Source organism: Pogoniulus pusillus, chromosome 19 (assembly GCF_015220805.1).
Source record: "Pogoniulus pusillus isolate bPogPus1 chromosome 19, bPogPus1.pri, whole genome shotgun sequence".
Lineage (NCBI taxonomy): Eukaryota > Metazoa > Chordata > Aves > Piciformes > Lybiidae > Pogoniulus > Pogoniulus pusillus.
In genome coordinates, this window is record NC_087282.1 from 14,769,087 (window position 1) to 15,012,879 (window position 243,793).

Genomic DNA, 243,793 nt, shown 5'->3' on the forward strand with positions numbered 1-243,793 from the left:
AGTCCGAAGTGTGCTGATGTCAAAGACCAAATAACTTCTTGATTCTCTGTGCATTCCAAGGAAATGTTGAGGTCCTTTCTCACAAACAAAACACTGTAAATGTTCAACAAGTCAGAGATGCAACATCTGTGGTCACCAGAGACCATGCCTGGCCTCTCCAACTCTAGGAGGGACAGGAACCCAAAGGAATAAAGGTCTCACCTCCTAGGAGCTGGGCTCCAGGCAGCTAGTTGCTGGGCTCCTGTCCATTACAGTTCAGGTGCCATGCCTGAAGGTACTTACAGGGAAACTGTATCAGCACTAAAACATCAAAATTGGATTATACTTGGATACATGCTGGCAAAGTATTCGCAGTGGATTCAGAACAGCTGGCAATCGGCCACATCCACATAATATTCCTGAAGTTGGATAAAATTTAACAGCAGTAAATTAAGAAACTTTGCCAACTCTAAAGCACTACCTCAAATGTGGGCCAAAGCTATGCACTGGCATTCAACATGCTCCAGAAGGATTTTTCCCTTCTGCCAAAAGCTGTTGATCAGATAAGAAACGCTGGGCTGTGGACCACAGGGATAGGGATGCTGTTGCTGGAGAAGGCTGAGCTTTGAAGAAGAGCCTTTGTGGTAAGGACTAAGGAAGTTGCACTCAAAAACTGAAAGACTTGCAGAGGGAAAAGAAGTGGGGCTGCTGGGCTGGGGCATTTACAGGTTTCAGCTGAAGAGCATTCTGCACAGGGGATGATTCTTAGAATCTCCCTCTGCTGAGCCCTCCTTAGCCATCCCTGACAAATCTCCAGGGGGAATGGAAAACCGAATTGCTATGGCACATAAAAACATTCCTTCCAGAGAGATATTTAGATCACCACAAGGAGGTGGGGAGGTGCTGGAGAGAGAAGACAGAAAGAATAAAAAGTATCTCAGACCTAGCACATATTGAGGTAAACTGTGAAATCTGTACTTATTTCAATGACGTCAGTGAAGTTGCTTACACACAACAGTGCTCCCCTTAAGCAATTACACATTGCCACGTCTGGACACTGTAACCACAAGACCATTCACAACCAGTCTGGAGGAAAGACATAGTCTTGCAAGAGTCCTTCCCTATAATTCAGGACTATTCAATGTGAGATTTAAAAGATTCTCCCCCTCTCTTAGAAGTGAAAGGGGGGGGAGATCTGTCTGATTGTATTTGTGACCCTGGCAACTCTTCACAAGCAAAGACAGCTGAGTCACTAATATTTAGAAAAATAACATAATTGACTGTATTCAGTCCTGTGGAGGACCCCTGCTGGGTATTCACAGTTAAACATTAGCAACTCGGTCATTTCTGGCAGCCTTTGTGAAGGGTTGCCAGGGCTGTAGATTCAATCAGATGACCTCCAACAAACCGACTTCCACTGAAAATATCTTTGCAAATACATTAAATCCTAAATACGTACAGCCCCTTCTCCCTCAGTGAATGCCCCAAATCACCCTGCATCCTCAGCTACATGTCCTGTCTGGACGTTATGCATGCAGAGGCTCTGTTATCACCACTGCCTAATGTGATTTAGAACTGTCTGTGGCCTGCACTCTTTAAAACCTGGGAATGTGATGGTATTGCAGCTAGATGCAGATTAGGATGCCAAATTATGCTGAAAAGGTAAAAAGATTTGCATCTTTTCCTCTTCATTGGGCAAGGTGACTATTCTTTTACCACTACCTTTTCATCCTCAGGCAGCTCCCCCCCCCCCCCATTATTAGCCATTGAATTACTTTCATGTAAGAGGAACTAAGATGAACTGCTGTTCTGTACTCCCCATTACATACATTGCAACACTGCATTATGGAGTTGGAATATTTGCTATCTTATGAGTAATCTATAGTAAAAGTGATGAATATACCACTAAGGCAACTAGAAATGAGATTTTGAAACTCTGGTTTATACGTAGGGCTTTGTGACAAGCCCTACAATAAAACAAACAATGTGGACACTGTTTGTTAACGCTATCATAATGAAGGCAGCTAACACCTTCACTACATCTTGTGATTGCTTCTCATCATGTATAAGATGTTTCTACATCAGCTGTTAAATATCCTAATCGTGTAAGTTCCTGTCTGTCTACTCAGACTACAGGATTTCATTTAAGCCAACATATTTTACCCTGGAAAATTGGTTCTCAGCTAAGCTTTTTTTTATTTGCCCTAGGTTTTTTTTTTCTATCTTAAATCATTCTGAACTGCTACCAAAGTCTCACCTCTCTTTCACACATCAGTGTTTAAGGAAATACAAACAGATCAGAACTGGATTCTGAAGATGCTGTTCCAGAGAGAAGCTTAACAAAACAATGTTTCAAAATAATATATCCCATTGTTCAGCTTACAATAAGATACAAATCCAACAGCAAAAAACGATAACAGGATGAGAGCTATTGTGAAAAGATTATCCAGAAAGCCACTGGCAAGCATTTTCTCAAATGGCATTGTAATTATTCTTTGTGCATGGTGTAAAATAATATACTAGGGGTATTTAGAAAGAGGAAACTTTTCTTTACATATAGTGCAGAGACGCTGCATCAAGTTTAGTCTGATTTTTTTTTCTACCCTCAGTGTTCCCTGCTGAGCAGTGCCACAATTAATCAAGCTTTCTAGGTTTTAGTTAATTGCTGGACCCCAATAAATTGGTTTGTACTGGCATTGGTCCAGGTCTGATAATTTCACAGCCTTGGAAACTGCTGCATGTTCACACAAGAACCTTGCAAGCAGGGAGCTGGGATGAAAAGAATAAAAGAAACTCTTGTTCTGTGAGGTTCCATTAATACTTTAAAAGCCAGCCCACTAGCAACAGTGTCTTCACTGTTTGTTTTTCTCCATGTGTTTTATACTGATGTTCTTAATGACAAAAGGAAATCCCTCCCCTCTCTATATTTTATTTCATTTTCTGTAGGTAGTTATTGTCAAAGAGCCATTTCCAGTTTCACCAGTATCCCCTTGGAAATTTCCACTGTTCCCATCCTCTTCCTGAAAATTCATTGTGGCTTTTTGATATAGCTCAGCTATTTTTTCCCTCTCTACAGTTTTATTCATATGAAAGGATCACCACCTTCTGCTGAAGAAAAGATGAAGTCTGTCTCTATGAACTAAACCAGAGAGACAAGTGGTCCAGCAGTCTGGCTCTAGCGCACTGCTGGTTAGTACCATTCATGATCAGTTGGATGCTGAAGCCAGAGGACAACACAGGTTTTCCTTGGTTTGCAGTCACAACCAGGCAGGATGGCATCACAGTTTGGTACAAGTCAATGCACTGAGGTCTGCTATGAGTAAATACACAATATTGTTGTCAATGTGAAGACAAGGCCACAGCTTTACAACTGAGCTCAGTTACGTGAAGGACTTTGTGTCCTCAGATCTTACTGGTAGCAATGGGATTTGTGAGTGCTCAATCCCTGGCAGGCTGTGGCTCCATGCTGGCACACATTTGACTTTGTTCTCCCTAGAGAAGGCTCATTTGGCAAGTTCAGTTTTACTAATGGGTTTCAAAAGCAATCTCACACTAGCAAGTTTCTGAGCAAAAGAATTACATAATACCCGAGGTGTTCAGTAACCTCCTTGTTATTGTCTTTGGCTCACCAAGGCAAGATTAGCAGCACTAATCACAGCTTTATAAAAGTCTGTTTGAATTGCAATTGGAGCCTCCTCCTGTCATGCCTTGGAAGACAGGACTGACTGGGTTTATCTGGTGGATCTCAGCTGTAAAGAAGTGGTTCTTTATCATGGTGTGCCCAATCTGTAAGATTTGTCAAAGCTTTCCTCCTGCAGAGCTACACCCTCAGCAAGTGCAAATCACCACAACGCTTTTAAACTCCTGCAGATTTCTACCAAGTCTGATTCTAGCCAACAACTCCAATGGCAGGGAAGAACTTCTGCTGGCTTCATACAAACTACAACACCTTCTGCTCCTTTCTAGGATGTATGGTACTGCAAAAACTCCTCCAAGCATGCTGAATTAATGACTTACAAAGATTGTTTGATGCTGCTTTTCATTTGCTGCAAATTCTCACTAAGATGTTGTTGCACACTGTAGTACCACATTATAGAGTAGTAAAAGTAAAGTGGCAGAAGCAGGAACTGTGTGTTATGTATGTTTTGTGCATCTTCCAGTCCACAAAATGCTATTCACGCAAGAGTCTAGAGGTGAGAATTTAGAATGAAGATTTGGACGTGATTTTTCAAGGAAAAAAATGTTTCCTGAAATGTTTCCTTTCAAGTTTCCTGAAATATGTGGCATCAACTAGGGATTTAGAACTCTATTTTGAACTATTTTATTGATGTCATGCCTACAACACTCATCACATTTCAACATAGAACCATAAAATCATAGAGTCAACTAGGTTGGAAGAGACCTCCAAGATCATCCAGTCCAGTCTATGACCCAGCCACATCCAAACAACTAGACTATGGCACTAAGTGCCTCATCCAGTCTTTTCTTGAACACCTCCAGAGATGGCGACTCCACCACCTCCCTGGGCAGCCCATTCCAATGCCAATCACTCTCTCTGGCAAGAACTTCCTTCTAACAACCAGCCTAGACCTCCCCTGGCACAACTTGCGACTGTGTCCCCTTGTTCTGTTGCTGGTTGCCTGGGAGAAGAGACCAACTTCCACCTGGCTACAGACTCCCTTCAGGTAGTTGTAGACAGCAATGAGGTCCCCCCTGAGCCTCCTCTTCTCCAGGCTAAACAACCCCAGCTCCCTCAGCCCCTCCTCACAGGGCTGTGTTCCAGGTCTCTCACCAGATTTGTCACCCTTCTCTGGACACGTTCCAGTATCTCAACATCTCTCTTGAATTGAGTGGCCCAGAACTGGATACAGCACTCCAGGTGTGGCCTGACCAGCGTTGAGTACAGAGGAAGAATAACCTCCCTTGTCCTACTGGCCACACTGTTCCTGATACAGGCCAGGATGCCGTAAGATGAAATAATGCAGAAGAAATTAATTACAAGTATTAATACTAGAAAAAGGAAAAAAGCCAAAGTCACGGTGACACAATGTTACTCTTTTAAAAGGAAATAAATTAGAAATCAGTGGTTTCTGTCAAAAATTACAGTACACCACTGACAGCAAGATGAACATGAATTGGAAATTCAGTTTTCTAACGAAGAAGGTCCAAGGAAAGACAAGACAGGCAGGAAAACTTTGTGGGAATGTTACAAAGATCAGCCTTTTCACAACTTCATTGTAGCTTTTGTAGATGCTTTGAGTTCTTTTGAAAGTTTGAGCAATAATTGCTTCTACATATCTTGGTAATGACACTTCATTACTATTTCACTCTCAGTAAACTATTGAGTACTAGTGTTTTGGCACACTGTGGGGACGCTCACGCAGTTCATCAACACACAAAAACTTCTGTATTCCTAAAACCTGTCTCACAACAATTGACTTTACAAATATGAGAGAGAATGACAGGATCACACACACCATGGTGGTAAAAGGTATCAAATATCTGAAATGATTTAGATTAGATTAGAAACAGCTGCTGATAAGCACTTTAAAATCAGTACAAAATTCAGGAGGGCCTCACCTCTGCCTGTGTATATATTTATCCTATACCTACACATTGATATTCTTGACACCCCACTTAGCAACGTGTCATTTGCTTTAGGTTGGAATGAATAATAGTGTGGCTCCCTTCTCCTGCATCTTCATGTTTGCTCTTGGCAGCTCTTACTGTGTATCTGGAAGTGAAGTTGGGGGACATACCTTTTATTAGCATTTTTTAAAGGATAATGAAAACATTTCAGCCACTTTTCAGCCTCAGATGAATATGTCCACATCAAGGTAACAAGGAACTGGGCTGCAGTTTGACACTGTATGTGTTGTTGCTGTTATTTAGCAAATTGTGCTGAAATCTCAGCTTTCCACATCCATCTGTCTCACTATAAGTAAATTAATTTCTTGTGCTAAGGACTGAAACTCCACCACAGATGAAGTCAGTGCTACAGAGTGAACAGGAGGGTGGAGAATGCTCATGACCCTCCTATGCCATAATCACAAAATCATGCACATCTGAAGCCCTTTTTGTTTAACAAGACATGTGAAGATTGCTTGATGAACATCCAGAGCATATTCCCAGTATGATAGTTGGAGGATTGATCCAAACCACAAAAAGTAATTTAGAGATTTTTATAAAATCCTGGGGAAAAAAATTATCATCTTAAGATTGATTTTCCAAAGGGATCCACTGAATGCAATAAAGGAATTCAATAGTTTAAGAACTTCCTTTCATACTTTTTCAGAAGTAAAAATTTGACCATAATTTTTTTTCTTGAAAGCAAAGAGAATAAAAAAAAAGACAGTGAGGTAAATGAAAGTTGGAAGTTGTGTCATGTGTCTAACATCTCTCATAGCTCCATGTCTGTTTCAATTAAGAAAACTCCACATGGTGCACAAACATGTTAGAGCTGGCATGAATATTTCAGCTTTTTTTTTCTCTCAGAAGAACTGTGGAATAATGGCAGGATACCTACATAGTGCTCAGCTCCTGTGACACACACGGCACAAGGCACAAAGAGACGGACTTCTACTGTCAGTGTCACAGTTTATTAGCTGCTTAACTTCCATTACCATTAATGAGAATCATACAGCTAAATCTCTGTGCTCTTAAAAACTTGGGGCACCCTCTTAGGGCAACCTCTAACACTCACTATGGGGAGCAATTCTTTCCTCTCTAGTCGCCAGCACGCAGGGTATGAGAGCAGTGAGTTCTGTAAGGTAACATGAAGAATAACAACTACCTAGCTGATGATTCTCTGAAGCTTCCCATGACACACATGTGCAACAGCCCTGAACTTCACAGATTACAGTAATAGACCACTGCTGAGAAGAGCAGTGAGCAAGGTATTTGCTAAGCCTTGTCAGTGCTGCGTTCAAAGCGGAATGAGATAGACTCCTTCACATGGGCCTGTCTTAGCTGTGAGGCAAGCACCGTGGACTGTGGCAAGACACAAGGAGTATGAGCTTTCAATTGTACTTCCTCTTCAGTGATACTCAGAGCTGGGGAGGAGAGAAACAGTTTTGACAGCACCAGCAGGATCCACAAGCACTAGCAGAACCTGCAAGCTCAGCAAGGGTCACTCACCAAGACCCCACCTGTATGCATTTCATTCATGTGCCATGTCTAGCATGTGTCACATTCTCCTCTGAGCCAACAACCGTTAACACTGCTCTGACAGCACGCCATGTGGAAAGGTATGACAAGAAGCAGATGCAGCCTTTGTACATCATCAAGGAAGAAGCAGATCCTGACAACTTTAAACTGTGTCACCACTCATTCACCACTGATGAACAGCATGGCTTGAGCAGGCAGGATCAGGACTAAGAGTAAGACCAGAACATCCTGCCCTTGAAAGTATGGGTTTCCATCATGTTGCCTATTCAGTGAATCCTAGGCTCTTATCTGGGAGAAACCTTCTCTCAGCCAATCCTCTACAATCTAAAGCTAAAGAATGGGAAAGAGGCTCCATTTTGTATATCTCTATGCTCAGCAAAGGTCTTACACCCAAACTAGTATCTCCAGAGACCATGAGACACCATCATCTTCTGAACAGTCTTACAGATGCAGTGGAAAGTGCTGGCATCTGTAGCAACTTTCCCAAGGCACTCTTCAGGCCAAATAAGGAATTTCTTTCTGTAAAAGAATTCAGGTCACAGAGTCTATAGAAAATATTTAATTTCTCATTACTACTACACTGAAGTAGTACTGCAATGATAACTGCTGTCTTCATCTGCACACTCTGGACTTTGTATCAGTACAGAGAAGTAAATACATGCGATGACTGCTGTCTAGAGGAGGTTTGACAAAGGTGGAGAGCTGAGCTGTGTTAGGGAAGTTGTTGTGGAGGATGCCTACAGAGTAAAACTAACTTCTGCTCAGGCCTAAAGCTGCACCACCTACCAAAATCACGTAGGTGTGATAAACCCAAACTATCCACCCTGCCCTTCAGAACCTGTGGATTCCTACCCATAAAAAATTTTAACTCTTTTCTCATCAGGATTACAAATTGTGTATTTGGTTTTGAGCAATTCACCTTCCCCAGGATGCTTGAAGACTTCTGAAAATGACACCATTCCAATGTTCATTTTGGTGACTACTACCCGTAAAGAGAATACAGCTTCTAATCAGTGACAACCACAACAGCATAAAAGCCTCGCACACTAAAGATCCACATGGAGAACCCAACCTTCATCCAACAGTAGTGAATGAGGAATTCAGAAAATCAAAACATTCTACTGTATTTTTAAGAGCCTATGCAATGTACCTTTTCTGTAAAGAAACGATGTTACTAAGAGCATTTTAATATCTCATTAACTACTCTGAAACCTGATGTCCTATCAGTTTAGCTCCAGCACTATAGGAAATTGATTGATTTTTTTTTTATTTAGAGGAAAAACTACCACATGGAGTTACCAGCACAACTTTGACATTCTGTAAGGACAGCAAGACAAAAGTGAAGAGCAGCACTTGTAAATGCTGCACTAAATCCAAGAAGCATCCCCGATGATGTGATTTGTTTTAAATATAGACCAAAGGATGTGCACAAGCTACCACATCTTGATTAACTGTTCAAGTAACAAACATTTCACAGTATGGTCATGGTTTAATTTGACTGCATTTCCCTTCAGTGTCACTTCTACAGTTACTTGCAGTGTCTGAGCTGAGTTTCTGAGACAAGATCAGTGGCACTCATGAAGTGGTACCAGGGTGAGATTTACTGCCACTCCCAGACAGGCAAAGGCGGCTCCTAGGAAAGTCCCTCCACTCTATGTCAGTAGGAAGATTCTAACTGGATTTGGGTCTAGCTGTTTGCAGACTGGGACAGGGTCAGTTCAGTCACTGACCTGAGCGCCTATGTTAATTTGTGATGCATCTCACAGGCAGAGCCTGCACAATCCAACCCTACATAACATATACAGAACAGCGTTCCTATGGCCTCAGAATTTAGAAGCACATGTGTACATGCTTAGTTGTCTTCTCCATGAGCATGGATATACCTCTGGAGGATCAGAGTGTGCACAGCGCAGATTCTCTGCCTTCAGCTACAAACTTACTATCCTGATCCAGAGCTACCATTTGTTTAACCATTTGCCCATCCCTATTTCATGCAGTGGCTCTTACAAAACTATCAGTCTGCACCAGTATCTGCCACATCCAAGACTAAAAGCTTCAGTGATTACCTTTCCTTAGGAACATGAGTTACTGCCTCTGAATAGCAAGGCAAAGTGTCTGTGACACTGAAGCAGGCATAGAGCAGTAGTTTTGACACGCTTAGCTCCAGAACACAGTTTCTTTCTCTTCCTTTTTTCAAATGAAGAACTATAAAGTTGCATTTTACTAATATTTAATGCTAGTCAGTCATAAAGTCATGTTACAAAACTCTTAGTAAGTCAACTATCCTTTCCTCATGCTAGGATAAAGTTTCACCATACACTGTATTTTCAGTATTTCGTCAAGCTGAGTTAACAATGGAAGAAATGAAAGTTCTGCTCGATTTTCAGCCTTCTGAAAATACCTACCAAGTCTGGGAGGTGTATGACCTCCCAGCAGTGCTCCCCAAACACCCTGATCCCAAACTAGGGGAAATAGGTTGTAATTTGTTTCTCTGCATGATGTCTTTTCATACCTCACCCTTCTTCTCAGATCATTTGTCAAGGGTTCACTGATCTCTTCTTATTAGTTACAGGGGCTACAAGAAGACAGAAAAAGAATGTTTGATCAAGCATATAATGTCATGAGTCATGGGTTTAATTTAGTTCCACCAGAACCTCAATGTGACCTTGAAACCTTCTAAGACAATAAATCAGACCGAAGGGTATCAGCAGAGGGTGCCTGACAAATCCCGCTGGACGCTAACTCCGCCGGGTCCCCTCTATGGGGCACCGCGCCTGTGGAAAACCCATTAAAGAGCCATCTCGGTGTAGAGTCCTCTCGCTAGGAAAACCGTTCGTAGGGCTCGGTTACCGGGGAGAGAGCAATGGCCGGAGCCCGCTACGCTGCTTGAGCAAGCTCCTGCCCGCCGAGTGCGGGTCCTGCCGCCCGCAGGTGGTACCCGCACGGTGGGAGGGAAGACGACAGGGCGGGCGCCGAGCCCTCACGCCCCGGAGAGCGCTCCTCTCCCCCCCGACCCCCCATCGCGGAGCAAACTCCACCCCGGGCCGTGTCAGTCACGCTGCGGTGCCGGGCGGCGGGAGCGGGGCGCGGGAGAGGAGGGGGCCGGGGCGGGAGGCGGACCGCGGGCTGCTCCACTGCTCCTCCCGCCGCTCCAGTGCCGGCGGGGCTGCGGGGCAGGGCCCGCTGCGAGCATCCTCCGGCCGCGGTGCCTCGCTGCGCTCCCCGCTGGGGCAGGAGTGGCAGGTGTCCCAGGCCAGACAGCCCGGGACCTTCCGGAGCGCCCGCCCGGCGGCGGCTTAGCGGATCCTGCCGTCCATCAGCCGCGAGTCGGGAGCTGCTGGCGGCGGCTGCTGGAGGACCTTTCGGTCCCTTTCTTGCCCCCTCATCACCGCCACTGCGGGAGCGAAGGGAAGACCTAAAAGCCCGGGCGAGTGGCGGGAGGAGATTATGGCAACGTGAGCGGGAAACGGAGCCGTCTGGCCGGAGCCCTCCCGTACCCCGGCGCAGCGGAGCGAGCGGAACAGCGCGACTCCCGCAGCCGAAGCCGCTGTCGGCGGTGTCCAGGGTCCGAGGCTAATCGGGACGACCTTCAGCCCTACCCCAGGTTTGTGAGCTCTTCTTTCCTGGGCAAGACCCAAGAAAGGCGCAGTCCCGCTGCCGGAGGCGCTGCCTTGCGGGGGGAGCCGGGGTCGCGACATAGGCAGCCCCACGGGGGTACTCGCCTCCTCCCGTATGGTCAGCCCGGCTTGTCTCGCCCTACCGGAGCGGGGACCGGCCAGGCTCTTACCCCCCACCACTGGCACCTATCTCGGGCAAGCGCGGCGGTTCGGATTAGTACTCCGCCGACGGCAACCCGCGACCTCAGCTTCCCTGCCGGCTCCGGGAGGGGCTACGGGGCGCTCCCCGGGCTCGGCGCCCGAGGGCCGGCTGCTCTGCTAAAGCGGCGGAGCCAGGAGGCTCTGGCCGCTGCTCGCTTTGGAGACTTGCCTGCTTCAAAACCACCCCCCGACGGCAAGGGCTCGCAGCGTGGCCTGCGGGAGTAACGGCTCGGGGAGAGCGGCGGGAGGTGAGTGTGCCCGCTCAGAGCGGCGCAGGGACAGCTCACCCGGGCCCTCCGGTCGTGGCCGTGTGTCAGCCAGCCGCGGTGGTGACACCGCTGCGGGGACTGCGTCCTGCGGCAAGCCTCTCTTGCTGTTTGCGGGTGGGTTTTTTGTATTGATGGGAAAACGTGGCGAGGCCGGGCGCTGCCACTTGTTGTTCCTCAAGTGGCGTTAAAGCCAGATCCGTGCGCCTCATTTGAGGGAGCGGCTGGTGTTAGGAGTGAAGCGCTTTCATTGTTGCTGCTTAAGCACAAGATACACCAATAATTAAGAGGTTAATCCTAACTGAGATTATTTAAATTCAGGAATATTTTTAGGACATTGCCCTTTGGGGGAATGAAGGGAGTGTGCTAATAGCGAGAAGTATGCGTTTATATTTGGGGTAACAACAATACAGAAATTAAAGAGAATTAAGAAAGACATCAAAAGTCTCCATCCCGTTTCTGCTACCATTTCACGTAATCATGCAGCATTTCTAAGCCTAAACAGTCCAAGTTTTAAAGTGTGCTTCCTTTTGAAGGCCTGACATGTGAAGTGGATGATGTCTGAGCCTTTCTTTCTGAGTTAGCCAATCTAGAGAACAGGTAAAATGCTGCACAAAGGATAACTGTGCTCCATTTAGAAATACTGTTTGCTTGAGCAACCTCCAAGAAGGCCAAAATATTTAAATATTCACGTATCTGTTAGTCTCAGGGATGTGCTAGTGTTGTTCTCAAAGCATGGGACTAAAAATGACGAGGTTTTTAATCTAAACAAGTGTTTAAAAGATTATTTGGCTTAAAAGTGTCCTGTGTTATTTGAACAAGATGAAGGAAAAAAGAAATTACTTAAACTTTCCCTCTGAAATTGCAGTGTTATCCTCTGCTTCCAAAATACATGGAAGGTTGTATTTTGTTACTGCACAGGGAGTGTGCTTTTAAAATAGTGGGAGTTTTGGAATGTGTTCAAATGCAGCTCATATTATTTTGAATGAACTTAAGGAGCATACACAGAACAGTTGTACAGATTTGATTAGTTAAGGAAGATGTCCACATTGGTTGTGGTTTGAGAGAATAGAGAAGCCTTGAACTCTTGTTTAAGGCAATAAAAACATTGATAAAATCAGATCACCCACCCTTTGTTGCTATAGCCTGGATTTCAACAGTGTTAATAGGAAGATTTTCTTGTTAAGTGAGTGTTAATTTACTCTTTGGTTAAATTCTGTAAATCATCCACCACTTTAATTCTAACTATAGGTATACAAAATACTCTTTCTGCTTTGGTTGTTAGTGAGTTAAAACACACATCTATTATTTCCATGAAGTCTGAAGAGGTCAAACTAGTTTACAACAGATTGTTTCTTTTTCCACTAGTGAATATCTTTCTTTAAAAAAAAAAACAAAAACAACTTTGTAAAGCTAACTGTGAATCAACACTAAGGCTCTTGAAATCAGCCTCAAATACTTCCAACACTGTAATTATGGACAAGTGTGCTCTAGGGAGATTAACAGTTTTACAATGAATTCTGGTGCAGTAGAGCATCAACATATCTCTCAATTTAGAATCTTAGGGTGGCTATCAAAAATAAATACATTCTACTTTAGTTAATTATTTTCTCCCTTGCATTTTGCATTATAAAATAACTCACCTTTTAAAAGCCAGAACAAGATAGACAGAATGGCACATGCAGTAGGTCTGATACCATCTCTGCACCAGACTGAGGATATTAGATTTGCTCCATTCTACGTTCAGACATCAAGGCAACACAAGGGTTAACTCTAGAAAAATTAATTATCCACAACCCCAGAACAATGGTAGCTGGAGGAGGGGTGAACTGAATAGTGATGGAAGCCTATTAGATGCAGTGATGAAAACTCCCACTGACTACAGCGTGGCCAGCACTGAATCTCTACAGCAGAGGGCCACCAAGACACCAGGTCCACCCAAGGTTAGTTTTATGACAATGCAAAGACGTTACAATTGACACTTCTACTTCCTAAGGTACATCCAAAAGAGCTGCTCTGCAGGAACATCTCCCAGACTAGTTTCTTGCAAAAGAGAACAATTTGAATTGCTTACTTGCCAGATTTCTCTGCTTTGGATTAAAATAAGGACTTTATTAGAAGTAATAAAGTTTTCAGTTTTCATGAGTGGGAACGTGGCACCCTTTCAAAAAATGAAATGATCTAAAGCCAAAGCTGTTTCCGTGAAGTGAAGATCCCTGGTAGACACAGAGTTTTTGGATCTGGCAGTTCAGGGTTTCTGTGTGCTGGATGAAATCATGTCAGAGAAGATAAGTATCTTACAAGATTTTACTTGAATTAATTTAATCTTTTCTTCCCAACAGCACAACATTCTCTACTTTGGTCGCTCTTCTATTCCTTTTGTCAATAAAGATGAGAAGGAAGTGGATATTGGAAGATTTTCATGTTATTTTTTTTGGTGTGCTCTGTCTCCTTTTCATAGATGGAGGTAAACTAGAACAAGTGAAACGTAAGTAGCCTTCAGACAAAGCTGTCACAGTCACCTGCTTTTGACATTTTACTTCTATTTGACAGAGATGCTTGAGAAAAGATCTTCCAATAAGAACATCCTGAATTGTGGGTCTGAGTTCAAAACCTTCTACCATTCTACCTCCTCCTTATCCCCCATTTAGTAGAATCAGGGCACGCCCACGTTTTCCTAAAGCTGTGCAGGTTTCATCCTATCATAAAGAACGTAACACATCAGTTGGAGAATCTGGTTTATTTCAAATATCCTGAATCAAGAGAGTGCTTAATTCCATTTCAGTGACCTCTGTAAACATCTGAGGGATTATCTGGATTTTGTCCCATGTGTAAGACTATTGTGCTGAAGTTTTCAGTTAGTGTAAAGCTCGTCCAAGACTCTTCTGTTGTGTTCCAAAAACAACCTCATGAACTGGATTAGATACATCCTTGGAGAAAATTAAGAGTGTAAGCACTGTCAAAAACTTGATGAGAAGAACTGAGAAGAATACAAACAAAACAAAGGGAATGTTTCTACAAAGCCTGTCATCTGTGGGAGATGTTAACACATTTCAGAAAGCGTGGCAAGGAGGAATAACTACTCAAAAACAGTCTAGGAGTTATTGGTGTAGTTCACTGCTACAGCCTTGCTACTACTTGTCTGGAATACTCTCCCCACCTGCACAGGCTGGATTTTGGCTGCCTTCTTACAAAAGACATTGTTTGGCCTTGAGAAGACATTAAAATTTCAGCCTCAAAATCAGCAGCTTCTGCTTCTGAGGAAATACATTCAAATAAAACTAAATAAAAAAGATGAGAGGGTGAGTCCTAGAGAGGCCACCTTCTTTGTCGAGCTTACTAACAAGAAAACAGTGTGTAGCTATCCCTGCTTGGAGAAAGCACAGTGTGAGAAGTTACCAAACTCCACTTCAGCCATCTGCTTACATATTTCCTGCAATTAATTTGTCATGCTGTTGCGTGAAGCAAAAGCAGATCACTTCACAGTTGCTACTAATAATCTCTCCCTTTTCCTACCTGCCCAGTAAATTTGAGGAATGTCCCTTGCTTGGATTATCACCTGGAGGACTAGTATTTTGATTCAGGTTTGATGCTCTGAATTGACATCTATACCAAGGGTAACGAATTACGGTCAGTTTGGACATCATTAAGATAAGAGGAAGAGATTGTCTCATGGAAATACATAAGAAACACCCTTTACTGAAGAGAGTTGAGTTTTCAGTGTGAAACTGTAACGTGACAGAGAGGCAGGGCAGCAGTGCCTGACAGATGGATATCTGCAGAACTGCACCTGTAAGGTTCAAAGTGCTTAATGAACAGAAAGGTCTTAAAATATTTTCAGTGCTGGTGGCATCTGTCGGTCAGGACAAACTGTTCCAAAATACTGTGACAAACTTTTTTATTAGGTTGTTAAAATGTGGAGATACTGATCGTGCAGTGTAAATGCCGTGCACACCTTTCTTCTGCAGTCCCCTTGTTCACAATCTCTCTGCTGTACAGCCCGGGGGTTTCCTGTCTCAAACTGGTTGTTTTGGTTTTACAGTGCAAAGGTTTTGTCTCTAATGGATCTGTCTGAGCAATCAAGCACTTTAATTTTGTTACCTAACAGGATCCTAGCCTGTGTTTTAGCAGGTAGAAGGATAAACCTACCCTGTATGAAAGACTATTTGTCAGCTAGTGCAGGAGATATAATTCAGAAAAAAACAGAGGCCATACTATTGTGGTTCGAGAGGTTAGAAACAACAGTACATGAAATTATGGATATTTCTGTTGTGTGATTCTCCAGGGAATTATTTACAAGACATTATCTACAAATGCAGTGTACAGAAAACCCTGCACACCTGAAACCACTTTTTAAAGATGGAATGGGACCATTAATTCATAGCACTTTCAATTCTTTACTGTTCTACAGATTCAGATACATACTGTGTGTTTCAAGATAAGAAGTACCGTGTAGGCGAAAGATGGCATCCTTATCTAGAACCCTATGGCCTTGTGTACTGCATTAACTGTCTCTGCTCAGAGGTAGGACTGCTGATTCACTGATCCTGCAGTTTATTCTACTTGCTTAACTGACTAGAATCCTTTGTGATGTACCTACAATTCAACAAAGCCCAGACCTATACTCATGAGTGGGTCCTGCAGGAAATAGAGGCAGGTGATCCTAGCAAAGAAGAGAAGGCCAATGCTAGCAAAAAATGCTTGCATGGAGTAGACAAAACAGCTCCTCAGCTAGCCAGAGGCTTTGTCAGTGCTGAGCATCACATCTTGAATAACTGGACCTCACTAACTAAATCTTTGTGGCTGCACCGATGTGGAGGATTAAGTGAACCTGGACTTAGTAGTGTTTTGATCTGTGTACAGTGCCCACACCTTCAGAGGCATTTCCAGTCAAAGCATCTGCTGCCCTAAAGTGCTGAAAAAACAGGCTTGGATATTGCCATTTGGAAACATCTATGAAAGAAGAATGAGATGGTGAAAAATGAGAAAAGATTGTGGAGAGCACAGAGAATTGGGTAGGATATGAAAGGACAGGTCCTTGGCTACCATGAATTGATGCCTGATACAAAGACACAGCAGTAACAGATCCCCTAAGTATGTCATATACGGCTGAGGCAGGCAGGAAAATGAGGGCAGGATATATCCCTTAGAGTACTTTAAAATGACTAAACAATATGGGATCTTAATCACTAACACATGAGGCACTCCAGATGCAGAGTTTTGTCTGCTGTGTTTAATGCAGAATAAAGTTTTCTTGGCCATTTTCCCTCATGTAAGTGTAAAATATTGGGCCTCCGTGCAGCATTTGCTCTGAGGGATCTGCTACTACAATTTAGTGCAGAGATGCACAAACAGTAGTCCCACAGGCTTGGCTTGATCTCAGATCTGTGCAGCAGAATGCATTTGTAAGAGAAAAAGCAATGTAGAAGAAATGGAAAAGTCTCTGATTATAGCAAAAAGGAGTTTCCACTCACTTTTTCGGATCTATATGCAGAACTGAGGACTCCCACAGACTCTGTGTGTGGTAAAACATTCACTGTGTTCCTGGAAGGCTGTCTTGGGTGGGGATGAAATCCACTGGAAACCCTGGAGATCTGGATACAAATCATTAGTCGATGATTTTTAGGAAGATGTTAGTATGTAGGGATGGGAAAGTGCATGGAATGCTCTTCTAAAGAGCAGCACTGCTGTGATCCAAGCATCCACACACACTAAGTCTCCAACAAATGAGTATATTTTATTTCCTTCCTTCACATGGGTATGGAAGACTGGAGTGACAGCTCAGGGCAACGAGGATAGTAAAGAAAGAAACTGGTTGTGTTCATTTCAGTTCATGCAGCCTGAGATTGGTTCTGGACTTCTCCACTTCCTTGCTTGTTTTGGTTTGCCTTTGTTGTATTGTGAGGGTGCAGAATGTACCTTAGGGTTAATTCAGCAGTGACAATGCTGAGAGATCTGTGGGATGTGACTCTTGTTGCCTGTAAGGAGGACTCCAGATAACAACTGCGGCATCCAGCCATTCATTTGAGCTTTGTTTTGGCCAAAACAAATGCCCTCAGAGCACTGATCTACAGTAAAAGCTCCTGATCATGAGGAAACTCTGGATAATTTATAATTTTAACAAATTTAAGGTCAGAAAGAGCATTAGAAAACATGCCTTGACATAGCACAAGCACAGGCCTTAGATTGAATATTACAGTGTAAAAAATGAATGATAAGTGTGCCACAGACAGCAAATAAGAGAGACCTAAGTGTAACCTGTCTGTGATTCCCTGGCATTAAATCGGTAAGGCAATGGCTAGGGACAGTCTGAAGCAGCAACCCAGATCCTCACACTACAAAGAAAAGCAAAAGAATGCCCTGGAGTCTTCATCACCAGTGTGATGAAAATGTCTTTGCTGGCCTCAGACATCACAGTCCGTGTGAACTCTGCACAAAACAAGTCCTGTCAGCCAGGCAACTGGCAGAGATCTCTGCTCCATCTCTAAACACTCTTGGTTCATCCCCCACAAGACACACACTTCTCATGTTTAGTAAAAGGCAAGACAAATTAACTAACTAAACAGAGGCCAAATTACTCAGCTTTGAATTAGAAGAAAAAACAACCAAAATCCAAACCAATCTTCCTGGTTTTGTGTGCATATAGTTGTGTATTTTTATAAGTTATAATTTCCATACTTAAACCATAATAAAACATGCTTTTACAACTCCTCCTCCCCCCTAATACACACTGGAGACTGTTAACTGTTACTGTCAGGTAAATTGGAGCAGTTACAATTTGTCAGGTCATTATTCTCTAAATAGCAGCTTTTTGCTTGTGTTCATAATCATTCTGCAGACTTCTGGGACTAAAATGAATGCTCTTCACACTCAGCACTGCTAATACAGCTGAGGAGAGTGTGATGCAAAAGTGCTCACTGTGGCCCTGGCTCACAGAGGCCTACACAAGCTGAAGTCCTATTCTCAGGACTTAAAGCAGGGCTTGGTCTCCCAGATATCATTGTGAGTCTAGACCAGGCACAGGATCAGTTAAAAGTTAGAGTAATTCTGTCCTTCTACAAATTGGAGTAGTGCAGGCAGCACTGAGGAGGGAAGTAGGTCTGCAGAATTTATATCATAGACTCATAGAATGGCTTGAGTTGGAAGGGACTTTAAAGATCATCTAGTTCCAAAGCACAGACGTATCTCCTACTGGTCTCTCAAGGCCTCATCCAGCCTGGTTTTAAACACTTTCAGGGATGAGGTATCTACAGCCTCTCTGGGCAGCCTGTTCCACTGTCTTATCACCCACCCAGCTGTCCAGTCTAAATCTACCCTGCTCAAGTGTCTTACCACCACATGCCCTTACAAGATGGTCCTCTCCAGGTCTCCTGTAAGCCCCTTTCAGCTGATCATGCGCAGAAAGTAAACTTCCACCTCAGGAGATTTCACAGGACTAGTCATGAAGAAGGGAGTGGTGCCATGGAAGTGGTCAGTTGAGCAATGTGGAGCCAGGCCAGCCTTTCTCCTATGGTAGTGCTTTACAGGCTCTCACATCGTTGTCTACTAGGCAAGGAACTGTGCAGCTCAGAGATAGCCCCTATTCTGCAATGGGTCCACAGCCTAAAGTTTGCTCCTCCCCTATAAAATCATCATTGGAAACAGATGGTAATATCATTTTTGGTGTCACTTTCCAAAGCAGATGCACAAATGTAGTTTGTGGATTGTAATGATCTAACAGTGATTGCAGCCAGTGATCTGCAGATACTTAGGAGTCAACGGGTTATTTTGAAGGGGATAGCTAGACACACCTATACATATGCTAGCTAAGAAAGTCTGCACCTCCACTGGAAACATTTCAGTGCTCCAGAAGTCATATGAAACCAAAGTGGGCTTATTCTTGACACCACCTAAAGCTACTGTCATAGGATAGTATCAGTGTTCATGCTGAAAGATCTTTCTTGCTATAAACATGAAGAACTCGGAGCTAAATTAGGAGGATGAATTATAGATGGGAAATGGGAATTTGATGTGGATAGTCTTTTCTGGTTACAGACACTGGAGAATGAAAATTCCCTCTGTTTTAATTATAAATCAAACTTAGATGTGGTCAGATAGACTGTTAGGTTAATGACATGAATAATGAACAGTATTCCCAAGACTTGTTCGTATTTCTTAGAAAAATGGCTGCTTACCAACTGCTGGATTTTGTCTACCAGGGAACCCATAAAATGAAAACAAAAGACTCTCCACAGTTTTCAGGAACAATTACAGACGCTATTGTCTCTCGTCATCTTGAACTAACCCTCAGTAGGGGATATCTCAGAGACCTACCATTCATTATTTGTGTCTTAGCTTTGGAAATGCAATTCTTAAGAATAATCTGCTCAAAAGAAAAACACAAAGATTGTTACAGTCCATTTTTAGGCACTCCCTCTAATTTTAAGGTTTATATGGATTTCTGCTGCATTCTGATCTCCAGCATAAACTCAGAGGCAGTGAAAGTAGTCTGGTCTTACCCTGGTGTGAGTGACATGAGGATGTTGTGAAAAGGCATGTTTTTGAAATGTCCAGATGCAGAATAAAGAACATGGAAACTGGTAAGACAGCCCATCTCACTGAAGTATTGTATTATGTTCCCCTGCAGAATGGAAATGTACTGTGCAGCAGAGTAAGATGCCCAAGTCTACATTGTCCTTCCCCTGTGCATGTACCGCAGCTCTGCTGCCCACGGTGCCCAGGTAACTCCTATTGATGACACAGTCCTTTCTGAAATAGTTGTTTAATGTGACAACAATATGAACTGTCTATGCTGGAAAACTTTGGTGAAGTAAATGTCCTTCTGTATCCATTTAGATTTGTCCTGCAGTAAGTTACAGTATTTCCTATGATGGTTTCTAAAAGGAAATCAGAAGTACAGCTTCAGGAAGGGATTGGAAAAACTACCAAGTCTAGTCCCCTACAATCCAGGCAGAAAGTAGCACAAGTTTCATTGATGGGGTCTATGGACTGTCTGCTCCCCACATCTCTAAACTCCATCACAATAAAACCCCATCTTCCTAAGTTTCTAAGTGAGTGTTTTCTGTAAGAGCAGGCATTATATGATTATTTGCAATGGTTCTCTGTTAACAAGCAATTCAAAACTGCAGTGGCAAATGTACATTTGTATAGTATCACTGTACAAGCAGCCTGGTAACATTTGCCTTTTACATCTCAAACCCAGGCATAGCTTCATAATTAGTGCAGACTGTTGTAAATCATAGAAGCAGTCCTGTAAGAGTTTATGACTATATAAATCCAATTGGATACTGTATAGTAAATTCTTCCAGACTGTACATTTATTATATGCTCATTATTAAGAGCCACTGTATGAAAGAGACTAAGCAGGATCTTTCACGAGGCTGTTACAACATTCCCGACATGGCCTAATGGCTGGTAGATTTGACTGGAGCTTTCCCCTAAATGTCTGTCTTAGTGGCACCCCACACTTCCACTTATAAAAGAGTATTCATGCAGCATCATAGAAAGGGGTTTTATTTGACTTTCTCCAGAGAGTTGCATTGTCTGAGGAAAACAGCTGGTCCCTGACCAAGACTGGCGAGCAGGAGGCAGTATGCAGTGGTGGAGGGACACAAGTGCACAAGTCAGTTTGCTGTTAAACTGGGATTGGAGTGAGTTCATTGCACTTACTGGAGGATAAATGGCACCCACCCATCACTTTTTGGTAGGATTCATCTGTCCTTGTGATAATTATATACTTCTGTCTGTCAGATATGTACATCTGTATCCGATCTAGGCATCTAGAATTGTTTTTTAATCTGTGATGAAGAAGCATTTCAAGTGAGTAACTCATCTGATGCAATGATGCCACTTTTCTCGTGTTCTGGGATCAAATTCATCCCATCCAACTTCAGCTCTAGAACTCTGGCAACTAGATTTTAATCTGTGATAGTCTAATACTTAGGAAAAGTAGTTTGTAAGATAGCATGCTTCATTGGATCAGCTAGTACTGTTAGATTAAGTGGTAAGGTGCCAGGAATACAAAATCCTGTTGTGTTTTCAGATCAAAAGGACTGGTGTGCTGCTGTGCCCAAGATCTGGTCTGTTTTTCCAGCCAATCTAAACTTCAGTTGGTAGGGGATTCATCTAGATACCCTTATAGCTGTTGGAAACATGCTGTCCTCAGAGGTTGATTCATCCTATTACCCAGAATGAGAGGAATTCTTCTCTAGAGGTGCTTGTCTCTCTCTACGGATTATTGAGGGAGCACAGGCAGATAGTTTACACTAAGTGTTTTCTTCTTTGACATCTTAAGTCATGGAAATCCTACTCTTGAGTGTGTAATTGACATTTGGGATCAGGAGTTTTTTGCTCTTTTTGTTGTTGTTTAAATATCTCTCTACAATATTTAGTATAGGAACAGAAATGCTTCTAAACTAATTTTGCTTCAAGTGCTTTTTAGCAGTGAACTGTTTGGGGCTTTTTGGTTCCTGAGGCTGTAAATGCTGTGATACCTAAAAAGGACTTTCAGAGACTCTCTAATAATCTAGCAAGGAAGAGAAAGGGCCTCTGTAAACTCTCATATCCTTCTTATCAAATTAAGTTCTTGCTATTCACCATCTCCAGCTAGAATTTTGTACTGTGTGCTTAAACTGATAATACTAGAAAAGTATCAGAATGAGCCACAATGAGTTGTGGTCCATTATCTTCTCCTGACTGCTCCTAGAGTCTATCAGCTACGTATCGTCATCCAATGAATTGCTAGCTGGGAAGTATCTTGTTAAAAATGAGAGTCCCACAAAGGCTGTTTTTTCCCCTAATTGAATCTGTAATTCATACAGATCAGTACCAGTGTCAGGCAAAGTGGAAATGGAATCTCCTGTGATTTCCTGTGATTTAAGGGGTTATTTGTCTTCTGCTTCCTGCAGTGATTCTGTGTATCTTGAATCGTGTCTGATCTGCATAGGAATCTCAAGCATGCTTGCACATCTTATGCCAGCTTTCCATTCCCCTGTCTCTGGCATACAATGTCTTTTGTGCAGCATTCCATGATATGCAGGAAATTCATTTCTCTGGTTTCCCTGGTTCTTTTCTAATGGAAGGTGCCAGAGCTCTGGCCGTTAGCCATCCATTTGAGCTACTCTCATAGTTAATCATTATATTCTGTCGCATATGTGCCCCCTCAGCTTCTTGAGCTGCATTTCGGAACCAAGCAGTGCTAGTCACAGTGACTTTGGGCTCTTCCTTCTGCCTTTCTGCAGGCCTTGTATAGTCTAACTGCCCAAATAACTGTCTCCTTATTTAATGAAGCAGAGGTAATGCCAGAAGGCAGCAACTTTCATTGGAAACTGAACTTCATAACTACCTAAGTGGAGGAGCTGTTGAAGGGCTTCCTTTGAGAAAAGTTGGCACCACTCTCCCCTTGGAATTAATGTCTCCTTGGATCCATAGTGACACTGGACTTGCTGACACAAAGAGATGCAGTGTTTGTATCCTGTCTCCCCGCCACCAGCCACCATGAATCTTAAGTACTTGTCAGACACAGGTTATGAAGCATCTTCTGCTTTTCACCAGTGGCCCAATCCCAGCAGCTTCTACCAGATTCACTGCTGAATTTTTTGTGTTTTAACTGTTATTCTTTCTAGACCTTGTGCCTTATTCAGAACTAGATATTCCTTCCTTTTGCAGCTGAATCTGAATTAGATACTTATAATCACAGATACAGAATCAAAAATGCTAGGTTCACATTCACTGGAACTCTTGATACACATTAGTGAGACCCAAAAGGATACCCTGTGTTTCTGTGCTTGAACTCCTTCCTTCCACCTCAGGATGCTGCAGCCATTGTCAGAGGAGAAGTGGTTTAGAGAGTCAGGGAGCGAATTCACCCTCGCTCTTAGAGCTGGATCAGCTCTTGAAATAGGGTGGACTCCACACTTTTGCCCTCCTGTCGTGAAAGTACAACCTCTTCAAGCATTTAGCTGCAGCTGTCTTTTATAGCATTACTATGGACAGTGCCTTTTAAAGTGGAACATTTATTTCAGATCGTGTAATTTCTACATGGAATGATTGTGAATCAAAGCATTTAGAGTGTAGTTAAGGATCTAACATTTTTGAGTACACTCTGGAATATGTAAATCAAGATGGAGGAAGCTACATCAGAAGCAAAAATGCACAGTTGCAGGATTTAGAAAGGGTTTCCATATTCCACTTGTTGGTTTGATTTCTCAGCAGATAAAGCTGCACACTGAAACACAAGTCAGCCCATCTGGCTGTAGTATTTTTTAAGCTAGCTGCCCTTAATAAACACACCGGCTTCCAAGAATGTTCATGATTAGTAACACATTTAAGTTTAAGCTCCTTTGGTACTACGATTTTTCTGTATCATATACAAACCACTTCCCTGCTGTACTTTTTGTTGGTCTTTGGGTATTGAAATGACAGCAGAAGGGCCAGATGGTACCTATATATGTAGCTGGACTAAATACAATGATGGACCAGATCAGTTATCTCATGAGAGTGGTCTGAGAACATCACCTGAAAATAACCAAGGCTATGTCTGCACAATAGATTGCACTATGACTTAGGAATTCCTGTGTCTTTGAACTAGTTAGGACAATGCAGAACTCACTGCACTACACAACTTGCTTAAAGAAGCAGGAAAAATGCACCTTCAGTGAGCTCAGTGCTGCCTTCTCAGCTCCTTCCACAGTAACAGAGCTAGTCCAGGTAACACACTACACTCTTAGACTCAGCCTTGCAAGGTGCTAAGTATGCACACCACCTGACATGACACACATCCTGTATGTAAACACAGAGGCACATGTCTAATACAATGCATCTTGCACTGGTTTGCAGCCAACACTTTCCACCTGGGCAGTTGTAATGCTTTTCCACTGCAGAATGCACATACAATAAACCATTTGGTGAAGAGGTGTTGGGTTCTACCCAGCTGACAGACCAGAGCTCCCAGGCTCTCAGTTGTAGCTGTCTTACCTTTCCATTCAGAAAAGCCTAATCGATCTCACAAGTATTTGTGGGATGGAGGAAGGCATATTGTGCCTAACTCTTCCATTCTTTATACAGTTCTTGTTGCTACCACCTATGCTTCTCATACCACTAAGTGAGAAACTCATGGCGCAGATCTCACTGCATTACAAGGAATTTGAGCTACCTCAAATAGATAGGTATGGGGCCTGAGCAGAAAAGAGACAAAGATGTACCAACATGGTAATACTAAGAGATGTTCAGGTGGTCTCTTACTGAGCAAGATACTGTTTTCCATGCTATTAGTGAAAGAACAGTTACCTCCCATGTAAAACTCTGATGATTGATGCTACATCTCTGAAACTGAAGTCAGAACCAGTCATGAATTCCAGGCTTAAAACAGACCATTATAGCAGTGCTCAAGATGAATTAATTTTTCTGAATAATGTTGCAAAGGACACATACTATCTTTCTGAAAGTGGTGCCTGCAGTAATATGCATGGTTCAAAAAGCTAATATTTCATGAGCGTTTGCAGATGGATCCAGACCTCACATATGCCTTGAAAGCTTTAGAACTCTCAACTGTCCAAAAGATCCGATCTCTGCCCTACCATGAAAAAAATCTTCAAGGTTCTCAACCCTGACAGGTTGCAAACAGAGAAATCCTTTTTCCTTCTGTATATTAATCTGTCCCTCTGTTCCTAAGTCCAAAGCAGCAGAATTTCTCCATGAACTGTGCTACTTTCCATCTTACCCCATTAAAAGACTTGAGACCATTGGTCCTACAGCAGTGTAAACAATCTCTGAGCTTGAGATATGCTTTCTGTTATATAATAGTACAAGTATTAAGGAAGAAGGCCACAGATAAATTCTCATGAAAGGAATGATGTGCAGATAGTATTTCTTTCTTTCATGATTCTTACTGAAATTTTAATGTGACAGCAGCAAATATTATAGCTACTGAAAGTTGCTACATGTTGTATTTTGAGACAATAATAAAAAAGGGGCATCTTACAAAGGTGTCTCCTAAAGGCCTAGACATGGTCTGTGAGATGAAAACAAGAGAGCAGTGACAGATGTCATTTTATGAAAGACTTAAAAAATTATAGAGAAACTTTAAAAATCATTCACTTGTGTAAGCAGCCTGCAAGTGAATTCTCAATTCTCTACACACAGCTGATGGCTTGACATGTGCAGGGCATTCTGGCTAGCGGGAATTGAGAAACAGTGAAGGACAATCTCTGTGTAAATCATTGGTTAGTAATAGTTAAATCTTGTCAGAAATAGTCAGATGGAAAAAAAAAAGGCAGCATAAGCATCAGTAAAGTTAGGTTCAATGTTTTAATAATTAAGGTTCCCATCACACACTTATCAACCAGTTGTGGCCATCAACAGTTGGCATTGGAGGAGTTGCCCAGAGAGGTGGTTGAAGCCTCATCCTTTGAAATGTTTCAGGTCAGGTTCCACCTGCTCTAATTGAAGATATCCCTGCCGATTGCAGGGGTGTTGAACTAGGTAACCTTTAAAGGTCCCTGCCAACCAAATCATTCTGTGAGTTCAAATATCTGACCTATATGTCATCTATAACTGACAGCATAGGGTACCACATGTACAGTCAAAAGTCTCTGGAAGTGTCTACATACAAAACACAGTGCTACAAAAGTGAGAAAAAAGAAAACAGTATGCAGGAAAAAGATCTCTGTACAATAATTTTTGGAATGTGAGAGTGGGGAAACTACAGGAATAGTCAACATTAATGAAGGAACTGCAAAGCTTTAAAGTCCTACTGGTTTTGTTTTTCACTCATACAAGATTATCTACACTTCTGGGAGCAGCTGAATTGTCTGCGAGATAGTATAAAAAGCTGGACTCCTGAAAATTGACCATTAGAAACCATAATCCATGCTTGTATGAACTGTTCACTCAAACAATAATATCTGTATATTTTGTAAGCGATGGAAACAAGAATTTGGAGCCATAGGCTTTTCTCTGATTTTAAAACAAAACTGCCCACATTCTCAGCATCCTGCCCAGTTTGTCACGTCTGACATGAGTCTCAGTTCATGGAAGAAATTCTGCATACTCAGCTTCCCTGCACTGCTCACCTCTATTCTACCTCCCATCGTTACTTTACCTCAGCATTTGAATCTCTTGAGAACTTTGATCCATGCTGTTGCACTGCCTACAGGCCCAGCAGCTATTCCATCACTGCCTACCTCCACATTAGAGGTCCATATTTGCAGTCAACATTTGGTTCCTACAGAGGCACCACAGAATTACAGAGCTCTGCTATTTTAGGTTTCCTTCACTTACACAGAAAAGGTGGACATTCATATCTGGAATATGAAAGACTTAGAGCGTGTTACACAGCACCAGAGGTTAGTGAGATGCTCTGGGTTTTGCATAGTCCTAATGCTAGGTAGCTGTCTAACAGTTCAAATAAATTGTCTATTTGGAAGGAAATTTGATTTGAAAATATAATGATATAGACATTCTTGGGAGATGTCTCATTTTTCCTGTTGATGTGCTCTCAGATAATTTAATTTATTTTGTGATCTGCCTTTCTTACTAGCTTCATAAGGAATGTTTGCTATCACAGCCAGACTGAGTTTACCACTTGTTTCCATTCTGCTTTTTTGTCTGTAAAAATTCAAACAATATATCTGTATAACAGCATCCAAAATGCACTGAAGAAAAACACGTATCTTCTCCCATGCATGACAGAATTGGAACTTCCATTCTTTGGACTGACATGATAGGATAGGATAGACTGCTCAGAATTTTTCCAAGATAACTTCCAAGAGCTTCAAAGGTGCTTCAGAGAGGATTTGGAATGCAACAAAGATTCTCTCTGTTTCCTTGGCTGGGAGAGTGATTGGTTGATTCATACGATAGCTCAGCCTTAGAGCAGTAATTAAAATGAAGCAACCTAGAAAGTGTTTTATGGCTCCTTCAGAGTTCTGCTGGGCAGTTTTTTTATGCCACTATAAAAGAAAATACAGGAAATTAAGTGCAGAATATATATTAAAATAATGTGAAGAGCTTGACATTAGCCCTAAAAAGCTAAAAAACAATCAACAGCATTTGGAGTGTTTAAACTGAAACTACATCTTTTACTTGAATCTGTATGAAAGTTCATATTCTCCAGACAAGGTGCTACTAGTTCTTTCAAGCAATGAATTTCATACACTTTCTACTTCCTGCCATGTTAAAGACTAAATGTTGTGATTAACTCTGAATTGCATTGGAGGTTTTAGAGCTCAGCTTGGTCCTTGAAGTTATTTTAATGTGAAGCATTTTGTGGCTTAATATCTTTGACACCTGCACCTCCGAGAGGTCCATATGGATTTTGTTTAGAGCTTGTGTTGGAGTTTTTGGATAGTGCACAACTTTTCAATCCAAATTTATTGTCAGCCTCAGCCACTGCTCTAAAAAACATTATTGCAGTGGTTTTGTTGTGTTGCCTTTTTTTTTTTAAGGGACCTTCACACATCATCTGTGATTCTTTAAATCATAGATTTATAGTAACTTGGACTGTAATGCGTGACTGAGGGAAGAAGCTAAATGCAGATGGACTGGAGGTTGATCCACAGTCTACTGTACTCAATCAACAGATTTCTATTCACTTTGATAGGTTTTGGACTCAGCCTTTGATGAAAACAGATGCAGTTATTGACTGTGATGCAGTCCCCTCTCCAGAAATGCTAACCAGTATGGTAGAAATACAAGGCAGAAGATGAAAGAGGAAACTGCCTTTATGCTGTACCATGCAAAGTAGGTGTTTGGGCCAGGTTCCAAATCTACTTAGTTCAATGGACTTCAGATCAGACCTTGAGGTGACATATTCATGTAGAGTGGAAAAAAAGTAGAGGGAAAAATTAAGCAAAAGAATTTTTCTTAGGAAAGAAATCCATTTGCTTTCTTACGCAGAGCTTTAATCCCCCAAGGGCCTCCAGCCACAAAGGTTATGCAAAACAATACTAGGTGACCCCTAGAAGATAACCTTGCACTGAAACAGTACTGTAGGCTTTCTGTGTCTGAGGTTCCTGTATTCTCATGAGATGATGAATCAGGATTCAGTCCTGATGACGAAGGGTGGCTTACCCTTCTTCAGGTGACAGTGGTAAAAGTATTTATTCTTTCCACAGCTTTTTTTTGACCTGCAACAACCAGTCTGCAGTAGCACGTTGTCCTACCACGTGCTGATGGCACTAATGGCTCAGTTTAATTGTCCAGCCCTGAAGCTGAGCTGGGAGCAGGTCAGGAATAGGTAGTAACTGAGTCAATGGCTCTGATCTGTTTCCTGCCTTTCTGAGGCAGATGTGTGCAGGAGGTCTGCACAGACAGTGAGAGAAGTTTGTCAGATTCATAGAAAAAACAAAGCATCACTCTGACACTTGTGTTCCACCATGTCCCTTGCTGCCTGGAATAGAGAGATGTCCTGTCTTCTCTGCTCTTTTGTCCTCTGTGCATTGGGCCCTTCTCACCAAGTAGCCCCAGCACAGCACACTCATGCTAAGGAGACCAAAATAGGACCACAGAATGTCTCCTGGACTGAAGGCCTGTTTGGGGAAGGAAATCCAGATTTCCAGATTCCTAGCTTATATGCTTATTTGCAGTGTCCCTTCTGGAACAAATTGTTCAGCAGATAAGCATTAATTGGATCTCTGGATACAGGGTAAACCTGCTGCTGTCACTGTAGTTTCATTGGAACTGCAGGAAAACAGGCAAGTGCTCAGTGTTATATGAAAGTACTGCTGTTTGTGCATGAAATGTGCTGCATAAACACTAAAGAGTTTATTATGTGATCTTTTCCCCAAATTAACATGAGGATCTGTTTTAAAAGTATATTTTTGAAAGTATGTTTTAAAAAATACAGCCTAGTTTGGACACAGCATCAAGATTAGTTCAGTCAGCAGAGTTCTTCCAGATTTATTCAATGTATGATCAAAATCTTGCTGACTGTCACTGTCCTAGAAAGCTGCATAATCTCTTTCTGCAGGATGCCTCCCTCACCTCTTTAAGTCTTAGTCTGCTCTGGTTTGAATTTGTAAGGCTCAGATTATCAACACGTATTTATTCCTCCATTTCAAATACGTGTCTCATACTGAATAGCTGTTTTCTTACATATAACAACCCTGCTCTATTATGTAGCAGAAGGAAGAGCCTAACAGCATTTCTGCCTAGAGGCAGGCTTCTTTGTCTTTTACTTGGAATATTACTGCCACTTTGGGTTTGCCAGAATGGTGAAGAACTTTGGCTAAACCCCTTGGAACACAGATACCAAGGCAGCAGAGGTCAAAGAACTCCTTAACCATTTTTTCAGAGCTCTTATTTCTTAGGTGAAAGAAGGCTAGTTCAGATGCTGTTCCTCAGAGCAGCTCCATAACTGCTCACATCTATATGTGCTTATCTCACTGTCAAAATGGCTGTTCTAGCAACAGGAAGAGGCATGCCCCATTTTAAAGACAGAGAGGAGATTTTAGTTCAGGTCCCCTCACAAAGAGAATTTCAAGGTGATTAGATTTCCTCACTTTATGTTTCTCTCTTGTACATTGGGTGACAGAGGATTCAAACATACTCTAGCTGGCTGTGCAGCCAAAAGTAACTGTAACAGTAAACTGCAGTCACTCTCTCTGGGTCTGATTCTTTAAGATGCCAGACTGAAGCCTGTATCTTGCGTTCAGTAGGAGCTGCAAAGGAGCTTCAAATTCTCAAGTATTTCACTCTTGTCTTTGGTGACACAAAAAGACAAGTCACGTGAGTTAGCAGGCAACAAGCATCCACAGCTTACAAAGGATGTCCAAACCTGCTGCCATCCAATGTGACGCTAATATATCACTTCTTGTTGCTTTCCCCATGTACCAATGACACAGGACATTACTAGCACACAACCATGGAGAATGAAGCACACCATTTGTCAGGGACTTCCTTTTCATGTAGTTTCTCCTGCATGAGATGCAAAGGCATTACTTGCTGAAGGGAACATTTTGAACCAAAGCACAGCTTTGAACTAATTTGCAATATTGCTGCCCCAAAATTGAAATCAAGATGTTACACCTTATTTACTTAAGAATCCTGCCTCTACAGTTATTCACTGAGTCCTTCCTTCCAGAAATCATTCCCTGGCTTCACTGGGACCCACTTGAAAGAAATGGACTAATCTATACTGTGGTATAAAAGATGTTTTTTACCACGTGCAAGGTGGGACTGTAGGGGATGCAGTTACCCTTTAAAACTTTAAAGATTCTGCACCAGGAATTAATTAAATAATAATTTTAAAAGATAAAATATCCACGAGTCAGCCCATTGTCATGGTGGTTTGGCAGAAAAAAGACAAGAACTGGTTTTGCTGCTGCCAGTCCCAGCTCTGCTTTCAGATAAAAGCTGAAAGTTGGAGTGGGAGGCACAGTTTCTACTTTGCATGTGTCTGGCTTGGGATAGAGCTATTGCTGTGTATGACAGTGCTCAGGCTAGCTAATCTGGGGAGGTGTTGACCCATGCACAAACATAGTGAATCCCCTTCTAAGAGAGATGCACAGCTCCTGTGGGTGACAGCCTGTTTCATGGTAAAAGCACATTGCACTGGTGGAGGAAAAAACAGCATTTTTTACCCAGTTTGCCTTGGGCCATTACAACCTGCGTTCTGGGAGCAGCTGAAGAAAACTAGAGAGGTAACGTAATACAAAGGAAGCTCCCAACATTTTACATGCAACTCCCTCCTCCCTGCTTCATGCTTGCAGCTCCTTGCATGAACTGCAGTCAGTGCAAGTAAGCATTTTATTCTACATTGCTGCCTGAACTTTTTTCAACCCACTTCTTAAATTGTAACTCCACCTGCAGAGTTTTAACGAGAAATGTAATTTTCTGCACATTAATTCCATTACTGTTATTCCAGACTACTTCAATTAGTATTTTGGGGGTCCTAAGACTAACCCTTCATGTTGAAGCCCAGCATGTTAAAACATCACTAGAAAGACTCAATAACAAGCAAGAATCATCCCCTGTTACTTCTCTACTGACTTACGTGAATAAATTCACTCGTAGAGAAAAGACCTGGACTCCATGAAAGAAGAGTATTATCAGTCTTTTCGTAACAGGGAGACCTAGGGGTATGTGGAACTCCTGCTGAAGCAAAACTGCTTTCCAAAACCTGACATGAAGTGCGGCCTGCTTGTGTCAGACAGTGTGGGCACCTAAGCTGATTTAGGTTTCATAAAAAGTTCAGTAAGCAAAGCAGGGACAACTACTCTCCATCTCTAGTCTTGTTCCTCTTTGGCATTACAAATGCTCATGGGCTTCCATTTCCAAGTACTGTGTTTTATTTTGACCAGCTCTTGGTGTTGCTTATGAATAGTTAACCTGCAGTTCCTATGCCAATTTTAAATGTCAAGTCAAGTAACGTGGCCTCAGATAACATTGCATTACAGCTTGGGGTGAGCTGATTCCTGTACAGAAGCAGCATGTCAGATGACCAGTTAGACATCCAAAACCAGTTTCCTGCACCCAGGATATACCCTAGAGAAGTCCAAAGTACCTATTGCAAATACACTGACTCTCCCAAGTGGGCAGTAAGTAGCAAAACTCTCTGGGACTACAAGTGAATATGCAGGAGAGATGTCAGTGCAAACAGTTGTCTCAGAGTTGCAGCAGAATTCAGTTGCTTGTCTAGTGAGTTCGGTTCCAAAACAACTCCCCAGACTCTTGGTCTTTATATGCTTATGCTCCGTGTTGATGCAGGAAACACAGTTCATAAAACCTTCTCTGGAATCAAATTCATAATCTATCTTCTCTCTCTCCTTACAAAAGAGCAGAGAGACTATCTGCAGAACAGCTCCCAGTATGGTAAGTTTCTGAAGGCATTAGATCTCATGATTAACTTCATATTGTTTAGCGTTTGATTGTTTTTACAAGGGTGGTTAATAAAACAGACAAACTGCAAAGCCTGAGCCAGGCAGAGTGCCTGGTGTTCCTGCTGGATGTTAAAAGCTTGTCGTTTTCAGTAAATGACACTAGGTGATTCTGAATGTTGCAGTTTAAAAATAGTTCCTAAGTCAGCAAGCCAAGAGGCTGCAGGATTTTTAAAAAATGATCTTTGCCAGATGTTCTGATACTAAAATAAGCAATAGTGAGAGTGTTAAGGAAAGTACTAACAAAAATGGCCAGAGTATTGTACAACTAAGTATCTCACAGAGGTGAAATGAACTTCCACAGACCCTGACTGAGGTGCTGAGCAAGGTCCTAACAGACCCTGCTGAGAGGTGTGCAGCAGCATAAATGTTGCTCTTCTAATCTGCACAACCTCCATTTCAGCAGTAGACTTGGTTGCCACTTCAACCTACTTCTGGTTGCAGGCCAGTAAGACTCAGCACAGTGACTTTCAGAAAGCCAAGATGCCTGGTCTCATTGTCCACAGTGGCAAAGACCACTTCAGAGCAACTGATTGTCTTCTTTCTAAGGTCAGATGCCACATGTAAATACTTAGTACTGATTATCATGCTGTGTCTGTACTGATTTTGAGGTGGTTTTACTAGTTCATTAGTGTCATAAAATTGTTTGTTAGCAACTATGTCTGCACATCCTGACTTTTCCACAAGGATTGAAGTGAAAAATTGACTTTATTAATGCCTGGATCCCAAAGCCACTCCTCAGGTTAGTCTCCCTGCAGTAATATTTCTCAAGCGATGAGCTTGCTCACAGTCTGTTCCTGCTTTTCACTCTCTGCCCATAGACACTTGTACAGAAGTGTTCACTGTTCTAAACACCAGGAATTGCCCATGGAATTTGTCTACGCTATTCAAGGGATTAGTTGTAGATAACTGATGCTCTTCTGCTCCATATCCAAGTAAGGGTAAAGCATCTCAAGCTTTTACGACAGTCCAGGAAGGAGTAGTTGTAAACAGAAAAATCTAAAAGATAGCGTTTCCAAAACTGACTGTGATCCATGTGACACAGAATCTGTTTCTCCCAGGATACTGGAAAGCTCCAGAAACCAGTAAGCCCCTGGTCTGAGTATGAAGTATGGCTGCCCTCAAACCTTGGCTGTCGTAAACCTCAAGCCAGGGGCAGACCATCAGGAATCCTGGCAGGTTTCCATGAAAAATCTGTGATTGGAATAGATTTTCACTGAGCCATAAAATTTCCATAAAATGTCTGTGGTTTATCAAATTAAAACCTAATTGTTTTGCCAGACTATCGGGAAAGTGTTAGTGCTGCACTTCATGCTCAGTTGGCATCCCTTCATGGCAACTTTTTACCGTGCTGTTTCTGCACACACCCTGTCAGTTGAACTGCAGTTCATGGAATACTAGAACATGCAGTTCTAGTTCAGAGTGAACTTTTATACCAGGCTGTACTGCAGATCTAAACTGATACAGATCTTGTTTGTAGAGATCAATAGTTCTTCCTATTACAAGCATCTATCTCAATCGTAATCCTAAAAAACAGGGATCAAGCAGGTTCCCAGACTGAATCCTGAAGGAAATCTCTCAACAGGCTTCTCTGAGGGCAACACATACCTTGTCAGCATGGTATGCCACTGAAAAACAACTTAGGTAGACAACAGAAGCTGGGCACAATCATGTACCTGTGAGTGAGGAATGCTTGGAAATAAGAATTCAAACATAGCCACCGGAGTCCCCAACTGCTCTTAAAAATATTTTGAAGCCGATACAGCTATAAACTGTTGCCTGTTTATTAAACCTGAAAGATTTCCTCAGCCAGGTTCAACCTTTAAAGCTACTAACAGGGTAAGTTCAAATCTGTATCAGGTCACCTGAAGCCTAGGTTGTACACCTTAGCGCCTTACATTACCTGATGGTATTGTTGGTGATAGATCAGTGCTATCCATAGCACTCACTCATGGCCTTGTCTTGGTGACACTAAAATTGCAGGCAAATGTAAGCATGATCTGTCAACTTCTACAGTGAAGTCTGGGCCCTTTGAGAATAAATGCCAACTGTAGAAAAAAGACCATTCCTTTTCAATAGATTGACGCTATAACATCTTCAGCCTCTTACTTTTACATTGCTCCCACTGACACGCCATGAATGCCAGAGAGAAAAAGCTCAGATTGAACCCAGTTAATTAAAAGGATTCACACAGATGGTTTGCCTGGTACTTTACAGAGACAGCTAATTAAAGCAATGTTAGTCAGCACCATTAAAATGCCAGATAAAGCTTTGGGAACAATCCTGATTAAGAAGCAAGGTTTACAAATAGAGCTTTGAGCAACACAGCCTATTTGTAGTTAATTAATCTAATTCTAACATATCTTAACTAAGGCACAGAATAATGCATGCTGATATCAATACAAATGCCAGGATTTTTCAGAGTTCAGAGCTGGCACTTATTAAAGCAACCCACAATGCTTCTAATTTCACATGCTACAGGATAATATGGTATCATGAGGGAGTCTGAACTCTTCTAATTAGCTGTGATTTAAAGAGCATGAGAAAAGAAACCAAGGCAAGTCTTAGCTGTAGAAAGTCAGTCACACACTAGCAAAGACGGAGGGAGAAGCTGCACCAGACAGAAGTTATATTTAGACATGCAGTATAAACAAAGCTTCCTTGCAGCCTTAGACAGATGCTGTGTTTGGAGAGGATCAGTCGTGCTCTCCAGTATGCTGTCTCCCGTACACGACACTATATAGCTTTTTGCAATAGCAGTAACATGATCTTGATCTGAAAACTTTTTTCTAAGCCTTATTTTAAGCAACCAAGTAGCCTCATTCACTTAATGTGCTAGAAGATAGTCATATGCACAGGTATGTGCAGTATAGGACCTAAAGCAGGTCATTGAAACTGACTTTTGTGATAATTATTTCACCAAATAAGACTTCACACTAGCAATACAATTGCATCCCATATTCCAGAGACAGACAGATGTACATGTGTTTTGGGCTTCATGTTATGATTTAGCTGTTACAGGCCAGCTTCTATGATCAACTTAAATGTAGACAAAAACAATGACCTACTGCAGCTCTCCACTGACATTTTCAAAGTAATAAAAATATCACCATCTTCTTTCCCTTATTTAGAAGCCACAGTTTAAAGGCATTAAATGATTTCATAATGATCCAAGCAAAGTGGCATATACCAAGGTGAAAGTGCAGTAAAATTTACTCTCTGCATCTAGTACTCTGAAGGGTCACAATGAGTCATTCAAATAGTGGTCATTGAAAATGTCAGACCAGCAGCAAAATACTTCTTTTGGCCAGGCATCTCGCATGATTGCAGCAATGTCCTGCAGTGGCTACATGAGCAGGGCTTCATATCCAGGCAAGAATCATCTGTATTCTCCTTTAATTTCTCCTTTTATTTTCATTTCTTTTCAGTTCTGCTGCTCTTCCAGTTGCCCAAGTGGCAAGAGGATAAGATAACTAAGGGTTTGGCAATCTCCTTGTCTGCTTTCCATGCAGTGACTCTTGGAGAGCTGAAAAACTATAGTGACAGAAGTTATGGAAGGTGGCACAGTTCTAAGAAGTACCTCTGTATTCATGTTTTACAATATTTGTGCCTAATAAGACAGTAGCTGAGTTTGTCACTTGAATCTTTTGCTGATGACTTTCAAAGCCACGTGTCTTCTTTAGAACATCTATCTTGCCATTCCAGAATGTGTATTGCTAGCAAAGCATACAGAAAGTGTCAACAGCATTGCATTTCTCTGTCAAGCACAGGTGTTGTGAGAGCACTGTACTATTGAGAAGAGTTTGGAAAGGTATCATTAGACACTCTTGATTGCACTGAAATAATGATGCATTTGGTGCTTCAAAGGAGGAAGTGCAAGTACCATGTCTGGCTCTTGAAGAGAGTGAAATGTCGGGCAAGGAATCCTAAATGGCTAACTTCTGCCATTCTCCTACAGAATGTTCTCTGCTGACCCACTCGCTCTCAAATGCTGTGGTACATATATGTTCCACAGACAGACTTGACATTTACCATTCCAAATATTATTAGTATCTCATGGACCAATGTAAGTAAATAGAAGTTTTTATGGAAAACTCTGAATGTCATTCTTCACTGCCAGTGCATTCCAGCAGAAAACTGCTTGAGCTCTCAGATGAAAAATGTGCATTCTGTTGTGGCACAGTTTCACAAAAATCTCCCCAGGTTTATCTGATGGATAATTAAAGGGGCTACAGCAAAACCCGAATTTTCAGGTCAAGTTTCTTTTATATAAAAACCCAAACCCATTGAATGAAATTTCAGCTGCATTCCTAGAAATTTGCAGTGATTCAGGCTCCAGAGAACAAACACTTCACTGTTACTTCACAGAGCTCTTGTTTGAAATGTTTTCCCCATGTTGAGATGCTAGGTTCATGTGAATGTAATTGTAGAGTTCCAGATTCACTGCCCAATAGGTATCAAGTGACTTAGATTGCACGGGTAAAGTGCAATCCCTCTGCACATTTTATCAACTGCTAAGAGTTAATCTAGGCGATGCTTTACCATGAGGTATGGATAGCTTTGTGTCTTACAGAAATATTTAACCCATCTGGTGCTGAACTTGAGGTGCTTTGGAGTTGAAACAGGAGGTTTCAATATCAAATTAAGACTTGTCTTGCACTTACTTGCACATTGATGTTTAAATGTATGTCAGAGAAAAATCAGCTTTTGGGCAGCTATTGGAACTGTTCTTTGACAAGTTTTGCCCATTTTGAAAACAGTAGCAATGAAATGTAAAGGCCACTAGGAAGAAGTGCATCATTTTCTTGACCCGGTTACACCACCAGTATCTCTGATCCTCTGTCAGCAGGTTTGTGGCTGTGGATGCCATAGAGTCATGCATGCTCTATGACATGACCTGTCAACTTGCAGCACTGTCTTCTGTAAGCTGCAGCATTTCAAATCATTACTAAAATTATACTAGCACTAAGGGGAAAGCATGCTAGAACAGTACTGTTGATAGTGGGAATGTGTTTGTATGCAGCATCTGATGCTTTCTACACTGAAGCATGAAAAAGTCATGTAAATGGAACAGGTGGGCAGAAAACTGCACCTGTCTATCCTAATACCAAAAGCTGCAGCAGGCAGAGCAAAAGGAAAGCCAATAGCATGAAACATGGCCATCAGTGCTGGCGTTGCAATTGATCATCAACGTCATAAGATTATCTGGGACAGTCAAGTCAAAGTGTGAATTACTGAGTTCAGCAAAATAGGAGCATGAGAGTATCTCTTCTACTTCATAACATGACAAAGCTTGTCCTTGTCTAATAGAGAAATGAGGGAGGAGGGAAGGTTCTTCTGCCCTATATTTGTGATACTGTGTATTGTCAAGAATATTTGCATGAAGCGTTCCTTTCCCATTGCTTCCAGAGGACTCCCTGTTCTCAGTAAGCAGCAAGATCACTGGGAAATCCTGTGAATACAATGGCACCACCTACCATCATGGTGAAATGTTTGTGGCAGAGGGGCTTTTCCAAAACAGGCAAGCAAACCAGTGTGCCCAGTGCAGCTGCTCAGTAAGTAACATCATTTGACAGAATCCTGCTCCTCCTATGCTTTATTTCTCCTTTCTAGAATACAAGGCACTGAAATATAGGGAATGTATAGCAGGGGTTGGGAACTGAGAACTCATGCAGAAACTCATGAGAGTGCTCAGAGACAGTTTGCAGCATCCAGGAAGTGCCAAGTGACCTCCTACTCAAATACAGTTGACAAAACTTAACCTGCTCACTGGCTGTGAGTGAGCTTATAGTGCCAAGGCAGCAGGTAAAATGTTGCCACTTCGTACGTACAGAATATTTCACTTCAACCTGTCTGGAAAATGTGGCACTAAGTCACTGACTGAAACTGAATTCATTTGGACTGAACTGATAAGTTAAGATTGCACAGGCTGGGAATGGACAGCTCTGGGCCACAGAGCCATTCCTGAGATGTCCTAAGTTCAAATCCAGTATGTTTGATCAGTCATCCAATGACTACTCAGAGCTAGTGTCTGAATCCAAGTATCCCTCTCAAGCCAGCCAGCTTTTCAGTATCAAGTATTGGCAACTCCAGACCTCCTCTTATCAAGTCATCTTTGCATTCTACATTACCTACAAATTTAACAGGGCAAGTACTGAGCAGACTTTATAACTTACAGTTTCTGCTAAGCTATTCCTCCAGTTTGTGGTACGGCACAACAGAGGAAGAGCAGTGGGCAGAATTTGCACTGGATGATCTTAGTACCAACAGCCTACAATAACTGCAGTTCTCTCCCCACACTTTTATCTCTTCCCACTCCCCCTATTCTTATAAAAGAGAGGGACTTTCCTCTGTGCCACAACAAATTCTGAAAAAGCAGTGCAGATTTTTCATTGCTCTGACACTCTGCATATGAGAGTGGCATTTATATAAACACACATGCTAGGTTTAAGTATGCCCATGAGAATTGCAAATCAGTGACTAAGTTCTCCTTGTGTTTGACTGGCAGGAAGGAAATGTGTACTGTGGGCTGAAGACATGTCCTAAATTAACATGCTCTTTCCCAGTGTCTGTTCCAGAGTCCTGCTGTCCAGTTTGCAGAGGTAAGTTTGGGTACCACCACAGAAGGACAGGCTCTGAATGTACTCCTTGCCCTATCTGTGCACAAGCACTGTCACTCAGGACAGCCTGCAGTCTGCAGGTTTCCCATGTACTTAAATCCAGTGCATGTTGGGAAATTGAACCTCAAATTCTAGCAGGATGACATTGCTACCTTTGTTCTCCTAAACTGAAGCAGGGAGATGATGCACTGATGATAAAGTTGCATCCCCACAATGAGGTAAATCAAAGCTGCTCTAGGCAGAAGAGCTTCAGCAGTAAAAGAAAAGCTTCAGTCTGACAGGTTACCAGACTTGTTCCAATTACGCAAGACACAGCAATTCCAATTCAGGGGGCAAGGCAAATTACTGCAGTTTAAATCGGGTGTCAGTCCATACTAAGGTGACCTCAATATTTTACTAGCAATTGCATTTTAGATCTTGTACACACATGCATCTTGATTCTAGGGGTCTTTCCAGGCTTTCTGAATGCCTACTTAAATGTCTGCCTAAAAGCCCCTTTAAATGTCTGAGAATTTGTACATGTGTTTTATCTCACTATTAGCATTGTGCCATTTCAGTTGCTTCTTCTAGGCTATCTAAACACCTATGGCCAGATCTCAAAGATGAAGATAAGTACTTAAAAGTACCCATGGGTACGACTTTGTGCAGCTATATCTCCTTCCACAATTCTGCTTGTCTGATGCAGAGAGAGTGCAGCACATGCTGAAGGACTAAGTTCCTGGGTAGCAGCTGTGTCATCCTGTCAGTGCAGCAAGCTAAGTTACTTAACCTGTGGAGATGCAGTGGTAATTAAATGAAGTGTGGCACCACGGAGGACCTGAACTAATCTTTCGCCTGTGTGCTGCTTAAACACATCAGCTCAGATAGCGCAAGGATGAGGATCCCTGTGCAGCACTCCTTTGCATGAGGATTGTTCTTCGTTCTGTGCTTCGTTGCTCTGTTACTCCAGAGTATCTTTATAAGTCTTGAGACATACTGCCAGGCAAGCTGCTTATAAAGCTTTCTGGTCTCAGGCAGGCAAGATGATAGTCCTGGCTTCCCAAGGTGAAGTTCAGTGACATGCTGTTTTAAATGTAATACACAGTCAAAGTAAATCCTTGGTAATCACCCTATTCCTGACATCAGTTCACTGATCATTTCTTGAGCTGCATTTCAAACCAACCTCTTCTAGTTACAAAAATCAAACTGACTTTTAAAGTGCAGTGTCAGATGTAGCTGTGCTGCATACAAACCTTGCACTGGAGAAATCAGTCACTTCAGCCAGAGTGATTATAAGAAGCAAGTTCATTCCATATGAGAGGTGATTTTAAATCAGTTTATGCAGTAGAGACAACCCAGTGCCTCCACTGACACAGGGGTTTTTAATGCATTCTACTACTACTCTTATTTTAAAATCATCATTTATCTCATAATAACTCTGTCCTTTTCAGTATGGCACAAGCTGGTTTATCTCCCCACTGTCATTCTTATGAAGTGCAAACCTAAACAAGACTTAGCACAGCTCATGAGGAAGAAACTGTGAGTCAGTTTCTGCTCCCTGCATGGCCAAATATTTTAATCTATTAAAATGTACTGATTTTCCTATTCATTACTACTGACTAGAGAAGGCTCAAAACACTAAGGTTCAGATGGCAATTTGTGTCGGGATCTACTTAAGTTCAGGGGAAGGTTCTCATAAACTGGATAAAGGTAAAATGCTAATACATGTTATGCACTAAGACAATGGATCCATGCTGGATCTGACCAAGTTAAATTTGAATAAGTTAACTCCAGAAGTGGTGGCATGCCTGCATCAGCACCATGGTTCTCCCAGGTCTGTGTCACTCACTACTACTGCTGCAGCAGCTCCCTTGTTTTGAGGACACAAGCCCATAATCAATGCCATTAATGTAAGGCTCCCAATGTGGTGGCACTGCTCTGCATCCCAGTGCAGTGCTTGACACATCTTTGAGTCGCTAACAAAGCAGTTTTATCTGTACCTGTATCTGAATTCCAAGACTGGGATAATTTCCAAGCTCAGCTCCGCAATAAATGATTTCCCTTGTTTTTGTGCAAGTTTTCCAAGAACCAGGTCCCACTGCTTGTCTTACCAAGGAACACATCTAAACACAGCTCTAAAAACTTCTTAAAACTGCATTATCTCTATAGCCTCACCAGATTTTCCCTGCTATGATTTCCACTATAGCTTATTCTTAGTTACCTCTGTATTTATGAGGTTGTCTGTAAAAAAAACCAAATGACAATAAAAACCCAACTGGACACTGCTCCTGAATAGAAATAGAAATGGAGGGTTTCTTTTTTCCATAAATCACATATTTAGCTATGAGGAACCAGAGCCTGGCTCCACAAGCCTTGTGCATTGATTCTTGGAAGCATTTGTTCTGCATCACAGAAGTATGGAACAGTCTGTCTTTGACAAAGATGAAAGCACGATCTAGATACGGGGACAGGAAACGAGCAGCACAAAAGATGGCTTACTTTTTCTTGATGTGTTTAATACAGTGCTGTTTATTAGTGGCTACACTTAGAGCTGACTCACAGTTCAGTTCTCAGCCAAGTTATGTGTCAGCTGAGCAACTGCAGCACTGTACTTGAGGTCTCAGCCCACAGTAGATCGGAGGTCACACAATTTAGCTGCTCTGTGGGAGCTAAGCAAAGTCACATCTCACCTTTGCCTGAGATCAAATAGCAAATGGTTGCTGGAAGTTCCCTTGTCCATAGTATCATTAAGCCTCATAAATCTGATAAGTCTTCATCCTGAGTTTGCATAACATTTGAGAAGGGATCTCCTTTTTAGTCTCTACAGAGTCTGGTATGATAAGGTCAGACTATGGACTGTAAATCCACCCTAAATTTAATTGTAAAGCTGCATGAGGCTTTTTCCCTAAGTATCTCCCAAAGTACTGCACAATTTCCCTCCCCTAACTGATACTGCTCTGCTTCATGTACAGGAGATGGAGAATTGTCGTGGGAGCATTCTGATGGAGATATCTTCCGGCAGCCAGCCAACAGGGAGGCCGTAAGTCTGATCTACAATTTAAAGACACATTTTCCTGCTGTGCAGTGTGTGCCCTAGGGAAAAAAAGATCAAAGGATGAAAAGAGGTCTGAATATCTACTGCTTCATCCTGGGTTCTGTGAATCTAGCTCAAAATAGGTTTCTTCCACTTCTGTACACCTCTTAATAAACTCAACCTGAATTCACGAATAAGGCTGAATTACAAAATCCCATGAGCTCCTGTGGGCTCTGGACTTGCTTTTGATTGTATATGCTCCATAAGAATAAAACCCAACAGCCTTTCCTGTGCTCTGCAAGCACACCCAAATCTAAAATGTAACTGCAAACATACAGACGTATATATTTACTTTAGGGTCTTCACTACCTCTGGGGCCAATACTAACTCTTAACAACTTACTCTCAAGAGATTATAACACCATTTGAAGAGACCATGAAAAGCTTTTAAGTGTTAGGTGCACTATCTAGGTGTGTTAACCAATAGGTCTTTGGATGAGTGAGAAGAATCAGCCTTTATAAAGTAACTGATGTAATATACACTTCCTTCATGTCCATGGGTATTTTGTAAATTAATTCCCTGAAAGCAATCAGTGGTTTCTTTCTCTGTAAAATATGTGGCACTCTACTACTAGTACTTTCATTTGCAAATAAAATGAGGCTTCTCGGTCTGTGAGACAGAGTTTAGTAAGGTTCTGCTCCATCTGTGCAAGGCTGACCCTTAACGCCTTAAAGCTGCAAGCAGGAAAGAAGCTGGACAGTCATTTTGGATATGCTCTGCCACTGGAGCCCTAGTAGAAAACAGCTTTGATGAAGCAAACTGAACAGGCTCCAAATTCTTCTCAAGTAGTCTTAGAATAGAGACCAGGGAAGCAGGTAGCTAATTGTGAACACTGTTTTTTACACATGGAGGCAAATAGCCCCTTCTGGGTGGTGATTCATCTCCTCATGATACTAAGATCCTTAACAGGTCAGGTTCTAAAACTGCCTCTCTGTACATTGACTTTTTTAAGGACTTCAGATGATCAAGTTAGATAAAGACACCTACACTGACATTGTCTGCTGAGCGAGCCATGGCTGTATATGTGTAAATGACTGTTACCACATTAACTATCTGTGAAACCTCAGTGGCCTTTACTGACTGTAGGATCATTTATTAATGCATCAAATGTATTCATTTAATTATGTTTGATGATAGTGGTAACACTATTCTCACTGTGTTCAGCCTCTAGTACAGCCTCTTTCCTCGTGTTCACTGGAATGAGACTTTTACTTTCCTGCTCTCTTTCTGCCTCAAAACAGAGACACTCATACCATCGCTCCCACTATGACCTGTCACCCAGCTCAGCAAGGCAGGTAGTCAACATTCCACGATTTCCCAATGCCAGGAGTAATCGTGGAGTCCTACCAGATCCCCAGCAAGCTTCAGGAACAATAGTACAGATTGTCATCAACAACAAGCATAAGCATGGACGAGGTAAAGACAAATACTTCTTATAGTATATCTCTGGGTAAGGAATCAAATCACTTGTAGCAAAAAAGGACTTCTCAAAACTTCCAACAGAACGTAGGACTGGTACCAATAGACCCAATGCAAATCAGGGACAGAAACAGCATTAAGCTATTAAGGATACAAAATCAGCTCTTGACTGAGGTCAGTGGTGCCTGCAGATAGAGCCATGCATTTCACTCTGCAGAGGCACCACAGATTGTGTTGCTTTCTTGAATTACTGTATGATATTGTGCTAAGTAACTCTTAGAACACATGCAGCAGTCACCAGGGAAATGAGCACACTGTGCCACAAAGGACACCACCATTTAGATTCACTAACTCGTTCAGACAGTGACTTACCCAGCAGAGAATTGCTTGTGGTTATTTTCTTCCACAGTGCCCCATTTTGTAACTTTGCTACTTGCAATTGGTGCATGTTTAAACTGCCCCACAGATCTCTTACCATAAGGCTTTACATAGTATCAAGATTTTTTTCTGTCTCCAAGGCTTATTAGCAAATTATTCTCAAGACAGATAATATCATTTCCTACAACTTAGGCTGGTTGTCTGAGACAGTGGCATGCAAGAGGAGGTTTTCCTCCTCCGTGATTAGTATTGAAGCAGGGCAGGAAATTAGCTTATACTGGATGTCTGATCTGCAAAGAGCCAAAGGTAACCAAGGTAATGAATCTCACTCTAAGAATCCTCTAAGTGCCTTCCGATGGGACCATTACAGGAACAGCAGAACTTTGAGCCCATATGGCAAGCCTTATCCAAACATGACTAAGCCATATTCCTGCTGCATTACAAGAAGGACAAAACCAGAGGGAAGATACCAGTTCTCCAGTCAGTGGGACAGCAATTTTTGTGCACTAAAAATTGCAAGATGCTTAGTTCTCACAGTGGGTGTACCTCAGTGAGCAGACTGCTGCAGCAACTGAGGTAAGAAAACATGAAGGAAATAGCCGTAAAAATGCATGTTCAGGAGAGCATCTATCCACAAATACCCATCAGAGTGCACTTAGAAACTCCCCACAAAGAGTTAAAAGCCCTTGTATTAGGGCCAACTAATCTTTTAAGGTATTAACTAACAGAAGGAATGTTGGCCATAGGATCTTTATTATCCACCTGAACAAGCATGAAAAAACATTCAGATCATGCCAGTGTTTGATGCTGACTCTAGGAGCAGGAATCTCTATGCCATGCAATATCTTTGACATGTAATTCACACAAGAAGACATCATCAAAGCAATTTCTAACTGATTTGTTTCAGCAAATAAAGGGCATAGAGATGAACAGCATATTTCTGGATGCATTATATAGTAACTGCCTCAACTTCAGACACTCACTGCTAGGAGAGTGTCTGAGAGATCCCCCTGATGGAAATGGAGTGCTGACCATGTATCTTCCTTTGTTCTTGTTAACAAGTGTTTTACTAATTAATGCACAAGCCCCTTGAGATGCATTTTAACAAGTTAAAACAACCCCAAACCTCTCCTGACATGCAAACACCATGCAGTTGCATGGATACAGATCTATCATTTGAAACAGACAGAGCACTAAAACCAGGGCATCAGGGAACCAGAAGTTATTTGCCATGCTTTGGCTTCAACTGGAGGCTTCATCTCCTTCCTTAAACCAGAGAGAATATGTATCTACACAATGTCTCGTATTATCCCTTCCACTGTCAGGGAAATATCATGAAATATTTATGTCCATAAAGGATCTGGAGAACTCTAGCTGGGAAAAATAAATCCATATAAGCATAAATGTAACTGATAATAATAATATTCAAACACATAAGAGGCCTGATGAGCACTTACCAGTTCTCTCATTTATATGTTAGCATACAGATAACACTTGCTTTTATTTGAGAAACAAAAATGGTACCTACCTCTAAAATAAAAGTGTGTCATAAGAAAGAGTTAAAAAGTAGCAAATTACAAACAAAATGATAGCATAACCCCCTGAAAGACAATACATGGCAAAAAACACTCCCCATAAATCTCAGTAACTCAGTACAGTATAAGCCAGTTGGTCACATCTGGTACCAGTTAGATGTAAATTTCAGATTACAGATAAAAATTAAATTGCTTTTGAAAGTTACAGGCAAAAAAAGAACATATTTTACAAATAAAAGCATTAATAAAAATGATGGCATATTAAAAGAATTGGAAATATTTACAACACAGCCCAGCTTCGCTTTAGTTGCTTTTAGAAATCAGGCAGTGCCCTTTCTTTCACCTTGTTAGGATTAGTTTGCATTTTTCTTTGTGTTTATGAAATGTTTTAAAAGAAAGAAGTAAGGTTTATAGGACAAATGCAAACATGGTGTAAAGTGATATAATTCCTATTAACTGCTGGGTGACCCAAACTGGCTTCCACCAGACATGGATTTTTCCACTCTCCTCCTGTCAACTGTATTTCTCTGTCTCCCAAGGGCACTGATGGATACATATTCTGAAGTGTTTAGATGCTATTGGAAGGGAGTTTCAGTCTTATGTATGCCCTGCTGTGTCTTATAAATGCTTTCTTGTGATTCCAAAAGCCAAATGTCTCTATGTACCTATAGATATATATATTTCCATAAAGGACATTGAACTTCATTTGGCAGTGTTCCCTTGCTTTGTCCTGTGTGCTGTGTAAAAGGAACTCTCATGCAAAAGCTGTAAAAGCCCCAGGTGACACTAACGCATCCCACTGCTAGCAGGGCTCTCACAGCAAATGCCATTTTCAGCCGGTGGTAAGAAAAGTTGTGCAGATGGCTCAGGAGCAAATGGCATGGTCCTGTCATCTGCAATTCTGTTCTAGAAGCCAGAGCCAGTGTAACAGGCTGTGTCCTGTATGTGGACTGAGATGAAGAGGAGAAGGAGTGAGTTTTATAATCTGCTTAGTGATGCATAACTGAAATGCGTGCACTGGGCAGGAGCAAGTCAAATACTTGACTTTGCCACCTTCACTGTTCTCCTCCAAAGAGTGATGGACACTAGTGTCAGAGGAGTGTGAAACAAGGCAAAACTGCACAGAAGAGAATGATCACAGGCTCAAACTCATTTTAAGTAGTGCAACTCGAGTTAAAGTTAACAAGCAGAGAAATGGGCCAGAGACACTAAGCAAAGAGACAGTATTTGAAAATAGGCATTAGTCAAATTAACTTTGTACCTCTTGTTGTTTTGTAGTTTGTGTTTCAAATGGCAAAACGTATTCACATGGTGAATCTTGGCATCCTAATCTCCGGGCCTTTGGAATTGTAGAGTGTGTGTTGTGCACCTGCAACATCACCAAACAAGAATGTAAGAAAATTCATTGTCCAGAACAATATCCCTGCAAATACCCTCAGAAAGTAGAAGGAAAATGCTGTAAAGTCTGCCCAGGTAAAACAAAGTTGATCACAGACCACCTTTTTGCTGTGCATGTTAAGGGGCTTGGCTCAGGCCACCTGGTCACACAAAGATCTGATGAAAACAGCAATAGCTGTGCAAGTTGGGCCAATGTGTGTACAGGGGTTTCTGTGTGAGACAGGCTATTCACTACTGTTCCTCAGCTGAGAGGCTTGCTGCTGGTGGCACGTGTTCTGCCCAGCCCTTATCTCTCCTGTTAGCATGACTTCCTGACACTGATGTCCAAAGAGAATTATTACAGAAGCATACACAGAAAGTTCATTACTGTTAAAAGATTTCCCTGACTGCAGTGCTCACAGAACCTTCAAATCATTTTCTAGAATGTGAAATTTGCATTAATACCATTTCTTCTTTCTGAAATGTACCAGAAGGATTCAAAAGCCCTGATTGTAAATTGATTTGTGCCAGCTATTTTACTTAATCCTTAAATAAGTACTAATTTACTACAAACCTAGCATTGTTTCTGTGCTACAGTAATAATAAAATGTACATAGACATTAGTCCCTAAAATCAGTGCCTGCAGCTAGTGAAGCTTCTGCTAATGTGAATCTGTTGATGGTTTGCAAATGACCAGCCATATTGCATATGATATAAAGGGTAAAGGAGTGTCCAGTTCCCTGCTGTGCCTTTAAACTTCTAATCTGTATGACCCATTTCTACGTTTGTTTGGAGGTGCATTGGGCAAAAATACTTTGAGGAAATGAGTTGTTCATTTGTATTTAGAAATCCTTCACGCAATGCACACTTACTGGGAACAAGCACAATGCAGTGGCAGCAAGCAGGCAAGAGGTATGCCTCTAGACCCTTTTGGATACTTGTGAATCAGAGATACACAGCCTTTATTTGACTCAGTTGAGACAAACACAGTCAGCAAAACCTGGCTAACAGGCTTCAAGAGAAAACAGAATAGCTCAAAGAAAGTTTCTGTCCCTTTTCTTTGAGGGTCTGTGTGCCATTTTAAAGAAAGGTGAAGCTTCTCCTGCAGTCTGTCTTATACCTGTGGAGATGTGTTAATTATTAGGCTTTCCCACGAACAGCAGTCCGAGTTTCTGAGTGGCATCCTCTCTCTCACTTTCTTGTCCAACTTCTAGTTACCAACAGAATAATTGAAATTTCTACTTAAATGCTCTACAACTTTTCCAAGTGGGCAAGAGATAATGTGCATTGTGGCTAGCCAGGCGTGCCCTGGCTGCTGTTGAGCAAAATGCAAACCTTGCAGGTTCTGCCTGCCTTTTTCCCCAGCAGTGCATTAATTTGGGCCTCTTCACAGTCCAACCACTGATTTTCATTCAGTTACTTAGCTCTGAGACTTCTACTCTTATTTCATGTATGCTTGAAAAGTGGACAAGAGGTTAGAAATGAGGGAGGAGGGAGTGTCTTGGAGACAGACGGTTTTGCACAGCTCATTTCTATATGAAATTGGGTTATAAATACAAATAGTATTTTGCCACTGTAGACATCATAACCCAGCAGAATAGAACAATCTGCAGCTTAGCTGTGGATGGATCTGAGAGGCCATACAAATAAAGCTAAACTAGATCTGCACAGCTATTGATGCCAAGTAAGTTCTGGAGGACCTGATTACAGCTGCAGTATATGTTTTGGTCTTTTTTTTAAACAGAAGAAGTGCCAAGTCAGACCTTTGATAACAAAGATTACTTCTGTGGGAAAGAGACCTTTCCTGTCTATGAGTCCATTTTCACAGAGGAAGGAGAAACCATCAGAAAGATTGCAGTAGAGACTGAAAAACCACCTCAAATAGAAATACATGTATGGACAATTAGAAAAGGTGAGTTGGGTGAGTTCTTTCTTTGAAGAGTGTATCATTTCCCATTGAAATCCCAGGACAGTTTGCAAATCCAGGCACCCTTCTGGCTCTGTAGCCAGTTCCAACATACTTAAGTTTGCTGTACAAAACCCATTAAGAACACAAACCTCTGTTTCTGCACACTCCTACCTTTCATGATGAGCAAAAGCACTACAACCAACACGTTGTTAGTACTACCCTGTGTAATTTACTGCAGAGAAATGAGTAGCAGGATTGAAATCAAGTGCCTGGAAGATCTTGCTTAGGATGGACAAAAGCTTTCCATTGAAATCAGTCTGCCCTATCTGCCCTAGTGGTGTTACCCTCATGACGGCCTAGAATATGGGGAAAAAAAACTTGTTAAGGGTGGAAACAAAATCTTTTGCTAGACTAATTGGTAAAATTAGGAATAAATAGAAAAGCATTTGTAAACCCAAGCACTAATGCAAATTCTGAACTTTCAGTATAATAAACATTATCTCCAGACTCTCTGCTTAACCTGCTTTAAGCAAAAAGCATGTGAACCTCACAGGAAAACTTCAGGTAGTGCATTCCTTTACATGATAACAATACATCTCTAGGATGCACTGTAAAGCACTAAGCTAAGCCCAAAGCACGAACAGAAGGGTCAAAGAGGCAGTTAATAACTACTGTCTGCATTCAGGAAGCCACAAGGTCTTTGGATGATTTGGCAGTTATGCTGCCTACTAGCTCATGACAGGCAAAATGGTAATCTGACTGCACAATGATACTGTCTTCCTCCAAGACACTGGGATTTTGGCTTCTGTTGTAATCTTAGATTTACTCACACTAAAAGAGGGTTCAGCTGTGCAGGAAAAGAATTGGCTAATTCTTACACTCCTCACAAACTCTCTGCAGTTGTAAATCCACAGAAATATTTACATGGGGGATGGCAACCTGGGTGGGGCTGGGGAGGTAGCAAGAAACAGGGGGATGGCAGACAATGGAAAAGAATAGGCTGAAAATCCATGTAATTGGTAAGGATGATTTCACAAGGTGGTTCAACATGGCAGTAGTTGTACATAAAGGAAGGAAACAACCCAGGGTGAAAAAAACAAGTACATTTCCTGTAACATGCACTTCTCATTTCTTTGCTGAAGGGATTCTGCGTCACTTCTATGTAGAAAAAATGTCCAAGAGAGAATTTGAAGAGCTTCCTTACTTCAAGCAGATAACAAGGACAACTCCTAGTAAGTAAAATTCTGACCTCCTCAGGTTTCTATTCTCCATATAATCATAGCCTTGAAAAAAATACTGGTTTACTCAACACAATCAAACAAGCTATCATTTTTCCTCCAGTACCTGTTCCCAGTATGAAAACACAGCAATTTGAAATACATCTGTAGTTCATGTCCATTCTGTCTTAGTCTCCTGTATTTTATTTAAATACACTATTGGCTGTTTTCTGCCCATGCTACCATGCCTGAAATACAATTGGTGTTAGCACAGCAGAGCAATTCAGATTTAAGTAACCTGCAGAGTTACCCCAATTTTTTAGCCATTTAGAAGGGAAAAAAAAAAGAGATTATGAAAGTTCTCCTACGCACAGATGTGTTAACATTTGGAAGAAGCCTTCCCTATGTTCTTAGCAGTATCTTCACTATTAAAACCTGCCTTTTGAAAGGATGTCTATTTCTTTTCTCACTCTGGATTACATTTCTTTTTTTGTATTTTATCTAGCTTGGGACGTGACACTTAATTTTAGTTGAATTAAGCTACAGACATTTTTAGTTCCCAGTTCTTTCACATTACAAGTTGACATTTTTTCTGAGGTCCCCAGTTAGGCCAGGGAGGTATTTTTCCTGGGAATAACATATGCTTGATAATACAGCCTTGGTATGAAGCAGACACCTTTTCATATTGAAAGTTGCCTACATTTTTGCTGTCAGCCTTCCATAAGTTTATAATTGTTCTCTCTAATACAGTATTTTAGTTATCAGGACAGCAGGCATTTCTACCACTATTAAAAAATATTAGAAATACTAATATCCAGCAAACAGAGTTTGTATTATGCACAGGTAGACAGAGTTTACAGTGCATGAAACATTTAGACTTGTTGCTTCCCAACTTTTAAATATTTTGGTTTACATTCAGAGTTAAATTTTCACATCAACCTGTCAGAAAGCAAAATATCTAACGTCACATGTGGCTGGATAAATAAGGTCAACTTACAGTACTGCTTCATTAAAGAAAATAATAATATTCTGGTCTTTGTTTATTATTTTTAACAAAGTCATTTTGCATGCAACACATTACATGAATGTAAGATACTCTGGATATTTTCTGTGGGAGGACTGGACATTCTCTCTTTGACCATTGGGGTCGGCAGAGTGCTTGTAAACATCTTTGCATTTCCCTATGCCCTTTTCTGAGTACCTGTCTCCTTTGTGTTTTTGTTTTCAGGCCAGTGGAAAATATTTAGCGAGGGAGAAGCTCAGATCAGCCAAATGTGTGAAAGCAGAGTGTGCAGGACTGAGCTTGAGGACTTGGTGAAGGTTTTGTACCTTGAAAAGTCTGAAAAGGGTCACTGTTAAGGGAGACAGCACTGGAGGGAGAAACACAAGAAAACTTATGAAAACTTGGATCTGCAGCTGGACTGCAGGCTTGTTTTGCTTAAGTCAACAGTTGCCCTAAAAACCAAAACTATAATGCAGTAATTATTCACATCATGCACAGCAAATTTGCTGCTTTATGTGTAGTGGTCTGTGTCAACCGTTCAAATATCTCCTCCAAAAGACTAGGAGGCTCTGTATTACTGGTGGGGGAAGGAGAAAGAGAGAGTGTACTTTCCCAGAGTTGCATTGCTTTACAAGTGAAAATGAGAGAAGAGAACATTTTTATTATTATTATTTGGCACGTTATTCAAACTAATGAAAAGAAGGACACTTAATGAAAGTGCAGGAGCTATGGAGAGCATTACTGCCTGCACTGAATTTATAGAATTTCTGGTGTTGAAATAACTCACAGAAGTTTTTTGGTAGTGGAGGAAAAATACAAGTGATTCAATACTTGTGTTGGAGACATAAACAGATTTGAACTAACAAATTCCTAAGCAGCCTGCCTTTGAGATGATGTTTTGTAGTACAGCAAACTGAGTCCATAAACTGGTCAGCAGGTGTTAGTGGCAGTCACTGTATTTTTGTAGCAATTTGAGCAAATGTTCGCTTTTAAGTGGTTTTCACTGTTTCCTCCACCCACTTCTCTACAAAATGTGAAGTATTAGCTTCCAGTCACAGCCTTAATAACTGTATTCTTCTGGGCCCTATTAACACGTGGTCCTAGCTGATAAAGTGCTTTCTAAAGTGTTGTGGCAGAAGGTGGTGAAGTACCTGCAGGACTTTAAAAACACCTAGAGGGTTAAACTTCCTGATTAGTGACTCTTCAAGACCTGTGACAGCACTTAACTTATTTGTTGGGATTTGTAACAAACCTCATCTCCTGCGTTTTTCTGAGGGTGACCTCTGAGTTCTCATGCTTCACGGACTTCTCTCTCCCATAACCAACACCGAACAGCTACAGCAAGCCTTGAGAACATAGCAGCTCTGTGAAAATGGTTGTGTTTGTGAAAAACAAACCTGAGAGATTCTGTTAGCTTTGGTGTTGCATGTCTACAGTGTGCTTAAGAAAGGTGGCTCTCATCTGCAGAAAAAGTACAAGTCGAAAAACCTTTTCTCTGAAGAGCCACCAAAAATACTGCACTGCCTCACAGCTGCGACGTTAGATTAAATGCCAAGAAGCAAGGGACTCTGCCTGCTTTTGCTCCCATTTTCTACTCTACTGCTGTTCAAACACATGCTAGGAAACAAAGCTTTACGAAAATGGTTTGAGCCAGGGGCTGGGTCTTCAGAGAGAGTGAAATGAACAGTGACAGCAAGGATTTTGAGGTTTGTCATTCTGCCAGGGACAGCACTGCAGGGTGTACCCCTTTCTGAAGGCATGAAGGTGTGGCAGAGCTCAGTGCTGAATGCCAAACGCTCGTTTCAGGCAGTTTCACCATCCTGAGGGGATCGTTGTCTTGAGCCTCAAACCCTGGCAGCCTCTCTGTGCGGTGCAGGCTTCAGGGCCAGGCTTATTCATGCTGCCCAGGCCCTGCCTGTGCTGCCGGCAGCTTCAGAAGGAGGCAACGCAGGACTCTCCACACAGGAGCAGATGGAGAGAACAGAAGTGGAGGGAAGGCTGAAGCAGAATGTTTCAGGGTGATCTCAGGTCCTTAGCAGTATTGCTTGTATATAATCTCCCCACTGTCACTAGCCTGGACAGACAGCAGGTGACATTTAGGAATAACTCCCTTCCTACCAAGCACTCAGCACCATCCCCTGCGTAACAGAAAAACACACTAAAAAGGGAGCCGCTCCTGCAACTCTGTGGATTTGTAAGAATTAAATACTCTTACTTAGTATCAGTAAGAACCATGCAGGTCTCTTTCCATGCCTTCCCTGCAGGGAGGGAAAATGCCTGGGGTCCCTTCATGGTCCACAGAGGAGTCTCAGCTCAGGGCCTGGAGCCTTTTCCCTCCTCCTGCCTGGCCCTCAGCGTCTGGGGTTGTTCCTCACCCTTTTCCCCTCACCCTTTGCAGCTCTCCTCAGAGGCACCTGCAGCCCTGCTGCCAACACATCAACACAGGCACCTAGTAGCCCTGATATCAGCTGTGGTACACAGGCATAACTACCACCCTGCCCTTAGAAGTCCTGAGTCACTGTGAGCTAAGTGAACTGTTCTACCACTGTACCACAGACTGTAAACGCTGCTTCCATAGATCTTGTCCTGGTGTTTGAAGGGGTCCTAAGACTGCTGCAGAAGTGCAACATTTTATTATAAATGTTCTAATAAGTCACAAATAATTCTTATTCCTTTGGTGAAGATGATGTAAGGAAGAGGTTCTGAGGAACTATAGCGAACTGGTGAGAAGATCAGCGGCTGATTTCTCACCTCACAGCCATCGTCGGTTCGTAGCAGTAGCTGGTGGAAAAAGACTAAATGGAAAGTGTAGAGTGTTTGTGATTTTTTTTAAGAAGAAGCAATCTGCTTTTTGTATTTGTGACAGGACAGGTGGAATCCAGATTGCGTATTTATTTTATAAAAAACACTTTCTAAGAAAAGAAAAAAAAATCATAAGCATCATTTAGTAAAATGCAGTGTTGCATTTTTCCAGTTTCTGGTCACTTAAGGCAACAAAATACACAGTGTCATGTTTTTCATTCTCTTCATGGGATGTACATCTGTTACAGTACTTATTTATGTACTTGTTGTATCGCTTTGACTTGGTTTGATAAATTAATAAACTCTGAAGTTGATAATAAAACAAGATGTTTTGTCTATGGTGCTGTTTGGTCTCAGTCCTGCTACTGCTTGCTAAACCCCTACACCCAGCCGGGTGCAGTGCCTGGCTGGTTGCTGTGGAATTAGGCACTGAGTTAAGGGAGAGTCAGGTTCAAAACTGCTTGGCAGGGTGCAAAGTAAGGCTTCAGCAGTCAACCTACACCCTTTCAAGTGTGATCTTGAACCACATGGGCTTCAGCAGTGCACCTGTGATGCCAGTTTATGAAAAAACTAAGATATTCACAGGTTACAAGCAGTTCTGACTTACCACTATCACTTATAATTGGGCCTGAGAAGCTCAGAGAAGTGCTTTCATGGGAGTCCCAGTGAACTTATCAGGATTGTGTGGACTTCCACAAACAAGTTTCCTTTGCTGACTTAACTCTTGAAAGATGCTGCAGTGTTTAATCCATAGGGATGGTGATGCTGCTCCCATTTAAGTGCATTTCAGACCAGGGCAGATGTATTCTATTGATTCGGTAACAACCAACCAAACACTTTTTAGTAGCATGCTACATCCTATTTCTCACTTCATTTCTATTGCCCTCTGATAAAACAGAACTGTGTTTGACTCCACATGGTTTGATAAGGCGTGGGGGCTGGGCATCAAGAGGAGAGCCCAGTTCACTGCTGTGTTCTGAAACTGCTTATAAAAATACTTAAGTACAAGCGAAAGAGCAGGTCAGTCTAACACTCCTCTTCATACACTTTCTGTTAAAAAAAAAAGGTCAAACCATTTCACAACTCAGATGATGAATGCTTCCAAGATAATTGATAGCACATGAAGTATTTGCGTAATGTTGGTGCGCTCTGTTGCCTATTGTGTTATCCATCTACGATAAAAGCCAAGATTTTGGAGATTTATTGTGGGAGGGGTGAAAATTAACAAAGTTAATGGTTATTTCCATTTATTGCCTTTGTTTGGGGTTTGAAAAATGTCTTCATCTTCTGATCTGAGGTTTTGGACTGTTTCACTTCTTGGATAAAGTATGTCTACAACTAGTGAGTCTATGAGTCTGAACCCACAACCCTGCCCTTCTCACATAACACCAACCCAACTGTGAGCAAGAATGCAAAGCATCCAAAGCAAAAACAAATAATTGATTTTAACTCAGCAAAACAGTTTTCATTTAGACACACTGGATGACAGTTCAGCATATTCAGAAAAGGCAGCGAGCCTGGTTTCACTGCCACTCCAAAACTCCCAATCTGCCCTCAAGTGACCTCAGCTCAGGAGTGTGTATGTTACACTGAGCTTTAAGTGTAGCTAACTGCTTCTCAAACAGTACCCATGGTGAGTTACCTCAACCAAGATCAATTCTATCTCCAATAGATTTACTTGTCCTGTTTCTTTATTTGCTCATGTCAGGATCTCACCACCACAAAATCAGGTGTGTTACGGACACAGTAAATTAAAACTGTGTTCTATTCCCACTGCTTCTTCAAATACATCAGTAGGAAAAGGAAGAATGAGGAAGGTGTGGGGCCACTGCTGAATGAGGAGGCAGCCCTGATAACTGAGAATGCAGAGAAGGCAGAGTTGCTGAATACCTTCTTTGCCTCAGTCTTTACACCTAAGGCTGAACTCCCCTATGTACTCCAGACCCTGGATGAAGGAGAGGAAGCCTGGAGGAGTGAATGCTCCCCACTGGTCACTGCAGACTGGCTTAGAGATCAGTTACACAAATCGAACAGTCACAAGTCCACAGGCCCTGATGGGTGCTGAGAGAACTGCCTGAGGTTATTGCTCTGCCACTCTGCATCATTTTTGCCAAATCGTGGCAGACAGGAAAGGTGCCTGAGGCCTGGAGGAGAGCCAATGTCACTCCAGTCTTCAAAAAGGGCAAGAAAGAGGTTCCAGGAAACTATTGACCAGTCAGCCTCACCTCCATCCCTGGGAAATCATGGAGCAGCTCCTTCTGGAAGGCATCTCAAGGCACTTGGAAGGGAAGGAGGTTATCAGGAGTAGTCAGCATGGATTTATCAAGGGGAAATCATGCTTGACTAACTTGATAGCGTTCTGTAATGACATAACTGAATGGGTAGATTCAGGGAGGCCAGAGGATATAGCCTACCTTGCCCTTAGCAAGGCCTTTGACACCATCTCCCATGACATCCTAGTGAGCAAGCTCAGGAAGTGTGGGATGGAAGAGCAGACAGTGAGGTGGATTAGGCACTGGTCACAAGACAGAGTTCAAAGAGTGGTGATCAATGGTGCCAGGTCCAGCTGGAGAGCTGTAACTAGCAGAGTCCACCAGGAATCAGTGCTGGGTCTGGTGCTGTTCAACATGTTCCTCAGTGACATTGATGAGGGGACAGAGTCTGCTCAACAAGTTTGCTGATGATACCAAGCTAGAAGGCTTGGCCGATACAGCTGAAGGCTGTGTGGCCACCCAGAGAGACCTGGACTGACTGGAGAGCTGGGCACAGAGGAACCAGATGAGGTTCAACAAGGACAAGTGCAGGGTCCTGCACCTGGGGAGGAATAATAAACTGCACCAGTCCAGGCTGGGAGGGGATCTGCTGGAGAGCAGCCCTGTGGAGAGGGACCTGGGAGTGCTGGTGGATAACAAGTTATCCATGGCACAGCAATGTGCCCTTGTCGCCAAGAAGGCCAATGGGATCCTAGGGTGTGTCAGGAAGAGTGTGTCCAGCAGATCAAGGGAGGTTCTCCTCCCGCTCTGCTCTGCCCTGGTGAGACCTCATCTTCAGTACTGGGTTGAGTTTTGGGCTTCCCAGTTTAAGAGGGACAGAGATCTGCTGGAGAGGGTCCAGCGGACAACTACGAGGATGATGAGGGGACTGGAACACTGCCTTATGAGGAGAGGCTGAGGGACCTGGGGCTGTTTAGTCTGGAGAAGACTGAGAGGGGATTTGATAAATGTCTATAAATATCTGAGGGCTGGGGGTCAGGAGCAGAGGACAGGCTGTGCTCACTTGCTCCCTGTGATAGGACATGGAGCAATGGATATAAGTTGCAGCACAGGAGTTTCCACCTCAACACAAGGGGGAACTTCTTGACTGTAAGGGTTACAGAACAGTGGAACAGGCTCCCCAGAGATGTTGTGGAGTCTGCTTCCCTGGAGACTTTCAAGGCCTGTCTGGATGTGTTCCTCTGTGACCTGAGCTAGATTGTATGGTCCTGCCCTGGCAGGGGGGTTGGACTCAGTGATCTCTTTGGGTCCCTTCCAACTCCTGACATCCTGTGATCCTGTGAAGCAAATAGTCAAACTCCCAGTCCCTTTAAGAAGAAGTCCCTGAAGGCCTCACACTGTACTGTAATTGAGCACATTTTAGTGTCCTCTAGTATTTAGTGTGTACCAAAGGTTCATTTTATACTTTTCACAGACAGATTCCCAGCCCCTTACTGTTCCTCAGCCAGCACTGCCCCTCTTGTCTTTTCTGCCCAGATCAGTTCTTCCCCTGACAACAGCTAGGATGGGATAATGAATTAAAGTCCTAATTTTAGAGGTATAAATAGAGTCAAGTGACGTCTAAGGTTTATGTACTGGGGTAGTTTTGTTCCACATCTCTAAATGGGAAGATTCAGACTTTCCCATTAAAACATCTAGCTTGAAATCAATGTGGTATTTGTTGTCGTTTCCTGTACTGAAGTGCCACACAGTGCAGCCAGGTTGTACGCTGTAAATATGCACTTTGAGGTAGCTGCAGTTCAACAGAGACTGAAATAGCTCCTATATAAACTTTTAGTAGGGTACTCAAGGTGGAATGAGAAATGCTGTAGAAGCATCAAACAAGAAATTGAGCTCTTGGGTCAGTTCTTTCACTAGTGAAATTGAAAGATATTATGTAGAAGTACATTACAGTGCATAACTACCTCATAAATGGACAACAGTCACTAACTAATCAATCCTCACAAAGTTCTTTCTAGAAAAATGAAGATTAAAATCTACATACAGTTATTTAGATTAAAAAATGAAAAAGGATAAGTATTTCTTAGAGACCCCTGTACTGCTCCAAGTGATTATATGTTCCAGAAAGCTGTGTCTGGGTACCTGAGATCATGTTCCCAATTACATGCTACTAGAAAATACTTCCTTGCTTTTAATGTCATAATATATATTCACCTAAGCTAAGTCTCACCTTGTCTTTGGATTTAGATCTAGCCAGAGAGTGGTATCCTTTCAAAAATGCTCCAATGACAGGATTGAAAACCATCAGAGAACATGCAGAATCAGGACTGATTATTCATTTAGTGTAACTTTGCAATTTGTATTAATGCAAACCACTTGCAAAATCATGCAAGCAAATCCTACCAGTAGCCCTCATCACTCACTTCACACTATGTAAATTACTATAACAAAGTCTGAATTGTGTGTGGGGGGGGAAGTTATTCTGAGCTTCAGCAAATGTGCTAATTTTCTGGAAATAACCCCCTCTGCTGCTATTTTGTTTGAAAGACTTAGTAAATAAATTACAGATTGGAAAACTGCAGATTTTTTTATGAATTTGAAAAACATTCAGCCTAGAGTCTCTTTTATTTTGCAATCACAAGTAACCAAAAGATTCCACTGATAATAATGGCTAAAGCCTACAGAGACTTAAGAACTTACAAAAGTCTTTCTCTCCCTGATTTTTCTTCTTAATTCAAAGTTAGACAGCTTTTAGAGTCTTTGCACTGATGAATCCCTGTTGAAGAGACTGGGCTCTTCCCATGACATCAGCTTATAACAAGCTCCCAATTTCTTTATAGTCAGCACGTGCTGGGAATTATTTACCCCATCTAAATGATGCCCATGATGAGATCACTCTTATTAAGACAAAGCTATCATAATTATCATGCTCATGATGACTATGGCTCATGTTAATGCACAGAGTGTCTAAGAAAATGTAGTCACTAATTTACTTTTCAAGCAAGAAGCAAACTTGAGAAAAACTGAGGAGCAGAGAAACTCTTGAGAAGTGCAAAAGTGCATTTGAATACCAGATGTTAAAAGTCAGAGATCATTTTTGTCTCCATCAAGTAGTGTATTTTTTTAAGAGATATTTTATCATTTTGCCTATGGTTAAAATACTGCAAGGAGAATTTGCTAGAACAGTACCTCTAGAATGAAGCTCAGGCAAAATCAATATGCTGAAAGATTCTTGAAGGCAAGAATTCAGTAACAGGCATCGGGGTTGTCCAGCACCAGCTCAGGCATACCAGAAACTCACTGCTTGCCACTGTTACCTTAAAATACATTCCCCCATAAACCTACATAAGAGTCAGAAAGAACTCTGCAGGTTTTTGTGAAATTCAACAGAAAAATATTCATCTGGTAGAATTTATGAGACCACATTCTGTGCAAATTTGTCTATTAGCACATTAGAGAGGACTTCAACTTGGACAGAAGGTGCAGGGGGAAAATAGGAAAAAGATGACAGGTCTGTTATAAATGTATGGAGAAAGATTTTTCTCATCTTCACATTGTCTTTGGAAATTACAGTTTTCAGAGCCATCACAAACCATTCATTCCTGCTCTTGCTAAACAACCTGTGAAATCCTAACAGATTTCCAAAAAGAGGTTTCCAGAGGACTGCTTAGCTTGAGGATTAGTAAAGACTAGAGCAGAGTATAGAAGTGTAGAGTAGTGGTCACTGAGTATAACTTCAGAGCAATGGGATAAACTCAGCAGACTGGCTTGAATTTCCATCTCTGACAATGCATCCAAAGATGTGTAAATAAAGATTGCTCTGAAAGTTAGTTAAGGGAAACCTCTCTCCTGCCTCCATCAGCTAATATATCTTAAAGACATCAAAATAACCCCATTTCTACCAGGTGGCTCCTCTCCACCAGCATTCTTCCAGCTCTAGAGCTAAGGACACTTTAATTTTGTACCTATTCTCTGAAATAAAAGACTATGTGATCAAGAAAAAAAAGAAAGAGAGTCAAATCCTCTGTCCTAAGAGCTCTTGGTGCTTTAGCTGAGGGAAACTGCAAAATTCCCACTCTGCTGCCCTGGAAATCAGAAAAGATCCTGGCCTATTTCTGCAGAATCTTGTGAAAAGCCAGTCAGTCCCTGCCAACAGCATAATTGCTATTATCACTAATTGCCAACTGAGAGAGGATTCCAAAAGAAAGCTGGCCATTAGACTTGAGAGATCTCAGAACGATGTAATGTTTGACAATAAGCTTTTTGACTTAAACCAGGTAGTCCCACAAGTTGAAAGTGCATTTAATTAAAATATTTTATGGATCAAAAGGATTTCCTTTCTAACAGAGCTTCAGGTGCCACATAATCATAAACTTTTCCATTTGAAGACTTGACTACTGCATGGGAGATGCCAAAATCAGGGAGGAAATGAGAACATTTGCCATAACCCCTTTAAAATGAACTTTTAAATGAGACAAAATAGATTGGTGTGCTCTTTTTTTCCCCACTTCAAATTTTGCCCTATAATCTAACTGTGTTGCATATGCTCGTATCTCTTTTGTCTGTACTAAAATCTCATTAATTCCTCACTGGAAGCACATCATCTTCTACTACCTATCTTGTAGAAAACTAATTTTTTTTCAAAATAGCAACAAATAAAATAGGGTGAAATCTAGCTTAAGGCAGCGAGGGAACTCTTCCATGGAGTGAATAGGTGCTCTCTGTGCCAACACAGTCTGTTTAATCACAGCCTAACATTTTAATTATGTATATAGCTAAGCAGACTTGATGCATTGGATTAATTATTCTGCATGATAATATGAACAAAGGGCCTCTGTTAAAGTAATCAACAAAAATTTTAGCTGGCTTAGTTTCCTCAAATTTTCCAAGAGCAATGAAAGATCTGATCATTAAGCATTTACTGCCCCTGAGAGCTATTTTAAACCTGTTCCCTTCATATCACAGCTGGCCCTTCGAGTAGCCTCAAATTCTTTTTATCAGAAAGCCCTAGTAAGGCAGAACAAAAGAACATTCCTCGTTTGGAGCGAGCTGTCTGTGTCATCTATGTGATGTTCACTAGCAGGAGATGTCTATCTTAATGAGCTTTGGGCCAGGAACAGCGTTGCCACTTTCTAACTTTTGTCCAGTTCATAGGGCTCCTGATGCAGGGCGCGCTGGATGTGTCAGAGTTGTAAATGAGCCCCAGCGACTGCACATTGCACAAGGATCCCACAACAACAATTAAGCAACAGTCTCTGCTGCTGGGGGCCTCTCCTGCCTGATAATTGACCACGACGGGAGCTATGCAGAGAACCCATGCTGAAGGTGAGGACGCAGAACAGAAGCGAAGGTTCATTATCTTGCAATGAAAGGGAAGTTAGCACCAATGGGAACTGGGTTTTTAAGGACCAAAGGGTTAAAGCTTTCACATTTTGGAGGCTCTTAACTGTTAATTTCTCATTTGCTCAGCAAAAGCTAAGTGTTTTGAAATACACTCCATTTTACTGGGCCCTAGGAATCAGATCAGTGGTAGCCATGTAAACACTCCAAGCTTAGGCACATATATGGTAGAAGAGAGCTCAAGAATGCTAGAAAGTTGTGCATACGTGTGCCTTTATTAAAAAGCTAGACATCTTGTCACTGTAAAAGCTTTCCATGAAAAATATGGAAACCCAGACAGAAAACCAACAGCCACTGCATTGCAATAAGGGAGGATTGCCCTGGTACCCTGTGAGAGCTGAAGTCTATGTACTTCATGATCCCACTTTCCTCTGGAAGTCTCATCAAGTCACATCACACAACCAACTCTCACAGAGATGACACACCCCAAGAGCACCTACCCATGCTGCATCTTGAGAGACATATAGCTCACCTGCTCTACCAAGGAGAACAGGCATAGGGGAACTACAGGAGCCATCCAGTATCATGGTGGGCATTTACATAACTTCTGTGTTGAGTCATTTACAACTATTCATTTTTTTCAGTGAAAAAGGAAGCTTCCTAACTTTTTCCTTAACAAGATATGCCAAAATGTTAATGGCAAACCCAGCAAGAAAGAACTTGGGATGTTCTAAAACCCTGTTAAATTATCATATGAGAAGCAGATTTAGGGAGATCTACTGTACTTGCAGCTAGCCCAATGGAGCCTATCTTTTATCCACGACTGAGCATAGGCTGTAGTACTGTATAATCCCCATGTCACCACCACAGCAATTCAATCTCTCATCCAGCATATATCACCATGATATCCTTCCTGTTTACTACTTCTATTTCTGAGGTTGCAGTCTTGTTTTGCACTCAGACTTTTGCTTTTTTTGCAGTCCTACATCATCCACCCTGATTCTCCTCCCTGCCCCTATCACTCTTAACGGGTCTTAACCTTTTTGTTAGGCTTTTCAGTTCCTCTGCCCCTCAGACTGTAAAGCACATTGCTTTTCAAATATCTTATTTTTGCAGTTGATTATATCAATGAAAAGGCAGCAGTGATGGATGAGAGTTTTTAGTAAACTTGTGCCAGAAAGAAAGGGCAGAGTTGAAGGCAGACAGTGCAGTGTCGCCCTGCTCAGTGGGAAAGCACTGGTCCCAAGAGCCCGTCATGCTACTTGGGAAAGTGCCCCTGTGTGACAGTTAAATTGTTAGCACACTGCATCATTAAACAAGGCAATAATAAATATGTATTTTTCAATTTGCATTCACTAATAAAGTCAAAGCCATTCCAGAACGGGCTATTTTCAGGATCTCACTTCCTTCACCTACATACTAGCCCAGACCCTGAAGCATTTCCCTTACCTCATCTGCATTTTCCTCATTATTTTCTGTTTTCACAGATTAGTTTTGGCCACCAGCTCAAAAATGCTAAAGGCTACTGGAGAACAGTGGGCTTTTCCTGTCATCTTATTGGTAAGGGCTGCTGAAGAAGAAAAGGAGAAGTAAAATACAGAAAAACAATGATTGAAACTCCTATAAAGGACCTCTGGCTTTAGAGGGATGGATGTTTGAGAGAGGTTATTCTGCTTTCCTCAAATGTACTCTTCTGAGACACAGACATTGGGAGGAAAGCAAAATAAGGAGGAAGAAGGGGGAAAGAGAACTCTTACAGCTGCACGGACGGCAAACGTGAGCAAAGGCTCTATAATGGAAAAGAAAGGGTGAAGAAACCACCACACCAGTCCTGTCTTGTGACTTGCTGAACAACTATGGTCGATTAACTCTGCAAATTCTTGAGCAGTTTCCTGCGCAGCACTTCATTGTTTGTTTGCATGCAAGCCTTCCTGCTGTGGTCTTGGCTCCCATGTTTGGCACACCTCTTCTGTAGGGGGAACCTTATTTCCAGACATACTTCCCCTCACCACAACTACTAGAGTGGACGATGAAATATTCATAGCCAAAAGTCTGGTCAAAGCATAAAAATGATGTCCTTAAATTGTTCACAAATGTCAATACATTTGGCATAATAGCATGATCCCTTTTGGGGGAAAGGGCAGATATCTACCAGTCCTACCTGTAAAAGCTACACTGGGCCAAACGCCAACGTTTACAGCTCAACACTTCACTGTCAGCAAGCAGATCATCCCTAGCACATTGTGAAATAAACAAGACATCTCAACCTTCATTGTGATCACACTCCAAAAATGCAAATCCAAGACTTTATCTGCACCATCAGATTTTATTTTTTGGGGTCTGAAAATAGCTACAAAGTTCTGGAAACATCAGAATTTTACCAGAAACTGCATGAAGAAATATTTTCTTATAGTGCACATTTCTCTGGCCTGCACATTCCAAAAACTGTGGCTAAGAGTTTTCTTACTGAAGTTATTTTTATGCAATTCACATTAATTTATCAATCCTGCCATCTTAAAACACAGCTCTGTATTAGGTATGTTCTGATCTTCATTTGGAACCATTTCTAGAATTAGTAACCTTCAATCAGGGGGAAAAAATGAATCCCAATTCTTTGTATCATGGATTTGCCTCAATACACAGCAAAAGCCAGCAAGAGGTTTCCCAGGAAAACAGGTATGGGATGTGATGCAAGCTTGCCACTGCTGTCAGGGTCAAAAAGTTACCACCAGGAACGAGCTACAGCCCAAGATCTTAACAAATCTGTGCTTTTCTCCTTCTTTGATCTACTGAATAGCAGCATTTCAAAACTAGTTTTAAAAAAACACAAAACTCTTTTGCCAGCACTCTTTGGAAACACTGCTGCAGGAGACCACACAGAGGAGTCCAGAGTGTTAAAAATAGCTTAGAGACTTGTGTGAATACGACAATCAGTAATTAAACCCCTAATCATTTCATTTTTATAAGGGGACAGCAAGAAAGAAGCAAATCAGAACTGATTTCTGGCAGCGTGCAGTGTTAGCATTCTGGCAGCATTTTCCATACACAGATCTACCAAAATAGAAACAACAACCGTTAAAACAGTTTAAAAAAAATAAACTTGCTTTCACTAGAGATAATAACACTTCTCCCCAACCTGAAAAAACATCCTTTTATTTGTCAAGTCAGGAAAAAAGGTCATGACAGTTTTCATAAAATTTGGCCGATTTTCATCCAGCTCTAACAACAACGACAAACGACAGCTGAGACACTTAAAGGCAGTGTAGGAGGGAGGGAGAGCTCTACACTGGGAGGGATTCATGCTTTCCTGCATTTCGTTGCTGTATTATTTCCATTTTATGTGCTTAGAAAAGAATTTATACACATAGATGTCCAGGCCCAAAATAATGCCTGTTTGCAGGCAAGTCAGACCACTGTCTCTCCCGCCTGCCTGTCCAGTTCTTCCTTATTAACTCCAGTTCATCCTAATTGATTTGTGAAAGTCTCCCAATTACAGTTTTCTGGTAAGGAGAAAAAGAGTTTGTGAAAAATGCTACTATTATCCTGCCTTTCTCCACTTAGTTTCCTTTTCTGAAGGTGCTGGTGGGGGCGGGGATAGAGTTGATCTCCATTGCAGTAGCCAGTATGGGGTTACACAGGATCACAGGATGTCAGGAGTTGGAAGGGACCCAAAGAGATCACTGAGTCCAACCCCCCTGCCGGGGCAGGACCATACAATCTAGCTCAGGTCACAGAGGAACACATCCAGACAGGCCTTGAAAGTCTCCAGGGAAGCAGACTCCACAACATCTCTGGGGAGCCTGTTCCACTGTTCTGTGACCCTTACAGTCAAGAAGTTCCCCCTTGTGTTGAGGTGGAAACTCCTGTGCTGCAACTTATATCCATTGCTCCATGTCCTATCACAGGGAGCAAGTGAGCACAGCCTGTCCTCTGCTCCTGACCCCCAGCCCTCAGATATTTATAGACATTTATCAAATCCCCTCTCAGTCTTCTCTTCTCCAGACTAAACAGCCCCAGGTCCCTCAGCCTCTCCTCATAAGGCAGTGTTCCAGGCCCCTCATCATCCTCGTAGTTGTCCGCTGGACCCTCTCCAGCAGATCTCTGTCCCTCTTAAACTGGGGAGCCCAAAACTCAACCCAGTACTGAAGATGAGGTCTCACCAGGGCAGAGCAGAGCGGGAGGAGAACCTCCCTTGATCTGCTGGACACACTCTTCCTGACACACCCTAGGATCCCATTGGCCTTCTTGGCGACAAGGCACATTGCTGTGCCATGGATAACTTGTTATCCACCAGCACTCCCAGGTCCCTCTCCACAGGGCTGCTCTCCAGCAGATCCCCTCCCAGCCTGGACTGGTGCAGTTTATTATTCCTCCCCAGGTGCAGGACCCTGCACTTGTCCTTGTTGAACCTCATCTAGTTCCTCTGTGCCCAGCTCTCCAGTCAGTCCAGGTCTCTCTGGGTGGCCACACAGCCTTCAGCTGTATCGGCCAAGCCTTCTAGCTTGGTGTCATCAGCAAACTTGTTGAGCAGACTCTGTCCCCTCATCAATGTCATTGAGGATCATATTGAACAGCACCAGACCCAGCACTGATCCCCTGGGGACTCTGCTAGTTACAGCTCTCCAGCTGGACCTGGCACCATTGATCACCACTCTTTGAACTCTGTCTTGTGACCAGTGCCTAATCCACCTCACTGTCTGCTCTTCCATCCCACACTTCCTGAGCTTGCTCACTAGGATGTCATGGGAGATGGTGTCAAAGGCCTTGCCAAGGTCAAGATAGACTACATCCACTGGTTTCCTTGAGTCTACCCATTCAGTTATGTCATCACAGAATGCTATCAGGTTAGTCAAGCATGATTTCCCTTTGGTAAAACCATGCTGACTACACCTCCTTCCCTTCCAAGTGCCTTGAGATGCCTTCCAGAAGGAGCTGCTCCATGATTTTCCAGGAATGGAGGTGAGGCTAACTGGTCAATAGTTCCCTGCAACCTCTTTCTTGCCCTTTTTGAAGACTGTTTGGATTTGTGCTGGAAATAGTGTTGATAACACGGGTACATTTTAGCTGTTGCTGAGCTGTGCTTACAGAGTCTACCTTGCACTCTGTGTAGAATGCGATGTGGCCAGCCCCACTCCAGTGAACAAAGTGAGGTTCAAGATAACTGTCTGTGTGTAGTGCTGGCAGCCAAACAAACTGAGTGGCAGTGACCTGCAAGGAAGCCAACCATGCCCTGAAGATTTTAACACATTTCCTAATGCAAACTGTAGCCTCTTCTGACACAACATGTTGAGTAAGTAACAGAAGTACTGCCTGACATGTATATGTACTCCAAGCAGCATCTCTTATAGCAAAATGGGTACTCAGGGCTGCAAGATGTCCCCACAGTGAGCAAATGTGGCTTAGTTGTCTTACAGAATGCCAGATTAGCTGCTGTCTGCAGCAGTGACATTCTACCAACCATTTTCCCATAAGCAAGTAGAAGACCTTCATCAGGAACAGTTAGATCCACTTGGTCCCAAAACGTGTTAACTAAGTACAAGAGCAGAGGAAGCCAGGACAATGTTTACAGGGGTAGGTCCCAATGAGGTTCTGAATTTGTGCAGACTCAGAGTTGCCTAGCAAAAACCTCAGAGCATCTCTCTAAAAATGAATCATTTCCCAGTGTATCAAATTAGAAACCCAAAGAAGAAAGAAATCTGCAGCACTAGTATTCAACTTCCTATTTTCACTAGTAGCAGCGTTTGCAGGGATAATTTAATTCTTCTGTTTCATCTAGCATTGAGGCTTGTAAACTCCTTTGAGGATCCCTACCAGGAATTCATCAACATGAAGGATATACACTGGGAAGATCATAATCAAGTCAATCAAGGGGAGAAATTCAAAAGCTTTGCCACTAAAGGAATCAAACATAAAAGCCTCCCTGGGGGGGAAGAGGTTTATGTACCATGCCTGGCCTATGTTAAGAAAATTAAAACTCGTTTCACAACATAAAAGAGCCAAAGTGTCAAGTCACTAAAACCAGTTTCCAGTACAGATGCCCTTTTCCAGACTGCTTTATGAGGGAAATACAGATTTATAATACGTTTAAAGAAACACAACTGACAAAAACATAACTAAGGGATATATACAAGGAAGACAGCACAGAACATAAATTAAACAAGGACAATTTAAATGCAATTTAGCAGCCATCCATGTTCTGTAACTGAGGATACTTCTGTTTATATACATGGCAAACTTTTTTCAAAGGAAACATTTGCAGAGCAGATACTTCTAAGGAAGCTGGCCTAATATAAGAACTGAGGTTCACTCATCTTATTTCCCACAGTCAGTTCAGACGGAAAGGTGGCAATGCATGGCAGGGGGAATTTGGACTACTGCTGGGCTACGTGTGTCAGTGAGCGGAAAATCTACTTGGGTTTGCTGCCTTTTGTTTCCATTGAGATTGGCAGTTCTCCTCGTCCCTCTTGTCTGGTTTAGTAATTTTGTTTTGAAAGCCTGCATATTTAGGGTGAAATAAATTTCAAATACATCATTCAGAGCAAGACAGAAATCAGTTTTCTGTAGAAGACTGTCAGTGTCCAGAAAAGAAGAAGAGGAGATAAAGTGATTGTTATAGGGTGCATACTAAAACCTAAGGTATCACTTTCATGCAAAACCAGTACCACAGAATATCTACTAGTTCCTTTCCAAAACTGTCATTCCCCTTTGAAACTGCATCATATAAAGGACTCGGTAGAAATAAAATTACAAAATTGGCTTTTTAAACGTCAGGAATTAAGATGATCTCTAGTTTTATCTAAGCAAAGTTTGGGGAAATGCAGCTACATAACTGAATAAACATTTTGTTGCCTCCAAGAAGACCCATAAAGAATCTGGTGGAGATTTTTCAAAGCTGCCTTAGGGGATGGATGTCAAATCCCCATTAAAATTAACAGAAACTGGCTCCTCAAACCCAGTCAACGGCTTTGAAGAATCAGCTCCATGGGGGTAATGTGTAGTATCAAAGGGTAAGGATGAGTAACTGCATCACACGGCAGTTGTTTGTTTCCTTCTTTCTTTGAATGAAAAGGCAGTTGACAGGAGGAAGGCAACAACAATCATAACAGAGATTGATAATAATAGTAATAATAATTACTATTGAGAGACTGAGCTAAATACCCAGACAGATTTTTCCCAATGGGCTGTAAACATTTCAAACACTTTGGAAGGTTTTATAACAGTATCTGGAATTCTCTGACTAAATTCAAGACTCAGATCTTTTCTGGCGTGATGATACCATGTAACAAATCACTATTGGCTGGAACACAGTTATTTATTTTTATGTTTGCCAGTTTTCTCATTTTATTCTCTCAAGGTTAAAGAGAAGCTTTTGGATATCCAGTAAGAAAGAAAAAAAATAACTAAAATGTCACGAGTAGTGAGAACTTTCAACTTTCCAAATAACAGCCCTCTTAAAGCTGACAGGTTTTTGAACATCAATAACCTTAAACACTGAAACAACTTCCACCAACTGGATTTGAAAACTACTTTTAATTTAAGACCAGTCCTTCCCTTAAATTATTACAAATGTCTATAAACTGTTGTTCTTTTTAAGAATTGGTAATAGCAAATAAACCACAGAGGCAACAACTTAAAAACTGATAAAACTAAAAGATTTCATGCAGAACAAAATCTCTAGAACTCATGGACACAGGAGATAGTTGAGGAAAAGCTTAACTGGATTCAGTGAAATATCAAATGAGTACATGAATAAAAACATTCATGGCGCCATAAGACTGGACCAACAGTCTTCTTCAAGAGTTTGTCATCTTTTATTTAGGAGGGATTCCCAAATGTATATTGTATATGAGCAACAGGCTCTGTTTTCCCAGTCTTGTTCAAGATAAAAAAAAAGAGATACTTTTAACCTCTGGAGGACAATGGTCCCTGATTCCATTTTGTGGACAGGGAAACTGAGGCTCAGACTGACAATGCAGTTTGCTCAAGGTCAGCAGAAGAGCCATAAACTGACCCCTGCTCCTCACAAGTCAGGAACTGCTGTTCAACATCCACGAGCAGGCACTAGAACAGATGAGCTGCTGCTCAGTGCTAAGACAGCTCACTCATGCTCTGCACTGCAGGAACCTCTCTGGATCCCTGGATCCCCGGATCCCCATGCAGCCCTGCTTGGCAGCAGTGAGGACAATAGGCATTACTGGAAGGAAGCTGCATGGCCGGTGCAGCCACTGCTCTCTGCCCCACAGCCCTTTCTATAACTTTACAATAACGGGCTCTTATTTCTTTGACAGGACTAAACCTCTTCCCTAGAAACACTCCAACAACAAAAGATTAAGTGGATTGTTTTGAGAGCCACTGAGACTGAGTGAGTACAAAGTATATTTCCCTTAGCCTCTTGGAATATTCAGAGGTGGTGTTTGCTGCAATGCAGAAAAATACAGGGTGGGTGAAACAAGAGCTTTGACAGTATTAAGTTTCCCTTTCAATTAAATAGCTTCTGCTTTCTCAGGCAGACCACAGTTGGTAGGAGCATTTCACTCAGCTTTTCTCCTGACCTTTGCCTTAAGAGTTTTACTTCTACAGAGTAAAATGAGAGTAAATTCATACTTAGGTGCCAAACTGGGATAAAAGTCACCACAAAGAGATGAATAATGCTCAACATTACCAGGAGTAAATGAAGTCTAACTAAACAAGCCACTGCAAACAGGGTAAACTCACACTGTAAGGTGGACTTTCACACAGAAGGCAGCTATAAACTGAGTGTGGCCTGCAAATCAATCAGCCCCCTGCCTCTACCTAATGAGACCCTTTTCTTTATTGCATTTTTATAGACATTTAAAACCAGCATAGGATGGATTATATGGGCCGTCTGTCTACCCTGTCCATCTGTCACTATGCTATTGGTGTTCACCCCTGTGGACCAGGATAGTACTTGGCAGGGGCTGGAACTTGAGAGAATATAGAGGTGATTGAGAGACTTCAAAAAAACTCACAGAGCAACAACAGACGTATGACCTGCTCCTCTTTAAAACACCAAATTCCAGCAATACTAGTTTGTAAAAAGGACCATAAAATCAAAATGAGTCAACAGGAAAAGTTCTCTGCCAAAGCAGCACAGCATTTCAGCAGCCTTTGTGTGAGTACATGTGTGAATGTCAGCCCCAATCCACGTTAAAAGCACAGACAATTTCTCAGAACTCTAAATGCAACATAATTACTTAAAAAAACAAGTTATGTCTATTTGGCTAGAACTATTTCAAAACTCCAGGATAATGACTTCATTTAACATGCATTACACAAAAAACATTTTTGGAGCTATTCCCATAGAATCAAAGCTTTCCTTTTCACGTAACTCATTTTTGTGATTCTTTATTTTGTCAGTGTTGCTGTAAACATTGTGCTGCCCATGGCAGGGAGGGGAGAGGAGAGATTGTTTAAGGAAAAATAGTCATTTCTCTACAGAGTTTTGTAGTTACATTTACCAGCTGCATAAGTGTTCTGATAAACTGCCAAAAAGGGTCACTATAAAGCAACACTCCTTTAAAGTTTTAATCCCTATTAAAGGAAATTATCTGGACTCTCTCCAGAAACATTCGGGGGGGAGGGGGGGAGAAAGGGGCAAAAGCTTCCGCAGAAGATCAAATGTTGTTGATTATAAATTCATTACCAGCATAGCTGCTAACTTCAGTAAATTAACAAGGAACTTTTATTACATCCAATCAAGCTCTTGTTAAAGATAACAAGTTCTTTTCATTCCTTGTATTTGTGTAACAGTCACTTTTCTGGAACTCATCAAAGCTTGTTGCGGATCCATGCCAAAGTACTACTCTCTCTTTTAACGGCTTCAAAAAAATTAATTAAACCTTATGATCGCAGTGCAAAAGCACAGCACTGATTATGTAAAATTATTCCAAGAGAAAAGATTTGGAATTACAGAGAAATCTGCTTCAGTATCAGCAATCAGCGAAGAGGCAGATATTCCCCAGCACAAAAGTCCTAAAATGATGAGTTTTTCACACTTGTTTTTTTATTGCTTTGTTTGTACAAAAAGAGCTTAGCTAAACAGCCTCTTTGTGAAATCTGAGAGTGTAACAAAGATCCATTATGATTTCACTTTAGAGTAGGCTTTCACTCAAATATTAATTGCTAAAAGGCTACTTTACATAATTAGTTTAACCATATGATTATGTTAAGAATCCTTTCTCTACCAAATAATCACAAGTGAGAGGGAAGAATGTTCTGCTTTGAAGCTTCTCACTAATAACACATTTTACAGCAAGTTAAGAATTTTCTAACCAAATAACCACAAAAGCAAAGACCTTGGTGACAGGCTATTGCCCTGAGATCCCTTTCTTACGTGCCACGATCTAAATACATATTTTTCACCCATCTCATTTGCCTGCTTTCCAAATTTGCTGGTGATGAAAGAAACAGTTCTGGAAAATATTTAATAAAATGCCAATGCCCACTGAAATCAATGTCCTGATTGCATTAGTCTAATATGAGAAGGTTTTGCATAAAACTTAGGACTAGCCCTACAAAAACTTATGATAAAAGCATAAACAATTCATGCAATCCATCACTTAAAAGGTAACAAGACCCAGATTTTCTCAATCCCACCCCCATAGCAGTACCAAAAGAAAATAAAATCTAACAGATAATATGTGCCTTTTTTGCTAGGTTAACTAAAAATCCTTCCATATACAGTAAGATATTTTCACAATTTTAAATCTTTTTTTTTTCCTACAGTCAGTCAGTAGCTTATTGCTTGTTACTGAGACTCTTTGAAGCCCTTTGTTCTACCAAGCTCTGTAAGTAGGAGTTTTTACTGAAAGTGCAGTTCTTCTGTTTATTTCTTTTCTATGTCTGTTGGACAAAATGAAATGCTCATGCACAGAGAAGCTGAACATGAAGATGGTAATTTCTTTCCCTCCCAGCAGGACACAAGTTTTATCTGGGCAGCCTTCCATTGTCTGTTGTCCCGACATAGAAATGTTTGAAAATCCTCTGTAGAGCCACAGTCCAAAAGTCAGGAGGTGAAGTTGAGAGAGCAGCCACCTGCAGTCTTTTTATATCTGCATAATATCAAATACATTCAACTTTAAAATGTTCTTGGACAGCTCTAGCATCCCGTAACTATCATGCAATGCATCTATCCTCATCTAAGTTGTCTAAGGTTTATTTGCTCTGCTAGATTAAAATGGTCGCCATTAATAAGACTAGCATTATATAATGAGCTGATAGAAAGTCTAGAGAGCAGCACTGTGGTTTGAAGCATAAGCACTCCTTTGCCTCAGAAGACTCAGTACTGAATTCTGCCACTGATTTTCTGTGTAGCCTCAGGCACGTCACTTCATTTCTGTGGCGTTTCCTTTGTGCTGTGCAGATTGAGAAGGAAAGAGCTCTTGTGTACTCCTGCTGGTGTGGGGCTAGTTCAGCACTTGCTCTTAGCCCAAGTCTCTCAGTTGCCTTAGACAATGAATGGAGCAGCTCCTCCTTTGGAGTCATGCTGGTAGCACTAGTTACAGCATTGGCCATGCTGTTTGCTCTTCTGTCTAGGCATCTTCCTCTGCAGAGTCTGCTAGGGCCCACTCCTGAATAAAACAAGCTGTATAGTTGAAGAATGGCAAGTCCTGTGATAATTCACCTTTGTATGTGAAGAGGGAACAACCCCAGATACAATACAAGGCTTAAGAGGTGAAAACGTGTCCCATATGTTTCCCTGAACATTAAAAACCTAGCAGAATTTGAACTGAACCATGCTGTGCTGGCATTTCTGGCAGATGAAGGGTTCCTTGCAGAACTATGACATGACATGTTACCCTGCTACCACAGCATTGGCTCTATCCTACAGAACTTGGATGTTCTCTGCAGAACATAGCAAAGCAATATTGGAATTCAACAAGTGGTGTCCTTCCTATCCAAGGATGTATAGTCACAATGAGATCTAGGAAGGAAGGAAAATAAAACAAAAGATAACTAACCTAAGAAAAAACAAAGAAGCTGAAAAGTTGTCCAGGAAAGATGAGGGATCATAGAGAAAGAAGACAAGTGGATTGTGTTCACTAAGAATCTCTGTTAAAGAATTATAAATTGGTCCTGTGTGCCAGAAACTGACAGAAATCAGCTATGATTCCTCTTTAAACTGTGTTTAAACAAATCTACTGTCATCTGAGTTTGATGGTACATGATCTACAATGCCAGGAAAATTCAGTCAGCATTCCCTTTAGAAGTAGACTCTCGCCCTAAGAACAGTCAAGGCTGACAGATGTGCTCTGTGGGTTGGGGACTGTTTCCTTCTTTAAAGTAAGCAAAATGTCAGGAAAGCAACACTGGCACAGTTAGCACATAAAAACATATATTGAAGATTTTTTTCACAACAGCAGGCAGAAAGAAACACCAGCAAAACCCATGCAATTCTCTAAACAAAATACATATTAAGAGTTATTTTCTGTATCAAATTCTTAAAATGTAACAGAAAATACTAAATAATTACTTCTGTTAAAAGATAGGTAGCAACATCTGTACATACATTTATTCTCCTGAACCAGAGTTACTGGCCAACACAGGATACATGAATATTCTAAACCTTGTACAAGTCAGAAACAACAATCTCTGCCATTGATATTTAACATGTGTTCAAATGTTGACTGAAATATGAACATCTAAACCTGCAAATTATCTTACTAATTATGGAAAAATGTTTCCTTTTGGCACTATCAGCAATTACACATCTTTAACTATAAGGTAATGCTCCTGTATTGTTTTTTCTCTCCTTTGTTTGCTTGCTTTGTTTCTGTACTTGCCTTTCATCCCATTAAATTCATTGGCCAAATTAGTCACTGTTATCTGGTTTAAGAATCATTTAATAATTAACCAAATGGAAAAAAAAAAAAGGTTGTTTCCAATTCCCTAAAGCCCAAACCTTATCCACCCACTGCAACATCTGCAGATGGTAAGCACACTGTGTCTTGTCATTAATATCCATAATGATAGTTGTTAATATTCACATACAATAATCTTTTGATCTTTACTAAAACTATTTGTATGGCCTAGTTCTGCACTCATTGCTCAGGCAAAACTAACTCTTGAATCAAAGAGACCTTAGTTCAATTAAAGGCTACAAGGAAAGAGCTCTTACTTTGCTCTTGGCACTAAGTGTGCTGGAAGAATCCCATAAGAAGTAGCAGTGTCATGGGGATATATGCCTTTGCCTTCAGCAGCTGCATGAAGGTGTCTCAGCTCTGTGAGTCAGCCCTGCTTCAGTAAAGCAACTACTAGTGGCAATACACAGAGAGGTTATTTGTGGAGCCAGCAGGTTTTAGTTGGAACTGGTTACGTTATGCTACAGTTTGAGTTTCTCTCACCATTTCAGAAGGGACATAATTAAGCAGTAATAAAGTGTGAGAGATATGAAAAACTGTCCATCTCAAGCATTTAAAAAAATAAATCAACTTCTCCTTCCCCAAAGAAAGAGACAAATTGAAATGCCCTTTTTAGTCAACAATGAGGGGTTTTAAATAGACTTTATGTTTTTCTGGTTTGCTTTTCTGAGCTGCTCTCACAACAAGGGGCTCAAGGACTTATTTTGAAAACTAAGATGCTTGTAGAATCAAGTTATTCTGGCACCTCAGGCTTTAGAGAAAGAACAGTTAAACTAATGTGAAAATTAGTAGCCATTTCTGCATGCCCTACAGATTCAGAAATACCTTCCATGCCAGCTCAAGGCCAGAGAAAATAAAATCTGTTTTCTGAAATATGCAGCTTCTTTTTACAATGCTTATTGTTCAGTTGTGTGTATTTCATACTTCTGCAGGTTTAGTTTCTATTTACAAATGTCCTGACTATGAGGCCATGGTAATTCAGCTTTGCCAGGGTTATTTTCATAATGGCTAAGAACAGGAAGGCAATTGCTCTTGGGTTAGCTGGTTTAGGGACATAGTTCCCTCCAGAATTCCTCTTTTGAGGAATGCTGCTGCAACCATGCCAGACAAGAGAGTGGGGTTTTGTGACAAAAGAATGGTGATTGCATTTATTCACTGAAGGCTGAGCACACTGTATTTCATCAGTTGATAGCTATTCCCAGAACATGTAATTAAAATGCAGCTGTTCATTAGGAAAATAATACACCATTCTTGCTTCAGTAAGGTGTGTTCTGAATAAATAAAGGGGTCACTTTTGGTCCAAAGCCCGTCTGTGAATAAATGCTGGGCAGGAGATTTCATACACAATTTGATAATCTGCCTTAAAGAGGCAAGACTTGAAGAAAGAGCAACATTAAGCTTTAGCAAGTTGAAGACCTCACTTGGAGAAGGTCTTCAAAATCACTTTAAATAGTAAAAAAGAAAATCAATACTAGTAAATGTCTAGGAACTTTTCTTGCCCAAAACAAATACCAACACAAAAGATACACAGTTGCAACCCCAATATTGTACTCAACATTTAAAAGTTCACAAGGAAGAGGCAAGGGACAGATCCTCACCTTCACAGACTTTTGTTATTGCTTCAGCAGCAGGTCACTTACACTACCTCCAGGTTTAGTGTCAGTTATAGCTATTGCAACAGGAAAAAGACCTTTGTGCAAATACAGAGGGGCGGTTATCAAAAACAAGAAAAGAAAACCACTTGCTGCTAACACTTTTTATTCCTCTCTTTATTCATCACTGATTCATATTCCTCCAAGTGTTTGTACCTAGGAGAGAGGCAGTTCTGTGTTTTCAGTCTGATGATAGCAGACTCTCAAAGGCTGCTATATAATCAAAAATTCACAAACCCTGCGCATGCAGGGTTCCCTATCCATGGGACAGATGTGACTTCTCTTAAGACCTGTGAATTCATCCACAGTAAGTCCTCTCCAGTATGGAATCCTTCACTGAGGTGTCAGGTGTGCTTTTGGGGCTTTCTCAGAACTTCTCTTTACTTTGTGATTCAAATACGCATCAGCAAAAACTGCTGGTCTTGAGATGCATTCTCCTCAGATAAAAGATTGGGTTTTGTCATTTTCACAAGGAATAATGGCTGGAAATGGAGTTACTAAATGGAATATTACTCAAAGAAACGAATATATTGGAAGAGGTATGGTTTAATTGCCACAGTAAAGTAGGACAGAGTGCTGGTCATTAGGACATAAGGTCTGCTTGGTCATTAACTTAGAGAAAGGCCTCATCTGAAGATTATACCAACAAATTAAAGCAATACAATCCCTGCAATATGGTTTTAATTGCACAGGCACCACTGGAATAGAGGTGACTCTTACCCCTAGGGCATAACCTACATTTACTCCAGTAACTGCATCTAAGGTATGACTAAGCACTACTGTATAATTTTCACCAAAAATGCCAAGTCTGGCTAATCCATCCATATCTCTGCAAAATTACACGCACTCTTGCTTTCAGTTCATTCCCTGTCAAATACCAGTACAGAGACCAGTTGCCTACACGTTTATGCTATATAAATCACACTTCTCCAGACCTTTTATCTCCTCAGAGACCCAGCTTGCCAAGGTCATCTTACGTATACAAATTCCTAGTCAGAGGATGTGTTATGAATTATTAAACCTGACATAAAAAAATGCATTTGATTATTAGATGTTCATTATTATAGTCTAACGTGCGTCATATCTATCACCAGGCCAGGGTGAAAACGCATGCTCCTCATCTCTGAAAACACATTTATCTTAATCAGTTCCCAAACAAAGCAGATAACAGAAAATGTCAGATGAATGTAACAAAAAAACCCTAATGTGAGGAAAACACAATACTCATGAGAACTATCACCCTCGAGGTTGCTGGTTTCCATCCACAGCAAGAACTTCTCAAAGTCTCTTTTTTTTTGGTGTTCAGAATAATGAGTTTTCTTGCCCAAGCCTCGATGGATAGTCAAAAATCTCTTTATTTTCTCTCTTTCAAGTTGAACCCTCCCTGCTTGATAGTCAACAGTCTAATAGCAACTGCTAAAACCCCAGGAATTTTCATGACTGAGCATACAAATTACAATTAAAAAGCACATGAGGATCTTCTTCTGAGTCATTCTCCAGAAGATCATGCTTATCTCTCTTCACTCTAACACCTCTGTCAATCTCTTCTTAGAGAGAATAGCCTAGAAACACTGGCAAGACTCCCTGAAGACACTTCCAGTGAGCTAATCACTCTTTTTACAAATTTGAGCATGCCTTTCAAGCAGCAAGGCTGGTTGGCATTCAGGTCTTTTACTTGTTTCAAGAACTGGATACCATTTTAAAATAAATACATTGGCCTCTAGGCACAAGCAAACTGATAAATATATGCAGACAAAGGCAGATATGAGGGATAAAGTTGAAGTTCAAGTACCTCTGCTAAAGCTGTCTGTCTACTAACAAAATGGGAACACAACAACAGTCCAAACTGACTCATCTGACTGACAGTTGCTTAGGCATTAGTACACCTCAGTGAGTTGGTACACGGTTGAGATCTTGGCCAAGGGCTCCCAGGGGACCTACTGACAAATAAGAATGTATGTGACCATATTTATCTTAAACGTTGCAGGTAACACATTTGCCATCAAGAAGTATGTAGGAAGCAGCTACTCTGAAGCTTCGGGGCATACTGCAGAGTTGCTTCATTGCTTTCTCAACAAATTTTGTCAAGGCAGTGCCCTGGTTCTCATCTGAACTTCTCTATGGACTGTGGAGCAGGCAAGGAGTATCATGAGTGGTTCCAAAGAATGTTCATCAATATGGCATCATATATGTTCATCATATATATGCATCAATATGTTGAGGAAATAAACATACTCTCTTCCATTTAAGGGTGAGAGAGCTCTGGAACAGGCTGCTCAGAGAGCCAGTGGAGTCTCTATCTCTGGAGACATTCCGAACCAGCCTGGATGTGTTTCTATGTGACCTCTATGCCTTGGCAGGGGAGTTGGACTCAATTACCTCCAGAGGTCCCTTCCAACTTCTACCATTCTGTGATTTTGTGCGTGTGAAGACTTCTGAAAATGCACAAAGTCATACATATATTCATGAGCCCCACTGACATTTTGAGCCAATCCATGAGCTTTACTTCAACAAGTCAAGAATATTTTTTGCAGTTAAAGTTCACACCCTGAAAGTACAGAATATAACTAAAACCCCAGGATAAAATCATGATACTAACCATTCTGCTGCACACAGGAAAAGACAGTGTTACAAAGTGAGATTTGGGACTGCTCTATTAAACTCTAGTACTAAACATTTAAAATCTGAGCAGTGTTTTGGGGAACAGAAAATAAACAGGGAGGGAAAACTGTCACATTGGAAAATAACCTGCTCTTTCCCCCTTAAATCTATCACGTAGCCATTCATTTCTATGCAGGACAGTTGTCAAGTGAGAGAAGAAGCCACCAGGGCTAATGTTCTGCAGTGTGCAACATCTATAGCAGCATTCTTAGAGTTATGTTTAGAGAGAAGGGATTGTTTAATACCCTCTGTTATATTCTGGGATTATCACTGCAGACACATTACAACTAAATCCATTTGTAGGCATCAAAACAAATATGTTCTGCACTCAGAAACCAGTCAGTCACCCACACCATACATTGATTTCAGCTTATTTTATAGGCACTCCTTCCAAACAGAGACTTTCTTCAGGTGTACTTAGCTTCACCTGGACAGAGCTTCTTCAATGCTCTTTGAAAGATGAATATTGAACAGACATGTCTCTTCCTCCTTAGCAGTGAAAGGATTCTTTGAGGAAATGGGAGTATTAAGTGTGATACAGCTACCCTTTTTCTCAAATTCCTTTGGAAAGAGATCACTGCTTCTGGGACCCACAGGCCCACATATTATTCACAGACCACACACTGGGAGGAGATGCGTTGACCTCAGGTCTGTTACATCACCATTAGTGTTACTCCACCCAGGATCTGAATAGTTCATTTGGATGAAGCTTCAGAAGTTATCAAGTGCAGCCTGCATAATAAGCCATAAACTTGGGCTGACTCAGTTTTCAAAGTCTAAACAGTGCTCAAAGAGTCAAAGAGGTCAAATTTTCCTCAGGTTTTTTTATTTGGTTGTTTTTTTTTAATTCATACTACAGATTCTCCATTTTATTGCTTGGTCCCAAGGAAATGAGACAAACCTTTAATCTGTACTCATTTATCTCATCTATCATTTAGAGGAATCATATAAAAATCCCTTCTGGATGACATGGCCTGCTGAATTCTACAGGCTGGACATGAGCAAAGAGCAGTCTCCTGAGCCAGACCACAGGGCTCTCCTACTTCTTTTGTACAGCTGAAGCAACAGAAAACAAATGAGAAATTACTAAAGATTCCTTCCTTTGGCAGTGGGGATCCTTTGGGTGGATGGATGACAGAGTAACCCACTCTGCACAACGCATGTCCTTGCCAGACAAGCCCTGTCAGGGGTTGTAAACAACGAAATGGATAGCGGGGAGCATGATAATGTCAAAAGTCTTTGAGTAGCAGAATGAAAGACTGCAGCCCAGCCTTGAAAGTCTGCTACAGCAGACTAACATCCAGAAACATATTAAGACTGAGGGAACAGAAAGAGACTGGACTTCCATGTCCTTGTCTCTTCAAATGCACAGAGCATAAACACAGCAAGGTTGAGAACTGTGCCTCTGGATTTTCATTTCTCCATCCACTTACCCTTTCATGTGCCCACAGAACAAAAGACAGAAGTAACAGAGAGGGTTAATGGCTTCACTAGAGTTGACTGGTGCTAAAGCCAGGGCAGATGTGGGCTTTAATTAGAAAGCAGCTGCACATACATAAACCACTGCAATCTTCATCCAGAGAGTGACTGTATGAATATAGATCTCTCGCAAAAATACCTTTAATCTGCATTTGTCTGTGGTTTTTGGGGGAAGAGGTTTTAGGGGGAAGGAGAGTTCTATCCAGGACCTACTAGGAGATAGAAGGCAAAAGTACATATATGTCTAAAAATCAGAAAAAGGCACTAAGAATGTAAACAGAAAAGAATAAAAATAACCACATAGATCAAGTTACTCAGCACCAAAACAGAACAGTAAAGTTTTCCATTACCTTTCACAGAACAGAGCTCTGAGCAAGGCTCCAGCTGTTCTCTTGGCTTTCCCTTGGGCACTGATTATGCTGGACATCCTGTGAGCCCCCCGAAATCTGGCAATTATGTCTAGAAAATCACAGCCCTTTAGGAATTCAGGTACCAAATTTGCTAGAAATGCTGCAGAGAAGGAAATCATAAACATCGAGTTTACTCTGTTAATTTTTACCATGGTCCACTGGGTAGAATGTGAAGGTTCCCTGGCTGGGAAGCAGAGGAGTGCACAGGAAGCAGTGCTGCCAGACAAGCCAGGCCATGCATGCTCCCTTCACATCTGCAGCTAAACCCTGTGAGCTGCTCCCTGACAACAGGATGAAAAGGAGGTTGCTTTCTCAGGACCAGGAAGCCTGTAAAGTCTGATGCTTACAGGCTCATTCATTCTATGTATAAGTACCTACATAAGTACTCCAGGGAGAACAATTTTTGGGCACTTCTCAGTATTCATGAATTCATGTCATGCCCTACCACACAGACTGCACAGGCAGTGCAAATGGGTGCCATGTGCTTTATGCTGTCAGCTCCACTCCGCTCCAATATATCAGCAACAGAATTAGAAGGCAGAAAAGAGGGTGGGTGAGCAGGGATTGTATATATCTCAACATGCACTCCGGTAAACCATCTCACTTTCTGTCTTGAATAACTGTCCATATGTAGTCTTACACTCTTAAGATAGTTACTGTACACTAACTTTCCCACTCCACCTGTGCAGATTATGTGGATGAGAAGACCCTGGCCCTCAGAAAGAAACAGAGACAGAGAAGAATTCTGTCAAGAATTACAGCAGCCCCAGAAGCTTCTGTAATAGCACAATGTCTAGTATAGTGTGGTGGCTTTGCAAATAGCATCCCTCACGGGCAAGAGAGGCTAGCTTTCCCCAGCACTTCCATAACAGCTCTGACATACATGATGCCTAGGGAAAGCATTCTTCTTACAGTGTCAAAAGGTGAAGATGCCTTTCAGAATAGCTGGATTGAGTTCGCATAGCAAGGTTTTAGTAGCAGGTGGGGTAAAGGGGTTGCTTCTTTGAGAAGAGGTCAGGAGCTTTCTCTACGTCTGATGCAGCCAGCCAGATCGAAGATAGACTCACTACTGGTCAAGGCTGACTCCAGTGCCAGTCGTAGCACCTCTGGGAAAAGTCTACTGCACAACAGCAACCAGGAGAGAGAAATGAGAATGTGAGAGAAACAACTCTGCAGACATAAGGTCGGTAAAGAAGGAAATTAGGAGAAACCTTTCACAGAAAGAGTGGTCAGATGTTGGAACAGGCTGCCCAGGGAGGTGGTTGAGTCACCATCCTGAGCTGTGTTTAAAGGTCACTTAGATCTGGTGCTTTGGAATATGGTATAGGAGTGAACTTTGCAGAGGAGGGTCAATGACTAGACTTCATCCCAGGGGTCTTTTCCAACCTGAATGATTCTATGAAGAGGAGGAGGGGCTTCAGGTGCCATATCAGAGATTCCTCTGCAGCCTATTGTGAGGCATTACTTTCCTGCAGTCCATGGAGGTCCGTGGTGGAGCAGGTGAATGTGCCCAAAGGAGGCTGGGACCCCATGGAGAGCCTACACTGGAGCAGATTCCTGGCAAGAGTGTGTTCATGCAGAGTGAGGAGCACACACTAGAGCAGGTTTGCTGGCAGGACTTGTGACCCTGCAGGGTACCCTACTGGAGCCTTGGCTTCTCTTTAAATGCCACAGCCAAAAGATCACTTCTGGCCTGATTCAGTGGGCAAATCACTCAGGCACTGAAGCTGGCTGTGTACCATAGATTCCAAAACAACATGAGATATGACCCAGAGGGGTAATAACTCTAATATCTTTTTTTTTTTCATTTTTCATCTCCAACAAAGTGCCTATATCCATATGTAGGCACAATGATGAGGTGCTTGATTTCCAGAACCATGGCAGTTTCTGTGGAAACTGCTATAGAAGAATGTGGCCTCTTACAAGGCACTAAATATGCATTTGAACAGCTAAAGCTAGGCCACTGTTCTTAACAATGACATCTCAACGATTTGGTTTACATATCATAACAGCTGGGGATGGTGCAGGGCTGATCAGCAAACTCAAGCGGGATTACAACCTAAAGCCAGTATTAACTGTATAAGCGAAAGCCAAGGTTGGTGACCTTTCATGTAGAGGCTGTGCAGACTGAATATTAAAGGGGGGAATCTCCAGAAAAACCTTACAGATTTTCTTGGCTGCAGCCAGCTGGGGAGAGTGAAGGAGGAAAAAACAGACCTTCAAAGGAAAAAAAAGAAGATGGGAAGGAAGATAGGAGGTTAAAGCTTCCTGTGATAGACTGATAGGCTGAAATAAATCAGGATGACAACGTTTTTTAATTCCTTACAAACACTTGAGAGCTTGAGAGTTTTGTCCCTTGTTCTCATAACTGATGCCAGGCAGAGTGCCAGAGTTAAGGGGATTATAACCTCAGGGGGCTGTAAGGTGTAAACCCCAAGAGAGGACACCAAATAGTTCCATTCTCTGACATCTTCCTTTAGTGACTGGTATAATGAAATAAAAACCACTGGCAGAGATTCTTTATAATGACTGGAGTGACAGTTTGGTAAAAAAGGATAATGAAAGACTCCCTCTTCTCTGCAATGTTTATGTTAAACAATAGAACCATTACAGATCTATCATTTTATCACAGCCTTCAAGGTAAACTTTATACATGTTTGTAACAGAGTAAATCTGGAGTATGGGTCTGGAATTCCTGATCATTATTGCTATTGGGATTAACAGTGAACAGAAATCAAATTTGAGTAGTGTTGAGTAGAGAAACCAAAGTTGAGCAGAAAACCAGTCTTCCATAAAGGCAGATAAGTCTGGCAATATTGACGACCAATGTAGGTCTTAACTAGACCACCACTTAATGCAGGTTATGATTCATCTTCCATTTCTTTTCTGCATACATTCCACATTTCCTTCATTCCTCAGATACTCTAGTAGTGGCTGCTGACATTTGTATGCACAGAAAAACAACTAGTAAAGTATTTCATACACTGCAGCTTCTTCAATTCAACCTAAAAGCAGGAAATAGCCGTTTTGTGTGTCAACGCCTCAGGGACAGGTTGCCGGCACCTGACACAAGGCTGGTAGACTTTAGAAGCAGCACAGAAGTTGTTGGCATAGAGTGAGTAACTTGGGAGAGAATTGCACTACCTCCAAATGAAATCTTTCTACATAAATTATGTGCCATGGCCAGTTCCTAACATCCTTATTATGCTGCAGCTATTTCTGTGATGTATCTCCTTTTGTACAAAGCACATTGAAGTAGGGAGTGATGGGAAGGTCAGATTTGTTTTGGAAAAGTCCAAAAGCTCTTTCTGCAGCACAGTTCTTAGGGGGACTGTGAGAAGGCCCAGTGGCAATGATATATAGATAAACATCTGCATTCCTTACATACCACAATCATTTTTGCTTCAAGTAGAACTTCACACTTCCAATGCTAAGCATATTGTGTGTGTCAATTAGTCACCCAGATTCTCTCTCCCCATTTGGTGTCAGGTATCCATTTGATAATTTGCTTTTGCATTACGAGGAGCCATGACTGCCTCAGTGATCCTTTCTTTAGATTTGTCAAAGCTCTCTTGCACGCTGAGCAAACACTCAGTCCCTTTACAATACTGTATTAGCCGACTCTTTAGTCAGAAAGTATTCCACTACCTTGGAGATGGATTGCAAAGATCCCTAACTATTTTATGCACTGCCTACTTAAAAAATAAATAAAGATTGAATTACATTCCTGAGCCCAGGATCCTCTTGCACTATACAAATGTAAGTATTTAATTTGGCTTTCCCTGTTTATGTTAGTTTGTTTTAGTTGCTCTGTGTCTTACTCAGCCACAAGAATGCAGTATAATTGGACTTATTCAGTACTCTGTGCCTTTGACTGTTTTTCACTTCCCAGAAGTTTAAAAAAAAATTAAAAAGGTCTAAAAGTGTTTTTTGTTCTTTAGTTGTGAAACTAAAAACTAGACAAACAACCAAAATAAATTTCATACAGAGAGCCTGCAAATACAAGCATAGAGTTAAAAAATGAACTGATTGTAGTTTTGGAGAAAGGAAGCAGCTTGGCTGCCTGCATAGACTGAAGTCTGCTGCTCACCCCTGCAGAAAGATGCTGGTGATTAGAACTGTGTGGTACCTACTCCAGAACTCTGTTGCCAGCATAAGTTGGTTTGTGGCAGGCATAGGGAAGAAGAGGAAGAAACCACACAATAGGCAGTGGTGGGGTGACCCTCCTAGGAAGGTTATGTTAGCCTGCAAGAATGGTCAGGTACCAAAAACTTGTTTCAGCTCTCACTGTGAGAAGTGGAAAGACTGATGTTTGTTGTGGAAGGAGCTCCCACAGGTCACAGAGGAGGCTCTCAGCACCACAGGGGATCACGCTCAAGAAGATGGACTGACAATACCCCCATGGCTCCTTTGCTGAGACTCTCCACAGTAGATTCTAATTCCGGTGGGGTTTGCTGATTGGTTGCAGAAGGCTAGCAAATGAAAGCCAGAGCATATGAAACCTCTGAGGGGCCAGAGCCTGCACATAATCCAAAGAGCAGCTCTCTCTGGTTGTATATGGAGCTTCTTGCAGAGTCAGACTTTTCCTGACTTTCCAGCCATCCCATTATTTCACCAAATACAGATTAATTCCTTAATTTGGATGTTTTAAAACAAAAAGTTCACAAGTTATGGGCTGTATTTTTATTAGCAGACATTACTGGCAAAACACAGGAGGATCTGATGTCTTACCTCTTCTTTGGCAGATTTCTCCTTTCTGTACCCAGGAGTAAGAAGCAGGTATAGTGGGGTGAGAGTGACCTGACAGGATGAGAAACCACCTTTGACTTGGCAGGAAGGAAATGCTACCTGAACATCAGGCTCTAAGGAAAACAGGGAGAATCCCGTAGGCCCATCGGACAGTAGAGGAATTTAAAGAAACAATCATGTTCTCACACATCTTGAAGAGCATCAAGCAGAGCTTAAATGTGACAGGGACAGCACCTGGGACAACATGGAAGAACCTTTGTGAGCAATGGAACTTTTGGTATCTTCCCTTAGATTCACACTAGTTTACAAGTGCATGACGTTTCCCTAAACAGACACTGAGAATTCTTCTGTGAAATGGGGTCTGTCCAGCAAGATAAACTCCACTCTACACCAAGCACGCCAACAGCTTTCCAGTGCAAATTGCACACTCAGGGTTGGGGCTGGAATGCAAAGTCCAGCCCTCCCCAGACACAGGTAGCATGCCCAAGGGTGAGTCTAGGTGAGTCTAGCTGAGGAAAGTTTAGGGCAGCCCTGAAGATGCTTTTGTGAAATGTATTAAAGGAATTAACAACCAAAATAAATCTTTACAGGAGGCCAAAACCAGCAATACTCACAGCATCTATAATAAAATACTCAATGTAGCTCCAAATATGTTGATGTTCTTAGTTTTTAGGTACCTGACAAAGATATCCCACCTAGAATCCCCAGGTCAGTTGCCACATTTTAAGAGACTAGTTTTCATATGCTGCCTTCTATGCCATAAAAGGCTCTATCCCTCCATAAAAAGCTCAATAATTTAACTAAAACTGCAGGAAATCCAGATCTTCACATTTTGTAATTGTTTATACTTGAAAACTGGGTTTTCTAAATATTTGAAATGAAAAATTATTCTAAGCATTGTTATAGTGTCTGTTTTTTTATGAGCACTGTGAACAAAACTGATTCTATGCTCAATTTTAAGCTGCATGTACAGCAAACACTGAATTAACAAAATAAGGAATAGCCACAGAGGAGCAACATAAAGCATTGGCTTATCCTTCTGAGACAGAATGCAAAGCAACACTCACAAGTAAGCAGTAAATAATTCATCACAAATTTTACACCTCTCCATTTTTTGGATGAATACATAAACATTTTGCAGATGCTATTTACTAGGGAAGAGGGAAAATTAATTAATTGCACACGATTTTTATGTAGTAAATAAAATTAATTGGGAAACTATTCCTAAAATCATCTCTTTACTTATGCTAAGTGTTGGAAGAAGTGACAAAGCAACTGTCTCAAGCATTTATGACAAGCCAAAAAGAAACAAGGGACATGTAGATAAGCGGATGTCAACATCACTGAGACGGCAAAGTAGAAATATTTTTTTTTCATTAAATTCTGATCACAAGACTAAGAAAGCACTGATAGGAACATCCAGGCAGAATGCTTAGATGCTGACGGCCTTAAGCTGTCAGACTCTCATTGTTTATACAATGCTGCCCTCTAGCACTGAAGCCCAGAGCACAGTTCAGGGAGGGTTTGCTCACAGCACAGGTTCTCTTTTCCTTTCAAGAGGTGTTTCTTGTTTGCTATATCTGCGGGTTAAGCTTCATTTTAAAGCTCTCAATTGGCAATTTTTCTATACCAGTTGCATTTCTCCTGGATAAAGAGAAACAGTAAAAATGTCTGCTTGCCTGCAATAGTGAAAATTAAACATACTTGGGAGGATTGCTGCCTTAAGAAGATATAGACACACCTGACTAATCTGCTCCATTAGACCACCTGATTTCCTGGTGTATTATCAGGGAATCTGGCTCCAGCCCTCTCTCATTACTCAGTGGAAGCTGCACTCTAAGAAAAAAAGCCTGGTGCCAGTGAACTCAAGCAGTGGCTCTACATGCTGCCGAAGACCTAGGTAACAGTCTGTCCTTTTTTTTCTGATGCTACACGTTCAGGGAACAGTCCTGTTCAAAGCTAGAATTGTATAAACCCAACCACAGCAGACCATGCTCACAGGGTTGGGACCCCTTCTGTCTCTAACATGTTCCCCACATACCTTGTGGTCCCTCTCTTCTGCTAACTCAACTTACCTGGGAGTTAGGATGCCAATAAAATACATATTCATTGAAATGGAAAATTAAACCAGTAATTTCTAAGGGCATATATATGTTATAAAAACACATTTGTTAAAAAACAAATAGTTTGCATGTAATTTCTTCTTTGGCCTGGTAAAACACATTAAAATTCCCAAGCCCTGGCTAGCAAGGCACCAAAGCACACACTCAGAGCACACAGGACCTCTGAAGTCAGTCTGAGTTAAAGGCAGACTTACAGACTTTTCTCAATGTCTGCCCTAAACAGAAGTTAAGATTCTGATGTCGAATTGAGTTGAAAGCCACTGAAAACAGACTTAATTTAAAAAATCTTGTTTGAATTAAAACAAATTCAAACTGGCTCCAGGTCTGAAATGGGAAGACGCGTAATTAAATATTCTGATTAAATGGCTCTCATGATTAAAGAAAATAAATAAACACAAGTTTTCTGTAAAAAAAACTTAAGTGTCATCCCAGGGAAAGCACTAGAAATGCTCACAAAAAAACAAAGGTGAGCTGGCAGCCACTGGGCTCTAAGACCAAACTGTTGTTTGAAATGAGGCAGAATTGAAAAGTCATAGCAAAGGTCAGGCATCAACAGAAACATACTTCAAAAAGCAAAGAAGTTTGTATTTTACAGAACATACTCCCTAAGGACCTAGCCAAAGATCACTGCTGCCATGTGAGTTCAGTTGAGCTGAGGAAGCACTTAGACAGCATTTGATTCCTTACTTCTCTCCCTGCCATTACTCCAAGCTGATTTAGACTGCCACAGGCTCGGGCACCCACAGGCTAAGGATGGCCATACTGACCTATGTGTCCTTCTTCTCCTCATTCTTTTCAGTGTCTTTTGCAGACAATTCAAGCGGGAGGGGTGTGACTACCAGGAATAGCACATACACACTAGAAAATCTCAGCTGTGTATTTGAGGAGGCTTCTGTACAGCCCAAATAGGACTGTAATGACCTCTTGACTGTTAAATATCAAACATATTAGGGGTGAAAGCATAGCAATCTACCCTAGGGACACCAGGGCACTGAAATTTCTCTTTACAGTAAGCTGTTATTTTGCATCTGATGAGAACTTCACATTAAAACTAAAGTACTTCCACTAATCTTTTCCCCACAAATTTAATTCTTGGGAGGGTTTTATAACTGACAATACTGAAAGCATGGTGTGGTAGTGGAAAAATGTGTTGCATGGAACAAATCATCAGGATAAAACCTCCACCTCTAGTCATCAAAACAAACTTTCTTTTCCATTAACCATAACACAAGAATCTTGTGCCATAGTCTTTGAAGCTGATTACGTGGAACTGCTTTTAAATAGTAATTTTGGGTTTCTCTTTTTCATTAACCAATGTGACATTATTAAAATACCATCAAATTATTTCCTTTGCTTAATATTAATTATAACACTTTTTGAAATATTCAGCTTCTTGTCCACACTCATTTTGCTGACAGGCCAGAATTAGATCCACTAGGGATTCATACTGATTAATTTTTCAGTGTTTTATAACCAATAATTTAAAATAGCACAGTTAAAACGGGCAGAATTTTACAGGCCTCAGACAGAATTCCTACCATAGTCATAGAATTTTTACTGAGAAAAGACCAAGTGTTGAAGGAAAAAAATGATTGTATGAAGCCATGGCTAGTTCACACATCAGATAAACTGGTGTTGGAACTGTCAGGCTATTTGGGCAGGAAGGGAAGAACAATCTTAACCAGTGTGCCCATTTGAGCTAGACTTCTAGATCAGCCACAAAAAAAATCAGAACAGAGAAACTTAGAAGTGGAAGCTCTGAGTGGAGAGGTGAACACTGTAGGGATAGGTCATGTAATAGCAACAATGGATAAGTTAATATAATTTCATTAGAGCATCAAGAGCTTCATGTCTGGAAGCACAGCTTGTTGCTTCTGCTGCGCCCACTGCTGTCTTCCCCTGTTGCTGTTTTGGCTGCTGCTGCTTTTGCTGCTTTGCCCACTGCATGACTCCTTCCCCATCTTCCTTAAGGTAGTATTTCTGTAGTAGTTTCTTCTCCTTATACTGTTACATTTAAACTATAAGAAATACAACTTCATTTTTCCTGACTTTCCAAAAATCCATGTTGTAGTGAGTTTACTGAGGGAGGGATCCACCCTAACCCAGGACAACCAATTAGACTTCTGATTCAACTGCTGCAAATCTTGTCTCTGGAAATCAAAAGTGTGCCTATGTAGGGGGAGATGAGAAAGACTTGGGGCTGAAGACACCTCAGAATAGTACTGAAGTACTTCAGATATGAAAATTACACTTAATGAAAAGAATGGTTAAATATAGCCCTAAATACATAGTCCCACATAGTCCTACTGCAATGCAAACTTATCTTCAGGTACGTGCTTCAGAGCTTTTCTGATTCTAGGTGTCAGTGAACACAGTGTTTCCTACAGAAAGTGCCATCTAAACTGAGAAACACAAAACTTCAGGAGTACATACAGCCACAAATGGCATTTGACATCTTTGCTCGTAGGAAAAACACCATGAGCTGATAAAAATACCACTGCCACAAAGATGCAGAGCAAAGAGCTCCAAGGGACAAAAAAGGTAGCAACAAGTCTGAGGGGATGAGGAATTTTGGCATGATAGTACACACTGAAACCTTACTGCATTTTATTCTTTTTGGTTTTGGGTGGGGGTTTTGGTTGTTTGTTCGGTTGCTTGTTTTTTAGATTTCTAACTGGGTTTGGATACTTCCATATTTCCCATTTCAAAATGTACTACAAGTAAACTATAGACTGGGAAAAACAAAAAAAAGGTACATTCTTGGGCTGCAGTCTAGATCCTGACATACTCTTCCTGTGCAACTCTTGACAAGTCATTTAACTTCTTTCCTCCATTTCTTTGTTATAGAATCACTACCCTACCTCAAAGGACTACTATTTTGCTCTGCAAACTTTCCCAGGATATTTATATCATTTGACTGCAGGCAGCAGAGATATAAAAAGTACATTTAAAAAAGAGGAACCTCTAAGCCATCTTACAACAGAATCACTGCACTGGAGACAGATAATGATGGTAAGAGGAAGGAAAAGCAATGCAGCAACTGCAATAGCAAATTTTCCCCACAGTCAACGTATCAGACAGAATAACACTGATGGGCTTCAGGCTGCAGCTGACTTTTAATAGAGCCTCCTCTGACTTGTACACTCCAGAGAAAAACCAAGCCCAACAACAAAGCTGCAATTCTTTTCACAGAAGTCCATGCATTTAGAAACTGAGATAATGATATCTATGAGATAACAGCACCTTTCCTTTTTGTCACCATGAAGCTCAACTCAAGAAAGGATGTACTAATTATCAAACTCAACTTCTACACTGATCTGAAATATCTAAGTTTAGAAAGACTTACTTAGATTTCCAGCTGTATAACTGAGCAGAACCATGACCATTTTGCTTACTATTTTCCCTAGTGTTTATATTAAAACTTGGTAATGGAGTTGTTAGTACCCAGGAGTCAGCTGCTTCAGAGTATTTTGGTTTTAACTGTTGTATATACATAAAACTGAAGACCAAACTGAAGGCTTCATAGCACAGGGATAACTGTGGGTTTAGTGGTTGTTAATAGCAATTTCTTTTTATATTCTCTCACTTTGCTAAGGCAAATCTGCAGTGCTCAGGCCAATCAGATGCAGAATGTAGCAAATTAGTACCTTAGGGCAGGGAACACAATAAGATGTTTCATTATAAACTCAAGAAAGCCGACTATATCCTTGACATACTCTGCTCCCAGACACGGCTGAGGCAACTGATAATTCTTTATGTCTCATGTGAGGATCAGCAAGAAAATCTGGAACTAGTCATTAATCAAACAAAGCCTAGCACAGAGTTAGAATTTTTGAGATGGTGCCAAAAGCAGTTGTCAAAATTTGCAATGACAACTGATGAGAAACTCAATGCCTAGAGGGGAAGGTAGCACTGTGGCTTTCCTCTGGTTTTAGGTTTCATATTTTCTTTTTCACTGACTGTTACAGAATCTTTATCTGATCTTGAAAAATCTTCCAGCCAACCCTCTGTAGAAAAGCAAATCAATTTTACAAACAGTTTCTATTATGCTGGCACCTTTCCTATAGTTATACAGGATGAGACTTATCCATCCCAACAGCAGGTTTCCAGCTAAGGAAGGAAACAAAATACGTGGTAACAGTATGTGTCTGAAATAGAGTAGGGTGGGACAAGCCACAGTTATAATGTGCTTTGCATGGAAAATGAAGATTAAAAGTGGGTTTTAAACACAAAGGAGGAAGTCCCACACAGGGGCAGAGAGACAAAAAACAGAGAGCAAAGGAAGTGTGAATGAAGAGTTCCTGATAGAGAAGAGCAAATGACTGTGCCTAATTAGCCTTAGCCAGAACAGTAGAAATACATCGCAGCATGCCTGTGTGAATCAGCTGTCAGGCACAAGAAGGAGCCTGACTTCTCAGATTCCTGTCATAAAATGAAATGGTTTTTTGCACACTGCCTAGGGATGGCTGTGCTGAAACAAGGAAAGGGCAGTTGTAGTGATCAAAACCATTAACCTCAGATAGCCCTGTCCTATCAAACACAGACATTTATTGTTGAAACAATTCACATTCTTCAAAGCATGGATGCTCATTCTTATGATATGCCCTAGGACACCAGTGATGCCACCGGGGACATGACAGAAAGCAAAAAATAATCCATACTGAAACTAACACACACTTTAAGAATCATTTGCATTCCACTCAGATGTTTGGTTATTCCAAGATCCATTTAGGCTTTTAGAGATTGGTATTTTCCAAATTACTGGATTTGAATTTTCATTTAATAACAAACACAGCATCTAGAATCATAGGAGATGAAAGGTATCACAGAAGAGGGTTAATTTGATACCTTAAATGAAATGAGGAAAACCTTCTAAATACTCTAAGGAACTTTCAATGGTTTTTATTAAGTAGATCCAGTTTAACCTCATACTGTTAAACTTTGGGGAAAATATTTTGGTATGATTCAGTGATAACCTAGTAAAACCCATGGAAAGTGCTCTGAACACTAATATTTTTCAGTTCTAAGTTCAGAAAACTAAGATTTCATCAAATAAAATATCAATGTTTACTAATTTGGCTTCTTTAGTCCCATCAGGCAACACTGCAAATTATTTCATATGGAAAAGAACTACCTCATACATTTTAGACAGTTAAATCCACATTCTCAGTGAAGAACTAAGATTATGCCTATAACTGTTTCGAACAATAATTCATGATTAAGCTCTACTCTCTACCTTAGCTGTTTTAACAAAGGATTTATAGAAACTACACATATTCAGCACAGCTAGTAACACTTAACAGGGTACAGATAAAGAGAAGATAGCTGCCTCTGTGGGTCTTGAGATGGGCACTATATTTCTAGCAATTCATGAAAGCCTAATGCATGACTTTATTCCCAAGGCCATTAATAATTTCACCATTAACAGGCATTTCCAGCGGATCTTCTCCAAGTTTACTACTTAAATTAAGACCACATCTGGCACCTTGAATCCAAAGGAGTTCTTCTACTGATTTTGATGGGAGCAAGATTTGTAAATGTTCTCTCATGTTATTAAAACAAGAATCTTCTACAATCTGCTAGTCCAAGGTATTATGTTAATTTAGTCATAATATTGTTCAGAAAGCTCTCATATGAATTTTGGTCTTTTAAATTCCAACTTATTTCAGATAAATTAATCCCCCAGGTTTCCATACTGCAGTGTAAGCTACGTTGTCTTTTCTCTCACCACTGATCTTACCAGGGTTGACACTTGGGGGCCTTCAATTACAAATCATGGTCACAGTTTTGGATAATGCAAAATGTTTTTTTGTGCAAATCCTAACATTGTCATAAAAAGCCAACTATCTCTCAATCCACTGGGAAATCTTCTACTTCTGTGATTTATGTGTGCCAGGCACTATTTCAAAGCTCACACTCCAAAGAGCTCTCTTAACAAGGGACTGTCTAATAGGAAAACCAGTTGGTGATAGTCTGCCCCAGTGAAGTATGTAAAACATTCACATTTCCCAATTTATTTTGCTCAGTGTTTTTGTAATAGAGTTCTCATGCACAGCCACATTAGTCTGGTGACTTGATTACATTGGTAGAAACAGGATTATGTTTCTCCAGGCTAGCTGACACCTACAGGCAAGGACCCTTAAACCTTACTGGAAGCTGAAGTCCAGCTCCAGTTGTACCTATGGACACACAGCAGATGATTTACGGATCACACAAGACTATCCAGTGAGCTCACAGATAAGTCAATCCTGGTGGTGACACCAGAATTGAAAAACTTCTTAGTCAAGAAGTGGCTTTTCCATATGTTTAGCACTAAAGAGGCACCTCTTGTGGGATGGCTCACCAAAGTGTAAGGGGGATCCTGTGGCAGTTTTCACAGTTACTTATATGGCAGTTTTCACGTCACACCTACCGAATACAATTATTCCTCCTACCTATCACATGTCCATGGAGTGTTTGGCCACCTGTGCCTGTGCAGGTAGCTTAGGACCCCTCTCACAAGGTCATTCTCACACACTTAAGACCATAACTCCCTTTCTCATCTATGTTTAACTTACCTACTGACCAAAGGAAAAGATTGAAAACAGCACATCCAACAAACAATCTTACTCTACAGCTTGTGGGAATCTTTCTAGGTATTCTAAAACAGGTAGTGACCTGTTAGGAGACAAAACCTCATTTTTGAAATGTGAGGCTGAAAGCCTTTTGAAATTCGAGGTTGAGGAATGTAAGATCAGAGCAATAAAACAGGCTTAAGGCCTGTTTTTTAAGGTGACAGTGGGACAACAGTAGCTTAAGGTAATTCTCCCCTCCTTTCCAGGGAAATCAAGATGAAAGGCAGTACTCAGCTTACACCAGGCAAAACACAAATTACACAGTATTAAAGAAATGAATGAATTGAAGAAATGAAGAACAAGAGCATATTAGATAATTTAGAGGCATTGTAATATGAAGCATCATGGTCAGCGGAGGATGTTCATTCTCCATACATCTATTTGATAGGCACCATAAACATTAGTTGTTACTATGAGAACGATGAACATATGTTAACATCTTTGTTCCCATGCCAAACCACCCATCTGCTCTCTGTTCAGAATTCTGTCATGCTCTTTTCCCTTTATTTTTGCTCTATGGTATATTTAAGTTCAAAAATACAAAAATATGCATTGTCTCATATCTATAATTTATGTTCTAGAATCTCAGTACTAACGAAATTCAACAAAGGAGAATGGAGCAGAGAGGATGGCTCAGAATACCAAGTTTCCAATTGTTTGAGACAAAGCACTTTCTTGCTGTGTTGCATTAGCAATTTCTTCATAACAGGGAGAGACAAAAAGAGTGTTTGAATTAATGGTCTCATTTGTGGAGAAAAATAATCCTAATTTTTTAATGCATAGTTCAGCCACTAACACCCAGACACTAGCCTCTATTGGTACTCTTGTGCTGACATATCACTAGCAGTGTACCATACCTGATTAATTGCCCACTAGCTGTCATTTTTACTGAGTTTAGGTTTTATTAACTCACAAAAAAGGTGCCTACAAAGTCTTTTGTATTATCACTTTCTGCTTCAAAGACAGGAGCAAAGGTTTGCATTAGGAGCTTTTAGAAGATTAGTAATCAGACTCCTTGAACTCACCATGAAATTTATGAGACAATGTATACCAACACTAGATATCTGAGTTTACTGCCTTCTCTCTGAGAGTGAACGCTGCAACATGAGTCATTATTTATTTAGGTCACGAGTTCTAATTTTCTACATTTTCCTTTTGGTCAACAGAAATCCTTCAGAAAGTGCCTGCTGAGGTATAAATACAAATAAAATAACCAGCCTACTTCAGGTATCATCTACTCTTCTAGCACCTAGAGCAATACATAGGATCAGAACAGTTACAGCTGTAGATAGACCAAAAGACCTGAAACTGGCCCTTTTTCTGCAAAGCACCTACAAAAGGGAAGGTCATAGTGAGACATTCTCACTTTATACATGTGCAGCTTAAACACCTATTCATTTTTTTAGGTCAAACATTTAACTCCTTAGCCTCAGTGAACATCTCTGTGAGTGTGAAACTACAGCAACTAGTGTATAATAAATATACTCAAGATAAAACACTCAGATACTCTTTGTGGTATAAAGTGGACACTTCTATCAGAGTGATTAAGTGAACACACACACACACCATTATGGTTGAAGAACATTAAATGATTTGGTGTCCCATTATTGTCTGGCACAACTTTAAAACCTGATGCTAGAACAAAAGCACATTCTGAAATAAGGGCAATATTCATCTCTTTTCTCAGATGCACAATTGCTTCCCAAAGCAGCATCTTTTCATAAACCAGCCCCACGGGGCTCAGATCTAACCTAGTTGTAGTACTTGAAGCTTTCTCTCTTTTCAGTGTCAGCACAAAGCAAGCTGGGGAGTAGGTCCTAGTCCATGCTCTGGCAGCTTTAATACTGTCCTAAATAGGTTACTGAGGGTTACTTTTGGCACTACTTGGGAAACTTAACTGGTGTGAAGCCAATGTACCCAGCCTTGTGCCAACTGCTTCTCAGTCTCTTCTAAATCAGGGAAGTAACATAAAAAAATGCCAAAGACCAAGATGAGGACTGGGGCTAAAGTAGGCTACACTCCAGCAATCTGTGTAAGCACGCAGAATCCAGAATAACCTAGAGTAGTTCTTAAGCTACTGTAATTTCTTCTGGATGCCGTATAGAGACACCAGTGTCTCCTCCAAGGCCGTGTCAAATAGTCTGGCAGTTCTTGATAGTTTGTCCCTAAGGCAATGTTGGCAGAAAATTTCCTAAATTGTCATTTTATCCTTCCTTCCTCAAAACTTCACCTGAAATCCCGTTCACTCTGTGGACCACATATGGCTGAAAGGGGTTTTGAAACCCTACACAAGAGCAAGAGCTTTTCAGAAGTTCAAACTGTGCCATTTCCGAGACCTCAGCAAAACATCGGTTTGCATGACTACTCTGAAATTTAGCAAGTAGGTCACTGCTGCAAAGCATGGTCACTACCTCACAGATCTACAGGTGAAAAGATTTTTTTTTTGGTCCTTCCATCTGCTACTGCAGAATTTTCTTCCGTGCTGAACTCTTAAGGGTTAACTGGCGTTTAGTGGAGGAGGGGGAAATCAGAGGTCAGCTCCCTTTCTGATAGCACTGAACTCACAGTTACTCCTTAAGCATGTGGTTTCATCCTAGGTTCTTCCTGCCAGCAATTTCTCACTTTAATCATACACCCACAGCAACCCAGATCTTTAAATTCAGCAATTCTTTCTCAGGTTTCAGCAAGTCATTGGCAGCCTGAGCTATTTTTGGGATATTTTCTCTACTGCAGATGCAGCTCAGGAAAACGCAGGGAGCATGCTAAAGACCTGCAGCTATTTGCCTTGTACAATTTGCTCATTTCTCTTTATTTCTCTGTTTTCCTGCACTGATCACTTAAAGGACAATCTCTCTTGCAAACAAAATCCCCGGAGCCTGATTAGAGGGACTGAAGGCTCCCAGACACGGATTGCCTGCCAGCCACAGCACGGTAAGGACATGGACACTTTTGGCTAGCCTTTCATTGCAGCTTTTTAAGCTTTGCTGAACGTTTATTTGTGTCCATCACTTCCAAATCAACACTGCTGGCATGGCAGGCAGTCTCCAGCTCCTGGTCTCCATTTTCATTCCCTAAAATCCTCAGCACTTGTAAGTAACACATTTATACTCACCATGTCTTTGTGTGTTCTAGAAATCAATGACTGACACTAATTTTGATCAGTTTCAGGGCTTGGATTTTTTTTTCCTTATATTATAGCATCTTTTGAAGAGCTGTAATTTGTAATCCTGGTTGAAACTGTAGGTATTTCTTTTGCCTGATCTTCCCTATTTTAGGTATATTGTTAGCCTCATTATTTAGCTCAGCAAATTATTCAGATCAGGGAATGTTTTTTTATGTGCAGGAGATGAAAGTATAAGAAAGAAGACCTGTTCCTGCTGATTTACAGCTATATGCACAGCTTGCTTGTCTTGTGTGCGGGCTCTGCTATTTTACCTTTAAGCTGTCACAGAGCAGTGCACTAACACCACAAAGACATATAAAGCGCAAAACCAATGCAGCAGACTGAGCTGTACTCAAAATGAGCAGGTTTTATCATGCAGCTCTTTTGATATATGCTCACAGAAATGCACTGAGTCAGCTGTGCAAGAATGGTGAGATTCCAATTCTATAGGACATACTATTTTACTGAATTACTGTAAAAATAGCTTTAAGATCCTCAGGGACATTTTACTTAGACATACTAACACAAGAAGGTGAACACAGTTCATGTCTAATCAATGTACAGACCAAATTCTGGGAATTTCTAGAGACAGGTATTGGAAAGGGATTCTTTTGGTCCTTTCCTATACTTCAGGCCTTTCAGAAAAGCTGGAATTGTGTTATGTTTTATCCTTTCATGTTCAGTAATAGCTGATTTCAAACAGAGATTGTCCTCAGGCTTAATGAACATCATCCAAATATTTGACTGCAACTTGGTATTTGTTGTCCTGTTAGGAGAGGTTTTAGAAAGCTTGACTTCAGAGTAGAGATAGGGAGGCCCTCAGATAGACTAAGCAATAGAAAGCTACCTGCATCTGCTGTAGCCCCATAATATTTCCTATCAAAATGCTTTGACATGATAGTCTGTAGCAGAAAGAAAAGTTAGCAGAGCCTTTGACACAATATTTCAGGAACTCACTCAAACTTGACCTTCCATTTTTGCAAATGTTTGTTGAGTGGCTTATAAAAGCAGCTGGAAGAATGGGAGAAATGTTATATGTGCCCATGAATGGAATGGTTTTTAAAGTTTAATATTTAGTGTGAGAAGATAATGATATGAAGGCTTACAGTTCAGAGCACTAGTAGCAAAAAGGAAAAACTTCAGATGGTATCAACAGATTTAATCTCAGGCTCTGACTGTGGTATTTTTACTTCTGAAAACCTTTATGATACTGTCTCTGTTGCTTTTGAACATAAGCTGATCTCCGAGTCTGGCTTTCTCCTCCCACTGGTGCATCTCTGCTTCAGTTTCACTGAAGTCACTGCTACTGACTTAGCTTAATGAAAAAGGCTAATCGATGCTTTAGTCCTTACCTCTATCTTTAAACTCAGTCCCAAATGTTAGCAGTCAGCTTGCTGGAGATCTGGAGATTCGACACATACCCTGGAGATTGCAGGAAGAAAGAAATTATTGTAGCTGGATGTGTTTTGCTAAAAGTTAGGAAAGCATTTGATTGTTTATTGCTAACAGAGGAACTAGTATGTCATTAGACAAATTACAAGGCATGCATGGAAATCTAGATCCTGTATGTCTTTCTGTTTCTCCCTCTCAAAAAAAGTTTCTCTCAATTCAAACAGAAACGACTGAAGGGAGTTCTACCAAGAGGACAGGTGTGTGCAGAATTAAGTGTTCTAGGAATTTGGTGAGGTAAAACTCAATACAGTAATACATTCACACATACAACCACCCAAGTGATGCCTGCTTGAGCTCAGTGTAGAAAATGTCATTGCTCAAAATTATTACCAGAGAGGCAATGTGTGTTGTTTCACAATATGTGCAGAAAGGAAATAATCTCAATAATGAAGTATATACTAACTTCTTATATTTGAAATGAACTCCTGTACACAGGAGCTCTCTGGAAGTTGAAAATCCTGGGTTTGTTAGAGAAGGAATATAGACCCTGGGGATTAACAACTCTCCAGATGTTCCCAACTTTGAATACACTCATGCTCATACACTCATACATCTTTGTGTGTGTGTATGTGTGTGCATATACATTAAATCAGCCACACACAAGATATTAAAGATTAACTGACTATAAATGTACTGATCTATAACTCAGCAGCTATGGTGCCAGGCACCCCATAACTCACACCTAATGTTCCTTGCCTAGAGACAAGTACATATAAAGGGCTAATGGCTATCGATAAGAGTAATGGCTTAAGTGAAACACATGCTGACAGACGGTAGAACTTGATGCAGAGTCAGAAAATGAATAAAACCCACAATTATTCCTTCACTTGAACAACCACAGGAGTGGGTGTCTCCAATTTTAACATACTCACATGGCAAATTTACAATAACTAAGTCCCTGTGTGTGAGCCCAGCTATGGTAAAAGCCCACTTACATTCTCTCCACCTGGCTATTTTGTTAGTTTGTTTGTTTGCTCTTTTCAATTTTAGCTTAAATTCAGTTAAAAAAAAAAAGTTTAATTGGCCCTGCACTCCTCTGTAAGCAGCAAGACTGAAAGTGCCTATAGCCTCACTGGCTCTATTGACATGCAGGAACTCACTACACTGCAACAACACGATCAAATGCCTGAGCCCTTCATTAAAATTGAAGGAATGGTTTTATTTTTCCTGGTTGTCCCTTTGCACCAGACTAATTCTATTAAATCCAGTTGAGAGACTGCATTCAAAGAGGAATCCACAAAAAGTGAATAGTACAAGAATTCTCAAGAACTAGGTCTGAATACTAATAATGTCACTGAGTGGGGCTCTGCAACCAAAACCAGACAGATTTTAATGGTGATAAGTTGAGAGGCTGCATTGATCCAGAGGAGGAGTATTGGAAAGTAGAGGAAATATAGTGGAAATTTAAGGCTTATCAGAGGCTGGAGCAAACAGATAAGTGAGCAGCCTAGAGAGGCAAGCTACACAAGCCTGTGAGGACGTAGGCATTGCTTGTCTATCCCAGCAGCTCAGCTTTGTCTTCTCTGTGGCTGCTGACCTCCGCCAGCACTAGCGGTTCCCAGTCTTCTCCCAGGTGGCAGCAGAAGCACGAAAATGATGCTCTGCAGCCCGTTTCCTTCCTGTCCTCCCATGTTCATTTCTTCCCTCTTCAATCCACAGCAGGAGTATGTCTTAGCCTGCTTCTGGCTTTTACTTTAACCTCAGCATCTGCCTTTGCTAACACAGGGAAGTAGAAGGACTGCCTGGGAAGGATGAAACTAAGGTTACAAAGCCCGGACAGCAGGGTGGGAGTGACACAGGAACGGAGATGTAACAGGACATCTTGGGAGGAGTGTGGGAAGAGACAGAGAGACAGCAAAGTGTAAGGACTTTCCACCAACACTTTCTGATGTGATACAGTTCAGAAAAAGACAAATAAATGTTACAGTGTGGCACTAAAGATAAAGACACTACTAGAGACACTGTAGTGCTGATGATTCCCTATTTGGGATTCCCTATTACATACTCTTTGTCCTGCAAGATCAATCTGTATCAGAACAGTGAGCCAGGAATATGAGTGCTAGTCATAAAGATATGATCAGTCCAATTAATTGTTTAAGATATATGACAATGTTTGCCCAAGAACAAGCAGAGAAGTAGGAAAAGACACTGAGCAGTGAGATGGGAGCAAGAATCCTAGAATGTTCAGGTATTTTAAGATGGAGCATGCTCAATACCAAATTTTTTGCAAGTTGGAGCAACACTGTAATCACTCCAGGACTGTTTTCTGGTTGCTGTGATATACGTTAACCAAAGTGAGGAAAGAATCAGTTCCTGGATGTAATGCATGGATGAATAGATAGGTGCTATCATTTACTTTAGCAGATGTTGCTGCTTTTGCCATCATTTCTATTTTTAACTAAGATAACATCAATCAAATAATATCAACCCCTTTAAAACACACAAATGAAACTGCCACACTTTTTTAGAAAAGAATGAATGGAGCAAACTTGGCTCTTGCTGATTTTCTGAAGAATCTAAGAAATCCATTACGATGCTGCACAGATTAGGGTATACTGAATTTATTTTAAGAGTAAACAAGTAACAACAAGTTTTTTTCATGTTAAGATTTATCCTTTTTTTGCTCAAAATCCATTTTAATCTGGTAGTCCAAACCGAGCTGCTCTTACTATGGAGGGCCAGGAAGGATGACAGCATGAGGCTCTTGGTTCCTTTTCCCCAAAAGAAAATGAAACTGAATGCCACAAGGATGTGAGACAGAGAGTACAGTATAGGTCTGGACTGATCTGTTTGACACCAAAGCAACATATTTCATGCACCAAGGCTAAAATTTCTGCCAAAACCATGTTGGAGCACTGTAACTCCACTTCTATACAGATTCTACAACTGCCATGTATATTAGGGTACGTTTTACTTGTACATTTCAGAAGTCTTTTCACAGGCTGTTGTATTATTAAAGAAGACTAAGTAGCCATCAACAGAAATCAGTATTTCTGTTGCAACTAACATTTAGAAATTAATAGCTGTTCTTGTCAAATTTGGTTCTGAAAGAGATCCTTGCAAAATCTAGGACTGAAATTCTATCCCTAGAACCGGAATCAGTCACTGCATTTTCAAGTATTTAAATTCCCTTGAGAAAGGCAGGGAGCTCTCAGAGCAGCAACAGAGGATACGATGTATCAGAAATGTCTTTAAAGGGGACATGTCTGATGCTAAAGAAAACAGAAACAGTTCAACTGCAATCACTCCGTGATTTTACCTTAGCTGCGCTGAATAGAACTAACTCCTTTGGATGAAAATATGGGATTTCTGGCATGTAAGTGACCTAATTTGATGCCAAATTTTTAGCAAAATTTCTGAAGCAGGTAAGCTGGATACTTCAAAATGTTATATAAAGACTGACTTAGCTGAATTGCTTAGTGATTTTCCTTAAACCTAATTGGGAAAATACATCACTGCATTAATTTAATGAATTCATGAATTTCAGTGATAATGCTTTGTAGTCTGCAAGACAGACAGATACAATCCCTGATACCACTTCTGGCTTTCTAGACATTTGCTCCAGTGAAACACAACTGCAACAGACTCCTTAATCTTCCCCACCAAATCTGGCAATGTTTCTTTAGCCAGCACCAGTGGATATTTCTCTAATCTTTCTTATTCTTGACTGACTTTGGGTTTTGTACATGCAATGACCAGGCCAGCAATCATAAGAAGGAGAACCACTAGCAAAGGCACCTAAGGCTAAGTCACAAGGAGTCACTGACACATGCCAGCAGATTCTAACTCCAACTTCTCCTCACTACGCAATAGAATTTCCTCTGCCACGTCCTGTTAGTAGCTGAAGTCACTAACTGTAACTAATGGCAGAAAAGTACATAAACTCAAAGAACACAATACATCAATGCAGCACTGGTCTGCTAAGTGTCAATACTAATTTTAACAAGGACAACAAAAGTGGCAAAATTCAGCTCTCATTAACAATGTCTCCCATTTATCTCTAAATTTTTTATGCTGTGACCATGTCTTTCTTGGCCAGACACAGTATTCAGCTGTCAGTCCTCAAAATCTAAAGGTGCAAAACTAATGGCATCAATCATTTTTCTGTTTGCAAAGGAAAGCCAAAAAGCCTCAGCTGGGAAATAGGAAAGAGATTATTATAATGCGTATGAGAAGGCCTTCAGATAAGACCTTGAACTAGACATATTTATGTCTAAATTTCACCATTTTAGAGTTATACAGAAACAAATGATATTTCATCCTTGCAGAGCAAGCTGACATCACACAGCCCCCAAATTTAGTTCTTTCACACAGTTTGTCTGTGCTAGTGTTATTAATAGGCACACTAAAATGGGAACTTCACCCTGGCTCTGCTTTGACTCATTGAATGGCCTTGGGCATCACATAACCTCTGTCTCCAGTTCTCTATCTGCATAATGCATTTGTCTATCTAGTGACTTTACAGAGTCATGGAGCAAATAAATGAGCAACTTCACAAGAGTTTTTAGGTCACAATACACTGGTTTCCTTTGTAATTCCTGTGCACTTCCATAATATGTTTCCTGAATTTTAACATAAACTTGTCTTTATCACAAAGGCAACCAAACTGTTTAAACAGAAGGAAGGACTGTTTAAAATTGCTTAACTAAGCCTCCTAGGATTAGTACTTTGAAGCAAAAGAATGGAATGGTAGCTAGAGAACAAAGCTTGTAGTCTTATAACCCAAAATATCTTTATCTAATGTTTTTAAGAAAGCTCTTCACTGTCTATGTGAAAAGGGTTAAAGAAGGAATCTTAATTTCTCACTATGCAAAGAAATAACAGATATATGGTTAGTAAAATCTGCACTGTAAAGTATGGGCTGGGCATTTCAGATGGAAGAATCTGTCAACCGATCTCAACTAGCAATGAAAAGAGCTGTATGATTTTGGAATCCAGAGTGGCTCTGAGTGCAAGACTCATTTGACTGCATCAGAGGACATAAATACTCAGTGTAGCTGAGATGACTTGTCCAAAGGTATTTGAGTTAGTTTGATGTTTCTTTTTTTACCCTGTTGTCCATTGAAACAATTCAAATGTTCTCTAGATTTTAACTTCTCTGCTCCAAGTTTGACCCTTTCTGCCTTAAAGAGAAGAAGACCTCTCTTCTCATCAAGGAAGCCCCTGAGGGGAATTTCAAAGCATTGACATGCAATACTCAAATGTTCATTTATTGATAATGGGAACATAAAGTAGATACTAAAATAAATTATGGAGTCATCTGACTTTAGCTTAAAATGCAAACATGGGCAAAGGAAGCACATTCATTATCAAAAGTTGAATAGTTCAACACTGATTATTGCATCAGTGAATGCCAGGAAATAATCTTCAATGCTGCAGCATTACAAAGTCCAGACTTCAGGCTAACTACTGATGCCTCATTATACACAAGTGACTGAATCTTTCAAGGTGATACTCCTGGATGCTTGCTCATCCATCATTGTCATATTTTTAATGACTTGATTTATTCTCTGCTTGGATTAGAGTCCAGCTCGAAATGAACAGACAACAATGTAAAGGAATGTTTATAATCCTGCGTTATGTGAGATGTTGAACAGTATTGCCTTTAACTGGACAGTGAGTTGTTCCTCAGAGTTAGGCCCTCTCAGCTATGCCATCCCAAATCACGGAACTCCAGGCAGCACAGCTCCCAGAGACTGGTAAATGCTGTTCCATTTCTAATTATACCACTGCAGAACAGTAAGGAAAAATAATGTATGACCCAAACAGGGCTGCGCACAGATATATGTACGAATGAAAAACAGATGCCTGATGTTGAAAGTACTTTGTTCACTCCACCAAAAAAATAAATTCAGAGCTCCAGTTTAACTCACAGCTTACGTTCTCATGGAACTTGGCAATAGGACAAAGATAAAAAACTTTAAAGCTGATGTGATCACTAATAATGACATAATTATTATGACATAGCTACAAATTTATGATATATCTAGTCTGACAATGATATTTTTAGGATGCCAGTTCGAATGAGGATGCAAAAACCCAAGGTCTAATTCATTCCCCATGTAAACTGGCAGCGTTCTGATGACTTCGCTGAGAGATTTACTTGTTCACCCCAATTCTGATTTTAGGACTGGAAAAGCTAAAAAATTTTCACTCCAAATCCAAAGCAAGCATCTCTAGGGAGCTGAGGGAAAGGCATGTTTTCACATATCTGCATTTAGACAGAACATTGAGATTTACTGTTGTTGGAGTAACTTACCCATATAAAGAAAAAAAGTTCTTACAAAACATAAAATTAAAAATCCTCAGAGGCAGAGCAGCAAGAGTCAGTCTAAACTATCTATGTGAGTCTTTTATATCCAGATAACCAAACAGCAAGGCTTGAATGTTGCTTAATGGCTGAGCACAAGAAAGTCTAATATACAGCTCCATGGCAAGGGCTCTGAATGTCAGATGGGAAAAGGTACAAATCCTCAGTGAAAAGAGAATGAAAGATAATGAGAAATTTGGGTACACAGAGCTCCCCAACACTAGCTTGACTGGTAGACAGGTTTACTGCAGAGGAAACATTCAGTCACGTAAAGCTGAGGAAAGAACAGAAGTAGTCCTTGCAATAAAGAATAAGAAGAAAGAAAGAACAGGCAGAGCCTTAGAGACATGTAATCTGCTTGGGTTGTGTAAGCAACAGTCATAAATTCAAACATTAAAGAAGAATGAAACACTTCTACTTTTTTTTGTTTTGTGGTGAACAGGATTTTCTTTTCCTTAGGATGCAATCAAGTAAGAGTTCCAAAACAGCAAAATTTCATGAGGAAGGGAAATTTTGAGTTGTGCTATGCAAAATACTTTTTTTAGTGTGTAATTGCAGTAAATCACAGAATGATACTCCACCCTATTGCAACCCAAACTGTGACTGCAATGAATCTAGCAATGTGAAGTAGCCCATGGCACAACCAGAAGTAGTGCAATAGAAAATTCCTGATCCTGGAAAAAAACACTTGAACACAGGCTGAGCTATCTTTATACTTGCTGTACTGAAAAAGTATATACTTAGATATTGGACTGCATTATCTGAGGGATTTTACCACAGAGCAGCTCTATGAAGGGAAAAATGAAAATAACTTAGGCAGCCAAAAGGTCCATTATGTCTGCTCAGAAGACAAAACAGTGAATCTTTTATGATTAGTCCGATAAGCAAAACCACTCGCTTTAGAGTTTATCTATAAATACTGGTTTTTAGATGTGGTTATTGATTTACTATTTAATGATAGTTGGTTAAAAGATGAGTTGCCCAAGATCTGTATCCATCACCACCAAAGGATAAGTGTCCAAGACTTGTGGATAGGTGCTGTCTATCGACTTGGACATATTGCATAAATATTGTAGTTATACGTCAGTGATTCAGTCAAGTCAGAGTGTGCTGCTCAAAACTCTACAAACACTGCACAAGTGAAATCAGTTTTCTTAGAGCAGAGAGCTTGAACAGGAGTTTTGGAACAGCCAGATTACTTTAAATGATGATCACCTCAATTTTCTCCACCGTATCTAAATTTTTGCATCAGAAAACACCCCAAAAACCAAAACGGATGGGCTCCACTGCCTCAGTGGCACTGCAAGTTTCTACCACTAGAGTGTGTCAAGGCATATGTTAGGATAAAACCTCTTTATCCTCAGTATCCTTTAATCCAAACTACTACCAGAGCACTGGACAAAGACAAGCAGCTTTAATGAACAATTCTTCTGATTTCCTGATTGACTGCCAGCACATGTCTTAAAGGTTATACACCGAGAAAAACTCTCACTCCACTAATCTACCTATGCTGGGGATAGGGTTTTCATATGAATTCTGAACAACACTGGCATCCAGAAACAGTCCAGCCAATTTTAAGATCCATTACACTGTGCCTGTGTTTTCAGGTCAATGAAATATCCCTTCCAGGCTAAGACTCTTACTTTGATGCAACACAATAACCCCGGTATTTTGTATTGAAAAGTCAACACACCCAGTCAATGTAAGTAAATCTGTCCTTCCCTACTTCTGTCTCTGCAGTTAAATTTGAGGGGAAAAAACTCACAGACCTATGTAAATCCCAAAAATCTGCTTTTGTGCTGAGAATGGAGATGTTCTGCTGCATTTAAGAAACCAACTTAAAGAGAAACTATAAAAGTTCCTCTCTTTGATAGTAAAAAAAAAAATCAGAACAGTTAAAATTAGAAATGCGTAGGCATAAAGCATTGCCAGTATCAAACAGAATATGTTGAAATGTACACATTTGGGAATGCTAAAAATCAGGTTCTGCCTCCATACTTTACTGAATCAAGGCTTGGCCCCTTCTCCATCTGTAAAACTGCACTGACAGTGCTCCTTTCCTCTCTCTTTTTGCTCTTTTTTGTCTGTTTAGATTGCAAACTCCTTTTAGCTGTTTTAAAGCTAGCACTTAGTAATAGTTTTTCACTGTCCATAATGTCACACTCTTGCTGGAGATTTTAGTTACTAAATCAATTCTAGCAAATTGTTGCTTTAATACATTAAAACAAGCCCCCATACAAAACCTTAATACCCAAACAACTACCATATGACAGACAGGAACTCTACACACAAACTTGTAGTCACACACATGCTCACATATGTGTTCCAAATGCAGGCATATCACCTGAATTCATTATCTACTTCAATTCCCTTATGAAAGTCCTGACAAGCCTTTCTTGGAATCATATCAGCTTCCTGAGCTTCCACAGGTCCACAGTGTTGATGATGATTGAGCAAAACACCTCCTGAAATGCTTAAGGATCCCTCCAAGCCAGTCACATAGGGTCACTACAAATAATGAGAGAACCTCAGATCTGAAGATTTAGCCTTTGAGTTGCCCAGATCAGCCTGAGAAAACTACAGAGTCTGGCTGCTGCCATCTCCTGCTCTGTAACTGTACATGAAAAATATAAATGTCGTATTTATTTGAAATGAACTGGTGGCTGACAAGAGAACAAGGAACAAAGAGAACAGGAACCTGAAAGAGAAGAATAGGAACATGAAGTACGAGTGAAAGATCTGTGATGGATAAGGTCTCTTTTACTCAGTGTACACTGAGCTAATGATGCATTAGGTTGGTATCCCACAATCACACCAGAAGTGAGATACCCTCCTGCTTGCATTTAGCCTGCTGACATTACAAATCCTCGCAGACTACATTTTCATCCCAAAAAACGGGAGCACAGGACAGGCAGTCTGCAGCAAGGTTCAAGGTCTAACACTGATAGAGCACAAGGGAAGAACTACTGTTCTTCCACAGACAGTGGTGTAAGCAAATATCTTTTCACAAGTCATATAAAAATTATCAGGATAGTGTGAAGATGTCATAAATAAAGCTGAGCAAGGGAAGTTTTCTCCAGTTCAATAACCAAAGAGTCAGAAAGAAGCAAGCAGAAAGCATATTTCACAGAGCTCATGCAAATTACTTTTCCCCTACAAAATAAACAGAACTAGTCATTTTACTTTGGGGTAAATCTGAAATACTAGATTTAATTCTAAATAAAATGTTTCATGACATTGCCTTTTAAAATTTGTTTTACTTTTTATTTGTTTAGTCTAATACTGCAGTAGAAAATGGAATTTCAGTTTCAAAAGATGACTTTAAGTGTGTTAAAGTATTTCCTTTTAAAATGAGAGGATGTTTTCACATTTTTCCAGTTATTTCACTCGAAATTCTCTGTCTAGTTCAGCCTAATCTCAAATAAAAAAAGATAAAAATGGCTCCAGTCCTTTCAGACCTCTGTTATTCTAGGCATTTAAAAATCGTTCAAAAAAATGTTTCCAGCTCTATTCACAAATTCAAGCAACATTTTGGCCCTACAGTCTTGGGAAAGGAAATACTCAAAAGCTTTTCTAAAATAGCTTTCTGTTTCCTGACACAGTGTCCCTAACTATTGCTCATCTCCTTGTGCGGTGGTAGCTCTGCCCTCGCCAAGGCACAGTCCCTCATTAAACATTTTCTACAATTAGAGTGTGAAGGCTAGAAAGTGAACTTGCTGCTTTTATAAAGAGGGAAGAACACCCAGGAGAAGGTATTTAAATCACGTCCTGAGGCAGAATGAAGTTGATTTATGTCAGGGATTATTTTTATCTCTCCAGTCAACTAGAAGTTATGCAGCATAGGCACTGACATGCAGCGCTGGTTTGTACCAGGCTCTGACAGTGTTTGGCAATAAAGGGACTTGAACAGCAGGAGGAGCTCTGCCCTTCTGCAGCCCTTCACACAGGCCTTGGGAAGGGTTACCACCACCAAGGCTAACCGCCCAGGAGCTGGCTCTCTGCTCAGGTGGGCACCACATCTATCCAGGTTGCACAGTTTAGGCAGTACAGGACAGACTGCACTTGCAGCTTGCCAGAGGAAGGAAAATGTTTGGTTTGGCTCCTGCATCTACCACTTCACACTTGTCCTGGCATAACGATGATGGAAAAATGGAATGGTTACGGTAGAATTCCATGCTCTGATCTTCACTCTCATACTGCCACTAAATATCTCTAACCCATGCTCAGATCAACCATGCATAGCTGAACTATGAACAACTACAAACTTTCCCCCTTCTTTTTCAGCTGGCTCTGACACGGAAGAATCTATTCTTCCACCCTGAGACCTCAATCCAAAGCCTTTCCACTGATTTCCAAAATCTTTGGATAAAACTCTAAGCAATTATCTTTGCAAAGTAACAACCAAATAGAATCAAAACCCTACAATCATTTCCTCTGGAAAAGGAATGTCCATTTCCTCCATGCTTTGAAAACAGGCAGTGTAGTTACTGAGTGTTTAACATGTAGAGGTATACATGCAGGTGCTTGAAGGAACACGATCTAAGACATTAAACCTCTGCATTTAGTTTTCATAGAGAAGGAAAATCAGTAAAAATCTGCCAGAATGAAAACAGAGAGAAAATGTTTCCAACCAGCCTACTAAAATAAATTACTTGGATTTTAAAATTCTCTTGCAGTGAGTGTTGCACTGCACATTTCCCATCCTTGCAAGCAAGGACAAATTCATTGTAAACTAACATAAACCCACATTCTCCTGTACCACTGGTGAACAGACAGTGATGTGCAAGCCCATAAATAAGACATTCAAATGTGTTCCTAGGTTAAAATATATAATGATATATACAGCTGGATTCTAATCATATAGTGACTATAATTCCTGTATTACAGTGGATAAGGAATTAATTGGATTCTACTCATCCTGTCTGTTGGCTATGAGTAGCATTTTGTGCATTCCCTAGCACTAAGAAAGGGCAACAATCTGGACAAAGAAAGGCTTACAACCAAAGGCCATCGAGTAGCTTGAACTTTATGATGAAGAGGTTTTATCTTTTTTATTCTTTTACATTAGCTAAGTAAAATTACCACTTATTTAAGAGACTTTCTCATCTTTTGAAATAAATACAACTGCAAATCAGTGATGTAACTTGTAAAAGAAAAGGTAATTATAGAAATTGTAGCTAAAAGGAATAGTTCTTAGTATAATAGTGTAATCTCTTTGAAAATTCATGCAGCACATCCTCACAAGAGCTAAGATGTGATTTTACATTATTCAATACGAGTGTAGAGATTGCAGTGGATATGTATGTTTTGCTGAGGGACCTATCTCCCAGTTCTTAGATTTAGATCAGATATATGAGGAAATTCTTCTCCATGAGGTTGGTGAGGCACTGGAACAGGTTGTCCAGAGAAGCTGTGGAGGCTCCAAGTCTGGAAACGTTCAAAGCCAGGTTGGATGGGCCCTTGAGCAACCTGGTCTAGTAGGAGGTGTCCCTGCCCATCGCAGTGGGGTGGAAATAGATGATCTTTAAGGTTCCTTCCAGCCCAAACCAATGATTCTTGACATTTTGAATCAGAGAGTCAAAAGCACTGGGACATAAGATGAGGTGATGAAAAAAAATTAAATTAAAGAAAAAAAACCCATTCTGTACACGTTTTCTGCTAAATATGTGGCACATACACATGATGCTCACAAGCTTTAGGCCTTTCTTGCCATGATTTTTTTTTTTTTTGGTAACTACTTGGAAGTAGAACATAAAGATTAGAACACACATTACAGATTTAGCAAATATATAAATAGCATTCTGCCAACTAAACTCCAAAAATGTATTTGAGACCTAAATTATATTTGGTTTTCTTTATTCCTTGTTCTGAGAGGCATCGTGTATAGTTCCTATTAGATAATGACATCTAATAAGAGCAGATGAAATCTGCACAGCAGTTTGCAAGAAAAGAAACTATTTTTAAATTTCTGTTTCACATAAACAAAGCTGATAATAACAAACCTTCTGGTGAATAAATTATTAGCAATTAGCCTTAATTTGGGTAGTGTATCCTCACAGTGCGTTTCAGGGGTAGACAAATGCAATTTGAGAGAGGTTTGTTCCCTAGCAGTAAAATAACAGGCTAAGGTCACTTTAAACAACTGTTTGAAAAGCAGTGTATTATTAGTATTTCAATCACTGCCAATTGCCTTTACTTGCTATAATTATTGTTTCGTAAGAGTTTGAACAAACATGTTTTGCTGTCTGCTGCAAGACATCATATCACAAATTGAGGTGATGCAGAGTGAGATTTGTCTTACTGTAAGCACATTCTGAAGCCAATACTTTAATCCTAATATAAAATGTTCAAATCTCCTGACAATTATATCTGTTTCCCTTAAAAAATAAAGTAAATCTTGTACAAATTTTTCCCTTCCTACTCAGAGATGGCTGATCCACTGATTCGCTTAGTCAGGACTCATCTATTCCAAGTCTTAATTCCTTTCTAACACTTTTACTTTCCTAATTTTCCAAAAGGAATCTTAGTGACTACAATTGTCTGATTTTGTCAAGTCACCAAGCTTTGTGGAGCGTATTCCCTTTTTCCACAGAAGGCCAATGCAACAGGACACCCTCTTCCACCCAGCAATTTAAAAGCAAACACTGAAATAACTTAACTTGGAATCTAATGTTTTGGTAATGGACAGGAAGCTATCTGATAGTGTTTCTCATGATAACATTTTGCACACTGATACTGGATGATGACCAGCAGTGGCCTTGCTGAGAAAGTATATGGTTGAGATGCTGATGACCAGTGATTATGTGACACTGACCTTAGTGTCTTACCCCATATTTTAAAAGTAGACTACGTTTTGATGTCCTAACTTCTAAGTGGGTATAGTAAGATAACACCATCACATTTTGGTAAGTAGAAAGTACAGACATTTTCCACTGCCATCAGCTGAAGAGCTAGCAAAGCACTTCTGTCCTCATGCACTTGTTTACACTAATAATTACTTCAAATATTGGCAACCATACATATATTGTAACATTAAAGGCTGTATAAACAAGTCACTATCCTCCCAGCAGATGTTAAATGTTTTAAAACAGAAACTTTAGAAGTTTCACAAGAAATGCATTAATAATGTATCAGCTTTGCAAAACAAGCCCCAAACAAATCTCCAAACTTTTAATTATCTTTCTGGGGAGGAAGAAAAAAAAAAGAATATGCATACAAACAGTTATTATTATGCCCTTGTTCTTGGAATCTGTGAATGGATAAACACAGCAGTTCCTACCACTCTCTTCATACATCACAGGTTTCCTGCACTGTCCTCACGGGACCCATTATAACTGAAACTTTGCATTAAGACAGAAGTGTAATCAAACCACATACTTCAGCCAGCAATCCACAGGACTCAGGAAGGAGTTTGTTTCCCTGATGCACCATTATAAACGATGCACCCTGATAAATGATTAGTTTTATCTATTGGATTTAGGCTTGGGCATTTTTCACCTCTCTCTGAAGCATCAGGTCAGACTGAGTTGTCTGGATGCGCATCCAAACTTTTACCCACCAGAGTCAAAGTTAAATCAGATAATGCAAACAGACAGTTAAAATTACAAGCAATGTAATTCAGCAGTGTATAAATCAGATTCTTCCACTATGAAGAACTATGCAACCCCTAAAGCCCACCTGGTGAGTCTTGTTCTGAACCAGAAGGAAATAAGTTTATATTCACCTAACAGTTTCTTAAATAATTCACAAACTTTGTATAGCACAGATGGCTTTCTGGTATTTTGATTTATTTTTCCAAACTATTTAAGTAGAAAAGTATGCTATCATGTTACTGAATTCTGTGTCTGGTGACAGTCAATTTCTAATCTTTGTGACCATGACTGTACAGCACAGCCCTCACCCTCTGCAATCCTGAGACTCTTCTCTCTCTACTTCCTACTCTACATTTGTTTGCTTTTACAGTCCTTTTCCTCAAGTACACCAGCTAAGTTGATCTTACAGTCTACTTCATGATGGACTGCAGCTTTAGATCTCTCACTGATATAGAAGCATGATCACATTTTCCTTCTGATATCAGTATGACAACATAGCTGATGGCAACATAGAGCCTAAGCTGTTGCTAAAGAGAAGAGAACTCAGGAAAACATATTAGCAATGGGACTTTATATGCACACAAGGTCTTGCACACATCTCCTTATCTCTCTACTGGCAAGAGGAATACAGAAGTCACATATGGCATTACCTCTCTATTCCTTAGATAACCAAGAAAAACTACTCATGGGATCAGAATTCATACAAAAAAATCTCAACCTTCTTCACTCCACCCTCATAAAGGCTATCAAATTCACGTGTAAGATTTGGGAAGACAAAAGTTCTACACATCTAGGTCCTGACAGTACTTAAAACAATCTTAATTTGATCTCCTTCTGATCCCTTTTCTGTTTCTGGCCTTGGTGCAGATAGTTCAAAGAAAAGGATTTTCCTTATTCCCCTTCACCTCCTCTGTGTTGTTGTCTGAACTTTGTTCTTGGCATCTCTTACTTCCCTCTCTGCCTGTCAGACAAGGCAATCTTTGCTACCCTTTTTCTCTTAGTGTCACCACAGGACAGAGGTTACAACGCATGGAAGGGCTGTCTCCTGTCAGTCTGTGAGCACTATGCTAATATGACAGCTTGGCAAGTATTTGAGAATGTCACTTCCAGAAAAATAACAGTTCTGAATGTCATAGATACAACCACATAGCCATCAACACAAAAGCCCTGCAATCCAGCTCTAATATATATTTCAAATGAGATGCCCACAGGCACTTATAACATGAGGACATGTCAGTAGCCATATGTGCTGTAATCTTCGTCTTTATACATATGCCCAGCATAATCCTCTCATGCACCATATATCTAATCTTCATTCTCTGCTTTGGAAGCAAGATTAATCTAAAAAATTCACAATTAATTCACAAGCATTAAATAGAATATGAATCTTCATTACTTTGGCTACCAAGCAGTTAAAGAATGTGGCAAATGACCAGATCATCAGTCTGCCATTCAGTTTCAGTAGTATGCTGCACTACCATTTCAGGTCCTTCAAAGCCCTGCAGCTGAACTACAGCGGAGTGTTTAATGTAGAATTTTATCTTTTGGGGGAATGTGTTATTTTTAAATGCTCAATAATTATGAATTCATTTGCCATTCTTTTTATAAGCAGGGGATCATAATGAACTCATCTGTTATTCATGTGAATGTCAAATGTGCTCCCACAGGAGTTTTATTCTAATTCACTATTAGTTAGTGGTCTCATAAAGTAAAACGCTCTCCATTTTTCACTCTGAACATGTAATGCTTAGTAATTGTTCATCAAAGGGCAACTGTAACCTATTTCTTTGATAAGTTTCAGTTCTGATTTAACCGGGTAAAGAACTAGGTATAAAGTAAGGGTAGCTTTAGAAACAGTTATAAGTAGATTTGGTAAGCTCCAAGCCTTCTATTTAAAATGCAATGAACGAGATTATCACGAGCTAGTATTTTAAACTGTAAGCACACATGCTTGCACCTCATGCATCTAAAAACACAAACTGTACCCCAATATGTAATGCCTAATGATAGTTCAATGAAAGACACATCTTCGGTATTCATGAGGTGATCACAGGTTTTCATGCAGCTGTTCTGCTGCAAGAGAAAATGTAGAGGTGTGATACAGGTCACCAAAGGATTTGAATACGATGACATTGGACAGTGGGACTTTGACCTGTGAAAATAAACACAAACCAACCAAAAACTGCACCAGTCCAGGCTGGGAGGGGATCTGCTGGAGAGCAGCCCTGTGGATAGGGACCTAGGAGTGATGGTGGATAACAAGTTAACCATAGGACAGCAATGTACCCCTGTGGCCAAGAAGGCCAATGGGATCCTGGAGTGTATTCAGAAGAGTGTGTCCAGCAGATCAAGGGAGGGTGAGACCTCATTTTGAGTACTGTGTTCAGTTTTGGGCTCCCCAGTTTGAGAGGGACAGGGATCTGTTGGAGAGGGTCCAGCGAAGGGCTAAGAGGATTAGAGGACTAGAACAATGCCTTATGAGGAGAGGCTGAGGGACCTGGGGCTTTTTCATCTGGAGAAGACTAAGAGGGGATTTAATAAATGTTTATAAATATCTGAGGGCAGGGGGTCAGGAGCAGGGGACAGACATGGAGCAATGGATATAAGCTGCACCACAGGGGGTTCCACTTCAACACAACGGGAACTTCTTGACTGTAAGGGTCACAGAACACTGGAACAGGCTCTCCAGAGAGGTTGTGGAGTCTGCTTCTCTAGAGACTTTCAAGGCCTGTCTGGATGTGTTCCTCTATGACCTGAGCTAGACTGTATGGTCCTGCTCTGGCAGGGGTGTTGGACTCAATGATCTCTTTGGGTCCCTTCCAACCCCTGACATTCTGTGATCCTGTAAGAGGAAAACAGAGAATTCGGACTTTGATTTTTTTCTCTGTGTGTGTTGTGATTTTTTCAGAGAGTTAAATACATGGGGGGCATTATTAAGTTACTTTCAAAATTCCTCTAACTCCCTAATCAAAACTGTAAGGACTTAGCTTTACCATGATAGCCCTGAAATATTTCAGTACCAGTTCCTTAGAACTGTGAGGCTGTGTCAGGGTTCTTCTCAAGTATGTCACAGTGACTTTTCCAGTCTTGACATGCCCTTTAGAAATGCTAACCAAAACGAACGAATTATTATAAAGACATATTTCTAAGGGAGATGGTAACAAACCCAGAATCCTATTTGCAGTCAGAACCACTAGATTAATATCACTATAGCTTGGTTTAAAATACACTGGGAAAGGACATTTTTTTCAAGTGAAGTAACAGGAGGATATGTTTTTAACTCAGTAACTTTTTCTCAGCATGGAAATGGTCAGATGCAAGCTTTGATGGTCGCAAATACTTCTATATGTCACAGACTGCAACTTCATGTCTTGTAATTTAAATAATGATCATGTTAAAAACAAAAGGCCTGTCTAACTGCTGCAGTGTCAGATGGGAGGGACTCAGTTATATAGGTATTGCGAAAATAGGGATGCCAGAAATAGTGAATTAAAGGAAGAGTGAAGAAAAAGTCTAATGCTACTGTGCCAAGAACTGAGCAAAACTTTGTTAAAGCTTGCACACTTATCAGTTGCTTTTTACTGAAAATTATTATAATGAGGTTTTTATACATGAAATAACAGCAACCAAAATTATCACCTCCATTGGGCAGTCTGAAGGCCCTTCCCTAGAATGAGAATACAAATCTATGAGATAAGAAAAATAGAAGACATACAGTTTTGTTTACTGAAAATTATGTTACGATGTGTATCTATATCAGTTTCCTTGAAAGCAGAGGAAAGCTCAGGAGACCTAGGAACAGACAAAATATTAACCCATTTACAAGAGAACCCACATGTTTGAAAGGCCTGATTTGGAACTCATCATTTCATAATGGAGAAATTCTATTGACTTCACTGGAGTAATTTGATTTATACATGTCTGAAAGGAGAACTGACTTCTGCAATAGAAAGTCTATTAGAAAATATCATGCCAGAGAACATGAATTCTACAGAAAGGAAGAGATAAAACTAATGAGTAAGTAACTATGAATAAGTGAGGTACTGAATGTTACCAATTCTTACAGATTCTATTTGATTCAGAAACTTGCTGGACTTGAGGTTCAGGCTTATTAGTCTTGTCTAAAGCCTTGAGGATGCAGTGCACATGAGTTGTTTGGCTTTTGCTGCCACACTCAAAAGACAAAAAAATCCAGAAGAATCTGCAGGACTGAACAGGTAAAAGCAGATAGGAGTGAGGGTGAGACGTGACTCCAAAGCACTGTGAGGCGCAGCCTTACTGAGGCTGCACTCACAAAGGGCCGACGATGAAACTAACTGCTGCAATGAGAAGGGTTTTGCTGGGACTCTGCTGGCTTTTCACCACAAAGGGCAACATCTGCTATTAATTAACATTCTATTTATATCTCTAGGCTCTTATAAGACAATGAATGTAGTGCTTTTAGCAGCTAGAGGTTGATAATGCTGAAGCACCATGACCTTTATGGCAATACACTAGCACATGTAATTTTTCCTTTGAGCAGGAAAAGAGAAAGGTAAGTGCAAGAAAGTGGCATAAAGCATGATTTTATAAAGCTAGTCACAGAAAGGAGGATTGACATGACATTCAGGATGACCGCTACAGAGCAGAAGCACTGTAACAGATAAGGTTAAGTAATTTAGGCATTGAGTATAAAGAATGCTAATACTTCTAGGGGAAAAAAAAAACAATACATTTGATAATAATATGTTACATACTGAAGAAGGAGAAGTACTTATGACTGACATGCATTTTTTATAAGTTGCAATAGTCTAATGCAGCTAATGACTGCTCTTTCAAAACAGTAGCCAAAATATTTCATGAGGTATGACTAAAACCACCCAATATAAAGTGATTAGATGGTCCCACCTGGAACGGTGGAAGCAATTTTTGTCTGTCTTAAGATTAACAGGTTCTTTTATAGAAGTGAGTGAGAATGGTAAAGGGCAAGCAGAAGGATTCACTGATTTTTTTTCAGCTCACAAAGGTTAAAGAAAAAAGTTATTCAGTCTTTGGAGAAAAGTGTATCTCACTTCTCTGAAAGGAAGACAGATGCCAGCTTCAACGCTGTCTGAGCAGTGTAAAATACCAGAGCTAGAGAGCATGAACTGAAGTTCAGAACTGATCACTAGAGACATAGAGGTGGAATTCCTTTGCACCAAAAGCTACATAACATGTGCAGAATGACAACAAAAGCAGGAAATATAAGAAATTAAATAATTTCACAAGAAAATTAAATAAGACCTAGAAAAAGGAAGCTCAACACAGTCATATATGTCAAAAGGAAGATGAAAATTTATGCCTGTTAGCTTCCTTACATGGAAGCATTCTGTCATCCTAATCAATTAACATTGCTAACATTCCCCTCTTTGCTGAAATGTCTGCTCCTTGCATTAACTAAAATTACATGAAAATTTAATTTTTGGTATTTTAAAATGAAATAGTAAATCACATGCTGACCACTTGGGATGGTTAAAGATCTAGTGCAATTCTTAGAAACAAACAGGCATGTAATTGCAGTGCCCTGACCAGATTTTAATTCTCAGCAACTGCATACCACCCACATAGCTTACTCATTCCTTTGGAAATTAAGGTTTAATTTTTTTTTCCTAATACACCTCAATTGTTGTGTCCCATTAGATTGTTCATGGGTTTCACTAGGGATTGCTGTACAACTGCACTGGATAAACAGACACCTACATATTCTTCTAAATATATTAACTTCAAACTAGCACCTCAGACTGGTCAAAAAGGAGGAATGTTGTTAGCAAACATGGTTACTGTACAGTAGTGGAAAACATTTTATGAAGGAGACCAACTACAAACAGCAATGTCAAAAAATATGTCCTAAGGCTTATTATTAATGTATCAGCTAGCATAAATCACTGTAGCTCTGCTGACCTCAATGAAACCATGGTGAATTCATACTGAGAATATGACTACATAAGCTACATCTTCTTTTACCACTGTACAATGGAAAAATATATTTAAAAAGGATAGATACTGCATTAACATAGTATTTGAGGAAATTCCAACTCACTGAATTAAGAGAAAAGAATTCCATTAAAAGGCTCCTACTAGCCTCACCTTTCATTTATTGCAAGTCCTTTGATCCTTAGGTTTTTAATTAAATAAGTTCTCTGATGCCACTGACACATTTAATGTTTTTACATCTAGTTACCAAACTCTCCAATCTAAGATACTTAGTTTGAAAAATAACATTTTAGAGTATGCAATGGTTTGGAGTTTTTCTTATTTATTTGTTTGGGAGGGGGGGTGTCTTTTGGTGGGGGCATTTTGTTTTGGGTGTTTTATTGTGGTTTCTTTTTTTACCAAAGCAATGTCCAGTTTTGTAGTGCAAGCTCCATGCACAGATGGCTTAACAGGACCAAACCCTAAATTTCCTTGAGAGGAAAAAAGTGTCTGTAAAACAATGTTAATTTTAAAATAACACAGATTGTATTACAGTATGGTGAAATTATAACATAGCTCAGAATATGAAACAGGGCCAGGATTCCAGTAACACAACATGTGAGGACCTTTTGTCTGCTGCCTGGTATCACATCCTGAGATGACTTTTTGTACAAGATTTTTTAGTAGAGACTTCAATAGAGGCTTGATATATGGAACAATGACAGGATATGGCCTCTAATGGGTAGGAACAATTACCGTTCTCAGACATGTGCAAGTTAACTTGCATTAACTTTATTGGATTTTGTGCACACTTACAGCCTAGATTCCAAGGTGCATCTAATTTCTTCTGGGGACAAAGAACACACTAAATGAGAAACAGAAACTATTCTGCCTAAGCAGAATATACTCAAGAACACTCACATGAGCCTCAAGAACGTGATAGACCAGTTTGGCAATAATGTGAGAAAGCAACACAGGCAAATTCACTTTCTCCCCTGCTACACCCATAATGCCTTGTATGCTGCAGGGCAAGGGAAGAGCTGTCTAGACTGTCTCCACCACGGGTGGAAAATCCTCAGACCAAAGGAATTCTCAGCATGCAAACTTTCCAGTTTATGGCAGGCCCATTCAAAAAAGATCACCATGAAGGGAAGACACAAAGATAGAATTTAACCTTTGAATATGAGAAGTACAGGCTCTATCTAGAGTAGTAACTAACTAGAAAAATAACTGACATCTTCACAGATGTGCTGACTTTAGCTTCCTTTAGTTCTGAGAAAGTGAGAAGTGACATATTTTGCTAAGAGGGCCTTTTAGGTTCCTTTTCTTTCATTCTCTAGCTCTGATTTTTCTACAGTCTCAAGCATAAACTACTTCCCTTCACTTTCAAGGTCTTTTATCCACCCTGTAGTATTTCCTATCTTTCCTCAATTGTTTTTCTTCACCTGTTATTTAAAATTCAGACACTTCTGTGATTTCTGACAGTTTTCCCATAAATATGTGAAATGACATTTGCTTTGTCTTCCCATTTTTCACCAGTACTGTTTAAGCTGACCAAACTATTAACTCGCAATTTTGTACGGCTACTCCAATAAGCCAATACTGATTTTTGTGCAGCCCTCCAATAAGCCAGATTGGAGAACTGATTTGGCTGAAAAATAGTCAAAGGAAAACAATAACTAGTTTTCAGTTTGATCTTCTGCCTCACATCTGCACAAACAGCTGCATGAACACAACAGAATGGGTGGGACAGGAAAGAGAACAATTAACTGAGGTAGAGCTGCTTAAACCAACATTACTATTGCAGAAATGCACATGGAGCCACAGACTAAATGTGCTATTTTAAGTACCCTTTTAAATCCCTCACCTGTCACAGTGCCTATTAAAAGAATTGATACTAAAAAGGCGAGGATTATATCACTCCTGCTTACTGATGAAGCCCAATTTTGGCTCATTGTTTCCTTGATCTGGTTGTTCTTGTCTCGTAATTAGATTATAAGATACTAAGAACATAAATCTTATGGCCTACACTGAGAACAATCTGACTTCTCCTACAGTCAATGTAAATTCTGCCTCAGATTCAAAAAGAACTGGACCATGTCTGTTAAGATATCATTTTCCCCAGATATTAGCCATTCTGATTTTTTTAAGAAAGGCAATCCAAGAGCAGCTTTGGATCAATGAGAAATATATTTCTGCAAATAATTCTGGTTTTCATACTGTTGGTTCTCTAACAGCTCTTCAAGAATCACAAATTGTGATTTTTTAATTAATTATAAAATTCAGTCTCTCATTTGTGACAAGTAACAATTCTAAATCACTGAGGCTTTAGGGCTTGAGGTGAGCAATAGTGCTAAACATCTGGAGTCATAAAGGAGATCTACATCACACCTAAATTAAGCTGATCTAATTGCACAACCATACTGACTCTGCTTGTTCTGTTCAGTGTGGGTTTTATATTGAGTTCACTTAGTACATTTGACTGCCTGTGAGGCCCAGCACAGTCATCAGCCAACAGGAGAAAACGTGCTACAGTTAGCAAAATACAGAAGTACTATATATCTGAAGGAACTTAACATATTCAGGGTAATGAGAAATGTAGAGGTCCTTGAGACTGAGCAAAGGGCCAATGAAACAGATGCTGCAGTTAACTTAAGCCGTCTTAGCCAAAGAACAAACTCTTCTTCAAATATAGATGGAAATTTTCCATTGAGCTATAAAAAGTGTTCTGTGAGTCTGCACTTCTGTCCACTTTGAGAAACTGACAAGAGTATTTGATAATACAACTGTGTCTTCCTGATTCCACTAAAAAATAATTTCCACAATTGGGCTTGTGTATTTTGCTATTGTCTTTATAACACAGAGATAAGTTTACATTACACTGCAGTGAGGTAAAATAGGAGCACAACTCTAGGTAAATACAGCAAAGAACATCTGTAGAGGTGAATAAAGTAAGGCAATATATTCAATTTATATTTTCTGTCAGGGATCACTGAAATGCAATATAAACTAAAAAAATGGCTGTGCACTAGCAGTAGTCTTGATACTGCATAAGGATATGCAGTAGCTCTGAGCTCCTAGCTCTGAGACTTAATACAAACCTTACAAATAATCTGTCACAGTGGAGTGAAGGATTTATATTTGTGTCTATACTGTAATCTTATTCAGTTAATTGATGTTTTTTGTAAATGTTGGTGCTCAATAATGCAGGGTGGTTAAAAACATAGAAAACGCCAGAATTCAATACCTGGAGAAACTATTTTCCCAAAAGCAACAGAAGGTGTCACTGCTAACTGGTTTTAAACAAATGAATCCCCTAGGTGGAAAACACTGCCTTTGTTTTGAGAGAAACTTGAAAGTTGTTTGAGAGAGGAACTGGGTTCCCTTCAAGTATTTGCCATCTCCAAACATAAACAGTAACAGTGGAAGAGATTCTTTTACACCATTTAATTATTCTCCTTTCTGTTTGCTATTACTCTCTGCATTATCTAAGTCAATGATTCACAGTCAAAGCAAGAGAAGCTTAGGCCTGTATTTGGACAGAAACCTTCAAAAGGCTTTTTAACCCACTTGTATTAGAGCTCTAATAACTTGAGATTTACTCTTCAAAACCATGATAGTTCCAGAATTAGGACCATGAGGATACTGGAGAAACCATTTCCAATATGGAATATAAAACTGAATCTCTTAAGAAGCTTGTGACTATGAAAACTTCTTGTAGACTACATTTTAGCTTGGATAATGTCAATTGTCTGTAAACTTGTGATAGTACTTTAATTTTTTTGTAGCCATTCTCACTCCCTTGCCTTCCTTGATATTGTATTGTTGCTATCCTGTGTAAAACAGCTGTTCCATCCCATGCCAGAGATAGCTGCATAGCCCTGACTGGTGAGGCGTTATTTCCTAAATTAACACACACACTCTGTGGCCCTTTGCAAGTCTCTTCATGCATACAGATTATCTGTACGAGAGGCTAAAACACATTTCCCTTCCTACCAGCATACCTTGGCAAGCTTAATTTCAGATGACTGAAGCAGTGCAGAGACTCCTGTCTTTTTCCCTCTGGACTCCGTAGAGGTCTCGCAGTGAGGAAGCCTGTGTGTGCTGCAGGCACCTAGGGCCATGGTCTCAGGAGGTCACAGCTGCTGTGCTCTGAGGTGCTACTTACGGCGTGATTGCCAAAGCTCTAACTACAAAAGAGATATATTTTTACATAAAGCCCATGGCTTTTAGCCACCAGGATTGAATGTTTAATAGGTGCATCCAAGCACTCTCTCCAGGCTGCCAGCCTGTCGACTCCAACACTTTTCCCCCTCCCTTCTCTTCCCAAGAGAAAGGCATCTCAGGTCACTTGAATTATTTAGCGGGGTGTTTTTAACCATCTCAAGGGCTTTGCTTCTGCCGTGCGGCTCCTGTGGAGCTAGGGGTTGTGGGTTTTATTTCATTTTATCCTTTTTTTCAGTACACGGGGTGGAGTTGCTCCACTTCCCTGGCAGAAGGAGGAGAAAAAGCACGGGGGGGAAGGCGAAAGGGGTGGCTCGGTGTGTGGAGAGGAGGGGAAAGGCTGACAGGCCCCGCCGCGGCCGCCACACCTGCGGGCCGCGCTGCCCCCTCAACCCGGCCCTGCCAGCCGGGGCCACTCACCGGATCGCGCTAACACAGCTCTCTCTGTCTCTCTCCCTCTTCATCTTCCTCTCTCTCCTGCTCCCCATTCATTCTTCCCCCTCTCCCGCCGCCTCTCCCGCCCCCTCCCCGTTGCAGGCGGAGCGGGCCCGGCAGGAGGCGGAGCGGGCCGCCGCACGTCCCCCGGCCGGTCGGCCGGCCCCCCCGCCATGGGTCGGAAGCGCTGCGTGGGGGGAGACGGCTCCAAGATGGCGGCGGGTTGCTGCGGGGTGAAGAAGCAGAAACTCTCCAGTTCCCCTCCCTCGGGCTCGGCCGGCGCGGGAGGTGGCAGCAACAGCTCCCACTGCGGCGGGGCGGCGGCGGCGGGGGGCGAGCCGGGGACGTTGCCCCCGTCAGGGGGCCCGCGCCTCAACGGCCTTGGGGCGCTGGCGGGGGGCGCCGCTGGCTGCGCTCTCTCCTCGCCGCTGCCGCCCAGCTGCGGCGGGGGCCCCGCCGGCCTCTCGCCGCCGGCCGCCGCCTCGCTGCTCTCCTCCCCCGGCGCCGGCTCTGGCGGGCCCGGCTGCAGGAAGATGGTGGTGTCGGCCGAGATGTGCTGCTTCTGCTTCGATGTGCTCTACTGTCACCTATACGGCTACCAGCCCCCGCGGAGCCCCCGCTTCACCAACGACCCCTAGTGAGTATCGCCGCCGCCGTGCTCTGGACCGCCGTGCCCCGAGCCCGCCCTCGTGGGCGCCTCGTGTGCGCCCGTCCCAAGCGGTTCCCCTCCGGCTGGGCACTCTGCCGGCACCCGCCTCCTCGCACAGCACCTTCCCCGCCGCTGCCCGGCTCCTGTCCTCGCTTGCCCCGCGCCGCTCGCCCGTCCTGGGGCCTGGCCCGCGGGCGCCCCCGCCCCGCAGCTGTGCGGGCGCCAGCCGGGCTCCCCGGTGTGTGCCCTGGGGGCCTGCCTTGTCCTCCCCAGCCCGGTTCGCTTCGGGAAGCACCCTGGTGCCCGGTGCCACTGTTAGACCCTGCCGAGTCCAGCTTGACCCGGCGTGCCCGCGTTTCCCGAGTGGCATCTTCTCCCCGTTCTCTGACACTTCTGGCCGGGCCATGTGGTACCTGCCCTTGCAGCGCCCTGCCTCGAGCCCTCTGCCTTTGTGCGAGCACATCGTGTTGGGCTCCACGGTGCCCTGACTTCGCCTGGCTGCGGGTGCTTCACACCATGCCCTGTGTCAGTGCCCTTTCCCTGCTCCTTGCCTGTGTACAGAGGTGTCTGAGTAGACTACTCCACGCTTATTCCACCAGTAGCTCTTACTGGGACCCCTTCACTAAGCAGCCTCTGTCCATCAGTTCTGCATGAGGTCGGGCCTCTGCTTCACCAGTGTTGGATGGTGAGTACCCAGTATAAGAGACCTGTTGTGCTATCTGTCAGCACCGGTTACGTTCCCTGTGCCAGGCACTCGTAACACTACTCTGGTCTCAAAATGCAGAGTCCTTGCTTTGCAACAACGCCTGAAGATCACCCAGCGTTAGACATCCCGAGTCCCTGAGTACTCCACCACATTAAACTCCCAGAGTTTTGAACAGATCACATAGACACCTGTTACTCCCATCCTTCTCCGTGCAAGAGTGTCCACCAAGGGCCTGCTTCATTCCCATCCCTGGCCACTCTTGTTCAGTGTTTGTCTTGACCTCTCTGCCCTCCCGCCTTTGGGAGTGACCCGCCAGGATAGCGTTGCCCAGCATGTCCGCACCTGCAGCCTGCCTGCGCCGGGGAACTGGGTGTGCTATTGCAGGAGTTCAGACACTTCGGGAGTAACTTCTCTCTTACCGGAAGTTACTTCCTTTCATCTGGGATGAGTTATTAAGTCGCTGCATGCTCCCTAGTGTGTTTGAATGCAAAGTGAACATAAGGGGCTTTTGAAATGTAAGTTTCCACTGTTTTACTTTGCTTTCAAATGGGATGGAGCTCATGTGGTGAGTTTCCAAGCTTCAGCTGAGACTTGAGGGCATTGGTCCACCAGAGTGCATGTTGCTTGTTCCCTCCTATGTATGGCATGACTGTCAGCTCTATGAGACCCCATACTTTGTCAGTACTTAGTGAATACAGGTCTTTGTATGTGTGTCTTAGACTTCCTAGACTCTCATGCACCCTCACCAACGCGTATGGTGATCATGCAGTCCGTGTTTCATTAAATGGGATGTGTGTGCTTCGCAGTACTGAAGATACTGTAATGTATTAATGATCTTATTTGGAGTCCTTGCTGTTCTAACGCCCAGGATCTATACATCTCTTGCATACTTTCAGCTGCTGTCATGACAACCCAGCTCTGTGGATTCCTACTTAACCTGCCACCCCAGCAAGTCTTCCCTATATGCTCTTCATAACTCCTATGTGATTACGTCAGAGTACCAATAATGAAAGGAGGGCAGGGAGACTCCACTGTGAGTTTCTTTACCCAGGTCTTTTGTAAAATCCATGTCTGTCCTTTTGTAGAAATCAACTGTTTAGGAACTGCTGCTTTGAGTAGCCATTTTGCTTTGCATTGTCCTGTGTCTGTTCTCCATCCCAGACTGCTATAGGTTGCAGCATCCGCTTTGTGCTGTTTCACTCTTTCATTGCTGTAAGGGAGATGAACTCTGTCTGTGTGTCTGACAGTAGTACCGTGTTGTTATGTTTTTTAATTGTATTGCAGAGTGTTTTGTTGAGCAGATAAGTGCTGATGTCTGTTTTATTAGTGGAGGAAACTGAGGCAGGGGTGAAGGTCTTGCCACTGGAGTGTTTTCCAGTTAGCACTTTGATTCCTCTAAGTAACCATTAGATCACTTCATCTTTCTTCTACTTCTTACTTGAACAAGAACACAATAGCAGGTTAAGCAAAATGATTGTATTTTTCTGAAATTCAAATGTGTGCTTAAGGGTTCTTGGATGTAGTTGGTGAAAAGTTATGTCAATGGACTTCTGCAAATAGTGCTGCCATTAAAACTGGTGCTGTCTTTGCTGCTTGTTCCCGTGCTTGTGCCAGCATTCACAGCTCTACAGATTGAGAAATGATCTAATAATATTTTTTTCCCCCCTGGTTACTTTTCACAGAGCTTGGTTCCCTCTAGATGATTGCATGGCTTCACAAACACTTGTGCCTGCACAAGTGTGAGGTGGGAATAAGCAGACAGATGGCAGAACTGCTGCCTTCAGCAGCCTTGTGAACTGATTATGTTTGTGCAGTTGGGGAAACAACCGTGGAAAAGTTGTTAGGTGTTACATGTAATATTCTAGGTCGGTGAATAAATCACCCCTGCTAGATATTCAGAGGCAGCAGGACTTCTAGCCTACGAAAGAGTTGCAGGCAGTGCCATTGATAACTGTGTGGTGCACAAAGTTATGGTGGTGTCTTTGAAGCTGAGCTTCACCCTGAGCAGAGAAAAAGGCTGAGAACTGGCATGTTGCAGCCTTCCACCTGGAATGCTTTTGTAGGTTTTTCCTCTGTAGACCAAAATACCTGTTTGGAGAATAGCAGTCTAAAATAAGTCTGTTTGTGAATTCTAGAAATATTTTCTTTTAACTTGCATTAATTAAAAGGAGGATGAAAGATCTGTGAGCAGGTATCCTCAGACAGGTGTGACTCATATTCCTTGCAGGTCTTTGAAATGTGAAACTGGGCATGTTCAAAGAAAAGCAGGAAGCTGAATCACTTGGACAAGGGGTTCTGCTGTGTTGTCTATTTGAACAAAACCTGCTTGTGACACCTCTGGATTTTTGTAACTTTTTGAGCCAACATGAGGACACAGCAGCACTTGAAGGGCAGGCATTTCAGTTGGTAGGAATGAGACAAAATGCCTGTTTTGAAAGGGTGCAGGATTTGAACTCCAGCGCAGCCCATGCATGGATGGAATAGTTGGCATTTTCGTGTATCTGATTGTAGTTCCTGAAGCATAGGATATGGGGTGTTGGTCAGGGGTATTGCTGGGAAGCTGGAGGGTTGGAGAGAGTGACTCATGGAGCCAAGATAGCTGGAAGATACTGAATCTGTCCAGCGCTGTCTTAGTGAGAATAGGTTCAGCTGATCCTTCCAGCCGCAGGCTTCCTCTGCTCTTGCAAGCTTCCATTGATCTGCCAACATTTTATTCTATCGCTATCTTAATTGAAGAATTTTCTTCTCCATATAATTTCACTTCACTTTGAGTTGCTCTCTAAGCTACTCATTCCTTTCTTCTGTTGGGCTGTGTTCTGCAGGGAATGTGCTTTCCTCTTGCCCATGGTGGCTCTCAGACTAGTGTGAAAATGATCCTGGAGGAGTGGACGTTGATGCAAAGCTTGAAAAATGCTGCCCCAGACAGAAATTGTGAGTTTAACATGCTATTCAGACACTGTTCTTGAAACTCAGTTTGATGAGTAAAATTCTGGAACACTGCAATCCATTAAAAGCAGGGTTTTTAGAAGTAGCAACAGAAATAAATCATATGGGGATTCAGGAAGAACTGTAAAAACATTTTACCCTACTCATTTAGGGAGAAGGAAAACAGAGCACCCTTTTTTCCCCTGTGTTTTTTTACCTTTCTGACAAGTAACTCATGCCCTTTTACTTCCTTTCTGGTTCGGTCTTGTGCAATGCACCCTGTGCCTCTGATCAGTGGAGACAGTACCATGTCCTGCCTTCTATTGTAGAACCAGTGTGAAAGGGCTCAAGGTTCATACTACTTGCTAGTGCTTATCTTCTAGTAGGACAGGGTTTGAGTGAAAGTGCAAGTGTGAGCAAAGGAGGTTGTGACAGGATGGGAAGGCTAAGTGTGAGGAGTTTAGTTGAAGCTGTGCTGTGGGCAAGGTGGAGGACTCTCTTGAAGATTCTCACATCCTTGCTCACTGTAAAGATTTCCCTTGGCACACAGAAATCACTTTTGCAAGTTTTTGATCCTGTACAGCATCAGCCTCAAGCTCTTCATCCTGTCTTTTAATTGCATGCCGTCCCCTTTGCCCCTTTTGGAAGGAAAGGAATTAGATGCAGAGAGGAAGAAGGGGTAAAACACTCAAAGAATAGTCATGCTTCCATATGGAAGTACCATCAATACCTAGATGATGGCTTGCTCACGTCCTCCTCGCGTGCCAGAGGCATAAAACAGCGTGTGTAGCTGATCTGAGTATTTGTGGTGGAGCTGGTGCTGTGGGGAAGCATCAGAGCTGCTGTGCCTGCACAGGCTGCCAGCCACATGCATGTGCGGAGGCTCCAGCCCTCAGATAGAAGGGGTGCTGGCAACCGTGTTCTTTGCCACAAGAATAAGCTGTGTAGTTTGACTACCTTCTGTGACTGAAGGCCTCTGCATTGAAATATTTTGTAGGTGATATCCAGTCTGGACCTAAAGACTTAGTTTGGAATTACATCAGTTCCTTTCTTCATTGATGCCGTAGTGTTTTGCAGCAGCTGTTCCATTTGGCTGTAAGCTGCAGAGATACAGATATGCAGTGGTGTTGATGTGCCTGACCTTTGTATTTCATAGCTTTCAGGTCCAAGATCTGACAATTTACACATTCTGGAATGGTACGAGGTGGCAGTACTACATTGCCTTATGTCTTTGTTAGTGAGGTTTGGAGGCATTTAAATTCAATACAGTTTAACAATGTGGAATGAGCTAATGTTGTGCCCAGTAGTTTTAAAATAGAATAGAATCAACCAGGTTGGAAGAGACCTCCAACATCATCCAGTCCAACCTAGCACCCAGCCCTGTCCAGTCAACTAGACCATGGCACTAAGTGCCTCACCCAATCTTTTCCTGAATGCCTCCTGGGAAAGTGACTCCACCACCTCCCTGGGCAGCCCATTCCACTACCAATCACTCTCTCTGTCAAGAACTTCCTCCTAACATCCAGCCTAGACCTCCCTTGGCACAACTTGAGACTCTGTCCCCTTGTTCTGTTGCTGGTTGCCTGGGAGAAGAGACCAACCCCCACCTGGCTACAGCCTCCCTTCAGGTAGTTGTAGACAGCAGTGACATTCTCAAATTTGTGACTGCTCTGAGTGAGTGTATCTTGACTCTGTAGTAGAGAAGTGGGCTTGAGGATTTGTTACTGACTGTCCAATATTTTGACTTGGTTACAGTGCCTTGATACTGTTTTGTCACTAATGGTGGTGATTTGGCAGGAATTTAGATTGAAATAGTTGTAAATCTTCCTGTAGAGTCACAAAGCTATTTTTTCCCGAAGTGTTAAATTACTGTCTGATACTTTTTATGCTTTTTTTTAAAGACATTGAAGAAAGATTAGGCTTGTCTGTAGGCATGCTTACACATACATGTAAATAAAAATGTTATGGTTTGCACCTTCATGGGATTACATGCTTTCCTCTCTTTCTTGCTTCTTGCCTGCAGTCTTGTCTTCCTGCTTTACTTCTTTACAGGCATTTTTGTGACTATTTGCCTGGAAGCTGACCAAAGCATGAATTTCATGTTGTCTTAAAAACCCCTTCTTCCACAGTCCTTGCTCAGCTCTTCCTGATATCAGAACTTGGAGGTTTTGTTGTTTTCTCTGGAGGACTTAGTTGTGTGGCAGTAGGCAATGACTCTGTGAAATAATGTATATTTATTGTCGCACTCAGCAGCATTACACAACAGCTCTAATGATTGCTTGGTCATGGCTAAAGATCAACACCAGTCACAAACCGAAAAAACACAGCAATGAAACATGCAGACAGGGGAGTGTTCTTACATGTCTGTGTGTCTGACTTAATTCTGCTTTTCATGTGTATGTCATGTAGTTTTGTATAAGCTTCAGTATTTTTTTCTGACTTAACATGGTCTTTACTGTTGAATATTAAATGTTGGAGTACAAAGTGGTAGTTCTTTCAGAGGCATTCTGTGGTAGATGCTTTTAAAATACAGTGCAGCAGAAAATGTGTATTTTGGCTGGTGTTGGTAGTGCTCAGCAGGGAATTCCCAGCATATTTGAAAGCAGGAGTGGTGAATGTGTCTTGGACAGCAGAGGGGAAAAAAGCATGAAGCTGCATGACTTCAGAAAGAGCTTTACCTGTGCCAGTAGGTTTATCTTCTGTTACCATTCATGAATGGTGAAAATACTGCTCTGATGAACTCCAAATTAGGTTAACTATAATTTGAGGTCTTTTTTTCTTCATAAGCTCATTTCAGTGAGCTGTTTCTGTGTCCAAATGAGGTAGTTTCTATTAGTGGATGAGATGACATCATAGACAGTCTTATGGATGGAACCTGGCTGTTTCTTCATCTAAAAGTGGTCACCACAGAGTTACAATAAATGCTCTGATTCACTGCAGTCCTGGTCTTGCAGAAGTTAATTGTTCTCATACCTCATGTAGGGTGAGGAGTCAGCAGCCACCTCTCCCTGTGCCATCAGTTTGGTCATTCATTTTTATTGCCTCCTTTGTTTTAGTTATGTTCATGTTTTTTGTTACATTCTTTTATTCTATCTTATGAAGATAATTTCCTGACAAAGATTTCTGTGGATATTGCAGATTAAATTTTGACTGGTGTTTGTTTGTTTGTTTTACACATTCTTTTTTAGCTTGTCTATGAGAAAAATACGGTTTTGATTTACTTCATGTGTACATCTAATTCTAATATTCTGTGTTAGAAATTGTTGAGAACTTAGCATTTGTGCTTTTAAACTATTTAGAGTTATTAAAAAGTGCAAAGCTCTGTCTCTTGTTGATGTGTGAATTAAATGTATTGCTAAATGTAATGTTACCTCACATTGAAGGCCAAACCAGGAGAAATTGAATGCTGCCACTTGCTTTGTCGTATCTGTTAAGAAACAAGTCGATATTATCTAAGTGTATGGACAGATATGTTAATGAGCCCTACACTTCCTTTTGAACTGCTCATCTCCAGAAAGATGGTGAGTAGTTGCTGTTGTTGATAACCAGGAGACAACCAGGAAATGGTGTGGAAGACCAGGCTAGCTGAGCTTGCTGTGACCAATCAATGAATGACATGCATTATCCAGTCCATAGTTCTTGGTTCTCTCAAGACTCATGGTATAATTAAGGGAACCAGCTCAGTATGCCAAGCTGTCTATTTTTACATTAATTGCTTGTTTGCAGTTAACTGCAGGTTTCCCATAGCATAAAATTATTGTCTTCAGAAAGCAGAAGTGCTAGTATGTTAATGCAGAAGTTTTCTGAGTCAGATCCTGGTGGTTTGTTTGTTAGAAGTCTCAATGAAGGCAGGAAAGATGCCTATTATTTAAAAATAATAGTAGGCATAGCAGAGTTTGGACAATACAGAAACTGTTGCTAGGCTGGAGGCAAAACCAAGTTTGGTCAGGCCTTGACCCTCACTAGCAAACCATTATGAAAATACTTGACCTTTTCTTCTGATGTTTATGCTCCTAAGGAGTGGGGTGTTATATTGATGCTCAGTTTAGCATTGCAGGGTTAGGCTTTGGATAATAAGATAGGGCAGCTTTACTGTAGTTAGTTCAAAAATTCTCAAACCCGAGTCCTAATAACAAAGCATGCTAGAGAGGGAGCAATGGAATGGAGCCGTTAAATTGGTGTTGGTGGAGAGTTCAGATAGCACAGGGTTAATTTGGATTGATACCTTATCTAGATTACTGTTCCTCAGTGCTGTGGTAGATGCTGACTGACTGCAAGCAGTGCTGTTTCTCAGTCCAGGACTGTAAACAACAGTGGGTGTCTTTTTCTAGATTGCTTGTATGACCTTTTAAAAAAGCTCTTAACTTTCATTACTGGGGTCTTGACAGAAGAGCTCAGTGTCAAGGGCTTTATTTGTTTAGTCTGATACCCCCTGCTCCACTGGCTATAAACATTTATTCGGTGAGGTATTTGTTGAATGCGTTACATCTCTTCACTCCTGCTGTTCTTCTAGCAGACTGCATGTATATGTCTCATAGGATATGCCTTAAATTTTTGTGATCTGACTCGGCTTTGATAGCTTCCTGGAAGGCATTGCTTGTTCTGACTACGTGGTTATGCTTTGCCACACTGAGTACTTGCAGCCAAGGTTATTAAAGTGCTAATTTCATGAGAATGACATCTTACAGAATGCAGAACAGCTCTGCTGAGTTGTGGCAAGGTCACTGGGACAGCAGCTGTGTGGAGCAGTATACATCTTTCCAGAGCACTCATGCCTTTCTGTTTTGTAGGGAGTGAGTCCTCACAAACTGTAGCACCACAGAAAATCTCATTTTAAGCCTTTCTTTCCATGAGCTTGAACCCTGGCATTTTTGGCAGTGTTGCATAAGGGCTGTGGTGTTTTTAGTATGTGAGCCATAGACACACTCTAGTAATGTATCCTTTGCCCCTCTCCTAGGAAAAACATCCCCCCTCCAGACTTTGTTGGTACATTGATGGATTCCAGTATCTGTCACACTGCACTCTTTACTGGGATGGCATTTGGAGTCTCTGTTTGAAAGAGAAGAGAAAAGAAGGAAAGGTGCTGGTCACAACCCTCTTCTAATCAGCACCGGAATTACTTCTGCTTCATCCTTTCCACAGAGTTAACTCACTTCCCCTGTTTTCCATGTGGCATCTTGCACAGAGATAAGAGTTGTATTGATGAGGTTGTACAGTTTGTGAGTTTTGGTGTATTGAGAAAGGTGGTGCTAGACAAGTGATTCTCCACCGATGGGTGACAGTGTGGGCCAGCTAAGTAAATCTGGCCCCATTTTCAGGTGACTAAGAGTAGAAGGGCTGGGTGCCACACCATTTTCCTTATCCAGTAAGGGAGCAAAAGAAATTCAGCTGCCAGTGAATGACAAGTTGCGAGGCAGTTCTTTTCTGTATAAATAGATGTGCTAAAAGATTGACTCTTTGGGAAGATGATGTGCTAGGTGTAGAGGTTGCATCTAAGCTTTCTCAGGAGGGAAAAAAAATTAGTCCTCGGTACTTTGACTGCCACATTAAACAGGCAGTGAATGCCAGTCAGAAGCGTGTTGCACCAGCCTTCTTTAAGTAGTCTTTTTGCAGAGACAGTATTGGAGGCTGAGGAGGTGGGTGAAAAACCCATAGCAAAGGTATAGTTGTAGTAAGGAAAGAAACCCTCTTCAGAGATCGCTAGCGGTGCCTGAAGGAAGAGGAGTTACTGCAACTGATGCGTGCCTTGTGCATGAGGGAAACAAAACTTCAGCAAGCCCCTGGCTGGGATGAAAAACCTGCAAGTGAGACAACAGAAGGCAAGATCTTTCAGTGCATTGTTGTACAAGCAGTTACCCAAATGGAAATGTGTTATTAAAACTAATCCGCATTAACATGCTGGTGGAACGTGAAATTGTAGTGATTAGACTTGCTCTTCCTTAAGAAATAGGAGCATAATTCTGGCTTTGGTTCAATTCAGCTGTAACGAGAAAGTAAACATATAGAGAAGAGACAGGTGGCAAAAACCTCATGTGGGATGCTTCCCACCATAATATCTGGATTCCTGTAAAATACCAGGAATAGAATTTCAAAGAAGGTAAAAACTGTGCTTTTCATTTGCAAGGAATACTGGATAAAACTGAGCATTAAAAAACAAATAGTTCTGAAGAGAGATAAATGGAATGCAAATTATCTTTCTCTTATTTCACAGAAGAAAAAGATTCAAGTGAGACAAATGCAGAGGGACCTTGATGGGCAGGATGGGTGGGCAGAGGCCAATGGCATGAGATTCGATAAGGCTAAATGCAGGGTTCTACACGGTGGCCACAACACCACCAAGCAGTGCTACAGACCAGGGACAGAGTGGCTGGGGAGCAGCCAAGCAGAAAGGGACCTGGGCATACTGGTAGATAGTAGCTGAACATGAGCCAGCAGTGTGCCCAGGTGGCCAGGAGCCAATGGCATCCTGGTCTGGATCAGGAACAGTGTGGCCAGCAGGACAAGGAAGGTTATTCTGCCCCTGTACTCAGTACTGGTCAGGCCACACCCTGAGTACTGTGTCCAGTTCTGGGGCCCTCAATTCAAGAGAGATGCTGAGGTACTGGAATGTATCCATAGAAAAGTGATGAACCTGGTGAGGGGCCTGGAGCACAGCCCTGTGAGGATAGGCTGAGGGAGCTGGGGGTGTTCAACCTGGGGAAGGGAGGTTGTAGCCAAGTGGGGGTCAGTTTCTTCTCCCAGGCAACCAGCAATGGAACAAGGGGACACAGTCTGAAGTTGTGCCAGGGGAGGTCTAGGCTTGATATTAGGAGGACGTTCTTCACGAAGATTTGCCATTGGAATGGTGTTCAAGAAAAGACTGGATGAGGCACTTAGTGCCATGGTCTAGTTGACCATGCTAGTTTGGACTGGATGATGTTGGAAGTCTCTTCCAACCTGGTTGATTGTATGATTTTATGAAATATTCCCATCTACACTTACCATTGTGGTTGCTTTGCAGCTCAAGGATGGAATATTGTGGTTTGCTGTGCTTGGACTATAATTTAACATAGAAATTAGAGCCACTGCAAAAAGTGGCTCCCAGTACTGCCTCTTTCTAGGTGAAAATAAAAATTGTGCTTCAGGTTATTTGATGCCTGCTGCCTTTAATTTTTTTTTTTAATATTTCAAAAAAAATTTTTTTTAATGTATGTCATGTCAGTGTGTTGGAGTAACCTACTCAAAGACTGCCTACTGCCCAGTTCTGTTCTGTGAACTTAAGTGTCTTTCTTTTCCCTTTAAATGTGTCAGAGATGCTCAGCAGCAGACGAGTCTTATTTGTCATAAGCTGAAGGTAGTTACACTAGACAGGATAGATGAGGTTAGAAAGTGATGAGCATTCTGCTGCTGCAATGTGTTTTATTCTAAGTGATTGAAATGAAGAACTTTTGTCTGTTCTAAATAAATGGACTGATCTTGAACTGTTCCTCGCACAATTGCTGTAGATTTTTGCAGCCCACTTGAGACTGTCAGCGTTCATGAATTGAATTATGGAAGCTTTAGGTCTGATTCTTTGTGAAGTTTTCCCTGAGATTTTGTCTTGGATTAAAAAATATTCTTGTGTGTGCTTTGGTGGGTTTTGGTTTTTTGTTTGGTTGTGTTTTTCCAAGGGAAAGTGCTAAGTCATGAAGATATGCTTACATGTAGTTTCACCTTAGAAGGCCATATGCTGCAATTTGGAGGTGGAAGGTATTAACTAGTCCGCTGGGCAGCACTCATCGAATTGTATGGATCACGGACATCCAAAAGTTAGGCAACATAAGCATAATAAAATTTCTTGTTTGTCATTTTATGTAGATTGTTTAGTGGAAATTGCCCTGGAGAAGAAAACTAAAACAGTCCAGTGTGGTCTCTAACATTGTGACTCTTTAGGCTTTTGGAGATGCCAGAAATTTCTTGGACGAGGCCATTACAGAGAAATCAGTAATTGTCACATGGTTCTGCAGATAAGGTCTCTATTTAGTTGTAAGTGATTGGATTAATCTAAAAGGAAACATAATCTGTCATAAAAATACTGAATAGCCATTGGACCTCTGAGTGTCTCTAGGGTTTTACAGGTTCTGTCCAACTTCTCTAGATGCAGGTTGTTAGAGGAGGGAAGTGTGACTTGGACGATAAATCACTGCAGTGAGACACGGAAGACTTGTGGTTAGTTCCTGATCATGTCATTAGGGTGGACAAACCTGTACTAGACCCTCAGTCTATGTATTCTTACTGTAAACAATAAGGTGCTTCAACCTGCTTTTCTGTAAGTTAGTAGTGAGAGAAATTGGTAGTTGTTGCAGTTGTTCTTTCCCTTGACTGCATTACTCTGCCAGGAAGCTCTGCAGACTAAACTTAGGATATTTTTGCCTAAATTGTCAACTTGTTTTTTTAACTAGTCTCCATTATATCTGAAATGAATCACAGTCATACTCATGTTAGCTTGAATCCTTCATATGCTGTTGTTGCTTCTCAGTGAAGTCACAGAATGTTCAATGGATTTTTTTTTCAGGATAGTTTCCCCCTTTTGAGGAGGAAACTGTTAGTCTCAGTACCCTCCTTTGTATCATTAGGCTACTGTTCAGCACATCCTTTCTGAGGGCAGACAGTTAAATCTGCTAGTGCAAGTTTAAGGCAAGACCTTCCAAAATCATGTTGTATAATTGTTTCTGCTCCAGACATGCTGTTCATCTTAGTCACATGTACACTATTCATTAAGAACTGAGAGAAGGGTATAGATAGGCATTTATTGCCCTGGTAGAGCCAGCAAACTGTGGTTCTGTAGTGAAACCAGATTTCTTGATTCACTGAATATTGAAAAATTAAAATGAGCAGAAAGAGAAGGTAGGATGGCAAGGAAGGTACAAGCACTGACTGTATAATAATACTTTCCCAGATATTTTTCTGCTCTTCAACATCTTGTAGTTTGGGATATCTTTAGCCAGAAGTGATGTACTTTGTCAGTAATCCACTTCACCCTTCCCAACAACATGTAGGTTGTGAAGGAATTGTAATCATGCAAGGTTGGAGCACAAACTAACTGTTTAATCTGGATGCCAGTACTGCCACAGAATTAAAGGCACATTGAATGTCTCCCAGTAAGTTTTAGAGTGTGAAGTTTCTATTTACTGGAGCAGTATGGCTTTATAGTAACCCTTAATAGGATTAGTAGGGACAAGGAATCTGAATAGTTTGGATAGGTCTTGATCACATAAATATATGATGTGTTGCCTTTGGGAATGAGCATAATAGTTTTGATAGTTTAAGAATTTCCCTCATTCTCTCTGAGCTCCTTGCCTCAGATCTGGGCTTTTAGGCATCACTGTGGGGTTTTTTTTTCCTTCTCGTGGCTTTGCTGTGGAAGGGTAATCATGGATGGCAATAATCCTGGACCCCTAGTGGCTTCTGCTTTGGTAATATGTTCTAGATTGAGAAATCTGGTGATAAAGGTCATGAATAAAGATGTTATTTTTGTTATTGAAAGTCTCCAGTTATCAGGCTACTGTGACAGCGTGTATCTTCTCCATATCATATTGTCAGTTTATTTCTAGCTTAAAAAATCCTTTCCCCCTCTTTTTTTTTTTTTTTTTTAAATGACATTTGCAGAAGTTGGTAACTTGTTTAACTTGTTCATGTCCTCTGGTACAGTCATAGAAGTTAGTGATGATCCACAGAGAGTTTGGATAGAAGAGTTCAGTTCTGTCGCTGGTGGATTCTGTCTCTGAATATGGGGACTGGTCTTCTGAAGTGTGACTGTGATGCTTTTCTTTAAGGGAACTGTTACTATTGGAGAATAGTAGTGACAGATGAAGTTTAGCATCCTGCCTCTAAGAACTGATAGATGAACTCTCTGTATGCAGCTTCTGATTAAAAGTAGAATAAGTTAGTTGAAGCAGATTGTTTCATTATGAGTTCAGAGGCAAGCTGGGTCTTTGTGACCCATTCAGGTCTAGCAGGATTGCTGACTTAGTCACTAGGGTTTGTTTTCTAATAAACTGTTTCATTTTGGCAGGGAAACCTTTACTGTTCTTTCCACTTTGCCTTTGGCTTGAGTAAGATTTATGTCATCCTTGAGGTGGAGGTGATTAGAGGCAAACTTTGGTCAATAATAGAGCTCTGTACAGGTAATGAATTTGGAGAATGTTACATGTATAAATAATTTGTCATGGAATTGGAACTGAACCATAACTCAGTAATGGTTCATGTTGAACAAGAATATTGCTTTTCTGAACACAGTATTGCTGCACTTAATAAGAAGCATTGCCAAAATAAAACCCAAGGAAATGACAAGTCCAGTGACAAACCAAGTATTTGTTAAGCAGTACTTTTTTTTAAACTAGCAATATTGGAGACTTTGCTACTGACTTTAGCCAGCTAACAAAATGGGTTTTGTTTGGACAGCAGTTCATGACAGCAAAGAAATGGAGCCATTTAGGAGCACAGGAGTAACAGGGAGCTGAAGTGACAGGTTCACCCTGAGGTATTTGGAGAGGTCAAAGCTTACACATTTACTTAGAGATGTCAGGAAACTTGAAATTGATAAATTTTGGAATTGTTATATAGGAACAGCTTCTTGAGCAAAGCTGAGTTTTGGTGGGTGGGTTGGTTGGTGATTGTTTTAAAACCAAACACCCCCAGGCCAGCAGTGTGAGATGGTAAGTGATTATTGCTTCAGCAGCTGTCAAGGTCTTTATTGTTTCAGTGTTTTCAAATGGTTGTTCTTTTATTTCCCATCGCCTTAGCTGAGGTTTCCCCTGTGACTTGAAGGATGTCCACTGCTACCTGTGTTTTGGGCTTGGATGTGGTTGAGGGAGTGGCAACTTCCAAAGAGATGAAACTCAAGTGATGATCAAAGGAAGTGTTTGACCCCACACCATGAGGTAAACTGCTGAGGTGGAACATGCCATGTCCTGTTCTCCTGTGTCATCTGGAACAGAGCTGAGTCCTTTGGATGGCATGGATGCTACACCAGTGGCTGTACCTGAGCAAAGTCCAGCATATAAATCCTTCCTTTAGTAGAACTCTCTTGTAGTAGACCCACCCGTCACAGGTTACCAAAACAAAACCAGGTGCCAACCTCCAGCTGTCATGTCTGGCAAATAATTGTGCCATGAGGCTGGTCAGTGACTGAGATGATAGTTGGATTCCTCTGCCTTGGAAGAAGTGAAAATAGGAGGCCTTGCACATTAAAGCATTGCACTAAGAAATCCAAAAAGGACCAACTTCAATATCTCTGCTGTTTTCAAGTCCTTGAAAAGCCATCTACTCTTTCAAGTGTGTTGATTTTTTTTTTTTTAAAGCACATAGGCAGTAGGATGGTTGAATCTTTAGTCTTCTGGAATAAAGATACACCTTGAGTGGCTTGGCCTTGAGAAACCTCATTGGCTGACCAGTGTATGGATTTAATAACAATAATACTGCCCTTCAGGTCAGTGATGTCCACAGCCATTTGTTGGTTTGGGTTTTTTGTTTGTTTGTTTTCAGTTAAGTCCCAGAATAATAACTGAATTAAGGTTGCATGAGCCTGCTTCTGGATAGTGAGCTGTTGTGGCTGTTTGGTAGTAAATCAACTTAACTATCTTTAACAAAAATGGCAATTTTATACCATCTATTTGTGTGAGAGAGATGCGGCACACAGTATTTTCAGAGAGCTCTGGTACTGCTTTGGAAAGGCTGTGCGTGTTTTGCTGGTGCCCACTGCAGCTGTAATTTTGTGTAGATAGCTTCAGAAATGTTGCGTAATTTCCAAGATTGATTTGGAGATGTAATTAGCTTGTTGTTTTCATAAAATGGTATCTAGTGAGGAAAAACAAAACAAAAGATGAAGACATAGGTTTCGATGCATCAAAATTAAAATGCACCCTGGTTATTTTCCAGTGTTTCCAGGCTGATGGGCTGGGTTCTGAAATTCACTTTTGACATGTGAAGGCATCTTACTGAAGGTGTGCTGTACAAAGTTAGGAGAGACTGTATCTCATCTGATGTTTGAAAGAGTATTTAAATTGAAGAAGGAAATGCTTAAGCTTTGCTCTGGAAACACTGTAATCTCTTTGAGGTTAATTCCAGGTCTTTCAGAATTTTGTTTTCTTTGGATGTTGTTCATGTGGAATAGCTGTTTTGTGCCATGTGTTTGTGTCCTGTGAGCTACTCAAATGACGTTACAGAACTGGTCTGCAGTTGCACAGTCTGACTTCACTCACATACCAGATCTGCTGCGGGTATAATTAATGGTGTGACTATAGTCTGCTGGTGTGGGGAACTAATGTGAGGTAAATGCTACTTTTGGATGAGACTGCATGTTTGTGGCAAACAAAACATCCTCATGTGTGTGCCCCACACCCTCACTTGTACTACTTGCATTGATCAGTGTGTGCTTGCTGTGCTGTTTCAGCTTGATAAGTCAGCAGCAGACACTCTACCAGTTTTTGTTAGGTTATTTTTTTGCTGAGTTGTAAGACTTTTTGCTGAGTCTTTCAGCATGCTAAATGCCAGAGCTGGCTTAAGGGATTGGGTCTTCCCTTGCAGTCTGGGAAGAGATAGGGCCCTTGCTACTGGCCTTTATTAATTTTAGGCTGCCAAGAACTCCAGCTTAAGTTGCATTAACCTGGGTTTGTTTCCTGATCTGAGATTGTGACTACTGTCCTGGGTGACACCATTTGCCTGCAACTGTCTGCAGCAGTGCTAGTGATACCTCTGGAAATGCTGGAGTTTCCACTTCATTTTTATGAACTGCTCCCAGTGACTTTTTCCAGCTTTTGCACCATCAGCAGGTAGACTGGTGCCTGCAAGTGCATCCAGAAGCTGGGAGGGGGGGGAAAGCAATCACATCTGACAAGCTTGCTTTCATGTATCTGCTGTTAACAGTATTGCCAGTTGTTTGCCCTACATCCAATTCCCCAGTCATCAGAGCAAAGCTTACAGGCTCCAATATAAGGCTAAACAAGGTAATGGGATTTTTCCCCCCGCCTGCTGAGTTCATCTGGGTGCATCATGGTGCTTTTAAGCACGCAGTTGCAAACATTGCAAGGTACAGCAAACCTGTTCATCATGATTTAAGATCATGAGGTTTGCCAGGAGTCTGCAGTGTGTAGGAGCAGAAGATGCAGGCTGTCACAGTAAGTCCTGAGCCTCTCTTGGGTGACATAAGTTGACACAAGTTTTTTTCCAAAATAATCCTGATTGATCCCTTCCATAAGACTATCCAGTGTTCAACCCAGATATGCAGTCAGTTCAACAGCTCAGCTCCCAGATGGAGAGGTTTCTATAAGCTGGCTTCAACTGGAGGACAGTGGTTTGGTTTTGGTAGGTTTTGCTTTTGCAGAAGCCATGCATACACTTTGCAGGACTTGAAATCATATTTGTTTTTCTATAGTGCCATTCCCTTCAGAGTCATTTATGTGCACTGGAGTTAATGCTGGCAGTCAGTAGCCCAGCAGTTTTCCAGTTTCAGGTTTGGAACTGTCCTGTAAATGCCTGTTTTAAGCAAATTAATTCTAATTTGTCCATGCAATACACCCCTTCCCTATACACAATCCAAATTGATGTAGGCCCTCTGATCTGTGTACTGTGAGGGTAGCCTGAAAGTCTCCCCAGTTTCTTCACGAGTAAAGACTGGGAAAAGGGTGTTCAGTGAGCTCCTGTGCAATGGTGCCATAACCCCTGTATTGCTTTTTCACCTTGATTTGCAGGACAGCCCCTGGGTTCTCTAGTTGTTTTCCTGCTTTTGATGTAGTTCAGTAACTTTTCGAGGTGCTGCTCAAACATTTTTCAGTTGCTTACTGTTTACTTTTGACTACCATGTATTTGATAATCTCTTCTGTTCCCATTAGTCAAACTTTGTTTTCAAAAGGTGACCTCTCTCTGATGCTCTCCTTACCTTCCTTATTCAGTCATGCAAGATGTAGGCTTTTGTTGCAGGGGCTGAGATTTTTTTGACTGCTTTTGTTTTCTCTTCTAACTGTGGTGAATGTTTTACCAGGTATCCTAGTACAGAATTCTGTCTGCTTGCTTTGTTGTTGGTTGTGGGCTTGTTTTTAACCTCCAAGCTGTGAAAATATTTTTGCTATTTGGATCATTCCTTTCAGGGTTGTGTGTTTAGGATGACTGATTTGCTTGTTGTTTTTTTGTTTGGGTTTTGGTTTAGTTTGGGTTTTTGGGTTTTTTTTGAGTGGGAATGGTTTGAGAGGATTACTGATTACTACTATTTTTTTTAACTTGAAATTAATTATCTGTGTGCTAAATATTTTTATGGCCTGTTGTGGTCAACTACAATGTTGAAACACAATTGCAATGCAGGCACAGTTATAGAGCAGATTTCCTGTTGGTGTCTTTAAGTCTTGTGTGCCACTCAAAACCAAACCAAAAAAGGCATCTTTCCAAGCACTAGTTTCTAAGGAAGCAGTCATTAGCTAGGTAAAAGGAAAAAAAAAGTCATCTTGTTCTGATGAGGCATGAGATCTACTTTATATTAGGAGATTTCAGTTACCCACTGTTAAAACTTTCCTAAGGTTTCAACTCTTATCTCTGTGAACTGGTAGTTCATATGTCTTGATATGTCTTTATTACTTGATTGTGTCTCTGTGCTTTCTACCATGTTTATTTGGTTCCTCTTCTGCTGTAATACTTTATGGCATTAAATGTTTGTGTCCTTCACATAGAGTGGCATTCCCCACCAGATGTTGTTTGTTCCTGATGGAATTGCTGAGTAAGCTGGTAGCCTATCAGTATTATCCTGTATTGATTTGTCCTACTTCCATCAAGCCTTGGACATGCTTGCTACTTTGAGGGTGTCAGGTGAGGCCAAGCATTTGGGCTTCCTCTGTGTTACTTGTGAAATTTCTAGCAGTAGTGTAGGTGTTTTTAAGTTCCAAAACTCTGATTAGCATGCCAGTCTGGCTGACACCAGCATGACTAATGGGCATGCCTAACAAGTTCTTCCCGTTCCCATCATGCCTAAATCTTTTCCCTGTGTATCACAGGCTTCCTGTCCTACCCTCCTCTTCTGGCCTTGCATGTCAAACTGGCAGCTTTTTAGAAAGTAACACCATGAAATTCCTGAATGTAAGTCTCCTGCCCAATGACCTGAACTTGTTCTCCAGAGCACCCATCCTGTTCTTCCCTACATTACTGTTACTAGCATGGATCTGATGGACTGCTATTTTCTTTGCTGAATCACCAAGTAGTCAATGTAGATGCCCTGTAAGGTTGCAACCCTTCTATCTGATGGGCAGTGTGCCAACCGATTGTCAGATGTCACTAATACAGTTACCTGTGTGTCTAGTAAAGATGTCTGATATTCCTACCTGCTGCTGCTTTAGTCTTCAAGTCTGTTTGCTACAAGGAGGATCCCTAATTCAACAGGATGTGGTAATAACAACTGGAGGGTGGATTGCTTCCAGTGATTATCTCTGACCCAACTTGTGACCACATGAATGCTTGAGATGGCGAGAGACATGATGCATCATTCTATCACTAACTGCAGTTTATCCCTCTTCCAAAGAAACCACTGCCTGCTCCTCTGCCTTGTCACTATACCATTTCTCTATTGCCTAAATCCCAAGTGCTTTTCGTGTTCAAGGTTAGCATGATTACATTCTGAGCAGTTTTGTTCTCTCCTGTGCTTTACCTCATCTGCTAATGCAGCCATGTGTCTGAAAGCTCTGCTGCTGTTTCCAGCAACATAGACTGTTCTTTTCATAGTAATTATTTTTGTTAAAATCTTACTGCTGTTCCTTTTGTTCAAGTTGCATGCACCACTTCTTGTGGAGTGCTGATGTAAGCAGTCATTGTCCTTGCCCATTTTGACTGCCCCTTTTGCCTCTTCCTTCTCTGAGCTGGTGTCTCCAGATAGGCTCCTGCACAGTGAAGCAGAACAGAGAAACAAGCTTGGTCTAAGTTAAATTGGCAAAAAGGAGAGAGATGTATTTTTAACCAGATCAGTTCCCCAATCCCACATGTTTGTTCCAGAAGAAGAAAGGAGGCAATCTGTCTGGGGACAGGAAGGTTGGGTGAGGCTGTTTTTATTTAAGCAACAACTCTGAACTTCGCTCTTACTCAACCACCAATGCAGTCATTTGTGATTTAAGGGGTGGAAAGACATTGAGAGATCATCTAGTTCATCTGAAGGCATGACAGCTCTCTGCTTTACAACTATACTGACTGACAGGTGTCAGTCTTATTTAAAAGCCTCCAGTCTCCAATAGCAGACAATACTTTCAGAAATTACTTTTGTACTAGTGAGAACTCCCTGATCCTCTTCATCAGTCTTAAAACTGCTGTCTTCACTGTATCTTTTCCGTGGCAAAAATACAAATCCCATCTGGCTGTAATTCAGCACTGTGTTCAGCCTGCCTTTGAACTGCTGCCTCGCAGGTTAAGTTACATGACTAGTTCTGCACAAATAGTGCACTCTGCAGTGCAGCAGTTTAGTAGTAATTTTTGTGATCCAACAGATTAATGTATTCCAGCTGTAGAGTTAGTAAGTCTGAATTAGAAGGCGTATTCAAATTCTGCTGAGATCTGATTTTCAGCTGGTCTTGCAACATTAGTGTGAGCTCCTTACACCAGTACCAAAATAATTGTGTGCTTATTAATTTTTCAAAGTTGTGCATTTAAAAACTATTCAGGTATGCTCTAATGTGCCTTGTTATTGTAGAGTTTGAGTTTCAAGTCTCTTGGCAGCAGCTGCTGTGCCGTGGCCCTTCAGAATATGTAGTTTAACATAAAGAGGGATCAATGATTTTTAAAGGCCTAGTTTTGAATGTTTGGCTGCATTGCAGTCTCCTGGTAACTGATACCATGATGTCTAAGTTGTGTAATGTATTACTGCTATTAAAATAAAAAATCCTGTGTAGTTCCAGATTTTCTTTTAAGCATTTCTCTTTCCTTTGAACTAAGTTCCACTTAAGCTGAAACCTCCTGTGCGTTGATTTCTCACAGGCTTGGCAAATTCTCAGTTATTGGCAGAATTTTTTTGTTCAGCTGTTTATGTTGTGCCCCTAGGTTCTTATGTCTCAGCATGCATTGCGTATTTGGCAATGAACAAACAGCATTTCAAAAGTCCAAATGGATGCCTTTTGTGACTGTATGTCTAGGGTCTCATGTGTGAATTTAATTCAAGTTATTTTCCAGAACAAATTGCATACATTTCTACCTGCTTCTACTCATTTATCTAATATTGTGAAGGAACACCATGTCTCACAGTTAACTTGTGTTTTAATGAATTTTAGCTATGATTTATCTGTAGCAGGAGAATCCCAGTTATAGCTCTAATAAAATTTTGTGTGACCTTTTAAAAACTACAACTCTCTGATGTCTTGACTAACTGCTTCAGGTAATATTTCAGCATAACAACAATTTATGAGAACCCAGCATCCCCATTGCTAGTGGTCACTGCATTTTGTGTAGAACTGTCAAGCTATCAGAATGAAAAAATTAGCATCTCTGTTGGCAATGAGAACAGACCTTCTCTTCAGGTAGCATGTGTAGTCTCTACGTTAAGACGTATGTGTTAAGCTGCCATCTGAAATATATGCAAAACAATGTTCTCTGGCTTTTGGCTTGTATTTAATATGCAGCATTTCCAAGAGAGCATGGTATTGCCTGCTCTCTTTCAAGAATGCAGGCAGTGCTGTGACACTGACCTTCCAGACTTTCAGTGCCTACAAAATGCTTCTTCTCTATCAAACTTCAAAACTAATTTTGTGCCTGAAAACATGCTGCTAGTCTAGAAGAGGAAACGTTAAACCAGCACCTCAAAACTAACATTTGCTGCATTCCTGCTAGTGACTTCTTTGGAAAGAATGAATGTAGGAGCTGGAGCTATTCTTATCTGATCTCCTTAGCATTGTCTTTGCTATTCCTTTACAGGGTAGAAGTTCTGGAGACCTTATGCAGCATTCTAAATCGTTTTGGATGTGGTGTTCTTAAAACATTTGGTTTTGGATATATTTTACTTCATGGAATTTTAAAAAGGGGTTCTGCTGAATACTTTCAAAGTATTAATTGCAAAAATATTTTGTCTCAAGTCCAGTTTGTAAGTAGACTGATCATAAATTATACACGAGATCTTTGGTACTGAAATAGTTTCAACTTGGACTTGCAAAGCTTCCAATTATATGTTTTTAGGGTGTCTGTGTTGCATCCTTTGAACTGTTTTTCTTTGGCATTCGTAGTTCTAACTGAGAACTATTCGCTCCTCTGAGGGAAGATTGCTTAGTGTTCCTCAGGGAGGGCAAGTAGCAAAGTCCTTTTAAGTGCTTGCTAATTTCTTAACATGTTTGCTGATCTGCATACATCTGAACGTGGGGCACATGAGTTTTGAGCTCATTTTTAGATATGGAGGCAGCATCTGGTTTTAAGTTGCTCACTTCCTTTGAAAATGGGGTGGGGAGGTGATTTTTTGACTGGGACCTAGCCAGTTCAGAACACTTAATGTAGCCAAAGTTACTTGATGCAAACTATTTATTGGCTCAAAAGCAGCATTTTCCTGGGTTTTCTATCTGCTGCCATGAAAGGGAACATAAAAACATGTAATGTGTTCTGGGGTATGAGAAAGATAGGAGTAGGCATGGAGAAAACATCAGTTCTGCTTTTGTGGATTTTGTGAATAGTTTCTGTTAAGGAGACAGTAGTTTCAATGTATAATCTGAAGTTACAGTTGATTAAAAGAAGTTTAGTGTATGAGTAGTAATAAAGGCATTGGCAAACAAAATAATGTTTCTTAGAAATACTGAAATAGAAAGTTATAATCAGGTGACTGCAGACTCTGAAGTAATAATGTTAATAATTTGTAATGACAGTGAATTGATTTATTAACTTCATAAAGTCTGTTTTTTCTGCTCTGGTTCATAATTGTGCAATTGGGGAAAAACAATTTGCTTAAGTAGGTCAGAGCATAAACGTGAACAGTTTTATAATGTAAATATACATATTGTTACATAATATAAGTAAATGTTAGAAATTATGGTGTGTTAACTGCCTAGAATATGCTGACACTTGGTTGCTTTTGATATTAGAGCACAAGTTTATCTGGAGGTCCACTCCTTACTCTGCATGTATTAAGAAGCGTGAATAAGCATATGTGTGCTGTCTTGAAAGATTAAGTATTATTTGATAAGAGGAGTTCAGTTTTTTTGTTTGCATTCCAAAATCCACTTTTTCACAAGTTTTTACTGAGTTTTGGAGAATATGCTGAATGCTCAAAAGGAGAGTTTCAGAATTTATGGAAGCAAATACCAACCTGCTTAGGAAGAAAGACTCAACCCTCACTGACTTGTAACAGCTGAGTGGAATGCAGTAATTTGAGTATAACTTTATTTCTCCTCCCTCATTTTCAAAAGCTGTTCACAAAGGAAGTTAGAGTAAGCATGAGAAAGATGTGGGACAGAAATGGAAGAGGAGATGGAAGGAAAAGGGGAAGGGAGAGAAAAGATACCTGAAATACTGAAATGAGGACAGTGGGCAGAATAATGAATTTTGAAGCATTAGAAGGTCACTATCTGCTGAAGGAGGAGTACACAGTTTAGTAGCCAGGTCCCAAACAAGCAAATATTTTTTGTGTTTGTGTGTGCCAGTGATATTTGACATTGAGGCTACGCAAGTGTCCTTCTGCATCTTACGTGGAGCTGTGCAGAAATGGGCTTCTGTGGCTTCTTCATCTCTGCCACTTATTTCTCTGGTGTTCATTGAATAAATGTTGATTTTTGGTCATTTATTCCCATTCTGTAATACCTTGTGTATAGTGTGAGGCAGGTAGCTGCTGATCCAGAAGGGTGTTGTGTAGTTATGGCTTTGTTACAAAACAATATACAGTTCAAATTCCTGATCTAGTGCTTAATGAGAGCCAAAAATCAACTAGACTAAGAGCAGAGCCATCCTATCTGCTTTCACATGTACAGTGCTGTACCTCTCTGATAAACATGCTTGCCTGGAGGTAGCTGAGGGATGTCTCTCTTCAAGCTGCATTGCTCCACCTCTGTGTCTGCCGAGAGATTTGTAGGCACCTTTAATGGAAAGAATATATATATAAACCAATAAGCCTTTAAATAAAGCAAAGCTGATTATTGTCTTTAGTGATTTTTTTTTTTTTGGTGTTGAAACAGAAATATTTGGTTGATTGGTTCTGTGGAGCATGTTAGTAATTTACCTTGCTGGTCAGGACTTGGATAGGATTAGAAGAAGTTTACAAGCTAGATGGCTAAACCGACTAGCCAGAGGTAAATATGGAAAGCAGGGGATCATGGTGTGCATGATCACAGAAAATGCTGTGATAATACCCTGGTGAGGAACCTTGGCATCACCATTGCTGTGTTTTAAAGAGGATGTACCCCCTTGTTCCATTCTGGTAGTTCCTTTTTATGTTGTTAGCTTTTATTATTTGACACTGACAGGTTTGTCCTACTCTGCATTCAGAGGAAGATGAACAAACTCCTCTTCCCTCACTGTTTCTTTGCTTCCACAGTCTTCTGGGGGAGCTGTGATATGTTCAGTTTTATTTTTGCTTTTTCCTTCCTCATGTCTACTCTCAAAGTATGCCTTCCCCTCCCTCTTTTGTGTGGGTGACGGCTTCGTGCCACTGTTCTTCATTATTGCAAGTATTTTAAATTTGGAATGACTAATGGTTTCCCCTCTTGCAGGCATGATTCTGACAAGAAATAGTAAACAGTAAGGCTGTGTTAACTTTGCTGTTGCTAAGATCAGTGGCCAAGGTGCTGGAGGGATCTTATGATACTGCATTGGGTAATACTTGGGTCATACTTGGAAAGCTGTCTCCACAGCTGTATGGGCTAGGAATAATTTTAAGGTTTAATTTTATTTGGTTTTCATTTAACCTGGTTGCTTCTGTGATTCTATGAATTAAAAGATACAGCCATAACTATACCACTTCAGGCCTAACTATATGGGATCAGTGTTGGATCCTCGCTTAAACTTGATCTTAGCATCTTGGGAATATAAATTACTTCAGCATCTGAAGTACAACCCTTGGGATTGACTGTTCAGAAGACAGTCAGTTCTAGATGACTTAATTTAACTTGATGTTTTAGTAGCTATCCAGATTTATAAGCCTCATATCCCCTGACTGGTGTATAAAAAAGTTGTAATGCTGCTTGATGATCTTGTGGTGAACAAGAACTGCACTTGGAGCACTGTAATTTGAAGCAGTGTGAGCTGATTAACCGGTCTGTCCTCTGGGTTAGTGTATAAATACTCAGCTGCATATGTCTGTGCAGACACTGACGTGTCAGCCCCTTGGATAAGCTCCATTTGTACCCACACGAGGTTGTCACTATGGCAATGTGGGGAAGAAACCTTCCATTTTGGAGGACAATTCAATTGTCTAACCCTCAGACAAGAAATATAGACTTGCAGATGTATCAGTGACCCTGAGCAATGAGGCAAGTAATGAGATGACCTGTGTGGAAAGGGCCACCCTGAGGAATTTCCAGGTGACCTGTGCTGCTGCAGACCAAGTGCTCAGTCATGACCACCCGTACTGCCCTGAGGAGTACCTCTGTGGGAGATGTTAAGATGTTGAAGGTTGTTGAAAGGGCACTTAGGTCATGGACAGTTGAGGGCTGGCAACAGTAAAATTGTCTTGAGTACAGAAATGAGTAAAGCTGCTCTTGTCCTGAGCTGCGATTCTGTGCTTTGTGTAGAACATCACTTACACTGTCAATTTTGTATCTGAGGAACTGGAAATATTCAGATCTTTTTTTAGCAATGCTAAATAAGCCTATATAACCAAGTTGTGTGATTTCTGAGTAGTTCTGGGTTTTGTAACATGTAAATATTTATTTTAGCGAAGTGAACAGCGAACTTAAGACCATATGTCATAGAAACTCAACTCCTTTCACGAGGTTGATGGATTGCCTTGTGAGAGTCGAAGGCAGAGGGTGCAAAGGAAAACTCAGTAAATACAGAGCACTGTCTGACTGAGTGTCCTGTCTGGACATACCTGAAAGTCATTGTCTTCTCTTCATCATTTGTTACTTGGACTTTGTCTTTTCTGGAACTCCACTGTATCTCCTACTTATCAAACACTGTGTCCAAAACCAGCAGCACGGGTCCTGCAGCTGTGTGAAAGCCACATGCTCTGGCTGGGCTTGTGACTCTAAAGTTAATTTTTTTAATGGACATAATCTATTGAATGCAGTGTTATTTAAGGTGTAGTAGGTTCCCTTTAGAAGATGACCTATCAGTAAGCAGTCAGTCCTCTTATTTTTAACCCTGATTATGCTGTTGTTTAGATTTTCTTTAAATAGTAGCTGCTTTCTGACCTTTCTTAGGATTAGCTGCTTAGCTGAACAGAACTTGCTAACAAATTCACACCTAGCAGCTCTGGTTTTGACTCTGAAGCTGATCTCCCTAGGGCATGTAATGACTTCAGGAAAACCACCAAATGCACTGCACTGCTATGTGGCTAAGGAAAGAAATCTCCAAATGTGTTCTTCTGAAGTTCCAGGAGGAGAGAGACAGTGACCTGCTGCACTGCTTAGACACAGAGTCTGTGGGGCTAGATGCCATACACCTGAGGATACTGAGGGAGCTGGTGGAAGTGCTCACCAAGCCATTTTCCATCACTTACCAGCAGTCATGGCTAACTCAGGAGGGCCCAGCTGACTATAGACTGGAAAAAAGCAATGCCCGTCTACAAGAAGGGCCAGGAGAAGGATCTGGGGAATGACAGACCTGTCAGACCGACCTTGGTGCCAGAGCAGATCATCTTGAGTGCCATTATGCAGCATATGCAGGGCACCCAGGTGATCAGGCCCAGCCAGCAGGGGTTGCTGAAGGGCATATCCTGCTTGACAAACCTGTTCTTCTATGACAAGGTAACCTGCTTAATGAATGAGGAAAAGTCTGTGGATGTTGTTTCCCTGAACTTGAGCAAAGCATTTGACAGTGTCTCCCACAGCATCCTCCTGCAGAAACAGGCTGCTTATGGCTTGGAGGGGCCAAGCCACTCTTTGCTGGAATAGGCTGGATGGTTGGGCCCAAAGAGTGGTGGGGAGTGGAGGTCAATCCAGTTGTCAGCTGATCACAGGTGGTGTTCCCCAGGGCTCAGTGTTGTGGATGGTTCTCTTCAGTAGTACCTTTATCAATCACCTGGATGGGTGGGGCTGGGATTGTTGACCTCCTCAAAGGTAGGACGGCTCTGCAAAGAAAGCTGGCCAGGCTGAGTCAAAGGGCCAAGGTCAGTTTTATAGGTTTAACAAGGACAAATGCCAGGCTCTGCGCTTCAGCTGAATGAATGCTCCAGGTTTGGGGCAGAATACCTGGAAACTGCCTTGCAGAAAGTACCTGGGGTGCTGGCTGACAGCAGATGAACATGAGCCAGCATGTGCCCTTGTGGCTAAGAAGGCCACTATTATCCTGGCCTGGATCAGGAGTAGTGTGACCAGCAAGAGTAGGGAAGTAATTGTCCCCCTGTACTTAGCACTGGTGAGGCTGCATCTTGGGTACTGGTTTCAGTTTTGGGCTCTTCACTGTAAGAAGGACACTGAGGTGCTGGAGTATATCCAGAGAAGGGCAGTGAAGCTGGTGAAAGTCTGGAGAACAGGTCTTATGAGGAGAGACTGAGGGAAGTGACTGGCTAGCGCTGGGGGATAGGTTGGACTGGATGATCTTGGAGGTCTCTTCTAACCTGGTTGATTCTATGATTCTTTAGTCTGGAGAAAAGAAGGCTGAGGGGAGACTTCACTGCTCTCCACAGACATGGCATTTTGAGACATGGTTTAGTGGGGCATGCTGGTGTTAGATCCGTGGTTAGACTCAATGATCATAGAGGGCCTTTCCAGCTGAAACAGTTCTATGATTCTATGAAATGCAGTAGTTGAAATAGTTGCTTATTTGTTCATCCAGTCTTGAGAATGACTGAAAGAATATGCTGTTCCCTCAGAAGTATTTAATACTTTTTCAGTAGTTATGTTGTATTCTAAGCTACAAAATTGCAGATCTCATTTCTGAAGCATCAGATTGTCACGTATAGGTAATGATGAAACTTGTCATTGGCTAACTGCATTGAAGGAGTAATGCAATATCTCAGCATATTTCCCACAAGGAAGAAGAATGTTATCACAGAATAAATTTTCTCCTGTTCAGGGAAATCTATGCCTTTTTTTTCTTTTTAATGTGCTCCAGTCTTTATGACTTGGGCTAGATGAAGTCATTCTGCTGGTGGAGTTGGGGTGTTCTCTGTATGTGTGTCATTGGATGCAGGCAGGCTAATGGATTTCTAGCACTTTTCCTCAGTAGCTAATTCTTTTTCCAAACGTGTAAAAATACTCAAGTAGTGCTTTTGAAATTCATGTCAAAATATATGTTAAGCTTTTTGTTTGCATCTAGCCCCGAAAGGCTCTTTATATTGGCTCTCAGAACAGGAGAAATCTCATCAAGGCTTCTCTAAATTTTCACTTCAGAGCTCAATTTGAACTTGTAGGTAACTTGCTGAGGAAAGTGACTTCTGTTCATCTATATAGGAAGTGAATGTCGAAAAGTACCTGAAGTCTCTCTGAAGCTACTCAGTCCTATGTTCTTTGAAGCAATAAATGAATGTTTTGTGATCTTCAGGATAGAGTTAATGTTACATATCTCTCTCAGTTCTGTAATACTGCTACATAGAGCAAATCATACAGAACTGTAAGATGAATGTGGATTTGCTCAGATTTTGCAATCCTGGAGGTTTGTAATGACAGTTGTCTCTCCCACAATTTAACAGATAGTTTTGCGTATGAATTGTCCCTCTGCTCTCTTACATTGCAGCCTACAAAATCAGAAGAGGAGTCTGCAGTAAATATCATGAGGCCATTTGATCCTTAAGGAGTAGAATCAAATATATTTACAGTATTTGCACCAGTGGCCTGTTCCTGGAAGTTTGAGAATACGCTGAGGGATGGCAGCTGTAGGTCCTCCCAGGCTGGCAGTTCCAGCATTCATGTTTCCTTTCATTAGGATTTTTTTAATTTAACATTTTACAGTTTGATCATCTTAGTATCTTCTATTGCCAGATGTTCCCTGAAGTCTGAGTTAAGTAGCTGGCCAGCAATTTCCTTGTCTTTCTGCTGTTTCTCATAAATGATAGTTGTTTTCCCTTATACTCATTAATATTCATATCTCCTCTTGCAGATTATATTCATTGTGCCTCTTTCCCTTGTGCTTTGCTGGGTTTCTGTCTTTCTTTTCAATAATCTGATTCAGTTTCTGCAAGTGTATCTGTTTCCTTTGAGGAAAAAAAATTTCCTTTCTTCTGAGGAGTTCCTGATTTTTTTTCTTATTCCTCTTGCAGAAAACCCGATGCATTAATTGCCTACACTTGCCAAATTCTGTCTTTATACCTTTGTGGGGTGTAGGGGGCACAGGGCAGGTTGCCATTCTCCCCTGTTCTGTTGTGGAGGTTCCTGAACACTTGCCTTGACTTCCTTGTGCCTTACCAGACTTTTTTGTAGAATGTGTCTAGTAAACCAAAATGTTTTTGTACCATGTTGTGTGTTTGTGTGGCGGTTACAGAAAGGCACTTACCAGGTTTTGTTGTCGTTGACCAACTCCATAACACCATCCATCAGGTTTCCCCTTTCATCACAGCTGAGGTAACTTTAACATCTGCCTCCTCGTGAGCAACAGAGTGTACCTACAGGTGCCCTTGTTAAAGCTCACAGACTGGTTTGGATTGGAAGGGACCTTAACATTCATCTGGTCCAACCCTTCTGCAGTGAGCAGGGACATCTGCAACTAGAGCAGGTTGCTCAGTCCCATCCAACCTGAGCTGGAATGCTTCCAGTTATGGGGCATCTACTGCCCTGCTGGGCAATCTGGGTCAGTGCCTCCCCACCTTCAGTGTAAAACTTGGTAAAAGCTCTGGCATATGTATTCCTGCCTCCTTCATGACTAAGTTGTGTCTTCTTGGATTGAGCAGTACAAATTAACTCCTTGAACTGTGAAATCTGGGAATGCTGCAGCCAGGAGTATAACAAAGTGTAGTGTGGATCACTTAGCAGGAAGCTGCTTTCTGGGATTCTGGATAAGGCTGGCATTGCTTGTGCTAGGGATCACAGGGTACTGTACTGTTGTCATCATAAACTTCATTTTCTCTTTCTTCAGATGCTTCTGGTTTGAAACAGTTAAGGGCTTGGCATTATGCAAAGGTGTGGCAGGATTCCAAACGAGATGGAGAAAGCTTTATGTTAAAAAATGTAGACATTTAAATTGCTAGACTTTGGGAACACAAAAAGGCAGACGCTGCCGTTGTGGCTTTGCTTGTTCAGAGTGCTTTCAGGGGGTCTTTTTGCTTGGCGAATTGTGGAGCTCAACTGGAAGCACTTTGGTCTTACAAAAGCATAAGTGTGCTGACTCTGAAAAGCATATGATCCTACAGCCTTGGGTGTCAAGTAACATTAGGGTTGTAGAGCCTTAGTTCCCTTCTCTGACTATGGAACATGGTAGGTTAAATAACTATAGTTAAAATGTATGTCTAAATATAATTTTACCTGTCAGTTCATCAAGCTTAATCCTTTTCACTTTAAAATCCCACAAGATTTCTTGGAAGCCTGCAAGTGAAACAAAAAAAGTTCTTGCTGATCTTTTGTGAAGTAAACAAATATCCTTGATCTGTTGTCTTCTTTTCCCATGTTCCTCTCACCTATCTCCCTTTTCTTTTCCTCCCTGTCCATAAAAAGGAAACTTTTCATGCTGCTTCTAACAGTACCAAAAGACCATGTTCACACATCTTAGTTTCTTCCCCATGGCCCAGCTTAAAGCATCCCTTCCGTTTTTAATGAAATGTACTGGTAAATAAAAGGCAGCTTATATCCAGTGTTGCTTTATATTAAAAGGGGATATTTTTAACAATGCTTTCTGCATGATGTCAGTGTAAGTTACTGGCGTGCTGACTCTTGCTGTGATAGCTGACTGACTGCTAAAATAGCTTGCACACTTCTGCTTTCAGTCTAAATAACTTCAGTAACATATAGCAAGCAGGCCAATAATTGGTTTGGTGATTTTGATTGTAGAATGTGAATAAGAAATATGCTTGGGACACTGAGTGTGCTCTGTAAGAGACTGTTATGATACTTTGAGTGTTTATAGAATTTATACCTTGTGCCCTTCATGTGAAGTTTTCCATTTCTCCTGAAGCTGTAACAGATTAATGCTTAAGTAAAGTACAGGGCTGTCTTAGTTTCTTCATTAATGAAAACAGTGTAATAGTAGCTGAAGTGACACATGGGTCAGAACTCTGATCGAGTGACCCATGGTCCCATGCCTCAGCCACACATTTTCTGGCTGGCCTTTAAGGTCAATGTTTAGGGTGTTGGGTACAGGCATATATTTCAGGAGCCTGTCAAGAAGACAGACTATGTATGCATGCCCATTTTTATGACAGCAGTTGTATATAAGGAAGCAGTATTTGTTCAAACTCCTGCTGCATTGCAGCTGTCTCTTTAACTCAGTTTTGTCACTGAAAGAAGGGAAAACCAGTATGTATCAGCTAGTTTGCATGGAGTACTGACAACTTCTGTAGCCTGCTGTTTAGATTAGAGATGGGCAAGACTTCCCAATAAACAGTAAATTAGGCAATGTTTGGATGGCAAATTTAGTAGTCTTTAGGAGGCATGTGAATTTGCCATGGCTCCTGTAAACAGTTTTAGATGAAAACGTTTTTTTCAGTGTGGCTCACAAACAAGTGAAAAATCAGACTGAAGACCCTTATGAAAGAGGAATGATTGTGACATGTACAGATACTTCCAAGACTCTGCGTTTAGTCTCTTCTGCTTCTGTAATGTTCAAAGCATCTTCCTTCAGCTTTCAACCACTGACTACTCAGGGTGCTCTGCATCACTCCCATTAACATTGTCAGCAGGATCTGCCAGAGATTCCTGGCACCATGATCAGAAGCTTGAGTAACCTATTGGACAAGAAAATTTCTGAGCCTCTTAGTTCAAGAGGGCTCACTCCTGAGCCTGGAGCTATTTTGCTCTTCCAGAGGAGGCTTCATCCTAAATTGAGTAAGAGAAGTGCCTGAAGTTGTTAGAGCCCTCCTAGGGAATCACAGAGTCAGAAAGGTGAGCACAATCCACCCCAGTGTGCAGTCCCACTCTTGTGGAATATGAGCTCAAACTTCTCCAGGGAAAAAGAGGACTTGAATCACCAGCATGTGATCTGTATCCTTGCTGTATGCCACTGTATAAAAAGGGCCAATATCACATCTGCCACCTCTTTTGCTTTTTACTGATGATCTTATTTCCTATTGTTGTTTTCTGTTTTCTTTCAAGTGCCCAGAAATGCAGATTTTTATATTAGGTCTAACAGTGCATTGCTTAAGAACACTCTCTTTTTATTCCAAGAAAAACAGATAACAGATGAAAACAAGGTTTGGGTTTTTTTTCCATGTTGAAAATGTATATATTCACTTAGCTGTTGCTGACATTGGTATCCGATGAGTTTGGCATTTAGTCCCAGGTCTCAGATTTGTAGTTATATTAGATGGCAAATTTATTTGTGGGTTATTTGCTTCAAAACACAAGAGCAGCTTTACTGGCTTGGAGAAAATGGGCAAACAGCTGAAACTAAGAATGCCAAGAAAAAGCAAATCACTAGAAGGAAACATTCTTTTCAGAGCTTGTCTAGGTTCTAGGAGGAAGTTTTCTATTGTTTTTGTGTAAGACTAGAAGTGCTCTGTGAAGTTTGGATTGGGAGGCCTGGACTTCATGTTAGGCTGTGAGAATTAATTCTCAAATGTAGCAATAAGTGTTTCTGTTTCAGAGATGGAATCCTTAATGCAGGTGCGAGCCCCTCCTGTGTAATTCTGCACACACCTCTGGAGACTGACCTTCAAGAGATAAATTTAAACTGGACAAAGGCATAGAGAAGAGCTGTGATGGTCAGAATGGAACAATCCCTTTTGAGAGGAAACTGAATGAACACAACCTGTTTAGTTCAGCAAAGTTAGGTCTGAAGAGGCATACAAATTCTTTCTATAAATATTTTAGGGAATAATAACCAGGAAGGGAATATAACTATTTAAACTAAAGGACAATGTTGGCACAAGAATAGCTAGGTCCAAGCTGACTGGGAAAATGGCAGGAAATCAGAGTGTTTCCAGAGGCTCTGAACTTCAATGAAGTTGTGAGGCAACCTTCTCACTTTTCATTTTGGGGGGTTTGTCCCCTTTATTTATATTGATTTTTAAGATGGAGAATAGGATGAATTTGTGAACAGAATTATATAATGTAATTATTCCTTACGAGCCTTGAAGGTTCTTGATCTTAAGGGTTAGTACTGCATGTACTGAAGCTTTGGTCCATATTACACTTTGAAGACATCTGTGATGGTAATTAAGAAAGGTAATTCTGTTTGGTAACTTCAGTGCAGACATGCTGTGATACTTTTAGTGGCTTTAGGAACAGCGAGGCAAATGTGAGGGAATACAGAACTCAAAAGATTGGGAAAAGCTCTTTAGTCAAATTCTGGCACTTATGGCTGCCAGTGGTGGTTCATTTACACAGCAGTGAGAGGTTTATGTTGGTCCAATCTGTAGGTTAATACTAATACTACCACTAGTATAAAAATATATGTATATAACCTTTACTTTTGCTGTTGGTGCTCATTGGCAGAGCATATGCAAATGTTCAGTAATCTCTTTGACATTCAGTGATGGTCCCTGGACATTTTCTTCTACTGTTCTTTTAAAGCAGCAGTAACCATGCATCCTTGAAGTAATTCCACGTTGACAAGAAAGTAAATGCGTATATTTTCCTCTGAATTACAGCCCTCCACTAAGTGTATTACAGTTAATAAATCTCATAATCCAAAGATAAAGGTCAAGAGAATAATCCTAAAGTCCAATTTGAATCTTATTCAGGCTTGTTTCTGTGCAGGGGTAGAAAGCCTTCAGCACCACTATGATCTAATAATTGTGTTGATATCTTGCAGGGGACCTGGGGTCCCTTTCTTGAAAAGATAAGTGAAATGCCATTTGCTGATCACACCAGAGAGCAGTGTAATAGCCTGGCTGCTACTAAATGGTAGGTACTAGGCCCTGCATGCTCTTCAGTTTTTATCAAACTGTTTAAAAAATGATGAAAGGGGGAGGGGCAAGGAAATAAAAGGAAATCCCAAGGGAAGAGATGACTTCAGCTTCCTCTTCTATTCATCGTTACTGAAAGAAGGGAACTTGTCCAGCTTAATCAAATAAGGAGGAAGCTGCTCTTACCAGCAGACAATAACAACTGGTTTGGAAAGTTAGGAGAGGACTAGGTATACTGCATTGGTTCTGTAAGACTAAAGCATATCCTCTGCCACCACATGATGAAGAGTATCTTGTGCCATGTCAAATGGCAAATGAGATGGAAGGAGGAAAAGCAATATGGGCTATTATTCGCTGAGAGCCCAAACCACATGTACCTATGCCACCAGCACAGGTAACATACATCTCTGTTAGACTGCAGTTTTGTAATGACTAAGCAGCTCAGAAAGCTCTTAGTCTCAGTATATGTTAAGAAGCTCAGCATGTCTAGAACAGGAGGTTCTGTTACACTACAGAGAAATTTGCAGATTATATTTTTACTGATCCTTCAGGTGAGGAGTCAGTCAAGACCCAGTTATCAATAACTGTCTTGTGCAGTGTTGTTAATCTTACAATGCACTGTTGTAAATGTGCTCATTATTTACAGCTGATAGTAGTAACGAAAAAAAAATCCTATTTTATAATGCAGCCAACTTGTTTTCTTGTGATTTTTTTTTTACTGTGTCTGTACTTCTCAATCTGCTTCCCTCTTTCAAGGCACATGTGGTAATTATGTTTGCTTAGTAATCTGCTTCTCAGATGTTAGCATGAAGTAGGTTACCTCATGTTGGACTGCTTGATCTTGATAGCAGTGGCTATGGACTATATGGTAAGGACAATGTGTAGGAAATAACTATCAAGAAAAACAAGAGGAGTTCAGCCTGATGGTTTGTACACATGAGTGGGGCCTGATCAAATAGCTCTGGAGAGAAATCAGTTGTGCATCCCTAAGTGTGCGTGTGGTGGTCACAGGTGCTTGATGTCAGAGATGCACCTTGCTTCTGCCAGCTTGAGTGCAGCGTGGCTGCAAAGAACGATACATGTTTCTGCCTGAATGGTGACTTGCCACAAAAATTAACACCAGGTTTACTTCAGGATTTAAAGGGAAAGTGCTTTGTATTTGGGGAGAGCATGATGGGGTTTGTTAGGCAGAATTGTGAACTGGTTTGTGACCAAGAGTAGTCTGTGCCAAGCTGTTTAGCTGATGTGCTTTTAAAAAATATTATTATTTTAAGCCTAACAGTAAGGGAAGGGAAATCTTGGTTGTATAATCCATTTTTTAGTTGTCTCCTTTCTGGAAAGAGTACATTTTTTTTCCGCTTTCCTTCTCTGTCCTTGTTCATCTCAGGATTAGAAATGTTAGAGCTGAGAGGTCTGAGTGCTCAGGAGTCACATGCACTCCCTTCAGAAGTCCAAGCTTGTGTAGTTCTCTGTTGCTTATGTACTGATGCAGTGCTCTAGTACTGCAAGGAAACTTTGATCCCTAAAAAGCTGTATGGTTTATCTCTTTCTTGTTAACTTAGTGTACAGGTTGGTACAAAGTTGTCTGATAGTATTTCTTTGTAACTCTCCCACTCATAATTGAGATGTTAACTTACTGAGAATTTACTTCACTCGTGGTTAATTTTGGATGTTCTTAAGTACTAACTTGGGCTTCATGGAGAAAATTTCCTTTCTTCAGGCAGTTCTTTAAATTTCTTTCAGCAGAGTGTTCCTAAATTTTCTTGTTCTGCAAGGATTTCTAGTAGTTAGTGTTAAGGACTAAAGTATTTGTATCGAGGTAGGGGGTGCCCAGTATGACAGGGCTATTTTTCTGTCCTGTATAGGCTTCTGTATGTACGGATGGATGTCTTGGGCAAGGCTTGTCACAGGAGAAGGCCAATGGCTAAGAGTGAGGGACACTGAACACATCCCACGCAATTGCACTGCATCCATTGACTCTTCCACTAATCTTCTTTTCTACTGTATCGCATGAGCAGTGTTTTCAGAAGAGTCAGAAGAATTGCAAGGGACATTCTAAATGCTGTGTCCTGTTCAGGTGCAGTTATTTGAGAGATCTGCCCCAAATGGCAGGGCATAGTTGCCAAAGTGTCACTGTCAGTATTGCTTCTGTGATCATGTCTCTTTTTTTCTTCTCTAACACAGCCCACTGTTTGTAACGTGGAAGATCGGTCGAGATAAACGATTGCGTGGATGCATAGGTACTTTTTCTGCCATGAACCTGCATTCAGGACTCAGGGAGTACACACTTACTAGGTAAGACCTCTTTCCACAGCCTTAACTGACGTATTTAACTAGTCTGCTGAAGAGATGATTGGTGTGCTTTGGTGTGTCTGGGTTTCTTGGCTGTCACTGATCAATGAAAACTTGTATCTTCTTTGGATGCTAAGTGCCTGGTTAGTTGACTGCTGGTGTCAAGAGGCTATGGTTTCAGTTAAAAACTGTAACTGGAGCCTGTTTTCTTTTTATTGATCTGGAAAACTACTCTCCAGTAGCTTACTGTAACTGACTATTATAGTATTTTCTCCAGTGTTCAGACAGATTTTAGCCATAAATAGTTAATGTTAGAGCAGAAGACCAGAAAGTCAGGTTTGGGGATTATCCTATTCACACTCCTAAAACAGCAGGTATTCTCACCTCTTCTCCATCAGGTCCTTCCAATCAGCTGCAGTTAATTTAATGCTACAAATTTCCATTACATGTTACTCTTCAGATACATCTCAGCCCCTGAGTGGGAAGCTTCTGGATGAGGGAGGTAAGTGATGATAATCCTTCACTCCCTGGCAGCATAATCCTTCATTTTTTGAGCTACACCTAAATTCATTCACCTTAATATTGTTCCATTTCCTTTGCATAGAGTGAAAACTAATAAGATTATCACTAGAGCTAGTAGCAAGCTTTCTACTTGTATTTTCTAAGAGTTTTCTTAAGTTTATTTTCTAAAGAATCAATGGAATTTTGTTCCACTTGGTTACAATAGACCGTTTATAGTGCTTTAAAATAGAAACTACATTCTGGCATGTGTAGATCTCTATAATTGCCATCACTTAAAATAATTGGTGCTTCCAGATCACTTTAGATTTTGAGGCCTTCCTTCATTACAGAGTTCTTCCTCTTTGCTGTTGAAACACCATGTCGATCCTAGTATTAAGTAACATCAAAATAGGACATGGCTTTTTCTTAAATGTCTCCCTAGTTTGTTGCAAGCTGAAGTTCATTTCATGCTTCTCTGCTCAGCTCGAAGAAATCAACTGCTCATCTCCTGGAGTCCTTACAGACTTCTGAAAGATGTAGTTGCTTTTATTGTGTTGGTTTTATTTATTACGTGATATGGAATGCTTCAGGTTGTGTCCTTTAAAACCTCAACAATCAAAATAGTCAATGAAAAGATGCTTGTAATAAAATTCAAAGCAATTTCTTTGTTGCAGGTTAAAAACCTTAAAATCTCAACTGTTAGGGAGCCAGACTGGAGGAAAATCAACTTGCCCCCTGCACTGGAGAGTGTTTCATTTATATGTGTACTTTACAGTGCCTGATTGAGAACAATGAGCTTGTACAGAAAATTACCTCCTAAGACTAGGGAGAAGGTGATAGACAAAGTAGTAGTCTTTGTTGCCCATAGATGTTTCCATTCTTAGAAATCACCCACGCCTGAAATCCGGCACACCTTTAAAAATGCCTGTAAGAGTCTTGTCACTGCATTCTAAATCTGAAAGCTGAAGTCCAAATATACAAAGAGTGATGCAAATAAAAGGGAACAGAAACATTTTCAGTGTGGTATTTAAATGAAGGCCACATGCTAGGGATGCTGGTACTGTGCTGTGCAAAGGGTCAGTCAGTGATTTTCAAATAAGAGAAGGGAAACTCTACCAACCTACTCTGCAGAAATCTTTGTGAGATCATCAGTTATTTTAAAATAATTATATTTAGTTAAATATTTTATTTTATTGCCTCTTATGGGCAACCTTTTTTCATATTTATGGCACCAACAAACTTCAGCTGTGACCACTGAAATGTAAATTTCATATCTGAATGTATAAAAAAGTGGTTCTCTTCTATCAGTTACTTAAAACAGCAAATGAAGGGTACCTGTGATCAGTTTTCTTCGTGGTGTTAGTCTTTTCAGCTACAGAGCTTCCGGAGGAGAGCATTTGAGGAATAACAGAAGCACCTTTGAAACACCTGTGAACTTTCATTTGGAGCTCCACAGTCCTTCCTAGGAGGGATCAGAAACTAGGACATTATGGCTTGACCCAGCAGTACATGGGCAACAGGCTCCTGCAGAAGATACGACAGTTCCTGAAAGTGAAAACAAAAACTTCTTCAGGGGAGGCAAAAATTAAACAACAAAGTAGGTAGAGTGAGAAGAGACTCTCCAGAAAGTGGAATTTGACCAAAAAGTTCAGTTGAGGATACAGGCAAACATTTTTCTGGCTTTATTTCACTTGGACACCGTCAGGCACATTTCCTCAGTTACTCTGAAAATACAGGGTGACTAAACAGAACCAGGTTGTTTGTCTGGTTCGTTCTTATCTTTTTCAACACCTTTTGTGGAACTGTGGTCTAACCTTCAGTGAGTAAAACAGTACAGAACATCTGTTCTTAAGTGCCCCAGTACTGCAGCAAACAACATATCCACATCTTCCTTCAGACATGAATTTATTACAGATATGCTGAGTAGTGCTTAGGGTCACAAATAAAACTTTCTTAATTCCAGTGGTGATCTTTAGTTGCGTGTTGTACTCTGTGTAGTGCACATCTCCATCTCTGCAATAGTTTCTTCAAAAATAGCACAATGATAGCTCACCTAGGAATCACAGGTGAACAGTTTCATTCTTGCACACATGCATTCCCCAAATAAAACACTTTTTGGGGGACTGTAAACAAAAATGGTGATGGTGTGTGACCTAGTGAGTATCTCCTCCCTATTTTGAACTCTGTAGGATGTTATGCTGATATTGCCAGTACGTTTTACACAGGAAATTTGTGTGGGATGATTGATCATTAATTGTATGCATCTATTAAGTTGTGAGGAGGGATGAGAATACTCGCTGTTGAAACTACTAGTACTGTATTCCTAATAAAATTTGTGTGTCACACTTCAATTTTCTCTGCAATCATATCAGTGAACCACAGGGGAAATGAAGTAGATTATTAAAAACTTCTCTAGAACTATATGAAAAGATAGATGCAGATTTAGTGCTGCTTTTAAAAAATACAATTTTACTTGGGAATTGATTTGATAAAAATAAAACCCTCTAACCTTGTCCAAAATGTTTTGCAGTTTTGGATGTTGTGTAGGCAAAACAGTCCTTTAGACTGAGTGTGTTAATTGAATGTCCCACCTGAATGTGCAAAATTAAACCAACCCAGATTATGAAAAATACCTTGTGTTTTACAGCTCCTTCAAGAAAATACACTGAACTTGGAAGCAGGTTACCACAGAATTTCATAACAGGTTGATAAATTACTTTTTCATGTATTCTTTTCTGCAGTGAGACTTAAGAGTTTGGCACTGAACTTCTACACTTGAGATACTGAGTAAATTTATTTTGTTTATCCATTTGTGTTTATTTTTTTCCTCCTCATATAATTTGGAGTCATATTTTATACCTAGTGGATATAGCAAGTGTATACATTTTAACTCTGCATTGGCTTATCTGCTCAAGATTAGAATATGTATCTGGGGAGGGATGATAGAAAAGCAGCGGATAAAGGGATACATTACATGATGGAGCCTTCTATCGTAGAGGAATGCAGTGAAGAAAACTGGGAGGACTCCAGGCCTTAAGTGCATTAGCACAACGTCTGAAAACTGGATTTAAATGTTCAAGTAGTATGTAGCCCACCTTCCTTAACTAGCATAGACCTCTCTCTACTGATTGTATGATGTAATCAGTCTTCTTATTGCATGCTCTGCTTTACCTGAGAGAAATGTGACTGCTGTCAGACATTCACCTTAGATGTGGTTGATCAAGAAAAGGAAACAAAAAAGGGAAACTTGAGATAGGAAGCACAAGACTGAAGGAAATAAAACCTGCAACCCAACTTTCTCATATCTGAATTTGAGTGTACAATTTGGCTACCAGTGGCATCAAGTACTGCTCAGTATTTATAAGCAGCTTCAAGACCTTGTCACTAGCCTGCTTTGTGTGAAAAACATTGGCCCTTTCATCCTATCATGGTAAAATTAACCGTTCAGCTGCAAGATTACAGTATGGCACAGCTATTTAAGGGGCAAAATTGAAAAATATTGAATGACTGATCACATTACTATTGATGTTGGCCTTATTTACTAAAGACTAGAGGCAAGTATTTTTGCAGACGGGGCAGCTTTCCTCTGTGGCCAGCTGAGGTTGTTACTTTGTTTAATTCCTCTTTTCTTTTTTAGTAATCCTAGACTTGTTCAACCTTCTCTGTAATCAGCCTCTGCAGCTCTGTGCTAACTTCCCACAACCTCTTACGGTCATCAGGCAAAGCTGCTGTGGGTATAGGGAGTCACTGCTGTTGATCTGGGGTGAAGCCTACTTATGTATCTGACTGCCACTTTGGAATTATGTTTCTGACATTTGTTGTGACCTTCACAGAAATCATGGTCTGAATTAATTACTGCAAATAGTAGTTCATGTAATATTTCAGAGCACGTTGTTGTGTCTGTGTGCTCACAGAATGCTTTGCAGCCTGTCTTATTTTGTGGCTTTGATTTATAGTAGGCCATGGCTGCAAGTCAGCCTTTTTTTTACTCTCTTACTGCTCTGTGTTTGGCGGCCACCAATGAAAAATGCCTGATAATTGCAAGATGAAGCTTACACTGTCACTTCTAAACTCTGCAGAGAGCAATGTAGTCTGAACTCAGCAATGTTGTGCTGTTCTTGTGCATTTAACATTGTTTTCAAAGCCAGGAAACATCATGTTACTGCTGCCCCATTTGTATGCTTCCATGAAAAGCAGGTATCTGTTGGATGCCTCTTGAGTTTTCAGGGTTCTCTTATAAAGACAGAAGGCAGAGATTTTGCCCTTATTAAAGGATGACCAGCAAGAGAGACAGGATGTCATGGTGAGAACAGGTGCTTAGGGAGATATGTGGTAGCATGTTTCATGTCTACCTGCATGGATGGATAACCAGTGGGTCCCACTGAGTGTGTGAGAAGTCAGTGGCAATAGCCATCTGGAATGTGTAACACCTAATTCCATTCACCCCTCATGATTCCAGTTAGTTGTTAAGTTTATAGTGGGGTTTCAACGTACAAAATCTACTAGGCTTTAACACTGAAAGTGCCACAGATGCTGTCAAAGCCTTCAGAGCCAGCATGTCTGCAGGCGTCTTGGGCTCCTCAGGTGGTCACAGCACGTGTCCTTCACTTGCACCATCACATCCCTTTGAGTGACAAGGCTCTGTCCTAGAGAAGCTGCAGTTAGGAGTGATTTCAGAGCATCCTGCTTTCCAGGGAAGGTAGGAAGAGAGGTACCAAACTGACACTTGGAATGGTGTACTGAGTACTTTCCCTCAGCTCAGAGCTGGGTCTCTGGCCCTGTGGAAGGTTCAAAGATGCTGAAGAAGTTAATGCTGCTTCTGTTAATTTGTACCCAATGAAGGATTGGTAGTTGACATAGACATCTTCCAGTGCCTAATGTAAGGCAGATTCTTCTTGTCATGTAGTCAGCTGCAGAGTGATTTAAGTGATTCTCATCACTTTGTAGCAATCTCCAGTCACTAGCCTCCTTAGCAAAAGAAAGGAGCCTGAGACAAAGCCATATCATCTGGTACAGAGATGAGGCTTTACTGAAACTTGGAGCTCTTCCTATTTCTAAATTTCATCTAAGCTGAAAAAGCTTATTGCTAAACTACTATGGACATTAATTTTACAAATAACAATGCTTTAATTTGGGTAAATCATCAGATCTGTTTTAGTGGAATATAATTATTTCGTAGTAAAATGGATTTTGATGTAAATTTACAGTACCAGAAACTTTAATTGAAGTATACAAATTTGAATTTATTGAGCCAGGCTTAGTTCCTCTCTGAGTCAGTTCAGTAAGTAGGTCTGTAATGATTTTGTGCGCACAGTGCCAGGTTGTTATTTCAGGGAACTGTTGCTTAACAGAACTGTCTACTGCCTTTTCTCAAAGGGCAAGCTAAATACTGGCTGTAGAAGTGGAAGAAAACTCAAACTTTTGCTTTAATGATGAGTTAAGTGTTTCTCCTTATTTCATTCTGAAATGAAAAGAAAATGTTTTTAGGAGGGAGAAGCAGCATGCCCTAATGAATATGCATTTCCTGTACATTGTGTGTGTTGGGGATGTAACAGTGCTGCCTTAATCCTTTTTTTCCCCCCATTTATTGAAAAATAAAAGGATATGGGATTTGTAATTGTTGGTCTATTTTTCCTGAGAAAAACCTTTCTAGACCTTTGAACCTAATTGATAGATGATAGCCTGTTTCCTTAGCAACACTTCCTGAAAGCAGGCAGAGGAAAGCACCAGAAATGGAAGGACAGTCCTTAGATGTCCTTAGTCTTTATGAAAGGAGGAGCACATAATGAGGCCCAACCGAAGCTTTTTAAACAGATCCAGGTTTATCAAATATTGATAACCATTTTACTGTTTTGCTGGCAAAACTGCATTATGGAATATGAATTCTTTGGCCCTAGGGAATGCATTACTGTGTTTGGTGGAAGAAACTTAGCCTGTGAGTTGACTATTTATGAAAGGAAACTGAAATTTACGAAATTGCTGTATCTATATGAAATGGCTTAACAAAGCTTGGAGAGGATTTTGCTGGGACCATCATGCGAGTTCTCAGCAGTAAAATTTAGACAGAACTGTCCAGAATTACAACACTTATTTCATGATTTAATTTACAAAAAAGAAGAGATGCATTAAAAATCAGGAATTTCAAAACCACACTTCTCATAGACTGCACACTTGGAAAAAGCCATGGTCAAGCAAAATAACTTGTGTTAGTTGATGTAGTTGGTGGCATTTTGAACAAAGCAGATGTTGCTGAAATTTGACTGAATGCAAATCCATCCAGCAGGCTTCCCAGATGCACTGCAGGGAGGAGCCATGTCGCTTGTGACTTCAGTCTTTCCCACCATGCTCTTTCATTTCATGCTTCTCCCACACAGTCTCCTTCTGTTACACTAAGAAAGCAGCGCACACCCTGTTAGTTCAAAGGCAGAGTGCTGGCTGAGTTGAAATGCTAGTTTGGTTGGAAGTCAGATTTGTATTTGTCTTTGAATACTACCTTGACATAAGCATTTGGGAGGGAAGGCTGAGGCAAGGGAACTGGCCTCTCTGATTTTCCTGGCAAAGCTTTACTTTCCCAGACCTCTTTACTTTTCCATGATTACTATGGAGAGTTGTTAGAACTCTGTAGTTTTTGGTCAACTTCATCTTTTTGTATGATACTCTTAAAGGGAAAATCTTCAGAATGTTTTCTACGAATCTTTTAGAATGGAATTTGCTTTCACTTTGGACTAATGGTGACTTGATGATCTCTTAAGTACTACAAAGACACGGTGCATTATAGGTAGTGCTGAAAAACACAAGACAGGGCTGTGTGCTCACACAGCAGGGAGGTGTAGATCAGGTGTGTCTTGGAACACTTGTGTTGTAAAGGAAAGGGCTTGCGTATTTGAAAGGACTTAGCTAGGACAGAGTGGAAGAAGTTGGCATAGAAGTTACCTGCTTCTGGGCTGTCCACATCTTTGCAGTAGATGTTAATTTTTAATACAGAGTAAGGGACATTTCCCACCAATTTATTGCTAAGGCGAGGAGGATGGTAGAGAGAGCTTCTTAGTTCTCATAATGACCAGAAGGCTGCTGTTGGGCTTTGTCTTCTTCCTAAGGCACTGGAGATGGAGGTGCAGCAGTGGTATATTGGATGCCTCACTCAGAAGAAGGCTTAAAGGCTTTGTTTGGCTCAAGGAGCTAATATTTTCTGAAATCCACTGTTCTAATGCAAGGGATTAAGCGAGGTCAAAGGAAAAAGAATTGTCTCATGCTTATAATGCTAAAATCTTTAGACTGCAGCTTTGTGTGGGAGGCACTGTGGGAAAGGAGTCTCAATTAAAGTTTTCAGTCTGTCAGCACCTCCTCCATTTAGGTGTTTTCTGATGCTTCCTTAAGACTGTTTAAAGAAGAAATAGCACAAAATGGGTGTAGGATGCCAGGCTCCCAGCGCCCTCGTTATCTCTATTCACCTAAACATAAAGACCTTGAAAGGTTGTAAATTGAATTTACCATTTTCCATAGACCAGAGTAACAAGAATTAAAATGCTTCTGTAAATTGCAGCAGAATTTTCTGATATTTTTAAATAGTACCAACAGATACAGGTTTCAAACTCGTTCCATTTGACACTAGGAAGAGAGAAGTCATCTCCTTTACAGAGGTGTACCGATGAGAGGATAGAAAAGAAGAGTAGCATGTCCACCTCGGATGAGACATACAGGCCAGATAAAATGCTGAGGAATGTCTGAAGACTTCAAAGCCTAAACACACTTCAGATTCTGAGGTTGTCCAAAAGTCTTGTAGGCTCCAGTGCTCTCATGGATGTGTTTGTAAGCATGTGATCTCAGGAGTGGGAGAAAGCTGGTCTGTTGAGCGTCACCATTTACAAATGAAAGAAGTCTTACTGTTCATCTGATGCATTGTAGGAGGGAAATACTTAATTAGTTTTTTTAATCTTTAGGGTTGTTTTCTAACATAATTTGAAACTACAGTTTTAGGGACAAAACCACACCAGGCTTGTCCTTCTCTTTGGATTGTTGATTTGCTTCTCAAATTCTGCCATTTTCAGCTGTACTCCATGAAAGTGTCTGGAGTTATATATACATATATATATATATACACACACACCCTCCATACAAGCGTGTGTTGGTCATAGCCTTTCTTTTAGAAGCTGACCATCCCTTGATTCCTTAGCTATGTAAATACCAAAGTATGGATACAGTTTACAAAACACTTAGTAGTGTAGAAGTATATAAATAAGCAGTTGATGTGGATCAAAAAAAACTGTTTCTACCCTCAACGATTCTTTCTTTAATGCCAATTTTCAAGCTTTTAATTAAAACTTTCCTAAATGCAGTTGCAATTAACAGGCAGAGAATAGCTTTTTGACCATAGTGGAGAACAGCTCTTTTCTGGTCATCAATACCAATTTCAGTAGGACTGATAACATTCAGTTCTTAAAGCAAAGATATTGAGGACTGTGAGTGGATGGTGACATGTGTCTGTTTTAAATATGTTCAGGCTCCAATTGGAGTCTGTCAGCTCACATACTTAAATGTAAGTTTGCTGTTCTGATACAGTAGGAGTATCTTTTTTTTCTGAGTGCAGATCACTTGTGCTAAAGGGTCAGTAGTCAGCCAGGCAGTCTCTAGGCTGGAGTACAGTGTGTAGAGAACTCCCACAAGAACTTGGGGAACTTGTACAGATGTTCTGGAGCACTCTGATGAGCCTGGGCACAGCTCCTGGGAGCTTCGTCATCTGTCATTAGCTGCAACCCTAGCTTCACTGAGACGGGCCTTTGTGGTGATGGCACTTAGAGTTGTGCAAGCCAGTGTATAGAATCAGGAATATCAGCCTTCTATCAGTGAGAAATGGGACTTGACTGAAATGACTAACTACACCTTTTTATTTTTACTGAATTTTTCAGTTGAGTAAATTTTACTTAGTTTTAATTTGGTTTGACAGGAGAAGACAAGCTCTTGGATCTTTGAAGAGTACCACTTTTTTCATACTTCTGATTCAAGTAATTTAAATTACTTATACTTCTATAATACCATAAACTGAAAGAGGTCCCAAGCTACCTGTGACATGCAATTAATTCATAACTTCAGATACCAGCCTATTGCCAGTGTTTTATTTATAAAGAAAAGCCAGATTAGAAAGACATTCACACTGGTACATTCAAACAGGATTTCACAGTTTAAGGGACTAGTCATTCTTTTCTCTGTAAGAAAAGTTTCTGAAGTGAATGATCTATAATAAGAATCTGTTTGGTATATAATAAGAAGTAATTATTTTTCTTCATGTACTGGCACTGATCCCATTCATCTGAAGGGTCAATGTCAAGCCAAAATATCATTCAACTTAACTGTCTGAAGGTCGAAAGAGATTTGAATGTCTGCATTTAAAAACCAAGTTCTGTACACAGATGCATATTTTTAACAGCTTCAGTTCTCATGAAAGCCTACTAAAAGAGCTGCTTCTGCTCTCTCTAGGATAGTTTATTCCACATGCTATTGGTAAAGCCCTTGCAGATAACATGCTGGGTTTGCCCTGAAGAAAATATGCCTGCTACATCTATGAACACAAAGAAGGGAAAAGGGATGGTGTAATTGTGAAATAACTGCAAGGTCACTGCAACCCCAGCCCTCTGCCAGGGATCAGTGCTCCTCACCAGAAATGGGGTTACGTGTTCTGTCAAGAAATTCATGCCGCGTTTGTTTCTGTGTGCAGAAGCTTCTGCACGATTTGCAGGCCGGGTAGATGGCCCTTTCTCATCTGTGCTGAGGATGCATTTTGCAGTTTGCTCACTTAGCTACAGAGAGGCTTTTTTTTTTCCTTTGACCTAGACTGCTAATCCCTCATTGCAAAGAGCAGCAGCTGGGCTTTGTCTGTGGAGGGCTCTGCACTGCACGCAGCCTCATTTGGTAGAGCAACCCCCTTTGTGTGCTCTGCTTTTTCAATTACTGAAAGGGTGACTTTCTGTTTTCTTGCTTAGAAAAAACGCTCTTCAGTTTCATGGAAGTTTACAGTGCGTATTTTTTTTCCCCCCACCAATAATGTAGGTTTCCAAGAGCTGTTAAATACTATTTCACAAAACTCTGTTTGACTAAAGCTTTTCTGACATTAAGGAGTTGCTCTTTAGGAAGGTGATGAAACTTCTTTCTATTCAAGTATTAAACACCTTAAATAGATGTGTTGAATCATAGCTCTAGTGGGCAGAAGTAGGAATAAACCAGTTATTTGTGTGTCCACAATGTACTATAATTTAACATTGAATAATCAGGCTTCAGGTGTTGTAACTCCTTCAGTTAAACGTGTAGCAATGTCGGCTGAGAGCTAAGAACAGAGCAGACTCATTGGCTGGTTTAGGCTTTACTGCAGTGAAGGGGAAACTCCTGCCATCTTCAAGAGGTGGCATACAAAGATATGATATAAAATACTCAGTCACTACAAATTTCACATTTCAGTTAATCTTATAATCAAGCATTGTGTGTTTATACTTCCATGGTCTGTAAGTCTTTATCCTGCAGCTGAGCAGACCTGTAGAGTACATGAAATGCTGTTAATTGCCTTCCTTGAATACTTAAGTTACAGTTTTTGAGGCTATGACAGATGGAGCCTAACCTGAACTTTTTGCCTCTCATTTAATAACTTCCTTTCCATTCCACTTCAGCTGTTTTTACTTGCTACTCTGACTGTTATAGAGTGGAAAATGTACAGAGTGACAGCTAAACTTGCAGAAGTGTCTGTTGATCTGGTATCTTGACCTTAGATACAATGATAAGTGAATGGCCCATTCCATTGCTTCTGTAAGGCGAGTAAGTTGGAGGTGGCACTAAATGTGCCACCCTAAGTAGACAGAATTGTGGTAGAAAACTAGAAGGAATAAAGGGATGAAATGGTGACCTGCTCTCATGAGAGATAAGTGGAGTGCTAAAAGGAGAATAAGAGAATGGCTTACAGACAACTTATCTGTGTGTGAAGATCAAGGTAAAGAAATGCAAAAAGCAAAACTCCCAGCTGTATAGAATGTGTTTATATATCCAAACAATCTGGGTTTAACTGATGATTTGCGAAGGCATTGAACAATCACAGCTTAATCTGTTAATGAGATTCATGTGTAAAGAAAAAAACCTACAGGCACAAAATTAAGAGGGGGAAAAGAAAGTTGAAAAGCCTTGTTGTTGCCTTAGATAAGGAATGAAGTTTTGTATGCATGCAGCAAATCTCATGCCTGCATTCTGTGATGGCTCCATGACAGCAGGATTAAATGTCCAGAAACTGCAATTCTCATGAAATAAGGAGTGGCTCTTTCTTTCCCTGAGGTCTTGTTACGTAGGATGTGCCACAAAGGATTAATCTTGTGCCTTTTTTGCTGCGTTTATAACAACTCTGAGAATTAGTAAAATGCCATGAGCTCATACACCAGCCTTTATGCTGACAGCACTCAGATTTGCATCTCTTTGCAGATGTAGTATGTGTAAGAGAAAAAACAGCTGGCTTCAACATAATCCAAGCTGCATTGTGATATTGATGAAACGTGTATCTTGGGAAGCAAGCCAGGCTATTACTCAGTGCTCTGTATTATGAGTGGCTATATCCAGTCTGTGAGACAGTGTGGATCTTGGATTATTCTTGATTTAGGCACTTGTTCAAAGAGTTTCAAGACTGGATTCTGTCACCTTGAATTTAGCAGATTGCATTTATTAATACCTTCCTACCTCACAATTTTTTATTGTTGTAATATTTTTCTATGAAACAGTTAAATGCAGCAGCTCAAGCAAATATGATTTTTCTTCCTTTTAAACTCAGTTATTGCTTATTCTGCTGTGCTTTTTTGTTTAATTTCTCCATCATTTTGGTTCAGAGTCTCGATGATAAAAAAGGGTTTTGTATTTGTGACAAACAGTATCAAAGGGGATGTAATTGTAAAATTTCATTCCCAGCATGTACTGTCTTGGTTGTTTTAAAAGTGAATTGTATTGACAATTAATAACATTTTAACTACACTGCATTTTATATATAGTTTGTAGCATTGTTGTTGAGGAAAGAAATACTGAGGAAAATTAAGTGCTCTCTTGTTCCAGACTTTCAACAGTGTAACAAAAACAAACCCTTTTTAGAGCTTCAGAAAATCAAATGGGTAAATGTTCCAATCACATTTATGTGTAGATCACTGCATCACTGAGATGTTTGGGCTCATATTTTTCTATATGTGCTTAAAATGAAGCTTTTAAAATGTCATAAAGAATTACAAATATTTCATGATAACTCGTGTTCTTAAATTGACTTGAATGCATCTTTAAAGGGAAGTAATGGTTTGTGAATTGATTAAATGAGGGTTGAATTCAGCAATAAAGTGACATTATATGATTTTTTTGTCTTCACTGTTAGGGGTAAAATGGTGATGTTAGGTCAATGTTGAGAGACCTGATTGAAGATAAAGTAAATTCTAGCGACTTCTTTCTATGCTCCTAGGGATTTGGTTAGTATGTTCAGGCTGTACAGTTCTAAATGTAATTGAGCAGTTCATTTTTGTTAATTATCTAAACTTTGCCATCTGCTGGAGAGCCTTTTAGTGACATTATAGTCCAGTCAGAGCTCAATTAGAGTTTTGTGACTAGTCTGTTATCATGTGTTCACCAAACAAAAACCTACACACCAAACCCTGGTCAGTTTTGTGAGGCAATTTTTTAAACAAGCATCTGGAATGACTGTGAAGAGCTTACTGTGTTATTTTGTGAGGTTGTTTTAAGTGCCATGGATTTTCTTTTTATGTGTCAGACCATGGCAATTGACACCTTCCACCTTCCTGAATGTTTGCATGAGTGTGACACAGAAATTGTAATGCCTTTTTGAATTGCTTCATCCTTACCTCCCAGTATGATGCAGGGAAGGGTGAGAGCTAACATGGGAAAAGGCAAAAAAGCTCCCACCTAGGAAGAAACTGCTGCACACAGATGCTTTACTTTGTGCTCCCCTGTAGTCAGAAAATACTGCTCCAGCTCCATGCTGAGCAGTTCAAAATACAGACAACTGTTTTGCACGGATATTCCAAACTGACTTAGTTCAGTTCTGGAAGAATAGAGCATATGGAACACAGCACTTAGAGCAGTTCTGCTGCACTTGGGCCATGCACAGTGACTGCATGCTTTGTGCTGTAATGTCCTGTGAGCTGCACCTCTCACTGGCCTGTTATGTGAAGACTTTGGATTTAGCATACCTTTGTGCACTCATACTTCTGAAGTGGTGCCGAGGCTCTGCTACAGCTTAGTGTGATACGGTGTTTTCTTTGGATATGGTCTTTTTCCAGTGTGATAGGGCACGTTCTGTAGTCATGCAAAGTGGTCCCCCCACAACCTAAAGGAACGAAACACGGAGAAAAAGGCAGAGTCTGTAACTGGTTTGCTCTTTCTTCACGTTCAAAGAAATGTCTTTTAGAACCACAAAAACAAGATAGTGTAAGATTTCTGGCATCAGGAAACAATAAAAACTTGAGGCCATTGAAACTTGACTGTTACTAATGTAACCAGGACAGTAGAATATTACAGTGTGGATTTTTGTTGTAGTTCTTGCTGCATTAACCTTTCTGATGGGAGCAGACTGCAGGAGCTGTGACTTTTGCAAACACGCTTTTCCATTCAAAGATCATAACTGCAGGTACATAAAACTCTCCTAGTCTTAAGAACCTCTTCATACAAGCCTTTGTTCTTTCCCTGATCTGTTGTTGTAGTAATTAAAAAAGAAGTTAATTTCAGGTGTTATGTCCCTGTAGTAGTAATGTGATTGTGACATAATGATAAACCAGGTTTATATGAAAGAATGCAAAGTGCCATGCAATATTTCTTGAGGTTAAAGGAAGGCTTTATCTGGAAGTTTTAAGTACTCCCTCTTTAAATACCTCTTTTGTTGATTTAAACAACTACTGAACTTGTTTGGGGAAAAACAACAAGGATCCAGAACCTTATCAGCACTACCAGTATAATTTGCTTTTAACTGTGATGTAGTGGCACAATAGGCACACGGAGATAAAAATACTGTTAAGAATGTAATTGAAGGCATTAAATGATTTTCCACTTGCAGTCAATATCAAAGCCGAGTGTATTAAAGAAATGCTTTAAGAATTCCAAAGCTCTTTACCTGTGTGCTCTGATGCTGTAGTGACTGTTGTATTGCCTGCTGTCTAGTGGAACTGTTTCTGCACAGATGCAGAATCAGTAAGGTGATACAGCACAAGGAGCAGCTGATGAGAAATACTTCGTGTACAACTGAAGCAAGCGGTGATTGCGAAACATCTGAAGGCTGCATATCCTAATTTTGTTAAGGTTTCAAGAGTACTCCAAACAAAACACCTGAAATAGTTTTTTGTTTGTTTGTTCTCCTTGTGTATTTGAGTAATAGTTAATATTTTTATAAATATATCTTTCAAGGATTTCCAGCTCAGTGGTGGCTGAAACAAATCTCTGCTTTTCAGCCATAAATACATAAAATTTTTCATACTACTTTTGTTGCAATTTATTTTTTTCTTTTTGTGGTTTGTTTTGTTTTTCCTTAAGACTGCTTCTTGAAAGCAGTGCCATTAAGTGGAGATTGGTAAGGTTTTGCTGGGTGCTGGCATTACTAGCAGCAGCCAGTTCTGTTTTGTGCCAGACCATGAGCATGGTTTGCACAGCACAGACCACAGATGGGCACCTCTGTCAGAGAATACAGAATCCTCTGCATGGGGAGATGTGAATTACCCAGGCCACATTCCGCAGGGAGCTGCAGTGTTGAGTCAGGACCTTGCCACTTTTTCTTTCTTTTCTTCCTTCCTTCCTTCCTGAAGGTGAGTAATTTTACCAACCAAGAAGTTCAGGTGTCTTGACTTTATCAGACTCCCCAATGATGAAGTTTTTAGGGTATGTGACATCTGAATTCAGAAAAGACTTTGAGATGTAGTTATTCTTGTCCCTGTTACCTGTGTTACCTAACTAGGAGAGGAGCCCAGGAAGCCACTGAAGTGAGCAAGTAACAGTTTCTCTGTCTTTGGTAGATGGTGGTTCTTTGCCCAGACATTGTTTTCTTCCTTGTCACTCAGCAGTTTGAATCTAGTAATAAAACCTCAGTATATTGGTTTGTGCTTCAGGATATTGTGAACAGAAGTGTTCTCTTAGGCAAATGTTTGAAACAGAACACTAAACTTTTTGTTATGTCTTCCAGTTTCTAGATCTCCTCGTGATAGAGATGTATGTTTCTAATCAGTGCAGTACCTGAATGTCTTATATAGTGTTGTTAACCCCATCTGCGAGAATCACGGAATCACAGAATGGTTTAGATTGGAAGGTACCTTAGAGATCATCTAGTTCTAACCCCTCTGCCGTAGGCAGGGACAACTCCTATTAGACCAGGTTGCTCAGTGCTTCATGCAGCGTGGTTTAATGCACTTTCAGGATTGGAGCCTCCACAGTCTCTCTGCGCAAGATGTTCCAGTGCCTCACTACCCTCAGCGGGAAGAATTTTTTCTTAATGTCTAATCTAAATGAAGCTTTTTACAGTTTGAAGCTGTCACTCCTCATCTTGTCACTTCATGCCCTTATAAAAAGTTCCTCTTCAGGTACTGCAAGGCTGCAATATGGTCTCTGGAGCCTTTCTTCTCCAGGCTGAACACCCTCGACTGTCTCAGCATGTCTTCATAGGAAAGGCACTCCAGCCCTCTTACCTTGCAAAGAATTCTGACAATATCCAGTCCTGCACAGCTGAATGGCTCTTGACACATGCAAACCAGCCAGATGTGTTTCTGGCTTAGTGTATGATGTCCTGTCTCTGCAGCCTTGCTCGTAGTAACTCATTGACAATTTCCACACTGCTGACAATTACAGTTTCCACACTTCCTTGAGAAATAAGGCCTTTTGGAGGATATACATTCAGCTTATTTGATGTACCCCTGGCTGCCTAAAATAACAACTTAATTGCTTTATGTAGTCAGTGAATAGAAGTTGCCTGTTCAAGTGAGTGTTTCCAAGCAATTTATGTACATGCTTTGAGTTGCCTTTTAAATTAAGGATATTCTTTTAAAGCAAAAATAGTTGTCTTAATTAGAGTATAAGAATATTCCTTCTTCCTGTTAAACTACATGTCTGGTTCCACACAGAGATTGGGAGAGTCAAAAAAAATGGAAGGCCAGAATGCCAAAAGAATATTTTATTTCTCCCACCCTGAACCACAGTTGTCATTACCTGCACTGTGCTCATGATTTAGGCTAAGAACTTCAGCGAGGTATTTTTGTGCCAAATGTCAACAAATGTGTATTTCTTTTTTTACCCTCTGACTGCCACTTAGCAACATAATGTGCAGGAAATATAAATGTTGTTCTTTCCCCTTCTGTCTCCCAAATGTAAGGGAGGGTTCAGGAAAAACACGTCATTCACAGTTGTTTTGTTTCCTGGAAGTTTTTCCAGTCTGACCAAAAAGTGAAAAAAGACAACATAAATAGATTTATTTTTCCTTGCATTCAAGTGATTTGATGATGTATGTAAATCACTCCTTGAAATCTCCATGTAAGTTGGCAAAACTCCACTAGTCATAAATAAAGTGGTTAGAAGGCTGTCATGTGGGTTGTGTTAGGCTGGCTGATCTCAAACAGCTAGGAGAAAACCATTGCAGTTTCTGAAGAGCACACTCTGCCCTGTTTTTCTGGCTTGAAAATTAATTGCAGATCGTGACTTGGAAGCTACTTGTTTTTTCTGATCTCTGCCAAACTGAGTTATGAAGCTGATTTTCATTAGGAAAATAGTGGGGGATCTTAAGTGTTCCTTAGTTTCTTCCTGAATGAAGCTTCTGAATGAAAAAGTAAAAAATCTTCACTAGCTTTACTAATCAGTAACCCAGAAATGGAAAAACAATAAATACTGACTTTCCCCTCCCCTTCCTGAAACCCTGGCACCAAGTGTCTCTTGTTGCTGTCATCTCTCTGCAGTTATCCAGGATCCAGTGAGTTTGCCACTCATTAATTTCAGGATGTTTTGAATTAACTGAAGAACAATATTGAAGCCCTTTGGGCTCAACTTATTGACATAGAGCCATTTCTTTGTTCAGTGTGTTTTCTAAGGTAATTCTGCTTTTACTCAGTGAAAGAACCCAGACTCAGGATTGTTCTTGCTGAGCTAAATGAAAAGGAGTTTTCAGAGCAGATGGAATTTCTGTCCTTTGCTTATCACCTAAAAGTAGTGTCAGTGCACTGTTTGTCAGCAGAGGGTAATAGTTTGTAAAATTAGATCTTTTAGCCTGTTTTCTGTAGCACAGATGATGATAGTTGAATTCTTCAGATGTCAAAATAAAATTAGTTTGGTTTAATTCTGTTCAGTGACAGAAACTGGTTAAGAGAAAATTGAGAATGTAATGGGACAGGGCTTTTTTTAATTGGATTTATTCAATTAAATGTATCAGTTGTACTCTGATGAATCCTCTGGGAGCTGTTTCCACATGGTGGGCTGAGCAGATTGTGAAGGCTGTCATAAAAAGCAGATTTTTAGGAGTCGGGAATCTTGGATTCTATTCTTGATTCTGTCACTGAATCACTGTGCAAGCCTCCTAAATGAGTCACTTCAAGTCTCTGCCTCATTTACACTTCCTATAAAAGTTAGTATTACTTATATCATGCACACTGCTTGACAGCTTCCTTTGCATCTCCTTCCCCTGTGTCATGTTTAAGCCTGTGAAGTAATTTTCAGTGATGTAAAAAACTGTATCCAGTGTTGCCTAAACTCTCCACTTTGGGTCTGTAGATGTAAGTTTCCCCAGAAATAGGTTTGGTGAGAAACTTAATTGTTAATAATTGTCATTAAATAACAACTCAACAAAAAAATCAAGAATTTAATCAGTTTCATTCCCTCAGTCATTTACACCTAAATCCTCTTTTAGTATTTTTGATGCTTTTATGTTATAAAACTTCTAAAGGATCTTTTAAATTCCACCACAAAGACTGTTCAGGCACTTCTAAAGTGAGTATTGTAGTTCTGTTGGTATTTCCTATTGCCCCATTTGTGTCCTGCAGTTTGTTACCCATCTGCTGCACCACGTGTAGGAACTACAGGTTCTTAGGAATGGAACTTACTCTTTTTAACACATTTATATAGCCTACAGAAATTACAGATGGGCAACACACTGAAGTACTGCATTTTTGCTCACCTGCTCTTACTTCAGATGATTCTTAACGTGTTCTTTGGTAGTATTTTATAAAACTAAGATGTTGTCTTAAGGACTACAAACCTTAATTTTACTTTTGCTAAACTTTATGCCATTTGTCATGGTAACTTGAGAGACTGAACAGTTTTATTTTCCTCAAATCTTTTCAGGGTCTTCAAAGTGTTTGCAAGTTTTTCTTTATCCCAGATACAAGAAGGAGTGGCACATGGGCAATGAAATTGAAAAACCTTTCTTGAGATCTTCTGGCCAAATAAACTTCATTTGAGAAGCTCAGATTTGTATAGCATAGCTCTGCTGAATAGAAACTTGATAGTTGAGCAACACTTTGTTTTGTGTTGGGTTGAAGGTTTTTTGTTGGTTTGTGGTTTGTTTTTTATTTGGATTTTTTGTTTGGTTTGTTTTTTTTTTAAGAGTTGTTTTGTTTGGTTTGTGTTTTTTTTCCCTTGATCTTATTAGGACACCCAAGACTGCATAAATATTTAACTAGAAAGGCTGTGCGTGTGCTGCATGCATTTTGTGTCTAAAAATAGTTTTCTTTGAAGAGGATTCAATTTTGACTTTGCTGCTTCACTTTTAACATGGAGCAGAACTCCATATGGAAAAACTAATGTCCTTTAATTGGCCAGCTAGAATTCCCCTTACACTGCTGCTTTTCAACTCATCACTACCATCTTCTGCCATTTAGTCTGCAGCAATATATGTAAATTAGCTCTGGCCATTAAGGAATAAGGAACAGCAGAGGAGGAAAATGCTTTTTAGAATTAGAGGTTTTTTTTCTTTTGAAGTAGTTTTGAACTAACCTTTCCTTAATTGTGAGTTCAACCGAAAAATAATGGAGTTAATACTTTTTTTAAACCTAGTATCTAATATGCCAGGTTTGGTTCTCTAAGAATCCTTTTTGTCTAATGGCAGAATTAAGAGAAGAAAATGTCTTTGAATGAGACTAGAACTACATTCTAATACTACAAAAATATTGCTTCCATCAAATAAACAGCACAGAGTCTCTTCTGCTCATCAAGATTGCCCACACACAGTTATACAGAGACATTGTGAACAGCTCAGAGCAGTGACAAGCTTCTGAGGAAAAGCAACAGACTCTATCTTGTCTGTACTTTACGCTTGCTTTGAATTGGTCACCAAGAGACACACAGCTGTGGCAAGCGAGGCAGAGCTCTGAATTTACACGCACACAGCTTTGTGGAGCATATGAATTGTATGGTATGTGCCAAACTGCTGCCTCTAGAAACTCATATTCTTTCTTCCCAGAACAGGAACAAAAGAAGGAAAAGCTCATGCAGGCTTTTTTGACCTTGTAAATGTTGAGATCTGCTGACATCTCTGAGGGTGATGCCATTGAGAGCTTAGGTTTGTGCACTGTAGACAGCTGCCGATGAGGAACTCTACAGGATACCATCCACTTGTTTTACTGACATCATCAGAACAGTGAGTAGATGGTGATTTATTCACTACCCACAGAGCTTAAGTTTAGGCTTAAGGGTAATGGTTGAATTCTGAAGGAAAGCATCTCTAATGACATGTCTCCTGCTAAGCAAGCATTTAAAAATGAAGAAATCAAAACAGTTAATCTGTGAAGTGATGATAATGGAGCTGCTTTTCTTTAAGGTTTTCAGAAGGTATCTGGTACTTTAGAGTTTCAACTGTGGTTGTAATAAAATAAAGTGACAGAGAAGATGACTGATACTCTAACTGTAACGTACACTTACTTAAAAGGCAGACACTTCCCAGGTTTAGAGCAGTATGTGACACACCTAGATCAATGTCGTCAGGGCAGGATTATTAAGCTTTAAGCTAATTCTTCTAAAACTGACACCTCATAGAATTACTGGACTATTTTAGTTTCATAACTTGCATTGGTAGACAGGATAAATGAATGTGTTCTTGTTGGCATCTCCCTTCAGGAGGCTTTGTTCCTGTTGCTGATGGCTTGTCTACACAAATTTAGGCAGGTGAATTTTGGCTTAACTTACATAACAATGGAGACAAAGCTTTTTTGAAAGATGAAAACAAATTGTAATATGAAATGTGGAGACAGGGAAAGGAGAAATAGAATAGCAGCAATATTCTGCACTGATTGGTCACGGTGACGTCAGACTTACTCAAATCTCTGATCTTCCCTTCAGAAGAACAAATGCTGATACAGGACACCTGCACAGAAGTGTATAATGGAGGTGTTTATCAACTTTTTGGGTTGTAAAGAAACAACAGGACCTAGCAGTTTGGAAGGAACAGTATTTACAGTATTTTAATTATCATGAGGTAGTTACATGCAAGCAAGAGATTTGTGCTGGTGTTGTGTTACTGAATAATGGAATTAGCCACCTAGGCTTGCTCTGTGTATGTGCAGTGTTCACTGCATTACTCTGCTGTCGCTAAATCTGAACAACTTTCTTTGTTGTGTATGCCTGAGGCTTTTGTGCCTTTGCCTTTCTGCTTCAGGTGGAGGCTACATATCTGAGCTTGCTATCAATATTCAAATTTGTCATGAGTCACCCATCTTATTTCAGGTTATTACCTCAGCATTCAAGCAGGCAGGCTGAGACGTGGTTTGCACATGCACTGCCTGGTGTTTCTGTACAACCTAGAGCATGTCAAATTAAAGATGGATTCTCATCTAAGTGATGCCAGTGCTGCAGACTGTTGAGTGGTAATTTGCCTTAGACTTCTACAGCTAGCATTACTGGGGCTGGGTGTATACCCATAGCAGGCAACCTTGGCCTCAAAAAGTTGCAATTTTGGCAGCTGTAGGAAACAAAACAAATTTCAATAAACTCCTAGGATCGAGTTGTGCAAAAAAAAAGGGGGTGGGGGAGGTTGGGGTTTGAGGGTTGTAAATTCTTACAATATGGGAAATGTTTTGCATGGTGAGATGATTGCATAACGTAGAAAACCAGGTTTAAACAAGTATTGGCAATATCTATGCATGCAATTGTTTCCTAGGGTAACTGAATTTGTTGGTTGTTAATGCAATAATACCTGTCTCTGGGTGCTTTTCAGTAATGAATTCAAATATATTGGTTATCTGACAGAGGTACAGCACACCTCAGGGAAATTAGACATTTGCATATAAGCATACTTGAAGATTTTCAGAGGATTGAGGTTTCTGGACATTTTTTTGGTTGTTTTTAGTCAAAGATGGGGTAAAACATTAAAACTGCATATCCATGGACTTGTTAAATAAACCCATGAGAGCTTTGAAGTTCAGAGATAGCATCTCTGGCTCCAGATAACTCCACTATAAATAGCTGGATTCCTAGAGAGTATTCCAAGAAAGTACCCCAGGACTGTGTGCTTACATTCAGTGATTTTACAGCTGCTGTTGGTTATTAATACCACACTAGATGCACTTCTGGTCTGAGCTGTCCCTTTTGTCAGTATGTTCCCTTCTATATGTGGTTTGATTGTTTCCCTGCCCTGACATGGAGGGATGCAAAGGCTGAATTAGCTGTTCATATTTTCATATGATGCCCTTAGCTGTGGCAAAATGATTTAATCTCTCAGGTTGCTCCAAAACATCAGGTATTGGATCGTGGCAACTTTGCTTGGTTGCCAACTGTTACAAAGCTAACTTAGCAAATCCCATCAACAAAACCTTGGAGAATACCATCTTTTAATACATCTTCAGTGAAAGTCACTGGTTAAGTATCACAAGTGTTATGATTTGAATCTCCAAAGTGTTCTATGTTCTTCACAGGTCTATCCCAGCATAAACATGAGCTAGTTACAGTGTCAACATTTCTCCCATCTAAGGGCAACTTTGTCTGGGGTTGCCTGAAATGACTTCTAAATTATGGATAGCATAGTCCTGCTGGCTGTTAATTACATAATAAATTAGCCTTCATAATTAAAATCAACATTTATGACCTATTGTAATGTAAAAATACCAAATTCTGGAGAAGAACTTCTAAATTCCACGGCAATGGCTGTAACTATAGCAGTAATGGTAATCCTTAGCTGTATGCCAGGTAAAAGGAATAATGATCTGAATTGCTGGATGAAGCAATGAGCCACGTGAAGAATTCAGAGGTACTTTAGCAAGCCTCTTATCTTGAATTCTCCTTACTCATCTAAAGGCTTCTGTAGCAGATCACTGTTTTTGTTGGAGATGAGCAAGTTTGTATTCATCTAAACCTTATTATTTGTATTTCAAACCTTAAGAAAAAAAAAAATCTGAAATATCCTCACTTTAACCTTCCCTTTACAATTTAACTGGTTCTTAACCAAACATATGCAAGTAGGTTTTTACAGATGTTCTTACTCATGGTACTGCGTCCTGTCTGTTAACTGCTTTGTTCTCCAAAGCGTGCTAGAATGTGTCCAGATTGCTCCTCTGTGTTGAATTTTACCATTAGGTGTATGTTTGTCTCTAGAACAAGTACATTAGCCAGAGGATTAGCTTAGCTGTTAGCATGCTTCCCTGTTACTAATCATCACCTCTGCTTTGCAGAACAGCTTCAAGTCCTGTAGGTTTACAGGCCTGTAGAGCCCTTGGATGCTTTTACCTTTTTATATTCCCCTTTGCCAGTAAATGTGAATATTACTTTCTTCTTTTTTTTTTTTGTTTAAGATATTACTTTTCTTGTTTGGATTTTTTTCACTGGATAATTCAACAGTTTGATTACTGTATTATGTATTTGATTATTGCAGACTGTAGCATTTCCCCTCTGAGTTGTACAGTTTAATCCCTTCTAAAAGGGATTCTCTAAATTGCAAGACCAAGAGCCACTGCTTTTGTAACTTCTCCCAAAAACATTCTGCTGCTTCATTAATAAGATTGTCACAGTGGCAAAATGGGCTCAGTAAGGAATGACCCTCAGAACACCACCCAACTGGCCACCCAAGGGCTGAAACAAATGTCCAAGTAGAAGGTTGGGAATGCTGACCAGTGTGTCACACTGGCAACTGGATTATCCACCTGGTCATCATTTCATCAGGATTTTTTTTTTGTGCTTTACACTTCTCAGTTGATTCATTAGATCCCTGAACTTAAAAACACAACCAAGCAAATGAAAAATCCTCTTGAAATTCTGTTTTGTCTTAACAGTGCCCTTAAAGATAGTCGTTTCCCCCCAATGACGAGGGATGAGCTGCCACGGCTTTTCTGCTCAGTGTCTCTACTCACTAACTTTGAAGATGTATGTGACTACATGGACTGGGAGGTAAGGACCTCACGTGTCTGTTAAGAAAATCACTTTGATACCATGAACATTTTTATCAGAAGTCACATCATTTGAATTATGTGTGGGGTTAGTGTTCTTGTCACTGTTTTGCACTCTACATGTTGTTTTGTGTACAAATTCAAAAGATCCTTTTTGATAGGACTGTCATCAGCTTAAAAGTTTGAGCTATGAAAATGGAATGAATCTGCATTCTTGCCCAATGAGGCACTCAAAGTCAGCATGGCTTGCACAGCTGTACTTACGTCTAAGACTTCATCAAGCAAGGCATTGTCTGAGTGGTGGTGTCCAGAGACTTCTTTTGCAGCATAGCCAACTACAGGAACATGGTAGATCAGTCCACTGATTCTGGAAAGAGGATGTTCCCATATGAAAGTTAATAGTCTGATGTATGCTGCTGGAAACAAGCACTGCAAAAAAAAAGCACTCTCAAAACAAGGCTTTTTTAGGTTGTAGGAGTGACCCATTTATCACTGCTAAAACTTTCTCTGCTCTCAGAGCAAACAACCTGTACAGTCCTGCTATAGAATGAGGCCAAGTAAATAATTATTCTTGTTTTCCTTTGCTAGTTATGTGTGGAGCTGAATCCAATTTAATTGTTAGGTTTTGGGAAACCTGCATGCATTTTCTTGGAACAGCAGTAGAGCAGAGATGAGGAAGCAAATGTTGCTTTCAGAAGTATTGCCAGGGAGGTAATCTAAAGGAAGTGTTATTCTGCACTCTTTTGCTTTTTACTAATTATTTGCAAAAAAACAAGTTATTTGACTTCAGGTCTCATCTCAGTCAGTATGACTGTTGTGTTGCTTTTTGAGCCTATAGTTGAGCGGACATAAGTTGTCATACATGATAGCAGACATCAGAGACACCACACAAGTGACAGTTATGACTTAGCCCTACTAAATATTTAGGATTTCCTAAAATGAAAAAGAGGCTTTCTGTTGTATTCACACACAACAGATGTACAGTGAACAGGAATTTCATTTGCTGTTAAAATATAGGAGATGTACTGTATTGGAATAGTGGTATCCAAAAGCAACCTTGGCATTACAAATTCTGCAGCAGCTGCAAGTCTAATAAAAATGCATTTCCTGTTCTTCTCAAAGACAAGGGCTCAGTGCCTTCTGATAGGTAGTGCTGAATGAGATGGATGCAGGTTTCCTCTGGGGTTCATCAGCATTTTCACCATAATCAGAATTATTCATTTTTTACGTACTGTCAGACAAAAAATAAATCTTAGCTGTGTGTACATTCTTCACAAGGAGGTTTTTTTTTCAGAGTAGTCTGTCTTGTCACTGAGACTTTGAGAATACTTTAAACAATGTTTTCAAGTAATCAAAACTATAATGACTTCTAATAAGAAACCAAGCTAGAAGTCGAAACCAAAACATAGAATTTTTCTGCTTTAGTAGGTTGACTTCTGGTACTAACCAGTGTGATGTTACCAATTTAACTTCATTTATTATAATTTGTTAAAACTCAGAGTATGGATGCACTCTGAAGATGTCTTGTGTGAAGTGCATAACATGATAGCATTTAGCTCTTTCCATGTAGTATTCGATAAATATTGTTAGATGCTTTTTTAAAATTCCTCTCAGTAGTAAATTCCTGAGATGACCAAAATATTCATACTTAAAGAGAAGCTCAAACAGAAGTCTGAGTTCAGAAATCCCTTCTCCCCCTTAGGAGACTTCCAATTCATAACTTTAATGCTTGTGTGAAACAAAGTGGGCTTTTACTTTCTGTATCTTGTTGCCAAATCCTTGAAACTTCCAACAGCAGTGTAAACAAGCTTAATGCAGAGCTATGGTCTGACTGATTTTATGAACTGTCACAATTCTTAAATGGCAAGTCCTGACTGAGGAGGGAAGTATGGAAGGATCAAAAAGGCAATTGTTATCCTCTTGTTATCCATTTGCTTAGATGTTCCGTCCCACTTAATCTATTTTTTTGTAATTGTAGGTTTTAAAAACTCATAGCAAATTCCTAGGAACTCTTAAGAAAGGGTCACAAACTAGGTCCCATGGTTTGGGTTGGTTGTGTTTTTTTTCCTATAAGTTGAACACATTTCTCAAGAGATTGTGTCATATATACTTGTGGATGGTCCACAAACTTCCCATGCAAAACAGGGAGGGGAGTCTGTATAAATATAAGAAACAAAATTGGTAATTGTTAGTCCTTTAAAGAATGATTCACCACTGTTTGTGCCCCTGTCAGTGAAGACAGCTTATGTCAGCTGTGTTTTCTTGTAAGGGAGCTGCACTTATGCAATATTAATGGCAAAAAGACATTTCAAGATGTCTGGAATGTGATGCAAAGAGAGATTCATTCTGTGTAATGCTGATTTCCAGATCATTCTGAAAAACATCAGCCTAGTTAGGAGGCCTTCCTTCTGTGGGCATGCCTGGGAGCCAATTCAGCAATTTGCTAACAGAGGTCACAGTATTTCAGAATTGCCAATTCAGACAACTCTCAATGCTCTGATGGCTTAAAGACAAGAGCACTTGAAGACATGGCTCAGGAGCAGTAGATTTTGTTTTCTCTCATTAATCAATTATCTTCCCAAATTAAATAAATTAATATCTAGGTTTTAAAAAGCAATGGGAGATGGCTTTGCAGCAGAAACTTCAAGTAAACAAAAGATCAGAGCAAACCAAGTGCTGTTAACTCCCACCTGATTTTTTCAAACTGCTGCCATTTTCACCTTTTGCAAGAGTAATAAGAGAAAGTAGAAATTTTTACAGGACAACATCAATGCCATAGTTCATGAGGATGCTTCCTAAAACCTAACTGAGCATTTCTACTTTCATGTGACGTTACGGGAATTTCAGTTCACTGCAGTAGTTGAACAGATGTAGGGCTCTGAATTGAACACATGAAACACTGTGGTGGGCCACTTGCTGCCTGGGTGGAGTTTCACAACCTTTCTGTCTCAAAGAAACAAGCAATGTGAGAAATTCTGAGGTAGGTTTCTTTTTTTAATAACATTACTCATTAAAGATCAGATGTCAAAGGGTTACTCAGGAGACAAGTCACAAAGACCCATTAAACACATTTGATATTGATAGCAGTCACTCCTTCCTCTCCAGAAACTCAGCTTTATGATCAGCATTTCCAGTCTCTCTGAGCCTCACCTTTTTGATCTGTCTTTCTATCTGGCCTTTTTTCTTTTCTGCACAAATTTGAATTTCTGCCTCAGGCTGCCTCCACTTTGGATGGTGATTATTAATGGCAATACACTCGCATTCCTCATTTGCACTGGGACCTGTGTGTGTAGTTAGAATCACCCCAAAATCAATGTAAATGAGTTTGAATAGATTGCTGTGAAGTGTCAATGCTTTGGGTCCATTAGAAAGAACTTCTCTTTGGTTTGTGAAGCTTTTAAGTCTGTACTTGGGAGGTCCTGTGAGTGGATTCCCATCCCAGAAATGGCACATAGAGGTGTGATCATGTTGTAGGTCTTGAAATTCCAGCTTTGGTGCTACAAGGATCTGCCTTCTCCAGTGAGTATGGCTGCAAGGTATGTGACAATGGCAAACGATTTAATCTATCCCCTGTGTACTTTTTTCCTAGAAATACAGAAGAGAAAAGCCTTCAGTCACTCCCTCTTGATTTCATGTTATAGGGAACAAATTTTTTTTTTTTTCTCATTAATTAAGAATCTGGGGGGGTTTTGCTAGAAGGGAAAGCCCAACTTGCTAATTGAGACCTACTCCCCGTTTTTTCATTAAAACATCTGAAAAATGATGGTGTATAATTATAAGATGAAACATTATGGAAAGTATTGTACTTCAGCAGGTTAATAAATAACTAGAATTGAGCAACAGCTCTTTCTTAAAATACCTTGAAAGAGATCTTTGCCCTGAAGTTGCTGTTCTTCAGTAAAGTAAAATCTGCAGAACTGTACAGGCTTGCAGTGCTGATACAGAAGGCCTCTAGTCTGTGTGCACTCGCTTAAATATTAGCTCAAAGTGCTGCAGCCAGTAACATTGACTGAAAGGTGGCTTTTCATTGTTGATAAAGTTAGTACATTCCAGAGTTGTGAAAATTCTTCCCTTCCTGCGAGTGCAGTGACACCAGCAGCTCTTATATTCCTTAGAACAGAAAATGGAGTCTTGCTCTCAGTATTTCATTCTCTTTGAGTGATATTCAGTGATACCATATATATAAATGAATGATTAACTGAAAAAAGAATGCTTGTCATGAGTGTATCTCCTGAGTAGTCTTCTGCTTCCATTGTTATATCAGAATGCGATATTTGAGCCCTACTCCAGATGATCAGAAGGAAGCCAGTGCATTTGCTATGAATGTGGGGCTAAAAAGCTGTAGAATTCAGCCAGTAAAAAGTGGGTGCAGCTTCTAATAGGTAGCAAGTCACTTAACCTGAAGATTTCACTTTCAGACAAGTTTGTGTCTGCTGCTTCCAAAGTACCAGTTAGGCAAATAAAGTGGAAAGTTGCATGCTTTGGTGTCATAAGGAACACTGCATAAGTGGCAGGCCAGCTTTTTTGTTTGAAAATATTTAGAGCTTGTCAGTGGTAAAGACTGAACTGTAAATCAAAGAATGATGAGCCACATAGCCCAGAGCAGCCCAATGTGGTTTATCCTGTGGCTTTGTGAGTGCTTCTGCTGGTAGAGCCAAGAGGCCAACAACAGTCTGTGGCAGTTTAAGAGGCTGTGCATCCAGCCATATCTCTAGCCTTGAGTAGAGAACAGCAGATAGGGAGTGAACTTAAGCAACTGCCAGACACTTGTTTCTAACACCAAGGAGGCACTGCACTGCTCCAGCACTGAGGTATTCTGTGTGGATTTTTTGTACCAAATTCTTTGTTATCTGCTTGAATGGGTTTCTGAAAAATTGTTTATAATAAACTCATCTTGAACTAATTAGTCATAATTGCTTGCAAATCTCTTGCAGATTTCAGTGCAGTAGATAAAAGTATCAGAACGATTATTCAGTGATAATTTACTCCACAGCAAACTACGTTTCAACAAGGCCTGATGTTTTAGATGCTTATCCAAATTCCATGTTGATTAATGAGAACAATGTTATTTCTTTCACCCAGTATGGTTGGAGGGTCTGAGGAACAAAGTTGTGTGGAACTTTGAGTCAGAACAGCTGAGCACGAGAACTGCTTGAACTTCAGTTTTGGTGTGGATTTGGAACAATTTTTTCAGAGCCCAGCTAAGAGTGTGAGGTATAACGCACAGAAATCTAGCAAGTGCCAGAAGCACCTGGAAAAGCAATAGACGTGGTGCTTCCCCCATCCTGAGATCTATGTACATAAATTATTCGTTTGAAAAAGAATATGTATAAACACACAACAAAGTCTCAGCTTCCACTGAGGTCACTTCAGCATTAAAAGTGAAAACGTGGTTTAATGCAATCCCTAGATTTGGTGAAAGGTCTGTGGTTTTTAATTCATAATGCAACTGGACCTAGTTTTAAGCAGCCTCTGTCCACTTGTACAGTGAGCCAAAAAGCCCAGATCCATGAGTATTGGATACCTAATCTATAGTATTTTATGTTCTAAAACCCTACAGAAGTTCCTTTTGGAGATTGGTTTGCTGCTTTTCTAAGTCTCTCTCCACATCTCATTTTCTTCTCCCAGCAGCAGGAGTCTTAAATAGATTCCTCTTTGTTTGGGAGGCTGTCAGGGCACTAGTGTGATCTTTTTGCAGTTCAGAAGGATATCTGTCTGTATTAATTTCCCTAATAAATGGTAGTAGGCTAGACAGAACTTGAAGTCCCTCTGCACAATTAGATTGGCTGTTTTTTCTGAACTACACAGATGATGTTATTCTACAAAACCTTACCTGTAGCACAGCAGTGCTTTTAGAGTGAGGAGCATGCCAACAGTTGGGCTTCATCATCTTAAAGGTCTTCTCCGACTTCAGTGATTGTGTGATTCTGTGAAAGTTCTGTGCTGAACCTGGTAAAGCAAACCAGTTACAGTCCAGTTAATGCCTTCCAAATGCACACCTATCCCTTACCTCCCAGATTAGGAATATGTGGGGAAATTTCACAGAAGTTTTCATTAATGGAGGAACATTGGTCTCTTGAGGAAGTAAAAATAAATTCCTAATTGTGCCCATGCCAGTCTTAGCATGGATCATTCTTATTTTGCTTGTGTGTGGCTTCCATTTGCTTAACTCAGGCCTTTTTTTGATTAACTGGAGCTAAACAATGAAAAGTCATTTGTACTGGAGTTGGAGTTCTGCTCAGCTATGCAGCTGGAATTTATGCTTCACAGAATGCTACGAAATCTTCCCAACCAGAGGAACTGTGGGTGCAGTTGTGCTGCCTTATTCATTTGGCTGTACATATCTTTCTTCTTCAGACATGGGCCTAAAATTCCATTAAAATGGTTAATAGGAAACATCCAGGGCAATGCAATTACCTACTGCTGGAGTGTTGCATTGTATTTAATACACCACTAGTGCTTCTGGTTAGTTTCTCATGAATGCTGCATGATCACCCTTCTGCAGAGCAGTTGTATTGAATTTAGATTCTAATATATCTAATATATCCAATATTCTCTGCAGGATCAGATGGTGTGCAAAACCTGAAAATACTTTATTTTAGTGCTAAGGCAGTTGAATATTGACAGCCACAAGGTCAGCAGCTGCAAAAACTTAGTTCTTGGGAAAAAAACTTGGTAGGGTCAGTTTTGCTTCTAACATTATTTCATTTTACTTTCAGGTCCTTTGGGTTCATAATTACATCATCAAGCTCTCTAGTGATTATATATCTGTGCTACAAAAGTGAGGTTTAGCTGTGTTTGGTAATGAAATACCACATTTAAATCTGAAGTGATTTAAATTTGTTTGTCTCAAAGACTAAGACTCCTCCTGTCTCTCCATGCTTATATCATGTATAATTATAAAGAATGAAAAATAGTCTTAATATAAGCAAAAATGTTAATTGAACACATGCTAGGGTTTGCAACTGTTCCTTAATTTGATTTCCCTCCCCCTCCTCCATCATGCAGCTACAGTAAAATAGATTGTCAATGGAGAAATGGTTACATTGCTTAGTTAATTTTCTGTCCAAAAAGAAGTTCCACACCAAATAACATGATACCCTTTGAAACATAAATTCTTCATGTCCACATACAATGCTGGGAACTTTGGGCTTTAAATGGAAATAACACCATAGTTATGTGGGCATGAAAATAAAAATACCCATCTACTAATGCTTTGTGTTTATACACAGAACTCAAAACTGAGTGAAAATTTACTGGCAATGGAATATCTTTTATGGCATGCCTGATCCAAGTGCAGGTACTCTTGACAGAATTACTGTACCTTGAAAACAGGACTGTTTAAACAATGCCCTGGAAAGGTGCCTAGCCTCTTTTTATGATGTTCAGTTCTCTCTCTTTCTTTTTTTTTTTTTTTTGTTTTTGTTTTTGGCAGTTCAACTCTATAGACTTTTAACTCCTTTGTATTAGTAATTTTAGTTGCTGTACTGGCTTATTGGAGTACTTACTAGCATGGAAATAGGAGTTTGAAGCAAAGTGCTTTGGAATATATCCTCCTTCTCATCATACATTAGCAAACAGAACTTTAGAGGGCTCCAGGCTTGAGTTCACAGGGTTACAAATCTTTCATTGTTCAGTTGTTACTTTGAACAAAATTAATGCTCTTAATTAAAGCATCATTAGGTTTGCCAGCTGTTTTGTTGCCTGTACATTGCATCTGGAGGCCAGGTGCTTTTATCAGCAATAGCATTGCTGACAGCATCAGAGGGATAAAGTAAGCCCAGAGACAGAATTACTCTTGCAGCTCAGCTGGCCTTCAAGAATACATTCAAGTCAGTACCAGCTCTTGAAACTGCAAAATAGTATTAAGCAGTGAAAGGGTCCCATGTTGTTTTTTATCATATTCGAAATCTCTTGTATCTTTATTTTTCAAAAATGTACTAATGAAGCTGCCAATTTCTTGCAGGTGGGTGTACATGGCATTAGAATAGAATTCATCAATGAAAAAGGATCAAAACGCACCGCCACCTACTTACCGGAGGTTGCAAAGGAGCAAGGTCATTGTTGCACTTTATTTCATATGGTCTGGTGAAGAATTTAAACATTCATATAAATCTAAAATGCAATATTTGACCTTGCACTGATGTCAGATGATGGAGCAATACTTAATTGTAAGAAGACTCTTGTATCAGATGCCAACTACCTGCCTGTATTGGTCTCCTTATAAGGATTTAGTAAACTGTAGCTGTTTCTAGAGAACTTGCAAATGCAGTGTAGCTGTTGAAAGGCAAAATATAGAGGGATAGTATCAATGCTGTCAGCCAGCTTTTCAGAGGTGCCAGTTTTCATGTAGTTGTTAACCCTGTTAAGTGGCATGATGTCTGGTCAGTTAACAGTTGTTTTAGTCCTAGATTTGCAATGATCACATTATTTGTTTGGGGTGCTTTTCAGTTAGGTACTTTCTGCTAGTCTTAATTTCTCAAATGAACACTGGCTTCCTGAGGTGTAGAAGGGAAGTACTTCCAATATGAGAGTCCAAAATAATGTTGTTAAAGTCCCTTTTACTAAGGGCACAGTAAGTTTGTGAATTAAACATTCTAGAGTATATTTTATTGAACAGTAATCTTTTGGACTAAGCTGCTGACTCACTGGTTTTTCCTTCCAAGGTGACAGTTTGTCTCAGTCTTTTACATTTTGCATTGCTGCTGCCTTGGTTTTTTTATTTTCCCCCTTTTCATATTTGAGTTGGTCTACTAAGGAATAGGATGAAAACTTCATTGAAGATCAAATTATTTAATTAATAATTCCGCTCCCAGAATAGTCACTTTGGAGTCTCTCCAAGCTCTACTTTAGTGACTGTTTCAGTCAATTTAAGAGTGTGGAGGTGGTGTGTGGCGCTGTTCAAATTTCTAAATCATTTTAGTAGACGAGGCACTGCAGTCTGGCTCTTTAAAGTACCCCAAACTACCCGATTTTGTTTCTAATGTACCCAGAATTACCCCCTTTTTTTTTTTCTTTAAATGTAGCAATGTGACTAATGCAATTGTATCTTTTGGAATAGACATGTCTGACGCCCACTTAAAATATTCGTCTCTTCAAATCGATAAGAGGGAGTTTTGAATAGCATGAAGATTTTATTGAGAAGAGTAATGAATCTGTATTCTTTGATCCATCACTTTTTTATTACCCAGACACCTATAGCACAATATAGTAGTTCTGAAATTAGACATATCACTGTAAAGTTAAGTGATATTTATGAAGAAGTCTAATCTCTGAAGTGCTCTGCACACATTCAACTACTCATTCTTTAAAATTTTATTTTATAGAGAAGTTTAATTTTTCATAGTGTCGTTGCCATTTATCATGAATAAAGTGACTGTGATCCATGATCATACCTGAACATTTCAGGAAAGCTGAATTTTGGGTCTTGCCCTCAGTCTGGGACACCTGAAGGTAATGTGTCCACTTCTAAATTTTCTCAGCTACAAGCACCTTGTGTGTAAAGAAATCTTGTATGTCACATTTCCTTCATCTGTTCTCAAGTAGGGAAGAACAACCTGTGTTTTATACAGAATTTCAGCAGAGCACTTCCATTATCAGTAGCACTACACACTGCATTGTGTTATTGCAACATCTATTCTTATTGCCATATTTCTCACTAATTTTTACTACTGCAAAATTCAACAGGATGGGACCACATTCAAACCATAGATTCCTTATTGAGGAAAGGAGGCTACAAAGCTCCGATTACGAATGAATTCAGGAAAACAATAAAGCTAACCAGGTATGCATCAAGGGATATTACAGGTTTTGTAATACTGTGATGTGTTCACTCCTGGTAAGTGCTTATTTTGTATATTGATAGTAAGCTTTCCTGTACATATGATTAACGATTTCTTTCTTTTCATAACAGCAGTGCAGACGTTGAAGAATATTTGTGCCTTGCATAGAGATTAGTGACACTAAGCAAGAAAGAAAAGGCTGTTGTTCCGTAATCAGCCTACATATATTTCAGGGTACCTGCATATTTTCTTTCATAACTCTGAAAAGTATTAGCACTTTATTAACTCTTGCTTTTTACAGGTTCTTCATTGGTTGTAACAGATCATCAGGGGCTAGTAAGAAGATTTCTTACCATTGTCTATGTGTATTTCAGCAGATGGTACACTATGGATCTGCTGCTGTAAAGTCATGGAGGCCCCTCAGAGCTAGTGATCTGTTCAGCTGTCAGAGAAAGTGTTGGGTCTTTTCTCTCTCCTGTGTAGTTCAGGTTTCCCTTCTCTTACCAGCTGCTGGGTATGCAAACCAGGTAGCAGATCTGACAGTCAGTGCACTAGTTAAACAGCGTCAAGGTATTCTCAGGGGTGGATACATGAATTTAGTGTTTTATTTCATACTCTGTCACTCTCACACACTAGTATACTTGGATTTTTCTAATTTCATAAAATGTGTTCTTGAGGGCTTCCTCGTGAGTGGGAGCAAAAGTATTTTAGAATTAGCAGCAGATATTCTGCCCATAATAGTGTAGTGTTATGGTGAAGGGTGGAGGAGTAAATGTCTATATGAACACCTCTCATATGAACACCCTCTAAAACAATACATTTTCATAAGCTTGCAGCACAAAATGACAGCTAAACTCTCAACTTTTCTATGCTCAGAGAAACAGGAATCTAAAAAATCTTACATCATAAGGAAGTTCATGAGACCGTTCATCCTCTTCAGGGAGGCCACACTTGACATGCTATGAATACAAATAACAAAGTTAGAATCCTTTATCCAAAACTGCTATCCTTCCTATCTCTTATCAACTTCTAAGAACTCGACTCACAAGATTAGTTCTAAAAATATTCAGATAGATTACTCTTGTCGTGAAGATAGTTGGCAGTCCACAAAACCAAGTTAATACTCAGAAGTTCTGGCCACGTTTTGAAGAACAGAGTTGAAAAATAGTAGAGCTGAAAAAAGTGTGCCAGTTCTAGAGTCTTAGGATGTATAAGGACAGCAACTGCATTTTCTCTTCCATCTGCTTAAATGAGCAGATGTGATTCCAGCCAGGCAGCCTTTGGCCTGCCTTAACCCACTTACAACCAGCTTCATTAACTGCCAGGCTTATGGTTTAGTTTCCCAGTGGCAGGGGATTTCATTCACAGAACAGCTTACTCGGCAAGTGCAGAGTGCCACAGATCATTCACATCAGCTCAGGAAGAACTCTGCTAATCTCTCAGCAAGGACCAGTGGCCATTTGTTAAATTAGTGCACCATTAATAAACACTCTTGGATCAGATATGTGTGGGCATCTTTGGTGCTCTGAAACACTTCCGAGGCAGACAGTGTAAGGTATTCTGCTCTCTTCCTCTGGCAAAGAGGCACTAGAAGCAAATGTGTTTGCCACCTTAATTGCTGCAGTGGGACACTCCATAGTAGTTTAAACATTTGTGCTGGGTTGTGAGTGCAAGCAGTTGAGCCATCTGTTGTGGTTTTTTCAGACCTCACTCAGAGATGAGAGGACAACCAGAGCAGCTCTAGAAGAAAAATGAGATATAAAGGAGAAGTGGAAATATTTTATATCACAGTAGCTGGACTCATTAAAGCCCATCTGTAAGATCTCTTATGCAAGGTCTTTCTAAGTGACATTTGTGGAAAAGTGGAATAGTGGTTTTGTGTAGATTTCACAGATAAGTGCAACTGTGGTGATACATTTCTTGTTGTCAAACAATACTGATGCAAGTGCATCCAAAATATTCTGCTTTTAGTCATACAGAGCTGGCTGACATTATTGTGGGACCTCACTCCATTATTTTTCAGCAGTCTTGGGAGTCTGGAGAGCTTCCAGTTGAGTGGAACTGGCAAATGTTGTCCCATTTTTCAAGATGGGTAGGAAGGAAGCACTGTGGTAATTACTGTCCCATCAGTCTCACTTGAATGCCTGGTAAAATTATGGAGAAGGTTATTCTGGGAACTACTGAAAACCACTTGAGAGATAATGGAGTCATTGATTGTAACCAGCACAGGTTCATAAGGGGAATGTCTTCCTTAACTACCTTAATTTCCTTTTATGCCAAGGTCACCTGTCTAGTTGATCAAAGAAAGCCAGTAGATGTGGAGTGTTTTTATTGTAGCAAAGCTTTTGATACTGGCTCTCATGGTATCCTTCAGGACACAATGTTCAGCTTATAGCTGGACAAGTCCCTCCTAATGTTGTGTGAGCAACTGGCTGACAGGTCGGGCTCAGAATTTTAAGAGATGGGGTACATCAGGCTGGTGACCAGTCATCAGTGCAGTTGCCCAGGACCCAGTTTTAGAGCCACTGCTCTTTAATGTCTGTATAAATGACCTGGACCCAGAAGTATCTTCCATTTGCTGGTGATATGAAACTAGGAAGAGCTGTGGATTCTCTTGAGGGCAGAAAGGCCTTACAGAGAGAGCTGCATAGACTAGAGAGCTGGGCAGTTGCCAACTGTATGAAATATAACAAGAGCACATACCAAGTAATCTACCTGGACAGGATATCCTTGGTTACACATGTATGAATTGGGGAATGAAAGGCTGGAGAGCAGCCTTAAGGAAAGGGATCTGGGGTGTTGGGTTGATGGCAAGTCAAATATGAGCCAACATGTAAGCAAATACGAGCACAACAGTTTTGCTGTGCTCTGGCAGCAAAAAGGGCCAAGTGTGTCCCAGGATTCATCAAGCAGATCATCACTAGGTGGTTGAGGGAGATGACTGTCCCACTGTACTGCACTCTTGTGGCCCCTCTGGACACTGTAAGATGGTGAAAAGGACAAGACCTGGGAGGAGCAGCTGAGGTCATTTGGTTTCTTCAGCTTGCAGGAGAAAGCTGAGGGGTGACCTTATCACTGAGGAGGAATGTCATCACAGTCTACAGTTTCCTCAAGGGGGCAGAGGAGGGGGAAGTGCTGATCTCTCTCTGGTGACCCACTGTGACAGGACACAAGGAAATGGAATGAAACTGCATCGGGGGATGCTCAGACTGGGCATTAAGAAAAAGCTCTTCATTAAGAGGGGCAGTCACTGGAACAGAGTCCTGAGAGAAGTGGTCATGGCATCAAGCTGGCAAAGAGTTCAGGAGCATCTGCACAGTGTTCTAAGACATATGGTTTAGTTTTAGGTAGTCCTGTGAGGAGGAGGGAGTTGGACTCAATGGTTCTTATGGATCTCTTCCAACTTCAGATATTCTATGATTCTAGTCTAAAAAGAATGTAACTCCCTTTAATGTAGCTGAGATTGTTTTAAAAGCAGAATTTGGCAGACAGTGCTTAAACATTACTTAAAACCAGCCCAGAATCTGTGGTGCTTGTTCACAGTTTTTCTCCTAGGTTTTATGTAGAGAGCTGGCTGAAGATATGACACATTCCCAATAAATCACCATGAATTTCTGTTCTCTCTACTTCAAGCAACGTAGTAGGCAATGGTTTTTAACAGTTCTGTTTCATAAGCACTTCTGTTGCAATTTGTCATGTGATTCAAGAATAACCCTGACAGCCAGGGCAGTTCCCTCCCTTGTGCAACATCAGAAGTACAGAGCTGTTACCACTGAACATACCACAACTGCAATATTTTCAGTGCTACTTACAGTTTCCTGGTAATAGTTCTTGAATTTGCTTCTTTGCTATTTTGTAGGTACCGTAGTGAGAAGATGACGATGAGCTACACAGAGTACCTTGCCCATCGTCAGCATCATCACTTCCAAAATGGTATTGGACACCCCCTTCCACCGTACAACCATTATTCCTGACACTGAGCCGCATGACCAGTCACTGGACCTCTCTGCAGACCTCTTCCCAGGAGACCCTGCCCCTTCTTGGTCTAGCTATCTCTATTACTGTACTATTTTATGATGATAGTTTCCGTTGCCATGTTGAGGCTTCTTGGTTAAGCTCATCATGGCAACGGGTGGGAAAACTACATTACTACAAAGAACCCATACTTTTTTTATTATTGAGTCACTGCAGATTTTTTTGCAGCCTATATAGCCCTTGGGGTTTTTTATGGAACTTAAAATTTCTACTTCATTAACATTGAATTATATCAGTCAAGGCTTTCTGTGACTGTGGATGGAAGGAAGAGTTTAAGGATTACAGTTAGGGATTCTTTGCTTAGCAAATAGGCATTCATGGCTTTTGCATTACTAGGTGTGACAGGGAATGAAACATATCAGATTCAGGTATTACACTAGACAATTAATTGCATTTTCATAATGTTTGTAACAATGTTGTGTGTACAATATCTCACTGTCATGGTAAAGATTTCATGTAGCTATGTACCTGATCTTCAAATGCAGCATATACAGCCCAAATTTGAAGGCTGACACACAAAAATGAAGAGAAGCAATTACAGGTACAATGAGAGGTGATGTTAGCATTGCAGCCTTTTCAGAACCCAGTGGTCTAATTGATTAGGGCATGACATAATCCAGTGGGCTACCAGGTACCTTTGTCTCTCATGCTGTGCTGGGAATCAAGGGCGATCCAGCTCTGTCAAGACTCATCATAAAAATGCATTTGTAATGAGATGATGCCTTTCTGATGATCTCATATTAGAAGTGACATTTGTTTTTACAAGCAGGTTGGTGAGTAGCAGATGTCATATTAGGAAGAAAATGGATTTAGATTTTAGTGCCTTTGACTATAACATAACTATATACTTTATATATAAGAGTCATAGAAAAAATATAGCAAATCTGCCAGACATTCTAGCAAACTATATTGAGTCTGCTCTGGCATCAGGTTTGGGGGTATTTTTTAAAGTGAGATTTTTTTTTTTCTTATATAGCAAACCTGTTTTGGAAAAGGAAAAATCCCTGTTTTGTTCTTTCTTCTGCTTTTGAACTTGTTGAGTTTTATCGAGTCATGAATAGCTAGATAAAGGTAATTATCATTTAAAAAAATTACTTGTAAAAGAGCACAGGACAAGTATGCCATGATTTCACATTTTCATCTATTACAGGAACAGTACTCAAGAGCTCTGAGTACTGTGTAATAATTCTGATACCCCTCCACATGGTAGAAAAAAGAAAACCAATTGGAACTTTATCCTGCTGTAAAGATAGGAATTAGTAAAAGGTATGCATGGTATATTTGCAAGCTCCAGTTCCTTGCTTATGTGCCTGCAGAACTCCCACTGATACCTGCTATAGTTCATTGTGTATTTTAGGGGACAATACATGCCACCTATTACTGAAAAGACCTTCCCAATAGGAGTAAACCACAGTAAGCAGAAATCCCAGTGATTTTGAGTAATGAATGTTTGTAAATATATGGATATATACAATTCAAATAGGTAACAGCAGTTAAAATTAGTTGTTTAAAAAAAAAAAAGTAAAAATATTTCAGTAAGGTTTCAAAACCCCAGATATGGCTAAACTATGCTCATCCCTTACGTGAGATTGGCTTTGCCACTAATTTCTATGAAGATTCTTATGGAAGGTCTTAATATTCCTTCATCCACAGCATTTGATGTCCAAATATAACTTTTTCAGTTATGATGCCTTAATTACAAGCAGAGGGCCTGAAGTTTCAGGAGCCAAGAGATGCCAGCCAGAAGCTGCAACAATTAATAGATGTTTATACAGAGGTTATTTTGAATGATAACTGTTGTCGTGTTTCTACTTGGGGAACACTTTTAAATGGCTTAGTCTTCAAGTGGAAATAGCAAGGAGTGGCTACCTGATAGAGTTGTGTTGGTTTCTTTTCTTGCCCTTATAGGGAAACTGAGCACAAAACGAAATTGTTCTGCTGAAAAAAAAAAAGAAAGGAGGAAAAAAAAAGGAAAATAAAAACACAAAAAAAAAGAAAAAAAAACCCAAGAAGAAAAGTCATCCAACCCCATCTTTATCTATCATCTCGTTACAGCATGCTCATGTGTATGAGCTCATTGTTAGAAGTTTTTTAAGAAGTTCTATTATATATTAAAATATATATGTATTGAAAGGTGCTAATCAACCTCAAGCAGGTCACGTGACTGGTCATGCGGATCTAAAATCATATCAGATTTTTTAAAAGATCTTCGATATATGCAGATGTTATACAGAATTTCTTACCAGTGTAATAAGGATGATATACTGATGAATAAACAATCCTGCAGGTTTTTAAGGACAAGGTCAGCAATACTTCCCACCATGGCTTGGGGGAGAAAAGGATAATTTTGTCTCCTTTTTGTATACAGCATAATGCACAATGCATTTTTGTCTATCTCTTAGTAGCTGTTGCTTACAAATATAGTTAAAAAGGTGTTATACAAACTGTAAAGGTGTGCTTTTGAAATGAGGTAATACCAGACCCTTCTGGACCAGAGTTTTGTATCACTAATTAAAAAACTGTTACAGAGTCTGCGGTCAATCAGATTGTACGATATTTCTTTACAAGATTAGTATAATCAGTCTATCTGCAGTGTTTCTAGGGCACCTACCTCCTCAGCATGCAAGTGCTGAAAACGCTACGGATTGTTTCTGTGTAATTGTGGGTTTATTTGTACAAAACGTGGTGTTCACTGTGACATGCACTGGGACAGAATAGGTCTGTTTGCTTAAAGCTGATCAACCCTTACTTTCATTAAATGTCCTTCTCCGCTAGTTCTGTTTAGTACCCTTTTGGGTAGATTGATGGGTTTAGACAGATTTTTCTTTTCATTTGGGCTACTTTATTTGAAGTTAACGTACAACCAAGTAGCTTATGACACTGTTAAGTTGGAATGCTCCTTTTTTTAAATGAGTACTACTCAGTTTGCCTTATTCATTAAACAGACTGTTGGGGTTTTTTAAGTTCTTTTTGCTTAATGTTCCTAAAACCCCTATTCTGTAAGCTGAGTTAGACAACAAAACCATAGACTCTAAATGAACCTATTACGTAGTCATGCTTCAAGTGGCCTTCCTTCTGCCTAGACTGCTGTAGCACTGACCTTTCACCATCTCAACCCCACCACTGGTCATAGCAGGAGGAGGGCACCCTGGAGTTCTGACCTCAGATACACTATTCAATCTAGGCAGTTGAATCGCTTTGCACACCCTGGCGTTTGTATGCAGACCTCTTTACTGTCTTCAAAAGTGCGGGTTTTTAAAATTGTTGTCTGGAGTAGGTTACATCTCTTATGTGTGTTAGATCGAACCAAAGAAGCCTCCAGCCATGCCCAAATGCTGCTCCTAAAGCCTGCCTTCCAATCCTTACAAAAGCCCTGCAGGATTAAATGTGTTAACTTTTTTATTTTTGTACAGTTTCTAACTGATTTTTGCTAGTGATGTTAACTGAATTGTTTATTTGGGGAGTATGAAATTCTCCATTTAAATAAACTGGTGACTTTCCTTTTATGTTTTAGAAAAATAAAATGGAAGAAAAAAAAAACAAAAAAGAGAAACCCAATGTGTGCCTCTCAGATTTAAGGGTTTCTGGTTACATTTATTCTTAAGACCAGCAATGATTCTTTCTATACAAAGATATGTTTTCCTCATTTTTTTATTACTGTTAAATAAAAAATAAAAACCTCTTTCTTTGCTCTGGACCCAGTAATTGTGCTGGTACATAAACGCACTGAGAAAACAAACTTTTGTTTGGAACTTTTATAACAACTTATGACTGTTTTTGTATATCAAAGTTGATTCTTTTCAAGATATTTGGATCTAGTTTCTAAGTTATTTTAGTGTTTTATATGTTACAAAAAAAAAAAAAAAAACAAAAACTTTAAATTGTTCACCAGCATCTTTGAGTTATCTTTAATGCAATGGTGACATGCAATGGGCTTAGAGCTACCTGGTGTAGCTTGTAAGGCCTCTGTCTTCTTCCTTCCTTAGTAACTTGATTATGATAATATCACACATTACCTGATCCCTCCTTCCTTTATAACTAGATCCTCCTTCCTTCCACATTTAATTGCTATTAGTGTGAAGAAACTGTTGAAATGGGCATTTTAATATAAGTACGGCTTAAAAAAGAGAAAAATGAGGAAAAAAGTTTTTAAAAAAAAGTATATAGAAGGTTATCTGTGGGTCTGTGAGATATGGCTGTGGAAAGATATTGTAGTAGTTTTAACACTATTGTTATTACCTTTTAAGTCATTTTACCCAATAAAATAAGGAAAAAGAATCACCACTTCTTTTTATGTTTCTCTGCTTGATTTTGCGGCTTGGTCAATTTTTATTTAGGCCTTTGTCCTTAGTGTTGCTGCTAAAGGGTAATGATGTGTTAGAAATATTTCCCTGTGATTAATCCTGCCTTCTCATTTTGCCTACTGTCAGAACAGATTGTGGACAGGTGCCTGCAGCTTTCAGGCCAATTCAAAACTTAGTCACTGAAATGCCAAGTTAAATCAGCATTTATATCAGTTACATCAGTTATATGATTTATAGTTGCATATTTGATAGTATTTATATCAGTTATTGGCTCAGTTTTGTGCTCTTTGTCTTCAGTCTCAAGTAGTGCCAGGGGAAGTATAGGCTGGATGTTAGGAGGAAGTTCTTCACAGAAGAGTGATTTGCCATTGGAAGGGGCTGCCTAGGGAGGTGGAGGAGTCACCGTTCCTGGAGGTGTTCAAGAAAAGACTGGATGAGGCACATAGTGCCATGGTCTAGATGACTGGATAGGGCTGGGTGCTAGGTTGGACTGGATGATCTTGGAGGTCTCTTCCAACCTGGTTGATTCTATGCTTTTATAGATGGAGTTGTGTCTAGGCTTGCTCTCCTTACTCTCTGAGAGGCAGAAAGGATTTGTTTCGACCTTTTGAAGCAAAACTTTGTTGCAGAACCAGTTACAACGGTGTAAAACACATTTTGCTGTGTACTGTAGGCAAAGTAGTGATCAGAGACTATCTTTCAAATAATTTCAATATGCCTCAATCATACTACACTTGCACTAGGTGGTGTGATTTTTAAGAATATCTAGGTCAAGCTTTGCCACAAGGGCTTTATCTATCTTGCATGTCACATCTAGCTAATACATAGATTGTCACCCTGACCAAATGTTATGGGGAAAAACTGTACAATGTAGTGTTTGCAGTAACTTAGGAGGTTCCTCTAAAGAAAGGGAGGCCAGGAAAGAAAGCTTTGTCCCTTCCCCAAAAGCTTTTTTGTTTCTAACACAGTGGGCCCACTTAAATTGTTTTACGCAGAGAGAACAGCACACCAGAACCTGGAGCACAGCCTTAACCAGTAGCACCAGGTTTAAGTGTCACTGCAGTAACTGTGGCTTGGTGGCAGAGCTTCCTGGCAAACAGCTTTGTTGGTATGGATAACTGTGCTGATCCCAAGAAGTTGAGAATGAAGGGGCATGTTCCTGTGAAGCAAAGCATCCACAGTGCCGCTGATCACAGTAGTACCCATATGGGTAAAACTGACTTGCAAGACCTTTGGTCCCTGACCCAAATTCTCAATTGCACTGAGTAAATAGCTTCTGTTGGTTTAGTATCTCAGAGACTAACACTACCTGGCACTCACAGGTCATAGAGATGTACAGCTTCAACCAACAGTTTCTCACTCATGCTACTTTAGACAGCTATGTAGTTATGTAGTGACCCACTACTAAATCAAAGTAGTTAAACAGTTTTAAGTATTAAGGATGTTTCAGAGGTGGAAACTTGCTTAATCTTACATTGGTATTAAACAATGAAAGGTTGACTTACAATCAGAGTTAGTGAGAGATGCAGATAATTTCCTTTTTCAGGCACTCCTGATTACTTGCTTAATTCATCTCAGATCTAGTGTAAAATGCTGGAAACCTACTTAAGCTATTTTATCAGTCCTTATACTGTTAAAGAGAAATTAAACTGGAGAATTGTTTCTAGTTCCCAGCTCTGTGGAAACTTAAAACTCTTACCATGCATGTATAATACAGGTTGGACACAACCAGCATGTTCTTTTTCCAGGAACATGATTAGCTAGGACCCTTACACAATGAAATATCTGCTTGTCTGACATGTACTGGGTCAGAACGTTACTGCAGTTTGTTTAAATGTACTTTTAAATAGGGCCTGAAACATTTCTGAAGTACATTAAAAGTACTTTGCCACCACATATAGTGTAAGATTGTCTGATAACCTTAATTACAGTTGCTTTTAGAACAAAGTTTTGAGCTGAAAGTTATTGTACATGTTCTGCCGTCTTCTACTCAAGTGACAAAAACCAGGAAACAAGACATTGCTAAAGTTGGGGCAAGAACAGTGCAAGAAGCATAGAGAAAGCATCATAATACTATAATTATGTTTCCAAAGCTCCTTAACCAAATTACAGGGACTATTTAAATGGTGATTAAAGAGTTTGTCTTACAGAAAGGTCTGTCAGTGAACTCAGGCCTGGCTTGTGTTGATTGACGGGTAACAGGCATAGGTCACACCTAAATGCTTCAAACTTCCAGAAATCCAGTAATCCTTGTTCTCACGTACAGAAACTGCTTTGTGCAAGGTAAGCTACATCTGGGAATAGAGCCTGCCCAAGACAGAAAATCAACAAATCAGGTAAGAATATGGATTCCCCTACGCAACCAACTATTAGTATTGCAAATTGAAATGGAAAATCAGTTTTGGTTTTCTTACCTGGTTTTAAAGTCTTAAGCAAGACAGAGTTGGAGTCTGGCACAAATAGAATGATAACGAAACTGTACACGATCCATTAAAATCCATTTATTTGTTTTAGTTCAAAGGTTTCACAACTATTTGCCCTGGACTTAGGGCACAACAGTGAAAAATCCATCAGACCAAAATACAAAAACAAGTACATAAACTACCCCTTATTTGTAAATGTTACCTTGTAACCAAGTTTTAGCACATTAGAAAGTTTACAAAATTTATGACACTCTTACAAATTATTCAGAGCTAACAGCATTTTGCAGCAGTTGAGCTGCGTCTCTCCCCATCCCTCCTTGCCCTTGCCATACCAGTCTGTGCCTGGGTAACACTGGGCTTGGGTAACTGGAACTGATTTGTGATTCAGTCCAGTGCCTGAGCAACTCCAGCTCCCCAACACAGTTTGGCTGGTGATAGTGGCATGGTTTAAGCTCACTGTTCTGCCTGCTGTGTCCTCTGCAGCACTGAAATAATGACTCAGTAAATGCAGAAATCATTTTTTGAAAGTACAAAATTGACCCTGAAAAAAAAATATTTAAAAACAGCTTGGCTTTGACTAAGATACTCTACAAGCAGCAAGACAGATTTACAGCAAAATCACGTTGAGTACAAACCACAAAATTCAACAGATTTGTTACAAGTCTTGTTACTGTAAAAATTAAAACATCGAGGTTGACCTGCCTGTGGAAACCTTTTGCCTCCTAAAAAGGCTGACATATGCCCTTCTTCTGTTTTTTGGCCTTATCAAGGTGTTGCTAATTATTAGAGCTAATTTAACTCCTAAGAATCCACCTTTATTGAAACAATTGGAAGAGAAAAAGAAAAAGCACACCCATATTTTCCATTATCTCTAGATGCACAGCAAACAAATGCCTGGAATTTAGATGCACGACTGACTTAAGAGACAAAAGTAATTTAACAGTTGCAAACAGCTATTTCTGAAAGAAGAATGCAGCTGGGTTTTACAAAAAGCTACCACATACACAGAAATGCCAAAGCCCTGATTGTGGCTGAAAACAGATGAATAAATCTACAATGAGGTACTCTATAATCTTAAAGTATACAAGTGGATGGACTTTTCCTGTCTCCCAGCTTCAGCAAGGCAACGTCTGCTGAAGTACAAGCAGGTTTTGCCGATAAGTAGTGAGAACCAAAACCAAGTACAGGAGTGAATGGTCATAGACTGGCTTTTCACTGATTTATATCAGCATGGAGAAGAGCTGCTGAATTTCACCCTTCAAAAGAAACAAGACACAAATTCTTCCTTAAATAGGAAGAAATGAAACAGGTAGAGCTTAAACACCATGTACAGTGTCTGAATCCTGGGAAGGTAGCACAGCATGTATCCCTCGACAGCTAGAGCCTTGGCGCAAGATCCCACTAGTTGCAAGCTCAATGTCCAGATGCTATGGTGGGTGCAGAACACGCTTTTCTGCTTTGGAAAAGGGGCCACTTACTGTAAGGCTGCATAAGCAAATTTCATGTGCATGTACATTTGGAGGTAAATTATTTGCTGGCAGTCATTCACTGGCAGAGTGATTAATTTCCCTGCGCATTTTGACTCCTCAGACACCTTACTACATATCAATGTGACGTCTAGGCATTGACACTGCACAATTAATTGCTCATGGACAGCAGATCAGCCCACTTTAGGGCAAGATTTTACAGTCAGCTTAAGCTGCTGCTGAAAGGAATAATCTGTGTGTATGGTCCCCTCCTGCTCTGTCCTATAGCTATTGTCAGCCTTTTTACAACTGTGACACAAGATTTAGGAACATTTGACCAGAGAGGACTGGGACTACACTTTCAATTGTACAGTGCACTGCTGCCATGTAAACAGCTCATCACCAAGGTACCAGGTGGTAACAGCCTCAGGTTATCTTGTCATAGATGGTGGACACAGTACTGCAGGAGAGAATGACAGTTAACTCTCAAGAACGACAGTTAACTTTCAGGAACAGCACTATAGTCCTGCTCTTTAATTCACAGCATAAATAAGCCTAAAAGCAATCAACAAAATCATCCATACAGTATAACAGCCTATAAAATAAACTATTCAGGGAAAAGAAAATCATCCTCTGCCAGGAAAGAGAACAACTATCCCACATGGAGATTTAGTATTCTGCTTTCTCACCAAATCAGTGTCCTGCACACTGAACAAGCTCTGATGTATGTTACAAAGAGATACCAGAGACAGCTAAGGAATAAAAGATGTGAAGTTCCATGACATTAGCTTCAGAAGTTCATTCCATTTCTGTTCCCATTCTGACCTGTGCTTCACCTTCTGAGAAGCTTGTGTTTCAGCCATGCAAAGAGAGTTTATTGTGGCACCATAACAAAAAGCAAAAAAAGACACAAGGTTTAAAAAGCCTTCAAATGAGAGGAGGGAGTAATTTCACTTTTGAACTCCTCGCTACAACAGATATAGTAAAGTGCTGGAGCATGTCCAAAGAAAGGCAATGAAGCTGGTAAAGGGTCTAGAGCATAAGCCTTCTGAGGAGCAGCGGAGGGAACTGGGCTTGTTTAGCCTGCAGAAAAGGAGCCTGAGGGACACCTTCTCACTTTCTTTCCTGAAAGGAGGTTGTAGCAAGGTAGGTGTTGGTCTGTTCTACAAGTCACAGGGTAAGATGAAATGTCCTCAAGTTGTACCGGGGGAGGTTTAGGTTGGATACTAGAAAAGTTTTCTTCCCCAAAACCTGTCAAGCTGCTCAATGAAGTGATGGATTCACTATTCCCAGAAGGATTTAAAAGACAAGTAGCTGTGTCACTTAGGGGCATAGAGCAGTCATGGACTTGGCAGTACTAGGTTAACAGTTGGACTCTATGATCTTAATGGTCTTTTAGAACATAAAGGACGCTATCCTAACGCAATGAACATCATTGAATGTGCAAGCAAAGAAGCAACGGCTCCACGGAGAGGTGTAGGTTCCACTGCCTTCTGCCGGACTCCCTTTGCCCCTTTTGACTGTTACAACAGCCCAAATAATCTAGAATCCTTACTGTATGTAATAGTTTGTTTGCCTCTCCACTTTTTTTGCTGAACTTTAGCAACTTAAATTGCTGTGGAAGAGTTCACGAAGCTCCAGAGCCTATGCAGGAAAGGCACAGAAGGGGCAATGAGTGTCCCATTGGCATACCTCATGTTGTGTAATTTTGCCTGAAATTTCTGGAGTGACTGAAACCAGCTAGACCACGGTAACAGGGAAATGTGCAAGTCAGAGCACCATGACAGGAACAAGACATCTACAGTATGGAGGGAAGGCTGGAGCAATCACAGCAGCGCTGCTATCAAAGTCAGTGGTACAAGTGGTACAACTGCTTCAAGAATCCTTTCATCCAATCTGCCCCAGGGACATCCCTCCTGTTGGTTGTATTTAACACTGTGATTCCTGTGACTAATATTTAAGTCAGTGATAAGAGCTCACAGATTTTGCATTCCAAAGAGCCAGCACTAGGTGAGACACCGGAGCTTCTACAGTTAACTGACCAGAGGCAGTCACTGGTGACAAAGAGCAGCAGTTTTACACTTGTTCAGAATGCCCTGAAGGATATGACTGTTTTGGGCGGGTTGTTTCTGTTTTGTTGGGTTTTTTTTCCCCCTCCTGTTTTGTTGGTTTGTTTGCTTGCTTTGTTGTATTTCTGTTGTAAGGAGGTGGTGGTGGGGTGTGTGTGTTTGGAGGGCTTTTATGTTAGTTTAAAAAAAGGATGCTACTTTCACATAATGCCTTTTTTTTCAGTGCCTACAATAATCTGAAGAAAACAAAAAAGAATTCTTAAAAAAGTAAAGCAAATAATAATAACATTTGCAAAACGTAGATCATTCTATTGTGATACCAAATATTTCTTCTAAACATGACTGAATCCAACATAAGGCATTTTGACAGATTAAGTGAATAAATAAACCATGATACACTTGACAGTAGCTGTGGAGAGGGAAGAATCACTGCATATTTCACTCAGCTATTCACAAGAGATGAAGTACATTGCAAGGGAAATGCTTTAACATTCAGCACTGTGCATCTCAGCATTTCCTAGCAACATCCTGCATTTCATCATGAAATACTGCATCTGATGAAATAAATAGCAAGGACTTCTATCACTTCAACACCTCATTAAGTGGTCTGCCACAGACCTTTAATACTAGCACAGTTGTTCTTTAGGCTTAATTCCACAAATACTTAGTCCACATGTACCCAGCTTTACTGAAGCAGTGGCGAGACCACTTGATTACTTAGATTTGGATGCTGTAAGATCAACAACTGACAATGCTGTATCTGGTAGTTCTTATCAGATGCTTAGCTTTCTCAAGCTGAATTCTGATTAAAAACAGAAGGAATCATACAGTTGGTATAACTAAGACTAGCTGTATGTGTTTGATGGATAGGTCAGGTAACGTCACATTCTCCAGTTGTGACAGCACTTAGTGTCTATGTACACAGCAAGGCATGGAGGAAAACCATAAACCAGTTTGTAAATTGGAGTGTGGGACAATATAATTCTGATTGAACTATACTTAAAAAAAAACAGAATAAAGACAGTTGAAGTAGCCATTTGTCCTTTGTCAATTAAAAAAATTCTTCTGGGGGCGCGGGGGGCAGAAAATCAACTGCTTCTCATTCCTAATTTTTCTTCTTGAGGTATAAATGACTGTACCTTAATTTCAGAATATATCTTCACATGATCCAACTGGAGGAGGTATAATGGTTTTATCTTACAAGTCACAGCTTCAACAACACAATGAATCTATAAACTGCAACAGACTTGTGTAACAAAATTCTTGCAGCCCGGAAACAACAAAGGGTGCTGACAGACTCACAACTAACTGTCTGGAGGAACACACTCAAGATTTCTCATCTTTCTGCCCAACAGTTTCTCCTCTAGCCTTGGAAAATTTGAACAGGTACTCATAGTTTACTGTATATGATTCTTCCCATCTACAGCTCTCTCTCCAAAAGATGTGTTGACAGGAGGATTTGGTTGTACCAGTAAACTGGTACACTTTCTTTCTGGTAGAGGCCTGCACTGATTTGATGTTCCTTTTTCTATTTGCATTTTAAAATCAGATTAGAGAGACAACACAGTTTCATTTTGTTTCTTCACTAGCCACTCTACTGAGTGAGGATTAGCATAGAATGCAAAGAAGAAATGCTTCAAAAGCTAGGAAGCAAAGAAAAGAAAACTGATGCTTAGACTTTGTGTCGCCAATCCCTCTCCAGTCTGAACTGGGGGTGGGGGGGAACTAACCACATTTTGTTCAAAGTCAAGTCAGAAGAGTGGATGAAATATCTCACCACAGCCTATGCGTAACATGGTCTTGTGACATTATTTTGACACGGTGGTATTCTGCTCAAATAAAAGTATCTCCAAAGCATCAAGATCTGAACAAGACTTAGACAGATATTTACCCACATCAGTTCAGAAATTAAGTAGTCAATTTAAAAAAAAGAATTAATTCTTGTTCCTCAACATTTTCAACCTGCTTAAAGAAAGTACAGTAGAACCTCACTGCTTTGCACTTAAGTCTGGAAGATGAAATGTATATCCTTTTCATCCTGACCACTCTGCAACATTAAGGAGCTGAGAGTTAAACCAGGATGATGCACCTCAACCTAGTCTGGAAGATGAAATGTATATCCTTTTCATCCTGACTACTCTGCAACATTAAAGAGCTGAGAGTTAAACCAGGACGATGCACCTCAACCTGTGTTCTTTCACATCAATGGAGTGTGGTCATTCAGCTTTCATTCCTATCCTATAAAAGTGGACTTACATGCAAGGGAGAATAAATCAAAACGAGGTAGCACTGCAACTGTCTTTGCTGGAATGTGGATAGATCCTGGCCTGATTTTAAATGGTGGCTTAGCAAGGCTCTCCTGGAATCTATATGAAATGTATAAAACACTTTTTTCCAGAATAAGGCCACTAATTTTGCCGTTGGCAATAGGCAGTGAGAAACAGCATAGAAAACTCCTCACTGGATCACAGAGGTATTTTTGAGGCAATAAACTGTGGGGAGAAGTATAAAGACGTATCCTCTCATTCCTCCTCTGTTTCCCAGTGTAAGTATCTGCTTCCTGTATGTACTCCATAGGGAGACATCTCAGTCTATTTTCTTAGCTGGGAGTCTAAGGAAGTCCATGCTACATTTAAAGATGGGGCCAGCACTGTAAAAGAGAAGGATTACAAGCTTCCCATGAGTCATGGTCATGATAGTCTGATGTCCAGATGCCCAGATTCGATACCAGGGCCCATAAAAAGGATCTGAGATGGCTGGGCACAACATGTTGTTCAAATTCACTTCTGTAACCTGAGAAAGTGACAACAAATTTATAAATTAACAACATTTTTGTGTTTCACCAATTCAGACACCTAAAATGGTAATTAAGAAATCCCCATAATAATCAACAATGTTTAGGTGATGCTCCTTTGTTCAAGACAAATAGGGTAGCTTTCAGAAGGAAAGCAGATCAAATTCAGGTGTGCATTTAATAGATGGATTTATGCAGGTACATAACAAATTTAGGAACGATTTTACCTACTTGAGACACAAATGCTCACAGGAACATGCAATTAAGAATCTGCATGCAAGCAATCTTATCAATAAAATTCTGGACACTTGCAAAAACTAGTCAGTGTTTTTACTTTGAATGTACTTGCAAACTATCCATTTATTAACCTGTGTTTACTTACCAATCCCAGAATCTGCAAGATGCTAAAATGATATACAAACATAAACCCCGTGGATAAAAGAGCCCACCAGAAATTGCAGAGTGGTTCTGGAGTGTAGATACCTTGAAGAAAAAGGAATACATTAGTATTCAGCTGAGTTGCTGTGTCCATCAAAGACTCATGAATAATATTTTCCCTTCTGCTCTGTGGATGTTAGGGCATCTGGCTTTAGCTGATAACCTACTCAATACCATTACACTAATGAATATTTGAGAGCCTTATTTCTCACCTGGCACCTCCTGATCAGTCTCCTCCCTCCTTCTGGTCCACCAGTAAAATATACAGTATGCTACCTCATTAAGCTTGCCTATTTTTCACCAGCACCACTGATTTTTACCACATTCTTCCTTCTACCACAGAACTAAACAGTTTTTCAACACTGTAATGGTATACAACTTATCTTCAAAAACCTGCCTCTTATGGTGGTTATGATTTCCACACAGACAGAATTAACCCAGGCAGTGGCAGCTCCTACACTGCACTGTATTAAAGTATAGCCTTGCTGTCATTCCTAATTTTATGGTTATTTGATAAATATTAGGTAGTAACTTGCACCAATAACATCTAGGAACAAAAAGGTTGTATAAAGTAGTCAATCCAGTAATGACAGACTCTGCTTTTAAATGAAAACTGATGTGGGGATATATTCAGATATACAATTTTATAATCACTAGATTTCACAGATACTGTGAATATGTTTTTTCCTTTCAAATGAAGTAGAAAATACCACATTATTCCTGGGTTCACCTTTCTCTCTCCCCCTGAAACTAGGTTTTGTCAATTTACTGACAAAACACAACGTCACATGACCTAGAATGTTCCAGGGACATCAGATCTAATACAACTAACCTTAGCCACAGGACTATTTTTGGAATTAAATACTCAAACATCACATGGTGAGAAAAAATACAAGGTTCTCAAGACCCTTACCAGCAGCCATGAGCATGTCAGTTTAAAATACGGGGACAAAATATTATTTTCCTTATGCCTTTAATAATCTAGGGATGCAAGAGAAGGAAGCACATTATGTCATGCTACTCAGCTGCTGCAAAAAGTTGTTGGAACTTCAGATGAATATGAAAGTGCACTGGCATTTTTTAATCTGCCTTTGTCTGTTCTCTGATCCACTAGACATTAAACATCGGAACACATATCCAGCAGTCAGAGGACAGCTAACAGCCATACTGCAATAGCCACGTTAGTGCTTGCTAGCTGACACATTCAGTAATTACCAGGGAGTAATTACAGACTTCAGCATATACTGTATGAGGCCACTGGGAACTCCAATAACTACACTAGGCCAGAACTCACCAGACTAAAGTTGGTATATGGCCTATGTATGGCATCATATGTAGATAAATGCAAGTAACTACTGTTACTTGCTTTACCACATTGCCATATAATGGTGCATGCCTTTTCTGCAGAGTTTTGTTCTATAGTTTGTACCCACCATGCCAGCTCAGTCTGAATTTGCAATAGTTACCTGAACTAGTCTACTTTAAATATTCTGTGAATGTTATAAAATTTGCCTACACTTAACTGTCTAAAACTGCACATCTCAATACAATGCAGCCTCTCTGTACCAGTCAACAGCAAGTAAGGAGCTGTTTGTGTGTCTGAATGATAGCAGCACGTATGCATCCCATATAACACTTGCTGGCTTTAATGAGCACCAACGCACACTCTTTTAGTAAGCAAGCAATGGCTTGGTGTAGCCACAAGAAATGAGACGAGAAGCTACTCTGAAAGCACAAGGCACATTATAAGATTTCTTATCCACTTGTTAAGTGAAAGTCAGGAGAAGTGTCTGAACTACAAGCAAAATTCAATTGTAAGAATGAACCTCTAAATGAGGTACTCCCAGCGCAGTGTTCTACAGATAAAGGGAGAAAATTCACAACAGTCTAACTCTTCAAGTGTACTTAAATAAGCATGGTATCATATTTAAAAAACTGTACACAAGACTTCACTTAAATAGCAATGATACTGATTAAGCTCCACAAATATCAGATACATGACATCACCTTGAATGTGATTTTTCATTAGACAGCAAGAGGAGAAGCAACCAGCCTTGTTGTTCAGGAGTCTCTACTTTTGGCTGTACCAACTTTAAGTGACCTGGTCAAGCCATACAGAAACTCTTTGTCTCCTTCCTCAGATGCAGAGTAGGGAAAACATCATTTGACTTGCAAAAGCTTTTTCTATTGTCTCCGCAGTTCTAGCTGCATGTTTAACTTAGACGCAAAACACAGAATGGAATTGAAATAAAGTATCTAAAACTGTTCCCAGGAACAGGCAGAATACTGCAACAGCAAATCTGTTTTCACATGAACTTGCCTGGTTGACAGGTGCCTGTCTTATTTTGAAAGGGTTCAACAAATACTGAGAACCAGTATTAGTAATCTAAAGAGGTAAACACTCACAAGAGCTAGAATCCAGAGACCTGGATATTTGGCAGACTTACAGTGCAAGTAGAATATGAACACTAAGAGAAGTGAACTCAGCTATAAAACAAGACTGGAGGGGAAAAGCACTTATTAAAAGACTTCAGAAATTGCATAAAATGACACAAGATATCAGTGGCATAATTTGGCTTTGAATTCCAGTTTCTTCTGTCCAGCTCCAATCTAGTCAAGGAATTTCAGAGAGCCCCGGGTTCCCAAGTATGCTGTAAGAAACATTTCAAGTTTATACCTGAGACAATTACTGTATGTTTCTCACAGATAAATAATCACTATAGGTTTTTATTACTTCCTGGTTCTGCTATTCAATAGATGACTGTTTCAGGGAGTAGGGTGTTCTATTTTCTGTAGAACACAGTCTGTTAACAGAAACACACAAACAGGGAAATTGAAGCCCAGCTGAGTGTTTTTTTTAAGGGCTTGTGTTGGCTTTGGCAAAGCTACTTGCTGCTTACATAGGAAATCTCTATTCACTAAGGATCACAAGCAATTCTTACATGGTAAGCACATTCAAGAAATTAATCCAACTGCCAGTCTGGCACTAATCTCAATCTCAAAAATGTTTGTGTCCCAGAGAGTTGAGATGCTTCCAATTAAAGGGTCACCTAAACAGGTTGTGTATTTGCTCCTGCTACAAAAGCATTACAGTGTTTGCTGGTTTGGGGTTTTTTTTTTCAGCTTAAATTGTCATTCTTTCAACAGCATTGATGGGAAGCACTTCATATCAGTTGACGAGTTTGGGTTCATCATCCACTTCTGGAACAAGAATTTGTAGACTTGAACATGACAAGTGGTAATTATGCCATCTGGGAAATGGAAGCATGTCTTTCAAAGTGTAAAGGTCAAACAGAATCAATTTTTCTTCTACTGCTTCCTCCACCAATATCTTGTGCTGGTTCTAATGTTCTTATGAACTACTTTTTTAATTTAAAGTTCTCCAAACATAGCCTTATAAAAGTTTGAACACAACTTCATAGAAATTAATGCTCATTTTGATTTTCTGTGAAAACATACTGTAGGAAAAACACTACTCCTCTGTTTGAATTAGAGAATTAGAACCTAAATATAGTAAAATTTAACTTTGTAAGATGTTAAAATACTTTTTCCTAATTAATGTCTTGCTTTAATTCCCACAAGATTTGATAGAGCTTTACCAGCTTTCCATCACAGCACATGCTCTTTTAGTAGTTTCACAACTACAGGTTCTGCTTAATCCAAATTTCAGAGCAACTGTCACAATTCCCTCATTTTCAAGCTTAATGTTAGAGCAAACTTATTTTCATTTTATTTCCTTTGCTCAAAGAGTTAGGTGTCCTATTGAGTTAGGCTAGACACTTCCTTTCCAGAGGAAAATAGGAAATATATTCTCAAGAGGATGACCCTGAAACCTACTGTATCCCTCCACAGCTGTTCTGACACTGTGTAGATTTCAAAATACTGCCTTAATCCAGATTTGCACTTCCTTCAGTGCCAGCTATTCACATAAGAAACCACTCAGACAGCAGTCTTAAGTTAGCTGCTCCTCTCAGGAACCACTTTTTACATTCCCGAAGGCAGCAGCAGTAGTTCTTCCTCATCCTTCACACAGTAGTACTACTTCCATACACTGGTACTAAATCTCTCCCTCTCCTAGAGGGAAGTCTTTAACAGATTCCAGGCCCACTCAGAGAATGCCATATTACCTTCTTTACTTATTTTTGAAAGTTTTACAACAGGCCACCATAGTTTCCAAAGAACTCTAACTGCTCAGTGCACAAAGCTCAGGGGGTCACAGGACAGATACGTGTGCTTCCGCTTCATCTCCTGCTCTCTCGAAGCATCAAACAAGATTATCCTGAAATAATGAAGCTGCAAGAGAGACTGCAGACACAGCTGCAGCACACACCTCCAGCTGCAGAGTGTGGCCCAGCCACCCCACTGCTCAAGGTGTCACATACAAGCACCATTAGCACTTACACCTAATGCGTGGAATTCAGAAGGTGGAAAAAAGCTGGAATAGGACCATGGAATCTGCCAGCAGGAGAGCAGAATTACACCACACAAGAATTGAGTCTCAGTGAAAGAGTCATACCACACATTATTTCAATGAGGATGGAGATAAAGCAGATTTATGACCACCTAACTACACTCAAATACATAGTGAATTTTTTTCTCCCTGGATTACTGATTAAGTATATAATCAAGCCTGCTTTATAACCCCATTTAAAAGGAGTCAAGGACCTACAGACAGATATAGCTAAATATAGGTAAGGGTCACAAAGTGGGGAAATGTCTGAGAAAGGTACAACGGATAGAAATGTCTTTAAATACGGTAATCCCTCACTCATGCCAGCAAGTTTGTATCCTCAGTTGCTTTAATTGCACTTTCCTAATTTACAGCTACAGGAAAAATGATCCTTTGTCTGTACTCGGTATCTGTGTTCTACATCTTACAACTCAGCCCAGCTTCTCATTAAGAAACACTGCACTCTGCTTAAGACAGCTGGCTAACAGAGCTGCGTCTCCCCTCTTCTGCAGTGTGACAGAGGCATGTTCCACAAGAGGGGGAAAAAACAAATCAACAACTTCTATTGGCTTTCTGACGGTGCCACAGAACTTCAACTCATCTGATGCGACTTCTGAGACACTTAGATCAAAAAAGCAAAGGGCTTTATGACTTGAGTCAGCAAGACCACTTCTTTACTGCTTATAAAAACACAGCACTTGTTTTATAATCTGAAAATTTTGACTACTCACAGCAAACAACTCAGCTGCTTAATTATTTAGAGCATATATGTCCACCTGACCACAGCTGTATGACAGTGAATCATCTCTTAAAATACATAGGGCCAGACCACAGACTTTTAAGTCCACTACTGTCAATTTGGGCTCCACAGGAAGATCCTCCCATCTCAAAAAAAAAAAAAAAGAGGGGGGGGGGGGGGCCAAAAAAACCCACAATGAAACACGCACACAAACACCAAAAAACCCCCCAACCAGCCAACCACTAACCAAATAAAAAACAAACAAAACTCTTCAGCAAAAAAAAAACAAATCAATTTACTGTCTCCACAACGTCGACAATCTGCCTTTGAGTTGCAAATTTTAAGAACTGGCACAGCCATTTTGACAGGGCAGCTGCTGGAGACTATCCCCCCCTGCAGGCTACAGTGTCAGAACCACACAACTATGCAGTGCCACCAGTACCAAGGCCTCTGATGAAGCATAGGTAATAATCCTGAACCCCAAATGCAGCTGGTCATACATCAGATTGCTCCTTAAAATGACAAAATCCGAAAAAAAAAAAAAAACTCAACATCCACATCTTTTTCTACTTAAATTATCAAGGCAACTAAAAAATGCTTGGAATCTCAAAACACAAAGACTTAACTCCTGTACTCCTCTGCTAGAGAGCTGCTATAAATTGACCCTTATTTCAAACTGTTGTGGAATTACATCATTTGCTCCCAGTCCCCCGAGTTTCAAATCATACTGAAGTCTAATCACAGTGAAATTGTTATTTCCTGAGATCAGGTGCACATATCATCTTGTCAAATCTATCAAAAAATCTGGGCAAGCCAGCTTAAGGACCAAGACATGCAAGAACTCCAAGTCTCTAAGGCTGATGAAGTGCAAACCAGATTTTTTTTTTCCATGAAGAATAGAAAATTTAAGTAGTGAAGGTCTCCAATATTTACCTTAGGCAGTAAGTGTGTAAAGCCCTGTTGTAATAGCTGTGGCAGTTTGAAGCATTACGCTTCCTCAGCTCCTATCTCCCTAAGCTCTCTACCAGCAACCTGTATCCCAGCAGCATAAAGCATAATTATCTAAGCATACTCATATGTTTCTGAAGAGCATCTCTGCAGACGAAAGTGATTTCAGGAGATTTTCAGTGAAGAGGTTGGTTCCATAGTCTAAATCCGCACTGCTGTGTTTCCTGTGTTCTTCCTTTCACCTTGGCAATGCATCGACTGCACCTCCCTTTTGCCCGTCCTAGCACTCAGATGATGCAACAGTAATCCAGAAGTTACAAAACTACTCACTTTTTTTTTTTTTTGATGGGGAGGCAGGAGACTTAACTGCTGAGGACAAGACAACATAATGACCTGCAGCTCTGGTTCAGCCCATCCAGCTATTTCAGGAACACTGTCTGCCTAGATGCATATTATAATTTTTGGCAGGGTTCAGAGGTGATACAAGGTGAGATTCTCTCAGCAAAAAAGCTTCCAACTGCAGATATACTTCGTGGATGAACTGCCTTGAGTTAAGAATCTTCCATGCTGGCCTGTTGTATCTGCACTACACCTATTTAGCATGACTCACTTACTGCAGCCAAGAGCAAGCTGAGCCAGAGTGCCTAAGTATTTATTTTGTCTAGCTTCACACACACAATATGTATACACGCATATATACACTTGGAAAGAAAATACATTAGAAAGAGAGGTACAGAAATTGATATTAACTCAGTAAAGAAGGGAGGGAGAGGGAAGAAGAAGAGAGAACAAGGTCTTAATACATCCTCAGACTTCACTGAGTTCCCTCTACCACACTGAAGCCTGAGTTCAGAATCACCTCGCTCCATCGATTCAGTCCTAAGCATGGTAAAGCCCCATACTTATACATGGGAGGGGATGCAAAGGTGATGCTGTCAGTGCAACATGGCAAACTTGGATATGTTGTTCTGTACAGAATGAGCCTCAGGTCAAGTCTTCAGGTGTTCTGCTCATTCTTCCCTTGTGAAATGTTAATATTATGACTGAGATGTTAGTGGGGCCATCATAATACTGGCAGATTCCAAATGAAACTCCAGTAGTATATTTTAACATATATAATCCATCCTTTTTCATTTTTCCCATTTCACTACCCTTCACTTCTTCCCATCACAGATTCACTGATAGAAATTTCTATTTCAAACACAGAAGCTGCATGCTGATCAGTGTTAAAGACAAAAAAAGAACAATTTTCACAAGTTAGGATAAAGGGTATCAACTACTCTGAAATTACTTTAAACAATGGTAAAAATGAAATGACAAAATATTAACTGATACTTTTATATTTAGTCAACACAGTTCTTTTGGAAATGTCACTGCTATCACAACAACATTAGATAGCAGCAAACACTGGTAAACTAATAAAGGGCAAAAAAGTGAACTATCATTTTCTAATCTATCAAAGGCTACTGAAACACCATAAACTATCATCTTTTATTTGCTAGATGAAACAACTTAGTTCTACTAGAAAATGCAGCTGGAGTTAAGCCACCGCTAGAGGGGAGCAGAGTATCACACCAGATGAATATATGCAGCATTCCCTTCTAAAGAGCACAGTTAACGATGTTAACAGTGGCCAGTGGAACAATGCGGGATTCCCAGACATAGTGAACTCTTCTGGGGTAAATGACTGCAAGACTGTAATCTTGCCGGAAGAGATAACAAATAAGCTAGTTCATTCCATTAAAATGTGTCACTACATTTCATTAGAACTTCAGAATTTCAGGGATTTATCTAACTAGCTAACAAATATTTACAAGGGGATATAACAGTATTCGGTTTTTTTTACCTCGTTTTAAGTTGCAGTACTTCGAAAGAGACATCCAAGATGGCAAGCATCTTAAAAACATGTCCCACAAACAAGTTAGAATACTGCAAAATGCCAGAGATGCTACTCAAGAAGATGGTGATGATTATGCCAATACAAAAGGCCATCTTTTCATTCCTACTAGAGTGTCTGTTACCTGGATTACAACTCCATCATAACACCAGAAACTGTTAAGTAACATGGAGAAAAATGGTAGAAAAGAGCAAAGTCTGTGGTAGCCATTAAGCACAGCTATTTAATTGCATGAGACCAATTCAATAGGTATAGAATAAATAGCCAACCTACCTCCTTTCTGCAGCAGGTAGATGGGCACAACATAAAGCATCACATGCTGGATGTAATAAATTTCCATTTCAAATGGAAGCTGTAGAATAAGGAAAATATTTGTAAATATTTTTCATCACTAACAACTGAGTTGCAAGTGACCCATGACAGTCCCTTCAGACATTTTAATCATCTATGCATATTAAAGAGATTACATTAATGGGCACTGCTTTTAAAGTGCAGCTAACTGCACCCATGCCACTCTTCCTGCCACAAAGGCAATGCAGTACTGCAAGTAGACAGTTCTCAAAATTAGACAGAAGTACATGAAAGAAGGAATAATATAAGATCACTACTTTCCCTTAGTTAGTAAGAATTACAAATAATGATACGAAATCCTAAAGAAATCCAACCACAAACTATACATAACCCACATGACAGATGCCTATTTAGGAAGAAAAGATAATGGCTATCTTGCAAATAACAGAACACTATAAACTTGTATATGTAAGTATATAAATAAATATGTCAAAACAATTACTGAGGAGGCCTGTGAAAAATCAAAACACCCACCTTACAGCAAACTGCATGCATATGTGAAATTGCTACACTTCAAGTATAAAATAACCAGTATCTAATTGGTTTTAAAGAAAAGCTGCAGAAAGATGTATGTAAACAAGCTACTTAACAGTAAATCAGGTATTTCTCACCTGCAGACAACTTTTGGAAGTTACTGTATTAGTCATCTGTGTGTTTAAGAGTTCAATTTGTGTTACTTGGAGGTCAGCTAGACTGTGCTAAAAATAACTTGAACCACAACTCTGAGTTTAATTTGAGCCTCTTAATCTAGACTCAACTAATCGTAGCTCTTTATCAGTCAGAAAAGATGATGCACTGTATTTTAAAGTAATGCCCATCTGTAAATGTCTTTGTTAACCTAAAAGCACATTTATAATTGAACAGTAGCAGAAAAAATCAAGTTTAAACTTCTGATTTCAACCTCTTGTTGCAGTTCACTTAAAATAACAAAAAGAAAAAAAGCGCCCTCCTTTTCCATTACTATTCTGAGACACTGAAGTCACAGCACCAAAGCAGAAAGAGTAAAAAAAAATTTCTGCAACAATAGAAGTGGAGAGGCTGAAACAGTTTGGTTTTCTTCCACTGTGCCATTCAATAAACAGCTACTAATTAAGATTTTCATCTTTGCAATTCATCAACTCCTCTCATATCCTATTTTGATTGTAAAAGATGCTAAAATCCAACATCTGGTTTCTGCTAGTCCTGGCATTTCTCAGTTGAACACTGTCAGTGTCCTGACTACCACCTCCAAGATGTTCATCCAACTCTTGGGAGACTAAGATAAAAAAAACCTCCATACAATCTGTTGGGTCTTTTTATTCCAAGCATTTTGAACATAAAACCAAGCACAACAGCAAGAAATCCACAGAAGTTGTGAGTTTTCCTGAACCTGAACCTTTCCTACTCCTTGCTGAAAGACACAGAGGGTAAAGTGAGGGAATCAAGATTATATTGAATGAGGCTGAAGCACTTTCCCTAACTGAAGAAAAAGCTGTACCTCTCCCAGCTGGAACAGGCACACTTCAGAAATAATAGCTCCTGATATAAACAACACAACGCGAGGACTCACTCCTGCCAAGGAGCATTCTCTGTTTAGTGTCTGGTTTCATAAGGGCTTCTACATTCGCAAAGTTGTGAGGGTCAGTTACACAAACACTACCCTCAGGACACTTCTGAGAACAGAGTAACACTTGTTTTGCTGCAGTTGTCTTGACAATATTTTTTGTATGTAAAACAAAACATCCTTTTTTCATTAGAAAAGCTTGCTTGTTCTGAAGCTGGGCTAATTACGCAAGTGCATTTCCTAGTATAGAGCTGCAAAAGCTCTTCTGTACAGCCAAGCACCCAAGTTGTAGAGTCAGTCTACAGCAAACAGAAAACGAACAGAGACGGAAGAAGAACTGATTCACCTAGCTCCAATCCTCTGCGACTAAAAATAGTTGTTTCAGCAGCAGTCACTCACAGCAGAGATGTAGGTACCTTTTATATGAAAGGATCACCCATCAATCTAGAATTTAAAGAATCTCTCTAAGGAAATAGTAAGCACGTCATCAGGAAACTGGTTTAGCACCACACTTGGTAGAGTTAGATAATGGCCAGACTCAAGGACCTTAAAGGTCTTTTCCAACCAAAAACATTCTGTGATTCTTAGACTTATCCTCTTCCATCACATGCCACTGTGGAAAACAAGCAGCCATCCTCAAGAGCAGCATTCAGTATTTCCCTAGTAACAAACCAGTAACATTCACGGTACCATGTCTTCAACCACATCCATTCCCAGAGATTCAGTCACTGGGTATTCATCACCGAGAGTCATCTGAACTCTGGACCTTCATTGTCAATTTATCGGCTGGGGTTTTTTTTCAAATTCCTTCACCCATTACTAACTGCCAGCAGCACTTTTTCCTCCATTTCACCTTATTTCTCTTACAGCAACTAATGGTACAAGACAAAAGGACAAATTACTTATTTCTTCTACTAAGATATATTCTGGGCTCCTTTAGCAGTATGAATACATACATATAAATTATTACTTGTGGCAAAAAAATCTGCTTCACCCATTCATAGCTTTTAACATTGGTACTGCTCAGAGTATGGTTCTGATCTTACAACAGAATGCATACCCTTCAAGCCAAATAGTTCCAATAATAGAACACAGCACCTTCTGAAAACACTAAAATGAAACTATCTTAGCCATGTGAGCAGAGATGGCAAATCCAACACCTCTGGGACATGTCCACTATTTTACTTTATCTATATCAACATTTTCAGGACATCAGCTTGCAAAAAACACCACTCTTAAACCAGTGGAAAGTGTTTCCTTTAAAATTTGATTAATGCAATATGAAAGTTCAAACAAAAGCAGTTACTCTTCAAGCACTTGGAAATCTAATAATCAGATTCCTTGAGCGTCATCACCTTTTTTTACTGAAGGGTCATAAAAGTTTGTCTTGTGCTCCCTGTGAATTGTTAATGCTGACCAAGAATGACTCACATCATAAGAAACGAAAATAAGAGAAAATTAAACCCCCTTTATTTCTGAAAGGTTAGAAAGAACTCACAAAAATATTAACTGAATATGAAACAAACTGTTTTGTCTGTATCCAATGACTATTCCAAGACACAAAATTTAATTTCATCAGCACATGGTAAATAATGTAGCAGAGAACCGGAATAGTTGCCAAATAAATACAAGTGGGTACATCTGTTACTCAAGACTGTTAATTTCTGGCACCTCAACTTCATGCCAAGGCAGGAAAATATTTTCTTGCAAAGAACAAAAATAGACTGACCTCATCTTTCAGGCTACACTTTTTTGAACAGTATCCCAGGTGCCCACTACAGTCCAACAAGGTTTTTAATAAGTAGTGTCACTAAAAGGTTAAAACAATAGATGGTAGAAACCTCCGACTGTAGTTTCAATTAATATGTCAACTCTCCATTTCTACTGGCAACAGACTAATATTTAAGATTTTTTTTATTATTATTGAGGCTCCAAAAAGAAAAAAAAAAAAAAACTAGATACATCATGAGAAAATGGAAATTGTCAAATTACAGTAGATGAGTTTAAAAAAAAAAGGGGTAATTTATATCACATATACAAAGAGAATACTTACAAAGCATTAACATAACAGGTAGCAAAGGTGTGACTTTAACAGACTTGACCACAAAGTGTACTAAGAGATGTTCTTGAACAGTTCAAGACTTAGAACCAAAATCCTGACACTCACTAGTTCCTAAACATCCATCAGCTGGCAGATTAGTCATTTTTCATTATGCATTTTCTGTCCTTTGGTCCTTTCAGATTATTGATATGTACAAATAAAATTGTACATCTAATACTTTTTCCTGCATTTCACTCTGCTTTCATCTCTATAAAAATTTACTAGTTGACTTCTCCAGAGCCTACAGCTCGACAGCAAACATCTGCTGTCTGTAGGATAACTAATAGACACCTCAAAGGAAAGAGAGATTTAGGAGACAACCACCTACAAGACAACATCCAGCTGTATATTAAGTAACTGCTAAGGATAATGCACATTTCACACTATGAAGGTGACTGCAAGCCATTTCACTGCTTACAGCAATATGTCCATTTGGTACAATCTCTTGCAGCAATGGGACATCTGCAGCCTGGTTTTCTCCCGCCTCAGAACTCTCCCTGCCCCAGACATCATCTCCCGCCTCACTTCTAAACTACTGTTGGATTCAATACCAAATTTTTCATGCTCTTTGCCACACACTGTATATTGCAACTCTTTACAGATGTAACCAAGTAGACATTTGTGTATGAAATGTACACATTAAAATATATGACTTAAAATGTAAAACAGAAATAAAAAAGTTGAGGCATGGAGACAACAATTCTTGACTGAATCAAATTTTTTTCACTTAGATATCACAAAGCAGAGCAGATAGTGTGGACAAAACTTAGTAGGAACTTTAAAAAGTCATAATACTTTCAAGAGATATTTCATGTTTTCAGGCCAATGTCAGTGAAAATGACTACAATGACAGCTGCAGAACAGAATGTGTCTACCACAAGAGAATCTGGGTCAAAGCAGCAGTGCTATAAAACATTACCCACATTATCACGTGCTGGAAGAAACAATGAAAAAAATAATCGCATAGCAAGCAGCTGTTAGGCCAAAACTATCCTATACTGTATTTATTCATAAAATATTTGCTCTTAGACATTATCACTTGGCTCCTCTACCTCTAATTTCAGGAGAAAGTTTTTTAAGTAGTCTGTTTTTTACTGTTAATCACCACTGTCCTAACATAAGTGAGAGCTATGATAATGACAGACTAAATACAAGCCAATGATTTATTAAATATTTCAACATTTTTAAATGGCTACCCAGAAAATTAATTTTGTTATGGTGAAGTTTACATTTACTTAAAAACTGGATAGTCTGAAATACAAAAATAAAGACTTTTCCTTATCCATAAAAAAAACCCCTACGTTTTGTTCATTTGATGCCATTTCAAGCAATATCAAGTTCCATTAAAACTTAATTGCAAACTCCACATAAACCATTACAGTATAGGAAAGAATATAGGTAATTATCAGATCAGGAAAAGCATCATAAATCTTAGAAGAACTCTGTGGTTATTCCACTAAATCCACTGAAATCTGAAAAAATATGGTCCAACTGACTGTATGTCTGTTTCACACTTTGTGGAAGATTACTCTTACCATGTGAAAGCCTGCAAGTGTATTATCCTCCTTCTAGCAACTAAACTGTGTCTTGGTGCAAAATGTCATAGCTTAAAAGGAGGGGGAAAAAAAATAAACTATTTCCAAACTGACAATAGAACTGGCAGTTTTCAGGTGACCTAGCCAATAAACATAGCACATCATCCATAAAGTTCAGCGCAGATGCAGGTTTTTATACTTCACCTTAAAACAGTCAGCCTTTGCAAACTGCTTTTAGCAGTTTCCATGCCTGAAGAACCTACATAAAATCTGAAAATTCTGAAAATGGATTTTGACTACTGGCCACAACAGTAACCCATGACAGCCCTTTTCAAAGCCATTAAATTGAGGGCTACTTTGTAGATAACACTTAAAACACAGCAGTGTTAGCTTGTCATGCTGATTGATAAACACACAAAAAAAAACCCCAAACATCCAAGATTGGTATTTTGACTCTACTGTAGTGACCTACCAGGAACCAACAGCCTGATAAAATGAACTGTAAGAAGGCCAAGCAAAGTAAAGGTCTAACATATTGCCATAAAACAATCTTTAAGAAATGGGTTAAAAAAAAGAGGAAGAAAAATGCAGTGCACTCACCAGGCGTGTGTTAACTACAGGAAACAGCAATGCCAAGAGGGCTCCATTCAGCATATGCATCTGCAACCTTAGAAAAAGGGATGTGATATTATTTCCACAGAAATTATTTCACATATTTTATGTAGTATCTCTTCAATAAAAGGTAGCAAGAGGTTTAAGAAAATTATTTTGGTCTGAATTTGAATAAAGACTCTGTTAAGTGAATTGATCAGGACAAAAACCTGTCTTTCAATACACACTTAAATAATTTACTAAAGTAGGACCATTTGCTGTAACGAGCTTTGGATTCCTAGAAAGCCTAGACTGTCCATTTTTGTTAACCCTGTTCATGATGCAAGCTGGTTAATAGTTGGAATTTTGCTGCTTGTCTTTCAGAAATTAAAATAGCATATTTGACAAAGGTTCTTACTTCTATCTATACATTTGTAAAGCTGCAAAAATCTGACAGAGGTCTCTTAAACAAATTGCATTTGTTAAAATGTAACAGCAAGTCTTAAGCAAAGAATAAGGCATGAAGGTGGTATTATAATACTGCATTTTGTACACCTTTCAGTCATCTTATTCTGAACTACTTGCATCAAAAGAACACAAAAATAGTATCTATAATGTTTCAGTTTACATAAGACACCAAGTAAAGAACAAACTGTCTACAACCAATGCCTGTCAAACCCTTAAGAATAAGAAGTAACTTGTGGGGGTATAAAGATATTACAATTTCAAAACAGTTTTTCAGACAGTTTATATGCTCTTTCTGAAAAACAACAAATACTGTGGCCTACTCTGTTCAGAAGGCAGAAAAAAAATATCAGAGGATGGAACATCTCTCATACAAAGAAAAGATGAGAGAGTTGGAGTTTCTCAACTGGAGAAGAGATGGCTCTGAGGAGACGTTCTTGTGATCTCAATTACTAAAGGCGATGAACAGAAAGATGGGGACAACCTTTTTAGCGTGGCCAGTGGTGACAGGACAAGGGGTGATGTTTTTAAACGAAGAGGGAGATTTAGATACAAGGAGGACATCTTTTATACCACAGGTTTCTCAGGAGAGGTGGTAGATGCCCCATCCTGGGGAACGCTCCAGGTCAGGTTGAACAGAACTAACCTGATCTAGTTGAAGATGTCCCTGCTGAGGAAGAAGTTAGACTCAATGACCTTTAAAGGTCCCTTCCAACCCAAACTATTCCATGATTCTATGATTTTTCAATCCAACCAATACACCTTTTGAATTAGATATACATTTTAATATTTTATGACTTAACTTGTGATTAATATCTAAAATACATTAGGCAGGCAAGACAGCAGAAATATAGTAGGGAAGAGGCATTACCTGAAGAGAATCATTGCAGTCCGACAGGGAGGACAGGCAAGAAGAAAAATCTGAAATGTTAGAAACAAATTTAAATTAATGATATAATCTCTTTTAGACTTCATTTACTGTATCTTTCCTTTCCAATTCTGTATGTAACAGACCAGAAGAATTTACTTTTCAGCAGAGCTAAGATGTATGGAAAATCTTGAACAAATAAAAAGGTTTCACATTACCCACATACGAACGGTTTTGAGCAGCATGAGTAGCATTTTGGTTTCAGCTCCTGCCAGTGCCTAGGAAACAAGTCAAATTCTACTCTGTGTGATATTCTTATTATAAAAAGTCTGTCATAAACTAGATTACTGCATTACCTACCATTTTACTACAGCAGCTCCCTTTATCCTCATGCAAGATGGCTGTCTGTAAAAGCCTCAAAATATTTCCCAAAGTAAGGCTACCATAGTATCTGCTCTATGCATAAGTTTCATAGTCATGTCTAACTACATCTTACCATGCTCCATAAAGTATCATTGAAGTATTGTGAAAATTTCACCAGTTATTGACTAGCTGTTTCACAAGACTGAAAGTAACTGAATACCAGTGGAGCAGCACATTTAATTTTCTTTACAGGCCATTCTCCTACCATAAACAGGATTTGATTCATATTTTTGTAATACAGTATTGTTGATTTGGAGCAGTGCCCCATCTAAATTTAGAGGATAAGCATAAGCTTTTGATATGACTGTCCAAAACCTCTCACAGCAACTTAAATTTCCTATCAGCAAGCTTTACTATAAAGAGATTATTATGCAAGTGTTCAGTGATAAAAAAACCTATTTTTTTTATATTGTCCACCACTGCAAAGGAGAGGCATTAGCCTACTGTCCATTAAGTATTATGGGAGGGAAAAAAAAAGGGATCATGTTTCTTACTCCTGATGCTAAAACAAATTCACAATAGATTATTTCACTGCCACCCTACAACACAAATTGCCATCAAATCACTCCGAATGAGAACATTTGAAGAATATGTCTGCTTTGTGGACAAATCAGATTACATAATTCACCAACCATGTTCCTTTGAGGTGTTGCAGGGCTGGGAAAAAGCCTCTGATGTGTATTCAGATTAATTGCTTGTACTTGCTGCAGCAACAGCAAGTGAATATCGAGGCCTGGATCATGCTACTGAGCACAGAAGCACAGAATCATAGAATCAACCAGGTTGGATAGAAGAGGGGCTTGCGGCCAGTGCAACACAAATAAATGTACTGATTCCAAATATTTTAGTTCCAGTGCAAGTTCTTATTATACAATCACTTATTCCTCTGATCTCCTTAATTGTATGTTTAATTACATTCAGCCTCAATAAGAGTTTACAACATATACAGACACACACAAACTGTTTTTCCCAAGTGATACAGGACTCTAATAAAAGCACAGTGAGGAAGAGGCAGCAATTAAATTTAACTTTGTGCACCTGAAGACATTTTCTTAGTGGATACTGTTTAAATCAAATCCAAGATTTTCTCAAGTTTTGCATTTAAAAAGCAAGTAACTTCAGCTCATCAGGACAAGTTAGAGAGGAAATGAACACAGCAGAAACATGATGACAACCCACTAATAGATGCTTTTTTATGTGCTTAAAAAAAAAAATAGCGTATGCCAAAAAAGATCTTCTGAGAGGCCAATGTGTAACCCTGAAAATACCCATGTGGCTTCAGGAAAGTGTCCAGTCCTTATTGTGCTTCTCTAGTCCATCATTACCTATTTTTTCAATAAACTTTGTTTATTAACTATAGTTCTTTAAATTGTGCACTATGTATCTATGAACTTTAAAGAAGGGAAATTATTCTATGATATTTTTACCTAAAACATATATACTACATTATAATAACTACTTTTTCCCGTGTTACTCACATGCATTTGGCAAACTCTTTAAACACTTCATGTACTATGTTTGCAAAAGGAGGTATGTACTTAGTCTCACTAGTTCATCCTGACTTTTACATTCAGATTATTTTATGCCTCCCTGCTTTCCTTACATTCAGAAACCTGACCAAAGACATGTGTTACTTTTGAAGGACAGCTATTACCTTCATGAGTAAAATTCTGCTCTTCAAATATTAAAAAAAAAATCTAGGAAAAAAAAACAACTAACCTTATATGCAGAAAATAATCAAACAAAACGTGTTTTAATTGCACCAGTAATTGTTTTTTCTGACACACTACAGAATGCTCCAACTACCAAACGGTTGAGCAAAAACTGTAACACAGGTCTGTATATCGTCTGAATCAATACCACTGAGGAGAAAAAGCAGCTAGTATTTAAAAGGATGGCATTGTTACAAAGACTGAGATGGACAAATCAATTTAAAATAATTACCATGGAGACAGGCAAAGAAATGAACATGATTCACAGCTGCTTATTTTTACATCAACTCTTCTCTCAAGGTTTTACACACTCAGACTAGCACAGATGGTACTCTAATTCACCGGCACATTGCAGAGTCCTAGCGTAAACAGGGCAGCATGTATTTTAAAGCACACTGAAGGAGCTTTCCCTTTCAAGGCAGAGCAATTAACCTCTCGTTTTAGAAGAAACAATTCAAGTCCCCTCTTAGCCTGTCGCAAATTCATGTTACACACAACAAGGAGGACAAAACAATTACTCTGAAGTCCAAAATGGACAAAATTAGCTATTTCAGGAGGGAAAAGGAAGCTATAAAACACAGACTAAACGCTGAATTCCGAGCACAGTTCTAATCACTCACTTTCCTTTTCACCCCTCTCTCAAAAAATAACAAAACCCAAACAAACAGATTTAGAAAAGTTACAGAGGTCAACAACAACGATCAAAAAGTCTAGAACATCTTCCACACATGGATCAACACATGAACAATCTTCAAACTGTAAAGACTATGGGCTAATGAATGTGAAAATGAGGGTACAAAACGCTATGTGGCTCGAGGAACTGTACAGCTAGCCCCCCCAGGGGAAACAACACCATGAGTCAAGATGATGGAGCCTTTCATCAGCAAAGGACCAGAAGATTCCACAGTTGTTCTCACAAACTAGTAACACATGTCACTTCAACTTTGAGAAGCCAGATGAAAGCAGAATTCAGGAAGTTTGACAATATAATTCCCAATTGCTCTGTAAGACATAAATATTGTCTGTTCTCATTGTAAATATTTCTGGCATGAAGAACCGCACAACCAGCACTGCCCTGCATAAGCCCAAATCCAAAGGTCACAACACATGATGACCAGCAGGGCTGTTATAAATTGAAGACTAACATAAAGGACTCCACTGCTTAACTACTTCCTCATTGCAACAAGATCTTAAAGAGACTGAACTCACAGCTGCTCTGAACTAACCCTGGACTGGACTGCAAACCATTCCCTTCTTCTAATCATACCCTAAGAAAAGAAAGCTTTACACAGTATCTACAGGTCTGAGATATACTGGAAGGCAGAAGGGCAAGGATGGTATTTTTTACCCTGTAGTAATATGGTTTTTTTTTAATTTCCTGAAAGCAGTGTGTGAACCTGTCATGCAGTATTTGATGGGAGACACCCTTAAAATCTGTTTGTATTACTCATCTGTGTCAGTGTAGCAAGTAGAAGAAAGAGTCTGTGTGCAAAGGACTGTTCTGATGACAATTAGAAAGTAACATTGTATTAGTTTATGTATTGTGAGGGTGATGAGGCACTGAAACGGGTTACTCAGAGAGGCTGTGAATGCCCCATTCCTGAAAGTGTACAAGGCCACGTTGGATGGAACTTTTTATTCCAAAACATTCAAACCTCTACAAAGTATTACACCTAAGAGCGCCCTTCAGTGATACTTTAATGACACCATTTTTCAGTTAGTACACTGAAGCAGAGTACAATCAAAACTTGTCATGAAAGGTTTTTCTTCTATCAGTCTTAGTCTTGCTGAGACAGAAACACAAATAACAAAGATCACATTCAATAAGAAACAAACCGAAGACAAATGATGATAACTCAAAAGGTAGTCAGGAAGAAAAGAACAAGTCACACAACTCTAACCTCTCCTTCACACGAAGTGGCACTTAAAATGTCAATGGGAACACTTACACATGAGGAGTGGAGTTGTTTCTGGCAGAAAAGAGCTAAGCACACTACAAGTAAATCTATCTCCTATCACATATGCTGCACGGATTTCATTTAAAGAATCACAGAATTAACCAGGTTGGAAAAAAGCTTTGAGATCATCAAGTCCAACCTATCACCTAACATCTTCTAATTAACTAAACCATGGCATTAAGTGCCTCATCCAGTGTCCTTTTAAACACCTCCTGGGATGGTGACTCCACTGCCATGGGCAGACCATTCCAATGCAAATCACTCTTGCTGTGAAGAACTTCTTCCTAACATCCAGCCTAAATCTGCCCTGGTGCAGTTTGAGACTGTGTCCTTTTGTTCTGTCACTGGGTGCCTGGGAGAAGAGACCAACCTCCACGTGAGTACAACCTCTTTACAAGTAGTTGTAGAGAGCAATAAGGTCTCCCCTGAGCCTCCTCTTCTCCAGGCTAAGCAATCCCAGCTACCTCAGCCTCTCCTTGTATGGCTTGTGCTCCAGCCCCCTCACCAGCCTTGTTGCCCTTCTCTGGACATGTTCAAGCACCTCAACACTTTTCTTAAATTCAGGGGCCCAGAACTGGACACAGTACTCAAGGCGTGGCCTAACCAGTGCTGAGTACAAGGACAGAATGACTTGTCTGGTCCTGCCAGCCTGATACAGGCCAGGATGCCATTTGCCTTCTTGGCCACTTGGGCACACTTCTGGCTCATGTTCAGTCACCTGTCAATCAGTACCCCCAGGTCCCTTTCTGCCTGGCTACTCTCCAGCCACTCTGACCCCAGCCTGTAACACTGCATGGGGGTTGTTGTGGCCAAAGTGCAGAACCTTGCACTTGGACATGTTCAAGCTCATGGCACTGGACTGTGCCCACCTATTCAACATGTCCAGGTCACTCTGCAGAGTCCTCCTAACCTCTAATAGATCAACATATGCTCCCAACTTGGTGTTGTTTGCAAACTTACTGATGATGGACTCAATCCCCTCAATCAGATCATCAGTGAAGACAGTAAACAGGGTGGGGCCACCCAGTAATGACCCCTGGGGGACACCACTGGTGACTGGCTGCCAACTGGATGTGGCACCATTCACCACCACTATCTGTGCCCAGCCATCTAGCCAGTTCTTCACCCAGCACAGAGTGCCCCTGTCCAAGCCACGGGCTGACAGCTTTGCTAGGAGTTCACTATGGCAGACAGTGTCAAAACCCTTGCTGAATTTCAGGTAGACTACATCCACAGCCTTCCCCACATCCACCAGGTAGGTCACCTGGTCTTAAAAGGAGATCAGGGTGGTCAAACAGGACCTGCCCCTCATAAACCCATGCTGGCTGGGTCTCACGTCTTGGCCATGCTGTAGGTGCCCTATAATTGCACTCAAGATGATCTTTTCCATTATCTTGAATGGCACTGAGGTCAGGCTGACAGGTCTGTAATTTCCTGGGTCCTCCTTCTGACTCTTCTTGTGGATGGGTACCACATTTTCCAGCTTCCAGTCTTCAAGGATCTCTCCAATGAACCCTAACTGTTGATAAATGATGGAGAGTGGCTTGGCAAGCTCATTTACCTTGCAAAACAGCAGCATGTCTGTCCTGAGCTGCCTGTTTGATTTAGTATCTTATCACAGCTGATTGGAAATATCTTTCTTTTCAAACATCCCAGTCATAATAATTTAACCACATCATAGGTCAATTATTTTTGCACAGAATTTTAAAATAAAAACTTTTCAAGGTTAGATTTTAATTTCTACTTGCAACATTCTGAGTAATCCTAAAAACTGGGAAGAAAGCAGCCAGGTAATTTTAAAGATGTACAAGACTGATAATTAACTCCAAAATTAGTTTTTGATGTAAATTCAAAATGGTCAACCTAACATTTATCAGAAAACTTACCAGTTCCACTATATAGCTTTGATCCAGCATCTAGGAATGTTAAATGCCAACTGTCTTTGTATAAACTATGAATTCAGCACAGAACAGCCACATCACTTAAAAGCAACCTCTTTGCCTTATAAAAGGTAATTCTCACAAAAAAAAAATCCTAACTGTGATTTGCCAAGTTCAGACCACCAAACAAACATAGAGCCCAAAAGGTGTTATATTCTCATTGCTAAACAGCAGCAAGTTGACTGTATTTAATATTTTAGAATAAAAATCACAGCTGCCTTACTGCAGCTGATAGGTTCAGAGATTTAATTCTTGTGTCCTGTGGAACTGCTAATCTAGCGTTAATAGTACTCCTGATTGAATGCCCCATTGCTGGCAGAGTATTAAGTAATGCTACAAGAGAAGTAGTTTCTGTGTTACATAAACTAGACTCCAGGAAAATAAGAAGTCGCCTATTCCCTCCTTCCAAACTCCCAGGAAACCTCTTCCCAGGGAAGAAAGAAGTGTAAAAAGTTAAACAATTACCATCCTCTACAGCTTAATGTCTTATAAAATTATATACATTCATTGGAATGTTCTAGAACAGTCTCCTCTTCTACTGCCTTCTACTTGACTAACCTGTACTCACCTTCTTCCCATTTCTGGTCTTAGGTGAAACATTTTTAGACTTCTCATATATTAGGATTTATTATTAACATAAGACTCAGGTCCTTCTATGTGTATAGCTGCATTAGTTATCGTATCTTAGAAATTACAATTTCAGAGACATAGAGTCACTAAGATTATTTTTCTTCCTTTTTCCCAAATGACTATCTGCATTTCTAGCTTAATGATTAAGAAAAATTTACAATTGAAAACTCACCCGAAGGTTACAAGAGCAATAAAGGCTGCATTTAAAATTAAAATCAATTCCAAAGTCCAATTTCTTAAGAAAAGTAACTCTGCACTAAATTTGGATTGACTTGCATTTACATCTGTCAGTGACACTGGAAGCTGCCTGAGTTCACAGTATGATCCTCAGAGGCACATTCATATACATTCACTTCTGTTACTTTTTCCTCAAGCATGATAATTCATATCAGTTTCCTACAGAAGTAACAAAATTGTAGAAAAGTCCTACTCTACTCTGCCTCAAGTCACCAAGGCCTTTTTCATGTCACAGCTCAATTCCTCAATTTGGTATCATTAAAAATAGGATAATAAATATCTAAGAGCTTTATTATTACTGATCATTTTTGGCAAAGAAACAGGAACACAATCCATAAAAAGCTACTGCATATAACACCACCACATTCCCGACAACTTAAGTTGGCATTCCACTAATTATCACAGTATTAAAATATAAACAATTACATTCATTTCCCACTATGTACTCAACAATCTGAATAAACGTAAACCCTTTCCACATCTATCTAAAGCCTTGAGGAAGTGTCAGAAGAAACATGAGTCCCATTACACACTTGGCAGGTTTCAAATTCGCAATACAGAACTTGTTCACAGTGAACATCAACACAGCTCAAATTGCCGCAGTTGATGTACAACCACTGCAGTAAAACTCAGTATCTGTGACCAGAGTGTGAGTAGAGGAAGGGAGACAAAGGAGGGAATGGAAATCATTAGATGAAAGTCATCCCAATCCCTGGAAGTTAGAAGGTGTCCAGCATGGTTACTTCTGCAACTTGATTTAGTCCACAACTCTACTAAAGGGCCTCAAGCGGATAACTCCCCAAACATCAGTTCAAGTAACTAGCAAATAACCTTCATGGAACAGAATGTGAGACTTGCTACATAGTTCAAACAAAATAAATAAATAAATAAATCAACCACCCTACAAAAAAGGGAAGGAAAATAAAATCAGAAAAGGAAAAAAGAACAGAAAAAAACAATTGTGTCTGTCACATTTGTTCAACTACATAGAATCACAGAATCAACCAGGTTAGAAAAGACCTCCAAGATCATCCAGTCCAACCTGGCACCCAGCCCTGACCACTCAACTAGACCATGGCACTAAGTGCCTCATCCAGTCTTTTCTTGAAGACCCCCAGGGACGGTGCCTCCACCACCTCCCTGGGCAGCCCATTCCAATGGGAAATCACTCTCTCTGTGAAGAACTTCCTCCTAACATCCAGCCTATACTTTCCCCGGCACAACTTGAGACTGTGTCCCCTTGTTCTATTGCTGCTTGCCTGGCAGAAGAGACCAACCCCCACCTGGCTACAATGTCCCTTCAAGTTACACCTTGATTGACATGTTTTAAATTTGCAATGATGTCATCAAAACAAACCAACATATGATTACCTAATTATTCAGTTAAGGATTTTAATCTAGAATTACCAATTTTCACTTCCCACTGCCTTTTAGAAAGATTACTTCTTGTCAGTTCCATATTTTTTGTATTATTTTTTCTCCAAAGAAAATACAGAACAAAAGGAGAGACTGACCTCAGCATGCATTCTGTCCTCAAGCACTGCAGGTCTTGCCAGATCTTAGCAACTTCAAGACAAAGGCTTAACCTACAGCTTTATTCTCCAATTCCTCAACTAGAACATTCCTTGGTAGCACAACATATTACAGTGCTCCCCAACACCTTGACTGAAGCACTCACACTGTCAGCTCAAGATAAAGCCAAATCTTGTCTAAACTGAAGTGACTGAACTGTAATATTTTTACACAAAGAAAGATGTGCTTCGCAGCCTTAAGACACATTTGCTATTCTTTTTATGCTAAATTAAAAATGACCACTATTTCTGAATAAAAGTCCTTGCCCCATCCTGACATTTCTCAATTTCTCTGATATATGCTGGGATTTACTAAAATTAGCACAACAGAGAAACAAACTATACATACTGTTAAAATGATCACAGAAAAGCTTTTCCTCAGCTCAATAAATAATTATTATATTACTTATGGTGTCAGTTAAAGCCTCTAAACTTCAGCTGATGATGTTTTAAAAACACTAAGATCATTGCTTAAGAATTTACTGTAACTATTAAGAAAAGAAAATTACAATTATTGGAGCCAAGGGCAAATTAAACTGCACAAGTGAACAAGAGAATTTTTGAAAAGCACAGTAATAGTTCCAGAGCATCCCAGACCCAATATAAGAAGAACTGATGATGAGTCTCATGACCCATCACTTTATGCCACTTGAGCTGCTATCATCTCTCAAGTACTAAACTGCACTCCTTGTCAAGAAATAAGGCTTGCCACCACGAAATACTACCACTTTCAACTTTAATTGTTCTTCATCTACCCTTCTTTGAGCACATACTATGATGAAGCAATCAGCTTTAAGAGGAAGTATCACAAACTAAATTTGTAGTTGTAAAGACTGGTGTATTATGCCATCTAACAATCAAGCTTCCATACTTAATAATCTGCTATGTTTGTGAGTTGTGATCATGCACATCTTCCCCTTAGGCTTAAGGGATGGATTCTCTGCCCACCAGGCAGCATTTCAGAGCTCCAAAAGAACTGCTGGCCTTCCTACAACAGCCTCAGGCATCTCCAAAATGTACTGATTTGGAAATAAATTACACTATACTCCAAATATATAGTTTTTCTTTCTCACCTATGTTTTTCAGTCCTTAATATGGCAAATTCTACTAAATCTCAGTTTTATCATACCTCCTTAAAATGAGTCCTGTCTTCCGAAGGCTTTAAAACTGACAAGTTCTGCTGGCAGCAGTATCAGGTTTTGGAATGTGGGAGGTATGCACAACAGTTATACAGATAAGTAAAATACACACATATACAAAATGGGAGACTTAGAGGCTCACATTTAAAGACTTATATTTTGAACTATACATCTACCTTTGGACCCTTGCTGCTCTACATTTTCCCCAACACTCTTAATACATTACGCAGTGAATAAAGCTATTGATAACCATCTTCAATTTAGAATACTGCTACCCCTTAAAAACTTAATAACTCATTATACTTTTACTTGCAGACCATTGCTCACATTACCTAATAACATTATTGAGTGTAATTATTTTTTTTTTAATTTCTGTAGTCAAAGGTTCTTCATACTCACACCCAAAATAACAGGATATTAACCTCCCTTTAATTTTAGTTCCAGGTTTTGAAGACAGAACATAGAAAACCATAACCAACTTAACTGAATTCTTGCAAAGATTACAGAGTATTTAGAAGCAGTTCCTGATGAATAAATTCAGAATCACACTTGAAAAATCACATCTGACCACACAATCACATTTTTTTCAAGGCTTTGTGTTGGTTGGTTGTGGGAGGTTTTGGGTTTGGTTTCTTTTAAGGAGGAGACAGGAGAGGTGAGAGGAACTAATTATTTGCTGGGATATATTCCCAAATGATGCAGAATTCAATCAAGCTGTTTATTATGCAAGTTTCCAAAACAGCCCATTGTTTCCAAAAACACAGTAGCCGCTTTTGCAGAGGACAGAAAGGATCCAGGTCTCTAAAGATAAAACCAGAAATAATGAACACAGGGTTTAGTATTTACTGAACTGCAGATAGACTTAGCACTGGTTTTCGTTATGCAAATATCAGATCAAGACCAGTCAATGAAAAACGGACTCCCCTATATTGCTCTCCTTTGCCTTTTTTCCTCCTAGCACTTCCCCTTTAGTTTACATATCTGGTTAGAAGGACCACTGAAGCAATCATCCAGAATAGGGGAAACTAACTATCTGTAACAGTGTAAAAGAGAGGAGCAGTAGTTTCTGTTATTTTGGCATGATAGTTGTGTTTCTGACACTTCACCAGACAAGATTCCAAGAAACTTACATTCTTTTAAACTGGTCAGTCATAACCTTCAGAACTAAGCAGTCTTATTGAAGCTCCGACAAACCAAATTAAAACTATGAATGTCAAGATTCAACTCAATAAATCTAAAATTCAAAATTTAAAGAATCAATAAAACCACATCATCATTCAGGTTGGACAGGACCTTTTGAGATCGCTTCACCCTACCATCACCATCTGTAATAATAGCTTGGAAGATGTCTGTCAAATTACCAATTGGAGTAGAGAAGCAAATCATGAAGAATACAGAGTTTTTGATGGAAATTCTATCTGCTTCTCCACTGAACCAAAATGAAGAACTGCTACATGAATACAAATACTTAGATTGAGAAGTTAAAACATACGTATACTTTAAAGCATAGAGAACAGAAGTAAACCGAGTTTGATATAACTGGTTTTGATGTTGCAAGAAATGAAACTTTCCCTTTACCTCCCTAAAGCAATGCTGTAAGTATTCTGAACCTCACATACAGGAGGACAACACATATGTATGCACTTCTAAATGTCCATGCTCTGGATGTTGCTAAAAGTCTCTTTTACAAAACTTTAAATCAATAGTTCTGTTAAGGGTGAATTCTCCTTCTTACACTGCTAAATCACAAGCTTAATAAATTTCCTTCAAATCTTCCTTTTCAACACTATAATTATGACTCCTAAAATACCCACAAGATTAAGGTCCTGAAAATATAACACTTGGTCCCCTAAATACATGCTGATTTTTTTCTTGCAATGCAAAAGAGAACACCCTAGTCAGCTTGATGTTTCTCTTTCAGGACACCACTTCATGCCAGGTTTACAGCAGTATCATTTGTCCAACCATATCCTCGCTCCTAAAAAAATAATGTTTTCTTTTTTCCATAATAGTATTCAACTAATTTTCAATAAGAACACTCTTTATGTAAATAAGGAGCTTAGTATGAACCCCTCCATAGCCTTTCCCCCTCCACTGCACCAAACACTTACAAAATATGGTACTGCACAAATGCACCCCCAAACCCATTGGACAGCTGTTAAAGAAATCACAGAAGTCTCCATTCACATTTGGTTTAAAAGATACATACAACTTTCAAAATTGAAGTATTGATCCCTCAATGCTGCAGCAGTTGCATCATGGGTGAAGAAACAATATCGCACTTCTTCCTCCAAAAGCTGTAATAAGCCAAACCCAAGACTAGGCTGGAAAGGGTAGCACTATTTCCAGATAACAGAGCTAGGTATAAGATGGCATGATTAACCCTGAGAAGTGTTTATACAGTTAAATATGTTCATTTGATTGACATGCCATCCTTTCACTAACACATCTAAACTAGCTCTTCCTACTTAGCAAGATTTGAGTTGAACACAGATTGGTGTGATAGGCAGAAATAAAGCACCTGATCAAGCACTCCATATCCACTATACTAGGCATTATTGTCTGCTCTAATGCACTGCAAATGGCTAATTCCCACTTCATTTTGTGATTTCCTTTCAATATTTTAAAAGCAGGATTTTTGCTCTTAGGTAGAGAAAACCTGAAGGATCATTTTCAGTTCCAAGTATTTTTGGCCCAGAGCCTTTGTTCCTCTGAGGTGAAACACTCTGATCCAAAGAAAAGGAAAACAGAAATGCAATGAAAGAAGAGATCTTTACCAACAGCTACTGTTGGCTTCCCATTGAAGCAATCTTGACTGTTAGCACATTTCATCTCTTCACCTCCTACTTTCTTCATCCTACTGTTTAGGCACAGCAGCAGAACTACGTACAAGCTACTGTAAGAACAGAAGTGAAGGATAAATTGTATTTCCATATACTTCATCTGCCAATCTGCTGCCCTCTGCAAATTCAAGCCAGAAAAACAACATTTGCAAGATTTCAACTACTACGTATCAGGTCTCCACTGAAAGAGGTCACCATTTTTAACCTGTTCGCTGAAAGCTGTTGGTTTTGCAGCTGTTTTAATTCTCTGCATTAACTAACACATGCTGGCATAGCCACCTTTTCAGTTTCACAACTTCTCCAACACCATTTTTAACAAGTAATTAGCACAGAATTACTTACAGCTGGTCAAAAAGAGATTAAGAACTACCTTACTACAGAAGTCAATCTTACTTCCCGGGGGGAGAGCGTTAAGGGGCGTGGCAAACAACATTAGCCTCCCCATTTACGTGTAAGCATTCCTTTTGCTGAATACTTATCATAATAACACCATATTATAATATCATATCAAGACAACTAGACTTTCAAATCATAATGTAACACAGTCTCACTTTCTTCCCAAGAACTGAAAGGAAAACTTAACAGTGAAGTAAGAAAACAGCCAAGAAATTGCATGTGGCTATATTATTTTATAGCTCTTGCTCTTCTCCTTCATTATCAGTGCTGACTAATTAATTGCACAGCAATTGCTATCCACTTCACAGGAAGAAAGTGTCCTACGGTGTAAAATACCAAGCTACCATTGCATCACTACTTAGGAATTTACAGAGCTTGCTAATTAAGTTCTGGAACTGTAAGTTAGTTATTATAAAGGTCTTGAAAATTGCTGCCCTCCCCCCCCCCCCCCCCGAATTAATACCCATTGTACCTCTGGTACAACCATAAAAGAGGTTTCCATTCCAGTGAGGCAATGCTCCCCACAAATGAAGCTAACCTTGGCCTGACACAGCCCAGATCACTGGGAGTTCTGCAGAGGGAGATCTAAAACAGTACTGGTCTGATTTTCACCCCTAACTGACCTCAGACAGACGTTGCTACCCTGGCAGCTTTTCTAAAAGTCTTTCTGATACTCTTTTACTAGTTCTTGAGCTTAACTTTTTTCAAGTTATCCAGTGTTGAGCATACAGTATTAACAAAACAACAACAGTTTTGGTGTCTTCCTTACCAAACTTAGTGAAGCCGACAGTTAAGTAGCTGCACATGACTACTGACAAACACAGATTGTGAGCTTTATGTATCACAGTTCAGCAACTGTTCATTAATATTTCCATTATTTTGGAAACTACATAAACTGCACATCATCCTGCATCCGCAACCAAGCCAAGCCATTACATCGCAGACTTTACCCACAAGTCAGATTGGTTTGCACACCCCATGCAGGTAACACACATAACACTTGTTACTCCTCAGCTTCCAAAATTGCAAAGGCAACCCAACATTGTCTGAATAAAATAAGGAATAGTTTTCTTCTTCAGCACCTTCACAAATACGTTCACACCTCTAAAAGTCACTTGCTTGAAAAAATTGCATGCAAATTCCCTAGTCAGTTCAGCAATAATCTTGTTCAAGTTAAATTTGCTACAAATTTTATCACTGCTGTCAGTCAAAACAACATTTTCTACTCCTGAAACAAGGTTCAGGTGAAACTAAACGGTGAGAGAGTCTGAATTTTCTGCATTTTCAAACAGAGAGTTGGGCACTTTCACCTTTTCGTTTGACGTGTCTTCCTTCATGTTTCTATTCATTTGACTAAAAACTAAGGCAATTTCAAAATGTCGATATCAGTTACCAGCATTTGTACTTCTGCTATGCACTTTTGGTCCACAAGGCAACTATAGGAAAACACTAGCTCGCAAATCTAACGCTAAAGCAAACTTCCTGGTACCTGTACACAGGTCTTACCTGAATCATAGTGACCACATGACAAGGATTTAGGAGGTAAATGACAGTTCTGGTGGCAAACTTGAACCCCACCTCCAGTCCAAAGATGAGACAGACCACCACCAGCAGCACATTCTTGCCCAAGCTCTCTTGCTTAGTCTGGGGTTGCTGAAGCAGATGACTCTCCAGTTCCCTGAAATGTGGCTGCCTGAGCTTCCACAGGGACAGAAGGATCTCCATGACGCCCACAATGAGGAAGACCACACTCTCCAGAAAGCGCTGCTGCCCAGAGAGAAACGCTGCACATTCTGGTCCCCCATTGCCAGCAAAGCTGGGGTCCACACCCCCATATATCCAGTCCAGGAGATTATGGAGGCTGTAACGAGACATGATGAAATGGTGCCTCTCTTCTGCCCCGTTACTGTCCAGGAACAGGTAGGAGTAAGATGGAATTAAGGCCAAAATGCTATCAAGCTGACGAAACATGAAATGGAAGGACAGCCTCTTTGTAGTCGCCTCCCTTCCCAAGCTTCAGGAGAAGCAAGCAGCTCAGGTCGAGGAAAGAGTAATTTAAAGCTTTTCCTCTTGATGTCAGGACAAGACCTACAAGGATGAAGGGAGGAGACAGATGAATGGAGCCTGTGAGCAGCGGAGAAAGTCCTTCGCCTCAGGACACCTCCCCTTCCCCGCCCGCCGCTAACCGCCCACCCGCGCCAACGCTCCCCGCCGTCGCCTCCCTGCCGTCCCAACGACTGCCTTTCTCCTCGGGACAGCGCTCTGAGCTGAGCAGCCTTGCGGCCGCTCTTCGCCCGTTCCCGCCTGCCCGCCGCCGGCCCTCACCCGCTCCCTCAGCGCCCCTCGGCCCACGCCTCAGCCCCGGAGGCCGCCGGCGCGCGCCCGCGGCCGTTGCCCGCGCGCTGAGCCTTTCCCGCCGCGCGGCGCGGGGCTCGGTACCTCGGTGGGCGGGAGCGCCTAGGGGCTCCCTTAGGGGGCGCGGCGAGGCGGCCCGGCGGCAGGCCCGGCGCCCCCAGCCATGGCGCCCCCAGCCATGGCGCCGGCCTTGGCGAGGGAGGTGAAGAAGGAAGCGGCGTTCCCCTCAGCGGCGGCGGATAAGAGTCTAGGACCGAGCGGGCGGCTCCCTGGCTGTCCCTGCCTAGTGCCGTAGCATCACCCCACCGACGTGCCTGACTCACACCGAAAAATGGACGAGCCCCCCTAGAATTGGCTGCGCCCGGCCGCCCGCTCCTCCCTCCGCCCCGGCTGCTCCCGCCTCCCGCCGCTGCCTTCGTTCCCCACTGCCTCGGCTGCTGCTGCCTCCTCGGCGGACTGCGCTCGCCTTTCTTTTACGCTCCGTGTCCTCGGCCTCCTCCTGCCTGTTGCCTCGTCTCCTGCCTGGCTGTTCCTCCTCGCAGCCGCTCGCAGTTCGCCCTGGCGTCGCCGCTCGCCCGGCTCCCCTCTATGCCACTTGCAGGGAGGAAGTCAAGGGCCGGCGATAGTCTTCCTCCTCCTCCCCACGCCGCTGGGGCTGCGGCCCGCGAGGCTGTCGAGCCCGCAGTGCACGCCCATAGTCGCGGTGCTGTTTGCCGACCCGATGCAACAAGCGGCATTAACTTGATAAACTAGTTCCTCAAGTGCTGTTGCTGCAGTGACCAAGGAATGGCAGTGGCCTATGGCTTTACAACGCCATACAAGAGAGGGAGTTCAGCCGAGCCCCAGGCTGAAGGCGGGTAAGTGCCAGCAGCGAGCTGTGTCCTTGTGCGGGACACAGCGCAGTGCAGTCAGTGTGCCTGGGTGAGCCATTCGCTGTCCAGTGTGCAGAGCAGTCTTGGGCAGCGGAAGCACCTTTGGTTCTTGGACGCCACTGGTTTTGGTTTGTGAAGCAGGTGTACCGTATATACAGGACAGGCTGAGCGACCTGGGGCTGTTCAGCCTGGAGGAGAGCAGCCTGAGAGAGGATCTTCTCAGTGCTCAGCTAGAACTAAAGAGTAGGGAGGAAAAGAATGAGACCAGACACCTTTCACAGAATTACAGAATCATTCAGGCTGGAAGGGACCTCCAAGATCATAAAGCCCAGCTGTTTCACCCACTCCACCAAGTCTGTCACTAGAGGCTTCAGTGATGCTCAGTGAAAGCACAAGGGGCAACAGGCACAAAGTGGAACACAAGAAATTCTATCTGGACAGGCAGAAAAACTTTACTTTGAAGGTGCTACAGGCCTGGACCAGGCTGCCCAGAGAGGTTGTGGAGTCTCCTTCTCTAGAGAGAAGCCTAACCTCCCTGGATATTGTGGTCCTGGGCAACCTGCAGTGTGTGGGTCACTCTGCTTTTAGCAGGGGGTTGGACTAGATGACCTCCAGAGGTCCTTTCCAATCCCCACCATTCCATGATAGGTAACTGTTTCTATCTGACATGCAAAGATAGGTGGAATTCTAGGCAGAGTAGTGGGTTATGGGAATGTTACCGTAGTTAAAACCATGAATAAACATACCCTGAGAGCTGTGTCCTACTACAGATTGTACTTTACATACTCTGCCCATAACATGTCACTTTCACCTTCCTCAATATTATGGGGCTGCCCTTCTTCACAGGACAGCAAGATGTTTGTGTCTTGGATGAAGCAATTTCCTTAGAATAGGGACTATCTACAAGAGGAGAATTTGGTTGGGTGGTTTGGTATCTTTTTTTGTTTGGAGTTTGTTGTTGTGGTTTTGGGTTTTTTTTTTTGAGAATATCAGTGAAGACTAACTGGCTGTGGACCTGAAAGCAGGCAATAATTTGCCCACAAAAAAAGATTTGCAAAATGACAGTTTGTTGTCCCTAGAAGAGGAAGAAAAGAGAACAGCTAAATAAAAACAGATGTCATGAAAACTTAGGCAATTAATGGTTAAGATCTCATCAGAAGGAAGCCTAAAGAAAGGAGTTAAGAAAAGGAATGATGCTTCAGAAGAGTAAATTAAAGGGTTCATATATCCCAGGTGTAAGTAGAATAGAAATAATTGTAGAATCATAGAATCAACCAGGTTGGAAGAGACCTCCAAGATCATCCAGTCCAACCTATCACCCACCCCTAACCAATCAACTAGACCATGGCACTAAGTGCCTCATCCAGTCTTTTCTTGAAGACCCCCAGGGATGGTGCCTCCACCACCTCCCTGGGCAGCCCATTCCAATGGGAAATCACTCTCTCTGTGAAGAACTTCTTCCTAATATCCAGCCTATACCTACCCTGGCACAACTTGAGACTGTGTCCCCTTGTTCTATTGCTGGTTGCCTGGGAGAAGAGGCCACCCCCCACCTGGCTACAATGCCCCTTCAGGTAGTTGTAGACAGTAATAAGATCACCCCTGAGCCTCCTCTTCTCCAGACTAAACAGGCCCAGCTCCCTCAACCTCTCCTCATAGGATTTGTGCTCCAGGCCCCTCTAGTTTGGCCACACGATGAGGTCCCTGTTGACCTTAAGCACAGGAAGACCATGTAAAGGAAAGCACATTGGATTACTAAGAAAGTGAAAGACTAAATAAGGCATCTTGCAAAAGA

The 243,793-nt window shown here is 40.5% G+C and overlaps 3 protein-coding genes across 9 annotated transcripts; 2 read left to right on the forward strand and 1 right to left on the reverse strand.

Annotated features, from left to right (window-relative positions):
• The first annotated feature begins 10,316 nt into the window (after nucleotides 1–10,316).
• CHRDL1 (chordin like 1) lies at nucleotides 10,317–53,748 on the forward strand. The gene is made up of 12 exons (XM_064159420.1): nucleotides 10,317–10,750; nucleotides 13,573–13,718; nucleotides 15,642–15,754; nucleotides 19,857–19,950; nucleotides 37,516–37,661; nucleotides 38,615–38,708; nucleotides 41,678–41,745; nucleotides 43,041–43,215; nucleotides 46,410–46,604; nucleotides 48,253–48,420; nucleotides 49,560–49,649; nucleotides 50,863–53,748. Exons 2-12 carry the CDS (start codon nucleotides 13,622–13,624, stop codon nucleotides 50,991–50,993), a joined length of 1,371 nt encoding a protein of 456 aa, XP_064015490.1. The 5' UTR covers nucleotides 10,317–10,750; nucleotides 13,573–13,621; the 3' UTR covers nucleotides 50,994–53,748.
• Nucleotides 53,749–96,309: 42,561 nt separating this feature from the next.
• Nucleotides 96,310–201,224, forward strand: AMMECR1 (AMMECR nuclear protein 1). 5 transcript variants are annotated; one of them, XM_064159421.1, is made up of 7 exons: nucleotides 96,310–96,492; nucleotides 122,771–123,305; nucleotides 159,173–159,283; nucleotides 183,010–183,124; nucleotides 191,090–191,180; nucleotides 192,811–192,907; nucleotides 196,765–201,224. In XM_064159421.1, the coding sequence occupies exons 1-7, from the start codon at nucleotides 96,321–96,323 to the stop codon at nucleotides 196,877–196,879; spliced, it is 1,236 nt and encodes a 411-aa protein (XP_064015491.1). In that variant the 5' UTR covers nucleotides 96,310–96,320; the 3' UTR covers nucleotides 196,880–201,224. The 5 variants fall into 5 exon arrangements, with proteins under 5 accessions (XP_064015491.1, XP_064015493.1, XP_064015494.1 ...); XM_064159423.1 differs by lacking the exon at nucleotides 196,765–201,224 and adding an exon at nucleotides 194,610–194,732; XM_064159422.1 differs by lacking the exon at nucleotides 96,310–96,492 and adding an exon at nucleotides 122,258–122,355.
• A 7,655-nt stretch (nucleotides 201,225–208,879) lies between these two features.
• TMEM164 (transmembrane protein 164) lies at nucleotides 208,880–241,291 on the reverse strand. Of its 3 annotated transcripts, none has more exons than XM_064159427.1 (7): nucleotides 241,211–241,291; nucleotides 240,278–240,859; nucleotides 225,926–225,975; nucleotides 224,599–224,665; nucleotides 218,742–218,820; nucleotides 210,379–210,479; nucleotides 208,880–209,995 (listed from the first exon to the last, which is right to left on the reverse strand). In XM_064159427.1, exons 2-7 carry the CDS (start codon nucleotides 240,740–240,742, stop codon nucleotides 209,789–209,791), a joined length of 969 nt encoding a protein of 322 aa, XP_064015497.1. In that variant the 5' UTR covers nucleotides 240,743–240,859; nucleotides 241,211–241,291; the 3' UTR covers nucleotides 208,880–209,788. The 3 variants fall into 3 exon arrangements, with proteins under 3 accessions (XP_064015497.1, XP_064015498.1, XP_064015499.1); XM_064159428.1 differs by lacking the exon at nucleotides 241,211–241,291 and adding an exon at nucleotides 241,097–241,160; XM_064159429.1 differs by lacking the exons at nucleotides 240,278–240,859; nucleotides 241,211–241,291 and adding an exon at nucleotides 238,310–238,396.
• Nucleotides 241,292–243,793: the final 2,502 nt, after the last annotated feature.

Excerpts from the sequence above, each read along its gene's own strand:
- AMMECR1 (XM_064159421.1), top strand. The coding sequence starts at position 96,321 with ATGCTAAAGACCTGCAGCTATTTGCCTTGTACAATTTGCTCATTTCTC. Across the intron at positions 123,306-159,172 it reads CGCTTCACCAACGACCCCTA|CCCACTGTTTGTAACGTGGA; the intron begins GTGAGTATCGCC and ends TCTCTAACACAG. Across the intron at positions 192,908-196,764 it reads AAAACAATAAAGCTAACCAG|GTACCGTAGTGAGAAGATGA; the intron begins GTATGCATCAAG and ends GCTATTTTGTAG.
- TMEM164 (XM_064159427.1), bottom strand. The coding sequence starts at position 240,742 with ATGTTTCGTCAGCTTGATAGCATTTTGGCCTTAATTCCATCTTACTCC. Across the intron at positions 225,976-240,277 it reads ATGTGGTCACTATGATTCAG|ATTTTTCTTCTTGCCTGTCC; the intron begins GTAAGACCTGTG and ends CTAACATTTCAG. Across the intron at positions 210,480-218,741 it reads CTACCTGCTGCAGAAAGGAG|GTATCTACACTCCAGAACCA; the intron begins GTAGGTTGGCTA and ends TTTTTCTTCAAG.
- CHRDL1 (XM_064159420.1), top strand. The coding sequence starts at position 13,622 with ATGAGAAGGAAGTGGATATTGGAAGATTTTCATGTTATTTTTTTTGGT. Across the intron at positions 15,755-19,856 it reads TTAACTGTCTCTGCTCAGAG|AATGGAAATGTACTGTGCAG; the intron begins GTAGGACTGCTG and ends GTTCCCCTGCAG. Across the intron at positions 48,421-49,559 it reads TGTATGGACAATTAGAAAAG|GGATTCTGCGTCACTTCTAT; the intron begins GTGAGTTGGGTG and ends TCTTTGCTGAAG.